Consider the following 288,358-nt stretch of genomic DNA (forward strand, 5'->3'; position numbering starts at 1 on the left):
GTATGGAATGGGTGCTGATGATATACAGTAATTAATATTTGATTACGAGCTGATGTAAATTGCCAGAGGAACAAAACTCAATTTTATATGACAGTAGATATTCAACCGATAACTGAATCCGTGGAGATTTTTTACTAAAACGATGATGAAATGGTTGTCCGTGATATTTATTTATTTTTGATTTTAATAAATAAATTCTGAAGCTAATACTAAATATCGATAATATAAACACGACAGGCCTGAGAAGTTTGTGAATACGTGATATTTCTATAATGTTAACACGACAGGCCTGAGAAGTGTGTGAATACGTGATATTTCTATAATGTTAACATGACAGGCCTGAGAAGTTTGTGAATACGTGATATTTCTATAAAGTTAACACGACAGGCCTGAGACGTTTGTGAATACGTGATATTTCTATAATGTTACATGACAGGCCTGAGAAGTTTGTGAATACGTGATATTTCTATAATGTTAACACGACAGGCCCGAGAATTTTGTGAATACGTGATATTTCTAGAGGCACGACTCTAAGCCAGTAATATTACTTAATGGTCCATGTTTTTTTTTTTTTGCCATCTTCAGTTAATGCTCAATGATATATTCTAGGTGATAAATATGATTCAAAACTTTCGATGAGCGATATTAAATCTAGTCTCTAGCGATGCAACCACATTAACTATGACATTTCTCGTAAAAAAACTGTGAGTTTGTCACCTCTGACTTTTATTTGAATCAACATGATTTTGTTATGCAGAATAATCTTTGATTTTTTAGTTGATCATGATCGTCCAGTTTCTCCAATACATTATCCATTGCAGTTCTTCCATCTGAATATATGTACATTTTCATCTTTTGCTTTGAAATCTTGGATGTACAATTACAAGTTTCATGGTTTTTGCGATGTCATGACCGCGACATTTCCTCTGGGTGGTTTCGGAAAGTCCCTTTGTATAGGGAACGACTACTTGATCTGTCATCCTTTTCCTTGATGACCGTTCTCTAGTTCCCTCATTCACTTTCATTTTAAAAGTTGGTCACATTATCTGACTTAGCAGGGTGTCTACTAGCCCGAGTTTCCTCTAGCCCTGACACCATGTCTGGTGTAGCTGGTGTCAGGGTCAGAGGAAACTCAGGCCTAGGTGTCTAAGTCATCATATCACAGTGGGCGTGTTTATGTACTCATGATGTTTGTTCTGCGACATCTGAATCACTAACTATGTGTACATTTTTTCTATTAGTATCACTGTTTTAATATATCTAGTCAAATCCTTCTGGGATACTTTCTCGCAAATGTCATCAACATATTGTTTCCACAAGCTTGGCTTGTACTCAAAACACATTTATGGAGAGTGGATATAACTTCTCTCTCCAAATGTTCCATAAATAAAAAGTCAGTCACAAAAAGAGACCCTGTGCCGATCTTACATCCTGATTTACAAAATAGTTAGCGTTCTAACGCCAATTTATAAAACAGTTAAGATTGCTTTGTCAATGGACGTGTAGATAAAGAATTAACACCGAATCATGTGAAACGCATCAGAGGAGTAAACATGATTTCCGTCAGATCATTCAAGCTTCCGATTCCTCAACTTGAGGTTCTAACATGACTTCTAGAGACCCGATATTGTAATCAGTGACACATTAGGTACCCTCTTTCTGGATATTTGGAGAGCAGTGCATTTTCGGGGCGCTCTCTCATATGTCATTTAAGCATGCGACTAACGGTTTTTTCATTAATTCCTGGTTGGTAGTTTTCTTGGTTTCAAACACCAGTCACATGCTATTTCGTTACTGATATTCGTCAGTACGGCTCAATTTCTTACATGCCTATTCTATGACAATATCAACCACCGGACTTTTGTCTGGAACCATTGTAAAAGTCTAGTGTTATGTGTTACTTATTTCCCTCATGTGGATAGGTAATGTCCTCTAGCATACAATTCGCCTTTGTCATGTGATTATCCAGTACAATGCCACTGTGCGTCTTCTTTGATCATGGCCTTTGTCCTCAATCATTCTAATAACTAGACTGTAAGCCAATGGCTGTCTGATACCCTCTCTACCCAAACATTTGCGACTATGGCCACATATGACACATCTTGTTTTGGAAAACAGCATGTGTATTTGTAATCCCTCAAAACTCTTACTACAGGTAATAGTTTTCGGCTTAATCAAACAATATTTCTGTTTTGTCTTATCAGAAGCCTCCATTATTTTGCCATATTAACGGTTCTAAAACACCTGCTGTCTCGTGCATTAATATATTACACCACTTGAAGTTTAAACAAGGTCAGTTTCACAAAGTGGTTTGTACTATAAGGTGAGTTTCACTTTGCTAGTGATGTTATACATTGGTGACCTCTGACCTCTAAGATTGTCAAAAGCATGCATATGGCTTACATCAATGCCTACTCCATTTTCGGCCCCAGCGGCTGTCAAGCTATTGTATCATCCGACAACGTAAAACAAAAGGGAGGGAACTCTGATAGACTTAAATAACAATACTCCAATATACACCGTGTAGAAGGTTAACGGACTTGAAGGGCGCAGGACTTGCGTCCCCTTGCATTAGGGGGTGCGCCGACGCACTCAGAGGGAGCGCGAAGCGTGAATATTGCGAGAGATACGAGCATGAACTTCTTCTATCCGATCACAGAGAGAGATATTGATAGCTAATCTAATCTGATATATATACATGTATGTACATAGAATACCACAAGCCCTGTTTCACTTGGTGGCATAAAGGGCCATAAGATGCCAAGGAGGTATAAGTATGACAAGAGGCCCATGGGCCTTAACGGTCACCCAAGTTTTTTTTCAGCATATTTGGGCCCTGTGACCTTGAATGGAGGTCAAGGTCATCCATTTGAACAAACTTGGTAGCCCTTCATCCCAGCATGCTACAGACCTAATATTGGGTCTTTGGGCATTTTGGTTATCAAGAAGAAGTCGTTTAAAGATTTCAGCATATTTGACCCGTGACCTTGAATTGAGGTCAAGGTCATCCATTTGAACAAACTTGGTAGCCCTTCATCCTTGCATGCTACAGACTTAATATTGGGTCTCTGGGCATTTTTGTTATCAATAAGAAGTTGTTTAAAGATTTTAGCATATTTGACCCCTGTGACCTTGAATGAAGGTCAAGGTCATCCATTTAAACAAACTTGGTAGCTCTTGGTAGCCAGCATGCTACACACCCAATATCAGGTCTCTGAGCTTGTTGGTATTTGAGAAGAAGTTGAAAATGTAAATTGTTTACGACGCAAGACGGACGCTGGACAATGCACGATAGATGACGCCGGACAAAAGGTAAATTTTCGATAACATCTTCCCGTACACTGTTCAGGTATTATTAAACATTTTCTTCAGGTTAGTAAGTATGTATGTATTTGAAAAGAATTTTGTTTATCATAATCAGTATTGGATTTGATATGTTATGTATGTTTCAGTTTCATGGACCACAAAATCACCTTCATCAAATAAAGACCAGCAAAGCGTCTTACACTCAACCCATCGAGCTAAAGTGAAGTTTTGCTAAGCTGTGTAGTAGCCAGCTGTTGCTGCGGAGAAGCATTTGACACTTGTGACTACTTTTCTGCAACAACCATAGCTAGTCATGTAGTATACCATTGCGGTTAGTATTTACCAGAGTTACATGTACACATAATGCCAGTTATGAGAGTCTCTATTTACCAGAGTTACATGTACACATAATGCCAGTTATGAGAGTCTCTATTTACCAGAGTTACATGTACACATAATGCAAGTTATGAGAGTCTCTATTTACCAGAGTTACATGTACACATAATGCAAGTTATGAGAGTCTCTATTTACCAGAGTTACATGTACACATAATGCAAGTTATGAGAGTCTCTATTTACCAGAGTTACATGTACACATAATGCAAGTTATGAGAGTCTCTATTTACCAGAGTTACATGTACACATAATGCAAGTTATGAGAGTCTCTATTCACATACATACCAACCTAAGGAACATGTTTACTTTCCTGTACATTTAACACAAGAATCTTCATTGGAGCAGCAGTGACCATTAAAAACAGAAATCATATGTTTTAAAAATAGATTTTAATATTAGTTATCAGGTTAATAACTTAAAGAATCAAAATTATACCAGAGAAGTTTGGGTATTAGATAATGTAAGTACATGAAATGTGTTATTTAATGCAGCCAATCCTCAATCAAAATATTTAGGAAAAATAAATTGGATTTCAGAGAGAACACAGAATGACTTTTTCTTATTCTCTAATTTGAGTTTTTTTAAAAATAAAGTTGTGAAAAAATGGTAAAGTGTTCACAGTGACAAATTTGTAGTAATTATAAACAGGAAGATCCCCGACAATCATTATATGGCAATACATTTCAGTAAGAACTGTGATACCTCAAAAACAAAAATTCTCTGTGTACACTTACTAATAAGTACATATGATTTTTTTAAATTGTTTTACAATAATTCTTTATTTAGAACAAAACCTGTGTATGAGTATAAATAGATATGATTTTTGGTTGCTTAATTTAATTATCATAATTGTTTAAAAAGAGTTATTACAAAAAAATTATAAATCTTACAAAGTTATCAAAATAAACAGAAATAAAAATGTTCTCTAAAAATGGACTTTTTTAACAACCTTTCCAACTCTATGATCAAAACAGACATTACACTTCATACCAATGTAAATGTTTTCTAAACAAATGGTCTGTGGTTTCAACATTTCATCTAGATCAGTTTTGAATATATGGATATTGCATTGCTCAATTTGCTTGATAATATTAAATGTACACAGTGTAGATTTTTTTTTTAGATTAAAGTATGAGTTTGATTGTAGAGGAACATGACACTAAAAGATTAACACAGTTTTCTCCCATACCATTTCCACTACCGCTGTACTCAATTCTGTAATTTTCAGATATTGAAGGACTACCACCAGTTACAGTACTATAAATCATAAACCAGATGCCACTGTCACTAGCTAATTAAACATGTCATGACATGGTCATTTAACAAACTGCATGGATAATACAAGTATACTTTGAAGTTTTCCTGTACACTGTAATTTACTGTATGGGCAAGACAATTACTTATATCTCAAATAGTGAAAATGCCTTTTGCTGCCAGCTTGGGGAAACTGGCTATTATGTTTTCTTTAATATTAATATGTAAAAATAAAGCAATAATATTATAAATTGTCTCTTTGATTGAAGTGTAAAGGATTAGTACACAACAGTACCGACACAATGCCTCTCAATTGTCTATGCGAACAAACTAGGACACAACTGATGGTCACAAAACAGTTTACCAGGTACATATGTCTAATGCTATTGGGTTTTTATATATAAGTTATATATGTTATCATTAGGCGGTCTGCTGGCTATTTAGAATTATTTTAAAATCCTCAACTATCCTCCGGTGCCAGAAGCACACAGGAGATTACAGTTCTAGACTTACATTATGGGAATGTTTTGGGAGAAAAAATGCCCCACTAAACTATGATGTCCATCATTGTGTTGATGACCACAAGTCTTATAACTACAAATTAGGTAATGAAAATCAGTAAAAATGTTTTTCTTTTCAAGTTTTTGAATCGACAAACTCAAGATCATTAGAAGACATTACATTATAACAACCAGAGAAATTGAATCTATCACTTAATACTTAAGTACTACAATGTGCAGTTTAGAATATACTGATACAACAACAGCCTGATTATGACAGTAGTGATAGATGTAACTCGATTCCAGGGCCATCTCACTGATATTTTTCTATTGCTTCCTTGATTTTAGCTTCACTGGCTCCAACAACTTCACCAACCTGAAAAAGATAACCTGACTTTAAGGATGTGCAATATAAATGTAATACTGACTTAAAAGATAAACTGCAAATTGTGGATCTATAATGATTTTCTCCCTGTTTTAGACTGATGATTTAAGTTCTCAAATTTTTCATTTTTGAGAGCAACATGAGGCTCATGAGCCTTAGCAGTCATCTGAAAAACCATGTGCTATTGAAATATACATACTGATTAGCAAGTATACAGCTGGTACTGTTGGCCACAGTGGCCATCTTGGATTTGTGAACTATCAAAAAATAACAACCCTTGGTCAGGATCATATCAGGATCATTGTAATTAAGTTTGAGTTGAATCCCACTGGTGGAACATTAACTTGGGCAGAACTTTGAAATAGGTATTGTTCAGGAAAACCATGATTACCCAATCATGTTACTAAATGGCTGCCATGACTGCAAAGTCAAAGTTTTTATGTGGGCAAAATTTAGCACTTTCTTGGCTTCTCTTCCCTAATTACCACTGCCAATTTCAGCTCTATACCACCAGTGGAATTGGAGAAGTTTAAAATGATGTTTTTTTTTCAAGCAAGATGACAGCCATCTTGGATTTCAGATTGACTCAAAAAATAACAACCCTTGCGATGACGGTGGTAGATGGTATCAGTGTAGACTGTGATGACAGTGGTAGATGATATCAGTGTTGACTGTGATAAGTTGTGATGACAGTGGTAGATGGTATCAGTGTAGACTGTGATAAGTTGTGATGACGGTGGTAGATGGTATCAGTGTAGACTGTGATAAGTTGTGATGACGGTGGTAGATGATATCAGTGTAGACTGTGATAAGTTGTGATGACGGTGGTAGATGGTATCAGTGTAGACTGTGATAAGTTGTGATGACGGTGGTAGATGGTATCAGTGTAGACTGTGATAAGTTGTGATGACGGTGGTAGATGATATCAGTGTAGACTGTGAATAAGTTGTGATGACGGTGGTAGATGATATCAGTGTAGACTGTGATAAGTTGTGATGACGGTGGTAGATGGTATCAGTGTAGACTGTGATAAGTTGTGATGACGGTGGTAGATGATATCAGTGTGACTGTGATAAGTTGTGATGACGGTGGTAGATGATATCAGTGTAGACTGTGATAAGTTGTGATGACAGTGGTAGATGATATCAGTGTAGACTGTGATAAGTTGTAATGACGGTGGTAGATGATAACGGTGTAGACTGTGATAAGTTGTGATGACGGTGGTAGATGATATCAGTGTAGACTGTGATGACGGTGGTAGATGATATCAGTGTAGACTGTGATAAGTTGTGATGACAGTGGTAAATGGTATCAGTGTAGACTGTGATAAGTTGTGATGACGGTGGTAGATGATATCAGTGTAGACTGTGATAAGTTGTGATGACAGTGGTAAATGGTATCAGTGTAGACTGTAATAAGTTGTGATGACGGTGGTAGATGATATCAGTGTAGACTGTAATAAGTTGTGATGACGGTGGTAGATGATATCAGTGTAGACTGTGATAAGTTGTGATGACAGTGGTAGATGGTATCAGTGTAGACTGTGATTAGTTGTGATGACAGTGGTAGATGGTATCAGTGTAGACTGTGATAAGTTGTGATGACTGTGGTAGATGATATCAGTGTAGACTGTGATAAGTTGTGATGACGGTGGTAGATGGTATCAGTGTAGACTGTGATAAGTTGTGATGACAGTGGTAGATGGTATCAGTGTAGACTGTGATAAGTTGTGATGACGTGGTAGATGATATCAGTGTAGACTGTGATAAGTTGTGATGACAGTTGTAGATGGTATCAGTGTAGACTGTGATAAGTTGTGATGACAGTGGTAGATGGTATCAGTGTAGACTGTGATAAGTTGTGATGACGGTGGTAGATGATATCAGTGTAGACTGATAAGTTGTGACGACGGTGGTAGATGATATCAGTGTTGACTGTGATAAGTTGTTATGACGGTGGTAGATGGTATCAGTGTAGACTGTGATGACGGTGGTAGATGATATCAGTGTAGACTGTGATAAGTTGTGATGACATGGTAGATGATATCAGTGTAGACTGTGATAAGTTGTGATGACGTGGTAGATGGTATCAGTGTAGACTGTGATAAGTTGTGATGACGGTGGTAGATGATATCAGTGTAGACTGTGATAAGTTGTGATGACGTGGTAGATGATATCAGTGTAGACTGTGATAAGTTGTGATGACAGTGGTGGATGGTATCAGTGTAGACTGTGATAAGTTGTGATGACGGTGGTAGATGATATCAGTGTGACTGTGATGACAGTGGTGGATGGTATCAGTGTAGACTGTGATAAGTTGTGATGACAGTGGTAAATGATATCAGTGTAGACTTTGATAAGTTGTGATGACGGTGGTAGATGATATCAGTGTAGACTTTGATAAGTTGTGATGACGGTGGTAGATGATATCCGTGTAGACTGTGATAAGTTGTGATGACGGTGGCAGATATCAGTGTAGACTGTGATAAGTTGTGATAACGGTGGTAGATGGTATCAGTGTGACTGTGATGACAGTGGTAGATGGTATCAGTGTAGACTGTGATAAGTTGTAATGACGGTGGTAGATGATATTGTAGACTGTGACAAGTTGTGATGACGGTGGTAGATGATATCAGTGTAGACTGTGATAAGTTGTGATGACAGTGGTAGATGGTATCAGTGTAGACTGTGATAAATTGTGATGACGTGGTAGATGGTATCAGTGTAGACTGTAATGACGGTGGTAGATGATATCAGTATAGACTGTAATAAGTTGTGATGACGGTGGTAGATGATATCAGTGTAGACTGTAATAAGTTGTGATGACGGTGGTAGATGATATCAGTGTAGACTGTGATGACGGTGGTAGATGATATCAGTGTAGACTGTGATAAGTTGTGATGACTGTGGTAGATGGTATCAGTGTAGACTGTGATAAGTTGTGATGACAGTGGTGGATGATATCAGTGTAGACTGTGATAAGTTGTGATGACGGTGGTAGATGGTATCAGTGTAGACTGTGATAAGTTGTGATGACAGTGGTAGATGATATCAGTGTGACTGTGATGACAGTGGTAGATGGTATCAGTGTAGACTGTGATAAGTTGTGATGACGGTGGTAGATGATATCAGTGTAGACTGTGATAAGTTGTAATGACGGTGGTAGATGATATCAGTGTAGACTGTGATAAGTTGTGATGACAGTGGTAGATGGTATCAGTGTAGACTGTGATAAGTTGTGATGACGTGGTAGATGGTATCAGTGTAGACTGTGATAAGTTATGATGATGGTGGTAGATGATATCAGTGTAGACTGTGATAAGTTGTGATGACAGTGGTAGATGGTATCAGTGTAGACTGTGATAAGTTGTGATGACGGTGGTAGATGATAACAGTGTAGACTGTGATAAGTTGTAATGACGGTGGTAGATGATATCAGTGTAGACTGTGATAAGTTGTGATGACATGGTAGATGATATCAGTGTAGACTGTGATAAGTTGTGATGACGTGGTAGATGGTATCAGTGTAGACTGTGATAAGTTGTGATGACGGTGGTAGATGATATCAGTGTAGACTGTGATAAGTTGTGATGACGTGGTAGATGATATCAGTGTAGACTGTGATAAGTTGTGATGACAGTGGTGGATGGTATCAGTGTAGACTGTGATAAGTTGTGATGATGGTGGTAGATGATATCAGTGTGACTGTGATGACAGTGGTGGATGGTATCAGTGTAGACTGTGATAAGTTGTGATGACAGTGGTAAATGATATCAGTGTAGACTTTGATAAGTTGTGATGACGGTGGTAGATGATATCAGTGTAGACTTTGATAAGTTGTGATGACGGTGGTAGATGATATCCGTGTAGACTGTGATAAGTTGTGATGACGGTGGCAGATATCAGTGTAGACTGTGATAAGTTGTGATAACGGTGGTAGATGATATCCGTGTAGACCGTGAAAAGTTGTGATGACGGTGGTAGATGGTATCAGTGTAGACTGTGATAAGTTGTGATGACGTGGTAGATGGTATCAGTGTAGACTGTGATAAGTTGTGATGACGTGGTAGATGGTATCAGTGTAGACTGTGATAAGTTGTGATGACTGATGGTAGATGTATCAGTGTAGACTGTGATAAGTTGTGATGAGTGGTAGATGGTATCAGTGTAGACTGTGATAAGTTGTGATGACGGTGGTAGATGATATCAGTGTAGACTGTGATAAGGTTGTGATGACTGTGGTAGATGGTATCATGTTAGACTGTGATAAGTTGTGATGACGGTGGTAGATGATATCAGTGTAGACTGTGATAAGTTGTGATGACAGTGGTAGATGATATCAGTGTAGACTGTGATAAGTTGTGATGACGTGGTAGATGGTATCAGTGTAGACTGTGATAAGTTGTGATGACGGTGGTAGATGGTATCAGTGTAGACTGTGATAAGTTGTGATGACGGTGGTAGATGATATCAGTGTAGACTGTGATAAGTTGTAATGACGGTGGTAGATGATATCAGTGTAGACTGTGATAAGTTGTGATGACGGTGGTAGATGGTATCAGTGTAGACTGTGATAAGTTGTGATGACGGTGGTAGATGGTATCAGTGTAGACTGTGATAAGCTGTGATGATGGTGGTAGATGATATCAGTGAAGACTGATAAGTTGTGATGACAGTGGTAGATGATATCAGTGTAGACTGTGATAAGTTGTGATGACGTTGATAGATGATATCAGTGTAGACTGTGATAAGTTGTGATGACGTGGTAGATGGTATCAGTGTAGACTGATAAGTTGTGATGACGGTGGCAGGTGATATCAGTGTAGACTGTGATAAGTTGTGATGATGATGGTAGATGGTATCAGTGTAGACTGTGATAAGTTGTGATGACGATGGTAGATGATATCAGTGTAGACTGTGATAAGTTGTGATGACGATGGTAGATGGTATCAGTGTAGACTGTGATAAGTTGTGATGACGGTGGTAGATGGTATCAGTGTAGACTGTGATAAGTTGTGATGACGGTGGTAGATGATATCAGTGTAGACTGTGATAAGTTGTGATGACAGTGGTAGATGGTATCAATGTAGACTGTGATAAGTTGTGATGACGTGGTAGATGATATCAGTGTGACTGTGATAAGTTGTGATGACGTGGTAGATGGTATCAGTGTAGACTGTGATAAGTTGTGATGACAGTGGTAAATGATATCACTGTAGACTGTGATAAGTTGTGATGACAGTGGTAAATGATATCACTGTAGACTGTGATAATTGTGATGACGTGGTAGATGATATCAGTGTGACTGTGATGACAGTGGTAGATGGTATCAGTGTAGACTGTGATAAGTTGTAATGACGGTGGTAGATGATATCAGTGTAGACTGTGATAAGTTGTGATGACGGTGGTAGATGATATCAGTGTAGACTTTGATAAGTTGTGATGACAGTGGTAGATGGTATCAGTGTAGACTGTGATAAGTTGTGATGACGTTGATAGATGATATCAGTGTAGACTGTGATAAGTTGTGATGACGTGGTAGATGGTATCAGTGTAGACTGATAAGTTGTGATGACGGTGGCAGGTGATATCAGTGTAGACTGTGATAAGTTGTGATGACATGGTAGATGGTATCAGTGTAGACTGTGATGACGGTGGTAGATGGTATCAGTGTAGACTGTGATAAGTTGTGATGACAGTGGTAGATGATATCAGTGTAGACTGTGATAAGTTATGATGATGGTGGTAGATGATATCAGTGTAGACTGTGATAAGTTGTGATGACATGGTAGATGGTATCAGTGTAGACTGTGATAAGTTGTGATGACGGTGGTAGATGGTATCAGTGTAGACTGTGATAAGTTGTGATGACGGTGGTAGATGGAATCAGTGTAGACTGTGATAAGTTGTGATGACGGTGGCAGGTGATATCAGTGTAGACTGTGATAAGTTGTGATGACTGTGGTAGATGGTATCAGTGTAGACTGTGATAAGTTGTGATGACGGTGGTAGATGGTATCAGTGTAGACTGTGATAAGTTGTGATGACGGTGGCAGGTGATATCAGTGTAGACTGTGATAAGTTGTGATGACGTGGTAGATGGTATCAGTGTAGACTGTGATGACAGTGGTAGATGGTATCAGTGTAGACTGTGATAAGTTGTGATGACGTGGTAGATGGTATCATTGTAGACTGCTAAGTTGTGATGACGGTGGTAGATGGTATCAGTGTAGACTGTGATAAGTTGTGATGACAGTGGTAGATGGTATCAGTGTAGACTGTGATAAGTTGTGATGACAGTGGTAGATGGTATCAGTGTAGACTGTGATAAGTTGTGATGACGGTGGTAGATGATATCAGTGTAGACTGTAATAAGTTGTGATGACGTGGTAGATGGTATCAGTGTAGACTGTGATAAGTTGTGATGACGTGGTAGATGGTATCAGTGTAGACTGTGATAAGTTGTGATGACGGTGGTAGATGGTATCATTGTAGACTGTGATAAGTTGTGATGACGGTGGTAGATGGTATCATTGTAGACTGTGATGACGGTGGTAGATGATATCAGTGTAGACTGTGATAAGTTGTGATGACAGTGGTAGATGGTATCAGTGAAGACTGTGATAAGTTGTGATGACGTGGTAGATGGTATCAGTGTAGACTGTGATAAGTTGTGATGACGGTGGTAGATGATATCAGTGTAGACTGTGATAAGTTGTGATGACGGTGGTAGATGATATCAGTGTAGACTGATAAGTTGTGATGACGGTGGTAGATGGTATCAGTGTAGACTGTGATAAGTTGTGATGACGATGGTAGATGATATCAGTGTAGACTGTGATAAGTTGTGATGACGGTGGTAGATGATATCAGTGTAGACTGATAAGTTGTGATGACGGTGGTAGATGGTATCAGTGTAGACTGTGATAAGTTGTGATGACGGTGGTAGATGGTATATCAGTGTAGACTGTGATAAGTTGTGATGACGATGGTAGATGATATCAGTGTAGACTGTGATAAGTTGTGATGACAGTGGTAGATGGTATCAGTGTAGACTGTGATAAGTTGTGATGACTGTGGTAGATGGTATCAGTGTAGACTGTGATAAGTTGTGATGACGATGGTAGATGATATCAGTGTAGACTGTGATAAGTTGTGATGACAGTGGTAGATGGTATCAGTGTAGACTGTGATAAGTTGTGATGACTGTGGTAGATGGTATCAGTGTAGACTGTGATAAGTTGTGATGACGGTGGTAGATGGTATCAGTGTAGACTGTGATAAGTTGTGATGACGGTGGTAGATGGTATCATTGTAGACTGTGATGACGGTGGTAGATGATATCAGTGTAGACTGTGATAAGTTGTGATGACAGTGGTAAATGGTATCAGTGTAGACTGTGATAAGTTGTGATGATGATGGTAGATGGTATCAGTGTAGACTGTGATAAGTTGTGATGACGGTGGTAGATGATATCAGTGTAGACTGTGATGACGGTGGTAGATGGTATTAGTGTAGACTGTGATAAGTTGTGATGACGATGGTAGATGATATCAGTGTAGACTGTGATAAGTTGTGATGACGGTGGTAGATGATATCAGTGTAGACTGTGATAAGTTGTGATGACGGTGGTAGATGATATCAGTGTAGACTGTGATAAGTTGTGATGACAGTGGTAGATGATATCAGTGTAGACTGTGATAAGTTGTGATGACAGTGGTAGATGGTATCAGTATAGACTGTAATAAGTTGTGATGACGATGGTAGATGATATCAGTGTAGACTGTGATAAGTTGTGATGACGGTGGTAGATGATATCAGTGTAGACTGTGATAAGTTGTAATGACGGTGGTAGATGATAACGGTGTAGACTGTGATAAGTTGTGATGACGGTGGTAGATGATATCAGTGTAGACTGTGATGACGGTGGTAGATGATATCAGTGTAGACTGTGATAAGTTGTGATGACGGTGGTAGATGGTATCAGTGTAGACTGATAAGTTGTGATGACGGTGGTAGATGATATCAGTGTAGACTGTGATAAGTTGTGATGACGGTGGTAGATGATATCAGTGTAGACTGTGATAAGTTGTGATGACGGTGGTAGATGATATCAGTGTAGACTGTGATAAGTTGTGATGACGTGGTAGATGGTATCAGTGTAGACTGTGATAAGTTGTGATGACGGTGGTAGATGATATCAGTGTAGACTGTGATAAGTTGTGATGACGTGGTAGATGATATCAGTGTAGACTGTGATAAGTTGTGATGACAGTGGTGGATGGTATCAGTGTAGACTGTGATAAGTTGTGATGACGGTGGTAGATGATATCAGTGTGACTGTGATGACAGTGGTAGATGGTATCAGTGTAGACTGTGATAAGTTGTGATGACGGTGGTAGATGGTATCAGTGTAGACTGTGATAAGTTGTGATGACGGTGGTAGATGATATCAGTGTAGACTGTGATAAGTTGTGATGACGGTGGTAGATGGTATCAGTGTAGACTGTGATAAGTTGTGATGACGGTGGTAGATGGTATCAGTGTGACTGTGATGACAGTGGTAGATGGTATCAGTGTAGACTGTGATAAGTTGTGATGACGGTGGTAGATGGTATCAGTGTAGACTGTGATAAGTTGTGATGACGGTGGTAGATGGTATCAGTGTAGACTGTGATAAGTTGTGATGACGGTGGTAGATGGTATCAGTGTGACTGTGATGACAGTGGTAGATGGTATCAGTGTAGACTGTGATAAGTTGTGATGACGGTGGTAGATGGTATCAGTGTAGACTGTGATAAGTTGTGATGACAGTGGTAGATGATATCAGTGTGACTGTGATGACAGTGGTAGATGGTATCAGTGTAGACTGTGATAAGTTGTGATGACGGTGGTAGATGGTATCAGTGTAGACTGTGATAAGTTGTGATGACGGTGGTAGATGATATCAGTGTAGACTGTGATGACGGTGGTAGATGATATCAGTGTAGACTGTGATAAGTTGTGATGACGTGGTAGATGATATCAGTGTAGACTGTGATAAGTTGTGATGACAGTGGTGGATGGTATCAGTGTAGACTGTGATAAGTTGTGATGACGGTGGTAGATGATATCAGTGTGACTGTGATGACAGTGGTGGATGATATCAGTGTAGACTGTGATAAGTTGTGATGACGTGGTAGATGATATCAGTGTAGACTGTGATAAGTTGTGATGACGGTGGTAGATGATATCCGTGTAGACTGTGATAAGTTGTGATGACGGTGGCAGATATCAGTGTAGACTGTGATAAGTTGTAATGACGGTGGTAGATGATATTGTAGACTGTGATAAGTTGTGATGACGGTGGTATATGATATCAGTGTAGACTGTGATGACAGTGGTAGATGGTATCAGTGTAGACTGTGATGACAGTGGTAGATGGTATCAGTGTAGACTTTGATGAGTTGTGATGATGATGGTAGATGGTATCAGTGTAGACTGTAATAAGTTGTGATGACGGTGGTAGATGGTATCAGTGTAGACTGTGATGACGGTGGTAGATGGTATCAGTGTAGACTGTGATAAGTTGTGATGACAGTGGTAGATGGTATCAGTGTAGACTGTGATAAGTTGTGATGACGGTGGTAGATGATATCAGTGTAGACTGTGATAAGTTATGATGACGGTGGTAGATGATATCAGTGTAGACTGTGATAAGTTGTGATGACGGTGGTAGATGATATCAGTGTAGACTGTGATAAGTTGTGATGACAGTGGTAGATGATATCAGTGTAGACTGTAATAAGTTGTGATGACGGTGGTAGATGGTATCAGTGTAGAATGTGATAAGTTGTGATGACTGTGTTAGATGATATCAGTGTAGACTGCGATAAGTTGTGATGACGGCGGTAGATTATATCAGTGTAGACTGTGATAAGTTGTGATGACTGTGGTAGATGATATCAGTGTAGACTGTGATAAGTTGTGCGGACAGTGGTAGATGGTATCATTGTAGACTGTGATAAGTTCTGATGACAGTGGTAGATGGTATCAGTGTAGACTGTGATAAGTTGTGATGACTGTGGTAGATGGTATCAGTGTAGACTGTGATAAGTTGTGATGACGGTGGTAGATGGTATCAGTGTAGACTGTGATAAGTTGTGATGACGGTGGTAGATGGTATCATTGTAGACTGTGATGACGGTGGTAGATGATATCAGTGTAGACTGTGATAAGTTGTGATGACAGTGGTAAATGGTATCAGTGTAGACTGTGATAAGTTGTGATGATGATGGTTGATGGTATCAGTGTAGACTGTGATAAGTTGTGATGACGGTGGTAGATGATATCAGTGTAGACTGTGATGACGGTGGTAGATGGTATTAGTGTAGACTGTGATAAGTTGTGATGACGATGGTAGATGATATCAGTGTAGACTGTGATAAGTTGTGATGACGGTGGTAGATGATATCAGTGTAGACTGTGATAAGTTGTGATGACGGTGGTAGATGATATCAGTGTAGACTGTGATAAGTTGTGATGACAGTGGTAGATGATATCAGTGTAGACTGTGATAAGTTGTGATGACAGTGGTAGATGGTATCAGTATAGACTGTAATAAGTTGTGATGACGATGGTAGATGATATCAGTGTAGACTGTGATAAGTTGTGATGACGGTGGTAGATGATATCAGTGTAGACTGTGATAAGTTGTAATGACGGTGGTAGATGATAACGGTGTAGACTGTGATAAGTTGTGATGACGGTGGTAGATGATATCAGTGTAGACTGTGATGACGGTGGTAGATGATATCAGTGTAGACTGTGATAAGTTGTGATGACGGTGGTAGATGGTATCAGTGTAGACTGATAAGTTGTGATGACGGTGGTAGATGATATCAGTGTAGACTGTGATAAGTTGTGATGACGGTGGTAGATGATATCAGTGTAGACTGTGATAAGTTGTGATGACGGTGGTAGATGATATCAGTGTAGACTGTGATAAGTTGTGATGACGTGGTAGATGGTATCAGTGTAGACTGTGATAAGTTGTGATGACGGTGGTAGATGATATCAGTGTAGACTGTGATAAGTTGTGATGACGTGGTAGATGATATCAGTGTAGACTGTGATAAGTTGTGATGACAGTGGTGGATGGTATCAGTGTAGACTGTGATAAGTTGTGATGACGGTGGTAGATGATATCAGTGTGACTGTGATGACAGTGGTAGATGGTATCAGTGTAGACTGTGATAAGTTGTGATGACGGTGGTAGATGGTATCAGTGTAGACTGTGATAAGTTGTGATGACGGTGGTAGATGATATCAGTGTAGACTGTGATAAGTTGTGATGACGGTGGTAGATGGTATCAGTGTAGACTGTGATAAGTTGTGATGACGGTGGTAGATGGTATCAGTGTGACTGTGATGACAGTGGTAGATGGTATCAGTGTAGACTGTGATAAGTTGTGATGACGGTGGTAGATGGTATCAGTGTAGACTGTGATAAGTTGTGATGACGGTGGTAGATGGTATCAGTGTAGACTGTGATAAGTTGTGATGACGGTGGTAGATGGTATCAGTGTGACTGTGATGACAGTGGTAGATGGTATCAGTGTAGACTGTGATAAGTTGTGATGACGGTGGTAGATGGTATCAGTGTAGACTGTGATAAGTTGTGATGACAGTGGTAGATGATATCAGTGTGACTGTGATGACAGTGGTAGATGGTATCAGTGTAGACTGTGATAAGTTGTGATGACGGTGGTAGATGGTATCAGTGTAGACTGTGATAAGTTGTGATGACGGTGGTAGATGATATCAGTGTAGACTGTGATAAGTTGTGATGACGGTGGTAGATGGTATCAGTGTAGACTGTGATAAGTTGTGATGACGGTGGTAGATGATATCAGTGTAGACTGTGATGAGTTGTGATGACGGTGGTAGATGATATCAGTGTAGACTGTGATAAGTTGTGATGACGTGGTAGATGGTATCAGTGTAGACTGTGATAAGTTGTGATGACGGTGGTAGATGATATCAGTGTAGACTGTGATAAGTTGTGATGACGGTGGTAGATGATATCCGTGTAGACTGTGATAAGTTGTGATGACGGTGGCAGATATCAGTGTAGACTGTGATAAGTTGTGATAACGGTGGTAGATGATATCCGTGTAGACCGTGAAAAGTTGTGATGACGGTGGTAGATGGTATCAGTGTAGACTGTGATAAGTTGTAATGACGGTGGTAGATGATATTGTAGACTGTGATAAGTTGTGATGACGGTGGTATATGATATCAGTGTAGACTGTGATGACAGTGGTAGATGGTATCAGTGTAGACTGTGATGACAGTGGTAGATGGTATCAGTGTAGACTTTGATGAGTTGTGATGATGATGGTAGATGGTATCAGTGTAGACTGTAATAAGTTGTGATGACGGTGGTAGATGGTATCAGTGTAGACTGTGATGACGGTGGTAGATGGTATCAGTGTAGACTGTGATAAGTTGTGATGACAGTGGTAGATGGTATCAGTGTAGACTGTGATAAGTTGTGATGACGGTGGTAGATGATATCAGTGTAGACTGTGATAAGTTATGATGACGGTGGTAGATGATATCAGTGTAGACTGTGATAAGTTGTGATGACGGTGGTAGATGATATCAGTGTAGACTGTGATAAGTTGTGATGACAGTGGTAGATGATATCAGTGTAGACTGTGATAAGTTGTGATGACGGTGGTAGATGATATCAGTGTAGACTGTGATAAGTTGTGATGACAGTGGTAGATGATATCAGTGTAGACTGTGATAAGTTGTGATGACAGTGGTAGATGATATCAGTGTAGACTGTGATAAGTTGTGATGACAGTGGTAGATGATATCAGTGTAGACTGTGATAAGTTGTGATGACAGTGGTAGATGGTATCAGTGTAGACTGTGATAAGTTGTGATGATGATGGTAGATGATATCAGTGTAGACTGTGATAAGTTGTGATGACGGTGGTAGATGGTATCAGTGTAGACTGTGATAAGTTGTGATGACATGGTAGATGGTATCAGTGTAGACTGATAAGTTGTGATGACGGTGGTAGATGGTATCAGTGTAGACTGTGATAAGTTGTGATGACGGTGGTAGATGGTATCAGTGTAGACTGTGATAAGTTGTGATGACGGTGGTAGATGGTATCAGTGTAGACTGTGATAAGTTGTGATGACAGTGGTAGATGGTATCAGTGTAGACTGTGATAAGTTGTGATGACAGTGGTAGATGGTATCAGTGTAGACTTTGATGAGTTGTGATGACGGTGGTAGATGGTATCAGTGTAGACTGTGATAAGTTGTAATGACGGTGGTAGATGATAACGGTGTAGACTGTGATAAGTTGTGATGACGGTGGTAGATGGTATCAATGTAGACTGTGATAAGTTGTGATGATGGTGGTAGATGGTATCAGTGTAGACTTTGATGAGTTGTGATGACGGTGGTAGATGGTATCTGTGTAGACTGTGATGACAGTGGTAGATGATATCAGTGTAGACTGTGATAAGTTGTGATGACGGTGGTAGATGGTATCAGTGTAGACTGATAAGTTGTGATGATGGTGGTAGATGGTATCAGTGTAGACTGTGATAAGTTGTGATGACAGTGGTAGATGATATCAGTGTAGACTGTGATAAGTTGTGATGACGGTGGTAGATGGTATCAGTGTAGACTGTGATAAGTTGTGATGACAGTGGTAGATGATATCAGTGTAGACTGTGATAAGTTGTGATGACGGTGGTAGATGGTATCAGTGTAGACTGTGATAAGTTGTGATGACGGTGGTAGATGGTATCAGTGTAGACTTTGATGAGTTGTGATGACAGTGGTAGATGATATCAGTGTAGACTGTGATAAGTTGTGATGACAGTGGTAGATGATATCAGTGTAGACTGATAATTTGTGATGACAGTGGTAGATGATATCAGTGTAGACTGTGATAAGTTGTGATGACGGTGGTAGATGATATCAGTGTAGACTGATAAGTTGTGATGACAGTGGTAGATGATATCAGTGTAGACTGTGATAAGATATGATGACAGTGGTAGATGGTATCAGTGTAGACTGTGATAAGTTGTGATGATGGTGATAGATGGTATCAGTGTAGACTGTGATGACGGTGGTAGATGATATCAGTGTAGACTGTGATAAGTTGTGATGACGGTGGTAGATGGTATCAGTGTAGACTGATAAGTTGTGATGACAGTGGTAGATGATATCAGTGTAGACTGTGATAAGATATGATGACAGTGGTAGATGGTATCAGTGTAGACAGTGATAAGTTGTGATGACAGTGGTAGATGGTATCAATGTAGACTGTGATAAGTTGTGATGACAATGGTAGATGGTATCAGTGTAGACTTTGATGAGTTGTGATGACAGTGGTAGATGGTATCAGTGTAGACTGTGATAAGTTGTGATGACGGTGGTAGATGGTATCAGTGTAGACTGTGATAAGTTGTGATGACGGTGGTAGATGGTATCAGTGTAGACTGTGATAAGTTGTGATGACGGTGGTAGATGATATCAGTGTAGACTGTGATAAGTTGTGATGACGGTGGTAGATGATATCAGTGTAGACTGTGATAAGTTGTGATGACAGTGGTAGATGGTATCAGTGTAGACTGTGATAAGTTGTGATGACGATGGTAGATGGTATCAGTGTAGACTGATAAGTTGTGATGACAGTGGTAGATGATATCAATGTAGACTGTGATAAGTTGTGATGACGGTGGTAGATGATATCAGTGTAGACTGTGATAAGTTGTGATGACTGTGGTAGATGGTATCAGTGTAGACTGTGATAAGTTGTGATGACGGTGGTAGATGATATCAGTGTAGACTGCGATAAGTTGTGATGACGGTGTTAGATGATATCAGTGTAGACTGTGATAAGTTGTGATGACAGTGGTAGATGGTATCAGTGTAGACTGTGATAAGTTGTGATGACGATGGTAGATGGTATCAGTGTAGACTGATAAGTTGTGATGACAGTGGTAGATGATATCAGTGTAGACTGTGATGACGGTGGTAGATGATATCAGTGTAGACTGTGATAAGTTGTGATGACGGTGGTAGATGGTATCAGTGTAGACTGTGATAAGTTGTGATGACGGTGGTAGATGGTATCAGTGTAGACAGTGATAAGTTGTGATGACAGTGGTAGATGGTATCAGTGTAGACTGTGATAAGTTGTGATGACGATGGTAGATGGTATCAGTGTAGACTGTGATAAGTTGTGATGACGGTGGTAGATGGTATCAGTGTAGACAGTGATAAGTTGTGATGACAGTGGTAGATGGTATCAGTGTAGACTGTGATAAGTTGTGATGACGGTGGTAGATGGTATCAGTGTAGACTGTGATAAGTTGTGATGACGGTGGTTGATGATATCAGTGTAGACTGATAATTTGTGATGACAGTGGTAGATGGTATCAGTGTAGACTGTGATAAGTTGTGATGACAGTGGTAGATGATATCAGTGTAGACTGTGATAAGTTGTGATGACAATGGTAGATGGTATCAGTGTAGACTTTGATGAGTTGTGATGACAGTGGTAGATGGTATCAGTGTAGACTGTGATGACGGTGGTAGATGGTATCAGTGTAGACTGTGATAAGTTGTGATGACGGTGGTAGATGATATCAGTGTAGACTGTGATGACGGTGGTAGATGGTATCAGTGTAGACTGTGATAAGTTGTGATGACGGTGGTAGATGATATCAGTGTAGACTGTGATGACGGTGGTAGATGGTATCAGTGTAGACTGTGATAAGTTGTGATGACGGTGGTAGATGATATCAGTGTAGACTGTGATAAGTTGTGATGACGGTGGTAGATGATATCAGTGTAGACTGTGATAAGTTGTGATGACGGTGGTAGATGGTATCAGTGTAGACTGATAAGTTGTGATGACGGTGGTAGATGGTATCAGTGTAGACTGTGATGACGGTGGTAGATGGTATCAGTGTAGACTGTGATGACGGTGGTAGATGGTATCAGTGTAGACTGTGATAAGTTGTGATGACGGTGGTAGATGATATCAGTGTAGACTGTGATGACGGTGGTAGATGGTATCAGTGTAGACTGTGATAAGTTGTGATGACGGTGGTAGATGGTATCAGTGTAGACTGTGATAAGTTGTGATGACGGTGGTAGATGATATCAGTGTAGACTGTGATAAGTTGTGATGACGGTGGTAGATGGTATCAGTGTAGACTGTGATAAGTTGTGATGACGGTGGTAGATGATATCAGTGTAGACTGTGATGACGGTGGTAGATGGTATCAGTGAAGACTGTGATAAGTTGTGATGACTGTGGTAGATGATATCAGTGTAGACTGTGATAAGTTGTGATGACTGTGGTAGATGGTATCAGTGTAGACTGTAATAAGTGGTGATGACGGTGGTAGATGATATCAGTGTAGACTGTGATAAGTTGTGATGACTGTGGTAGATGGTATCAGTGTAGACTGTGATAAGTTGTGATGACGGTGGTAGATGATATCAGTGTAGACTGTGATAAGTTGTGATGACTGTGGTAGATGGTATCAGTGTAGACTGTGATAAGTTGTGATGATGGTGGTAGATGATATCAGTGTAGACTGATAAGTTGTGATGACGGTGGTAGATGGTATCAGTGTAGACTGTGATAAGTTGTGATGACGGTGGTAGATGGTATATCAGTGTAGACTGTGATAAGTTGTGATGACGATGGTAGATGATATCAGTGTAGACTGTGATAAGTTGTGATGACAGTGGTAGATGATATCAGTGTAGACTGTGATAAGTTGTGATGACGGTGGTAGATGGTATCAGTGTAGACTGATAAGTTGTGATGACGGTGGTAGATGGTATCAGTGTAGACTGTGATAAGTTGTGATGACGGTGGTAGATGGTATATCAGTGTAGACTGTGATAAGTTGTGATGACGATGGTAGATGATATCAGTGTAGACTGATAAGTTGTGATGACGGTGGTAGATGGTATCAGTGTAGACTGTGATAAGTTGTGATGACGGTGGTAGATGGTATATCAGTGTAGACTGTGATAAGTTGTGATGACGATGGTAGATGGTATCAGTGTAGACTGTTATAAGTTGTGATGACGGTGGTAGATGGTATATCAGTGTGGACTGTGATAATTTGTGATGAGGGTGGTAGATGGTATCAGTGTAGACTGTGATAAGTTGTGATGACGGTGGTAGATGGTATCAGTGAAGACTGTGATAAGTTGTGATGACGGTGGTAGATGGTATCAGTGAAGACTGTGATAAGTTGTGATGACTGTGGTAGATGGTATCAGTGTAGACTGTGATAAGTTGTGATGACGGTGGTAGATGGTATATCAGTGTAGACTGTGATAAGTTGTGATGACGATGGTAGATGATATCAGTGTAGACTGTGATAAGTTGTGATGACAGTGGTAGATGGTATCAGTGTAGACTGTGATAAGTTGTGATGACGGTGGTAGATGATATCAGTGTAGACTGTGATAAGTTGTGATGACAGTGGTAGATGATATCAGTGTAGACTGTAATAAGTTGTGATGACGGTGGTAGATGGTATCAGTGTAGAATGTGATAAGTTGTGATGACTGTGGTAGATGATATCACTGTAGACTGTGATAAGTTGTGATGACGGTGGTAGATGATATCAGTGTAGACTGTGATAAGTTGTGATGACGGTGGTAGATGATATCAGTGTAGACTGATAAGTTGTGATGACGGTGGTAGATGATATCAGTGTAGACTGTGATAAGTTGTAATGACGGTGGTAGATGGTATCAGTGTAGACTGTGATAAGTTGTGATGACTGTGGTAGATGATATCAGTGTAGACTGTGATGACAGTGGTAGATGATATCAGTGTAGACTGTGATAAGTTGTGATGACAGTGGTAGATGGTATCGGTGTAGACTGTGATAAGTTGTGATGACGATGGTAGATGGTATCAGTGTAGACTGTGATAAGTTGTGATGACAGTGGTAGATGATATCAGTGTAGACTGTGATAAGTTGTTATGACTGTGGTAGATGGTATCAGTGTAGACTGTGATAAGTTGTGATGACAGTGGTAGATGATATCAGTGTAGACTGTGATAAGTTGTGATGACTGTGGTAGATGATATCAGTGTAGACTGTGATAAGTTGTGATGACGGTGGTAGATGATATCAGTGTAGACTGTGATAAGTTGTGATGACGGTGGTAGATGATATCAGTGTAGACTGTGATAAGTTGTGATGACAGTGGTAGATGGTATCAGTGTAGACTGTGATAAGTTGTGATGACGGTGGTTGATGGTATCAGTGTAGACAGTGATAAGTTGTGATGACAGTGGTAAATGGTATCAGTGTAGACTGTGATAAGTTGTGATGATGATGGTAGATGGTATCAGTGTAGACTGTGATAAGTTGTGATGATGATGGTAGATGGTATCAGTGTAGACAGTGATAAGTTGTGATGACTGGTAAATGGTATCAGTGTAGACTGTGATAAGTTGTGATGATGATGGTAGATGGTATCAGTGTAGACAGTGATAAGTTGTGATGACAGTGGTAGATGATATCAGTGTAGACTGTGATAAGTTGTGATGACGGTGGTAGATGGTATCAGTGTAGACTGTGAAGACGGTGGTAGATGATATCAGTGTAGACTGTGATAAGTTGTGATGACAGTGGTAGATGATATCAGTGTAGTGTAAATAGAGTACTTTTTGTGTTGAAAACCTTCCGCTAAATCATGTCACTTCAACATTGTGCTAATTTATTTAATTCAGATACCTATGCGCTAAAATTTGAACACAACAAAATAAGTGTTTTTTTCTATGTGCAGTAATTCATCTGTATGATACAAACCTCTCCTCCATTTTTGAAAAATTTGAATGTTGGCATGGCACTAATTCCTTTTTCTGCAGCAACGTCCTGAAAAATATACATAGAAAAAAATGAAATAAAAAAATATTGAGATTTATTATTATTTATTATTATTGAACAAGAGGCCCATGGGCCATAGGTCACCGGATTTTTGAAATATTTCAGTAAAATTGATTGACACTTTTTGGCCTGTCAACCCATCAGTCTCAGGGATCAGTTTTCACAGGGCCAACATATGCATACCATTAAGCAGTCATGCCATGCTGACAATGTTAACAAATTCAGAATGAATTACAAAACAAAGAAAACAAATTATAGTAAAAAATGTGATTTCCCTATAACTATAGCAAAGTTTATCCCCTTCCATGGGGTAAATGGGAGACCCCAGGGCTAGGAAATTCACAATTATGGTAAAGCACCTTAAGACCCTTCCATCTGTGAAGAGTATTTAATTCTACCTTATTTGGGTTGTTAGAAGAACATTTTTAAAATTTCAGTTAATTTCACCTTTTTTCAGCCCCTTGGGGCCAGTCAGGGCCAACATGTACATACCTTCAAATGTCATCCCATGCTGATAATGTTAACCAAGTTAGAATGAATTCCAATAAAATTCAACAAATAATTGTCAAAAATGTGATTTCCCTATATAAACTATAGTAAAGTTTACCCCCTCCCCAGGGGCAAATGTGAGACCCTAGGATTATGAAATTCAAAAATTTTGGTAAAGCTTCTTAAGACCCTTTCATGTATGAAAAGTGTTTGATTCCAACTTATCTGAGAGTAGAGAAGAAGATTTTTGAAGTTTTAGTCAATTTTACCCTTTTTGGCCCCGCCCCTCAGGCCCCTGGGCGATGGGGACCATACAATTCACAAGTTTAATTGACATGTAGCCATAGAAGCTCCCTGCCAAATTTCATTGAATTCGGCTCAGTGGTTTTGGAGGAGAAGTTGAAAATGTAAATTGTTTACGGACGGACGATGCACGACGACCGACAAAAGGCGATTAGAATAGGTCACTTGAGACTTTGTGTCAGGTGACCTAAAAATATCAACATTCTGTCTGTCTAAATTGAGGTAAAAAATGATACATGTACAAGATTTGATTGCTTTTTTTAAAAATAACAGTGGATCTTAAATGTGATGCTATAAATTAAATTTGTGGTATGTATAATGTAGGGTGGCAAACTCTTATGTCTCTGGAGGAAGTTTCATACAAAGACCCTTCTCATGCCTTGCAAGACAAAATTGCTAATTATTCAACAGGAGACCCATGGGGCCTGCATCACTCAGCTGAATACTTCAGTGACTAATGGAAAACACTCTTAAAAATATTTCCAATTTTGGGATCCACCTCTCACTACCATATAAGACAGTAAAAACTTCACAAGGGTTTTTTTAAGCTGTTCCTCAATTATTCTTTTTATAATGTTATTTGAGTAAATTCTTTAAAAAGTTCAGTTCATGACAAATAATTATAACACTTCCTCAAAGGATGCTATATATGGTCAAAATTGTATATATTCGGCACTTAATGACAAGTTAAAATTTAAAGGAATTGCCTCTTTTTCCCCTATTGGGCCATGTACTTTAAAAGAAAAAAGAGACCCATTACTGTCACTTGAATTAGTAATACTTCAGCCATTTTTACCCTTTTTGGTCCTACCAATCAGCCTGGCTTAGGGTCAGTGCTGCTATCCTGTGGTGATAATTTTAACCTAGTTAGATTGATTCCAATATCAAATAAACAAATGAAGATGCCCAAGGGTCACCTGAATTTTGACATATTTGGCAGATTTGATTCCTGTGAACTTGAATTTGAGGTTTAATGTGTTCACCCAAGCATACTACAGGCCATATACATGTATCTGGTTTCTAAGTGTGTTGGTCCTCCAGAATATATTTCAAAGATTAACTCTTTACGTACTCATTCAAATTTTGACCCCTGTGACCTTGAATGAAGGGCAACTTCATTCATTTGAACAAACTTTGTAGCCCTTCACCCCAGCATGCTACAGGCCCAATATCAAATCTCTGGGCCTCTTGGTTAATGAGAAGAAGTTGTTTAAAGATTTTAGTGCAGACCCTTAAGACCATGAATTGGCACATTATCATTAAGTTTAATTCTTACATCAATCAATCCGTGAAGTCTGTCAATGTCATGTTTCTTGATAAACCACATCACCACTCCCTGTATATAAGATTCCCATGAATTACTCCCCAAATTTATTTTGGTTCCTATGTTTTTGAATTGTACTCAATTTACTACTTTTTTTTTTCTCTTCGTGTAATACCTGATTAGAGATCCAATAACTTCCGTTAGAAAAACTTGTCTCAGAAATTTTACTTGTTTCTGATAAATTGGCCTACCTTATCAGTTCCAGGGACTTGCACGTTCAAGTTATACACCTAGTGCAAGCATTTCCCTATCGACTGATTTAAAACAAGCAACCTCTTTATTGCTATCAGAATCTCTTTTGCGAGAACAAGGTAACGTTAGGTTTCACCTCATAATCACTCCAACAAACTCAACCAGCATGGTCATTTTGGGGTGACTATTTTGATTGCAACTTTTTTAACCTAAGAAATAATGTAGACTGCATAAATATTAAAGCTGTCATTGATATGAGTTGAGTTTGGCGTATCGATATATATATTGAGACGAGAATGTCCAATAAAGTTTATCATTCAACAACAAGAGTTCCCAGAGGGATCTTGGCGCCCACCATTGAATGATCTTCATAGGTTTCATGTCAGATTGATCTTTTCTCTACTTTTCTCTTCCTCTAAGTCTTACTTATCTGTGTAAATTCAGAAACAGCCCTCTAGTACTTTTCAAACAAGGGGAACCTAAATATAAAATTTAAGATTTAGCGATAATGGCTGTCTGTCTGCCATGTTGTTTTCGGATTGGTCCCAAAATGCAATACCAGGGACCAAGGGGAACCTACATATGAAATTTTAGAAAGTTCCCTTCAGTACCTTCTGTAAAATAGCGATAACAAACTTCAATTGGCAAAATACAAGTCGGCCAGGTTGTTTTCTGACTGGTCTCAAAATCCAATATGCATAACTAAGCACAGAGGGCAACCTACAAATGAAATTTCATAAAGATCCTTTCAACAATTTCTGATAAATAGCGATAACAAACTTCAATTGTCAACATCCAAGATGGCTGCCTGTCGGCCATATTGTTTTCTGATTGGTCTCAAAATGCAATATACATAACTAGGCACAGAGGGGAACCTACATATGAAATTTGAGAAGGAATCCCTTCATTACTTTCTGAGAAATAGCGATAACAAACTTCAATTGTCCAAATCCAAGATGGCTGCCTGTCGGCCATGTTGTTTTTCGATTGGTCTCAAAATGTTATATGCATAACAAGGCAACGAGGGGAACCTACATATTAAATTTGAAAAAGATCACTTCAATAATTTCTGATAAATAGCGATAACAAACTTTAATTGTCAAAATCCAAGATGGCTGCCTGTCGTCCATGTTGTTTTCCAACTAGTCTCAAAATGCAGTATGAATCAGTAGGCACCAAGGGGAACCTTCATATGAAATTTGAGAAAGATCCCTTCAGTTCTCTCTGAGAAATAGCGATAACAAACTTCAATTGTCAAATTCCAATATGGCTTCCTGTCATTCATGTTGTTTTCCAACTGGTCCAAAAATGCAATATGCACAACTAGTGACCAAGGGAAACCTACATATGAAATTTGAGAAAGATCCCTTATGTACTTTCTGAGAAATAGTGATAACAAGAATTATTAACGGAATGACGGACCACGGACCACAGACGAAGAGCGATTCGAATCGCCCAGCATCTGATGATGGTGGGCTCTAAAGTCTTACGAAAGGTGCAAGGCGCATGATGGTCAACGGATGAAATACGATCCTTACCTCTTGGGTCAGATGACCTAACAAGAGGCCCAGGGGCCTTAACGGTCATCTGACTCTAAATTAAAACCCTTATATTATTGTAGTATGCATTCTCTGTAGCAAGTATATAGTGGCACTGTTGGCTATGGTGGCCATCTTGGAATTCTGACCGACCCAATAAATAACAACACTTGGTCTGGACCATCTAAGGATAATTTCTGGTAAGTTAGAGCTGAATCCCACCGGTGGAATTTGAGAAGAAGTTTGAAATAGGTGTTGTTCAGGAAAACCATGATTGCGCAATCATGTTACAAAATGGCCGCCATTGCTGCCATGTCAAAGTTTTTACGAGACCGAAAAAATAACAACACTTTGTTGGCCCTCCTTCCTTAACATCCTCACCAATTTCCAGCTCAATGGCACCAGTGGAACTGGAGAAGAAGTTTAAAATGTGTTTTTCAAGATGGCTACCATGGCGGCCATCTTGGATTTCAGACCAATCTAAAAAATAACAACACTTGGTCGGGATCATCTCAGGAACATTTCAGGTAAGTTTCAGCCCAACAGCACTGGTGTAACTTGAGAAGAAGTTTAAAATGTGTTTTTCAATGTGGCTGCCATGGCGGCCATCTTGGATTTCAGACCAATCTAAAAAATAACAACACTTGGTCGGGATCATCTCAGGAACATTTCAGGTAAGTTTCAGCCCAACAGCACTGGTGGAACTTGAGAAGAAGTTTAAAATGTGTTTTTCAAGATGGCGGCCTCAGCGGCCATCTTGGATTACGGACCGACCGGAAAAATAACTACACTTGGTCGAGATCATATCAGGATCATTTCAGGCAAGTTTCAGCTCAATAGCACTGGTGGAACTTGAGAAGAAGTTTAAAACGTGTTTTTCAAGATGGCGGCCATCTTGGATTTCAGACCTATCTAAAAAATAACTACACTTGGTCGGGATCATATCAGGATCATTTCAGGCAAGTTTCAGCTCAATAGCACTGGTGGAACTTGAGAAGAAGTTTAAGATGTGTTTTTCAAGATGGCGGCTTAGCGGCCATCTTGGATTTCGGACCGACCCGAAAAATAACAACACTTGGTCGGGATCATATCAGGATCATTTCAGGCAAGTTTCAGCTCAATAGCACTGGTGGAACTTGAGAAGAAGTTTAAAATGCGTTTTTCAAGATGTCGGCTATGGTGGCCATCTTGGATTTTGGACCGACCCGAAAAATAACAACACTTGGTCGGGATCATATCACGATCATTTCAGGCAAGTTTCAGCTCAATAGCACTGGTGAAACTTGAGAAGAAGTTTTAAATGTGTTTTTCAAGATGGCGGCTATGGCGGCCATCTTGGATTTCGGACCGACCCGAAAAATAACAACACTTGGTCAGGATCATTTCAGGATCATTTCTGGCAAGTTTCAGCCCAACAGCACTGGTGGAACTTGAGAAGAAGTTTAAAATGTGTTTTCAAAATGGCGGCTTTGGCGGCCATCTTGGATTTCGGACCAACCCGAAAAATAACAACACTTGGTCAGGACCATCTCAGGATCATTTCTGGCAAGTTTCATCTTAATCCCACTGGTGGAACTTGAGAAGAAGATTGAAATGTGAAAAGTTTACGGACGGCGGACGGCGCACGACGCACGGCGCACGGCGGACGACGACGGACGAAGCATGATGGCTATAGGTCATCCTGACCCTTCGGGTCAGATGACCTAAAAATATAATTGCCTTCTCCCAATTAAAGTAACCTGATTTGGGGTTAAGGAGGAGGAGTACCTAAAAACCCCAATAACAAGCATGTTTAGCGGTTACACAGAAGACAGAGGTCAAAATTAACTCTTTTTTTTTTCAATGGCAATATTCTTCATAGCATGTGCCTATAATTTCCACTTGCAAAATTAAATTTTTAACTAGCAAACTTGATATAGCAGTGTTTTCATTAATTTTAATGCAAAGTAAAGTAGATAAAAATACAGGAATCACACCACTAATCAGAAACATTTAATTCGTCATAAAATCATATTTTCTAATGTTGGTATCTATTTCCACTCAAATTTTCACTATTTATGCTTGTGTATCACACCTGTGAGCAGAGTGTCAGGGAAAATATATCAGAAAAAAATTGAGAGTAGACAAAATTTTTACTAGCATTTCCTGCAATTTAACAGTTAATTTTGAACCCTGGAAGATGTCAATTTACTACACGTTACATATCAAAAGAATGACAGTAACTTTCTGATTTTGGTGTTGATGATAATATGTAACATATTCTGGAGGTTCAATGGATATATTATACAATCATGACTGCCATACCTCAGCTTATGACAGTTCCATAACAAACATTTTTATGGAATACAAAATTGTTAGGTTTCTTCATTTTCGAGTTCAATTTTTACCCACTCGCAACAAGTTGCTTCAAAAGTTAAACTCTCCCACTGTTTACTTATGCCTTTCAACACATAAAACCAAAACTTCAACGTCCAAAATGTTTGAAAACAAGTTTTCCCCAAATATTCCGGTACCAGTAAATAATACTTCACTATTATCAGAATCCTAGCACACTTAAAAGGAGTTCACTGGTTACATTTTCTTGCACAAAATTCTTTGAGACTTTTTCACTGGTTAAGGATGGGGCCAATTTGTCTCATTTTGGCAAGACAATGGTTGAATGGGAAAGGAATTTTACAGGTTAACTGCAAATTTTGGGAATTTTGCTTAAATATGAATTAATTTTTTATTAGGAATATATTATACAAGGCCCATTATATTATCCAACCATAAATGACCCAAGAAAAAGCCCTGTTAAACTCTCCTCTCTTCAAGATTCATACTTTATCAATGTACCTACCTCTGCCTCATCCACGTCAACCTTCAGGAATACAACATTTGTAAACTCTTTAGAAAATTCCTGAAAAAAAAAGAGTAATACCTTATTATGATATGGTATAATAGAAGATCCACAGTGTTGATAATCACAGTTTAATAATCTCAAATGGTAAGAAATGTAAGTATGTGTCGCCCATCTTGCTATGTCAATATTTCATAAGCATTTTATAAGGTATTAACATTGGTTTAAATGTAATTCTAACAAGGGGCCCGTGGGCCTTAACCGTCACCTGAGTTTTGATATATTTTAGCATATTTGACCCCTCTGACCTTGAATAAAGGTTAAGGTCATTCATTTGAACAATCTTTACTTACCCACGAATGCTACAAACCCGATATCAGGTTTCTGGGCCTCTTTGTTATAAAGAATTCATTTAAAGATTTTAGCATATTTGATCCCTGTGACATTGAATAAATGTCAATGTCAATCATTTAACAATCTTTATAGCCATTTACCTCAGAAGAATGCTACGAAAGCAATATCAGGTCTCTGGGTCTCTTGGTTAGCAAGAAGAAGTCATAGAAATATTTTAGCATATTTGACTCACATGACCCTGAATAAAGATCAAGGTCATCCATTTAAACAAACTTGGTAGCCCTTCATCCCAGCATGCTGCAGACCAAATATTGGGTCTCTGGGTTTTTTTGGTCATCAAGAAGAAGTTTTAATAAAGATTTTAGCATATTTGATCCCTGTGACCTTGAATGAAGGTCAAGGTCATCTATTTAAAAACTAGGAAGCCAGCTTGCTACAGACCCAATATTAGGTCTCTGGGCCTGCTGGTAATTAAGAAGTTGAAAATTTCATCAAATCCATTCAGGTTTTCAGGACTAGTAGTATAGTAGGGATTTAAATGTCTTACCTCTATTTCCCCTCTCCCAGATCACTGTGCTATATAACTCTCTATAACTTTCACAGTAACTACTAACTGACTGTACTGAATAAAATTGAGGAAATATGCATGATTGACCATGTACACTTTTTGAGTGACTTGTGTATTCATTGTTTGAGATAAATATATATAACCAATAACTTTCACAAGGGTCATGACTAGGACTACCTTTGTGACATGTTCAATTATTAACACTGGTTTCATATCACCTGTACAGGTGAGAAACAGGTAAACACTAATTAGATTTTGAAATAAACATCTATTATTTTTTACAGAACAGTTATGAATATTTGTTACATTCTATTGATTATATTGATGTATTTTGTGTGAGTTGTGACTAGGTGTGTCAAGGAATTGGTAATAATTACAGGAGGCCCAGAGGGCCTGTATCGCTCACCTGGTTTTCATTATATATGAAACAAGAATGATGCTTAAGTATATTTGTCACTGATATTGCTATGTCAATATATCATAGGCATTTTATATGGGTACATGAGGTTTTTATGCCAAAAAATGCATTAATCCATGAAATGAAATTGACATTTAAACCAATTGACCCGTTTTGACTTCGTCCTCTGCCCCACCGGAGTTTCGGAGAAAAAGTAATTTATATCATTTCTGCCAAAATGACCCTTTTTGGCCCCGCCTCTTACATTCCCGGGTGTCAGCCCTGTCATTTGTACAATTTGAATCCCTGCCTAAGGGGGGTTCTACCAGGCAAATATAAGCGATATCCATTGCTTAGTTTCAGTGAAGAAGTTGTTTATATCCATTGCTTAGTTTCAGTGAAGAAGTTGTTTATATCAACTTAGCCAAATTGACCCCCTTTTGACCCCGCCCCTCAGTCTACTTTATAGTCCACCAATGTGTGACATCACATAAGGAAACAGCTGTCAACACACAATGGCTCTTCACAGTCTGGGCACCAATATACCTTGTCTCAGTTCTTGGAAACTTTCCTGCATCCTCCTCCTTTCGATACTGTTTTCCTGTGTTCACATTACATAAGAACTTTTCCTGGTAGGATTCCTTATTTACCTGGAATCTTTTCAGGAAAATATTTATCTGACAGTCTAGCTAAGTTTTCTCTAAGTTCACTGGGGGTGACCTCTCATGGGTTTTCTGATGTGTGTAGCTGCTGACAAGCTTGTGCCCCAGTTCAGCTTTTGAATTGTTTTCAATGTAGAATAAAGGCACCTAATCTTTCACCTATTTCCATGTTACATTAAATTGGCTATTATGAAAACCTGTCTAGTATAAACAAAATTTGCTGTCCCAATAGTCATTTTTCAACCAATCCTACCCGAATATTATGCAAGACTGGCTGTTTGGTACTGGTTGGTCAAGCATGAATGGGTATGTCAGAATGCAGAGTTACTTGACCGTGAAACTACTGTAATATGTGTTCACAAGTGAGAATTTATTTTGTGAGTGAATGTCATAACAATAACATAAACTAGTCTTTGTCATTTGTTTGTTAACTATGGGTTAGAATATTGGACAGTAAATTCACGCAATAGAAGCGAAACTTTCTCCTATTTGTTGATATATTGTCCGGCCCATCCAGGTCTCAATGAATCGAAACCTTATGAAACATGTGTTTTTCTGCCCAATACCACTTCTTAATTACAGTCGATGGATCAGGGTGTTATTAACATTGTAAAGATAATATAGTAGAAGAAAAAATCCATTGTTTGAAGAACTCCACAGATTTCTGTATGAACATGAGAGTAGTGATTGACTGGGTTCATAAAGCATGGCACAATGCGACCTCGTCAGCTATTGATCGATGTTTTACGAAGGTGGGGTTTGTTGACAGTTGTACTCGTGTCGAGATAGAATCAGACTGTCCCGATGATCATGTACTGTTAGTGGAATAATTATTAGATTCGCTTGTTAGAGTTCATGGACAGCAAAAAACAGTCACTAATAAGCAATTTCTTAAGTGGCCGTACAAAATTTGGGCTGTCTATGCCTAATGTAAATAGCCTTGACAAAATACATATGTGATGATGTACAAGAATAAAATGAAATTCACTTCTTAATGTATTCAATATCATTTATTATATTGTTTATTGTATTGTAAATTATTGCATGTAAATGAATGCATTTGTATAATAAAATGTGTTATTCTAAACTTGTAGTAATTGTTACAAACAAGGGGAGTAACTCTGTAAGCCAGAAAAGATTAAACCCGGTTATTGTTGACAAATTCTCAGTGACCCAAGGATTTCATTATATCTGGGTTCGACTGTACTTGTTTCCTGTGGCACAGTTCCAATTCGCTTTCCGCATGATAAGGTCTATTGGGCCCCGCCTCTGTGACCCAAAGGGAGCCACGCCCTGCATTTATACAACATGAGATATCCCTTTGTCCAACTATGCTCCAGACCAAATTTCATCAAAATCCATTCAGGCATTTAGGACTAATAGGGATTTAAAAGATTTACCTCCCTCCGTTTATACAGAGTTAGATCTCCTTTGCCCAGTTGTGCTCTAGACCAAATTTCATCAAAATTCATTAAGGCATTTAGGACAAGTGGGTATTTAAAGGATTTATCTGTGTTTCCCCCTATTGGCTAGCCCTACTGGCCCCAATGGAGCCACACCCTCCATTTATACAGAGTTGGATTTGCTTTTCCCAACAATGCTTCAGACCAAATTTCATCAAATTCATTCAGGCATTCAGTACTAGTAGTGATTTAAAGAAAAGTTGACAGAAGGACAACGACGGATGCCGCGCCATCTCACCAGCCTTTCTGGCCAGGTGAGCTAAAAATCTCAGAAACTCATTTTCTTAATTATATAAGGGACTTGCTTCAGGTGAAACACCAGCTGATTTATTTGTGCAAGCCCAAATTCTGTCACTGAGATCAGATATTATATACCGTATATCGTTTTTTTTTTAAGAGTGTCTAATTTTCGCGACCAGACTCGGTCGCAAATCATGATATCGCTAAAATTGATCACATTTTACAGTTAGAGTTAGCTCCCTTGTAGGGGTGTTGTCATGAACCGATCACCTGTTTACACATGCCGTATACAGGTGTGCTTAATTGGCAGTGACTCGACTGAACTGTTTTATTCAATAAAAATGTACTCACATTTGACCATATGTTTTGTCCTTTGTATAGATCTATTTGAAATCATAACGAGTCGCATTGCCAAGTGAAACATGGCCAAGCTACGATTTGTAACCGTTACACGGAAGGACAAAGAAAATCCGGTCAGGGACAGACCTGAGTTTGCTGAAGCAAACAAACGTGTAGATAAATTATTATTACTGTACTTCTTTGTTTTTGTTGGTTATGAAACATATGTACGCTAAAATTTGAATTACACGTTGTGAAAACGCTAAAAATTAAACATGTCATTTTGTATAGAAAACGCGAAATTTGGCATACGCTAAAAAAAAACGATATACAGTATCATGCCCTCTAAAACTATTGCATGGTAATTGCAGTATTTATGGATGCCTTTGGAGACACTTCTGAAAGGACTTACCTCAATTCTAGGTGAAATCGCCTTGCATGGTCCACACCATGTGGCAAAGAAGTCTACAACTACTAGCTTGCCTTCGCTACCGTTGATTGCTGCATCAAATTCTTGCTATAGAAAAGAAGAGGAAACTGTTATGAACAATATTAAAAGTGACGAGGCCCTGTATCACTCATCTGTTCTGTGGAAACTGAAACCTGTCAAGTATATCATTACCCTGAAATTTTGATATTCAGGAACAAAACATTGCATTTGTTGCAAGATGTGCTGAAGTAGGGGTGACATGTCTTATTCCAGACCCACACAGAACTATACGGACCCTTCCCCTTACAAGACTATTCCTAAGGATAGACTGCAAGATATTTGCTTGTTTGGTTGTTATGTATATGGTGTTACTGGTCTGTGAGATATCTTATAGTATTATGGTCTAAGGGGAAATAACTCCATTCCGGATATTGTTGTTTATTTCTAATTTTGTTTTATTAGTTTGTACTTGATTCCGGATATGTTGGTCCGAGATATGTTTTATAATTAGTTGAATAAAATGGCGACAATGTATCAAGACGCTCGTCATTGTTATTAAAATATATATTCCTCTCACAGCCTGTCAGCAACGACATATTACATGGTTCAATTTTTCATGAAAAACCAGGATCATTTTAAGGCAGAATCTTTGTTCGAATAACGCAGGAGATTCTTCAAAAGATGCCTTGAGCTAAGGGTTAAGTAGATCTGTAACAGGCAGCTTGACTTTGATCCCAGAGGGCCTGCATTGCTAACCTAAATATTTCAGTAAATATGGCAAAATACTCTAATTTAAGTTAAACCAGGTATTTCAAATATTTTCCTAATTTTGAACTGCCTCTCCAAACAATGGTTCAAACTTCAGGTGGACCAAATCCTGTCATTCTTGAAAAAGAACAAGAGGCCCATGGGACCTGTATCGCTCACCTGGTTGGATTTGACCAAATGTCAAAATAATGCTCATGTTCAATTTGTTAATACATATATATATACTCTCTAAGGGACTGAAAGACCCTACGGATTATTTCTACGACATGATTGTGTTTTAAGTCCTGTAGGGTGGGAAAAGACCCTTGGGCCTATTTTCACATCAGAATTGTGTTTATCCCTTAACGTCCAGCAATGCTATACATGGTTATGGGATGGAGGGTCACAGTAACCATTTATGCAAAATCTGTTCCCTTTTCCCAAAGGATGTTTCCGACTAAATTGGGTTCAAGTCCATTCATAACTTTATGACAAGTAGCGATTTAAAGGAATTGTGAGGTTCTCATTTTCATTTATTTGGATTTTTCTTTGTTTCCTATTTTTAAGGTGAGTAACAAGTAAGAGGTTGTTAATTGTAGATGATCAGTTTTGTGGTAATATGGACGTGGCCCCTACTTGGCCTTGGCAACTGTGAAGATCAGAGATAATGTTTTAAGTAGTAAATGATAGAGTTAACACCAGTGGAGGTTGTTTAGGCTCCTGGTGTAATTATTAGGTCCTAAGTATGTTAGATGTACCTTGGTGGTCATTCTCAGAGGTCGGTGTGTATACTGTATATGTTTTCAGAGGCAGGGTTAGGTCCTTATGGGTGGTTTATAAATAGCTATAGGCATGTGGTCAGTCTCGAGGACTGGTATATGCATAGCCGCCTGATCAGTGTGGTCAGTTTGGGGGACTGGTTTATAAATAGGTATGTGGTCGGTGGGTGGACTGCATTAAAATAGATTCCCAGGCTGTGGTATAAATAAGTACATGTATGTGGTCATTGGATGGGCTGCCTTAAAATAGATTCTCGGGCTGTGGTATAGTCGGTTCCTAGAGGTTGTATAAATAGAACTTGACCATGATGTCATTCTTTTATTAGACTGTGTTGCTGGTTAAGTTTAGCATATAGTGTAGGTAGTTGGGTTTATTAAGTGATGTCACTGGTCAAGAATAGTTCGCTGGCCATATATGATTGGGCTGTCACGGGTACAAATTTTTTGCCCCGGGTACTCGGTCTTTACAACCCAACCCGTACCCGGTTACCCGTTGGCTGTAGACTTGTAAGTTGTAGCCCTGTACGGACATTTAGAATAGAACAGGAGAGGCCTTCGATATTATGAACATGGATTTGTTTGTGTTAAATGAATACCATGTTGTTTGGTTGACATACGTGCAGTTTGTTTTGCGCATGACCGGAAACACAGCTCTACCATAATAACTCAGGTAAAGAAGCGAGCAGTTCTATACTATCGTTATCGTCCATTGCTTGTGCGAGTCTTGTGTATGGTTATTACAGTAAATGTTTAGTTGGTGTCAAGTTGAGGTTTCTCTAATGTGTGTGTGTTTTGCCTTACTACATTGTGGAGTTCCGAGTGTTACCAGAAAAATCTGTGTCGAGGCAGCACATTTCGCGGCCATGAGAAAGTGTCAACAGACGATGCAACAATGTGACTGTTCATACAGGAGACATGTTTACAGAGCACTAAAAACAATGTTTAATTATTTATATGTGATGACTCAAGTGTGTTCAAGCTATACGGTGTTCTTTGAAATATATGTGTATTTTGGTGAACTATAGTAGTTGGTACTATGTTAGTACAAAGTCACACAATTTCAAACCCGGGTCGGGATCAAAACCGACCAGTGACCGGTCACCCGGGTACTCGTTACAGCCCTAAATTATATAAAGGCCTGTTCACTTAGAGTAGGGGCTTGTTGAGATTGAGTTGTTAGAAGAGTTTTCAGAGTGAGTCTTTGGAATACAGAGTTAGTTTTAGAGAGTTTTCAGGGTTAGTGTTTGGAGTTGGTCTTATTAACACAGAGACTTTGGATTTTATGGACTTAGTTTAGATAGAGAGTATGGAAATGTGTAGAGTAGTTTAGTTTATGGTTTTGAGTTGTAGTTTAGTTAAATATAATAAGCAACTGTAAGAAACTTGTATTGTGCAGTTATTTTCTTCAAGTTGGTTACTTCTAAAAAGAATTGGAGTGGATTCTATTGGATACTGCTAGAGTTGAACTGACTCTAGTCATTTCTTATTTACTTTGTGAATTATTTGTGAATTTAGATGTTCTACTTCTGGAGTAAACGTATCTTGATTGGCAAGTACTTTGAATGAAAGTCATATCGTAATAAAACTGAAGGAATTTTATATACCTGTGTATGTTTTTAATTTCATCGATAAATGTAATGATGTGGTGTCAGAAGAAATAAAGAGTTAGCAGAAACCTAACAGAATTACCTCTATTTCCTCTATTGAGCCCCATCCCTCTAGATCTGGCCCCTTGGGGGTTCAAAGTCATCATTAATGCAAAATCTGTTCCCCTTCCTCAAAGGATGTTTCTGACCACATTGGGTTCAAATCCATTCATAACTTTATGACAAGTATCGATTTACAGGAATTACCTCTATTGCCCCTATTTTGCTCCTCCCCTTTAGCCCCTTAGGGGTCAAAGTCATCATTAATGCAAAATCTATTCCCCTTCCCCCAAGGATGTTTTTGACCAAATTAGGTTTAAATCCATTCATAAGTTTATGACTAGTAGCGATTTAAACGAATTACCTCTATTTCCCCAATGAGCCCCACCCTCTGGCCCCTTGGGGGTCAGAGTCACCATTTATGCCAAATCTGTTCCCCTTTACCCAAGGAATAACCTCTACTGTATAGCAGGAAATTTTATCAGGCTTTAATTTGGTGATTCGGCAGGTTCGTATACACTGGTGACCCCAAAACATTGAATTTCCTCGCACCAGTTTGAATTTTTCAATGAAAATGAACGTTTTAGATGTCGGGTAGTTTTTCAGTGTAATTTTCACAAAAATTAATTATAATGCAGTATTTGTCATACTTATATTAATTGATATACATGTATTGTGGGTAGTTGTTCACCAATTATTCATATGTACCCTAACCTATCTGCATTTTGGCTGACAATCGCCGGGCAACAACCAACGCTACGCAGGACTCATTACTCTCTGCCACATCAAATCCGAGGTAAACTGCGCACCCTGATCCGTCAAGACTTCCTGGGGTACGCGACAACACAAGGATGGGTTAAGGATAGTCAGTGGGCACCCAACCTGAGTGTGTTGTTGAAAGGAAGAGCCCTTGATGTTTTTTCGAGACTTCCTGTTGAGCAGAGTTTGAACTATGAGGTGCTGAAATGTGCTCTACTGAAGAGATTCGAGATGACAGAGCAAGGTTTCCGGAAGCGGTTCATAGATGGTAGACCGGAAAAAGGTGAGACCTTCAGCCAGTTTGCTGTTAGACTAGACAGTTATTTTCAAAGATGGTTGGAGATGGCAGGCATAGAGAAAAGTTTCGAAGGACTGAAGGATTTGATGGTTCGAGACCAATTTCTTCGTGCCTGTGGAACAGATCTTACGTTGTTCCTTAAGGAGAGAATTCCTAAGTCCATTGGAGAGATGTCCAAACTTGCTGACCAGTATGCTGAGGCACGAGGTGATGCATCCAGCTTAGCTAGGCCGAAGTATGGAGGGCATAAGTCAACTTCCAGCAACACGAATCAGCAGGGACAGTCTGGCAAGATTACTGATACGGGACCTAAAGACAAACCGAACACTGGTTCTGTGAAGCATTGTTACATTTGTCAGAAAACAGACCATCTTTCATTCAATTGTCCACAAAAGGTTAGTAAGAAGAAGAATGGAGCTAATTATGTTGCTTCTAAGGACAAGAAGAAAGACGGAAAGTCAGGTGTTACGCAAGTAAAGAGTGTAACGAAGAGGACTGACGAGGATGCACATGTAACTGCGTCTTGCAACGAAACGACGGAAATGCCGGTCGTACAGGGATTTGTTGGGAACCATCCTGCGTCAGTTTTACGGGACTCTGGTTGTGAGCGATGTATTGTCCGGACATGTCTTGTAAGAGATGAGGATCGCACTAGTGAAACAGAGACGTGTGTCTTAGCCAACGGACAAAAGGTTGATGTTCCTGTTGCTTACCCAGTGGTGGATACTCCTTACTTTAAAGGTAAAGTTCGGGCGTGGTGTATGGATACCCCGGTATATGACTTGATACTTGGTAATATCAAGGGAGCCAGGAAGCCATATGATCCAGATAAGGATTGGAAGCGAGATGAGGGGTTGGACGCACATGCAGTACAGACAAGAGCACAGAAGCGTAAAGAAGATAAGCCGTATCGTTCGATCAAAGTGCCAAGTGTAAAAGACCTAGGGTCACCGTTGGATATCAAAACTACTCAAGGGGAAGATGATAGTCTGAAGTCCGTTTGGGAAATGGCGAAGAATGGAACTATGAAGGACCGTTCCGATGGTGGCCAATCTCGGTTTTATGTATCCAGGGGACTTTTGTTCAGAGAGTTCAAGAGCCCTATTTCTGCAAATGGACACTTATTTAAACAGCTTGTGGTTCCTACGGTGTACAGACCAACAGTTCTGCAGTTAGCTCACGAATCCATGATGGCAGGTCACATGGGAGCGAAGAGGACACTGGAGAGAATAACCACAGAATTTTTCTGGCCAGGAATAACTTCTGATGTGACAAGATACTGTCGGTCTTGTGACGTCTGTCAGCGGACGTACCCTAAAGGAAAGGTTGGTAAGGTACCAATTGGATCGATGCAGTTGATCGACATTCCTTTTCATCGGGTGGCCATTGATATTGTGGGACCATTGGATCCAGTAACAGAGAGAGGCAATCGGTATACACTTACCATTGTTGACTATGCGACAAGATACCCCGAAGCAGTGCCATTGAAGGGAATAGAAGCTGAACGGGTTGCTGAGGCTTTAGTTGATGTCTATAGTCGAGTTGGCATACCCCAGGAAGTCATGACGGATTTGATGCGAGAGGTAAGTCGGTTGCTGTCTATTCGTCAGTTAACTACGACACCGTATCATCCGATGTGTAACGGCCTCGTTGAACGATTCAACGGTACCCTGAAGCAGATGTTGCGAAGGATGTGTTCTGAAAGACCTCGAGATTGGGATAAATATATCAACGCCTTGTTGTTTGCCTATAGAGAAGTTACACAGGAAAGTCTTGGTTTCTCGCCATTTGAGTTGCTCTATGGACGCAAGGTAAGGGGACCAATGATGATTCTTAGGGAACTGTGGACCAAGGATATTCAGGACCCTGATATCAAGACCACTTATCAATATGTGATTGATCTGAAGGAGCGATTGGAAGAGACTTGCAAGATGGCTCGGCAGAATCTGAAATCAGCGAGGGCTCGACAATCGATCTACTACAACAAGAAGGCGAAAGACAGGAAGATGAATCCTGGGCAGAAAGTATCATACTTGCCAACTTTCCCGATTTAGTCGGGAATTTCCCGATTCCAGACTCCCTGCCCCGTCTCCCGATCGTATAGATAAAACATAGTGTATTCTCCCGATTTTGGAGAATATGTCTTGATAACCCCGTATGGAGCCCCTATTCTACTTGTTAGATTCACTTAGGCCTATGACAGGTAACGCTTGCTGGCTGGTGGAAGACATATGTGTGGGGCATTGGTCAGTTAACTGACTTGCTCACAGACCGTAACAAAACTCTGACACTTCACTGACTGCAAGGGTGACAATACCCCGATAAATAAACAATTAATTAAAACCAATTAAGCTGAGGACGCGTGGTGATGGTTTTGTAGCAGGTCAATCATGGTTGATTAAACGCTTGTAAATGGCTTCTTATAATGCCTTTGATGTCAAGCGCATAAACGACCTCTACTTGACAGTTTATCTCGGACAGAAAAAGTGAAAACAACACTGGCAATGTTACCAACGGAGTATCAAATTTGACAGATTACTTATTGAAATGTTAACTACATTTAGTATTAGTATTGCTTCCTACGAAAAGGAACAAGTTATTAATGCAGTGGAAAGGACCATATATGATAGAGGAGAGAAAGGGGTCCATGGACTACAAGGTCAAAGTCGATGGCAAGTCAAAGACATACCATGCCAACCTGCTACGACTCTAGGTGGACAGGGAGACGGGCTGTGTAGTCAAGGATGTGCCAGGTGTTCTATCTGTAATTTCTGCCATGGCTATTGAGGAAGGAGACCGTAATGGTGGAGCGTTTACAGAAGATGAGATTGTTACGTCACCTGAGCCGACAAGAACTGAGACGTCTGAGGATGTTCTGATATCAGAGTTGCTTAGTAAGAAGCGGAGTAAGGATGTTCAGAATTTGTTGGATGAGTTTGAGGATGTTCTCACGGATGTTCCAGGGAAAACTAACCTAGGACAACATGACATCGTAACATTGACAGAGGAGCCATTCAGAGCTAAGAGCCATAACATACCCTACAATATGAAGAAGACGATACAAGATGAAGTCAAGAAAATGTTAAAGATGGGCGTGATAACACCATCCGAGTCCCCGTATTCTGCTCCAGTGGTGATCGTCAAGAAAAAAGATGGCAGTAATCGATTTTGCATCGACTACCGACAGCTAAATAGAGTCACCATTTTTGATGCGGAGCCTATGCCGTCTTGAGAGCGCTATTCCAGAGGCTTCGAGGAGCGAGACTTACAGCCAGACCTACCAAATGTGCTATTGGCTATGGAAGTCTGGAGTGGCTTGGTCATATAGTCGGAGATCAATGTCTTGCGCCAAATCCAGAAAAGATAAAAGCTATCCTTGAAGTGCTGACACCAGAGACAAAGAAGCAAGTTAGATCATTCATGGGAATGGCAGGCTTCTACAGGAAGTTCATACCAGACTTTGCTTCGATATCAGTTCCGTTAACTGATTTGACTAGAAAGGGACAGCCACATCGAGTTCAATGGAAGGAGGCACAAGAGAGAGCATTCATTACTTTGAAGAAGATGCTATCATCCAGTCCGATACTCAAACTGCCTGATATTGAAAAGGAGTTTGTGCTACAGACCGATGCGTCAGACTACGGGCTTGGTGCCGTTCTTTTGCAAGAGGATGAAGGAACCTTATTTCCTGTTGCCTATGCCAGTCGAAAGCTTAAAGGCGGTGAAACATCCTGTGCTGTGGTAGAGAAGGAATGTTTGGCGGTGATATGGGGAATCTTGAAGTTCCAGAAATATCTTTATGGGCGACAATTCACTCTCGAGACTGATCACCAGCCGTTGCTATATCTCAACAAGATGAAAGGGACCAATGCAAGACTCATGCGATGGGCTTTGCAGATACAGCCGTACCGTTTCACAATTCGAGCAATCAGAGGCAAAGACAATGTCAGTGCAGATTGCCTCAGCAGGCTGTAGGATGGAGGAATTCAGGAGTTTTGTCTACTTTCCAGGATATATAGTTTTAGGAGTAAATGTCTTATGTGTGATGTGAAAATGAAATATGTTACCTATTTCATTTTTCTAAATGGGGGCGTGTGTCACATGTCGACATTTTAGGCATTATTCATGGTAAGTATTAGTGATTGACTCGTGGAACAGGTAAGTATATTTAAATTTCGCGGGCAAGGCAAAGCCCTTGGGGGTCAGAATCATCATTTGTTTCTGACAAAATTTGGTTAAAATTCACTTAGTATTTTATGACTAGTAGTGATTTAAAGCAAATGTTGACGGACAGACGGTGGACTCCACGCCATGGCATAAGCTCACTGGATTTCACTTATCTTCGGCGGCCAAGGGCCATTTTGAACACCCCTAGAGCTTGTGGTGACTTTCCAATGTCGCATCAACTAAAGTGTATATGAGTTATCTCCCCCATACACAAACCAGGAAGCAAGCAAAAAAAAGTTTGGAATACTGACTACTGAGCGATAAAACAGGTCATTGTGTACGATTTAAGCTGTTCTTCTATAATTTATTTAAATTCAACAAATGTCCTGTCTTCAAACATATAAAAGCGTGAATCATATCTCTATAATCACAAACAAATACTTTGCAGAAGGAGCGGAAGGAGATAAGATTGTCTAGTGTATTGTGAGCATTTTTTGGGAAAATTTTTTCCATCCCCATCCTGAACTCATCAGGATTTATCATTGAAACAAGCGAAATTTTTATTCCCCTGAGAGTTCCAAATGAAGTTGTTTTAGCGAAATTTGGCGATGACCACTTTAGGTTGCTATTTCACAGTACCTTATTTTCAATTTTCACAGAAATCAAACAATATCTAAATTTCAACCAATCTGAAGCCACCATGTTGTTACTATGAAAGCCAAACCCATACAGTTGAATTTGCAGTCCCCTAATATACCTATATAGAAATTTTCATCAAAATTGGGACAATATTCAAATTTCATCCAATCAGAAGCCTCGGTTTGGTTACTATGTCAACGAAACCCATCAGTTGAATTTGCAGTCCAATAATACCCCTATAAATCAACTTTCGTTGATATTGAATATTATGTAACAGAAGCCAGTAAATGGCAGCCATTTTCTTAAAAGGTGAAATTAAGGTTGAACATACCAAATTTCATTAAAATTGTTCAATATTTAATTTTCGAACAATCAAGAGGTCAGGAAATGGCAGGCCATTTTGGTTGGGTTTTTTTCTCAAAAGATAAACATTGCCATGGTTTTTGCACTGCCATACTACAGGTAGCAGACAACAGAAAGACTGCCTGGCCATGAATGATTTTTTTTTTGTCAAGCAAATAACTCCTCTATTATATGCATAAAAAATGAAAAATTAAGTGTACACTATATTTGGGATATTTAGATAATTCAGTATGAAGCATATACAGGCTTCTTATTTATTAAAAATTAAATTAATAAATTGGTTCTGGATTTTAAATTTCCGGATTTTCTGACAGTGTGTTTACACCGGAAATATAGTTTTGACTACAGTGAAAAATGGTGCATGATAGTGAAGGTAAGACTGTGAGAAAACTTAATGTACAACATATGTCAAACCAAGATTAATTCGTCCTTTGAGACAGAGAAATTTATAATTTCAGTGTGTGTCATTTTGGGTCAAATGTCATGATATTTTGCAATTTTTGTTTAAGGTTTTTTGAAGTCGTACCATGGTATTCACAGGTAAGAAAAAAAATCAGTTTATTTATCCTTGAGAGCTGTATTAAAATTGCCAATGTTGTACAGATTACAAATACAAATGTACTGTATATATACTTTATTATAGGAAATATTTAAGAAATAATTAACGATGATTCGTGTATTATTGCAGGATATACAACGAGGACGAGGATATTTTGCAATTAAATTAATAACGAAGGCCGCAGGCCTGAGTTATTAATTAAAATTGCAAAATATCCGAGGCCGAGTTGTATATCCTGCAACAATACACAAGTCAAAGTTGATTATTAGTCCCCTGCCATTTGAAAAACGGGGGGACTTTAGGTTTACCCTCCGTCCGTCTGTCTGTCCGTCCGTCTGTCTGTCCGTCCGTCTGTCTGTCTGTCACGCAATAGTTGTCCGGACAACTCCTCCTAAAGTACTACTCCGATTTTAATGAAACTTGGTATACATGATCAGTATAACATGTAGTTGTGCATCTCACTTTTTTTTTTTCCAAAAACCAATTTTCAAAATGGCTGCCGACTTCTCATTGGTTGAGACTTGTCCGGACAACTCCTCCTAAAGTACTACTCCGATTTTAATGAAACATGGTATACATGATCAGTATAACATGTTGTTGTGCATCCTATATTTTTTTTCTTTAAAAATTCATTTTTCAAAATGGCTGCCGGCTTTTCATTGGTTGAGGCTTGTCCGGACAACTCCTCCTAAAGTACTACTCCGATTTTAATGAAACTTGGTATACATGATCAGTATAACATGATGTATGCATGCCACATTTTGTTTTTCGAAAAACCAATTTTCAAAATGGCCGCCGACTTTTCATTGGTTGAGGCTTGTCCGGACAACTTCTCCTAAAGTACTACTCCGATTTTAATGAAACTTGGTATACATGATCAGTATAACATTTAGTTGTGCATGCCACATTTTGTTTTTCGAAAAACCAATTTTCAAAATGGCCGCCGACTTTTCATTGGTTGAGACTTGTCCGGACAACTCCTCCTCAAGTACTACTCCGATTTTAACGAAACTTGGTATACATGATCAGTATAACATGTAGTTGTGCATCCCACATTTTTTTTTTTAATTTAATTTTCCAAAATGGCTGCCGGCTTCTCATTGGTTGAGGCTTGTCCGGACAACTTCTCCTAAAGTACTACTCCGATTTTCATGAAACTTGGTATACATGATCAGTATAACATGTAGTTGTGCATCCCACATTTTTTTTTCCCGCAAAACCAATTTTCAAAATGGCAGCCAACTTCTCATTGGTTGAGACTTGTCCGGACAACTCCTCCTAAAGTACTACTCCGATTTTAACGAAACTTGGTATACATGATCAGTATCACATGTAGTTTGCATCCCAATTTTTCTTTTCGAAATAAAACATTTTTCAAAATGGCCGCCGGCTTCTCATTGGTTGAGGCGTGTCCGGACAATCCTAAAGTACTACTCTGATTTTAACGAAACTTGGTATACGTGATCAGTATAACACGTAGTTTAAAAAATGGGAAATAAATAGTTGCACTCCTGGATAAGGCAGGGGACTTTGTATTGCTGCTGCAATACTATCCATCCTTGTTTCTATTCTACCATGTACTGTTTAGTTCTGAGATCGACTTCTTTCTAATAGAAAAACAGCAAAGAAACCCCGAGAAAACCTTGTGATTTATTTCTTGAGTATTACATTATTTGTTGATGAAATATACATGCAATACAGTACTACAATCAAGAGCATCTTTCATATGGCATTGATTTTGAAAATAAAAAAAAGGGATAAAAAAAAAGAAAAAAAAGTGGGCCTCCGTAGGATTCGAACTCGCGTCGTGATAAAAATTAATGAAAGACTAACCCATTAGCCCACTAGGCTATGGTGACCTTAAATAAAACGGGTGAATATTAGATATATAAAATTGTTACAGCCGTGACTCCCGACCGTGTATTATTGGCACGAGCTTGTATTATTGGAAAATAATACATGGTTTTAAACCAATCAAAACTGGCGTTGCATAGCAAACATGGTAGAATTAGGGTTAACTGGCAATGTTACATATCTTAAACATGTGCCTTATTTTTCAGAATTGGGCATTTTTTCTGTACACTGCTACCTTCACCTAAACGCTTAATTTCATCGAAATCGGATAACATAAAAATTTCGACAAATCAGAAATCATCTCTATATGGTGGCCATTTTATTTTTAATTTCAACTTCGCTTATACAACATTAAAGTTCATTTCATAACCATCCTTCCCACAAAGTTTTATTGAAATCCATTGAATTTTATTCTAATAAATGCCCCGGGGTGTGCAATTTTTCATTGTGGGAGCGTTTAATAGAAGGCATATTTTACGTACTCATTCAAATTTCGCTGTCGCTACCGTTAGTAAATGTTGGGTAGTCCTTGTGTATTGGAGCATATGGCTATCACATCAGATGTCGATAAAACAATCGTTTACTGTTGTGTGATGCTGCTAAAAAAACATAATCTCTGTGTCAATTCCTTCATATGACTGTGCTGAACCAGCGAGTAATATCAAGTCTTTCATGATGTTTACAGACGATTTGAGTCGTCACAAAGGGTGGAAGGTATATTTACTGTGATGAGTGTATTAATCATCATGAAGGCTACAGGAGCATTTTGTTGTGACGTGTGACAGTCATCGTGAGAATGGAAAGAATTAACTATTTAATGTGCTAAACTCTGGATACATATGGATGGGTATTATCACTGAAACATGGATAGGGGTGTTTATTAGGGAGGGAGTGTTTATTATAATAAATACAGTAGTTAAAGAGATAAATTTTTAGACAGCCATCTTGGCTGACCAATCCGAAAAATTATAAAGAGGTAAGGATTATTGCCAGCAGGTTCTGAAATCCTCTCAGTAGTTAAGGAGTAGCCGGTAGATTGTTGTGTCTACACACAGGTACCGGACTCGTTTTATAAAATAATAACATAAGAGTACACATAAATGAGAATGTACTCTTATAGGCCTATGTTATCATCTAATAAAACGAGTCTGGTACCTGTGGTCTACAGACCGACGGACGGATAACCAAGTTCAAGCTCATTTATTACTTTGAGTCTTACGACTCATCACCTGAACCAAGAGTACATGTATGTAGGGGCCTACCCTCCAACTTTGTTGCGGCGGAGAGGGGGGGGGGGGGGGGGGGGGGGGGGGTTATAACATGCCTTTGCTCGGCCTATATTATTCGAGTATCCAAGTCCGTCATTTCAGTAGCCAAGCCTGTTTACATTTCTTACTAATTATATCATATAAGACTACAACTGCTGTGGTTTTCGGTTCCTTTTGTATGAAAACCGAAAATTACGATCAAATAGCCAGGACCTGTACCAGGAACTAGATGTAGGAAACATTATTAACACGCTAGAAATGTGATTCGTTGTAGGCCTATTACACGGAAATAATCTGATCAATATGTTTCTTCGTGTTGTTTACATATGCTGTAATTTACCTTATTTGCTACTTTTGTGACTCCCATGTTTCTTCTTATCCTAGATATAAGTCTTCCTCGTACCTCGTGTAACCTGTCTTGTGACCCCAGCCTAAAGATAGTTGTCAAGAGCACGCGCTGTAAACTGTACTGTACATAGATCTATCTAGGAGTTAGAGAAATATATACAGTACATTGTATGTAAAGATATAGAAATACGTAAAGTTAGAGAAATATATACATGTATAGAAATACGTAAAGATAGAGAAATATATACATGTACGTACGTGTATAGAAATACGTGAATATAGAGAAAATATAGATTTAGATATAGAAATATAAAGAAACAAGAAATATCTTTAAAAAAAGATAAATGGCATAGTTTTAATGCTGGTGGTTATAATGTAAAACTACTGGTGAAATAAATTCACGAACTACGATGCAATTAATAAATGCGCAGTTTCAGCACGGATAACAAAATTATATCAGTTTGAATCATTTTGGTGATAATAAGACTGCAAATGTGTCATTTGAATAGATGCATCCACTTATTCAGCTTGCATTCAATTTAAAAGGGACATCACGGTAAAAACGTTGCAATTTTGTTCCTTTCCAGTTATGTTTCTGTGCTGTTCCAATGTTCAAAGTCAATCCCTATGTCCAGCTTGACCACTCGATTCAGTTAAGAATCCCCCTCTAAATTTAGCGTGGAAATTATTTTTAGATCATTACGTGACTGTTTTGAAATCGTGGCAACAAAAAACACACGATAGCTTACAAGGCGATATCTATATTCCATCTGGGTTAGTTGGATAACGATATTATACCAGAGACTATAAGACTCTTTCATATGTGTATATGTAGGATAGGGATATTCCACCCGAGGGGTCACAAAATGTGGTGAAACCCGAGGCTTGCCGAGGGTTTTACCACATTTTGTGATCCCAAGGGTGGAATATCACTATCCTAAATACACACATAATGAAAGAGTCTTTTTCTCTCATATCATTACCGAATTTCTGGCGAAAGTGTCCCTCAGCCATCCATTTTCTTCAATTTTTGAATTTCTTTATTTGATGTTTTTACTAAAAATACTTGTGATATTCTGAAAGATCATACCTTATTTTGGCAAGCTATGATTGCACACAAATTTCATTCATTTTGTGGTTAAGTGATGAACGAATGAACAATTCGCCGATAAAAATTACCGTAACTTGACCGACTTTTACGTGGCCGTGATCGAATTGTCAACATCCGAGAAAAAGAAGTTCTATCAACAATACTGAAAGCCAACGCTGAAATGAGTTTTCCAACTTTACATATAATTTGATTTGCACCTCGACATATTTTATCATTTCACAGAATACACTGTACTTTTAAATGCCAAGTCAATTTTTTTTTATAAAATACTACGTCACTGCATGACGTCACGACTGTCATTGGAATTCCATTCATAGTTCAAGGATATTGAGAGTGATGTTGATCTCGATCGCCATGACGCGGCGATGTTTTGTGGCTGGTAATTTTAAATTCACTGTGATTTTGGCAACTTCGTGTGTGAACCAGCGAACAATGACTCTATACGAGTATTCGATCTTTTCTGTGACATAGGATTATATGTGTTTAACCGGTTGTCTTGATGAAATGACGAAGGTAGGTCCGTCGATAACGATGATCATATTGAAAGGCTATGATGTCAGTTAGTTTTCATGGTTACTCTACACAAATATAGACTCTGAGTTACAATTAAAATAAATATTTTATATGAACATCGAGGGGTGTCATTTTTACCGAATGTTCGTTCATTTAAGAGCCAAATTCCCAACTTCCAAATACACAGGTTACTGAGTAGGCCTAGGCTAGCAGTTACTGACAGTACAGAAGAGTAAACAAATTCCAGGCTCCCTGCAGACGCAAACGGAACCATTTCATAGGTTGTGATGTTTGACATTTTCTTTTTTATATATTTTTTTATGTATGGCTTTTATTTTACTTCCTGTCATTGCCAGGTGAGTGTGTGTGTTTACATTTTTTTAATGACAAATGACAAATCTGTCGGGTAGGCCAGTCTGTTACTGTACTGTACTGCAGTAACTGTTACAACAGGCCTGTAGGCCTAGTCTACAGTAACGGAGTTATATGTTCGCTCAGATGAAATGTCTAATCGTTTAACCGTGTAGCCCTATTGGTTTACTGCTGATATGATATATATTTATCTAAGAATGTATGTATTTTTATAGTTAAGTCCAACGTTTCAAAACCGACACCGACGATAAGGACTGTCGGGTGTAAACACAAGCAGACGACGTTGTGAGAGTTGTCCCTCTTGAACGGAGATTACTCCGCGCGCGTGAAATGCTATGTAAGATAGATTTAGCTATCTAACATGGGCAAACTCTATCCAACATGGCGAGATATGAGAGAAATATATATATATATGTCTCTGATTATACACAGTGGTTTAAATATTACGGCACACATATTTATGTGTAAATAAGTGTAAACACTGTTCATATAGTATAGTGACAGTAGCGATGTACTGGTACAGACTATAAATGTTACAGAGTTTGTGGAACTACTACCGAGTTTGTGTTAATATTACTGAGTTTGTGTGAAAATTACCGAGTTTATCATGACCTACTATCAGTCCGTATTACTGTTGTTTTCATGTTTGAACTGTTACAATCTATTGTACTGCTTCCCAAGTTTAATTCTAGGATTGTGTTTGACCCATTTTCCTATTATTCTCTTCATTGCGGAAGCTGTTATCGTTTTCAACCCCAGTCGATTCACATTGGAAGCCATTTTTGTTTCCATGTGTTTTAGTTTGTTGTGCGCATGCGTTTATCGTATATGTCACAAAATTTGCATATTCAGAGTGATAACCTTTTAATAATTGATAATTGATGTTTTTATGTACATACATCATCAAATTCGAATGGTCATTGTTCAGAAGGTTATTTTTTTTAAAGATATACCCAATAATATGACAAAAAATACAAAATAAATATTGGTTTACCGTGAGGTCCCTTTAACTTTGTTTCGTTTTTAACTGTATATCTGCATTTTGCATTGACCGCTACATTGACCAATCACATACTTCATCTTGACCAGAACGCCACCTGTCGCGTCATATCCGGGGCCAAAAGAAAATTAGACGGCTATGCCGAACAAGAATTTAGCTGTTTTTGTGTTGATCATTTAACGTTATCACGTCTACAGTAAATAAATTGTCCATTAAGTACCGAAACGTCCTATACCGAAGCCCCGAAAAATCTCGCGTATGTCGAAACGACTGCGAGACTTTTCGGGACTTCTCGATATTGTTAGTCCTTATGAGGTACCGTCAGGCGCGTAGGGTCCGTGTCCAAGACAAACAGACGGTACCTCATAAGGACTAACAATATCGAGAAGTCCCGAAAAGTCTCGCAGTCGTTTCGACATACGCGAGATTTTTCGGGACTTCTCGATATTGTTAGTCCTTATGAGGTACCGTCAGGCGCGTAGGGTCCGTGTCCAAGACAAACAACAAGAAATGACGTGCGGGGCAGTCTTTGTACAAGAGTGATAAACTTGCGGAAAATGGTGAGGATATCAGACGTCTACTTAGGGATCACAGGCGCTTGCATAGAAAATGTTATATACTTAACAGATTACACATACCACTGTCATATAAAAAAAAATGAAAGTCATATTTTCTATGCAAGCGCCTGTGTTAGGGATAGGTATTGGGTCGTTTCACTCTAAATCCCGCTCGCCCTATGTTGTATCGCCCCAGAAGACATGGGTGTCAGACGTTAAGCCCCAAAACTATTACCCCCCCAAATTCATCCATATCGCCCTGCCTTGACTAGGCCTAACATCTTTTCTTTTGAGACCCGGATAATAGAAATATGATTTGTCTACCGACATATGAATCTATATGATTTGTACTACCGACATAATGAATCTCTTTACTTTTTTAAGATGACTTCTTTCATTGCAATACACGTTTACAGCGGAATAAACATCTACCAATATTTGTTAACCGTGCCACACTTTCCTCTGGCCCCGACACCATGTCTACACCAGACATTGTCTCAGGGTGCCAGAGGAAACTCGGGCTTAACATTGCAATGTATACAGTTCACTAATAAAATAAGGCACCAATCTAGTATTTACCTACTCATTCAGTGCAATGAAAAATGTATTGCAGCGATTTACTCACAAAATAAAGCTTGTGAGTAAATAGCAAACACGAAACATAGTATATAAGACTTAAAAATCACCAACCACGTAAATCAGTAGAGCATGTATCAATACTTATAAAATCAGAAATAAAGATGTAATTACTAATTAGATAATTCTTCAGTTATGCGAGCAACGTTGTTGTGGCCCATTATTTTAGTTTTTCATTGAAGTATTGAACTGCTTTCATTTGGAAGTTATGGGCTAGTTCGCTTCATGTTGAATTTGCCTTTGTCCAGTTGGCATCCATCAGCCCAGAACTTCCAAATGAAAGCAGTTCAATGCTTATATTTACATTTGACAACGAATTTGAAAGACTATATCCAGGAATTTTACTCTGATAATGAATGAACAAATTATTGTCGTCAAAGACGGAGCAGCCTTTTCAACAGCCATCTTTCGTTATCGCCGACGTGACAATTATGACGTCACTATAATACTGACGTCATAATAAAGATTTGGAAGTTACTTCCAAGTGAGCTTGGTAAAGTTACATGTATATAGTGGGACTGCAGTGTAATTAAATATAAATGACAGAGATGCCATATCAAGACAGTTTAATGCTTATATTTACGTTTGATGAATTGTTTTTATTTAAAAAATATGTTGGTTTCGACTTATAATTTAAATTTCCCGCCTTATCGTCAATCGCGAAATCACCGTTTCAAAACTGGAACAGCCTTTCTTCTCACGTGCAGATTGCCACACAAAATAGTGCATACAAAAACGACAAAATTATGATATTGGTTTTCAAAATGTTTTATTTATTATCATATTTTCTTTATTTGATGTGTTTTTGTCGATATTATACCATTTAGTTTAGTTGTTTCAAATTTCTTGTGTTTGGTCACTCAGGAGTTCAGAGTTCGATTCACATTGGCCGCCATCTTTGTTTACATTGTACATGTATTCTTACGCACTGGAATCATGGCATGCTTTGGGTGTCAGTTATACTCTCATAGACAACACTTTGTTTTGGTTAGTTTATTTAGTGGCATTGCCAAGCAAATTTAAATATATCTAAATATACAAAGATGACCATTTGTTATAAAATAAACAATTATAAGGACGTCACTTTTTGACATTATCACAAAACCTTTAAGGCGTAGTACCAATCACCACAGAACACGCATCTTTTGAGTTCAGTGTGCGTTTTGTTGTCGGTTAATGGTGGTTGTTATAAACAAAATATACTTGGGAAGAGCTAATTACTGAATGTGTCTTCGGTGAAGTTACGGTGTCTATTGTTTCAATGTACATGTGCTGACAACCAAGTGCACAAAATTGCAAGCAAAATTAAATCCAAGAGTGATGTTTCTACACCATCAAGTTATTCAAAACAATCTGATAGGTTAATAAAGTCAATTAATAAGTTTGGTCGATGTCGAATTTAAATGTTTTAAATTGGGTTCCATGTACATGTACTTTAATATTCGATCAATACGATGTAGGATTTACCGATTGTGAGTTCTGTGCAAATGTGATAAGAGCACAGTAAGAGGAATGTTTTCGAAACAAATAGTTAAAAACAGGAGGTGGAGCTATTTCCAGAAATCTGCATATTTTACTTCAAATTCTACGGTTGAATATTTTTCTTAAAGACGGGCTACTTGCTATGATCAGAGTTCTCCATAGTCTCTAATAGGATCGATTTTGAAGATTGAAATGCCTCCCTATTTGCCATAATTGTTTTATATAATTCACAGTCACCATTTGCATTTCAAGGTCAAAAGAAAATCGATGTTTATACTTTCAGAGAGACAAATCTGGCCGAACAAACGGTCGTACTACCTGCTATAGACTCCTGTGACCATAACGACATGGTTATTTTGCGCAATATGTCTGATCCACATGAGGTTCCTTTGTCCTCATGAAACTCTAAACATGTTTTTTTTTTCAGAAATTCCGATAGATAAATGTCAAAATCATAACCTATGAATAGCCACGATACATAATACATTTATTAGCAATTATTCAAGCAACTTCCGTTTAATTGCAACAGAATAGTGATTTTATTCTGGTAAAGTGACTGCTTGTGTTATTTATTCCATTTGAATAGGGGAAATGGGGCGATATGGCAACTTTTAGGGCGAATCAGTTTTGGGGCGATATGGCAACTTCTGGGGCGTAATGGTTGCAAATTTGGGGGCGCAATGGTAACAGATTTGTGGCGAAATGAAAAAAGAAATGGGACGTAATAGCTTTGGGGTTGAACGTCTGTAATTCGATTCTAGTACCACAAACGTAGGATTAATCAGTTGAAGAAACAGACAGATTTCTAAAAGACAGTACGAACAAAAACACTGTCTATAAACAGGAAGCTAGCTGAAAATCGTCCGTGACTAGGGAGCTAGTGGTTGGAGGAAACTGAGCTCTGAGATCCAGCCGAAGTCATCACCCAGCTTTACCTTTGTAAGGTCTGGGGCAGGAGCGAAAGCGACGGGGGAGTAGGTGGGATACTTGCAACAGCGGGAGACTGGGGAATGAAGGTAGATGTCGTCAAGAGGACGAGTTTTCCAGTAGATTACAGTAGGTCTCATCGCCGCTCCACCCAGACATCTTGTTGTGGTCCAATAGCTCCAAGCAGATAGTGATGCTTGACTTAACAGTGCCATGGTAAGATGGGATGGAGGTGGCCAATGAAAGGAAGCAACACAAGTACCAGCAGCTAGTAGAGGAGTGTCAACAACACGGATGGAGGACATGGTGTCTGCCTATAGAGGGATTAAGGGGATTTCCCGGTCAATCAGAATAGAGAGCCTTACGACTATTAGGGGCCATAGGAGCGGATCGAAGGAACCTGATACAAGCGGCAAGTAGGCAGACAGAGGTTGCTTCCAGCTGGATATGGAGGAACAGGGACGATAGATGGGGTGGTCACCAGACACAGTGCTAGCCACAAGATGACGAGAGACAGGTAGGCATCACTGACCGAGGTGATGCAGCAGGTGACAAGATGCTGTGGAAACAGCAAGGGCAACACGCCACAGTACCAGCAAGCGGTAGCGAGAGCCGACCGGTCCCTGGTTGGGCCTGATCAAGCCAGCCGGCGCACCTCTGGAGGACGTCGTGGAAAGCACCGAAACGTCTGAGGAAGGAGGATCCATCTGATGATGGAGCATTGTATTCAAGGTATCACCTGGACAATATTTACTCAGAGGATTTTTTTATAGCCTTAAAAAAATGCCTATGCCAAACCCCAACCCAACCCAACCCCCCGCTTATCGCAAAAAATCTTATCCCGAAATATTAAAATTAGCTATAATCATTTCATTTTCCGAAATTTTGGCCCCCAGAACCCTGGCCAAAAAAAAAAAAAATCGGCTCGCGCCTATGGCGCTCGCATAAAGACCCCCCCCCCCCCTCTTTTCAAATTCCTGGATCCGCGCCTGTACCTGATTAGCTGCGATAACGTAGCTCTGGACGACGGACGGACAATTTCTGACAGATGGTCGTCGTCAGAGCAGTGTAGGCAGGGTATGAATATTCGTTCTAGTACCTGATATACAAGGCTCTGATTTACTCAATCAGCCTGAAGTCTCATACACCAATCCAGAGACGTGATATATACGTCTCTGACCTATCTAATAATTCAAAGTAAATTAAAATGATTTGGAGCTGTCAATCGTAAAACCATGCGTCTTGGTGCCAGACTCTGACATTTCGTCTCAGAACTGCAAATATGAATAGAGGTACCTCCCTTCGGAACTTTCTCAATTCACATTCACAGCTTTATTATGTTGTTATTCTAAATCTAGAGAAATGTGTAATAAAACTACTTTACTTTCATATAAATGATATATTGTTTTAAATTTATGTAAAATCGCATCAACCGACATGATAGATGTAAGTCACCCTAAAAGGGGTCGGGCTAGCTGCGATAACGTAGCTATGGACGACGGACGGACAATTTCTGACAGATGGTCGTTGTCAAAGCTACGATTCCCTCCCATTGCTCGTAATGTAGCAAAAAAGTGAACCTCGAAAATGCTCAAATAGCGGATATCGTTTAACTTTGGAGTAATAGTTGGTATAATTAAACATTTTTACGCACAACCTTCAAAAGAAATTAAATTTCTGTAATACCCACAACTAGAGGTAGGCCTATGGGTACTGAAGTATGGCTTCCGTGTTTTTTCAATCATCACAAACACCTGCACATCTATAGACATGATTTGTAGCTTCTATACAATGTGAAAACAAACGCGGCAAGGAATTTATACAGAACATACACGTTAAACCAACAACTTTAGTTTTATTGTTTGCAGCGAGCAATTTTACAAACAAACAAGACGTGTCTATTGTTTTTACGCATTTTATTTTTTAAACACACCCACACACACACAAAATCAATTACTTGTCGAAATAAATACATTCTGTTTGTACGAACATTGGTATTGTCAACGAAATATTTGATGTTTACCTTTGTACATCGGCATAATTACCGAAAGTACCGAGATCAGATTGACATATTGAACGGAAACTGGTGAAAAAACAACACCGAAAAGTGCCGAAGTGACTAACAATAAGTGTCGAATTGACCAGAGCCGAAAGTGCCGAATCGACCAAGTGCCGAAATGACCTGACTCCATCGGTATCGTACATATAAAGGCCTAAGAAGTATTGGTAGATGTCGTAGTATACAAGACCTAGCTACAATTTTGTTTATAAATTTAAAACTGTCGTTTTTAATCATAGACGATCAATGCAGGGAATGAAATGTATATTTGTAGTCTATTTAGAGACGTCTCTGGGTCTATTTGAACACAGATCCATCCTTCAAAAAAAAAAAAAAAAAAACCGAGAAAATCTAAAGTCACTGATCGTGGTTACATCGCTGAACTATCGAGAAATAAGCAAGTGCTTGATCTGAAGGTAACGACAAAGTTTCAGTGTTATACATTGCAGCCCGTGATGATATTGGCGAATTTTATTTTCTATCAGATTAATCACTGTAAAAATAAAACCTTTTATAGACCTGATTTCTTCAAAGATTTCATTTTAGGCAAATTTGAAATAGCTCATATGTAGGCCTAAAATTTGGCCTTGAGAGAGATTGTGATGTTTCGAATGTCACGTGACTTTCTGTTTTACCACCACGTGATATTCATCCGGTTGGCAGCCAAAATTTACAAGAGGCAGGACGCGTCTGAACTTCGACACGTGCGCTTAAAATCTACGTTTAGTAAGTTAACGACAATCTGATTGTGATAGTTTTAAAATGTTCATTGATAGCTCCTATCAGTGAACGTATGTCACAGTTTGGGATGTCTTATGTAACAGTGCCGCTTTGTTCACGTGTTTGGTACTGTCAACAGCGATGTTACAGTCCAGTTGTAGAAGCCTGCAGTGTGTTACAATGGTATTTGTTTCTTCTGTAGGATTGTTCTAGACATATTTGAGCCAATGAACGATTCGCCCCTTTTATCATGATTCGCACAAATCCAGCCGGGTACCACTATTATTATCGGTTAAAGGGAAATTCCCGCTAGTTTGGGTTAGTAACGATATTATATAAGTTGATCGATCTACTCTCTACTCTTACATACTCTCTCCTTTACTCCCTCCCTCACAAAGTTTTTGCCCCAAGACAGCCAGAACTCATGATCTATATAGCTCCAATGACGCCTCTCAATCTCCTATTATAAATTTCACTTTGAGTGCATGGTCAATATGGTACCAAAACTGTAATAGGAAGGAGTAATAAAGAGTACGAAAAGATACCTTCCCCGTACAGGCGCTCAAACTAGCAACCTCTTGCTGACAATGCAAACAGGGTAACCATGTCAGTCTGTGTGTAGACACATTTTGTCTGGACAACTCCATAACCGATGGGCCGATTCCAATGACACTTCACACAAATATATAGAGAGGACCATGTAGATGTGCATAGAGCAAGGGTACGTAATTTCGCACAGTACGTAATTTTTTTTTGCGTTTTTCCTCCAAGTGGTCGAGGACTGTGTTTTTTTGTTTATATGTTGACTAATGCCAACCTTTAGTGGAACATTTGCCGTTTTAAGTACATCTTTTTCAGATTAAGTTCGTTTTGAAAGCAAATTTTAACTGATAGGACTGTCGGCCGATAAAATGGATACCGGATGATTAAATATTTTAATTTAAAATAATCCCAGTTGTTTATTGGCATGTGAATTTGCAAATATTTAAGGAAAATATCATTTGATCAGATTATAAACAAAGCTTATTACAAATCCACCAAGTATAACTAACAACAGCGCTGACCTGCAGACACCCCGTCATTTTCACCGCCTTGTTTACATTACTCTGTAGGGAGCGGTCGTTATTTAAAGCAAAAATGACGGTAAATTGACACTTTCCAATTTTACATTATTTTGTTGTTAAAGGTTTCTTTTAATCATGGCATTGGACTTTATCTTAGTTTAGGATGTTGTTTGTCTATACAAAATGGCTGAACACTAAATTTACCAACAAAATTAAAGAAGTTGGATGGGTGTGCGAAATTACGTACCCGATTGTCTTCAAACCCAGCAATAAACACAAGTTAACAACAGCTCCCTTGCGCAGTGATACGTGTGCGCATATCAGGTTGCACACTTGTATGTTACGAAGCATTTGTACATCTAACAATGTGAGGTATTCTTTCTTGATTTGAAATTGATATGACGGAAATATATTTAAAAACATGACGAAAGTGTGCGAAATTACGTACCCCCACTCTACCCATGCTTAAATTCCAAAATTTTGGTTGCCATGGTTACTGGTCACTATGCATAGGTTTTTCTTGTCAGGACAACTAAAGTAATTCTTGTGAACCGATTTTCACAAAACATCACAGGAATGTTAGGGAACATGTGCAGAACACTTCACGGGAATGTTAGGGAACATGTGCAGATGTGCATGCAGCTAAATTCCAAATTTTTGTTGCCATGGTAATTGTCAATATAAACAGGTTTTTATTGTTCAGACAACTCTTCCAAAACCTGTGGACCATTGTTCAAGCTAGCTGTCCATTGACTCATGTGGATTGGGGGGTATTCTAGTCAGCTATCCTGGCGACAGTTCTAGGTTATGATAAAATTAGTTAGAAATCCCAGACATATATAGTCTTATCTGATAAAATGAGCCAGAAATACTTAAGGCCTAAATAATATCCTTCTGATCTATCAGAGCTATACTTTCCTTTATTTCAATCGGAGAGTTCTGGAGAAGTGGAACAGGAATAGATCTGTTTATCTGGTTGGCAACTGACCCTTGGAAATAAAGTCCAGACAGTCGCTTTGTAAACTTTTTAAATATTTGACTTATAGCAACACCTCTTTTGGTCATTATAACCAGCATTTGTTTGAACATGCAGTTCCAATTTGAGATTGTTCTACAGAAAGAAGAATGTTTTCACACCTAGATTTTACAAAAACTTGCCCGAAATGTGTACCGGTGTGCATGTCTGTGTGGTGACATGGAGCAGGGGTTGACACTAACAGTAGCCCGGCAGCCCTGGGCTGCCTGGAATCTGGTTGGGCTACCAGAATATCCAGACCAGCAGCCCTGTGGGCTGCCAACATTTTCAGCCAAATGTATAATGTCCAGCTAAAGTTTTCTTTATTTACTTCAATAATTTATTATCAAAACTTTTTTGTATAAAACCTGTTGGGTGTAATATCTAATATCTTTTATGCTTAGAATGAACTAGACAGCAGGAAACTGCATCTAAAATTCATTTTTTCCCTCAGAGTTAGGCTTAGGGGCTGTAGGGACCTGCCCCAAAATCGCCCAGGAAGGGCTTCACAATTGGCAGCGTGGGCTGCCTCATTTCAAAACCTGGCAGCCCTGCGGTCTGTCATGGCGATTAAGTTCGTGTCAACCCCTGTGGAGGGATACGGTAGATAAAGGTCTTTTCTTAAGGATATCATATTTTGTTGTGCATGATTTTATATAAAGCTTCGAGTTGCATGTCTTTCGATGACATCGAGGGATAAGGTAATACTAAATGAAGGTCTTTTCTTATGGATATCATATTTTGTTGTGTATAATTTTATATAAAGCTTCGATTCACATGTACATGTCTTTCCTCCTGTTCTCAACTAATAAGCACCAGTTCAGATGCTGGATCTTAATGTCACCAACACTGGAGGTATTTCTGAAATTATTGGTAACAAATCTGGCTGCTTGATGTTGCACCATTCCTGTCCTGTGTATCTTGCATGTGCATACCAGCTTGCGTCTGCTCTTTTGCCAATGTTGAACTTGTTTCCATGTTTTGTGTAGGAAAGCAGTGTAGGTTGGCTCTGCTAGTCTGCTGGTGGTAGTATTAACATGGTATTCTAAGACACAATGTTCTGTGTTTGATACATATATAAATAGTATATTAGGATGCAAGTGAAATATGGGGCATCATAAAGCACCAGACATAGAAAAAGTACATACCAGGTACTATCTTTTGTAAGAAATTACTTGGAGTTAATAAATCTACATGTAATGATTTTCTGTATTTGGAGTTGGGCAGATTCCCTTTAAATACCTTACCAGGAAACTAAAAACTGTTAAACAGTACTATTAAAAATTGAGCGAGAGACTAGAACACAATAATTGTAAGTTATTTGCCTCCAATTTGTAGGTGATTTTCTACTTTGAACTACAATATATAGTGAATTGAATGCTCGCTTAAAGTCATAGATTGTTTGTCATGCCAACCATCCTGACCATTTTCATTGTTAAACTGGGCCTATTGGCCAGCAGTCAGACTGCTTGCTTTGTTAAAGGTACATCTACTCAGTGGTAATTTAACAGTATCCACAACACCATACCTACCTTTAAAGTCATCAATGAAATGCCCCGTTTCCTCCATTTTGTCTATCATTAATCTGACATCCTTCACTAGTATGGTCAGGATCCTACATTGGTTGCTGAACAGCATACTGAGGTAATAATGTTGTCTCTGCCTTTTCAAGACTGTAAGCCTCTAATTTCTTGGTCAGTTATTGATTAAGATTTAGAATCCTCCTTGGTTATCATTAATTGGCTTTTCATGGATATGTTTAATCAGAAATGTAAACACATGATACCTTTTAAAATTATTGATGTCATAGATAAAAACCAGTGAACAGCGTTGATCCCACTTCTCTGTGTGTTTGTACAGAGGAACAACCTGAGTCATTAACAGCTTCTCTACAGTATCCAATAGTGTTAATTGATGTAAACTTTTATAGTTCATTAGCTAAAAGCTCCCCAGCACATCCTTATGTATGATATTGATTTATTGGCTTGATTTTGTCTTTGAAAAATATTACTTGGTTTCCATGGTTACTTTTTCTGTTGTTATTGATTCCAAGCACCTGTAAGCACCTATACTGGAGACTAATGAGGAGTCATGACGTCGACTATATCAATGAGACTGATTTACTGCTGGTGTGGTTCACATTGACTGGTTATATCATCGGTTAATATGGGATGTACAGAGCGTACCTAGAAAGCTTACGATTACAGATAGTGTGGGATAGTTCTGAGCAGGATAACATTATTAGGGCACCTGATCAGATTGAGGAAAAACACAACTACTCTTTTTCCAATTGTGAGACATTTAAAAGTCCTTTTGAAACGAGCATCATGAATGGTCATAAGGTTAAGTATTTGTAAATTGCAATTTCATATGTACATGAACTTTGAATATTTTCTGTTCATAGAATGATTATTTCTTGTGTAAATAAGAAATTAGCTGAGAATTGGAACATAGTGTTAGTTCTATTTACAGTATATAATTAGGTACATATCAAATTTGAGAATCATCTAAAACATTGTGCTGACATTTGTAGTTTTATTTTCGTTTATAGAAACCAGCAATAATGGCAGAATTAAGACTACAGAAGCCTGCTCCAGAGTTCAGAGGGACGGCCGTGGTTCATGGAGAAATAAAGGATATATCACTTGCAGATTACAGGGGAAATATGTTGTGTTTTTCTTTTATCCAATGGATTTGTAAGTTAAAGTTTCTTAATATATTTTTTAGTGGAATGAAATATTTTCATACTCCCAACAAATTTGATGGGAATATATAGTGTGGTGTCATCCAATATATGATCTATATAATCATGTCATAAAATTGGTTAAATGAGATGAAGATTAACTCCTGATTACTTGAATTCCACAAACTGTTAGAAAATTGATTTGTAGTGAAAGGTGTTCAAAGGTAAATAACACTGTATTCAATATCCTTGTTTGTTTGGAGCATTTTACAGTTACATTGCCTTCTCACTGCTGTGTTATACAAAATCTTGAGGATAACTATGTACCTATTATAGCCATTATGGTATCGGAGAATGTTCAGAAATTTAGAAATATACTTGACATTTACAAGCATATGTACATACGCTTAACCACAAATTACTGTCTACATTCCAAGAACTCCTAATGAGTTCTGACCATCTATCAGGAGTGTACTCTCTGTGGCACGATTTCCAGCCATATAAGGCTTAGATTTGTATTATGAAGAATTGAAGATATAATTTACTCAATACCCTATCTCTAGTTAATCAAATATATGGATATAAAACATTTGGAATTCATGAAGGTTTTGTGAGTCCGACCTTCAGATGTGCTGACTGCTATATAAAAATAGCACAAATCACACAAAATGTCATCTTCAATGTTAATTTGTACATGTACCGGTATACATTTTGCACATTGGCATCTTTAAATAAAATGTTTTAATTATAAGACATGACTGAGAAAGGCTTTTTAATTCATTACTGCATCATTTAAAAATTAGTTTTGAAAAAAAACAACTTGAAATTTGGTGTGAGTTGAAAATATATAACAGATTGTATATGTTACAGATCTCTTAAATGTTTTAAAATTGATATATATGTGAATTTAATTACCTGTAGAGTAAAATTGTCAGTTTTCTCTACCTCTTTTTTACAAGGCTATATATTTTGAAATGTTATTTAATGTGGCATTGAAATAAAATCTCTTTTATTTTCAGCACATTTGTGTGTCCGACAGAGATTATAGCATTCAGTGACCGAGTAGAAGAATTCCGAGCCATTGATTGTGAAGTTATAGCATGTTCTTGTGACAGCCAGTTCTCCCATTTAGCATGGCAAGTATTTCACACCTGCAAGCAGTGGAACTTTGTAGGCATTTGATCCCATAGTTCTAAGGAAATTATCAATACATGTCATGTTTTAAAACATCTCCTAGTTCCGAGAAACTTATCAATATTCATCTGCTTTAAAACATCCCCATGTTCTAAGAAGTTTATCAATATTAATCTTGTTTTAAAACATCCCCATGTTCTAAGAAATGGAACTTGATCAATATTAATCATGATTAAAAACATCCCCCAGGCCAGTTATAAGAAACTGAGCTGCCAACCAACGAAATCATATTAAAAATTTCAACAGAAATAAAGGTTATTTGTATGTCAATTGTTTCATTGAAATCTTTGTACACTGTATCATGACTGGCTATACTCCTTATGGTATTAATTGATGTGTTAAGCAGTACTCTCCCTAAAAAACTATTTCCAGTCTGTCAAAATGACCTCTTCAATACAAAGCTTGCTGGTCCTGACCAACAGTTGGTTCAAAGGACCGCCTCAGCACAAATGTTGCTGGTCCTGATAAGAATTTGGTCCAAAGGACCTCAGTACAAAGGTTGCTGGTCCTGACCAAGAGTTGGTCCAAAGGACCTCAGTACAAATGTTTCTGGTCCTGACCAGAAGTTGGTCAAAATGACTGGCTCAATCGTGACATGAAAGTTGATGAACTGCTCAAAATTTCCTTTCGTTGAAGAATAAAGCCATGCCCAACTGTAAAATGTCTAAATATTTTACAACACTATTGAATGTATAGCTGGGCAAAGGACTAGCTTTATGGGAAAACTTGTCAAACTTCTTGAAAAGTTGCTGGTCACAGGCTGATGAACAGGCATTATTTTGCGAATGCTGGTGTTCAGTAGATCATCTTGTACTTTTGACATGATGGTCTGTCAGTTATTTTCACTTGCTTGAACCAAATTTATAGGCCCATGATTGGTTGAATATTTTCTGGGTTTATTATCCTGTCAAGAGTTGTTGTAATTGTAGGCAGGATTAGTCTGGTAGTAGCTTGTGGCTACCTCACTGCAAAACATACAAAAAGCCTATCCAAAGCTATAGAGATGTTTTTTTTCTCATGATGTGGTGAGCTAAGGTCACAATAACAAAAACCTAGGATGGTCTGTGATCTCTGTTTTCCGACTCGGGCCATTAGCCCCTTCAACAAAGAAAACTTTGAAGGATTTGAAAGAATTTTTTTTTATTAAAAAACATGATTAAGTCACCATATTTAAGTTAACACTAAGTGTCAACCTTTGGTATGAAATCCAAGATTAATGACATAGCTTGTTATAGGCAAATTATGCAATCAGTATGTACATGTTTGTTGTAGTTTCATAGAATATATTTTCAGAAATGAAAGTTTTATACTATAATCTATCAAGACTTTTATACTTTCTCAGGATTAACACACCACGGAAGCAGGGTGGACTTGGAAACATGAAGATCCCGCTTTTAGCTGATAAAACATTAGAAATCTCTAGGGCTTATGGAGCACTGAAGGAAGATGAGGGAATTTCATTCAGGTGAGATAAAGAATTCCTATCCAAATATGCTATAAGTTTAGCGGTAACAACTGTAATTTGCCTCCATTTGTTTCATTTGCTAATAAACTTGATTGAAGAAAATGTTTATTAATGTGTATTTTTTTGTTTTTGTTTTTGCATCAACTGATCATGACAGCAAAGGTATTAAAGATAAATTGAACACTTGACAAAGAAAAGGACAATCATAGGAGAAGTCTTTGAAACTGACATGATTATCTCTAGAACTTTTACTTCCTTTGTATCTGTTATTAGAGGATTTTATTCTATACTGAAAAACAAAACTCTTGAGAGTGTACATTACGTTGATTTGTCTTGTTACCCACAGAGCCTTGTTCATTATTGACGGTAAAGGAAACCTTCGTCAGATCACCATGAATGACTTACCAGTTGGACGTTCAGTCGATGAAACTCTCCGACTTGTACAGGCTTTCAAATTCACGGATGAACACGGAGAAGGTAATGATATGATTTATACGGTCCATTGATAACAGATGAGGCCGTCTGCTGATATTGTTTTAGATATATTTACCTGGCTGATTCATATTTCTGCAGATGAGTTTAAAGTTTAGATCATTGATGTTCAACCAAGTTTTGCTATTTTCCTGAATGGTCTGAAGGGTTATTCCAGTAAAAGAATATTTTATATCCAATGGTAGGACTCTGTAAATAAAGATATTCTATGCATCATGGGTGATGGAGAAAATGCCGCTTCTGTTTAGATTAAATCTCTTCGATGTGTGGTGCCTGATCACAAACCTGGAGTCCTCCAGGAGTAGTCCTAAATTACTTTCAGGGCTTTTTCTGAGGGCTTTTTGGGACTATTAATGGGCCTCATTCCCAATTGAAATTATTTTTTACTCAAGCGAAATTCCCAAAATTTGCAGTATACTCCTGGAATAGTCCTAAATTACTTTTGCTTTGTCTATTGTAAGTTGTCTAATTGTTTTGTTATGCAACATAAATATGTTTCTGCAATGGCTTTTTTTTCACAAGTAGTTTTGCTTTTTTTCTTCAAAAATTCAAATTTCTGAGGTTTTGTTGTTAAATGTATTGAGACTGATTGGTGTCATTTATAGTAATACTGAATATATGTTACTTTGATTTCATAAAAAGATTCTTTTCAAGGAAATTATTTCATATTTGGTGAACAGGCTTTGGTTTATATCACACACAGTGTTTGATTTGAGCGTGACATTTTGGTGAACTTGTCAACTTCATCATTCCGATGGAGTAGTCATCAAAACATCGATGAAGAAGACAGAGTAGTGACTGAAACATCGATGAAGATGACAGAACAGTCACTGAAACATCAAGGAAGGTGACAGTTAACACTGAAATATTGATGGAGCTGTAGGAGTATTCACTGAAACATTGATGAAGGTGACGGAGTAGTCACTGAAACATCAATGGAGATGGTGGAGTAGTCACTGAAACATCAATGGAGATGGTGGAGTAGTCACTGAAACATCAATGGAGATGGCGGAGTAGTCACTGAAACATCGATGGTGATGATGGAGTAGTCACTGAAACATGACGAAGACGACAGAGTAGTCACTGAATTTTCTGAAACATCAATGGTGATGACGGAGTAGTCATTGAAACATCAATGGAGATGGTGGAGTAGTCGCTGGAACATCAATGGAGATGGCGGAGTAGTCGCTGAAACATCAATGGTGATGGCGGAGTAGTCGCTGAAATATCAATGGAGATGGCGGAGTAGTCGCTGAAACATCAATGGAGATGGCGGAGTAGTCACTGAAACATCAATGTAGATGGTGGAGTAGTCACTGAAACATCAATGGAGATGGCGGAGTAGTCACTGAAACATCAATGGAGATGGCGGAGTAGTCACTGAAACATCAATGTAGATGGTGGAGTAGTCACTGAAACATCAATGGAGATGGCGGAATAGTCACTGGAACATCAATGGAGATGGCGGAGTAGTCACTGGAACATCAATGGTGATGGCGGAGTAGTCACTGAAACATCAATGGAGATGGTGGAGTAGTCACTGAAACATCAATGGTGATGGCGGAGTAGTTACTGAAACATCAATGGTGATGGTGGAGTAGTCATTGAAACATTGATGAAGGTGACAGAATAGTCACTGAATCATCAAACTCAATTTACACACTGGTTTGTGATATTTACCAAAGTCTTTTCACTTTTATACAAACCAACTTGAAGAACATGTTTCATGATTTCAGATTTGGATTGACTTATTTTAAAAAGATAGATGAATTATGAAAAAAATACTAGAAAACTAGAAAATTATGAAAAAAATACTAGAAAACTAGAAAAAAAAGGTTCGAATAACAGAGTTTTGTGTTTGTTTTTCACTGTAATATCAGTCTTTTTGTCGTTGGCAGTGTGTCCAGCTGGATGGAAGCCAGGGAAGGATACCATCAAACCGGACGTGAAAGGAAAGATGAGCTACTTTCAGAAGCAAAATTAACAATTGAAGCCATCTCCTAAAACTGTTAATGTTGTTGAACTATAATGGAAGTTTGGTGTCTGTATAACGTGATTTAGAACAAAAAGAACCCTGTACTGGTGTGGTATAGGGAGCAAATACTCCTCTGTGTACTTCAATAGACCAGGTACTCACACAGAGTACTCACTCAGAATCTGCCTCTTGTATTTGCATAATTGTCCAGAGACCTCAATAATTATGTGACCAATTAACATGTCTATTTAGTTCTTTATGATAGATGTTTGTTTTATACTTCGTTTATTGTGTTGTTTAGGGTACTCTTAAGTCATCAGCTTTTTATTTGTATTGAGATCTTACATCATTTTACAAGAGGTTGCATTATATATTTTTCTTGCTACCTAATGTCTCGATCAGTTCCGTGTTTGTGAATGGCGTTACAAACCTGCTTTTTGGTTGTGTACACCTGGTATGTTACATACCTGTACAATTCTATTTGTTATCACTACATTGTATATTGATGTACAAGGTTGAATCTCATAATCCATCAGCATCGTCAAGAACAACTACAAATATAAATATATGTGAGTATTTGTCAACACAAGTTTTTTCACGATCACTAAATATTTGAATAATAACCACATGATTTGTGTGATATTATCACATGAACGTTTCAGCAATAAAAAGACAATTTTGATAATATTTGATTGAAATAAAGGTTATAGACTTTTTACACCAGGTAATATTAAAGCATCATCAAGATATAGAAACAGAGACTGGAGTAAGAGAACTATTTGACTAGCAGCAATAACACATCGACTTATGTAATTATGATTTGCCATTACTGTACTTCCGAATTTTGTGTTGCATTGTAAAAACTATTGTTTGGATCATTAAAGTTTAGAAAATTTCTGTATGCTTCACAGATCTTTTTGATCATTAGTATTAAGTGTCTTCAAATGCTTTTATTGTTTAGCGTGAATTGTTACAAGGAATAAATAAAGCACATAAGCAATAACATATTGTGTTTATTTTGTTTTAGTCATTTGTGGGTTCCATATCAATTCCCCTGATATGCCTTTAGTGAGAATATAACAATGCATTAATTTATAACAACATTCATACAGAATTGTAACTTTTGCCACCATCATCAGATGTTGGGCTGTTCGAATTGCCCTTTTGTTTCTATTTCCCGTATTTCCATTTGGTTTGCAGTCCGTCCATCAATCTTCCTGTTGTCCAAACGGATACAATCCTTATTAAATGCTATTTTTCAGAAAGTACTTTGTTAGACTGATCAAAAGACAAAATTATCGACAGGTAGCCATTTTGAAATTTGACAGTTGAAGTTTTACCACTATTTTTAAAGAATAAGTACTCTGAATCATTCTTGAATTTCAATGTAGGTTCTCTATGGTCTCCATTTGTGATTGTAAATTTTGAAACGATCAAAAAATGAAATGGACAACTGGAATAAATGTGGAGGAAAGAAGAAAAGAGATTGAGATTACAAATAATCTACAGTATAAAAAAAACAAACTTTCAATGGTGGATACTAAGATCCTTCTTGGATAACATTTTCATTTCTTTCAGAAACAAGCAGTGAGACAAAACTTTAACACTTAAAAAAAAACAAGGCAATACTGATATATAAAAACTTTTTCGAGAGAAAAAAAAAGAACACTTATATGGAGGGGGCACAGCTTGCAAAAGTACAAGGATAATATGACCAGGTGTTCTGGAAGGATTAGCACCTTTTGCTTCATTGATGATACTCACAATGTTAGTCTAGGTCTATAATCCTTTTAATCTCAAATTGAGAAATAACATGGCATATCAATGAGTATTGAAAACATCTATTATAGTATAGCACAAGGAAATCATCTGTTGCTGACCATAGAACTTCCCCATGGTTTTCATCAATCTGCATCTCTCCAAACCATTGGTTTTGTCTGTCGGCAATTGATGCATACATTAATATAAACAATACTAACTGCCATTTATGGGTATGACTAGTTGGATTGGATGCCAAGTGTAGAATAATACAAGATCGCTAGAAACTACAACTGGAATGAGACTGACCAAACTCATGATGGACAGTCCAACCAATTGCACAACCTCGCTACTGACTGTTGGCCTAATATACACTTGTATGAAAATGGATAGTATTTTTAAAAATAGAAATGTGCCTTGAAGCAAATCGAAGGCCATTATTGAGTCGGGCTTATCTGGATTTTGACATGTTTTTAAAATAAATTAATATTTATGCATGATGATTCACAGCTGACATTAACCTTGAAGGTGGTTTGATGTTGACTTAAATTATAGTGGATCAAAAGGAAATGGGATTCTTAGATGTATAAATCTATTTAGTGCATTTCTCCAGTAAAATATGAGAAATGTATCAAACTAATAAAACATACATTTTGACTGATGCAATGAGCAGTGAAAATGTAAGTTTTTGCGTTTTTTTGTTTTTGACCAATCCGAATGAACCTTAATTTTGTATTCACTTCATTGAAACTTTGCTGTATTTCTGAAATATTCGGCTAGTTTATGACAAAACACTCTCTTGACATTAGTGTTTCATGCAGATTCTCCGATAAAAGCAGACCAAGCTGAATTGGGTTGATCAGTCCTTTCAAAATGACATCGTCAAATTGACATCTTTTTAATTTTGTCTTTAGCATAAAAATGCAATTAAAAGAAAATCGAATGGCTCCCTTTGAATAAAACGTAATATATTTCGTTCGTATGACACAAATGTTTCACTCCTGTTTCGCACTCATGGAAATCTCAATATTCTGTTATACTCATGAAATAGTTATGTTACATTATATTCAACGGAAACCATTCAATATCCTCTATATCACTGATTGCACCACATTGCAAAGAAATATAATTTGACTGAGATAATTTGTGGTTGAGCTAGCCTAGAGGGGATCGATTAGTAAATAGCAGATCAAATTAAGATTTCAATGTATACAGGTATGCAAGGTATAATACAGAATTATTAAGTCTTGCATAAAAATGTGTACATATATATACATGCATTATTTCACCTGTCTGTAATATGGATTTTAACAAAATTATTATTCAGCATGAAGACAAGCTTTACCAAAAGGCTATTTTTTTTTAATGTTTTTATCCTAAAATAGCATTCATGTTCATTCTAACTGTAAACAAAATACATATACACTTCAGTTGTGCAGAATATCAATTAATATTTACAATACAATCCTGTTACAGTGGCCTTGTGATATAAAAATAACAATGTACACTAACAAATTTGACTCCCTATTTACGTCTTCGTTAAATAATTAAAAAAAATAATGCAAAGCGCCGAATGATTTATTTATTTTTTTAATAAAATCGCAATGAAACCAGAACAAATTATTGGGTAACTTTTCTCGCCATTCACACAATTGGCGGTGAAACCAGAGAGGTATGTATATATTGTTGGCTTTCCTACTTCAACAGAAGATCCTAGTTCCATATTGCTGAGTTTAATCACATAACACATTTGATAGTAGTAGAGCAAGGTGCTTAACGAGGTTCTTAGATCGTAAACGACACTACTATTATACCTCAACCAGAACATAATATCGGGGGGGAACTTTTTCACCGTTCACAGAAAATGGGTCAGGCTCGTGTACGAGGCCACGAAATGTTTACAGTGAGATGTGAAATATAGGTAGGTAGGACGAGTTATATATCTACCACATATTTTGCATAAAAGCATTATTATTCATATCATAGAACATTTTTACATACAGTAGATCTACTCCAACAATGTAACGGTTGACATAATAAATAATTAATCCGAGACGTTTAGCTCTATTTACAGACTGTAGGCTACAGTGTAGCAATGTTGGCATCTGATCTGTACATATACGTAGCTATACAAGCCTATATTATTATTATCGTTAGGCCTACTCATATGAAAAGTCATTATGTGTTGCTCTATCGTGGCCTTTTGCAAACTAAGCCAAAGAAGCATGCTCCCTCAGCTGAGTGATCTCGCACGTAGAATCCAAAAGTTACGTTATGGATTATCAGTTGTCAACGGAATACAAAAGTTACATTATTGATTAGTTGTCTGTGGAATCAAAATATTACATAATGTATTAGTTGTCTGTGGAATCGAAAGGTGACATAATGGATCAGTTGTCTATGGAATCGAAAGGTTACATTATGGATCAGTTGTCTGTGAAATCGAAAGGTTACCTTATGGATCAGTTGTCTGTGGAATCGAAAGGTTACATTACGGATCAGTTGTCAGTGGAATTGAAAGGTTACATTATGGATTAGTTGTCTGTGGAATCAAAAGGTTACATTATGGATCAGTTGTCTGTGGAATCAAAATAGTACATAATGTATTGTTTCTGTGGAATCGAAAGGTGACATAATGGATCAGTTGTCTATGGAATCGAAAGGTTACATTATGATCAGTGTCTGTGAAATCGAAGGTTACCTTATGGATCAGTTGTCTGTGGAATCGAAAGGTTACATTACGGATCAGTTGTCAGTGGAATTGAAAGGTTACATTATGAATTAGTTGTCTGTGGAATCGAAAGGTTACATTATGAATCAGTTGTCTGTGGAATCGAAAGGTGACATTATGAATTAGTTGTCTGTGGAATCCAAAGGTGACATTATGGATTAGTTGTCTGTGGAATCCAAAGGTGACATTATGGATCAGTTGTCTGTGGAATCGAAAGGTTACATTATGGATCAGTTGTCTGTGGAATCGAAAGGTTACATTATGGATCAGTTGTCTGTGGAATCCAAAGGTGAACATTATGGATTAGTTGTCTGTGGAATCCAAAGGTGACATTATGGATTAGTTGTCTGTGGAATCCTAAAGGTTACATTATGGATCAGTTGTCTGTGGAATCGAAAGGATACATTATGGATCAGTTGTCTGTGGAATAGAAAGGTTACATTATGGATTAGTTGTCTGTGGAATCCAAAGGTTACATTACGGATCAGTTGTCAGTGGAATCAAAAGGATACATTATGGATTAGTTGTCTGTGGAATAGAAAGGTTACATTATGGATCAGTTGTCAACAGAATCCACAGGTTAATTACATTATGGATTAGTTAACATTGTCTATGGAATACAAAAGTTACATTGTGGATTAGTTGTCAACGGAATCCAAAGGTTACATTATGGATTAGTTGTCTGTGGAATCCAAAGGTTACATTATGGATTAATTGTCTGCAGAAGTCATATTATGATGATCAATACCTGAATGCAACTCCTGGTTTTTTGAGGATGAGTGATCTCTTTGGGGTTTGGAGACAGTATTCAGCATAGCTACACTGATCTGCTCATGAAATAGAACAGGGACATAATTTGTTACAATTTTGTCAACCATCACTTGATAATTAACACCCTTCTCTGGGTGTTGTAATTATAAATTAACATAGTGATTTAGTTATTTAGTTTTGAACTTATATGGTCCCTGTAATGATTATTATGTACATACATTTTTAACTGTAAATCCTCACAATCAGTTATGTGTACTTGATAGTTAATATTTGCACAGGATCCTGTTGACATACATTGTAGGAAGGTCAGACGGGAAGGGGAAATAACATTAAGTATTTGTCTTGATTTCAGTGTATGAATTTAAATAAAATACATCTCTGACACAAGATAAAAATGTACATAATTTTGATTTGTAAATACATCTATACATTATCATCATTAACAAGTTAAGCATTTATTGCAGGTGTTTGATTGGGAAATTTGGTTGCAAATACATGTACTCCATACAGTGTTAAGTGATTATGGAACTTGGCCTAGCATTTGATGATGAAGATTTAGAGAACTCCAATAAATCAAAGACATACCAACCAGTTTCCTACAATGCTAAATATTGTCCACCCAAGGTGAGATAAGATATGTTGATATTACAATGTTATTACAATGTTGGTATATGGCTATAGCTATGTAACAATAAAAATACTTTCTCCTTATATGACAGATGTATTTTGTGCCAGGCTCCTACCAGATTGTGTATATGAATTGTTTTGTCCAAGAAATTATCTTTCTAGTTTACTCTTTTTTTTCTTCTGTACATTGTTTTCTTTTGTTGGTGTCAACAACACCATATAACCCAGGCTGTTGTTGTCACCTTGACTCCTATACTTGATATGATCCTATCTCTGTTGGTGTCTCCTTAACAACCATCCTCATATGAGCCTCTGGTGTCTCCTTAACAACCATCCTCATGTGACCCTTACTGATGGTGTCTCCTTAACAACCATCCTCATGTGACCCTTACTGATGGTGTTTCCTTAACACCTATCCCCATATGACCTCTGGTGTCTCCTTAACACCCATCCTCATATGATCTTTGGTATCTCCTTAACACCCATCATCATATGACCGTGACTGTTGGTGTCTCCAGGACACCCATGCTCATATGACCTAAGTTGTTGGGTGTCTCATGGATTCTCATCCTCATTTGACCCTGACTGTTGTCTCCTTGACACCTATCCTCATATGACCCAGGTTGTTGGTGTCTCCTCGACACCCATCCTCATATGACCATGGCTGTTCGTGTTTTTGTTAACACACCCATCCTCATATGACCTTGGCTGTTTGTGTTTTTGTTAACACACCCATCCTCATATGACCTAAGTTGTTGGGTGTCTCCTTAACACCCATCCTCATATGACCTTGGCTGTTTGTGTTTCATTAACACCCATCCTCATATGACCTTGGCTGTTTGTGTCTCATATACACCCATCCTCATATGACCTTGGCTGTTTGTGTTTTTGTTAACACACCCATCCTCATATGACCTTGGCTGTTTGTGTTTTTGTTAACACACCCATCCTCATATGACCTTGGCTGTTTGTGTTTTTGTTAACACACCCATCCTCATATGACCTTGGCTGTTTGTGTTTTTGTTAACACACCCATCCTCATATGACCTTGGCTGTTTGTGTTTTTGTTAACACACCCATCCTCATATGACCTTGGCTGTTTGTGTTTTTGTTAACACACCCATCCTCATATGACCTTGGCTGTTTGTGTCTCATATACACCCATCCTCATATGACCTTGGCTGTTTGTGTTTTTGTTAACACACCCATCCACAAATGTCCCTGGCTGGTTGTCTCCTTAACACCCATCCTCATATGACCTTGGCTGTTTGTGTCTCTTTAACACCCATCCTCATATGACCTTGGCTGTTTGTGTCTCTTTAACACCCATCATCATATGACCTTGGCTGTTTGTGTTTTTGTTAACACACCCATCCTCATATGACCTAAGTTGTTAGGTGTCTCTTTAACACCCATCCTTATATGACCATGGCTGTTTGTATTTTTGTTAACACACCCATCCTCATATGACCATGGCTGTTTGTGTCTCTTTAACACCCATCCTCATATGACCTTGGCTGTTTGTGTCTCTTTAACACCCATCCTCATATGACCTTGGCTGTTTGTGTCTCATTAACACGGTAACACCCATCCTCATATGACCATGGCTGTTTGTGTCTCTTTAACACCCATCCTCATATGACCTTGCTTTGGCTGTTTGTGTCTCTTTAACACCCATCCTCATATGACCTTGGCTGTTTGTGTCTCTTTAACACCCATCCTCATATGACCATGGCTGTTTGTGTGTCATTAACACCCATCCTCATATGACCTTGGCTGTTTGTGTCTCTTTAACACCCATCCTCATATGACCTTGGCTGTTTGTGTCTCTTTAACACCCATCCTCATATGACCATGGCTGTTTGTGTGTCATTAACACCCATCCTCATATGACCTTGGCTGTTTGTGTCTCTTTAACACCCATCCTCATATGACCATGGCTGTTTGTGTGTCATTAACACCCATCCTCATATGACCATGGCTGTTGCCAGCATGTTAATACAAGTAATTTTTGAGACTCGTTTATGTGAGACTGACTTGTGTTTTACACAGTCAATATATCTTAGTATAGGGACTCATCAAAAGTTTGAAAATAAGGTCATGATGTTTGGACTCGCATGGAAATAAAACTGTAATAAAGCTGTATCTTCTGTTTCAATATTAATTATAGATTAACAGGTAGGTTACTCTCTACTTTCAGTGGTTTGATGATGCAGATACCAGTGACAAAGACACTGCTGCTCAGATTTTCAAATACAGGGGCGATCACTCATACGTGAAAAAAGAATATGCTATAGCAATTGAACAATATGAGGAATCTCTTGGTAAGTACAATGTATTATTAGATTAAGATTAACTGTGTATTTAATGGTGTTGCAGAAATTGATGTGGCTTTTGTACAGAATGTTTTTGTGCGATGTTATCATGTACAAGATTGTCTGTACCAAATAAATATTGTTTCTGTTGAGAGTAGCAAATCCAATATCCCTGATGCTATTATGTCTTACTTTTTATCAAAATAAAGAAAGAATGGGTTAAATTACATTCCCATTCCATAATTAATTTTCACAAATAACTAAGATGAATTAAGATGAAGCATTATGGTTATGAAAGGACATGCATTCAGAGTATTCCCTGTCTGTATCCCTCTGTAAACTTTAGTGAACTTATTTTTGCTAAATAAGCAAGAGAAATATGCGTGGATGAAGGGCTACAAAATGAGTTTAAATGAAAAAACTTAGAAAACTCTTATATTTGAAGGAAGAGATCATCAACTTAACATCTACTTAAATAATCTACATTTGTAGATGAACTTTCAAGTTGCCTAGTATCATGTGAATGATACAGACCCAGAGGGCCTCTTGTACATCCTTACTATCACAAGTATATTAGGTCATATGTAAACTGATTAAAGTACCATCTTGTTCTGCACTCACATTTTTACTGTCTGAATGTAGGTCACTGTGACATTTTCCACTAAGCTAACAGGTAGATTTAGACACTGACAGCTCTGTCACAGGTAGATTGACAGTTATAACAGGTAGATTTAGACACTGACAGTTTACAAGACTCTGTCACAGGTAGACTGACAGTTATAACAGGTAGATTTAGACGCTGACAGCTCTGTCACAGGTAGACTGACAGTTATAACAGGTAGATTTAGACACTGACAGTTGACGAGACTCTATCAGGGGTAGACTGACAGCTAACAGGTAGATTTAGACACTGACAGTTGACGAGACTCTATCAGGGGTAGACTGACAGCTAACAGGTAGATTTAGACACTGACAGTTGACGAGACTCCATCAGGGGTAGACTGACAGCTAACAGGTAGATTTAGACACTGACAGTTGACGAGACTCTATCAGGGGTAGACTGACAGCTAATAGGTAGATTTAGACACTGACAGTTGACGAGACTCTATCAGGGGTAGACTGACAGCTAACAGGTAGATTTAGATACTGACAGTTTACAAGACTCTGTCACAGGTAGACTGACAGCTAACAGGTAGATTTAGACACTGACAGTTGACGAGACTCTATCAGGGGTAGACTGACAGCTAACAGGTAGATTTAGATACTGACAGTTGATGAGACTCTATCAGGGGTAGACTGACTGCTAACAGGTAGATTTAGACACTGACAGCTCTGTCACAGGTAGACTGACAGCTAACAGGTAGATTTAGACACTGACAGTTGACGAGACTCTATCAGGGGTAGACTGACAGCTAATAGGTAGATTTAGACACTGACAGTTGACGAGACTCTATCAGGGGTAGACTGACTGCTAATAGGTAGATTTAGACACTGACAGTTGACGAGACTCTATCAGGGGTAGACTGACAGCTAACAGGTAGATTTAGATACTGACAGTTGATGAGACTTTATCAGGGGTAGACTGACAGCTAACAGGTAGATTTAGACACTGACAGTTGACAAGACTCTATCAGGGGTAGACTGACAGCTAACAGGTAGATTTAGACACCGACAGTTGACAAGACTCTATCAGGGGTAGACTGACAGCTAACAGGTAGATTTAGACACTGACAGTTGACAAGACTCTATCAGGGGTAGACTGACAGCTAACAGGTAGATTTAGACACTGACAGTTGACGAGACTCTGTCACAGGTAGACTGACTGCTAATAGGTAGATTTAGACACTGACAGTTGACGAGACTCTGTCACAGGTAGACTGACTGCTAACAGGTAGATTTAGACCCTGACAGTTGACGAGACTCTATCAGGGGTAGACTGACAGCTTACAGGTAGATTTAGACACTGACAGTTGACGAGACTCTATCAGGGGTAGACTGACTGCTAACAGGTAGATTTAGATACTGACTCTGTCACAGATAGACTACCATCTAGCAGTTAGATGTAGACACTGTCACTTGATGAGTTTCTGTTACAGGTAAACTACCTGCAAACAACAAGGGTATGAAGAGAGAGGTGATGGAGTGTCAGACCAGGAGTTATGTGGCCCTGCAACAGTATAACAAGGCCCTGGAACTGGCTTACCAACTTGTGAGTATAAGGCACAGCCCAACAATAGCTGATGTACTGATATCTTCTGGCCAAAAATCCATAACAGAAAACTTATGTTCAATATAAATAAAGGCATATGAAAACATATTTCTCGTTAAACAATCTTACACATACCCGTTACCAGCACTTGACTCTCGGTTGGGAATGCATGTCCTCTAGCACTCTTGTTTGACCCTGTCCCTGTATTTACCTAACTAGCATATCATCTAGGCCTACTTTGAGTATCTACTATAGTGACTATATTCTAACTATTGTAGGAGTGAACCCACTTTGGTTACATGTAATGTGCATGTGTAGAGAAACAAGAAGTTACAATGTGCATATCTAGTCGACTTTGCTCAACCGCATAGTTTGACTATACTTTGTTTGATCAAGCGTCACCATTTGGAATCACAGCAGTGATTGGTTGTTGTTTATACACAGATGTAATCACATTAGATGGAATAGCCTAACTATAATAAATAGTTGACGCTCGAGGTAGGCCTTAGTTGTGAGTTAGTGAAACAGGCATTGCAACTAGCAGCATTAGATTGTTACTAGTGCTTGGAATCGGTCCATTTTATAAGATTGGTTAATGAACCTTCTCAATCGACTGATCATCATTATACAATGTTGTTTGGAAATGAAGACAGACTTATAATAACAGAACTATTTACCAGAATCTATGCCATTTGTAAGGTACTAGTATAACTAGAGTATCAAAAATACCTGCCTATAGCCATGACGTAAACATGACTTTAATAACATAAAGAATTGTGTATGATCCCAGAACACTCAAGGTTAAATTTTTTGCCCTTGGACACAAACGCAACAGCATCAACAACAAAGCACAGCTAGTAATCTCGGCTTCATGTAAAACACAATCTGACCCAAGTACGGATTGAACCTCAGATCTCAGATCTTCACCTGAGATAGCCTCGTCTGATGTCCTACATACCGAGTACTGGTAATCACAGTCCGCTTGATTACCACAGTAACAAGTCTACTGCCAGATAATATTTACATTTTCACTTCGCTTCGCCTCAATGAACATAGTAAACTCAGATCACTTCATTTCCCGTTGAAGATTTTGGGTCGCGTGCTTCTGTTCTGAGAGACGAATCACTTTCTTGCCGGCGTGTGAATACATTCACTGAGTTTACAATGGCGATCGAGTTCTGTACCGCCTCAGACTTGAATGCACTTTCATGTTGTGAATTGTGTAACATTGTTATAAACGTATATGAACACAAGTGGAATAGCCGCTTTATGTGCTAATAAAAATGCCAGTATAATGCAGACAATTTAGAAAACAGGATCTGACAGAACACTGACACTCTCGATAGCACCGAGCTCATGACCTACGTAGCGCAGTAGGTCTAACGTTAGCTGTATCTCGAATGCCATGCTTAATACCATTTCAGTGGTCACAGAAAATAAACCTAAATTTAAACACTATTTAACAACACAAAACAGACTGGTAGCAGAAGTATGCTATATCGAGAACAGGGACACATTATTGTCGTAATTTGACTCAATCTAAACATATGGAGGACACAAGTTTCCGGCCGTCGAATACCGCCAATTTTCAAATCAATGTTTCTTTACTTACTATTATAATTTACATCCCAAAATGCCAATGCGACAATGAAATCCAATATTTCAACACCAACACCATGTACATCACCAGCTAACCTGCGACTAAAATCCACATTGTTACACTTTTTCTCGAGCTCTGAATATCCCGGCTAGACTGCATCACATCATTTTTTTAACCGAGTCCCTGTGTCTCGAGTGACCAAATCACACACATACTATACTGTCAACACTGCACTTGAAATTCGTATCTATATGGGTATTACTAAGTTTGTATTATACAATATCATAAATATTTGTTATAAATGAATATTTTACCTTGAAAATATCGTATCTATGTGTATCAACATCGTAATAATCAAAACGTGTATGGTACTATATTTTGTGTTGCCTTGGCGACAAGAATAGTTGACTGTCTGCTGTTCCACTACTGTGCACACATGTACGATAAGTATAACAATGTTACAAAGTGACGCACTTACGTCACACTGTTGCGACCGAATTTTGCAATCTGGTGGCGAAGTTTTAAATTTGGTTAACGTAAATATAAGGATTGATTGTCAATTTTGTTGCTTGCATGGACTGATGAAGGGAAGTGAACCTCGTGCAAATGGTACATGAACTGCTTCGCAGTTCACTTCATTTGCACGAGGTTCACTTCCCTTCATCAGTCCATGCAAGCAACAAAATTGACAATCAATCCTTAATTGAATACCGTACTAACTGGTCATGTATTCAGTATATGGCAAGTATCAACTATTATTATTATACAGTATAACTAACATACCATCTCATAGGTATAATGACATGTACCACCCTTTGGATACTATACCTACAACTAACATACCATCTCACAGGTGTAATGACATGGACCGACTATTGGATACTATACCTACAACTATCATACCATCTCACAGGTGTAATGACATGGACCGACTATTGGATACTATACCTACAACTATCATACCATCTCACAGGTGTAATGACATGGACCGACTATTGGATACTATACCTACATCTAACATACCATCTCACAGGTGTAATGACATGGACCGACTATTGGATACTATACCTATAACTAACATACCATATCACAGGTGTAATGACATGTATCGACTATTGGATACTATACCTATAACTAACATACCATCTCACAGGTGTAATGACATGTACCGACTATTGACTTCTAGAGTTCAGAATTAACAAAGAATTGTCTCAAATTCTTCATGTGAAATTTGTTTATTTTAGGGAATTGCTTCATATAAAACTGGTTTATTTAGAGAGAACTTCAACTAGCAGACTAGATAGTGCTCTTATTCATTGTACCCTGTATATTTGTATTCAGTTTTCGATCAATAGAAAATAAGAATGTGTAGAAGCTAGGTTTCTAAAAACAATGTTTTTGTTATCCATGTGTGGCGGGACTGGACTGGGTCGATCATCGGTGACCAGGTAGCTCAATTGGTAGAGCATCCGGCTAGTGTTCGGAGGTCCCCGGTTCGAACCCCGGTCTGGCCGCTACATTTTCTCCTCTCCTGTTACACATGCATCTATTGAAAATGTATTCAAGAGGGGAACTACAGATTGATTATTATAACATTAATACATAAAAACTGATTATAACCAATAAACACATAAAAACTGATTATAACCAATAAACAGATGGTATGTTCTTGATTCTGAACATTTTATTTATTTATTTAACTGCCACATGGGAAGATTAATTCACTCAACAATAGTCATGTATCCTGTATCATGTGTACAACATTTTACCTTGTTTTATTCCCAGAAAGACAATGCTTCCAGTCCTGACCAGCATTTCCAGTCATTGTTCCTTCTGGCATATGTACAAGAGGCTTCCCAGGACTGGACAGGTACATTGTGATTGGAACTTATGTCCAGTGTTTGGTTGATTTTCAAAACAATTCATTGGCTTCGAAACATTTTGTTTAGTTTTTGTTGACAATACATTTCATTCATATGTATACCTGACCTGTCAGTCCTTCCTATTTTGGAAAGAAACTTCTTTAGTTTTAGCCCTCCATTGTTAGATGGTAGATTGTTGAATTTACCCTCGACTGATCTGTTGTCTGTGATCCTTCTGTCATCTGTCTGTAAACAGTCTTTGTTACTGCTACTTCTAAGAAAGTATTTTATAGGTCATTTGCAAATTTCATTTGTTGCTAGTTGTACATATTGAATTCTTAGGCTGATCAAAAAACAAATGGCCATCTTGGATTTTGACGGTTGAAGTTTGTTATCACTTACATGTATTCTTCAAAAACACTGGAATAATATTTCTTTAACTTCACGTGTAGGTTCCTCTTGGTCCCTAGTTGTACCCATTTGATCTTGAGTTGCTTTGATAACAAAATGGGTGACAGACAGAGATCTTTGGCATTGACAGTTTGTTATCACTCTTCTTGTTCACAGGAAATTCTTCTTTCACTCTTCTAAGATTTCATTTGTAGGTTCTCTTTGTTATAAGATAATTGATAGGAAAAGGAGAAAGATCAGTGTTACATATAGCAAATAAAGAAGTTTACTTTGTCAAAGGATGCTTATACTTGTACTTATATGACCTGGGATGATAATTCCATTTTAAGTAAGACTCAATGTTAAATTTCAGATTTTGAAGAATCTGTCAAACAGCTGCTATGTTGTCACCCTCACAGTGGCAATCTATGGAGAAGGTTGGCCCAGTGCTACTGGTGTAGGTACAGGCAGTACAACCAGGGTTCACCAGAGTACTGTAGACTGCTCACCTGTCTGATACGGTCAAGGTGAGCAATATACGGAAATGTAGACTTCTCACCTGTCTGATACAGTGGGGTGAGCAATATACGGAAATGTAGACTTCTTACCTGTCTGATACGGTCAAGGTGAGCAATATATGGAAATGTAGACTTCTCACCTGTCTGATACGGTGGGGTGAGCAATATACGGAAATGTAGACTTCTCACCTGTCTGATACGGTGGGGTGAGCAATATACGGAAATGTAGACTTCTCACCTGTCTGATACAGTGAGCAATAAACAGTATTGGTCAGAATGGGAGATTTAGGGTGATCATTAGGACTAGATATGATTCTATATTTTCTCAAATCTGTTTTGGTTCCCATTTCAAGTCTCTAAAGAGTTCCTATTATGCCCTACCATGAAAGTGTAGATAACAATTTTGGTTGACTTTTTTGGTGACAGTTGATATTACCAATGTCTTTGTTATCCAGATTGTTGTACTCCAGCGTACGCAGGTCTGTAGGAATGTTTGTGGCTGAGAGACATGAAGAGTATCACAAACAGGCAAGTACATTGTATGATACCGTAAATCACTAACAGATTTTGCGAATGATTTATTTCGCAAACTTAGGTACCTCTTCAGACATATTCGTGGATAGCCATGGACTCTGCAAGACTCATATAGCTCAGATAGCTTGGCCACCATCCAAAAGTGTTACATATATTTTCGTACAAATACCCTCTGTAATCTCGAAGGAGTTAATTTTGCATGCGACTCTCGTCACAAGTTAACGCATAAATAAATCCCAGACAAAATGTAAGTGATTTACAGTAACTAATGTTGTGTACTATCAGATGATAGATATAGGTAATTTTATTAACAGAGAACTTTAAGCGCACCATTATCAGATGGTGGCTGTTATAACTGTCCTAATTGCCCTTTGCCCATGGTCCCTCCCTCTGTCAGTTGGTCCTTCTTCGATCTTTTTTCTTGAGAAGTACAGAAAGGATATTTTCCAAATTTCATTTGTTGGTCCCTGATTGCGCATTAACAATATTTTAGACTGATTTGAAAAACAAACTGGTTGACTGACAACCATCTTAGATTTTCAAAGTTATATTGTTATCACTGTCTCAGAAATTACTCCATGGATTTTCTCTTGGTCCCTGGTTGTGTATATTCAGTTTTAAGACATATTTTGTGACATACATGTAATATATAAGGGTTCTGACCATACTTCTCTTAATGAAGTCGAACATTAACTGTGGACATATAATTACATGGAGAGCATCAAACTTTGATCTGCTAATTATGAAGTATGAGCTTTTTTGAAGGATATATACATGTATGGTAAATCTATTATTCCTAAATTTTCATATTATTGACACACATTGTTAATTTATTATCTTTTATTTCAGATAGAACACCAGATCTTGGAACTGAATGTCAGTGATGAGCTTCTACAAAAGGCCAAGAAGGTACATAAAACAGGGTTACAGACTGGATTTAGACAATCAGGACTTGTTTTAACACTATCTACTATTAAAAGGATTATATTTTCGATGGTTCAATGGTTTTACCAAAAGTTGAACGCCAAAGTGACAGATAATTGTATCAAAATGCGCTATATGCATGCAAAACAAGAAGAATGGCTTTATTATAAAATGGCTGACTAGGAAAAATAATTTCATGTGCAATGTTCCTTGGACTTTGACTCAATGAATATATAAACCAAATTATTTGCTATTAGAAAGTGTATGAAAGATTCAGACATATCCATGGCCAGAAAGCAATGTGCTATAGGCACTTTTTAATTCCAATCCAAGGTTACACTCAAAATTGATAGTCAAATCAACATTATAAACACTTCTGAAAGTATTTTTTGAAAACTTACTGTTGCACAAATTATATATTTTTTTCTGTTGCACAAGGCTGATGAAAACTTGACAGAAAAACAAATAGTAATTTAAAAAACTTGACAGAAAAACAAATAGTAATTTAAAGTTATAACTGAGAAACTGAAGAAGAAATGTGAATTGATGAAAAGAGATTAATAAGGAGTGGAATGGTTAAAACATCACCTGCAGTATTAGAGTGCTATTGGATGGAAAATGCATTTTGACACCTGACTTTACACCATTCACTATCATCAAGGCTCATTTTTAAAAGGCTGCAATCACAGTTTTCCATGTGTTAAGATAAACATTTTTGCAAACTGGTGAACTCATCCCATTGTCGTTTTTGTAGTTCCTGAGCCATGATATGTCCAAAGTGGAACAAGCAGAAGGAGGAGATAACTCTGTACAGGTCAGTAATTCACGACTTTTTCAACTCACCTTCATCTTAATGATGGTCAATACTCGACAGGTATCCCTCTTTACATTACAAGTAGGATTCTTTGTCATAATTAGTTGTGCATGTTTGATAGATCCTTCTAAACACTCCATTCAAGCAAATAATCTTTACCACTAAAGTAATATATTGATGTAGGCCCTATTGTAGCAACTTCTTTGTTTTCAGATGTATATATACATTGACACAGTTGAAAGAATATGCTATAGATATATCTACTACAGCAGGTGATACAGATCCATTGGACCTCTTGCTTCATGATTAAAGCTGATAAAAAAGGCATGATGATTTAATCATATTCCTGTAATAAAGCTACACTTTTTAGCCCACCATCATCAGATGGTGGGCTATTCAAATCGCCCTGCGTCCGTGGTCCGTCGTCCGTCCGTCCCTCCGTCCGTCCGTCCGTCCCTCCGTCCGTCCCTCCGTCCGTAAACAATTCTTGTTATCGCTAATCCTCAGAGAGTACTGAAGGGATCTTTCCCAAATTTCATATGTGGGTTCCCCTTGGTGCCTAGTTATGCATATTGCATTTTGAGACCAATCGGAAAACAACATGGCCGACAGGCAGCCATCTTGGATTTTGACAATTGAAGTTTGTTATCGCTATTTCTGAGAAAGTACTGAAGGGATCTTTCTCAAATTTCATATGTAGGCTTCCCTTGGTGCCTAGTTATGCATATTGCATTTTGAGACCAATCGGAAAACAACATGGCCGACAGGCAGCCATCTTGGATTTTGATAATTGAAGTTTGTTATCGCTATTTCTGAGAAAGTACTGAAGGGATCTTTCTCAAATTTCATATGTAGGCTTCCCTTGGTGCCTAGTTATGCATATTGCATCTTGAGACCAATCGTAAAACAACATGGCCGACAGGCAGCCATCTTGGATTTTGATAATTGAAGTTTGTTATCGCTATTTCTGAGAAAGTACTGAAGGGATCTTTCTCAAATTTCATATGTATGTTCCCCTTGGTGCATAGTTATGCATATTGCATTTTGAGACCAATCGGAAAACAACATGGCCGACAGGCAGCCATCTTGGATTTTGACAATTGAAGTTTGTTATCGCTATTTCTGAGAAAGTACTGAAGGGATCTTTCTCAAATTTCATATGTAGATTCCCCTTGGTGCCTAGTTATGCATATTGCATTTTGAGACCAATCGGAAAACAACATGGCCGACAGGCAGCCATCTTGGATTTTGACAATTGAAGTTTGTTATCGCTATTTCTGAGAAAGTACTGAAGGGATCTTTCTCAAATTTCATATGTAGATTCCCCTTGGTGCCTAGTTATGCATATTGCATTTTGAGACCAATCGGAAAACAACATGGCCGACAGGCAGCCATCTTGGATTTTGACAATTGAAGTTTGTTATCGCTATTTCTCAGAAACTTATGAAGGGATCTTTCTGAAATTTCATATAAAGGTTCCTCTTGGTGCCTTGTTATGCATATTGCGTTTTGAGACCAATTGGAAAACAACATGGCCGACAGGCAGCCATCTTGGATTTTGACAATTGAAGTTTGTTATCGCTATTTCTCAGATACTTATGAAGGGATCTTTCTGAAATTTCATATGTAGGTTTCCCTCTGTGCCTAGTTATGCATATTGCATTTTGAGACTAATCTGAAAACAATATGGCCGACAGGCAGCCATCTTGGATTTTGACAATTGAAGTTTGTTATCGCTATTTCTCGGAAAGTACTGAAGGGATCTTTCTGAAATTTCATATGTAGGTTCCCCTCTGTGCCTAGTTATGCATATTGCATTTTGAGACTATTCGGAAAACAACATGGCCGACAGGCAGTCATCTTGGATTTTGACAATTGAAGTTTGTTATCGCTATTTCTCAGAAAGTACTGAAGGGATCTTTCTCAAATTTCATATGTAGGTTTCCCTCAGTGCGTAGTTATGCATATTGCATTTTGAGACCAATCGAAAAACAACATGGCCGACAGGCAGCCATCTTGGATTTTGACAATTGAAGATTGTTATCGCTATTGTACAGAAGGTACTGAAGGGATCTTTCTCAAATTTCATATGTAGGTTCCCCTTGGTCCCTGGTATTGCATTTTGGGACCAATCGGAAAACAACATGGCCGACAGACAGCCATTATCGCTAAATCTTAAATTTTATATATAGGTTCCCCTTGTTTGAAAAGTACTAGATCTAGAGGGCTGTTTCTGAATTTACACAGATTAGTAAGACTTAGAAGAAGGGAAAAGTAGAGAAAAGATCAATCTGACATAGAACCTATAAAGATCATTCAATGGTGGGCGCCAAGATCCCTCTGGGATCTCTTGTTATATTCAACTAATTTCAGGTATTGTTTTAAGTATAAAATAGTGGTTTACAAAAAAAAATTGTTTTATTTAACAGAAACAAATGGACGTTAAAGATTTTGACAAGCGTTGGTTTTCCTGGGCTGATGATGTTTTGCCAACTTGAGGATAAAGGTTTGTTGGATATTGTACCTACTTAAAATGTGACAGTAAGAACAACTGAAGAAACCGGATGTCTGGATGTTTTAATACACAACCACAAACACTAGTTATACAACACAAAATACTTTTGACAAGAATATTGCACTTTGGGAAAGTTCAGCACATGGTCCACATCATGGAATGGTTTTAAAACATAATCATTGAAGAAAATCACAGTCATACTTGATAATTTACCTACTATGTCCATTGGCTTATTCAGGGAATAGACTCTAAAATTCACTATAATGTCATTATTCAGTCTTTACGATTGACCTAGAATGTTCCAATTCTGTAAAAAATCAAAACCCTGTAATAAAAAGAATAATTTACGCCATTTTAAGACAAGCCACAGGGAAGCCATCTCCCTTGTACCGACTAACCAGATCGAGTAACGCTTGTTTCTTGTGAAGGGCACGAGATGATTCTAGTTCATAGAGGGTACAAAGGTTGAACAGAATGCCCTCATGGAGGTTCCTTATAGGGTCCTCGTGTACCAAAACCTCGAGTGTTTTCAGGGCATCACGTAGCTTTCCTAGGTACAGCGAACACACCGCCATGTTATTGACAGCCTGCAAGTGAATGATTTATGAGGATGTACAGAAGGAAATTTTGAAATTTGCTTAATGATGTAAAAATAGAAAATCAAAATATCACTGCAAAAGGCATGAATACTGGGATATTAAAACATAGTAGACTGAACTTAGAAACATTTCAATCCTATTCGAAGGGCAAGTCCCCAAGGGTTAAATTGTAAGAAAGATTTTGAATGGAATTTCAAGCAATGGAATAAAATTTTATAGAAAATCAAAAAATTTAATAATTTCTACTTTTAAGCATAAATCATAAGATATATATGTCACTGATAAGAAATTTGACAGGAATCAGTATTGGATTACAAATACAAATTTTCTGTAGCCAAAATCAGTACTATTCTTCAGTACCATGTATTGTTCATTTCTAGTTTCATTTTTAATGTGAATGATACTATTTAAGGCACTATCAACTGTAAGGTGTATTATGCTTCAATCATGACTGCTAATTACCTTTGGTACACTTTCTAAATACTATTGCTACTGCAAATAATGTGGTTGTAGAAGTTTAATTATACACTAAAAATTTAGTATGCCAAAATTGGTACATTTTAATATACATTGTACGATGCATACAGAAATTCATTTCTGCTCCCTGCGTTCAGTAACAATTTTTTTTTTTTACAGATAGGCACACATCCCAGCAGTGATCGACACTCTAGGCCAGGAGCTGTTTGTAGATGGACTACTCATTTAGCTTGCATCTCAATATTCCAACATCAACTACAGTTCTACCTGGACAAATTTAATCAGGACCTCTTGCAGAATCCTGTGACTCATGAAGAGTTTCACACATCCAATACAGTCAGAACCAGTTTATAAGTGACAGAATTTTATATTGTGACAATGTTCTGACAGAAACGAGAAGAATGTGTCAGTGAAGTGGAGAAAATGAAGAACAGTGTGACAGAAATAACCATAAAGTACCTTCCAATATAGAAATGATGGTTATGGAAGTAGGCAATGACATACAACACAGAAGAAACTTACAGAGGCATTCGTTGGGTCGTGTTCTACAGCTGTTTTAAAATTTTGATAGGCTTCAGAGAAGCTGTTTGTACACATGGACTCCAGTCCCCTAAAACATGAACATGTTTGTTACATATAAACAATAATTTGTTGAATAAATCAAACAATACTTTATACATACTTATTAAGATTTATTTATTTATAATATATTGGTTATGTAATTATTCTGAAATATACTGGTTAAGACAGCTGATTTCTATCATGATGTTAAGATTTATTAGGTTAATAGGTTATATGTATACTATGATATTAAGCTTATGATGATGACTTGGTGAAAACACTATTTCTATTACTTTTAATCATCATAAACAAGTAATATTTAATGAGTGAAGGTTATAAAGCCGAGTGGTTTACACTTCAGCCTGTCATTCAATTTGCCAGATTCAATCATGAGTTGTTATAAGACTAGCGATTTTTCACACGGAAACTTGTACTACAGATATTAAATACATAAGCTGATCATGATATCTATATACCAAGAAGTGATATTAATGTAAAGATTGAGATCTATCACAAATGTGTTGGTGGATTCCATACTTGTTAAGGTAGGTTCTGCATGTCTGTTTCTTGTCAGTTATGTCTGTCAACACTTCTGCTTGTTTGAAACAGTCTGTTGCCTTGGAAACATTCCCCATCTGCAAAACAGGATGCCAAAATTATATGTACATCAAATGCATATTTTTTTTCCATTAAAACATTATTCTTTTTGTCAGATAATATAAGTCTCTTTCTGTTTTGTACTGTCTAGGATGTAGAATATCAAATCGTCTACAAATCAAATAGATACAAACTCTTCATTCCTTAAGTATGCTAAAACAGGAAAAGATTGGACAACTACTAAATAACCATGTACCCTAATACCACTAAGGCGTCACATTCACTGGTAAATGTGCCCTCAGTCAATCACAACAATATACCCTGACACCACTAAGGAGTCACATCCAAGGGTAAATGTGTCCTCAGTCACAACAATATACCCTGACACCACTTAGGTGTCACATCCAAGGGTAAATGTGTCCACGGTCACAACAATATACCCTGACACCACTAAGGAGTCACATCTAAGGGTAAACATGTCCTCAGTCACAACAATATACCCTGACACCACTAAGGAGTCACATCCAAGGGTAAACATGTCCTCAGTCACAACAATATACCCTGACACCACTAAGGTGTCACATCCAAGGGTAAATGTGTCCTCAGTCAATCACAACAATATACCCTGACACCACTAAGGAGTCACATCCAAGGGTAAATGTGTCCTCAGTCACAACAATATACCCCGACACCACTAAGGTGTCACATCCAAGGGTAAATGTGTCCTCAGTCAATCACAACAATATACCCTGACACCACTAAGGAGTCACATCCAAGGGTAAACATGTCCTCAGTCACAACAATATACCCTGACACCACTAAGGAGTTGTCACATCCAAGGGTAAATGTGTCCTCAGTCAATCACAACAATATACCCTGACACCACTAAGGAGTTGTCACATCCAAGGGTAAATGTGTCCTCAGTCAATCACAACAATATACCCTGACACCACTAAGGAGTCACATCCAAGGGTAATGTGTCCTCAGTCAATCACAACAATATACCCTGACACCACTAAGGAGTTGTCACATCCAAGGGTAAATGTGTCCTCAGTCACAACAATATACTCTGACACCACTAAGGAGTCACATCCAAGGGTAAATGTGTCCTCAGTCACAACAATATACCCTGACACCACTAAGGAGTCACATCCAAGGGTAAATGTGTCCTCAGTCACAACAATATACCCTGACACCACTAAGGTGTCACATCCAAGGGTAAATGTGTCCTCAGTCAATCACAACAATATACCCTGACACCACTAAGGAGTCACATTCAAGGGTAAATGTGTCCTCGGTCACAACAATATACCCTGACACCACTAAGGAGTCACATCCAAGGGTAAATGTGTCCTCAGTCACAACAATATACCCTGACACCACTAAGGAGTCACATCCAAGGGTAAATGTGTCCTCAGTCAATCACAACAATATACCCTGACACCACTAAGGAGTCACATCCAAGGGTAAATGTGTCCTCAATCACAACAATATACCCTGACACCACTAAGGAGTCACATCCAAGGGTAAATGTGTCCTCAGTCAATCACAACAATATACCCTGACACCACTAAGGAGTCACATCCAAGGGTAAACATGTCCTCAATCACAACAATATACCCTGACACCACTAAGGCGTCACATCCAAGGGTAAATGTATCCTCAGTCAATCACAACAATATACCCTGACACCACTAAGGAGTCACATCCAAGGGTAAATGTGTCCTCGGTCACAACAATATACCCTGACACCACTAAGGTGTCACATTCAAGGGTAAATGTGTCCTCAGTCAATCACAACAATATACCCTGACACCACTAAGGAGTCACATCCAAGGGTAAATGTGTCCTCAGTCAATCACAACAATATACCCTGACACCACTAAGGCGTCACATCCAAGGGTAAATGTGTCCTCAGTCACAACAATATACCCTGACACCACTAAGGAGTCACATCCAAGGGTAAATGTGTCCTCAGTCACAACAATATACCCTGACACCACTAAGGAGTCACATCCAAGGGTAAATGTGTCCTCAGTCACAACAATATACCCTGACACCACTAAGGAGTCACATCCAAGGGTAAATGTGTCCTCAGTCAGTCACAACAATATACCCTGACACCACTAAGGAGTCACATCCAAGGGTAAATGTGTCCTCAGTCAATCACAACAATATACCCCGACACCACTAAGGAGTCACATCCAAGGGTAAATGTGTCCTCAGTCACAACAATATACCCCGACACCACTAAGGAGTCACATCCAAGGGTAAATGTGTCCTCAGTCAATCACAACAATATACCCCGACACCACTAAGGAGTCACATCCAAGGGTAAATGTGTCCTCAGTCACAACAATATACCCTGACACCACTAAGGAGTCACATCCAAGGGTAAATGTGTCCTCGGTCACAACAATATACCCTGACACCACTAAGGAGTCACATCCAAGGGTAAATGTGTCCTCAGTCACAACAATATACCCTGACACCACTAAGGAGTCACATCCAAGGGTAAACATGTCCTCAGTCACAACAATATACCCTGACACCACTAAGGAGTCACATCCAAGGGTAAATGTGCCCTCAGTCACAACAATATACCCTGACACCACTAAGGCGTCACATCCAAGGGTAAATGTGTCCTCAGTCAATCACAACAATATACCCTGACACCACTAAGGAGTCACATCCAAGGGTAAATGTGTCCTCGGTCACAACAATATACCCTGACACCACTAAGGAGTCACATCCAAGGGTAAATGTATCCTCAGTCACAACAATATACCCTGACACCACTAAGGAGTCACATCCAAGGGTAAATGTATCCTCAGTCACAACAATATACCCCGACACCACTAAGGTGTCACATCCAAGGGTAAATGTGTCCTCGGTCACAACAATATACCCTGACACCACTAAGGTGTCACATCCAAGGGTAAACATGTCCTCAGTCACAACAATATACCCTGACACCACTAAGGTGTCGCATCCAAGGGTAAATGTGTCGTCAGTCAATCACAACAATATACCCTGACACCACTAAGGAGTTGTCACATTCAAGGGTAAATGTGTCCTCAATCACAACAATATACCCTGACACCACTAAGGAGTCACATCCAAGAGTAAATGTGTCCTCAGTCACAACAATATACCCTGACACCACTAAGGAGTCACATCCAAGGGTAAATGTGTCCACGGTCACAACAATATACCCTGACACCACTAAGGTGTCACATCCAAGGATAAGTGGTAATATCTATAGGAATTCCTTTAAATACAGATTTTCCTTAATTTGAATTACAAAGAATGTTTGTCTTAAAGTTTGATAATGAGAACAAATTGTGTGAATTGTTACCTGGAGATATATCAATCCCAGACCACTCAACAGAGACGGCTTTGATTGAGGGTCCTTTACCAGTAGGGCTTCGTAGACTGTCATGGACGCCTCATAATCCTGAAAACATATTCATACATGCTAAGCTCTCATAGATAGGTTCATAAATACTATTATATAACTCTCATAGATAGGTTCATAAATACTATTATATAACTCTCATAGATAGGTTCATACATACTATTACCGTATATGACCTAATAAGGGCGCATGGCACAGGTAATTGACAGTGCGGGCGCCCTTATTCGGGCAGGCACTCTTATTAGGTCATATACGGTATATAACTCTCATAGATAGGTTCATTATTACTATTATATAACTTTGTGGAGATGATTTTAATTTAACTGTGGTACAGAGCATTCCTTCTGACAAAAAGAAAGTCGCAATGCCTGGTCGGGTTATGTATACATGTGAATTTGACAGAAAGGGATAGTTTCTTACTTTAGTGATCTGTCTTTCTCTAGGTAGTGAAAAGACATATTTATCTCCTCCCTTTCAAACATGAAAATGTACCTTTGAAGTGAGGAACATTTGGATAAATACATAACAGCAAGAACGATAAACAACAGATTGAGATGAGCACAGATCTTGTATAAGTGTATGATCCAGTATTATAGATACCTTTATAGCCAAAAATGTGTTTCCAATGATGAATAAGACTTTCTTCTCACGTGAACACCATAATTCTCTGGAGGCTTAAAGAAGAAGAAAAATTGCAATTCTTAAAATATTAAGAACCCAATCCTTAAATCACAAAGTAACAAATTGAAATCCTTAAATTACAAAGTAACAAATTGAAATCCTTAAATTACAAAGGAACAAATTGTAATCCTTAAATTACAAAGTAACAAATTGTAATCCTTAAATTACAAAGTAACAAATTGTAATCCTTAAATTACAAAGAAACAAATTGTAATCCTTAAATTACAAAGAAACAAATTAAAATCCTTAAATTACAAAGGAACAAATTGTAATCCTTAAATTACAAAGAAACAAATTGTAATCCTTAAATTACAAAGAAACAAATTGTAATCCTTAAATTACAAAGAAACAAATTAAAATCCTTAAATTACAAAGTAACAAATTGTAATCCTTAAATTATTAAGAACCCAATTTTAATCCTTAAATTACAAGTAACAAATTAAAATCCTTAAATTACAAAGGAACAAATTAAAATCCTTAAATTACAAAGAAACAAATTGTAATCCTTAAATTATTAAGAACGCAATTTTAATCCTTAAATTACAAGTAACAAATTAAAATCCTTTAATTACAAAGGAACAAATTAAAATCCTTAAATTACAAAGCAACAAATTGTAATCCTTAAAAAGAAACAACTTGGTAAATTATAAAGAATTGCCAACAAATTTTTCAAATGAAAATGTGTTTTACATATTCAATCAAAATAGAGTTCATAGGTCAATTTTAGAGATTGCTTGACTGACTTTTTATTATGTAGGTAAGACATCATTTTGAATAGCTTCAATACGGAACAAAGGACACCCATTATACAACATACTGCTGCTATTAAAACAGCTACCTTTTCTACTTTCTTCTTTGATTTCTACTGCACTGCCATCTTCACTTAAACCTTCATCCAGATTCTTGATGATCTGCAGACACAACAAACAACAGTACTGTTACAGTAGCATTCTTATAATTAAAATTTACCGTTATACACTCAGCGCGCCAACATAAAGACTCGAAGCTCAGGACAATGAAATGGTATGGTAAATACATTGTATCATGGACATATGAACATGTGATGGCTAATTGCAGTTAATCTGGAAAAAACTAAATACACTTTATACACTATACCAGTAGTATGTTTAAATAAAACAACTTTCCTAACCAACCTTTTGTGTGACTGCTAGTATGTAGTGGAGTCGATCTAATGCTTCTTGTGATCGTCCTAGGTAGTGAGGAAGTTCTGCATGTAATAACCGCATTCCAAAAGATACAATGGAACCTACAATATTTCAAAACATAGCTAATAGTTAAATAAACCCATCTCATTTTCATCTATTTTGGTGAATGTTTTTGTAGATATTTCCCTTTTTATTCATGATCAATAAATAATCATTAATCATTGCATGTTTGAGAAAATGTGATGACCGATCGGGACTTTTAAAGTGATATCCAGCACTATATTCAATTATATTCCAAGTTTGATTATGAAGCACTTGACCAACCTTGCAGAAAAAATGAAAATGTTACAGTAGAAGTGAGACATTTGTTTAAACAACAATAGCTGTGAGGACGGAAACTAACCTTTGCGTCCTGGGTGAATCAGTGGATAGTACTCGTAGTAGAGGTCTGGTGTGTCAAGGTTCTGGAAACCCTGCAGTTCCGACTCAACAATGTTGTATAGCTTCAATTTCATTAGCAGTGAAAGGCGACAAAACCACAGCTGTTGGAATAATAATGTACAGTAACTGTAGTAAGGTTAATGTTCAGCATCCGTGAGGTGAATACACAGGTAAATGTACAAAGGTAAGATAACACACAGGTAAATGTACAAAGGTAAGATAAACACACAGGTAAATGTACAAAGGTAAGGTAATACACAGGTAAATGTACAAAGGTAAGAAAACCCACAGGTAAATGTACAAAGGTAAGGTAAATTCACATGTAAATATACAAAGGTAAGGTAACACACAGGTAAATGTACAAAGGTAAGATAACACAGGTAAATGTACAAAGGTAAGGTAACATACAAGTAAATGTACAAAAGTAAGATAATAAACGGGTAAATATACAACGGTAAGATAACACACAGGAAAATGTACAATGGTAAACTAAATGTCAAGCTTTTAGGCCAAGTTAATCAGATAAAGAATTTAGATTAGGAGCTCTTCTCAGTGAAGTTGGTATCATACCAGATCATGAATTAATGAAAATAAAATACCAGGCAGTCAATAACAGCTTTTATCTATGTGATATAACCTTCACAATGCTGTGAAATTAATACATGTTCTTCATTTGTGTTTTTAAAAAATCATCAATATTATTAATACCAGGAAGGTATCATACATATTTCTTTTGAAATATTCAGAGATGCAAACAAACATGTTCTTCAATTTATTATAGGCAAGCATAAATGTGAATGCTGTAATGATTTTATTTTTCAACATAATTTAAAAAATAATCTCTTTAAATGTAACATGCTTATATTTTTCTAACAAAACCCAATCCATTTGGTCAATCAGAAATGTAGTACAAATATTACATTCAGATATAAGGCATTGTTTTAGAAATGTCTGTTCTACAACTCTGTTGAAATACCTGTAGTGTATGAGATGTGTGTTGGGTAGGTGTAGTTGTCTCCCCTTGACTGTCTGATCCTTGGCCGGCAGCTGTTAGAAGTCTCCCTGTCAGTTCCACTGCTGACCTGTAACAGCCTCCTTCCTGTATTAAAAACACTATCATTAGCATATACATTATCAAAAATTTAGAATTCTCATTAATTTCTGCATTACAGCTTAATGAAGAACAAGAAAATTATGTGCACGTCATTTCTCATCATTTATCTGTTGAAGACATACTGTAAATGTGGTTATTTTCGCGGGGATATATTTTTCAATTTTGATATGTAAACTTAATGTTTGGGGGTAATTTTCGTGATTGATCCACCTTTGTTTGTAGTTCGTAATTAGGCAAACTGATATCAAAATAATATGCTTGGGAAAATGTTCGGGAAAATGTTTGTGATCAATAAGGACTCCGCGTAATCAGTGTAAATTTCCCCCTCATGTAAATTTCTACGTTTACTCTATACTTGATAGTCAAGTGTTGAATCTTTAAAAGCCAGCCTATCTTTAAGACGACAAAATAGGTGATTAATCAATACCAAGAGCATTTCAAGACAGTATGACATAATATTACACTGATCCTGCAATAATCCCCGGTCAACACATGATCTCTAACATGTACTAAGTAGGGAGTGGGCTTATTACAAGATAATGCAGAAACATGAATTAGCATTTGTATTTAACTACAAAATGTATGGGAGAGCTTGTAACAGATGACTGATACAATACAAGGTTCAGATGACAACATTAAGTACCAGGAGTTATATTTAAGACGACATGAAAATGTACCAAGAGTTTTTTGAGGCCATCCACATCTTGGGTGACACTGTCGACTGTCAGTATTTGTCTCTTAATAGCCTCCTGTTCTCCCATGTAGCGATGCACCAGATCTCGTACAGGGTCACCCTATAAAACACAGGTTTATGACATATTACATATATTCTGTACATGATTAATCAGTAGTTTAAATCTTTATTAAAAAAAATCAATTTCAAAACAGGTTATAATAACTTTGTTAACTATTGAATCGTTCTTGTTAGCCTGAATTGTAGTGTGTGGGGATCTTATTGTAGGATGAAACCTGGAGAAAGTCATGTGGTCTGATCAGTTGTCACATTCATTTCCACATGCAACATCAAGCCCTAGTAAAACGTGCCCCCAAACCATCCTAGTTTGATTTTATAAGAGATATTGATTATTTCTAATAACAAGTGCTTTGTTCTGTACAACAGGTGCTTTGTTCTGTACAACAGGTGCTTTGTTCTGTACAACAGGTGCTTTGTTCTGTACAACAGGTACTTTGTTCTGTACAACAGGTGCTTGGTTCTGTACAACAGGTGCTTGGTTCTGTACAACAGGTGCTTGGTTCTGTTTAACATGTGCTTTATTCTGTTTAACAGGTGCTTAGTTCTGTATTACAGGTGCTTGGTTCTGTATTAGCTATATAGGTGCTTGGTTCTGTTTAACAGATGCTTTATTCTGTTTAACAGGTGCTTGGTTCTGTATTACAGGTGCTTGGTTCTGTATTAGCTATATAGGTGCTTGGTTCTGTATAACAGGTGCTTGGTTCTGTATTACAGGTGCTTGGTTCTGTATTACAGGTGCTTAGTTCTGTATTACAGGTGCTTAGTTCTGTATTACAGGTGCTTGGTTCTGTACAACAGGTGCTTGGTTCTGTATTACAGGTGCTTGGTTCTGTACCTATCAACTACAACTTGTTCCATTGGGGTTATTATTACCTGTGATTCGTTCACTACAATACTTGGAGTGCTGATTTGATCCTCTGTTGGTACAAAGCTCCCTGGTGATGTTGTTACAGTCACAAGTATATGTCGAGTTGCATCTGATGGTAGCCAAGCATCATGTTGTCTGTCTGCATCACTCATGTGAAGACTGGCTGAGAATGGGTCTGCAGCATTGCCATCGCCGAGTGTCTGAAAGGCTGATGCCAAACCTCCAGAATTCGGTGGTGAATTAGCCGTTACTTCACCTTTTGGTACAATATACAATATACTTTATTATAAATCTTTTTTTTGTTGTTATTTAACAAGATGATAACATTAGTTCAGTGCAGATATTTATTAACAAGATGATAACAATCTGGTTAAAATCATATCTTGATCTGTGCACATGTTTCATAAACTACGCTAAGTCATTGTTTATGGAATGGGAGTCAAGTGTAGATCAGAATGATTTTACTCAGATTGATGGTGATGATGGATCATTTCATTGATATCTAAATTCTTCAGGTCCAAATCAAAATATTATCTGTTTGCACTTTCTGAATTTTCCAGGGTAGGATTGGAGTGTACGAACAGAAACTTAAGTCATACCTGTTGCAACCTATCAGTTTTTTCATGTGCATGAAATGAATCTGAATGGCTTAATATAAAAGATTTCTACTGATAACATGTACAATAATTGCTGCTGTAGTATTTCATAAATCTAACAATATGTGTTTTTTGAATTTTCTAATTCATAAATGAATCAATTCAATTGGAGTAACATGCAAGCTACATATCAAATACAGTGAATAAAGAATTCTGATGATCTAATTCATATTCAAAAGCATATGTACATGTCTTTAGCTCCTGACAAGTAAGTGTATGTGGTATAACAACACAAAATCTATGAATAAAATTTCAAAATGCTATCAACTTAGTATCAAGGCAGTGGATCATTTACTACTGACCAACAAACTATTACCGGTATATGTGAAACCGATATAACAATTTTTTATTGCAACAGGTAAACTTATTTTGTTCAGAAAGTTCAGATATTGTTGAATTCTACAGTGTCTTACTTGGTTTGTCATCTAGCTGAACCTCCAGATGACTGTCAATGGGTGGTTCAGGAATTGACTGATGTCCTGGAGTGGGAAAGGCAGACAACTGCATGGGTGGTAATGGCGTTCCCTGAAAAGGTTGATGGGCAGGTGACAGGCCTAGGTCTGGGTACTTGTTGGATAGCTGGCGATCATAGCTAACTGGTCCACTGTCAGGAACAGTATCTATGGGGATGGTATCTGTGATGTGAAGTTGTGACATACGATCAGACATCAGTTTATTTGATGGCGACATACTTAGGCCACTCAGAATGTCCTGGTCACCATCACCGGTTCCCTCTGCTGTGAAGGATTCAAAATCCTCTTTGTCATCGATTACCTGTAGTGAGGCTTCCATAATGTTAGTTCCCATATCTTCTGGGACAACCTGAAAATCTACACTTTCCGGCTCCTCATGTGAGAGTCGGCTTTCCACAGGATCTGGTCGAGAATTGGAAGATTCGGATACATCTGCCACAGGCGATGCTGCACTTTGTGAAGTTTCTTCATTACCAAGGTCATCCATATCACCAAAAACATCATCAGGAGAAACAGATTTAGATTTGTCTTCCTGAGGAGCGTTGTTGATGTTATCAAAGAAACTCTGTCCAAATGGATCACTTTCAACAACTTGTGATGTCTCTGTTTTAAAATAGCTGCTGATATGAAGAGGACTTTTGCTAGATTTTTCATCCTCAGTATTTTTGTTGCTATTTTCTCGAATTTCATCTACAGTTTTAGAAATGTACATGGATGGAGAAGTGCCTAATAAAGAAGAATCTGCTCCATTTTGTGCCAAATCTGTATCAGATTGGTTAAACTCAACCTGCAAGGGTATATTTGGGTCTTTGTCAGCATCATTTTTGTCTGTCTCTGTATGACTGTCATCTAGAATGTCCTCTTCGGCTGGAGACGTTTCCAGGATTACAGAGTCTAGTGTATCTGTGGTGGCTGAATGTCGGAGCATTGGTTCCGATGGAAATGCAAGTACCTGGGAGGATGGTTCGGCAAAACTTTCATCTTCCAGCAGATCACCAACTCCAGAATTATCATCTGACATCATTTTGATAGTCTCTGAAAATTTTTAAATTTTTGAGCATTAAAGACAATCAAACCTGACAATATGAGTATGTACATGGCATGTTTATGTAAATATATATATGTATATATATACTTATAGTGAGGTAACTCATCTTTATATTCATGCACCATGAAATTGGTTAGGTGACCTGGGCTATGCTTCAAGTTTTAGGACAGTCCCAACTTTTCAGTGGTGTGAAGATATAGAGATTACCAGGTATTTACATTTTTATTAGTTTTGTGATGGTTTATAGATAAAAGATGAAAATAAAGGAATTATGAAACATGGTCTTCGTGTTGGTAAGTATGAATGTGATAAAATTGGGACTTAAGCCTGTTTTGTGACTACACTATGTCACCTTATTCAGACAAATGACCAGTGCAGTGCATATTATATACATTGAGGTGCTGACAGGTGTTTTTGTCTACACTAAAATCTTATATACACTGGTAGTGTACAAATCAATATTCAGTTACTCCACAGAAAAGTTGATTCGGCTACACATTGTTTATAACCTGATCATAAATGTGCAAGTCTGTGGGACCCCTCATCCTGGTTTCGAACCGGTTCTTGGCAGCATGTTGAGATGTCTTCCTTCACTTGAACAAAACTTTGTGCTTTGCTTGTGTTTCATCGGGGGGGGGGGGGGGGGGGGGTAAGTATGTGCCTTGATACTCTAGGTCTACTGTAGATGCAGTAAGCCTGCATGATAGGCATTAGGAATGTATATGCAGATATCTTACATATAGTAACATGGGAATACACTCAACACCTCTAGTAAACTGTAGAGGCCCGCGCACTGTAGATCTATACAGTATCGGTAGCAGTTCGGGATCCGCTAAAACTGACCACAATACCAGGTGCATAGGCCTAGGCCAATATGACATTTATAATGCATGACCTGAATTGGATAATTATGTAAACGCCACATATAATGTACAGTATATGAGTCTCTACAACTGTATCATCACTTCTTGATTATCTACTTTTCATACAGCGAAGTAAAAAAAATTCGTGTACATGCATTTTAAGTGTTATTTTGACAAACTTACAAGGCGATGAGTATTCGTGCAAGGTTCAACGACTACTTTACGATGGTTTATGTCGCAAAATAAAAAAAAAAACTATTTATGAAAGATTTTGCCCAGTTTCTTCCAAAACGAGCTGGAAACATACCAATCCAAGAGTATTTAATAGCAAACACGAAAAATGATTTTATTGAGAGTCAAAATCGTTTATTTACTCGCGTTTGTTTACGACTATCAGCTTCTGTCACAAAGTTTCAAAATGGACGACGAAGCACCAGTCATTTATGGACTCGAGTTTCAGGTTACGTTTACATGCATATTGTCGCACATATTTCATATCACAATGCTTAAAAGGGTGTGCAACTTTACTGAAGAGCTGATCTGGTGTAGACTAGTATTTATTTTGAGCCTTCACTGTTTACATTACACTATATACATAGACCAATATCTAGCCTAGTCACTTCTCATCTGTGAAAGTTCCGAGTTCGGACATGTACAACCACGATCAGTCGTATTCGATTTTGAAACTTTGCATATCTCTGATACTGTCGATATGTTGACTAGTGTTTTACAGTAGTTTTCTTAGTTGTACAACAAAATGTTAATTGCCGTAATTAATATGTGATAGGTCCTGTTAGTTTCTACATGTATTGTATGTTTATAATTATAGCTCATATAGTTATATGTTTACACTGTATGCTTACATGCTTTGTGTATATATATGACTGCATGTACGCCTATGTTGGTAATGTCAATAAAAAGAATTGAATTGAATATACGTTGAAAAAAAGATTGCATGCATTATGCAGTTTAGGGGCAAATACTAACGCCACCAGCATTAGAATGTCAATTTTAATATTTCATCTTGGAAAATTAATACACGACAAATTGGGATTTTAGATGTTTGTTTTTGACATTCAGCTGCTACATCCTGTATTAATTATGTTTTAGTCTTTTTACATTACATTTCTACACTTTATAAATTTACATAGACCTACAAAAACATGTACCACATTAATGTACATCTGTAAAGTTTTTACTGTAGGCTACATGTATCCCCAATTTATAACTATTCTATTCATGCACTGGTCTGAATGCAATAGCTTCATGTTTAAAAGCTTAGAGAAATTCTCATCAGCCTAGGGGTTAGGGTGGAAAGTCTGACAGGGTCCATGGACCCTATTTGTGTAATAGGAAGAATAATAAAAATAGCCTTCCCGCTCTGGTGCTTGAACTCAAGGAAAACATCCTACCACTAGGCTAAAGGGAAATTCCCACTAGTTTGGGTTAGTGAGATGATCTTATACTCTCAACTTTTACACTTCCCCCCACTTCACAAAGTCTTTGCCCCTAAAAGACAACCACAAATAGCATGTTCTAAGCTATTTCAAAATATTTTATTGTCAACACAACAAGTATAATAACAAGGTATTTTTACATAGAATATCATCAAGATTAATATTAAGTGTTGGCAAAAGGGATTGGACAACAGGCTCGATGTTCTTAAGCTCCAAGGAAGCCTCAGTCTCCTATAACTTCTACTTGGAGTGGTCAACAGCACCAATATACCTTATGTTCTCTACTTTTGCACATAAAATCTTCTGATCATTTGTCTATATTTAAAATATTTGAAAATCTTACATAGATTCAACAGAGAACAAACAGTTAGTAACCAGATAATTTTTTATTATAAAGCAGTGGTATAAATGGCCCATAGTACAGTTGACCATATATATTGCTATATCGTGTACATGTCAAAAATATCTCTTTGTATAACCTCTTACATTGTTTTGATATGATGACCCTAGATATTTATCAATTTCAGAAGTCTGATTATGAATTTTAAAAGTAAAAATATGTCAATTTGACATGTCAAGAATACTGAGTCTATGTAACTACATAATCGTAAAGATCACTGGTGCCTTTTAAATTGAAAGTAAAAATATTGGCTAATATACATGAATGCATGCACATGTACCAGGGTACCCCCTCATGTATATTTTTAAAGAAAATGATAATCTAATAAAATCTAATTACCATCTTCGTAGATCAGGAGATCTAAATACACTTATTTTTATTTCGGTGAACTTTTTATTTTCTGTTGACTTGTGCTTCCAAACCCAAAGTACCTGCTTGATACATCTTTACAGGTCTCACTGTCTGAAGATCATAGTTGAAGATCCTTATTTCTGTAGATTAGTACATATGTAAATAGACAAGTGCTAAATTCTAAGCATATTATATTACTATATAATATCTCAGTATAAAAAACTTATAAACCTTTAACACTGATGAGGGGGAGCTAAGTGCATAATATGCTACCTTGTAATAAGTAAGTTTAATTTGTTTTCATATCTTTCCAGGCCAGAGCATTGTCTGCCCAAACAGCAGAGACGGATAAGATACGCTTTCTAGTGGGCACACAGTCACTTAGGGCAGAAAACCAAGTGAGCACTTTATTTATACTAAGTTATAGTATGATCTTGTTGGTGTGTAGTTGTATACAGACCTAGAACTTCTGGAAAGCATTTTATATACCGGCAATATATTATGATTAATGAAGTTAGTGAGTTTAATACATATTTGAGTTGGGAAGCAGAAATTCAGATTTTCAAAATGTTTATAAACTAAATATATGTATGTCATGTAATTTGTATAAATTTACAGGTGTACATGTAGAAATAAGGAATAGTGTCAGCTGGCCCAAAGGCCCTTCATTAGACTTAGTTGTCACCGACTTGCAGGTATTCCTACTCCTGCTTATATATAGTATAAATTATACATGACATTTTTAGTTGTAATTTTAAGGTGGTTTTAATCGCAGTTGAATTTCAAGCTTTCCTGTTGACAATGGAATCAAAGTGCACTGTCCATATTGATATACTAAGGATGTCTTCAGAATGGTCTTTTGGATTGGGAGTGGGGCAGAAGCCTTTGGCATAAGTTGAAAATTCAAAATACTTACCAGAATTGTCTACATGAAATATTTTGTTATTGTGTTGTAGATCCACCACATAGACTTTGATGATGAAAACAACATCATAAACAAGATTGTATACATACATCGGGAGGGAGAGATCTGGGACATCAGTTCCTCAACCCTGGACAATAATCTCCTCGCAACCTGTTATAACAAAAGTAATTCTTCTGCTCTGTTTAATGTAGTTATCATATGCCTTGATCGTATTATGGTACATATATAGGTATTGTGATTCTGAATTTATTTGTATATTTTTATGAGTGAAATGTCAGAAATCTTATATCATCAGAGGTGATATACACATGTATTTGTATTGTCAAAATGTTGGTGTTGAAATCTGTGGATGTTCCTGTTCAAATGCTAATGAAGTAAAGATAATATTCTATTATTCCTGGACATGGGGATACAGATATTCTAACATAATTGTGAAACAGAGATCTTGATTAACCTATCAGTCATTATAAAGTTTTTATAAATTTTCACAATTGGTAAAGTATGGACAGGGGTTATTGTCTGTGAATGTTACTTGATAAGTTAAAACATCAAACATATACCTGATATGGATATAAACAATTAAATGGATATACACTGTACATGTACATGTTTTGAGAGTGATATTTAGTTTTGGATTTTTTTACTTGTCAGATTTTGAAAAAAAGTGTGTACTATACGCACTTATTTACGGTAAATTCAATGACAAAATAATATATACATGTATGTTATAAAATATTACTTAAAGGGACATCGCGGTAAACCAATTTTTATTTTGTATTTTTTCATATTATTGGGTATATCTTTAAAAAAAATATCCTTATGAACAATAACCATTCGAATTTGATGATATATGTATATAAAAAACATCAATTATTAATTATAAAAAGGTTATCACAATTCGTTGATCAATAGTCCGAATATGCAAATTTTGTGACATATACGATAACACGCATGCGCACAACACACTAAAACACCTGAAAACAAAAATGGCTTCCAATGTGAATCGACTGCGGTTGAAAACGATAACAGCTTCCGCAATGAAGAGAATAATTGGAAAATGGGTCAAACACAATCCTAGAATTAAACTGGGGAAGCAGTACAATACAGTTCAAACATGAAAACAGCAGTAATACGGACGTTGCTCGTATTCTGCTTGATTGCTGGATAGTAGGTCATGACAATCTCGGTAATATTTACACAAACTCTGTAATATTTATACAGTCTGTACCAGTACATCGCTACTGTCACTATACTATATGTATGGTGTTTACACTTATTTACACATAAATATATGTGCCGGAATATATACAGAACGTGTTATTTAACATTTAAACCACTGTATAATATCGTTGTCCAACTAATCCAATTCGCCTTGTAAACTAACGTGTGTTTGTGTTGCCTCGATTTCAAAACAGTTACGTGATGATTTAAAAATAATTTCCGCGCTAAATTTAGAGGGAGATTCCCAACTAAATCAAGTGGTCAAGCTGGACATGAGGATCGACTGTCAACATTGGGACAGCACAGAAACATAACTGGAAAGGAACAAAACACGTACATTCATTGAAAATTACAACATTTTTACCGTGATGTCCCTTTAAAGATATGATGTATTTTTAACATTAACAATTAGAACATGGATATGACGGTCCTTGGTATATGTAAAGCTTGAGTGTTTCTGTGTTACCATTGCTGAACTTACTTTTACAGCATTGTGATGGAAAGACAGATACAAAATTTTGCTTTCAAATAATTTAATTCTTTGTGTTAAGCTTTTATCATTATTATATATTTAGAGACTATGCAAAAGGAAAAATTGAAAGATAGTTTATTAGCTTACTGTTTGATATGTTTATTAAAATGTCATACTTTTGCAAATATCCATTTTAATGGTTCTGTGCTGGCTCTGTCTGACAGTGAAACTCTGTTAAGACATTATAGTTACTGATGTACATCCTCTTGGTTATCATTGTCAAGAAAAGGTTAATTAAAAGTTATTACAGATTACACAAATCACAATTTACCATTTTTTATGTGGAATTTCTTTCTTCTTTACTCAAAAGCATCAGAATCCAAAACAGAGATGCGAGGGGCTGTATGGAAACTTCCAGCAGACTACGACAGCTGTCAGTTGGAGGACCAGTCTTCCCATCAGTCTTTGCAGCTAGTGTGTCACCTTGACAACACAGACTATGGGGACATGAAAAGGTGACAATAATATTTCGGGTCTGTAAGAATTCTTTCTTTTGATCTGTTGATTTCTTGGTGAGTATCTCAATCTCATCATCAGTACCCTGGAGTTCTCTTCTCAGTATTCATATAATGTCTGCACACAAGTGCTAGGTTATGACATCCATTTGATAGGCTCTAGACTAGTTAGCATTTGCTAACATGAAAACCTCGCTAATCTGATACCTGTCCTTTAAATACTTCAGAAATCATACACCAAACAGAAATGGTGAATTTTACCTTTATGTTACCATGAATTCCTTTTTGTACTCCTGAGTATTATTGTATGGCGTCAGACAACTTTTGTCTGAGATCTCCTACAACTCTCTTTAAAATTTGCATATAATCTTGTGTATATAATTATGTAGTTATGTTTCCGTTAACAGAATTTTGATGCTACTACTTTTGCAAAATTATTGCCCCTTTGTTTGTTCCAGTATTTGATTTTTTTGTTCAAAGATCTCCTTCTTTACTCAAAAGGCTCTAGGCTAGTAAGCACTTGCATTTTCAACTGATTTCTTTGAAACTTTGTAGGCTTTATAATCATACACATACAGTTGTGTTTCCCTGAATGGCATTATGATTCAACTATTTTAATCCCCACTGTGAAATGCATTTTTTTGGGAGAGGTAAATTGAATAGGGCTCTGTTCATTCATGCATCCTTCTAGACTTCTGTTTCTGAAGTATAACTCCAAAACAGATAACTTAACGAAACTTAGTACATGTACATGTAACATGAATGCTCTATTGGTTAAATAAATAGTATTTTTTGGTACGGAGTGGTTTGTATTTTTCATAATTTTCCTGTAACCACGGAAACAATTTGTTTAAAACCTTAATTATGCCCCTAAACTACTCAGAATGTGATGTAAATTTTATTTCAATGTAAGATAGTAAATTTGTATATAACATTTTGCATTTGATGGGCATATGTTGTTCTGTACATGGTACTCTTGTTGTTTTGTTACTGTCTTGAATTAATAAATCTGATATGGCGCATGCATTTCCTAGAGTTTAGGAAAGTTGAACACTTGAATCTGAGAGCTGCATTTATTGTCTAGGAAACAAAATCAAACTAAACATGTATATTAAGTTTCACCACTTTCAGTAATAATGAATAGCCCTACATTCAATTTGATTTTCATGTGAGTACATTGTGCATGTCTTTTTGTTAAAATTTTGTTTGCTAATTGTTGAGTAATTCACATGGAGATTATTTTTTTGCCAACTATCTAAATTATATTGGAATGACATCCTTTCAGTTGTTAATTCCATTATTACTACATGTAATAACAATTAACATGTACATGTACATGTCCTGGTTTCATCAACGGTCCTTAAAGGGACTGAATAGTTAGATTTTTGTTAAATAACATATGAAAATAGGTCCTACGATCAAGTTTAGATAGAAATTATAAAATCAACTTTGTTGTGTAACAAATGAAAAAAAAAAGAAAAATATAATGAAAATGAGTATCTACATCAATATGTTTGTGTTTTATGGCTTTAGTCACCATGATGTAGGCATTAACATATTACTATTTTCACTTTATTTTGTTTCTCATAAATGGCGGATGTAACATTCAACTATATCACCAATAATCATGATTTAACATTTTCATATTTACACTAAGTATGCTTTTAACCAATCTTTTATTTTCACCATGATATCACCATTTGGTTTTACACATCAGAAGATTGAAATGATCACATTGAAAAATGTTGATATTTTCCAGTGTCCTTTGGCATCCGACTGGTGATAGCAGTAATCTGATTGGTTTGTCAGACAACCATATTCTCCTCTGGGATCTTGACAGCTCTTCAAATACTGCAAAGGTTTGTTTAAAGGACTAAAAATGTTGCAGTTTTGGAATTTTGAAAGGCAGCTGTATCAAATATGCCTGTCTGATTTTCCAATGTCCTTTATGATTTAAAGATAACACTTTGTATAGTTTAATCATGGGAGAGGTATTTACCCGTTTTTTCATACCAAATGAAAACTTCAATAGTCTGATGGAATTCCTTGATAATACTGATATTATGAAAGCTTTCTAATTTGACTCATGAGTATTCTGATACCGAGTTATACCTAACATATTTCTTAGGTAAACTACAAAATAAAACAATGAGTTTTGACACCCTGTGAAATCTTACCAATTTGTTGGATTAATATCAGATTATCAGGGTTTCATTGACTCTAATTTCTTGGCATCATAAATAATATTCAACAAAATTGATAGCTGCTACCCTTACATGTTATGCTTAATCAACATAGATCTATTCAGCTTAAGCAGTTAAGAGACATGTATTATTGATATACATGCTCTGCTACCCATTTTAGCTGACTGCCTCTGCCGAATTAGAGAGTAAGGGTCAGCCCAAGATGACCTGTGGCCGGTGGAATCCGCATCACAATAGTCAGCAGGTGGCCACTGCCAATGACACCGCTATACGGGGATGGGACATCCGTTCCATGCAGTGAGTTGTGCACCTTGACACTTTTTTTTTATTAATATATGGATAGTCTGTTTCATATATATTACAACCATTTTGTTTTCAAACTTTATGGAAAAATCATGAAAATTTAACAATCCAGAATTAGACTTTACACCATACATAAGGTAAAGTTTAAATACTTTTTTTGCAATCAATCATACATATTCATATTTATTATTATACTTTGAAATTAAAAACTGATATATATATAAGCGACAAAGTATTGGTTTAACTCTAGTTTATTTTACGATTCAGACAGGTATATGTGATTGAGAATGCCCATGGTCAGCTGGTCAGGGATGTGGACTTCAATCCAAATAAACAGTATTACCTAGCCAGTTGTGGAGATGACTGTAAGGTGAAGTTTTGGGACACCAGGAATCCTACAGAGCCACTTAAAGTTTTATCAGAACATTCACACTGGTTAGTATACATTTACCTCATTCCCATGGATTTATTAAGATATCTGTTAATTAAACAAGAATGAGGTTGATAAGAAAACCAGGTATGAACTACCAAAGAGTTGATTGAATTAAAGCAGCACCATAAAATAAGACACATTTTGTTTTGCACCCATTAAGCTCAGAATCTCTGTATATCTTGAGTCCTTCCATCAGAAATGTGTTTTACTGGAATAGCCTGGAACTGAAATCCTGTTTATTAGTTTCATGTTTGAAAAGTGTGGCACAGGATAAACAAGAAACTGAAATGTGACTTCTGTACTATCAGCAGAATACTTGTTTGTAAATATAGATACCTGTAAATGTCACTGCTAATTCCCATGACTTGTTTCCTGTGAAGTTAAATTTCAAAATATGATGGTGATACATCAACTCTCTTACCTAACCTCTTCTTTGTGTATCAGTATGATTGTAATTAAGTATTTCGTTTTCCTACTATTGTCACTGGCGCTTACAAATAAAACTTCAATCAGGCCGACTAAGATCACATCTTACTCCAACAATGTTAGAGGTTTAACTTTATCCAGACTGACTAATAAAGTTGATTACATCACATATGACTCGAACAATGTTAGAAGTTTATGTAGAAGATACTTTTGAAAGCGAGAAATAAATTGATCAATCAGTGGTAAGCATTGTTGCCACTATGTTACTCTAACAGTGTAGTATGTACACTGTGATGTAAAAGTTTGTAAGTTTGCCTATTTATAATATGTCATACATTTTTGACAGATCTAAATAAGTTAATACTAATTATTTTTTAAGATAAAATTTGCTGAGAACATGATTTATAACTCATTTGATTTAGGGTATGGGCAGTGAGGTACAACCACTTCCACGATCAGCTGGTCCTGTCATCCAGCAGCGACAGTCGTGTCATCCTCAACAATATTGTATCATTGTCATCTGAACCATTTGGACACCTTGTGGAGAATGATGATGATAGTGATGAGGATCAACAGATTGAGAATCGGTGAGATCTTTATATCCCGTACAACATGGTGTAAACTGATATAAGGCTATCCAACTGTTCATTTGTCTGTATACTCTGTTTTTTCCTGATTAAACCCTTCTGTGTTAGATATATCCTCCCTTACTTCTTTTTCATGAGAGTTCCCCACCTGCATTTAACAATATGTATTATCAGTGGAAATTTGAAGTTGAATAACCAAGGGATTACATACTAAAGTTTTGTTACAGAACATAGAGTACTAGGTCAATCAGCAATAACCAAAATAACTCCATGTTTGGCAACTGTATCTGTTAATTCCAACTCTTTAAATATGAATGTTGTAGTTCTACTGAAGTGCCAAAGGATGGAGTAATAGCCACTTATGAGGAACACGAGGACAGTGTGTATGCTACTGACTGGTCATCTGCGGACCCGTGGGTCTTTGCCTCCCTTAGTTATGACGGACGTCTAGTCATCAACAGAGTACCAAGAGCAGAGAAATACAAGATTTTATTATGATTTTGATTATTATGTTAAATGGAAACCAAGGACAGACCACTGTGCTGGCAGTATTCCTGTTTTCTCTATATAAATTCTGTAAAGTGACATCAAGAGGGATGATTCATATTTGTTTGCTATGATTGTAAAATCTTGTGTAAAAGATAACATATTTGTGTCTATGTAATGGTTGAAAGGTATATTTAAGAAGTCTTCTTTATATTCTGTTTTTTTTTCATCCATTTACTTGTTCAATAATTTCCACTAAAGCTACTAGTCACATAGGCATTTGTAGATCAAAATCATCTTTTTTCTGGTTAGATGTCCGAGATTGATGCTGTACTAATAGACTATGATATTTTTTAGGACTGTAATTAGATTAAGTCCCATACCAACCCTTGCTAGAGTGCTGACAAGGAATTTCTGAAAATAGTAACTATGACCTTTAATTTGACCTAACAACCCTGAAATTGGCACCTGTATGAGATATTATGGTCCATTGTAATTGTGTAGAATTTCATCACAATCCTTCAAGTAATGAAGCCACTAGAGTACTGACACATTTTGGCCACACATACAATTACAAAAATTCCTTGTTTGCTTCAGTTCAGAAAAAAAAGCCAAATCATTTTTTTCTATATGCACATCAAATTTGATGCGAGTATTATGGTATGGTGTTGTCCTTCTGTGCAGCATTAACTTTTGTCTGTTCGGAGATCTCCTACTACATTTTTCGATAATTTTCTTTGAAACTACTTAGCAGGCTTTATAACCAAGATATCAAGTTGTGTTTACCTGGAGGCATATTTATTTGATAATTTCTGCGAAAGTAATTGCTGTTCGTTTATTAAGATATTTCTTTTTAATTTCTGTCCACAGATCACAAACTACATTTTTCAACCAATTTCTTGGATACTTGGCAGGCTTGATAATTATATGAAACTATCTTGTGATTAAACGTTGATTTTGTTGTGAAAGGTGAAGGGTATAGCATGCCACTTAACCAATCATTAAGTGATACAAATCTTACTGCAATGCAAAATAGTATAGAAAACTATATGGCATTTGACAGGCCTATAATGTTCCGCCCTTTGGTACTCTTGTTCCTACAATAATCCCACACTCTGAGTAGAGTGTTGGTCACTGGGATAGGATAAATACAAAAATTACGTTACAAATTCTAGGGATAATATTCCTGTAATCGCTCTAGTAATAACATAAACCTCAACAGCATCTTTGCTCTACAGATTCATTTCATTCAGATGGTCATGGAAACTGCATCCATTATTCACAACCATTATCTCTTGTATTTTACTTATCAAAGACTTAATGTGAAAAATGAGGCAACTCACTATAATTAGAAGCTTCAAAGTCCTCACTCCATTCTGACTGGTTATTTTGGATCTGATTGTCATGAAACTTCAAACGTATGTAAATATGTTTTTGAATTACTTCCTCATGTGAGGGGATTGCATTGCCTGCGAGTCTGGTTTTACTACGATCAATCAGTGTATTTGAAGGTTTGTGTATGGGTGATAAAGTTCATTATGTTCATGTAGGTCAATATGGTTAAAGAGACTTACCCGCAGAGGGACCGGTAAACGGCACATCTCCGATCACTAAATAAACTTCAGTACACGTTTCTATGTGACAAAATTAGAGGCATTCCGACTTTATTTCTTGAAAACAATTACAGAATATGTATTTAAAAGACGTTTTAAAACTCAACCTGAGAGGGAAATGTATGGAATATAACGGCAAATCTTCTTTGTAAATCGCCGCTGCCTTTGAAGTTATCACTGTGCGGCACTGTGCACGTGCTTGTTTCTTTGATGTGTCAATCAAATTAGACTCCACTTTATAGCGGGGACTTATTGCGGGTTGCGATTAAATAAATAATATTTAAAAAATGAGGTTTTAATATCACTTTTCAGCGTTTTATAAGGAAAACAAAATGAAAAACTCAACAATTCCAACAATCTGTCATGTGTAAAAAATCTTTTTCTATTAGCCAATTTTTCTGATCTCTCTGCGGGCAAGCCTCTTTAACTAATAAGTTCATTATGTTCATGTAAGACCAGTTTTTGAAGGTGCTGTGACCTGACTACAATGAATTCTTACTGGTGGGTCCTGATAGCATTGTTACAAGATGTAACAACATTTTGGTGTTCGAATTCATTGTTTGTCAGATATTCGAATAATTATGTTGATTTGCATTAATGAATTTGACCAATGAAAACACAAGATCCATATTTGAGGTATGTAAATGTATAAAACCAGTGCTGATATGAATGTGTGTGATATGATAAGTGCTTATGTAATAGTGCATTATGTATTAATAATATTTTACAGTGTAATCAAAATTCCAGTATCATTTCAGAAACTGTAATAGTAAGAAAAGTATGTATATGTACAGTAATTACATCAGTGCTTCTATGTTCAGTTTCCTGGTCTTCTGGATTTTGAGAATTGTTTTCCAATGTTTTGGGTAAAACATTGTGTATGTTATATTTTGATTGGTTTTAGGAGAAGTTATGTTTCTGTTTTGAATGTATATGAAAAATGGACTGGATATTTGTTATAAATGAAGTATTTATGTAATGCTTGTTATGTACAGATGTTTCCTGTAAAGGGACCAAGTGCAATAAAAACAATTAACATTGTCAGATGTCAGTGTCATCCTTCACAGACAGCATGCTGTGTGTTAAATGACTATTAATGTTTCCATCCAAGGTCTAAATTAGACTGTCGTAAATTAAGCTACATTGATACGGACAAATGGACAGACAATATAGATGTTACAACCTCAAAGTCAATATTTCAATATCCAAATGATTAACCCTCTTTTCTTATACTATAATGAAATTCTGTAACAAAGCTAGCACTCACTTGTACATTTCCAAGGAGTAGCTATTTTGAGACAGAGAGGTCGGGTCAGCCATTCAAATCCATAAATCATGTACATGTCTGTCCTTATACCCTGGTATACTTTTATATCCAAGTAAATAAAGTGACATCCTTGTTATATTCAGTTTTGCTCTCCACATCCTTGGGAAATGTTACGACAAAATCAAAGGCACATGACTATTTGATTGGTGTAATAAAAAAGGAAATTGACCAATCGCTAACTAATAGATTTCCTCAAACATCGCAGCAGAATGACAACCAAACCAGTCAATATAATAGTATGGCAACCTCCAGATTTGTTTAATGCATATCAAAAGGATCAAACTAGTTTTTTTTAAAACTACAATATGGCCATAACTGACCTTGGTTTTTGCCAGGACATATTCCAGGGGTGCAAGAGGGCAAACATGAACATAGCCCTTGGTGTATCAAGGATGGGAAAGTATAGACATGTTACTCAGGTGTCAGGGTTAATAATTTTCTCATTGGATTCTTTATCAATATACACATCTTTTTTGTCAAATAGATTTTCCTAGTCGGGTTCTGTCGTATTTTGACACAATTTGGCCATTATTAATTAAAGAGAATCAACTGTTGAGTGCTTCTTAAGATAATTTCCCATTTCTTAGATTTATACCATGATGAATTAATTTGCCAAAACAATTTTTAAATTGTGTTCAATGGGAATGACACCAACTGTAATATGGAGAAAAAAAGGTGACACAGAACCATGAACATTGAAAATATATATAACATACAAATATTAATGAAGTCATGAAAAATTCCTGAAGAGAAAATATTAATATGAAATCAAAACAATTCAATATTGAATATGTTGGTTTGTAAGAACATTGAAAAATTCTATTTTGGCAATTACTTACAGATCAGTGACTCTTTCAAATGTGTATGTATAAGTATAACTTGTAGCTAAAAAAAGAAAAGCTCTGCTAAACTATATGTAGTCTTCCATAAAAAAGGTATCTTTAAAATATATTGTTGGTATTATGGGTCAATTCGTATATTGACAAAATATATAGAGGAAGTGATTTGGTTTGGTTGTGTATACAGAAATAGGAGAGTTTTAATCAGATTGGAAAAAAAATAAAAATTATTTACAAACTTAACAGAACTCATGACCCTTACTTCTGCAACTAACAAAAATGTGTATCTGTCAATTACAATTATAAACGGTAAAAAAATTACAATTAAATGTTGCAAAATAAAGGCAAAGATACATTGTTGTTGCCAATATAACGTATTGAAAAAGGCAGTACCCGTAACGCTGAATCTAAGACCATTTAATGAGTTCAAGACAGTCAGATAAGTTAATATGATATATTGAACTATTGTGTATGATAATACACCATATAGTGTTTAATATCGAGTCCGTTTACTGAATTAATTATCATTCCCGCCACCCATTCAAACTTCCAGCCATTGAACTTACATTCCTAAGCATGCGCACAAAGTTTTCACAGAAGTATTGTGGGATATGTAAGTTTCGCATGCACACCAGAGCAAACCATTCAAAGAGTATTTTTCGCAAATATATTTTAGCTCTGTCTGTTACTTTTAATGGTTCCAAATGCCTAAAAGGAAACAAGGTAAGTCACATATATTGTTAGATTAACTGCATCGTTACTGTATCGTGATCAAGGCGGAAATATGCAAATCTCAAACTCTTGCTATAGCCCTGTGTATTGGGAGAACAACAATGTAATACTTTAGTATATGTTTACATTTAGTGTTGTTACTCTGTGTAACAATGTATGCATGATATACTTTAGTATTGATACAGTTAAGTTGAAACGGGCACCTGTTACATATATGTAAACAATGTATAATTGCCGACCTCGTGTTGTGTGACGCGCATATATTCCCGCCATTAAAGTTACGCTTATGTTGTGTATTTCGGAATATACAAGACTTCATCACATGTTGACTCAACATGAAAGCTCACTTTATCCATAAATCTCTCTAAGCAATTAAAAGCATGCTTCGCGTTGTGTCATAATGTTTGTTTATGTTTCGTCATTTCGTTTTGGTTTGTGTTTACTATTGGCGAGCGTGAAAGCGTCACCAGTTTTGACGGATTTAGTCGACGCTCTTCAGAAGTTCAATACATATAATTTATTGGAAAGCATCTAAAAAGTTAGAGATTTTCTTAATGTTTTATGTTAGATATATTTCTTTCAACGTTTGCATACTAACATGTTTTTGTAGATTATTTAGTTGATTTTTTTGTAAGAAAATTAGCACCCCTCCCCTTCATCCATGCCCACCGGTGTTGCATGCAAGACTGTAGAACGAATATTCATACCCTGCCTACACTGCTCTCCGGCAGGGTATGAAGTCCCTCCCATTGCCGATAGTGTAGCAAGCCCCGATGTGATTCACATCGGGCAGTATAAGCGGTGGTAAAAAATTCTCGGATAAATAAACACATGTAAATTGATGATTCTGGTATCTATTATTAATATTCAAGCCACAAACCTGCACATTACGTCAATTGTTTGACAATAAATAGTAAAATCCAAAACGAGCAAGACACACGGAGATATCAGTTCAAACATACCGCCATCTTTGATACAAATGTAAAGGTCAATTTCCTTATAAGGAAATCAAAATAAATTGATGCTAATGAGGTTTCCCGCGAGATTTCAACAGAAAAACAGATTCAGAGTAATATATCTCAGTAAGGAAGGTCAATTCATTCTGAAATTATTTAATTACGCAAAGTAAGATTCGCTTTCTTCACAAGAGTTACAAAACAGAGGTTAAAATATCTCTGATAATGTATTTATTTATCGTAGTAGCTTCATCCAAATATGGTCACGGGTTCCATATTTGGGTCAGCATCCTCGCGAGAGTTCTTCGAGAAGTAACATGGCGGATCACGGAGACAACTCCAAGCAGTATGATATCAGAATATGCGAAATAAAGATTTCCAGATTAGACGGTAGGCTAATACATTGCAAAATTGTGTTAGAAATGTTTAATTATACCAACTATTACTCCAAAGTTAAACGATATCCGCTATTTGTAGCATTTTCGAGGTTCACTGTTTTGCTACATTACGAGCAATGGGAGGGAATCGTAGCTCTGACGACGACCATCTGTCAGAAATTGTCCGTCCGTCGTCCAGAGCTACGTTATCGCAGCTAGCAAGACTGTGACATGTATACAAGCTAAGGATCTGATAATAAAGTGATTAAGTGACATTTCATTACAGTGTTATCATGCATGGTGTTCTTATAAATCTTTTTTCGTATATGCTGTGACAAACATAGCATGTACCCACGATACATTAAAATCATCATTTACCTATGATATGTTTCCTTGATTAGAAATGATTGGAAAGACGGATGGGCCCATAGAAGTGATCACGCCCAAACCAGTCGATAAGAAATTAACCCAAGCATTATCAAAGGTATGTAATGTCTTTGCATTAGTATTAGTGCTAATACTTCAGCAACATATTAATGTCATTACATTCTTTCCTACAGATATAAGAGTTTATTTCCTTAATGGAAAAAGAAATGAATCTCTTTCCTTTAGGTAGAAAATTTTATTCCCTTACCAGACAGACAGACAGACAGATTCTTTATTTCCTCAATTTTGAGATTACATGTCTTTTATCAGTGAACTAATTAACATGAATAAAGTAAAGAAAACGTGATATATACATGTTACATTGCTACATTATAAGCGTTGCAGATTATTTACATAATTCAGTGTCACTGGTATCTCAAACACAGAAATTTATGCCTCAAGAAAAGTGCTAACTTCAAATAGCATCTGTTCTACGCAGTGCGCAACTCCAGTGATGCAGTTCTCCCACTCACTATCGTCTATATCCATCACCATTCTACTTCCTAACAGAAACAAGTACTGCTCATCTTCTTCCAGAGAATCAAATTTAACGTAATCACTAACTTTCAGTGTGTTAACAACATGCTCCAATAGCACATCTCTACTTACCGGAAAAAGAAATGAATGACTAATGTCAGGTTAGGAACTCCCTCAAAATTTATGAATGAGTGTGCTGGCTGAGTGGCCGATACAAAACCTAAATGTTTTCATTACATAAGATTGATAAATAACCTCTTTCAGTTATAATTATAAAACACTTCTGTTTGCATAATTTTTGGTTTTTGATGAATTTCTTGTTTTTTTAGACCTCCTGAAAAACATGGATTTCAGAAGCTTGAAAATAAGAAAAAAATCATCAAAAACCAAATCCCACATGAGATTTAATCTATTATACACATGAGTTTTGAAATATAAGGCGTTGTTTCAAGCTTTGCTTGATTTCATGACAGAAGTTTTGTTGTTTTTCATAAAAAAGCTCTTTATAAAAATAATCAGAGTGAACAATCCCAAACTGTTGGAAGTTTAAAATTTACCTAAATCTCAACTCGAGACTCTCAATACCACCACTGTGGGATTTAATTTGGTGCCAATGTCAAAGACCATTAAGAGATATTCCTGCCAAGTACCCTGATACAAAAAATCTTTGAGTATCGTGTCACATGTATTTGCAAGTCATAATTTTTTTTAAATGAACTGTATCGGGCAGGGGTCGACATTAAGGCTTGTCCGCTTGTCCGGTACCAAGTGAAAGTATCAAAGCACTTGTCCGATGAACATTCACAAGACTTCACCTTAACGTATATATTTGATAAAAAAGAAACGAAAACATAGATAGTGAACATTGGAAGTGACTTGTTCATAACGAAAGTAGTTTAATTCGGAACACTATGCAGATGATAACTGAACTTCCCATGTTTTTCAAAAATATTCAATCAGCCCCATTGGTGTCTTTGAATTGAAAAAGTGTACAAGGAAATTGCAAGTTAATTTGAAGGACTAAAGTGGCAACAGATGCTGATACTATCAGGCTCGCTATTTATTGCAAGATTTAGCAAATATAGTATTTCAGATATTTAATATGCATTTTTGCATTTCTACAATGATGTTCATGTTTTAGTCAGTTTATTTCTATTCTTATAAGACTAGTTTAGTTTCTGTAAATCAAAAATAGGCAGTCAGTAGCATTTTTTTTCTTCATTATGTAACTTGGACAAAACACTAATAAATATCAGTAATATAGTTGTCATTGCAATGTTATCGTTTTACTGCATGACATGCAGACATTGAAAAACATCATTAAACTTAATTGAAAATTTTCAAGTGGGACAAGTGATAATTCCATTCGGACAAGTGAATATAAATGTTACTTGTCCAAAGGGACAAGTGCAGAAAAAAGTTAATGGGGTGTCAAGTGGCAGCGGGGTCATTTATGTCTTACAGATATTTTCTGGTTTTTTACTGAAAACTTAACAAGTATTTTTGATCCATGAGAATATAATTAATAAGTAGAATGTCTGTATCATTTTCTCGAATTCACTATCTACATACACGTTAATTATTTTTTGTACGAGCATGCACATGTATTCAGGTGTGTGTGACATGTTGACAGTATTCTTCTGTATTCTGTCCATATGAACCGATAATCTTGATTTCATTGAAAAATTCATTGTTATCATTATTAGGGTATAACATGTAAAATGTTTATATTCATTTATTCCTATGTCACACCATGTTATCTGATATGTATACTGTAGACAACAAATGGATTCTTGTCATTTATGTCATTGCACATCTCAGTACATATAAACAGTTAAGCGAGCCACTGGATAAGTCAAATATTTTACCTGGTCTCGTTAATGTCGACTAATGTCTTACTGTCAGAAACATTGAACAACTCCTCAGTTTAATATATTTCCTGTTTCTTTACTGAAGGAACTATGTTTCCTCCCCGTCCATCCATCTTTCTGTCCACTCAGTTTTCCGCACTTTTCCTAGCCATGTTCAAGGTAGTATGAGTAGATACAGATCAAGTTCGAGTTTTTGGGTCAAGGTCACTTGCTATTTTTAGCAGAAGCTGATAGGGGACATGTTTTGCTTTAGCAATACCCAGCATGCTTGTTATTTTTTCTTTCTTGAAAATTGTTATTTAATTTGTACTCCAAATGACGATGTGCTATATGAATTATATGATATAATCAATGATACGTTTCGGTTGTAACAAGGTGAATAAGATGATGATGCCAATCATTGTGATCATGGTGACAGTATCAAAGGTAGCTGTTACAAGGAGAATTAATTAGTGATATTAGAGAAAAAATATTATTCCCCAATATACTACAGATGATTAAAGTCATTTAAAACCTGGCTTGATTCCTAAAATATGCAACTCAGGTTTCAGGTTTATTAATCATATAAGGTAATATAAGGCCACTGTAATTTCATATACTTGGAAATTATTGACAAAATTAGTCAATGTTTAATTTGATAAATCTATTCACAATGCTGAAAGATTGGTCGCAACTTTTGTGAAGTAGATATGATATAGTTTATGAATTGGAATATTTTATGGAAATACCTTTAATTAATTCAATTTGCCTGCATGATTTAAACTTAATGTGTTCATGTGGTGGAAATCAAACTTGAAGAGATACATTATGGCAGTGCAAGTATTATAACATTGTGGTGATATATGAGGTCGAACATGACAAGTTTTATTACAGAATGTCAATAAACAGGATTGGCTGTAACAATGCCTTTATTAGTCTCCACCAGGGGGTTGTGTCATTTCGTCCTTCCATCCATCCTTACATCCATCCATCCCTTAGCACTAAATCTTGTCCTGGCTCTATCTCCAACACTACTTTTCACTGGAACGTCATACCTGGGTCTTGACTTCACCTAGGTGAGACAGTGTGTTGGTCAGTATGACCTATATTTTGACTTTTGAACTACGTAAAAAATGTTGTCCAGACTCTATCCCCTATATATTTGTCACTTTAACTTCATATATACTTCCTAGTGTTAGGGCTTGGGTGAAGGGCTTGGGTGAGGTGATGTGTCATGTACCAAAGTAAGTCATATCAAAGAAAATCTTTATTTTAGGCCTGATCCCCTGTATTTGTTGTCGCTGGAACTTCTTACTTTTGGTGTGGGTTAACTATCAAACTCATCAGCTGATCGGCTGTAATAGCTGGGTCAATTAATACCTGTTAAATAAATAAATGAATTGCATTGAACTTCTAACATAAATTACTAAAATTATTTACGTTAATTAATCCATTCACATTTATACCATCAAATGTAATAATTAAATTATTGAATATGGTGGTCTGTAAAATTTAAGGAGGCAGTGTTAAGAACTAGTTCCTGCATGAATGTATTATCTGTACATTCTTGCCATTTAATTTCATACTCAGGAGGGGACTATAACTTACTGAATTGTCAAGTTACAGGCCTAGTCTACAGTGGTTATACAAGTGAAGAGCCAGACCCAATATGCTACAATGATAAGTGCCATGTTAAAAAATACATGCACTATGTATTTATTACTTATTATTCTTACTATAAATAAATATAAAAAAATACTATAAAAGAACTAGTATGGATCATTTAGGATGATAATTAGTGTTCAATGTCCTATTGGATATCTTATAACCAATTAATGTACCCATCACTTACCAAGTTATATAACACTGTATGTGTCCGTGTGTGCATGCATCTGTGCAAGATATATCATGAACCAGTGGACAAGATTAGTTCATATTCATATCATAGTATCAAACCTCAAGTTCTGAACCTGATTAGATTTGTTAGTGATTATTGGTCAAGGTTAAAGGTTAAAGGTTGTGTCTGACCACTAGATTTGTTAGTGATTATTGGTCAAGGTTAAAGGTTAAAGGTTGTGTCTGACCACTTTTGAAATAAAAAAAGTTTGTGGATAAGATATCTTGTGAACCCCTGGCCCAGGACAGGTTGCACCATAACATCACATTGTCAAATTTTACACCTGTTTTGATTTTGGTCATCAGTCTAAGTTTGAATCCAAAGTTGCATTTCATCACTTTTAGAATTCTGTGATTTTCATCAGGGTTGAAGGTCACTTTTGAAATAAAAGATGCCTAATGAATACCTGGACAGATATATTTTATTGATTAATGAAGAGAGATTTATTTTATTGATTGGGGAGGGGGTAGTGAGTAAGGTAACTAGCCCCTTATATACAGGACTATATGGTTTGAAGTTGAGGTTATTTTCTGCCTGTGAGTAGTGTGATCTCCAAACAGCCGCCTTGGATGTTGCTGGTAAGTTCTTAACTTTCCAGCTCTTGGCTTCTCTGAGAGGCCTTATATTGACATTTTCATCCACATAATGTATGCAGAGACTTGTACAAAAAAATCAATACATGTCGTATTTCATCCAGTAAATGGAAGTGTTACAGAAGTGGCTGTTATAGGGTTCTTCCACCAATTAATGATGCAAGACACAGGTCCCTCTCTACTGTCTTCAAGGTCATCTAAGTCAACTGCAGGCTCTAGTGATCATTTATACCAGACAACACTTGCTCAATTTCAAACTTATTTCGGTATGCATGGTTAACATGTTTAACTGTAGAAGTCAAATTTATGTTGGTGTCAGAAGCTATTTTCAGAGCTGGAAACAAAAAAATGTTTTGTTATGACCATTGTTGAGTATTTTGCAAAGGACATATTGATATGATTGATAGATGAAACTAAAGGGATACAGCTGCAGTTTCCTTTTAGGACTCCTCAGAGATGTCAAAGGTCAATAAGTCTTTAGTGGAATTTAGGAAAATCAAACTGGGCCAAAAGCAAATGTAATACATTAAAATATGCACAGTATCCCCATAGTTTAATCTGGTTAACTTAGAATATTTGATAATTTTAAAAGAAAGAACAAGTGTCTATTTTGAAAAGTAGCAGGGCTATATTGTTATTGTTAGAATTATTGTTCCGCTACCAGTGAATAGGTTTTCTCTCCGTCATGTAACACCAAAATTTGTCTGCTTCATTAGCGGCTTCATTCCTTGAGCGATTTTGATCAAACTTCACACAATTAAAAAGGACCATGAATATCTAAATTCTTTGACAGGTTTGATTTTCAGGTTTTTAGGTTAAGTTCACTGTTACTATTTGTAGCATGGGCCAATAGGGGACATATATTGCTTTTGCAATACCCAGTGTACTTGTTTAGACCTATCGACCTGAATTATAAATATTGCACTTAAAATACATTGTAATGCTCTTTCTGATTTACCAGTATTAGAAATGGTAATGGACCTAGTTTAACACTTGAATTATTACATATTTACGGATTCTGAAATCTAAGATGGCAATCAGTTAAGGGGTTATGTATACTTAAGATAGAAAAGGAGCTTGGATAATTGATAAGTGGCACTTATTTCTAACTTGTCCTTTATTTCACATTAGTACATTTGATAGATTCTGAAGACTCGAAGTGGTGCCTATTTTAGTGGCCATGGCACCTTAAATTCACCACTGGCAACCAGTTATTGACCTATGAGGCACCTGCATTGACACTAAAAAGATTGCGTAAAATTGCAATTTGGTTAATCTTTCAAAGGTTGCAGTCAATGAAACAACGTTGGTCACCATCAAAAAGTTACAGAGAGATGTTACTGATCTAAAGAATTGAAAGTTTTTTTTGGGTTTTTTTTTTTTTTTTTTCAAATTTAGACAACTGGGCCAGGCAGCTAACTTTTCCAATTGGTGCCTAGATTTTATGACTTGGTAGACAAACTGGCCACCTGGTTATAATATTAATTTTGAGCCCAGATTTTCATTCTTTTGTATCCAGTCCCTTAATATAATAATAGCACAGTGGGTTTAACACCAGGAACCATGTCATCCATGTTTGTTTGGGCAGAAGTGATGCTTTTTGCCCCTCAGCCAAATGGCTGATGGCATATTTCCGTCACTCTGGTGTCTGTCAGGCCATAATTCTTTGTGCTAAAGAAATGGTCTGTTGTAGGTTTCTATATTCTGATTTGAAATAGTTGTTCTGTCTGTTGAAAGATGGTTGATCATATAGCTTTTTCCTAAAATATTTGGAGTTGTGTCAAATGCTTAATATTATATACCAGTTTTCACATCTCCTGGAGATGGCTAATATATATACAGTGGAACTTCGTTAACTCGAAGTCGACGGGACCACGAAAAAACTTCGAGTTATCCGAGTGTTCGAATTAAGCGAGTTATCGTTATTGGTGAAAAGTTTGGTCAATATTTGTCAACATTATATAATCATTATAACTTCGCTCTGTCGCTCATCAGTTTAGTGTGAAGACTGGTCAATACATGTAAATATATATGTAAAGTTTCGTTATGTCACTTGTAATTTGGTGTAGTTTTGCTGATATACAGTCACGATAAAGTTTCTTTCACTTAGTCACTTCAATAACGATCTGATGTGCAAGTCATGTTTGCAAAAGGTAAACGATAAAACGGAATTCGACAAAATAACAAGTTATTAATGTCAAAACAAATAACCGTTTAAGTTTAACACAGATTGCATACAAAACGTAACAGAACCATTACTTTTTATTGGACAAATATAAAATACTGTTTGATCGGCCTACTTACTTTTTATTGATAACCACGCCATTTCCATGTGTATTAGCACCGGAAGTTGGGCTGCGCATGTGCGTATAAAATGTTACTGTAACTGAGTTGGCGTTTTATCCGATTTAAAAGACAGCACTGACCGTTACAGTTGTACTCTGAACACCTCGGCAGTAATTACGCTATTGTTTCAGTAGTTTAAGGATTTAATAGGCGCCGGTGACTGTGCCATTTCTACACCTGTAAAAGCATCAGCCTGGTAGATCTACCGGTGTGTCAGAGATTAGTTCCGCTTGAGCGAACGGGTAGATGAGTTGTTGACTATCGTGTGTACTGATATCGGCGACCGCCTTGGGAAATTACCTGATGTAAGTAAAGCAGTACTTTTTATCACCAAGACTTGTTGTTATAAGATTCAACCGACAATTTCTTTTATGAATTTATGAAACCAGTGCCGATATGTTCAGTATTACAAACGGAATTTAGCTCTTAAAAAATTTCGGCGTTTGCCACCGATCAACGAAAATTATACTTCGAGTTATTCGAAACATTTCAAGTAGGATTTTTATTGTTGGGACCAAATTTTTACTTCGTATTATCCGAGTTTTTCGAGTTATCCGAATTCGAATTTTCCGAGTTTTTTTTACTAAGATAAAGAGAGAATTCGGCCGGGACCGTCGAGGTACTTCAAGTTAAGCGGGGTATTCGAGTTATCCGAGTTCGAGTTAACGAAGTTCCACTGTATGTTCCTTGTGAGGAATTTAATCCTTCAATTGTTAAAACTACATGTTATTGAAGGTGTTCATTTATTTGACTGATAGGATTAAAAAAAAAAATATGAATAATAATAATGTTTTATCAATATACCAATAGCATATCTTTGGTCTAAATTTTGGGTCCAAATTTCTTGATATATAGGAAAATTTGGAGTATGGTTATGTCTGAAATTGGTAGTAAAACTCGACCTCTCCTAATAGTGCCATCAACTGTCAGTATTTGATGTTTTCCTATTGACATAATGATTTGGAAGAACTTCATAAGAAACCTAAATCTGGAATCGTGAACTTGTTTAAAAGCACAGATTTCATGCTTAAGCATGCATTGGAAAGGTTTCATGAAAATAGGCCCTGGGGACTTAATATTCTGCTTCTGCTCTTATTCAGATTTAATGATGGAGTTAATGAAGTTGTTTCTTAGACCTGAATTGACCTCTGTATCTCTGCTGATATTTTAGTGTTTTTGTGGTGATGAGCTGGTTAAAACCACGACTATACACTGTATCGAATTAATGCTGACCAGCTCTAACAACCTGCTAACATATACAGGTACCGGCTTAATTTACCTGCACTGTCCTTTATATTATTGTGATAATCGTCAGCTGCGATCGTCAAGTTACTATGGCAACACTATTTTGACATGAAGGCAGTGTTGACTGTAGTGTGGATGCTCGGGTATTGATCCGTGCTGTATCTGTCATCGTTGCTCTGAGTCTGGCACTAGGATCTCTGCTTTACACTGATGGAATTCCAACTTAAAACTTGGACATGTTAGGCCTGGCCTGGTGTGAATAAAAGATCACAGCAGTATACTCTGCTTGAACAGGAATTAACACAAATCTTTATCAGGAACATCTTTCTTCAATTTTGTAAATATCTTTGAGTTTTCTTTGATAAACAAAAATCATGACATCTGTTTTCATGGATTTGAGAACAAAATTCACTTGAGGGGCTAATAAAATTTAAAAGTTCTTTGTTGTAATATTTAACAATGAAATAGAGACCAATTTATGCAATTCATTTCATATCTTATCTTGTAACTCACAATACATTAGTTTGTGTGGCATGATAGCTAAGTAGATTCCACATTAGAATATCTTGACAGAAAAGAAGTTGATGTACACAATGTCACCAGCATGCATAAAGTGTACGTGTGATGTGACAGGCTCGTGAAAATGAGTTGTGCATGACATGAGTGAGTTAAATCTAGATAAAAAGGAATATGTATAAGGTCACAACAAAACCCATTAAGTGAGTCGTGCATCGCTTGAGAGAGTGAGTTAGGTATAAACATCTGCATAAAAAGGATTCTGTAGGGTCACAAAACCCCAAGTATACATAGACCTGTACATTAATTAGTTGGTACAAAAGTGTGTCCTGCTTCAATCTTACATCCATTTTGGCTCTGAAACCCAGTCTGTCTTTATTCCATGATTTAACTTTCACAAAATGTCAATCAGGGAGATTGTGTGTGTGTTTCAAAAGCCGTTGTATAGACCTTCAGTGGCTTATAACTGGCCAACTCATACCTAAAAACAACTGTTGGGCTAATTGAATTTTTAAAATTGTGACTAATAATTTGTCTAAATTGGGTCCAACATCGGGAGTCTTTCTCCTATATAGGAAAGGTTGACAAGTGTATGACATCTGATCATTAATTAATGCTACTTAGAGAACCCAATACAGTTAAACTTAAATTACAAAATACTGACAATTAGAATCTTAACTCCTGTTCATGTAATACTGAAATTATAAAACCTGCATAATTTGTTTATTGATTTCGTGTTACATGTCAAAAGTTTGTTTCATATATGGAGTTAATGAACGTTTTTAATTAAGTCAGTCTAGCATAACACTTGAGTTATTATAACCATGTTGGTGAATAGAAATTAAAGTGTGTGGAATTTAAACAAGTTCAGAACTATTGATTTTTGTACCTGTATTTGATGTGCAGTTATTCCCGCCATCACTGTTGCACGGGAACTGTTATGGATGAAGTACTAAAGTCTAACAACTTTACTAATTACTAAACTCGTGTGCTAATAGTTTGCTTTGTCATACTTCACTGCACCTCGGAGAAAAACACATCTGCACGACAACGGAGGATCTCCCTGTATGTAATCTCCTCCCAGATCAATACTTGATAACTGTTAAAAAGTGCCCTCCATTTTGTTACCAGGCTGATGAACATGTAATAACACTAATAGGAATGGTCCGATCAGGACCGTGGCATAGTTGTATGTACCACTACTGGTCATTGTGTAGTTTTCAGATAATCAAACAGACAATGAATTTGCCCTTGGGTATAGGGAATCAGTTGTCTGTTTAAAGAAGTATAAGAATGTGTGCTAGTTGTTGTATGTGGTACAGCTGTCTGGAGGCCTGTCTGTGTGTGTTTTTGGGGTGGAACATGGTCAGGGGTACAAAACAGATCACTGTTTGTCAACTACAAAAAAAGTGACACATGACTTGGTGCAACTCCTTAGGGTGTTATTGTCCAACATCTGTTCAAGGTATTCAATAATTCAAGTAGTTGATAATAGAGATTCATTACCATTCATAGCTAAAAACTCTGGTAGCCAATCACAGCGCTCGACTCATAGGACAAAGGCCTGTGTGTCGGTGTTCTGAGAGAGGCAGCCACAGCAGCTCTCGGGGAGCTGGGTAAACAGCATACACAAAGCAGGAATAGTGCTTCAATAGGCTTAATGTTAATGAAGGTAGCCTCACTCGCCATACTCGTAGGCCATCACAAACTAACCTGCTACTTTGTTCCTGCATATTAATTGTGAAAACCTACCTGTTAAAAGTGGGATTATTCAGGTAAGGTCATTTTTAGATAGATGTTGCTCATGTTTGTGCCACTTTTGAGGAATTTTGAAGGATCTTTAATAGGATTGTGTTGTGTTTTGACAGTTCAGTAAAGTCGTCCAAGTCTCCGACATTTCTACAGAGTTGTGCATGGAAGTGATTAATTATTAATGAGCCTGAAAGTGTTGGTGGTTGTTTGTAGAACTTTTGTCACACCTTTGAAATGGTCATCAACACACTTGGTCACTGTGCTATAGGTAGGTAAGGTGACCAGGTGTTTAGTACACAACATGTGACCATTTTGGAATTAGTGTATGTAGTCGGTGAGCTCTCCAACTTAGTCCTGGAAACTTATGTTAATGACATGAGTCAAGTTCTGCCAGTTTGATCCAATATGGCTGATGCCTGAGAAACTTGTTGATGTGATGTACAACAATAGTTTGGTTGTGCTTGAAAATGTAGATTTTTAACCTTTTTCTATGTCTGTAGGATTATAGTGGACAAATGTATGGAGATATTTATTGATTTTTGACAGAATCAAACTCGGAAAACGGATCAGAAACAAATCACTAACATCACCAGAACGGTAAACATATTGAGAAAAACAGGATCAGTTCCAGCAGCAGGTAAGTGACTTACTTTAAATTTTGTTTAACTGAGACAAAAGAAATCGGTTAATTTTCAGCAATATCACTTTCAGTGAATATGCTGTTTTATTTATGTAAACTATTAGGTTCGGCTAGCAGGTAAAGTGGAGAACTGAAATTTCTTTGTGAAGTTATATTATTGATTTTCTTGTAACTTTGTTCAGGGAGATGTGCTATTCCACCACAGATTAAATTGTGTGCAGTATTGGATTTCAGATTTAATTAGTTTTTAAAATAGGATTGAATTTAATACAGAACATTTTCAAGGATCAAGTTTGAAGTTACATAGACCACATCTGCCAAGTTTTAAGAACTTTGCTTAATTTTTATCAAGGATATGGAGGAAATGTGTAAAAAAAAAAATATATATATTTCTCTCGTATTATGAAATACTAAATTCGACAATTTTGTTTGAAGATTTTTTTCTTCATGATATTGTTTTAAGTTAGCAAATGTATATAATCAGTTGAAATTTCTTGAAATAAAACAATATAACTTTTTTTAAAGTATCATTTAAGTCTGACTTCAGTTTCAAATATATTTAATTCATTGTTATATTTAGCATAATATTACAACATTATTCTACTTAAAATGCTGAACAGCTGATACTTTCCGTACTTATATATGTACATATTTATGGACCTTTTTATGTAGAATATCACAATTTACACTATAGAGAAATGTTCCTTTGTGACTTACTACATGTATTGATTTTCCATCCCCAGTTGTGGGGATACCTGCAGAGCATTACCTGTACAAGTGTGTCACACACCTAGGTGTACTAGAGAGTGGTCTCAGTGTAACTGTTAGGGCAGATGTTAGGCAGGTAAAGGGAGTTGATAAAGCAGGTGTTAACGGCACGTGAATGGCTCGCTTTAGACAGACCTAGAGTAAACAGACAATTGTCTGGTCGTGTGCCGGCTGCCTCCCGTGGCAAACTATACACAGAAAATTAAACTTACACATAGCTACACAAAAGATTCTCCAAAGTTATGGCAGAATGACTCTGAAAAGTTTCAGAATCATTAAATAGTGATAATGTTGAACTTTATGAAGAAGACAAAGGGGACCAGTTTAGTTGGTGTAGTAGTACTATTTTTAGACTTTCCTGGTGGTAAAAGTGTCTTTTAAAGGGAAGGAGTGAAATTAACAATATCACTTAGAAATTGGCTCTGTTTATTGGGACACTGAGTGAGCACTTTTGATATACACTAATTTACCAAAAAATAAATAGATAAATAAATTTAAAAACACCTGGTAGAAAAATGGTACTGGGTATGGTTAGTATCATTTTCTTTTATAAAATGCCTTAATATACTATAAAGAGCAACTTTAATCAGTTTTGATTAAGAGTTTTTGTAAGAACTCTCTTACAAAAAATCTTTTTTTTTCTGAGAGCTTTACATGCATGTATTAGCCAGTCACATGACAGTAACAATAGCATCATTCACTATACCTTCAGATATATATTTACCATAAGTTCAATAATTTATTGAAAAGTACTGTAGTAAATAACATTAAGATTTTAACTAGAACAGTAAATAAATGGATAATTTTGTCCATATATACTTTTTTTTTAATTCAATTAATATCATTAAGAATCATTCAAATAATTTTGAAAAAGAATATCAAATGAATGTTGGAGAAAGAAAGTAATTTGAAATTATAAAAATGAAATTTGGAAAAATTAATATATAATTCAGAATTGAACAAATGATAATTTTGAAGAAGAACTTGAATAATGATTGATTGGCAGCTATAATCCCCGACAGTAGTTGTCATCATCAGTGTATGATTACCTGGATGTGGAACAGTCGCACCAAGAGATGATGGCAGAGTCATTGATCTGTCAGTCTCTAATACCCTATTATATTGATCTGGAGGAAAAAACAATCTCTTGTTACTGGGCAGATAATAAGACGTTTCAATTGTCATTTGACGTTCTCCATCATCCTTGTATCTATATTTTCCCAATATCCTCACTCAATAATAAAAAAAACTTGGAACCAACTAGGAACCCTATACCCTATCTAAAAGTGTGTCTGTCATCATTGGTTGTCTGTCTGTTATCACTATCTGTCATCATCAGTTGCCCATATTTAGTTTGTCATCATTATATTAGTTAATCATCTTTTATCTGCCATTGTTGTCCATATTTTTTTGTCACTGTTTGCCTGTCATCATCAGTTGCCTGTTTGACTGTCATCACAAGTTGTCTGTTTGCCTGTCATCAGTTGTCTGTTTGCCTGTCATCACCAGTTGTCTGTTTGCCTGTCATCATCAGTTGTCTGTTAACCTGTCATCATCAATTGTCTGTTTGCCTGTCATCATCAGTTGTCTGTTTGCCTGTAATCATCAGTTGTCTGTTTGTATGTCATTATCAGTTGTCTGTTTGTATGTCATTATCAGTTGTCTGTTTGCTATGTCATCATTAGTTGTCTGTGTGCCTGTCATCATCAATCTCTGAAAGTAAGCAATGGATATCATTCACATTTGTATGGAAGCATGTTGATGAGGTGGGGATTCCAAATTGTACAAATTTTGGGGTTGACCTCAAGGGGGGGGGGGGGGGGGGGCCAATTTGGCTAAATTTATATGAACAACTTCTTCTCTGAAACAGCTCATATTTGACTGGTAGAATCCTTTTGAGTAGGGATTCAAAATTTTAGGAAGGAAGCAACTGACCCCACAGGGGGCAGAGGGCGGGGCCAAAGGGGTCAATTGATTTAAGCAATGGATATCACTCACATTTGTGTGGTAGCATCCCTATGGGTTTGCTCCAAAAGTCAATTTCATTTCATGGATTAATGCATTTTTTGGCATAAAAACCTCATGTACCCGTATAAAATATCTATGATATATTGACATAGCAATACCAGTGACAAATATACTTAAGCATCATTCTTGTTTCATATCTCATGAAAACCAGATGAGCGATACAGGCCCTCTGGGCCTCTTGTCATTGTTTGTCATCATCAGTTGCCCTTATTTGGTCTGTCATCATTAGTTATTTGCTCACCTTGGTCCGAAGGACTTAGGTGAGCTTATGCCATACCCCGTCATCCAGCGGTAAGTCAGTCAACAATTGACTTCTTCTTCGTAACTGCTGATCAGAATGTAACAAAATTTGACTGGTAGCATCATTATAGGATGCGGATTAAAAATGTACAAATGGTGGGGTTGACCCCCCTGGAGGCTGAGGGGCGGGGCCAAAAAGGGTCAAGCTTAATTGATCTTGTGATATAAATGACTTCTTCTCTGGAACTAAGGAATGGATATCACTCATATTTGTCTGGTAGCATCATTATGGGATAGGAATTCAAAATTGTACAAATGATGGGGCTGACCCCCTGGGGGCCTGAGTGATGGGGCCAAAAGGGGTCAGTTTGGCTTAACTGATATAAACGACTTCTTCTCTAGAACTAAGCAATGTATATCACTCATATTTGTCTGGTAGCATCATTATGGGATAGGGATTCAAAATTGTACAAATGATGGGGCTCATCCACCGGGGGCCTGAGGGGCGGGGCAGACCCAAAAGGGGTCAATATGGCTAGACAATTGTTTGTCTGGAAGGAAGCGATGGATATCAATCAAGGGGATGAGGATTAAAAAAATCTGTAAATGGTCCAGGTGACCCCAAGGGAGCTTATGGGTGGGTGTTAAAGGAGTCAATTTGGCTAAAGATATATATATGACTTCTCTGAAACTAAGTTATGTATATCGTACATATTTGATTGGTAGCATCCTTATGAGAAAGGGATTCAAAATTGTATCTGTCATCATTAGTTGTCCATCTTTTATCTGTCATCATTAGTTGTCCATTTTTTACCTGTCATCATTAGTTGTCCATCTTTTATCTGTCATCATTAGTTGTCCATCTTTTATCTGTCATCATTAGTTGTCCATCTTTTATCTGTCATCATTAGTTGTCCATCTTTTATCTGTCATCATTAGTTGTCCATCTTTTACCTGTCATCATTAGTTGTCCATCTTTTACCTGTCATCATTAGTTGTCCATCTTTTACCTGTCATCATTAGTTGTCCATCTTTTATCTGTCATCATTAGCTGTCCATCTTTTAATCTTTTACCTGTCATCATTAGTTGTCCATCTTTTATCTGTCATCATTAGCTGTCCATCTTTTACCTGTTATCATTAGTTGTCCATCTTTTACCTGTCATCATAAGTTGTCCATCTTTTACCTGTCATCATTAGTTGTCCATCTTTTATCTGTCATCATTAATTGTCCACCTTTTATCTGTCATCATTGGATATCCATCTTTTGTCAGTCATCATTCTTTGACTGTCTTTTGTTTGTCATTTTCAGTTGTCATCTTTTACCATGCAGTCATCATTAGTTGTCTGTCTTTTGTCATCATTAGTTATCCTTCTTTGTCTGTCACCATCGGTTGTCCACCTTTGCAATTGTCTGTCATCATCATTGTCTGTCTTTTGTCTGCTGTTTTTTTTGTCTTTCATATTAGAAATCATCATCAAATGGAGATTTGGGATTGTTTAAATTGCCCTTCCTTAGTCACTGCTACTCGTAGAAGAGCATGACTTCCTCAGTGTTAAACCTCCTGTTTCAATATATTGTATTTTTGTACTACAGCTGATCACATTAACTGATATCAGAGACTAAATTTGCTAACACCTGCCACGTTTCCTGTCTGTGCACTCAATCGGTCATTCAGAGCAAGAGGTCAAAATCTTTAAAACTAATGTATGATGGGAAATCACAATCCTAGCAGAATATTTTAAAAGGTTATGAACCTGTAATGTTTCATATCGATATTTTTGTTCAGCAAAGATATTTTTGCCCTGTAGCAGTTACACAAGTAAAGCTTTGAACTAAATAACAAGAAGAATATTGATTTTTTCACAACTATGAAAAACCCACAGAATCAGATATGTTGGCCTAGCCATTACTGTTGTATTTGGGCACATAAAAAAGATGAGAAAATCAAATCCTGAAATAGAAATTTTCATAGGTTACACAGGGTTTAAATTACCACAATCACATGGTACAGTTTTGATTATCATCTTGCAGAAACTGTTTGGTATACGAGAGGTGAAAGTCACAGTCACAAGCTGTCGTGAATGTGATAGTCACAGTCACAAACTGTTAGGAATGTGATAGTCACAGTCACAAACTGTTGGGAATGTGATAGTCACAGTCACAAACTGTTGGTTATATGGTGGTCCAAGTCACAAACCGTTGGCAATGTGAAAGTCAGTCACAAGCTGTTGGGAATGTGATAGTCACAGTCACAAACTGTTAGGAATGTGATAGTCACAGTCACAAACTGTTGGGAATGTGATAGTCACAGTCACAAACTGTTGGTTATATGGTGGTCTAAGTCACAAACCGTTGGCAATGTGAAAGTCAGTCACAAGCTGTTGGGAATGTGATAGTCACAGTCACAAACTGTTGGAGATGTGATAGTCACAGTCACAAACTGTTGGTTATATGGTGGTCCAAGTCACAAACTGTTGGCAATGTGATAATCAGTCACAAGCTGTTGGGAATGTGATAGTCAGTCACAAGCTGTTGGAAATGTGATAGTCAGTCACAAGCTGTTGGAAATGTGATAATCAGTCACAAGCTGTTGGAAATGTGATAATCAGTCACAAACTGTCGGAGATGTGATAGTCACAGTCACAAGCTGTTTGTTATATGGTGGTCCAAGTCACAAACCGTTGGGAATGTGAAAGTCGGTCACAAGCTGTTGGGAATGTGATAGTCACAGTCACAAGCTGTTGGGGATGTGATAGTCAGTCACAAGCTGTTGGAAATGTGATAGTCAGTCACAAACTGTCGTGAATGTGATAGTCACAGTCACAAACTGTCGTGAATGTGATGGTCAGTCACAAGCTGTTGGGGATGTGATAGTCAGTCACAAGCTGTTGGAAATGTGATAGTCAGTCACAAACTGTCGTGAATGTGATAGTCACAGTCACAAGCTGTTGGGAATGTGATAGTCAGTCACAAACTGTCGTGGATGTGATGGTCACAGTCATAAAGCTGTCGTGAATGTGATAATCACAGTCACAAGCTGTTGGGGATGTGATAGTCACAGTCACAAACTGTCGTGAATGTGATGGTCAGTCACAAGCTGTTGGCGATGTGATAGTCACAGTCACAAACTGTCGTGAATGTGATGGTCAGTCACAAGCTGTTGGGGATGTGATAGTCACAGTCACAAACTGTTGGTTATATGGTGGTCGTCCAAGTCACAAGCTGTTGGGAATGTGATAGTCACAGTCACAAACTGTCGTGAATGTGATGGTCAGTCACAAGCTGTTGGCGATGTGATGGTCACAGTCACAAACTGTCGTGAATGTGATGGTCAGTCACAAGCTGTTGGGGATGTGATAGTCACAGTCACAAACTGTCGTGAATATGATGGTCAGTCACAAGCTGTTGGGGATGTGATAGGTCACAGTCACAAACTGTCGTGATATGTGATCGGTCCAAGTCACAAAGCTGTTGGCGATGTGATAGTCACAGTCACAAACTGTCGTGAATATGATGGTCAGTCACAAGCTGTTGGCAATGTGATGGTCACAGTCATAAACTGTCGTGAATGTGATGGTCAGTCACAAGCTGTTGGCGATGTGAAAGTCACAGTCACAAACTGTTGGGAATGTGATTTCGATAGTCACAACTGTTGGTTATATGGTGGTCCAAGTCACAAGCTGTTGGGGATGTGATAGTCACAGTCACAAACTGTTGGTTATATGGTGGTCCAAGTCACAAACTGTTGGGATGTGATAGTCACAGTCACAAACTGTCGTGAATGTGATGGTCAGTCACAAGCTGTTGGCGATGTGAAAGTCACAGTCACAAACTGTTGGGAATGTGATTTTGATAGTCACAGTTATAAGCTTTTAGGAATGTGATACTCACAGTCACAAATTCTTGGTATTGTGATTGGTAGTCACTTACATGTAGATGTTCTAGTTTTACATATGCATGTTAACTTTCTTTTTTTCTTTCTTTTTCAATAAAAAAACCCCAAGTGTATATTTCCCTTATAAAGAAAAAAACAAGTGTCTTTATGCTTTCCCCTGAAAGAAGCAGGCAGCAATTTTAAATTTCAAAATGGAATCATTGTCCTTAATTTAGCAGGAAGGAATTCAAACCTTGGTGTGTGCATTTATTTAAGATCTAGATAACTAAAATACATTAACAGTTTTAGGTCACATCTTATGAGTCTTGGGGATCAATCCTATTTTAAAAGAATCCTTTACAATTCAACTCAGTATTATAAAAACTTTGGATTCCAATCTGGTCCTTGTTCGTTTTTGTAGAAATTTCATTATTATTGTAATTCTGTCAGTACCAGGGCTTACATATATAATCATGTAGATTTATGCGTAATGAGAATGAAGGATACAAACTATACACAGCTTTTGTTGCCTTATACTGTTCTCAAGTGTTTTGAGAGCCAAATTGTAACATATCTGTATTTTGATTTCAGATGCAGAAAATACATGTGATTTGACGGAGGTTAGTGTTTTACATTTAATCAATAACAAAGGATATTTGAGAGGACATGCTCATATATCAACAATCATTGTTATTTTTGTATTCACTAACAGAAGTATCCGGGACAACTGGTCCAAGGGCCAGTGGTTTTGGTCTGCAGCCAACAATGTCTTAGCTAGATGAATCTGTTTTCAAACCAATATGTAAAACTGCCATAAAATGTATACATATATATGATCATTTTGGAGCCATTATTAAATTTGCAGAAGACACCTGTTCAAAGTTACTTACTTAAAGGACCAGCATTTTTATCCTGTTTTACTTGTGCCATGCAATTTAACTGTTTGTGACATACAGTGTAGAAGCTGTCAATGGTGTTGCATCTTAGTAATTTAAAATAAAAACAACTTTTCATTATTTTATATGAAAAATTATATTTTTCGAAAATACATCAATCAAAACATGCAACATCATTTGGGCTGTAAATTAATGTAATTAAATTGGCAAGCTGGCAGTGACTAATATTTTACATTATAATTTTGGTTTAATATCGTTGAATACTGATGTGATGGGAGTCTTAAATATATATATATATTTTTCAGAACAACACTGATGAAACAGATGGAGAAATGAAGGATAAAGAAGGTGATTATAACATAGAGAGAAGCATTCAGCATTTATCAGTAAAACATAAACAAGGATATCCATGTTTCTACCTCAATAGGTGGAGGTTATTTCAACTCCTAACACATCAAATTATCATTACAACTGTTGAATAACAAACAGTTTATTCCACACATCAAATAAACTCTTAATGCGTTTTGATTGGTGGACATGATGACCTTTTGACTGGGACTATTCTTTTTTTTAATCGTGTGGTACAATGGGTTTTGATTGGGTAACACTTAAAGGCTAAGCCACTTCACAGGAATTTTGTGATTCATAATTAATAATTAATTTTTATGCCCTGCCATGAAAAATGGGCATATAGGTTTTTACCCATGGCCGTCCTGTCCCGCTGCAATTTAACTAGCTAATCTTGGGAACTGCTGATGTGATCCTCACCAAACTTTGTTTTGGGGTGTCAAGTGGCAGCAGGGGCATTTACGTCTTACAGACATTTTCTAGCTCTATTGATTTCTATAAATATAGTTGCATTACCTGAAGTCGATGTGCAATGCACTACTGGAATAGTTTCTTATTTGACAATAACATTTAAACCATTAAGGATATTCTAATGAAAGTTGCTGTATTCTTTTATCGCCCGACTGAGGAAGTGCTATGCAACCTTGACTTGACCTAAAACAATTGGCATTGCTGCTTGCTCATGTATTAAATAATTTGACCTGTCATTCCCCAGACTAATAGTAAAATGTCTTTGTTGTAGATGCAGTAATAACAAGTTTATCTACTGCTTGTCCCTTCCCTGGTTGTAAGGGATTGGGTCATTCAACTGGAAAATATTCTCGCCATAGAAGGTAAGGTACCAGAGCCTATAAATGGAAATGTTGACGTTTCTTAAAATTCATAGCTACGGTTGTTTAGGAAAATATTGGTTAGAGTAGAAGAGTTTTACAAAATCTTCATGCAGAAGTTTGATCTATTTATCACCTGTAACAATACATTGTGGTGGTAAGGGGACTTGTAACTAGACATTGTGGTATGTGGTAGAAAGGGCTTGTAACGATACAATGTGGTAGAAAGGGCTTGTAATATACATTGTGGTATGTGGTAGAAAGGGCTTGTAATATACATTGTGGTATATGGCAAAAAGGGCTTGTAACTAAACATTGTGGTATGTGGCAGAAAGGGCTTGTAACTATACATTGTGGTAAGCGGCAGAAAGGGCTTGTAACTATACATTTTGGTATGTGGTAGAAAGGGCTTGTAACGATACAATGTGGTCTGTGGTAGAAGGGCTTGTAATATACATTGTGGTATATGGCAAAAAGGGCTTGTAACTAAACATTGTGGTATGTGGCAGAAAGGGCTTGTAACTATACATTGTGGTATGTGGCAAAAAGGGCTTGTAACTATACATTGTGGTATGTGGCAGAAAGGGCTTGTAACTGTACATTGTGGTATGTAGTAGAAAGGGCTTGTAACTATACATTGTGGTATGTGGTGGAAGGGGCTTTGTAACTATACAATGTGGTATGTGGTAGAAAGGGCTTGTAACTATACAATGTGGTATGTGGTAGAAAGGGCTTGTAACTTTACAATGTGGTATGTGGTAGAAAGGGCTTGTAACTATACATTGTGATATGTTGTGGAAGGGGGCTTGTAACTATACAATGTGGTATGTGGCCCAAAGGGCTTGTAACTATACAATGTGGTGTGTGGTAGCGAGGCTTTGTAACTATACATTGTGGTATGTGGTGGAAAGGGTTCAATTTCATCACTAACCATCATTGAATTTATTTGAATTAAGGATACTTTTTCTCTTCAGTGTAACTACCTGTCCAATGGCAGCTAAAAAGAGGAAACAAGAGGAATCAGGAGAAAATGCAGATGTTCCTGCTGCTAAATGTATCAAAGTGGAAAAAGTTGACACTGCTGGTGAAGTGGTGGAGCTGATAAAGGTGAAAGTTGAGGATGAGGAGGACAGTGGAGTAGAATGTCTGGTTATGAAGACATCTGAGAATGCTTTGAAGTCTAATATGATGAGAAAGCCAGCAGTGGAATTGATAGATGTAGAACAGCAGTGTTTTAAGGAGGCAGAAAAGGCTCTACGGAGTCTTTCTGGTGAGATGGACAGCGATGTGGTGATTGAACACACAAGTAATAACAGTGAGGTTAAAGAAGAACATGGTAGTGATGGGGAGGTTGAGAAGAATGTTACTAGGGGAACAAACTCGGAAGACACGTGTGTGATCACAAAGGTGATAACAGCTCCTAAACCTGATATTGTGGAGATTAAAGTGGAGAAACCAGACAAACCGACAATTTTGTCACAACCTTCAGGCAAGCAGGATGGCTTGCCTAGTGTTACAGTGTTATCTCAAGGAAAGTCAGCAAGTCAGGAGGAAATTCTTATTAAAATTGAAGAACAGTGTGCTACAATTCAGTCAGGACAGGCCCCCACTACACAAACAAATGTGACAGACACTAAAGTAGAGGCTGGGTCTACTGTACAAACTGTATCCACCTCTAAAGCTACCGGTATTCCTCTACCAATGTCTCTGATCAGTAACCTCAGTCAGATCCAAGCTGCTGCTGCAGCTCTCATCCCCAAAGAGGAAGACGATGATGATGAGGAAGATGGACAGTTCCAAGTTGTGGCTGAGTGGAGTGCATCTGCTGAAACAGCCACCAACTCTGTGACTGGTACAAAATCCGAGGCACTCGATATCAAGCCAATGTTGGCACCAGATGAAATCAAAGATAAAGGTTTGTACGTCTATTTGTTTATAGAAACATAATGGCTTGAATTCTGTATCAATAGGCTTCATTGGTTTAAATACTTTATCAGTAAGCCTCATTAGCTTGAATAATTTACTTGAATATATATACCTGTGTGAGTTCATTTTGTAAATCTGAAACTGATCTAATCCATTCCATGAGTATTGTGTAAAATGCTGTTTAAATCAACAGAATGCAATTTGTTCCCATTTTGAAGGAACTGCCAAATAAGACATCTATGTTCTGACATCCTGACTTGATCTGGCCTAACTTGTGTCCCACATAATGTCAGTTAAAAAGGTTTGTCTTACCAATATTTCGTGACCCAAAGGGTGTATGATCAGTCAGGCGTATTTGAGCAACATGTGTCGCACTGGGTGACGGATTAGAAAGTTAAACTTTAGCAGTATGGGGCACATAGGATAACAGATTGGACAGGTTGTTCCGATCAACCTGCGTCTGACAGTCAGATTACACAGTTTTATTTTAGCAGCATTTATATGTTTCACAGGACATTATATTAGACATAACTATATATTATTGGACAGAGGATTGTCCTGTTTTTCCATTAGACTCACCAATTGATATATAAGGATAATCTAAATGCTGTTTTGTTAAATATGTCTTATTGAATATATATATATATATATATTAGTGTTGTAACGATTCACCGATGCACCGATATATTGGATCGCAAAGTGGAGCATCGATGCATCGTCTATGTTTGATTTGTATCGCGATACCTGTTGGAGTTCTTTTAATTCCAGTTTATCTAAATTCAAGAACACTTTGTGGGAAATGGACAAAATGTATATTTTTTTAAACAAATGCATATACTGTTCTTGTTCAACTGTTTTCAGTAAACTCAATATATTTTAACTTTGATATGTTACAACCCAAAAATAAAACAAAAAACTGGTGTATGCAAAATTTTTTTTGCAGTGTAAATGTTTGTGATGTGTTAATTGTTCTTGCATCCAAAAAATATCTATACATTAGCTATATACTAAAAATGTATGTTGGCTATAATGATTGTTTTTAAAAGAAGAGAAAATGTTATTCTTTTCTGTCAGATGTGAAGTGTCCTACTCCAGGATGTGATGGTACAGGTCATGTGACTGGTCTCTATTCTCATCACAGAAGGTAACAAATTACTGCTCATGTCATAGTTGGTGATTCTTGTTCATTGTACATAAGTGGTATCAGAAAAAAGACCTCCTGCTTTACGTCATTGAAAGGGAAACTACTGTGATTTATGGTGCTTCTGAAATGTTTTATTTCTTAGTTTACTATTGATGTGGTGTCTGTGATTTTCATTAATGTAATTTGTTCGTTTGTTAGATTTACATTTTGTGTAGTTCAGAAGTACGACAGGTTTCACATTACATCACCAATATATCATTATATTTGTAAGACATTTTACCTGATCTTTTAACTAAACATAGGGTAAGGTATAGTACACCTGGAAAACAAACAAAGCAAACATATTTTTATATCTCTGATTCCTGTACCCAGGTACTTGTTATTACTTCCAAAATTTGTGAAGTATTTTACAGTACTTTCCTTATATATAACATTTAAACTAATGTGGAACCTTATATATAACATTAAAACTAATGTGGAACCTTATATATAACATCAAAACTAATGTGGAACCTTATATATAACATTAAAACTAATTTGGAACCTTATTTAGAACATCAAAACTACTGTGGAACCTTATATATAACATTAAAACTAATGTGGAACCTTATATATAACATCAAAACTAATGTGGAACCTTATTTAGAACATCAAAACTAATGTGGAACCTTATTTAGAACATCAAAACTAATGTGGAACCTTATATATAACATTAAAACTAATGTGGAACCTTATTTAGAACATCAAAACTAATGTGGAACCTTATTTAGAACATCAAAACTAATGTGGAACCTTATATATAACATTAAAACTAATGTAGAACCTTATTTAGAACATTAAAACTAATGTGGAACCTTATTTAGAACATCAAAACTAATGTGGAACCTTATTTAGAACATCAAAACTAATGTGGAACCTTATATATAACATCAAAACTAATGTGGAACCTTATATATAACATCAAAACTAATGTGGAACCTTATATATAACATTAAAACTAATGTGGAACCTTATTTAGAACATCAAAACTAATGTGGAACCTTATTTAGAACATCAAAACTAATGTGGAACTTTATATATAACATCAAAACTAATGTGGAACCTTATATATAACATTAAAACTAATGTGGAACCTTATTTAGAACATCAAAACTAATGTGGAACCTTATTTAGAACATCAAAACTAATGTGGAACCTTATTTAGAACATCAAAACTAATGTGGAACCTTATTTAGAACATCAAAACTAATGTGGAACCTTATTTAGAACATCAAAACTAATATGGAACTTTATATATAACATCAAAACTGATGTGGAACCTTATTTAGAACATCAAAACTAATGTGGAACTTTATATATAACATCAAAACTAATGTGGAACTTTATATATAACATCAAAACTAATGTGGAACCTTATATATAACATCAAAACTAATGTGGAACCTTATATATAACATCAAAACTAATGTGGAACCTTATTTAGAACATCAAAACTAATGTGGAACCTTATATATAACATCAAAACTAATGTGGAACCTTATTTAGAACATCAAAACTAATGTGGAACCTTATTTAGAACATCAAAACTAATGTGGAACCTTATTTAGAACATCAAAACTAATGTGGAACTTTATATATAACATCAAAACTAATGTGGAACCTTATATATAACATCAAAACTAATGTGGAACCTTATATATAACATCAAAACTAATGTGGAACCTTATTTAGAACATCAAAACTAATGTGGAACCTTATTTAAAAAATGAAAGGAAAACTGAGAAACACATGTTTCCTTTATTTTTACAGCTTATCGGGTTGCCCCAGGAAGAGTATGGCTCCTCCAGAAGGTAATTATAGCTTTCTCTATCTTAGACATATACAAACATTGCATTTTGACACATATTGTTTTGAATAAAAAGGAAAATTTTACAAAATGAAGAAAACCATGTCTTAAATAAAGTGCCATATCATGCAATTTCAAAATGGAAAAAAGTTGTTTTGAAAAATCTAATCTTATGGTGCCAAAAAATTGTAAATTACATTATTTTCTTTCAAATCTTGTGAGCTTACCCATTGAAAATTGTTTCATTAAAAATTGTTTATTTCATTCAGATTTGAATAAAAAGAAAAATTTGTGTACTGAATGATTGTCTTTGTGTTTCAGTTGTTGCCTTGCATGAAAGCCTTGCCAGGTAAGTATTTAATGTACATTAAGAGAGTTGTAGCAGATATACATTCAATACCAGGTATTCTGTGTGATGAAAAACCTTTGTATATCACAAACAAATCATGTAATTAGCTCCTTAGATGTATTAAATGTCCTTGTTTAATCATATCATTTATCAGTTTGTTTCATTTTAATTGTACTTTCACAGAACTTTTTACATTCCGTTTCATTCCAGCCTTTGTTTTATCCCTTCACATAACTTTTTACATTCTGTTTTGTGCCAGCCATTGTTTTTTTCCCTTCTCGTATCTTACACGTTCTGTTTTGTTTTTACATTCTTTTTCATTCCGTTTATAGTGTTTGATTGATTTATTCACGTAACTTAAATAAAGTTTAACATCACTAATACAATGTACATTGTACATGTAGTTCATACCTGTTCACATTTCAGATATCTGTGTTTAGTTGTTTTATGACTTGATTTAACTGTTTTCCACAAAGTAGTTTTTAGTTTTCCCATTGGTGTGGTGACCATCTATATTTACATAAGCTCTGCTACTTTTCGTGTTAAGTAGGTGCCCCACACCTGGATGTACAGGGAAAGGTCACATCAATAGTACCAGGAGCACACACAGAAGGTAAGTTGGTGTATAAGTGGATTATTTGAAGAAGTTATAACCTTCCAGAATATTAAGTGATCTACCAGATTGAATTAATGCTTTACCTGATTGTCTATATTAATTGACTTATCAAATTTTGTATATTAAATGACATACCAGAATTTTTATATCAAATGACATACCTAATTTTGTATAAATCATTTACCAGCTGGTTGTGTATGTTAAGTTTAAACTTGCAAAATTTTGTATAAGTGACCTACCACATTGTGTAGATTAATAAGTGCGTTAATCAAATTTTGTAGACTTTCAAATCATTAAATGTTCCATTTCTGTCCTATTGCAGTCTCTCAGGCTGTCCAATTGCTGCCATGGGCAAACTAGTCAGTTCCACTCAGGCAAATGCCAGAAAATCGGGTGAGTACCTCTTCTGTATCCAATGTAACCTATCTGATCATAGTTTAGAATTCCTTGTAAATATAGTCAGGGTTCATAGTCAAATGGGATGTAGGAGAGCATTGGTAATTTTTACACAGAAACTCCAATCTTTTTTGTATTTGGCATATGTCCTGTACGAGTATTAACTTGTTTGTTGAAATGTATACAAGATATAGAAGCTTATAGTAAAAAATTCAGACCAAGCAATATTTTTCTGAACATGTAAATTTAAAACTTTGAATCCTTGTCTTCTGTTTGTATTAAGAAGAAAAACATACTTAATTTTTTATAAAAAAATATGTTAGGGTTAAATGATTTTTAAAACAACATGTTAAACATTTGGAAAGAGAGAGGGAGAAAAAAAATGTTGTTTTGGATTTGTAGATGTATTAAAACAGCCAAATTTGGGTTTGTATAGGTGGATGTATTGTGTGGTTCTATCATGATATTCATGTAGAAATTGAAACATTGTCAAAAACTTACAGCCACTGTTGGTGAACCATACAGTACATCACATTAAAAGTGATTTTGTGTTGACAGTTTTGTTATAGATAAATTGTTTACTGGGTCTATGCAGAATGCTGTTATATTTGACAGCTTTATTATTAGTTAGTAATTCAATATTCTTTTAACTGTGTAGTGATGTAGATACTGAAAAAAACCTTGTGGCTTGCATATTGTTTTTGATAGTAATTAGTAGACAGGCATAAAATATACAGATAGGCATATAACCAAGACATGGGCTTGTTATCCATAGATAAATATGGTATGTAATGTGTACCACATAATCTGCATAGACTCAGATTATCTTTATTTAAAATTTTGATTTTTACTTGATATTTCACCAACACAGAGCATGGCCGCCTTTGGTTTGTTTCCCCATGGCTGTTGTTGAATGGTTCTCTATTATTTCTAGCGGGTCCCTTTGTAGTTTGATGGTCCGTCATTGTGATCGTTTTAGCTTGACGTAAGTTTTTTTGTTTTTTTGTTTTTTATCGGTGTCAGGGCTCCATCTTGTTCTGCTCCCCAAAGAAGACGACCCATCCAAGGCGGTACTTGCCACATGCAATGAAAAAGAGCTCATCCGATTGGCTGCTCAGAAGTGCAAATTGTCTGACAAATCAATGAGTAGCTTGGCCGGACTATCTGCCTCGGGTCGGTACCTGTACACTAACTTCGCTGTGCACCTGATGTTTTGTCTCATCTCATCCTCATTCAGAAAATATTGGAGTTGTTCTAAATTCTTTGACTTTACAAAAAAATGGATAATGTTCAGATTTATTTGAAAATGGACAGAAATAAATATCAAGAATATCTGATTGGTGGAAACCTTCCAATTAGGTAAAAAAAACTTTCATATCAAATTCAAGTTTTTCTGATAGTTTTGTGAAGTTCCTCACATTTGAGTTCAAACTTTACAGGTGGTATCCGAGGTAACACACAGCCTTAAAATCATGTAACTGAACGACCAATATGTTGTGCCTGAATTCAGGATGAGGTGACCTTGTACAATGTTTCTGGCTATGCGGTTCAGGCTATCATTGCCCAAACATGCTATACTGTATACACTTTTTCCCTAGCATTCTGTAGCAAACTGTTTCTGTACTTGTGGTACATCACTTGTCATTTCCATTGTGATTACTTGCACACTATCAAGTTTTAGCACACCTAGTAGCTCAAGAAGGCATCTATTACTTTTTACTCTCTTACACAGCTTTTCAAGCTTTGATATTCCTCTGGAATATTTAACAATTTTAGCATACACTCTTCAAATCTAGGAAAAAAGATCCATATTTGATTTAATCTTGGCTGTAAACTCCCGAAAGGTAATTTATAAATTTTCAGTAGTCATCTGTCAGTTGGGATCATTCTGTGATAATTTTTAGTTTCTTCATCATGAATTTTAAATTGAGATCAATACAGGTAGTTATGAGTACTGTATATATCTTTATACAAGTTTTAAATAGGGTAGATATCAGAGACTTTCAGATGGAATTATTAGGTCTAGCATGTGTGAATAAGGTTGATATGGGAGACTTTCAGATGGAATTATTAGGTCTAGCATGTGTGAATAAGGTTGATATCGGCGATATTCAGATGGAATTAGTAGGGTCACTTTGAGTGAATTAGATTAATATTGGAGATTTGTCAGATGGAATTATCAGGGCCAGTTTGTGTGATTGAAGTGCTTTTATGTTTCTGAAAATTCTTGTTTATTCTTTCATTAGTAATTATGTATATATTGTTGGCTTTCTTACTTCAACAGAAGATCCTAGTTCCATATTGCTGAGTTTAATCACATAACACATTTGATAGTAGGACTCTCTTAATGACTTATAATTGCACTCATTTCTAGCAACCATAATTCATCAATTCATCAACTCTATTTCTAAATTTTAGCATGAGAAATTCATCTGGGTTATACCGACAGAATTCTAAGATGTATGTACACCTGTTCAAAGTTTGATTTTCGGATTTTTCAGTCTTGTTTTGTTCATCATAGTGTATCGTTTTCAGTTGCAATCTGATAATCAATTTGCCATGCCTCGTCTCGGGATAGAGGCCCTTTATTAGTGTTGTGCTAATATTTGCATGCTCTTTCATCAAACTTTCACTTGTTATGTTTCTTGTTCTATTTGCATGAGTAAAACTCCTTACAAATTTGCACTTCTTTTATTTGAATAGATAAATAATATAAATGCAAAGTTCACTGAAACCTGTGCTCAAAATATTTATCAAAAGCTTTCTTTGAATATGTTCTTCAATAAATTTATCGAGCACATTTGTTGATAAGTTTTGATTATTCTCATACATGTTTGTTTTAAAATAAAGTAATCTTTTAATTAGATTTTGATAATAATGGTAAAAGCACATAATAGTTATATATAAAAACCCATTTAAGCATGGTGTAATTGTAAATCCTGTTTTCATCAGATAGATTGGAAGTCTATCCCAGTAAACAAATTTTCTACGTTAATAACTTCCTCAAGAGTTGGTTTGTTTTAAATGCGTTTTACTATTTGTTTCCATGGTTATATGAATTGTTCTGTTGTGTTTGTTGACCATTTTATTAGTGTTATTTGATGTTCTGTTTATACCAGAGACAGACAGGGTGTTGCGGCCAATGATACTTACAAAACAGCTGGAGCTTCAGAGCATTGACTCTGTTGTGTCAACATCCACGCCAAGGGGCAATCTGGCCAAGGAATTGGAGAAGTATAACCGTCCAGAACTACAGGGGGCACCAGCATCCTCTGTCGCCACACCCATTTCAGCACAGACACTGGTCACTACCCCTGTGGAACAGTCCAGTCCTCCAGAACGCTCCACTACACCCCCACTTCCACCTGCCAAACCCAAGGTCATGAAACGTGACTCTGACCGTCCTAATATCCTCCGACGACCAAGTTTAAAGCCTCAGAATAGATCATCCTCATCAAGCAGTAGTGTGTCATCTCAGTCATCAGCAAACAGCCTCTCCAGGAGTTCATCCAGCACCTCACTTGAAGGAAGTGACTTCATGAACAGTGTTAGTGATCTTCTTGGCAGGAAAAAGGTGCCCCCTGGTGGGGCATCGTCGTCTGTGGCGTTTACCAGGTCTGTTACGACGTTGACTATTCCTAACCCTTTGATGGCGAAGTCTAAAACGCCCACCCCCGGATCTATACTCTCTGCATCCAACACAACCAAAATCTCAACTAAACCCACAATCAGCTCTATATACGTCAGCCCCTCAGGACAAACTATCAACGTGCCCTCGGGGTACGTCTTACTCCCGCAATACAAGAAAAAGTAGCTTCCCCAACTACACATAGTGGGACGCATATATTCAACTGCCCTAGGGGTGAAAGTTCAATAATGCCTTTTGCCATGAACTATCCAGAGAGACTACATATAAATTCAGGCCAAAGGGAATTATCTATTTGTAGTTTCCATAAAACAGTCAGTTTGAATTTGTATCTATTTCTAGTAATATGATGATATTCTGTATTGTAAAAAGATATTACAACTTCTTTTGATTGATAGTATTACTGTCTTGTTTTCAGTTCTAATTCTTCATAGCGAGGAATACTGTTAACTTCTAAGAAAAGGCTCCTGTAGGTAGTTCCCTATAGCTATAAAGGTATTCTCATCCCTATAACCCCAGTGGTAGATCTGTCCTGCTTCAGTCATGGGTCTTACTATTGGTGTATGTAGGGTTGAAAAGGTTTGCTCCCTGGATCACTATTACATAGATGTCCATGATGGACTGTTGGAGATTTTAAATGTTTCATAAGGAGAACAGTGGGTGCCATGTGTAGGCACAGATATGTGTAGGCTGGCAGAGAGACAGTATCAGTATTAAGTTTCTGTTTAGTAAATATACTTGTTATACAAACACTGCTTTGATCCAAACATCATCTACAATGTACCGGTAAGTTAGGCAGGTAGCTCTTCTGCAGGATGTAACCTAGTTTATGAGATAGCTTGGGCATATGTCAGTTGGACATGTCTTCAATAGTGATGCTTCAATTTGTGATTTTGAAATTGGAATCTTGAAAAGAAATACTTCGAGAGGAAAGGGTTGGGTTTTAGTTATTCATTAGCTTTTGGGAAGTTAATCAGGCTATAAATATTTTACTGTTCTTTGCTTTGCAGCATTGTAAGTTTAGATGTTATGTTGACTCAGAAGAGCTATCCCAACTGACCAGGACTGGTCATACATAGTGGGTAGAACTATTTTCGGATGGTTGGAAGAATGTTTTTTTAATTTCATGACAAATACTTGTTTTAGGTAATATAGTGATTTTGTTATTGTTACAATTGTTTACAGAAGTACTACACTTCTATACCCTGTTAATATAATACCAGAGCGAGTCCTCTGAATTTACTCAAAATTTACAATTGTTTTTTTTTTTTATTACCAGTAAATTAAGATCAACTCCTGGTGCATCTGGAAAGAAAATGTGTCCAATGTAGTCCAGTGTTATTATAATTATACAATTTATACTTTTAAAATACTTTTTTCAGACATGATAACTTGCGAGTTCAAGATCATGTTTTGAATATGTTCGTTTTGTTGAGAATAAATACCATTGTCATCTATTGAAGTTTTGAATGAAAAAAAAATCATTGTTCTCGGCAATGAGAAAAACCTAATTAAACATTTTGTATGTGATTATCTTAGATTTCAGGCATTTAAGTCCCTGCAAGCCCTGCAATCGTTTTGGGTTTGTTTGAAAACAATGCTAATACATCTCTGCAATTTCACAAAAAATGCAATGTTCATCCTCCAAAAACAAAATTTAATTTTATATATCCTTGATAGTGATTATGGAATTCTAGTACTATGTATATACTTATGGAATTGTAAATTTCAAAGATATTAAAACTCCAATTTCTACTTCCAGGTGTGGGGACTTAAATGCTGACAGGTAATTAATGTTAAATTTATCTACTTGATTACCGCAACCACGGCCATACCTGGTATTATCTCTCCTGGCCATTGTATGTCAATATCACCGAGGTATCATGTTGGGAAGATTTATACAAATTATAATAAACTGATAAATTTTAACTTTTTTTTTTTTAATTCCAATTATCAATTTGAGTTTTATTTGTGTATGTTTTGTATTTTAATACGGCAAAAGTGGAGATAGTGGGTGTTGGTCGTGGTAGCATTTCAGTACGGTGGGATGTCCCATACAATCGTTGTTGTCACACCCTTGGTAGTAGTTTTCATGCACAACATACAAAAAGATCAGTGGTTGGCCACTTAATGTTGTAGTACATGTTGTAAATATTGTGAGAAAATAAAACAATGTTATCGCTCAACTGTCTTTTAGTTTGCTTTTTCAAGTTTTTATTTTGTTTTTATATAATTTTCCTTTTTTTGAGTTTTTCTTTCTTCTATGCGTGCCTTCTTCCTTTCCTTTGTCATCCATTTCAGTTTTGTATACTTTGTTATATATTTTTGTTGTTTTTCCAGCCTCTATTTTGTTGTCGTGTTTAATGTATTAACCTGCAGTGGGCAGATCCAGAGAACTTGAGACCAGCCTGTTAATGGTGGTCAAGGCTCTTTGAGTGTTAAAGAGGAGGGTATTTAAAAATGGGAAAAATTGAGGAAATCCATAGATTTAGAGAAAATCTAGCCAGGCTGTAAGGTTTTCAGAAGCACAGGAAACACCTCTGGATCTGCCACTGCTTTGTAAATTTGAGAACATTTATAGAAACTAAAGTACTAAAACCAATCATTACAATATTGCTGATATTATTTCATCATCTCCATGCTCGTTATTGCATGATACATCGCTGATATCAAGTCGCCTTTCTTGCATGGCCATCTTAGATTATCAGGGGAGGCCGCTTGTAGTCCAGTAGACCATGACAACGAACCTCGTTCTGAAAGTCCAGACTTGTTCAAGATCAAGATGGAAAATAAAGAAAGCCTTCAATGTCCCACTGTTGGATGTGATGGATCGGGACACATAACGGGGAATTACTCCTCCCACAGAAGCCTATCGGGGTGTCCATTAGCTGATAGAGCCACGGTACAAGCCAATCAGATTGAATTAAAGTAAGTTTTGACCGATAGCTATGATAGGTCTCCATAATGACGGGTAATTCTGTCAGTGTTCTCGTTGATTTCCTTGTCAGCTTTTGATTGGTCGACAGCACTAGTGACTTTACCCTGTTATCCTGCATGAAATGCAAGAATGCTGGCTGCATCATTCTCATTTCATTTTATCATTCAATCCATCTATTCATCATCATCTTCATCATGTCTTGTCTTGTACATGTTTTAAAAGTTTATCATATCAGTATAACATTTTTAACCTATTCCTTGTAGGTTCATATGAACCGTAATGTATATAATAATGATATTTTGTGTTGAAAAAAAATGTGTATGTTTTCTGCCTTTGTGTAGTAACAATTCATCATGGCATAATTCAAAGAAAGAAAAAGAAAAAAAGAAATTGAAAAAAATGTGCTTTAGAGTTTTCCCTGTGATTTTCATCTAAAAACACTCAGTTTGATTAAAATCATATCTTGAATCTCTGCTTCCCATTCGGCAAACTACACTGCTGCATGGCGTAGTGGAGCACAGATCAAGATATGATTTTAATAAAATTAAGAAACACTATACATATTCTTTAAGTTCAATTTGATTAAAGTTGAATTCTGCTCTCTGTACCTCTATGATACAATATGTATGTAGGTAATACAGCAGAGGTCATATTCTGTGACCTTTGTGCCAATTCTTTGCTGTGTCACACTAATGATTGGCTAGAATTTAGGGCCAACGGGACATAGCAGTGTGTTAAATCCTTGACTGTATCATATAAGTACAGGACTAGGAATTTGATTCTCATCAAATTGATAGAAGTGTAGATAACAAGATGCAAGTGAGAAAACTACTACAAAACCCTCAACAATAGCTTGAGGAAGTCGAGTATCTGCTATTTAATTATAGATCAGTCTTTTATGTAACTCTGAGAAGACCTGTCCTGAGAATGTATTGAGATGATGTAACAAATGATACTTGATTATGTCTGTAAGTCTTAACAAAAAATTCAAAATAAAAAAAAAGTGAAAACATTTCTGTATGTTATCAATTCCTTTGGTTTATATCAAGTGTTGAGATGAAGAATGTGTCCACAATGTATAAAAAAGATCTGGATAAAATACAGGTAACATTATCCTTACCACTATATAAAATTAGAGGAAGCATGTTTACTCAATGGTGTCATGTGATTTAATCAACAATCTTATAATACTAAATAATACTCAGGATGTTGACATTAAAATTGTATGCCTGTAAACAAATATCAACCTAACAGATGTCCCACGCCGGGCTGTGACGGGTCTGGTCATGTGACCGGCAACTACGCTTCCCACCGCAGTCTGTCCGGCTGTCCGCGGGCAGCCAAGCTGAAAAAGATCCTGGGTAAGGAAGGTGACAGGAAGGAGGATGAGCCACTCAGGTAAGATTCTAAGTTTCCGCAATGGTGGGGAATGAAATTGGAGCTTTGGTGATGACTTTTACTGGTGATCTTAACTAATACATGTATAATGTACAATTGGTGTTGGTCTGGGCTCTGGTTATATACGTTAACAATATTGACAGTACAATTTTTCATTCAAATATGTAGATGTAGAACAGATTTTTGCGATTGTTCCATTGAAAGTGAAGTGTAAAAAAAAAAAAAAATATATATTTAGGCCAACTGCTCAACATAGAGTATTCCTAATCATCATGGCAACTGTTTAGCATATAATTTCTGAAGTCACCATTGAAATGATCAGATGTCATTGAAGGTATAGTAAGAACACATTTTATACCCATTGCAAAGATTTATTGTTCTGTAAGACTTGAGGCAAAGTCCTGTTTTCATTGAGCAATCGCACAGGATCAAGTCTGAAAGAATGATGAAATAGAAAGTAAAAGCTGGTGGTGGTCTGGCTGAACTGTAGGTGATGGGTGGTAGTTGTAACATTGATGTATGTGAACTTCACACAGGTCTCCATACATGTAGCTATATATGTTGATAATGCTTGAAAAGCAAGCTTCAGACTTGTTGCCCTCATATTTGTTAACTTAAATAAAACATGATGAATTCTGCTGCAACTTGGTAACATTAGTATAGTAATGGTGTTCTAATTTGACACCCAGGGCTTCATTTGATGTGGGTTTCATAAGCAGTTCTGCACATAGGAATACTGTTGTTTTCCTTATTGTTTTCATGGGCTGTCTTACATTACTTTCAACTTTCAAAAAAATTATCACATTTTGGACATTTCCAAGATGCACAAAAATGCTTCATAGTGTATGAAAGTTGTACAGGTATTAAGAAGGGAAAATTTATTTGATAACACCGTAATTACATATATGTTTCAGCATAAAATAGTAAATAAGTCGGGCACACTTTGAAAACATTTCCTACAAAGATGCAACACCACTCATAATGTATATGCGCTGCCTGTCATAAAAATGCATAAAGTGGCACTTCTTAGGGGTGCAATTAATTAAAACTTTGGAGGATGGTAAAATGGAAATGTATGTAATAACTGTTGGTATTGTGTAATAATATACAAAAGAATTATAACTCTCTTTTGAAGATGGAACACCTTTAAGACAAAACACACAATTAACAATATCATCAAATCGGAACAGTGTTTATCTTCTTGCAGATTTAAAATGCTTCATATACAGGAGGTCATCTTAACTGTATGGGTCCTAAATAACTCAAACATGATACAATACTGTCAGCTAACCCTGGGGTCGGGGTGTGTTCATACCCCAGGAGTGGAGTGTGGTTGTACCATGTGAGTGGGGTGTAGCTGTACCCTGGGGTTGGGGTGTGGTTGTACCCTGGTAGTGGGGTGTGGTTGTACCCTGGGAGTGGGGTGTGGTCGTACCCTGGTAGTGGGGTGTGGTCGTACCCTGGTAGTGGGGTGTGGTCGTACCCTGGTAGGGGTGTGGTCGTACCCTGGTAGTGGGGTGTGGTCGTACCCTGGGAGTGGGGTGTTGTTGTACCCTGGGAGTGGGATGAGTTCGTACCCTGGTAGTGGGGTGTGGTCGTACCCTGGTAGTGGGGTGTGGTCGTACCCTGGTAGTGGGGTGTGGTCGTACCCTGGGGTTGGGGTGTGGTCGTACCCTGGTAGTGGGGTGTGGTCGTACCCTGGTAGTGGGGTGTGGTCGTACCCTGGGGTTGGGGTGTGGTCGTACCCTGGTAGTGGGGTGTGGTCGTACCCTGGGAGTGGGGTGTGGTTGTACCCTGGGAGTGGGGTGTGGTCGTACCCTGGTAGTGGGGTGTGGTCGTACCCTGGTAGTGGGGTGTGGTCGTACCCTGGTAGTGGGGTGTGGTTGTACCCTGGTAGTGGGGTGTGGTCATACCCTGGTAGTGGGGTGTGGTCGTACCCTGGTAGTGGGGTGTGGTTGTACCCTGGTAGTGGGGTGTGGTTGTACCCTGGATTGGGGTGTGATTGTACCCTGGGGTTGGGGTGTGGTTGTTCCCTGGTAGTGGGGTGCGGTTGTACCCTGGGAGTGGGGTGTGGTTGTACCCTGGTAGTGGGGTGTAGCTGTACCCTGGGGTTGGGGTGTGATTGTACCCTTGGAGTGGGGTGTTATTGTTCCCTGGTAGTGGGGTGTGATTGTACCCTGGGATTGGGGTGTGGTTGTACCCTGGTAGTGGGATGTGATTTTACCCTGGGAACTGGGGTGTTATTGTTCCCTGGTAGTGGGGTGTGGTCGTACCCTGGTAGTGGGGTGTGGTCGTACCCTGGTAGGGGTGTGGTCGTACCCTGGTAGTGGGGTGTGGTCGTACCCTGGGAGTGGGGTGTGGTTGTACCCTGGGAGTGGGGTGTGGTTGTACCCTGGGAGTGGGGTGTGGTCGTACCCTGGTAGTGGGGTGTGGTCGTACCCTGGTAGTGGGGTGTGGTCGTACCCTGGTAGGGGTGTGGTCGTACCCTGGTAGTGGGGTGTGGTCGTACCCTGGGAGTGGGGTGTTGTTGTACCCTGGGAGTGGGATGAGTTCGTACCCTGGTAGTGGGGTGTGGTCGTACCCTGGTAGTGGGGTGTGGTCGTACCCTGGTAGTGGGGTGTGGTCGTACCCTGGTAGTGGGGTGTGGTCGTACCCTGGGGTTGGGGTGTGGTCGTACCCTGGTAGTGGGGTGTGGTCGTACCCTGGTAGTGGGGTGTGGTCGTACCCTGGGGTTGGGGTGTGGTCGTACCCTGGGGTTGGGGTGTGGTCGTACCCTGGTAGTGGGGTGTGGTCGTACCCTGGGAGTGGGGTGTGGTTGTACCCTGGGAGTGGGGTGTGGTCGTACCCTGGTAGTGGGGTGTGGTCGTACTCTGGTAGTGGGGTGTGGTCGTACCCTGGTAGTGGGGTGTGGTTGTACCCTGGTAGTGGGGTGTGGTCATACCCTGGTAGTGGGGTGTGGTCGTACCCTGGTAGTGGGGTGTGGTTGTACCCTGGTAGTGGGGTGTGGTTGTACCCTGGATTGGGGTGTGATTGTACCCTGGGGTTGGGGTGTGGTTGTTCCCTGGTAGTGGGGTGCGGTTGTACCCTGGGAGTGGGGTGTGGTTGTACCCTGGTAGTGGGGTGTAGCTGTACCCTGGGGTTGGGGTGTTATTGTACCCTTGGAGTGGGGTGTTATTGTTCCCTGGTAGTGGGGTGTGATTGTACCCTGGGATTGGGGTGTGGTTGTACCCTGGTAGTGGGATGTGATTTTACCCTGGGAACTGGGGTGTTATTGTTCCCTGGTAGTGGGGTGTGGTTGTACCCTGGTAGTGGGGTGTGATTTTACCCTGGGAACTGGGGTGTTATTGTTCTCTGGTAGTGGGGTGTGATTGTACCCTGGTAGAGGGGTGTGGTTGTACCCTGGTGGTTGGGTGTGAAAGTACCCTGGGAGTGGGGTGTCGTTGTACTCTGAGAGTGGAGTGTGGTTGTACCTGGGAACTGGGGTGTTATTGTTCCCTGGGAGTGGGATGTGGTTGTACCCTGGAGTAGGCTGTAGTTGGGCATCAGAGAACAGGAAGTGTTTCGGTTTCATACCAAGTTCACATACTTCAGTTGATATGTTATAATTTCAAGTGAATTCCTTTAAGCAAGTGTGAAAGAATGGGATTAGAATTTGGTTTAGTTAACTATTAACAAGGGTTTAATACTAAATTTTCACGACTTATCAGTTTGTGAAATCATTGAGGAAATAAATATTAGAGGCACTTTCTTGTTCCATATTGTTTCTCAACACAGAATAATGAATATTTTGAAGAAAAAATCAAATTATCAAAATTGTCATAAATTTTGCATGAACTTGAAGCTCATTTTTGTTTTCAATAGACTTGCATTGAGATTGACTGAAACTTTTATATCATGCAAATATGACTTATTCTAAGTTTTTAAGTATAAATGTTTTGAATTGAGATAACTCACAAGTTATGGATATAATTAGCAGATTCATATCCATGAATTATTTTGTAGGAAAGGTGCCTCTGTAGAATTTCCACAATTTCATTGTTCCATTTAAAACTTTCATGCTTGGTTGCATGACTTGAATTTCCAGCTACTCACACTTAAGCCAGTAGGCATGTAGACTTATTAACAAAATTTGCTTGTAGATGTCCGATCCCAGGGTGTGATGGGACGGGTCATGTGACCGGAAAATATTTGTCTCATCGCAGGTACTTGAGTGTCAAATCCTTCCGTGGTCTTGTGAATGTTTAGTTGTTATGTGAGATGTCATTGATTCCTGTAGCATTGTTCTGAGATCAAGTCGCATGAACTTTATATCCATTTCTATGATATGTGTATGTTCATGTATTTTGTTTGTTTATGAGCTGCCAAACTTTCTGGAAATTTATTCATTGATGTTGTCAATATTGCACTTATTTTTTTAAGTTCAGAAATTTGCACATTTTGTGCTATTACAGGATACAAAATAAAAAAAACATTTCTACTTTTATTTTTGTAATCCATATGTACCCCTGCTACCTGAAGTTTTCTCATCTGCCTGTCTGTCACACTCATTGTCAAGGTATTCTTCCAGTGCTCTTGCTTGACAATTTATAGGTATACAGTTGCAATTGACATACCTTCAACAAGCTTAACATTGAAGTTGTTGTTTATAGTTGTAGTCTTTGCTAAAATTTCACTCTGACAATCCTTGTTATCACTTAGGAAACACATGCAAGACATGCCTCAACATACTTGGATGTTGAAATATAGACTTAATCAAGGTCAAGGTCACCATCATTGAAAATATAATTTCAATGTCACACTCCTAATAATTAATCTACATTTCATGAAACTTGACAGTTATCATGCAAGTTCAAGTATGAGATGGGATTGGTCAGCTGGCTTCCATGGTCATTAAATAGAGTTTGATTTCCAGTCCTGACAGGTTTTTATGAACCCAATTTGTATAATTGTTCAAAATAAGTATTTTACTGTTCCCGCTCTTCTTACTAAGAGGCTGCAATGGCCCACATAGGGCAGTTGCCTGGTACTGACCATAGGCCAGTGGTTTTTCTGGAGGTACTCTGGCTTCCCTCCACCTCCAAAACCTGACACATCCTTAAATGACCTTCGCTGTTAATAGGATGTTAAACAAAATTAACCAAACCAATCTTCTTCTTAATTCCAAGCCTTATTATGGATATTGATATGGTTCTTTTTTAAGAACCTTGATGTGGCGCAGCGGTATATGTTGTGGGTATTCCTGGCTAAGCGATTGGGTGCCGTAGACCACGAGTTCGAGGCCTGGTCAGGGCACGTGTTATAAAAATTGTCTTCCTTCGTCATTTGTGTTAGCATTTTTTATAGAAAGCAGTTTATTTGTACATACAATTGTTGTAAGTTTGGTTTTGAGATCTGTGTCCAGTTTATATAGTATAATCTATATATATTGATGTTGTACCTCTTTGTCCACAAACCTGAAAAGTCTCAGAAGTCCACATCGATGTAACTTGAAATACAATATGGTAAACATATATAAGACCCTGTATGATCATACTTCAACTTGAGATCTTACCTATATGTTTTATTAAATAAAAAGAATTATTATTATGCTGTATGATTGTACATGAATTATTACCATAATTTATACAATTGTTTAAAATAAACATTTAAAGAGTTACTGATCATACAGTGTCTGATTAGCCTTATCGACTAAGCTCAGTAAAAGATAGCTTAGGATGCAGTATGCTTTTCCTCAAAGTTTCTTGATAATTAATCCTGCAAAATAGCATATTTATACAAAGGGTCTACTAAATATAAAATAATGTAACCAACCAATGGTATCTCTTTGTCCTGTGATAAGCCACCCATATCTAATAAGATAACCAACCAATGGTATCTCTTTGTCCTGTGATAACCTACCCATATCTAATAAGATAACCAACCAATGGTGTCTCTTTGTCCTGTGATAACCTACCCATATCAAATAAGATAACCAACCAATGGTATCTCTTTGTCCTGTGATAACCTACCCATATCTAATAAGATAACCAACCAATGGTATCTCTTTGTCCTGTGATAACCTACCCATATCTAATAAGATAACCAACCAATGGTGTCTCTTTGTCCTGTGATAACCTACCCATATCTAATAAGATAACCAACCAATGGTGTCTCTTTGTCCTGTGATAACCCACCCATATCTAATAAGATAACCAACCAATGGTATCTCTTTGTCCTGTGATAACCTACCCATATCAAATAAGATAACCAACCAATGGTGTCTCTTTGTCCTGTGATAAGCCCAGCCTCTACAAGAGTCAAGATTTGTGTTGGACACCTGGGGTGATTAAGTCATGTTAAACATATGATTTGATCAAGGGTTGATATTCTCAGTACAAATGTACTACAAAGTGTTTGTGTTTTACTCCTTGAGCACTCTTGCCTGTTGTTATTTATTAGTTTCCTATCAATATATTATGTTGACATGAATGACTTACCGTCCGTTACTGAAGCTTGTCATGTTTTCCACACTATATGTATATCCTAATGAAAATAATTTTGCAGTCATCTGGTTTAATGTCTAGTTTGCATTTTGCATGTGTAACTGTTTATGAATATATATTTACATGCCATGGCACATCTTTCTTTCTTTTTTTGAACACTATTTAAGTCATTTGAATAAATACTCTTTGAGTTTGAAGCAGTTACCACAGCAACAATTACTTAACTGTTATTTCATTTAGTATTATGTGTTATCATTATGTTTTTAGAATTTCGATATGAAGGAAAGAAATATCAACCAAAAATGTATGGATATATTTATTGCATTTTTGCCAGTGAAACAAAGAAATTTATCAACTAATAAACTTATATTTTTCATGCAGCGACAAGCAGTGAAAATATAAGATTTTGCAGTGAAAATATAAATTTTAAGTTTTGACCAATCAGACCGTTGCATTCACCTTATTGAAACTTGCCGATTTTTCCAATTGATGTGAATATTTCTGAAATAGACTAGTTTTTGACAAAATACTCGCTTGACGCTAGCTATTCATGCACAGATTCTCAGATAACAGCAGAACACGCTTAAATTGCGTTGATCAGTCCTTTCAAAATGACACCGTAAAGTTGATGTGGAGGAACGTCATAATGAGATGACGTCATTACTGATTCCCGCACTTTTTGACATTTAAAATTTTTTGATGTTTTTAATTTTGTTTTTAAGTATGAAAAATGCAATAAAAAGAAAATAGAATGGTTTCCCGCTTGATGTAACATAATTATATATTACTCGTATGACAGAATATTTATATATTTTTCACTCCTGCTTCGCACTCGTGAAAATATTGATATTCTGTCATACTCGTGAAATATATGTTATATTAGACAGGAAAACATTCAATATGCTCTATGTATTTCATTCAAGCAGAACTGCAAGACACAGTAATATTGAATAAACAGCATAAATAATTGCAACAAAATAATGATTTAAATTGATATGTAAACTGTGTGGTTCCTTATAGACAGGAATAGATATGTAAATTGGGTGGTGGTTCCTTATAGAGAGGAGCAGATATTTAAATTGTGTGTGATCCCCTATAGATAGGAATAGATATGTAAATTGGGTGATGGTTCCCTACAAACAACAATTAATATGTAAATTTGTGTAGTCCCCTGTAGACAGAAAATTGATATGTAAATTGTGAGATTCCCTGTAGACAGGAATAGATTTGTGAGTTGAGAGATTCCCTATTGACAGGAATTGATTTGTGAATATAGAGATTCCCTTTAGAAAGGATTTGATTTGTGAGTTGAGAGATTCCCTATAGAAAGGATTTGATTTGTGAGTTGAGAGATTCCCTATTGACAGAATTTGATTTGTGAGTTGAGAGATTTCCTATTGACAGGATTTGATTTGTGAGTATAGAGATTTCCTATTGACAGGATTTGATTTGTGAGTTGAGAGATTCCCTATTGACAGGATTTGATTTGTGAGTTGAGAGATTCCCTATAGACACGATTTGATTTGTGAGTATAGAGATTCCCTATTGACAGGATTTGATTTGTGAGTTGAGAGATTTCCTATTGACAGGATTTGATTTGTGAGTTGGGAGATTCCCTATTGACAGGAATTGATTTGTGAGTTGAGAGATTTCCTATTGACAGGATTTGATTTGTGAGTTGAGAGATTCCCTATTGACAGGAATTGATTTGTGAGTATAGAGATTCCCTATAGAAAGGATTTGATTTGTGAGTATAGAGATTCCCTATAGACAGGATTTGATTTGTGAATTGAGAGATTCCCTATTGACAGAAATTGATTGGTGAATTGTGTGTTGTTCCCTTTAAAGAGGAGATGAAATTAAAGTGCATTTTGTTCCACAGTGCCTCTGGGTGCCCCCTTGCCAACAAACACAAACTACAGAGACAGCTGTTGGCCAGCTTGGATGGCCAAGATCCCGAGTTAGCCAAGTCACTCAAAATGGATGGTGTTGTGTAAGATATATTATTTGATACGGATTGCTAACTGCTCAGTGACATTTCATACCAAAAACAATTTTATTTAAATTAAATGGTTTGATTAAATGTTCAGATGAATGTTACACAAAAAATTATGAAACTTTGAAAGCTTATGATGGCACATTTCAAAAGTTCACGAAAATCGATGTCGGACAGAAAACAAAATTATAAAAATGGTACACAAGAATGGATATCACATTTCGATACATTTTGAAAGTACACATCAAGAATTAATGATATATTATATTTTTTAAAAGAAAGTAGCTTGATGAGTGTAAAGTGTAAAATAATACCTACCACAGTAACAGCCTCCAAATGTGATGTGAGGGATATTTTCAGACATTATCTATAAAGTTGTACCATGATCTGAGGTGACATTTACATGTGATTTTAGGTGCCCCACCCCTGGATGTGATGGATCTGGACATGCTAACGGTAGCTTCCTGTCCCATCGCAGTCTTTCTGGCTGTCCCAGAGCCACCCAAGCAATGAAAAAAGCCAAACTTAGTCCAGCAGAGCTAACCACCCTCCATATGAAACTCCAGAATGGGGAAGGTATACATATTGTAGTAAAAATGAGTTACGGTGTTGTGAGTTAGACGATTGCTATACACAGATGAAGCAGTACAGTCAAATATTACACCTGTTTTGATATCTTTTCCAAGCCACAACTAGAAAGGTTAAATGATTTGTAGACAGTTAATATGAATCACATACAGGTAATATGAGCTCTAGATATGTGTTTCAAGTCCCAAACAGATAGTGTAAATTCACAGCACCTGTATAAAAAAGGCATCACCTGTGATCCTGTCAAATGTTAATAAAGTAAAATCTAAAGCACAAAATTGTTAAGTGATGATGTGTTTGGTAAACATCCAAGTGGTGTGAATGCTGTGTTGTTTCCAGAATCAAAAGTTGAAGATATGAAAGGTACAAAAATGTAAAAATCACATTACCTGGTATATAGATGCCTACCAATAAGTAAACTAAACAATGATGTAGATCCTTTCATCTCATAGATTAATATTTGTAAGTGAAACGTCACTTCAATGGTTCTCTACATATGCCTGTAGTCACCGACTCTTAAATAGATCTCCAGTTACTTTGCATCACTGAAGGCTCTTAATATTATGTTCTGTACTTCCTCTACAGATTTAGAGGATGATGAAGAATTTCAGCAGATGGACGAGGAAATATCAGAACTGCGGACCTCTAATATGGCTATTGAGTCAACAGTGATCAAATTGAGATCAGAGGTGTCGAGTCTTGAGAACCAGGTTCATCAGGAGGAGAAAGAAAATTCAGCCATTGCTCAGCAGAATGAAAATCTACAAACCTACCTCAACACACTGAAGAAAGAAATTCTAGGGGTGCTAGCTAGTCGGAATATACCGCATCTCAACCCAAGCTTAGTTAATGAGGACAATCTAGAGGCGTGCATCAGTCAGCTACAGAGCATATATGCCAGCCGCTCAGGGGATAGCAGTGTATTTTATAACACTGTTAACATTGCTGTCTCAGAAATACAGGTGGCTTAGTCTATAACAATGTCAACATTGATGTCTCAGAAACAGGTTACACAGTCTATAACACTGTCAACATTGATGTCTCAGAAACACAGGTTACACAGTCTATAACAATGTCAACATTGATGTCTCAGAAACACAGGTTACACAGTCTATAACAATGTCAACATTGATGTCTCAGAAACACAGGTTACACAGTCTATAACACTGTCAACATTGATGTCTCAGAAACAGGTTACACAGTCTATAACACTGTCAACATTGATGTCTCAGAAACAGGTTACACAGTCTATAACAATGTCAACATTGATGTCTGAGAAACACAGGTTACACAGTCTATAACACTGTCAACATTGATGTCTCAGAAACAGGTTACACAGTCTATAACACTGTCAACATTGATGTCTCAGAAACACAGGTTACACAGTCTATAACACTGTCAACATTGATGTCTCAGAAACACAGGTTACACCGTCTATAACACTGTCAACATTGATGTCTGAGAAACAGGTTACACAGTATATAACACTGTCAACATTGACGTCTCAGAAACAGGTTACACAGTCTATAACAATGTCAACATTGATGTCTCAGAAACACAGGTTACACAGTCAATAACACTGTCAACATTGATGTCTCATAAACAGGTTACACAGTCAATAACACTGTCAACATTGATGTCTCAGAAGTACAGAGGTTACACGGTCTATAACACTGTCAACATTGATGTCTCAGAAACAGGTTACACAGTCTATAACACTGTCAACATTGATGTCTCAGAAACAGGTTACACAGTCTATAACACTGTCAACATTGATGTCTCAGAAATACAGGTTACACGGTCTATAACACTGTCAACATTGATGTCTCAGAAACACAGGTTACACAGTCTATAACACTGTCAACATGGATGTCTCAGAAACAGGTTACACCGTCTATAACAATGTCAACATTGCTGTCTCAGAAACAGGTTACACAGTCTATAACACTGTCAACATTGATGTCTCAGAAACAGGTTACACCGTCTATAACAATGTCAACATTGATGTCTCTGAAACAGGTTACACCGTCTATAACAATGTCAACATTGATGTCTCAGAAACACAGGTTACACAGTCTATAACACTGTCAACATTGATGTCTCAGAAACACAGATTACACAGTCTATAACACTGTCAACATTGATGTCTCAGAAACACCGGTTACACCGTCTATAACAATGTCAACATTGATGTCCCAGAAACAGCGGTTACACTGTCTATAACACTGTCAACATTGATGTCTCATGAAAAGGTTACACAGTCTATAACACTGTTAACATTGATGTCTCAGAAACACAGGTTACACTGTCTATAACAATGTCAACATTGATGTTGTCTCAGAAACACAGGTTACACAGTCTATAACACTGTCAACATTGATGTCTCAGAAACACAGGTTACACAGTCTATAACACTGTCAACATTGATGTCTCAGAAACACAGGTTACACGGTCTATAACACTGTCAACATTGATGTCTCAGAAACACAGGTTACACAGTCTATAACACTGTCAACATTGATGTCTCAGAAACACAGGTTACACAGTCTATAACAATGTCAACATTGATGTCTCAGAAACACAGGTTACACAGTCTATAACACTGTCAACATTGATGTTTAAAAAATACAAATGGCTTCCTCCTCTCATATTTTCAACACACTGTCAACATTGCTTCACAGTGACTTTGATTTGTGACTTGTACAAGTAAATTCTTGGTTATCTAGCCATACCAGAAATACTGCTCTGAGCTTGAGTACCCTATCTTTAAGTTAGGATTCAGTAGTATTCTAGAAAATATAGTCTTTAAGGCAAGATCACCTATAGCTCTGAGAAATATAGCCTGTAATGTAAGATCATGTATTTTCTCAGAAATAAAGTCTTCAAAGTTGTCACAGGAACAATATAGCTAAGCCTGTTTCACCACATGGTTTTAGAATAGGTCACAAATAGATGGCAGTGTTTGATGACAAAGTGAGAAAGTAGCATAAGGAGTATGAAGTAAGATAAAACACTGACAATATATTCAAGATTCTTTCAGTACCTCATCAGTAAGTGCTGACATTCCACCATTCACCCATGTCCACTTAAATTATTATCAATTTATAAATGGCAGATGAAAAGAGTACAGTCAGATATGTAAGAGGTTTGTTGATTTATAACTACATTGTTAACTTGATTGTACAGAATACATTGATAGTGGTGCTTCATCATAATGATGATTTTGTGATACCTTTCTCGCCATTCAGGCCAACTGTAGTAAAGGGACATAACTCAAGTACATTTGTCGTTGTGATCAAGGGAGATAACCCATAATTCTGGTCATGCTACATGTATATGACAGCTTCATTCATATTGTTAATCTTTTCATTTGATCCATACATCTGCACATTCACCTCAAAACTTAGATAACATCTCGAGAACCTATGTCATAACTCTTACCAGGTAACAAATGGTCACAAGTCCACAATAATCCTCTCTTTTTCACATTTATCATCCTCAAAAGCAAATATTCTGACTATCTCACACACTGTCTTAAGAAATATCTCAACCATCATTCATATAAATCTGAAGGTGCAATTTATGATTTTTTTTTGTTATTTACTTATTTATTTACTTTGATGGACGTCAAAAGAAGGCACATCCTGATCATGTTTTTTCTCTCTTTTTGAAGTTGGTGACTGTTCTATTTTAGGTCTATTTATTATTGTATTGTCTTATTTATTAGGTGTTGTGTTCTTGTTGTTGTTATTTATATTCCACACATATCAATGATAGTAAAAATAGATACTTTTATTTAGTCAATTTTATGATAAACATATGTGCTTTCAACTGGTTTCCTTGTAGTATTGTTAGATAGTGAATATGATTTACTGCTTGCTATAATTTTACCGGACATGTCAATTTTTCAAAATCAAGGGAGGCAGATTGTTCAACATTTGAAAGGGGTCAATCAAATAATAATTTTTACGTTGTGCATAAATTCTCAGATCAACCTCTTAACAAATAACAGCGTCAAAGTTGTATAATCTTAGTTGACCTAAGGTTAGCCTTTGAATGATCTTGAGATAAGCCTTGATATTGATATTGACCTTGAGCTTAATATTGACCTTGACAATGTCTACCATTATTGATTTTGTTTGATTTAGCTTGTTAATGTTTTAGTTGTATGGGATAATTTATTCGGTTACTGATGTAGCCTGTCAGCCCTTTTGCTGTGTATTTTCGCCTTAGTTTGGTGTTTTACATTTTCATATCATTTGTATTATTGTATGTGTGTACTTGCCACCTGTTACCTTATCAATGTAAGACTGGTGGAATTGTTTAAAAGTTTGTGGTGAAATGAGAAGTATCTTTCCAACCAAATTGATGTTTCTTTTACAGAATATTCCTCTTGAGGTTAAAAAACATTAATTTAAGTTTTAAAACTCCCACTTCATTACAGATGTTACCTCAATGAATCCAAATAATTCCTTATTTGTTAGGGCAGGGTTAGCCCAAATCATTCCTTTGTTATAGCAGGGTTAGCCCAAATTATTCCTTTGTTATAGCAGGGTTAGCTCAAATCATTCCTTTGTTATAGCAGGGTTAGCCCAAATCATTCCTTTGTTATAGCAGGGTTAGTCCAAATCATTCCTTTGTTATAGCAGGGTTAGCCCAAATCATTCCTTCTTTGTTATAGCAGGGTTAGCCCAAATCATTCCTTTGTTATAGCAGGGTTAGCCCAAATCATTCCTTTGTTAGAACAGGGTTAGCCCAAATTATTCCTTTGTTAGAACAGGGTTAGCCCAAATTATTCCTTTGTTATAGCAGGGTTAGCCCAAATCATTCCTTTGTTAGAACAGGGTTAGCCCAAATCATTCCTTTGTTATAGCAGGGTTACCCCAAATCATTTCTTCTTTGTTATAGCAGGGATAGTCCATTTTTGTTATAGCAGAGTTTATCACATGGGCAAACCAAAGTGAGCTTTATGTGGTGGCCTGTTTCAGGTCCATCATTCAATTTTCTTTTAAAACAGGCTTCTAATCCAGAAGATAAGATGACTCCACGTTGTATGAAATAATAAGTTTTGGGGAAGCGGCTGATAATGAGCTTTGCATAAACAAATGGTACAAATATGCATATAAATGAAGTTTCATCATCAATAGTCTTGGTGGTATAAGCTATATCCAATGTTATAAAACGGTAAACCTCCGATTAATTCGAACACGCGGATAGTTCAAACACACATTTTTTTCTAGAAAAACAATAATTTTTTAGCTATAGTAATAGTTTGAACTCTGGCTGTTTATAACTGACACCATTTCGGATAGTCAAATGAAGAACGTAAAGTAAGATTTTTTCCCGGCAAACTCCATTGAAAGCTCGCGACGCGAACTAACCGGAGGTTTACTGTAAGATTATTTTGATAAATTTCTCCATGAAGATCTTGCACTAAATCTTTATTGTGTGAGCTACACATTCTGTGTATTGATTTCTGCCGTATTTATTATGGAATTGCATATTCATCCATGTGCTAAATCTCTTAAAATGTGACAATGCACTTTGAGTGTGCCAAAATGAGTATACATATGTCTAAAAGTTACACAGAAGGCCTACATTTTCATGTTCTTATTCTCCTATTCTAACCAAAGTGTTTCATGACCTTGACAAGAATATATTTTCAAACTAAATAAATATCTATAATGTCCACCCTGGAATCCTGATAAGTGAAACTTTTCACAGGTAATTATTATGGAGTCAATTCTGGTAAAAATTTAATAGGGCAAGTGATACTTGCATTGTGGGACTCTTGTTAAACGGGCTGAGTTGCAAACATTCCACTTTATTAACAGTATTCTGCAATGTTTTATAATGTTTCTGTATTTAAGTTTTTACCCCAAGAAAAAATTTGTTCACTGTTACTTTGGAATCATCTTTGAAAACTTTTCCATAACATTATACACGTTTCTTAATGCATGGAACTAACATGTGAAGGACAATTGTACATACAGTATTCATATGATATAAAGATTCCCGCCATGTTTTTCAAATTGAAAATTTTACATACCTCAGAATTGAAAGACTTATTTTTGGTATGTAAGAAAAATGTATGATTAATCTTTTCATAAATATCAAAAAATCATTTACATTATCCTATTCAATCATAAAAATCGAAATTGTTTAATTTTTTCATCAAATAATTCTGAGACTTGTATGATAGTTTTGTATTAGTGTAAATTGCCACTAAAACTGCTGTTCCAAGTGAACTACATTATGTCTGGTATAGTAGGTCAGTTGTGTGGTGCAAACTGAGCTGGTCCCTTTCTAGAAGCCTTACAAACTTGCCTTAAATTTTGATACTGACCTTGTAGATATTGATCACTGAAGGCCAAAGCAATTTTCCAGATTTCCCTTATTGTCATTTCCTTTTTAAAATGATCACAGCAAATCTACTGAGCAAAAACATAGCGTGTTGTTAAAACTTGAGCCAGAATAAACAATAAGTGTTACCAGTAGTTCCATCCAGTCCATGTTTTATTCATTGTCATTTCATCTCCCAAGTATAGTGTGTACAGTTCCCTTTAAATTATAAGTCAAACATGTGGGTATTCAAACATGAATACATATGTATATACACACACCATTTTGAAATGTGTAAAATACATATATGGTCATCACATCAAGATGGCTGGATAATTTATGTTATTTATTTATAAATCCACATGTTTTAGATGAAGATTAAATGTGTAAATGAGTGAAAGTTGCTTCATATATATTTATTGTAAATAGTATTTGCTCCCAGCGACGACTGTTACGAGATATAAGTTATAGGAGAGTGATCAATGTGTGCTGCAGTTGTCTCCCCTTGCTAAGGCTTTGTAACTTAGCATGCCTCAGATATGTTCTTGTAAACCAGGTAAACAGTGTTGTGTCAGAAATGTGCAATATTTTATATAATTGTAATAAATGCTTTACATTTTCAAAGGTGTTGTTTTTCGCTGATTGACTGGGATTGTGATTGTATGAACGGGAACCAACATAACTTCAACCTTTGTATACTTGGTACTGAATGGAAAGTCAAACTGAAATTTGTATCCAAAGAATGGGAATAACGTTACTTTATAATGGCTCTGTCTTCCAATTTCTTGCATCACAAACATTTGAACCATTTTCCCCTTTATGGTGACCTGGATATCATTATGTGTACAGCCTAGTACACACAACTTATTCTCTTAGTGACCTTGACCTTTGTTTCATTGTCATCCAAGTTGGATTTCTTGTTCTGTCCTGCTGTATGGTGCTGTCTCATAATGAAGATGTAGAGTAGTAATGTCTCATATATTCGTTAAAACCATACACTTCATTGCAAACTTATCTATACATTATGTAATTGCAGAGAAGACAAGTATAATTTCAGATTTTCAGAGGATTGATAATTGTGAAATTTCATAAATAAGTTCCCCCTAGTCCCTAGTTGTACGTGCTTAATTTTGGGACTGATCATAGCTCAAGATGGCCGACAGGCAGCCATTTTGATTTTAACAGTTGAAGTTTTTTATTGCAATTTCTCGGGGAGATTTCTTCATTTAAATTCCTTTCATTAGTTGAAGTTTGATAACCCTATTTCAAAGAGTTCTTGAAGGATCTTTTTCGTGTGTAATATGAGTTCCTCTTGTTTTCAAATGAGTTCTTGGAAGAAAAGAATAGCAGTCTTGCAGATATCCAATAAAGGTCATTCAGTGGTGGGTGCCAAGATCCCTCAGTGATCTCTTGTTAGCTGTTCTATTGACAGGTTTTAATCACAAAATGTAACCATTTCAAAAAGTGAACATGAACACCTAAAGCAAAGAAGAACCAGCTACAAATACACTAGAAATTGTGACGAGGAGTTAAGAGATGAATGGAAAGACTAGGAATTAAGAGATGGACAGGGTGACAACAAGGACTTAAGGGATATGGACCGAGTGACAACAGGGACGTAAGGGATATGGACCGAGTGACAACAGGGACGTAAGGGATATGGACAGAGTGACAACAAGGACGTAAGGGATATGGACAGAGTGACAACAAGGACGTAAGGGATATGGACCGAGTGACAACAGGGAGTTAAAGGATATGGACCGAGTGACAACAGGGAGTTAAAGGATATGGACCGAGTGACAACAGGGAGTTAAGGGATATGGACAGAGTGACAACAGGGAGTTGAGGGATATGGACCGAGTGACAACAGGGAGTTAAGGGATGGACCGAGTGACAACACGGACGTAAGGGATGGACAGGGTGACAACAGGGAGTTAAGGGATATGGACCGAGTGACAACAGGGAGTTAAGGGATATGGACAGAGTGACAACAGGGAGTTGAGGGATATGGACAGAGTGACAACAGGGAGTTAAGGGATATGGACAGGGTGACAACAGGGAGTTGAGGGATATGGACAGAGTGACAACAGGGAGTTAAGGGATATGTACCGAGTGACAACAGGGAGTTAAGGGATGGACCGAGTGACAACAGGGAGTTAAGGGATGGACCGAGTGACAACAGGGAGTTAAGGGATATGGACAGGGTGACAACAGGGAGTTGAGGGATATGGACAGAGTGACAACAGGGAGTTAAGGGATATGTACCGAGTGACAACAGGGAGTTAAGGGATGGACAGGGTGACAACAGGGACGTAAGGGATATGGACCGAGTGACAACAAGGACGTAAGGGATATGGACCGAGTGACAACAGGGACGTAAGGGATATGGACAGTGACAACAAGGACGTAAGGGATATGGACAGAGTGACAACAAGGACGTAAGGGATATGGACCGAGTGACAACAGGGAGTTAAGGGATATGGACCGAGTGACAACAGGGAGTTAAGGGATATGGACAGAGTGACAACAAGGACGTAAAGGATATGGACCGAGTGACAACAAGGACGTAAGGGATATGGACCGAGTGACAACAGGGAGTTAAGGGATATGGACCGAGTGACAACAGGGAGTTAAGGGATATGGACAAAGTGACAACAAGGACGAATGGGATATGGACAAAGTGACAACAAGGACGTAAGGGATATGGACCGAGTGACAACAAGGACGTAAGGGATATGGACAGGGTGACAACAAGGAGTTAAGGGATGGACCGAGTGACAACAGGGAGTTAAGGGATGGACCGAGTGACAACAGGGAGTTAAGGGATATGGACAGAGTGACAACAGGGAGTTAAGGGATATGTACCGAGTGACAACAGGGAGTTGAGGGATATGGACCGAGTGACAACAGGGAGTTAAGGGATATGGACAGAGTGACAACAGGGACGTAAGGGATATGGACCGAGTGACAACAGGGACGTAAGGGATATGGACAGAGTGACAACAAGGACGTAAGGGATATGGACAGAGTGACAACAAGGACGTAAGGGATATGGACCGAGTGACAACAGGGAGTTAAAGGATATGGACCGAGTGACAACAGGGAGTTAAGGGATATGGACAGAGTGACAACAGGGAGTTGAGGGATATGGACCGAGTGACAACAGGGAGTTAAGGGATGGACCGAGTGACAACACGGACGTAAGGGATGGACAGGGTGACAACAGGGAGTTAAGGGATATGAACAGAGTGACAACAGGGAGTTGAGGGATATGGACCGAGTGACAACAGGGAGTTAAGGGATATGGACAGAGTGACAACAGGGAGTTGAGGGATATGGACAGAGTGACAACAGGGAGTTAAGGGATATGGACAGGGTGACAACAGGGAGTTGAGGGATATGGACAGAGTGACAACAGGGAGTTAAGGGATATGTACCGAGTGACAACAGGGAGTTAAGGGATGGACCGAGTGACAACAGGGAGTTAAGGGATGGACCGAGTGACAACAGGGAGTTAAGGGATATGGACAGGGTGACAACAGGGAGTTGAGGGATGTGGACAGAGTGACAACAGGGAGTTAAGGGATATGTACCGAGTGACAACAGGGAGTTAAGGGATATGGACAGGGTGACAACAGGGAGTTGAGGGATATGGACAGAGTGACAACAGGGAGTTAAGGGATATGTACCGAGTGACAACAGGGAGTTAAGGGATGGACAGGGTGACAACAGGGACGTAAGGGATATGGACCGAGTGACAACAAGGACGTAAGGGATATGGACCGAGTGACAACAGGGACGTAAGGGATATGGACAGAGTGACAACAAGGACGTAAGGGATATGGACAGAGTGACAACAAGGACGTAAGGGATATGGACCGAGTGACAACAGGGAGTTAAGGGATATGGACAGAGTGACAACAAGGACGTAAAGGATATGGACCGAGTGACAACAAGGACGTAAGGGATATGGACCGAGTGACAACAGGGAGTTAAGGGATATGGACAAAGTGACAACAAGGACGTAAGGGATATGGACAAAGTGACAACAAGGACGTAAGGGATATGGACCGAGTGACAACAAGGACGTAAGGGATATGGACAGGGTGACAACAAGGAGTTAAGGGATGGACCGAGTGACAACAGGGAGTTAAGGGATATGGACAGAGTGACAACAGGGAATTAAGGGATATGTACCGAGTGACAACAGGGAGTTGAGGGATATGGACCGAGTGACAACAGGGAGTTAAGGGATATGGACAGAGTGACAACAGGGAGTTGAGGGATATGGACAGAGTGACAACAGGGAGTTAAGGGATATGGACAGGGTGACAACAGGGAGTTGAGGGATATGGACAGAGTGACAACAGGGAGTTAAGGGATATGTACCGAGTGACAACAGGGAGATAAGGGATGGACCGAGTGACAACAGGGAGTTAAGGGATGGACCGAGTGACAACAGGGAGTTAAGGGATATGGACAGGGTGACAACAGGGAGTTGAGGGATATGGACAGAGTGACAACAGGGAGTTAAGGGATATGTACCGAGTGACAACAGGGAGTTAAGGGATGGACAGGGTGACAATAGGGAGTTAAGGGATATGTACCGAGTGACAACAGGGAGTTAAGGGATGGACCGAGTGACAACAGGGAGTTAAGGGATGGACCGAGTGACAACAGGGAGTTAAGGGATATGGACCGAGTGACAACAGGGAGTTGAGGGATATGGACAGAGTGACAACAGGGAGTTGAGGGATATGGACAGGGTGACAACAGGGAGTTAAGGGATATGGACAGTGACAACAGGGAGTTGAGGGATATGGACAGAGTGACCACAGAGGAAGGGTGATTAGACCTGAGAGTGACAAAAACCCGAAAAAGTTGGCTGCAAAAAGTTTAATGTTCACACTGTACAACATATTTATTAACAATCACCAAACCGTTGTAACAATTACTTTAGCCACAGTAATCTCACTGTAGACCTTGTGTAAAAGTTCCAATGTAACAATCTGTTCCTTTCGGAAGCACTGTCCAAATATTAACGAAAAGGAAGTAGAATACACCAAAATGAAATGTTTTCAATTCCTCTGCTTGTTCATATGTCTTAGCACAAATGAAACTACATGTATATTTTATAACATATAAGTAAAACATGAGATATATATCTACAACAACTGGGCCCAGTTTTGCAACTATGTTCCTCGACTTGGAATTTAGATTTTCTTTTCCTGACAGGAAAAGTAGACACTAAAAATGTCATTCGTCTTTATTACATTTTTTCGGATGTAAATCATACATTCATTTATGAATATTTGCAAAACTGGGGCCCCAACATTTTCAAAAGTATAAATACATGTGACATTTCAAAAGTATACAAAGCACTGTAAGGCAAACTACTGATCGCAGTGCAAGGATGGCACCTGATGATAACCCAGTGAAACAAATTGATAAATCTGACATTTAGACATGCAATGTTGTTTATCACCTCTTGCCATCCTCAGACAGACTTGATTAACACATGTAACAAACTATACACAGCAAATAATGAACACAACTTAACATTAGGAAATTCTGAATATGTACCTGGTACATGTATGCGGTGAAACTTTGTAAACTTTGGTGGTAATCTACATGTTTAAGCTGTTTTTGTGCTGAATTCATTATGTTCGTGCTAATTACTCTTTCTTCCAAGTATTTTGGTGGCACTTATTTGTTTTGAGTACACTTGATTAAGAACATTTATATTATTTAATTACAGAGAAAAGACGAGTGGTAAAAACTGGTATTGGGCATACTCTTCAATATTCACAATTTGCAAAAGGCTTAAATATTATGAAGACATGTGAATTGTGAATCAATTAAGCCTGGCCCAAAGCATCATGAATATTTCTCAACTTTGGAAACTCTCAAGAGGTTTTCCACAAGAAGTAAATAGTTAAAGAAAAATCATGCATCACAGAAATTTTCAATAATAACTACATTTGTATATGAAAAGAAGCAATACACACTGAGAGTGAAATGAAACTGAAACAGCATAAAAGTTTAAACATGTAATTTTAATGAACCAAACAGGTTAGATGGATAGATACGATCTATATTTAACATTTTGAAAACCAACTCATTCTTAATATTTGCATAGGCATGAAATTTCCCTTCATTGAAAAATGATTTTGAAGTACATTGTATATATATACACAAAATTGCAATATATAAAGAAATGCAAAAATGGAATTTGGTACAGGTAATCATTATTAATCTAATTATTAATTTACTTCAAATGCTTTTACCACACCAACAGACGCATGCACACAAATTTTACACACAAACTTCTGAAATCTTTGCTTCAAATGCTGACAAAAAAACTCATCACCTGGCAGTAAATTATATGTCTATGGGGATAGTCTAATTAAGGTTGTCTTGTAATCCTCTCAAAATACCACAGTAATCTGCAACTATCCCAGGGACTCGCACATACAATTTGGGAAAAAGAAGGTTGGTGGGTTGTTTTTTTGAATATATGAATTGGCTTATTAGCAGATAATTACAGTAAGTTCTGGTATGGGATTATGAGCCATTCCATAACAGATCTTGGAAAAACAAATACAAAGAAAATACATATTTGAAAAAAGGTCATTAAGTTACATAAAAAATATCAAAACATCTGAAACCTAATTGACAGTAATTGTGGTATATATATTTCATTACTGAATGATAAATATAATTACATTGTATACATTAAATGCATTTTTCAATAAATCTAATGGGGAAAATATCACAGTTAAAAAAATCCTGTCAATTGTATATTCAACGGTTATACAACTTTATGAACAGGCTATACATTTTAAATATTTGAATATTTTGCATATTATAGCACTAGTCTTTGATCATCAACAATCTAAATTATGAATCCTTAATTATTGTGTTTAGTTATTTCTCCGTCATTGGAAAAACATTAAATACAAAAAGATTTCTTGCATCTCATTTTTTAAAACTCTCTGAATGACAAGGCCATATTAGAGCATTAAATCTCATTGAATATCTACAGTAAAAGTTTGGGCTATTCCTGTAAAATATCTACCAAGCAGGAGGACTCTAGGTTTGTCAAACTGGATCAACCACAAAAAGACATGGTTTTATTCAAACAGTAACATAAATTAAGACAAACTATATTTATATTGACTGCAGTCTTCCCGCAGGATATTTTACTAGAGTAGACTTTGCTGAAACAAAGCAACGGGAGATAATTCAAACCAATCAATGATCTACAAAGAGGATGATTTGTCATAATGGTCTCTGATTAAATTATCACACAGACAGACACTTAAAATGATGATCACTATTAATTCTACATGATATCACATTGTTTAAAAAAAAGCATGAGATGCACATTTTTTTCAAGTATCATCTAGCCTGATTGAATAATGAAGGATATAAGTTAGAGCTTATGGGCTTAAATTTTCAAACTTTCCAAAAACAATTTGCTCATTTCACTCTGTTCTCTTATTTTTCTTATAAAATAATCGAAAACTAGATAGTGTGCAAATGCCTCTTCAGTTTTTTGTAACACTGGCCAAGGTCAACAAGATGGATGATTTCAGCTGATACAGCTATAAACAAATTGTTATGATTTTCATTGGACAGTTATATTCTTATTGTAGCTAGGATGTCATGTAGTATTTATGATGAACCAATACAGGAGGAACACAAAGACAAACAATATAGCACTATAGAGACCCAATAGACCTTAAAGCTGTTAACAAAACATTGCTAATTAAAATGCTCAAAAGTAACAACAGCATATGACATATAGAGGTTATTACACAACGAAAGCTATGTTTTTTGTAACTTTTGAAAAATAACTCTAGTGAAAGAAATCTCATACCAATACATCAACCAAAAGTTTATGCGACCTGTTTCTACCACAATAAAAAATGCTATTTTGAGGATGAACTGACCTGCTTTGTGTCAATTTATGTATTTTCACAATATCCCAGTTGACCCAGTTAAATCCTCCTGTGTCAGCCAATCAAAACATGTTTACTCTACGTGTAGTATAAACTTTGTATTTTTATACAACAATTTTAATGGTTAATTGATGCCTTGGGACTATCACCCATTTATTGTGGTAGAAACCTGTATAATTAAGTACAGAAAACCCTGTCTTACCCCACATACTGTGGCATACAGATCAAAGAAAGACAGGAAACAGGTGTTTGTATAGGTTATCAAAGGATTTCAGTAGTACAGGTATATTGTATTTCCGGTGTCATTAGACCTGGTTTCAGAATACTCAGGGGTAATGTTAAAAAGGATGTCAGAATACTCAGGGGGTCATACCTGAAATGATATCAATACTCAAAGGTCTGTTAAGACAGGATGTCAGAATAGACAGGGTCTAATTATACAGGATGGTAGAATTAACACTTGGTGGTAAGATTAGACAGGATTTCAGTATACTCAGTGGTCAGATTAAACAGGATGTCAGCATATTCTGGGGTCAGGTAAGAGAAGATATTGAAATATAAGGATATAAACGGGCAGATTTTACATTTACCAGTGAGACAGGTTTCTGGGATATGATTGACCAAAGTGATAATTTGCACCAGACACTGTAAAATGGAGACTACTGTACCCCTTTGGGTTGGGTCAAAGGTTAAACTTGTTAGCAATAAATTTACAGTTAAGGTTAAGTTTATATGATATCACAAAATCATGACTTAATACAAATTCTGGTTTTATAGTCACAACAAGGCAGTAAAGTAGTATAACCTGCACTATTCATTTTCCTATGCTGGCTTGGCTGCTTTAAGTATTTACAGTGTATATTAGCAACTAACCCAGAGGGAAATAAATTGTGACAAGTACCTGTGACTGAAACTACAGGTAATACTTGCAGATCTCTGTACATATAAATGCTTCCTAACTATATAACACTGTTAGAATTCCTTTATTTCTTAAGAGATTTGAACTGTGTGAGCAATTCAAAATGTCTCTTATTATTGTGTTGGTTTGATTTCTTCTATAAATAAGTTTGAATATTTGCATTTTTAGTACAACAACAATCTGATTAAAACCAGATCTGTGATTTCACTATGATATTCTATCTTCCTGTCAAGAATATGACTGGAAAATAGAGTATCAGAGTGAAATTGAAGATTGTGTTTTAATCAAATAAGGTATAACAATGTCCGTGACAAACTTGACGTATTATCAGACATACTTATTAGCGTGACTTGGACTAGGAGCAAGGGAGCGCACTCTTGCCAAACTTCAGTCTCTGTAATACATGAGGAAGGCCTTCAGGGCCTCAGGAAGAGGCAGTAAGTCTATCTTCTCCTTCATGTAAGTTTTAATACACTCCTTAGGAGTTGTGTCTATACACTCTGTGGGTTCTGTAATACTGTCCATGAAAGACTCCATTGGGCTTCCATCGGCCCTGCTGCCCTGGGAGGAGGATGAACTCATGGCATGCATCAGAACAGTATCCTCTCCCAGAGAGCCAATAGCTGATGCTTCGGAAAGAGAGCCAATGCCAGAAGTCTCGGAGGTGTCAACACTTGTACTAGAGCTGTATCGTTGCTTGTGTGGAGGACTACCACTAAAACAAGGAAGAGGAGGAGGGAACATTTCTGTAAAATCTAGTTCCATATCTTCTTTGTCCAAGTCCTCTAGGGAACTTTGCACATCACTTTTATTTTGCACTGCTTCTTCTCCTTTTTCCTCACTTTCATCTTCCACATGTCCTTCATCATCATCATTGCTATTTGCACATTCCTCCTCTTTCTCATCTTTTCCTTCACTTTTTGTATCTGGATTTTCCTCTTCCTCCTCCTCCTCCTCCTCCTCCTCCTCTGCTTCCTCATTGGGTTGTAGCCTTGCTATTTGGTCCAGCTGTCTTTGTACATTTAACCGCGTCCTGACTTCATTGAGTCTTGTTGCCAGTTCGTGTAAGGTTTGTCTGGCAGTAGCTCTTCTTCCAACAGTGGTTTCATATTCCTCATCTTCTTCCTCCTCATCTTCCTCTATATCTTCCTCCATTCCTTGTCGAACTGACCTTCTGTGTCCATTCCTCCCCCGATGTCTTCCATCCTCATCTGACCCCTCCTGCTCTTTGTCTGACCCTGAATCTGAGATATCCTCCTCGACCCGGCACGGTCGACCCTGGTGGTCAATGATGCTGTCCTCGTCACTCTCATCACTCCCATCAAATTGGCCCAGAATCATCATTCCCATGCTCATTGGAACCATGTTGATGCGTTTTCGTCTTTGACGTCTGACCTTCTGTTTTTTGGCAGGCCTCTTACGGACTGTATTCAAAGATGGATGTTCCTTATATATATTGTTACGAATTATTCTCCTGATGCCATCCCGACAAATACCCTGGAGGATTGGAATGCTGGCCTCAGCTGAAATGAACATTAAAATCTTCAGTGGACAAAACCTTACAACAAATCTATCTTAATCATCATTCTTGATTTTTTATTTCAAGACATTCTTAATCAAATACACATTACTTAAAACTTGAACCCAGTTAACTTATTTATTCAAAAATTCAAAATCACTTCTGTAAATATTGCAGATCTCTTGGTTTTAGCAATAATAAATTGGTTCTTATAAAAACAGAAAATTTATTTACTTGTAAGTTGAAAAAATGTTATTCTAAGGCTCCTAATCCATACAGCAGTGATGAGTCTACTACTGGGGTATCTCCTTGTGCCAATTAACCAACACTAACTTATATAAAATGCAGGTATAACTCTGCAAGTTAACCAGCGGGTGCTTCAATTAACTTGAAAACATTATGAAGGCCTGTGTGTATACAGTAGGAAAGCAGTGTGACACTAGATCTGAACAGGAAAATTACTGAGAAAGGCCTATATGTAGGAGCAAAGTGGTGCAACACTCTGCTTTAACAGGAAAATAACTTCTAGGTAGAAAAATAGCATGGTACTATAATACTCAACACATTTGAGTCGGGCTACATGTACTTACGTAGTTCCACAGAATCATTCAAGTCTTCCTTCGAAGGACTGATCAGGGTCGCAAAGGATACAGACATAACTCCCTTTGACTCCCAACTTGTCTCCCCGGTACGACGAATCTGCAAAAGCTACAATCCAATCTTTTTGTCAATGCCTTCGCTATTATAAACCTGATTGGTTACATATAGTTAAAAATATCACATTTTAAATCTAAACTTTACCAGTAGAACTTACACATTTTCTGATTCAGTAGTTCAACCATACAACTAATCTTAATTAAATTCTCTTTATTATGATATAACAATTCTACTTGTCTGGCAAAATAACATGATACTAGCTACTATTGGGAACATGAAAATCCTGTTGATTCTCTTATTTGCCAAACCTTGGCATTTAATCATACTAAATACATTTTAACAAGAGGCCCATGGGCCTTATCAATCACCTGAGTTTTGAAATATTTCAGTGAGTTTGACCTTTTTTGGTTCCGCCCATCAGCCCCTGGGGTCAGTCAGGGCCAACATGTGCATACCATTAAACTGTCATCCCATGCTGATAATGTTAACCAAGTTAGAATGAATTCTAATATAAATCAAACAAATGATAGTCAAAAATGTGTTAACCCTATATAAACTATAGCAAAATTTACCCCCTCTCCAGGGGCGATCGTGAAACCCAGGGTCATAAAATTCACAATTTTGGTAGAGCACCTTAAGACCCTTCCATCTATGAAGAGTATTTGCTTCTAACTTATTTGGTTCTTGAGAAATTTCAGTAAATTTGACTTCTTTTGACCCGCCCAATACTCCCCTGGGGGCAGGGGACCATATAATTCACAATTCTGGTTGACCTTTGGCAATGGAAGGTTTCTGCAAAATTTCATTAAAATTGGTTTGGGGGTTTCTGAGAAGAAGTCGAAAATGTAAACTGTTTACGGACGTACTACCCATGATGATAGACAAAAGGCAATTAGAATAGGCAACTTGAGACTTTGTCTCAGTTGACCTCAAAACAGTTTCAATACATATTATCAAAATTCTTTATCATAAGATTAGTTTTGAATTTTGTCAACAACACATTTTTGCAAAAGTGCATTTGATTTTAATAGAAATGAGATTTCGTATTATAAGTCATATATATAAAAGGTATAATTTACAAAGATCATTTTTGTGAGTGGTCCAAAATTATCATTTTTTTAAAAGGAAACATCTGATATTACCCATATAGCTTACATAGACTAGTACTATATATAATTCATTGTCATGTATATGATATACTAGTTGGTGAGATTATCTAGCAATATAATTTACAGTCTAGGGGGAAGTAACTCCATTCCAGATGTATTGTGTTTTGGTTCTATACTAAAAAAAAAAATTAGTTTATTTAAAAAAAAAAGAGAGAGTTTTCAGTAAAACAAAGAGATGGAAGGCCAAGTTTTGATGAAATGTTTTACTGTATCCGAGTACAATATATCAAAGAAATTTTAAAAGGTGTTTTAGAAATGTGATATATATAGGACTGTGATATCAATAGAAGTGATATTAAATGAAATTCACCATATCAATATTCTATTCTCATATGATATTGACTGATATTGCATCATGCTTCCAATTTCAGATATTGATAAACAGATATAAAGGCTCTGCTGATGTAATTATCTCATTTAACTTGCATAGATATTAATTATAAGCTATATAGCTGGCCGACATCGTTAAAACATGTACATACATTAACAACATTTTTTCATTCCCCCTTTTTTTAAATTTCAAATCTCATTTAAATTTCAATGATGTTGATGTACCTGGTCATTGAGTGGCATCACCAGTATCCCTCCGACAGCCAATAGGTTCTTCATGTAATTCTCATGTTCTGGTGGACATGAGGCACCGCAATATACACGGTCATACAGGCGACAACTAGAGGGAATCTGGAGGCAGTTACCCAGTACAAACCATGGCTCACAGAACTCAAAATCGTCAAATGTCTTGCATTTCTGTTTGAACTCCTCCAGTCTTTTCTGGGCATACTCGACCACATCCGAATGGTACTCCACACCATGGTTTATTCCATAGGGACCTCCAAACAGGCAAAGTAGATTGAATAATTCTATGCTAAACTAAACAGCTCTAAAATGTATTATACAAATTTCTTTTATCACATAGCTGGCCTGTTCTTATCATGTAATACAACCATGTCATAAATATAATTAAAGACACATCTATAATAACTTATTTACTATTGTGACATCATAAATATGTCTCATGATTGTCTCTGAAGAGAAAAAACATTTCTGTCTGTCTAAGAAAGTCATTTAAGAGTGTTTCCTGTCTAAGAAATTTGTTTTGAGTTTTTCCTGGTGCTATGACAGCTTGTACATGATATACATATCACAGTACCAGAACTGATACCAAGTACAACTTGGTCAAAGCGACATATATACATGTAACAGGACTTATACCACGTACAACATGGCCATAGCAACATAAACGTCACATACAACATGGCCATAGCGCCATAAACGTCACGTACAACATGGCCATAGCGCCATAAACGTCACGTACACCATGGCCATAGCGCCATATACATGTAACATGACTTATACCACGTACAACATGGCCATAGCGCCATAAACGTCATGTACAACATGGCCATAGCGCCATAAACGTCATGTACACCATGGCCATAGCGCCATAAACGTCACATACAACATGGTCATAGCGCCATAAACGTCATGTACACCATGGCCATAGCGCCATATACATGTAACAGGACTTATACCACGTACACCATGGCCATAGCGCCATAAACGTCACGTACAACATGGCCATAGCGCCATAAACGTCACATACAACATGGCCATAGCACCATATACATGTAACAAGACTTATACTACATACAACATGGCCATAGCGCAATAAACGTCATGTACACCGTGGCCATAGCGCCATATACATATAACAGGACTTATACCACATACAACATGGCCATAGCGTCATATACATCATGTACACCATGCATGGCCATAGCACCATATACATGTAACAGGACTTATACCACATACAACATGGCCATATCGCCATAAACGTCACATACAACATGGCCATAGCGCTATATATATATATATATGTAACAGGACTTATACCACGTACAAGTGGTCATAGCTATATAAATGAAACAAGATTTATACCATGTAATAGAACTTTAAAATTGCCAAGTGATCATAGGACCATAATATAACAGAATTTATACCAAGTAATTGGATCATAGCACCATGATTTAACAGGACTTGTACAAAGTATAGGTGGATCATAGCACCATGATTTAACAGGACTTGTACAAAGTATAGGCGGATCATAGCACCATGATTTAACAGGACTTGTACAAAGTATAGGCGGATCATAGCACCATGATTTAACAGGACTTGTACAAAGTATAGGTGGATCATAGCACCATGATTTAACAGGACTTGTACAAAGTATAGGCGGATCATAGCACCATGATTTTACAGGACTTGTACAAAGTATAGGTGGATCATAGCACCATGATTTAACAGGACTTGTACAAAGTATAGGTGGATCATAGCGCTGTAATTATATGTAACAGGAATCTAAGGGTTCCTTCCTTTACACATAAAATTTGTCATGACAAGATTGAAGGCTCTGTACAGTAGCACCACCTTGACACAAGTTAGCAAACATTGAAACAGTTAAGGAAGCACTATTTCTAGATCTGTTCTGATGAACATGAAAGTCTCAAGGTCCTTTACTATACACAGTGTATAAATACTATATGATCCAAGAACAACAAGATACCTACCGAGTATTAGTCCCACCATGGTATTAAGATAGCCTGTACCGCTGCCCAGATTGAGGAAGGATTTGCCAGGTTCCAAGAGTAGAGATTCCATTACCTCAGAGTAGATACAGGGAGCAGACAGATGGAGGTGTCCATGTTTCCATGCCAGATCCTTGTAGGCATTGCCTCTCTGGTCTGGCAGGTAGTAGTTTGCTCGGTCCACTGCCCGGAATACCTTCTCCACCATGGTAGTTTTTATGTATTCCGCACTCACCAAGTTATCCACTAACTCATCATTGTCTTCCCCGGTGCTCACTGCCCCGCCCATTACTGCCGTGGAATGTAGATTTCACAACACTACAGTTCTGCAATATATCCAACTTAAAGGTATTAGGACAAAAGATCCAATATCTGCAACAGTGCATGGTCAGAATGTTATAGATTACAAGAGGACAAGGTCAAGGTTTTATAGTAGATCTGTGTATTGCAAGGTGGGTAGCGATACAATTCGTATCGCGATACAGGGGTCACGATACAAAACGTATCATGATATATGAGAAGCTGATGACCTATCAGATAACTGGTACACCATCATACAGAAGTCATGTTTTGTTTGTGGTATTTCCGGAATATTGGAGTTTGTCTACATTTGTTACAAAAAACATATGTTTTATCCGTTTCCCAAAACGTGTTTGTTTAGATAATTTGGGTTTGAAAGAACTCCAAAAGGAAGCTTTATAAGCCACTGTAACAGCCTTGTCAGTCGTCTTGTTTACTACAAAACGTTAGCTAACGTTGGTCAAGGGAGATAACTACACATTTTCAAGTGTCGCAATACAAATCAAGGATAGACGAAGCATCGATGCACCACTCTATGATTCAATACATTGATGCATCTGTGAATCGTTACACCACTAGTTTATAGACAACAGGAGGTTGAGGTTTTACAACTACACAATGTCAAAAACTAATAGATTATAACAGCATGAGGTCAAAGATTCCTAGAACAACATCAGGTCAAGGATTCTTAAAAACAACATGAAGTGGAGAATTCATTGAACATTACGATGTTAAAGATTCAAAGAATAGCATCATGAGGATAAAATTGTTCATAATATTGCAATAATTGTGTGAGGTCAAGTTCTCAAGTGTTCATAGATAATTACAAGAGTATGAGGTCAAAGCTATATATCTGTTTAATTGATCAAAGGCATGAGGTCTGGTATATAGAATAGCTTAAATTAAGGTCAAGGGTTCATTGTCACTGATTACAAAATCAAACAAGAGTACAGTGGAGTGTTACAATATCACCAAATAAATGACATTTAGTGTTATATGCTTTATATATCATTACAATAAGAGTTGTATCACCTTAAGAATGGTTAGGTGGTATGCTATAACCTGACCTTTCACTATATGCACAAAATCAATGTTTTATTTCTTAGTTTAATTTGAGGAATACATTTAATCAGAAATCTTCAACTCATCAAACACAACCATAACTTTGTATCACAATTATTAAGCTTACCAAGTTTTTTAAAAAATCTGTCAATAAATGTTTTACTTTGAGATTTCCCAAAAAGATTCAAGTACAAGAAATAAACAAAAGGGAATAATTCTTGCAAAAATGATCAAATCAAAATGCTTCTAAGGAGCAGAACATCATGATAATAAGGCCGACCCAGGTTCAATAATTGGTTGAAAAATGTAGCAGGAGATCTTAAGCCGAAAAATCAAATAAAGAAAAATGCAAAAATAGCTGAATCAAAATGTCACTCAGGGACACAGAACCATAGATCATGATTATTATGCATGCGGCATACCAAATTTCAAACAAGTAAGTTGAAAAATGTAGATCTCTGGACAAAAACGCCTGAACTGACAGACACCAAGCGATGCCAAACCATAATTAATACATAATACAGAGGAGCCCAGTTCATTCATTATAAAAAAATATGCTTCCCCTGCAATTTGTCTTCTAACTCGCAGGAACAAATTCATTCAGTGTTATTTTTTACTGTTAATCCTAGAACAGCATGAGGTCAACACTCAACAGTTCATAGAACGACATGAGGTCAACACCCAACAGTTCATAGAACAGCATGAGGTCAACACGCAACAGTTCATAGAACAGCATGAGGTCAACACTCAACAGTTCATAGAACGACATGAGGTCAACACTCAACAGTTCATAGAACAACATGAGGTCAACACTTAACAGTTCATAGAACAGCCTGAGGTCAACACTCAACAGTTCATAGAACGACATGAGGTCAACACTTAAAAGTTCATAGAACAGCCTGAGGTCAACACTCAACAGTTCATAGAACAGCATGAGGTCAACACTCAACAGTTCATAGAACAGCATGAGGTCAACACCTGACAGTTCATAGAACAGCCTGAGGTCAACACTCAACAGTTCATAGACCAGCCTGAGGTCAACACTCAACAGTTCATAGAATGACATGAGGTCAACACTCAACAGTTCATAGAATGACATGAGGTCATTACTTAACAGTTCATAGACCAGCATGAGGTCAACACTTAACAGTTCATAGAACAGCATGAGGTCAACACGCAACAGTTCACAGAACAGCATGAGGTCAACAAGCAACAGTTCACAGAACAGCATGAGGTCAACACTCAACAGTTCATAGAACGACATGAGGTCAACACCCAACAGTTCATAGAACAGCATGAGGTCAACACGCAACAGTTCATAGAACAGCATGAGGTCAACACTCAACAGTTCATAGAACGACATGAGGTCAACACTCAACAGTTCATAGAACAACATGAGGTCAACACTTAACAGTTCATAGAACAGCCTGAGGTCAACACTCAACAGTTCATAGAACGACATGAGGTCAACACTTAAAAGTTCATAGAACAGCCTGAGGTCAACACTCAACAGTTCATAGAACAGCATGAGGTCAACACCTAACAGTTCATAGAACAGCCTGAGGTCAACACTCAACAGTTCATAGACCAGCCTGAGGTCAACACTCAACAGTTCATAGAATGACATGAGGTCAACACTCAACAGTTCATAGAATGACATGAGGTCATTACTTAACAGTTCATAGACCAGCATGAGGTCAACACTTAACAGTTCATAGAACAGCATGAGGTCAACACGCCATAGAATGACATGAGGTCATTACTTAACAGTTCATAGACCAGCATGAGGTCAACACTTAACAGTTCATAGAACAGCATGAGGTCAACACGCAACAGTTCACAGAACAGCATGAGGTCAACACGCAACAGTTCACAGAACAGCATGAGGTCAACACATAACAGTTCATAAAACAACATGAGGTCAACACGCAACAGTTAATAGAACAGCATGAAGTCAACACTGAACAGTTCATAGAACAGTCTGAGGTCAACACTCAACAGTTCTAGAACAGCTTGAGGTCAACAGTTCTTTGACACCGCTGTGATTACACCGCACCAAAATGAGGATTCCCAAAACAGCACGAGGTTGAGTGTTCAATTTAACAGTTTGAGGTCTCTAAGGTCTGCAAAGGTCATGTCAAAAAGGGTTCATTGACAATTTTAAAAATAAAAGCAGAAAATTGAGGCTCCCTGAATCAACATAATGTCAAGGCAAGGGTTCATCGATTACAATATTGTGAGATAAATGGAAGATATGCTTTATATGGGATATAAGAATTAAGTTATGGCAATACCAGTATATACAACAGATCTAGATCCATCGGCATTATACTATCCATAAAGATCTTGTTATTAATTACAGATTTGAATACTCAATTGAGTTCAATTTAGTATCACAATTAATGGTATGCTTGTGCAGGGTTAATTTTTATCCTGCAACTGGCGCCGCTTAGTGGGATACACCTGCCATATAAATTTTGCTGTATTCAGTATAAGTGACGAAAAACAGCTGTATTTTTAGATATTAGCATGTGCGTCAATTCAACTGACCTACTTATAAGTGAAACAACTTTCAAAAGGCGTACAGATTTGGAACATTGTTGATACCGTTTAAGTGGTGACTGTTTCAGGATAAATAGAATACATGGTTGTTGTCTCGCCAATTTTGTCTTTCTTCATTGACAAACATTACTCAAACTTAAACTGTCAGTAATGAAAATTATCCAATTTTTTTAGAAGATATCATGATCACTGTTCTGTTGAATTGCAAACAATATATAGGCACAGGTCCTAGCCTCGTCTGTCAATGCATCCAATATATAATCGATTATCGATCAGGATATATTGCATGTATTGGCAGACGAGGCTAGGACCTGTGATATCATATAGGCCTATCCCATAATTAACCCGAGTATAATTTTGATCGAAGCATGCATGCATGAATGGATGGCTATTCAACATCTACTATTTATGTGTTTAAACTTGGGTTTTCGATTACCCTAAATAGTCACTTGTGCATAAACGAAAACACAAATGATATACAGCCCATGTCCTTCACAAAACAGAGTGAAAAATATAAACAAATTGTCACGTGATCAATGTGTTGCCATTTTCTAGTTCTTAGTTTGGAAGTTATAAAAAGATGGAAGCATAATCTATAGCATTAATCCATATGTACTCGTTAAATAATGATAGCATGAAATATTTAAGCGAGATATGTTGGATTAAAGACATGAACAAAAAGGAGGCCATATCAGCTGTTTCTGACATTTTGTGCATGCATCGGATCTCCACCTGCACACTCCAATTTACATCAGCCTGTGTATGACACAGTCAGTTTTTCCGAGCTTTTACCAGTTTGTAATCAAATAGGCATATTTTGAAGTACTACAGTTTAGAATCTTACCGATGTATCCTAAAGCAAGGAATCCTAGAACGACTCCAGAAGATTTTCCCCACTGAAAAACCAAAACAACAACAGAGTATGACGTCAGTCTTCACGCACACGCATTATAAACGTGATAAAAAACATAAAGCAAGAAAACTTGCATATTGTCATAAGATTCATTCGATTTTTTAAACATGGTATTGGCGACTGACATGAACTTAATTCAGTTTATTTTGGGAGAAAATCAAATTAAAACGACACTCAAAAAGCTGAGCGATAAATTTAGTATTGTGAACAAGATAAATCGAAAGTACTTCCGAACGGTGACGGAACAGCCGACAATTTGGAAAGCTGTGCCATTACCCTCCCACCACAAAATATGTGTAATGGCGATGAGCTCTTGAAAAGATAGGTAAGTTGAACATTTTTTGAGGTTTTCAATATTACTGTGGCATATTCTGACGGAATATAAATAGCAACCGCACGAAATCAAATTGTTTTCCACTTCTTTACCATCAATAATTATGTGTCTGTTTGATTTTAATGTGTTTTTCTATGTCAAATATGTATATTGACCAAGTTTTCGTTTTTGCTTGCGTTTCCTTCGGCGAAAATAGTAACATTGTGTTGCTCAAAACGCAGTTTATTACTTAACCATACAAGAAACAAATTATCTGCCTATTGGTGTATGGAAACTGAGTAAATTTGCGTATTTGGGTGTACGCGATAATTTTATTTTGCATTTTAAAATCAACTTTTTAAGTACTTTTTGGTTTATTTCTATTTCTTGAACCTTCATAATTTACTCTCCAAAACGAGGCCGCACTCACGCGTTGTCGTTTTCGGGAAATAAAAACCTAAATGATCAGGAAAAATACGTGCAATTAAAAGAATGATTTGACGGATGCCAGACACATTATTTAAGTTTTAAATGTATGCAACAGTTGGGTTTATTAAGTCGTGGTGGTGTTTGAAATAGGTTTGTTGGCAGTCTTTCTCTTTTCGGGCCGCCATTTCTAATGCAAAAGGTCACTGGTTTTTTTTCGGGTTCCTTGTCCACTGTTTACATGCGGATTACAAATATATTTGCGGATGTCATTATGAGAAACATCAGCAGTCAATATGAAAAACATATAATTCAACGTGTTAACCAGTTATTCTATTTTTAATCACTTTCTTTAATTAGTTTTCTGTTTATTTCAATAGATGTTTTGAGCTTATCGTGTCTCCAAACAGGATACGCATCATGTGACTTGCCGTAAAAAAAATCGCTCATGATCAGGTCACGGTATTTGCATGAACGTGTTATGGGCTTACACGGTAATAATAACTCCAATATTGCTATGGAAATATTGATTGATATTGATTTTCCCAAAAATGATAATGAATTAATAATTCATAGTCTGAATTTTTTTATTTCTGCTTGGCTAAATGAATATTCATTTTTTAATATCTTTATTTTTAGATTTTACTTAAAGTAAAGCTACCGAAGAAATATTCAAAATTCTTTGATTGCTGTGCTTGACAGTGTTGATTTGATTATTTGAATTGAAACTTTTTTTTTATTACATTTTTGAACTCAACCGAATATTGTAATGAAATCTTTGGATCTCTAAAATTTGTATTATTTCATTTGTTATGGCAAGAATTTTACTTAAATGATAAAAAAAAAAAAAAAAAAGGTTATAAAAGGGTTTGTTAAAATTTCCCTTAATATTTCTACCCACTTAATCTCAGATATATACTTCAGCCATTTTTCTGAAAAAAATAAATGAAGTTAAAATTGTAACCCTTAATCATTAACTTTACATTGGGAATTTTAAAGAATAATTGAAAAACAAAGTCATGCAATTCTTTTAAAAGGTGGGATTTAATTTAATCATATTTTATGACATTTATAAAGACAAAGAGATTATTAGCCAGTTTTAATGAATGATTGATTATAGTAAATTGACATTTTTTTCAATTTAAATTTGTTTGAATCAAATAACTGTAAAAGTGGAGAGTATTCATAGCTTTTTGCAAGTGATCGAACATTTTCATTACTCCTCCACATGCTTTAAGTAAAAAATAGGTTGTTCATAATAAACCATTAAAGATGAAAAAAAGCAGCTGGGACCAGTGTAGTGATAAATCCTTGAGAAAAAAAAATCCCTTTAGAGATCTATGCAAACTTGATAATTCTCTTGAAATAATATCTAGTTCAGGGCTTTCCACCACTGGTTTGGGGTTGGGCCTTTTTGTATCATTCTAGGAAGAGAATTGTTGAAATGGGAAAGTTTTTTTCAGGAGAAAACTGTGAATCTTGGGAATTTGGCTTAAACATTAGATACTTTCAATAGGGGAAATTAATGGGATGGCCCCCAAAAGCCCTCAGAAAAAGCCCAGTAGCTACGTTTTAAATATTAGATATTGCTTTAATGAATTTTGATGAAAATACATAAGTAATTATATTTTCAATTAATAACTTTTCAAGTCTGTTGTAAAACTTATAAATATATGATTAAAAATAAAATTGTTTTAATCAAAACAACATTAGTTATTTAGAGCTGGGAAGATTTGATGTGTTTGTTATCTTTTGAATAACTTAAAACTTACAATACAATTGATGTGGAAATCATCACGTAAAATGGGCTTGAGCTCTGTCCTGGCGATTACTTGAAATATAATTAACTCAGTCCTGGCAATATTGTGACTGGGTCAGGTGTCTTTAGTAGTATGTTTCAGTGAGGTAGCACTATAATGTCAGCATCAGTCTCACACTATAACAAGGACAGGTGACAAACATGAACATATATACCACAGTCCAAAGAACACAAAGACATACATACTATTTTATTTTTGCACGGTCCTGTTACTCAAATATCTAAAAAAAAAATATATATATATATTGTAATGCAACGCAATGTTGACAGTGACAAGAATGAATTGTCAGCATGACATTGTATTGTTGCTTGTCATTTTGTTGTTGATAGCACAAGCTATATATATCTACGGTAAACCTCCGATTAATTCGAACACACGGATAGTTCGAACACACATTTTTTTCTAGAAAAACAATATTTTTTTAGCTAGTAATAGTTCGAACTCTGGCTGTTTATAACTGACACCATTTCGGATAGTTCGAACTTGTCAAATGAAGAACGTCAAGTAAGATTTTTTTTCGGCAAACTCCATTGAAAGCTCGCGACGACTCTGCCCCGGTGACCGGCCCAGAAAAAATGCCAAGATTTAAATTTGATCATCAAGCACGTTTAGGTTATTAGATTGTATGGATGATCATTAGAATGCGTCTGTGATTAATATATGCCACTATTTATTAAAAAAAAGGGTTTTTTTTTAAAAGGGGGTTTTTTGTTTAAAAAATTTTTTCCCTTAATTTTTCTCCCATTTAAATCTCAATAAACTTCAGCCATTTTTCTAAAAAAAAATAAAAAAGTTAAAATTGTAACCCTTAATCATTAACTTTACATTGGGAATTTTAAAGAATAATTGAAAAACAAAGTCATGCAATTCTTTTAAAAGGTGGGATTTAATTTAATCATATTTTATGACATTTATAAAGACAAAGAGATTATTAGTAGTGATGGGACATCGGTTGAAAATCTGTTTCGATTATCAGATCGCATCAGATAGGACAACCGATGTAGTCAACCGATTAATAATCGGTTAAATCACAAGTGTTTTGTTTCAGTTATTAATCATCATTTTGTTATGTAATGTGTATCAATAATTATCTTTTGTAAGTGTAATTATTCCTATTTCTTAGTTGATGGTGCACATGAATGTATGATTGAATGATTAAGAAAGTTACAACTGTACTTTTGGTCAACAGCTATGACTTAAAAAATAGATATTAATGATCCAAGAAGAATGAAGTCCAGTAAAAGTATCTGGATTTCACAGATTTGTTTATAAAACATGAAATTGTCCATGATTATATACTTTTGTTAATAAAGTGACATTTTCATTTTCTACATGGTCTTTGTAACTTTTGTTCGTTGAATTCTAGATGCAAAAGTAGTAGAATACAATATGAGCAGGTACACATATAAAATCAAGAATTACAAAAGAGCAATGATGCGATGCCATAGAGCTTATATCCCATTGAATATTCATTGATGGATATTGCCATTATTTGCATTGGATATTTACATTGTAAATGTACCAGACTACCAGTGTTTTTTTTTTTTTTTTTTTTTTTATTAATCATGCATGAAAATGCAATTATTAGCGCTTTTAATTTGTCTACCAATGGCCAAATAGTTGGGACTTCCAAAACTGACGAAGAAAGTTTCAGAAACCTATTTATGAGAAAAAATATTATAACTAGCAAAGTTTTATTCAACAGATTAAGTAACAACTAATTAACAAATCCACTTTCTTTGATTTAACAAAAATATAAATTGGAAACATAACTTAACAGTTCAGTGAATAAATGTTAATTTCAAATATTGTGGTAAACCATAAATTTATCTATTAATATTACAGTATGCAATTACAAAATATAAATAAAAATGTGCTTCTTTGTAGAATGAAGATTGTGTATTGCCTATTGCGAGATTATATAAGTATGCAGGGATTGAGCAATGTGGCTGGACTGTTTCCCTTATACCTAGCAGAAACATACCTCATTACTCAGCTAATATATATAAAATATGCTAAAACTTATCTTTAAGAAACCAAATGATTCCTCCAGGGCTACTTATTATCGAAAATAATAAACAGATGGAGTCATTTTATAAGTCTTTCACTATCTAATACTATCAAATACCGAAATGTAGCAACTTGTATTTTTGTAACATTTCTTACAAAGGCGGCAAACAGCGACCGTTATGTCAAGGTTTTTTCTAGAAGGACCCCATTCTTTTTTTTATTTTGCGGAATGCATATATATTCCATACTTTTGACTTTGCCTTTCCAACCCCGGGTGGTCGAAATATAAGCTCTGTATCAGTATCCGTTGTAGTGGCAATTGCAACGGAGTCGTCGACGACGAGGCAGCCGTCCGCCATCTTTATTCTAAGGTTATAACATTAGAGTGACTTCCCTTGATTCGGGCGCATTCGATGATCGATTCTTGAAAAACGGAAATCGATGGTCGAAATCGAAGGTGCATTCGATTCGTCAACCGATTATAATCGATGATCGGCGCACCACTAATTATTAGCCAGTTTTAATGAATGATTGATTATAGTAAATTGACATTTTTTTCAATTTAAATTTGTTTGAATCAAATAACTGTAAAAGTGGAGAGTATTCATAGCTTTTTGCAAGTGATCGAACATTTTCATTACTCCTCCACATGCTTTAAGTAAAAAATAGGTTGTTCATAATAAACCATTAAAGATGAAAAAAAAGCAGCTGGGACCAGTGTAGTGATAAATCCTTGAGAAAAAAAAATCCCTTTAGAGATCTATGCAAACTTGATAATTCTCTTGAAATAATATCTAGTTCAGGGCTTTCCCCCACTGGTTTGGGGTTGGTCCTTTTGTATCATTCTAGGAAGAGAATTGTTGAAATGGGAAAGTTTTTTTCAGGAGAAAACTGTAAATCTTGGGAATTTGGCTTAAACATTAGATACTTTCAATAGGGGAAATTAATGGGATGGCCCCCAAAAGCCCTCAGAAAAAGCCCAGTAGCTACGTTTTAAATATTAGATATTGCTTTATGAATTTTGATGTAAATACATAAGTAATTATATTTTCAATTAATAACTTTTCAAGTCTGTTGTAAAACTTATAAATATATGATTAAAAATAAAATTGTTTTATTCAAAACAACATTAGTTATTTAGAGCTGGGAAGATTTGATGTGTTTGTTATCTTTTGAATAACTTAAAACTTACAATACAATTGATGTGGAAATCATCACGTAAAATGGGCTTGAGCTCTGTCCTGGCGATTACTTGAAATATAATTAACTCAGTCCTGGCAATATTGTGACTGGGTCAGGTGTCTTTAGTAGTATGTTTCAGTGAGGTAGCACTATAATGTCAGCATCAGTCTCACACTATAACAAGGACAGGTGACAAACATGAACATATATACCACAGTCCAAAGAACACAAAGACATACATACTATTTTATTTTTGCACGGTCCTGTTACTCAAATATCTAAAAAAAAAAAAATATATATATTGTAATGCAATGCAATGTTGACAGTGACAAGAATGAATTGTCAGCATGACATTGTATTGTTGCTTGTCATTTTGTTGTTGATAGCACAAGCTATATATCTACGGTAAACCTCCGATTAATTCGAACACACGGATAGTTCGAACACACATTTTTTTCTAGAAAAACAATATTTTTTTAGCTAGTAATAGTTCGAACTCTGGCTGTTTATAACTGACACCATTTCGGATAGTTCGAACTTGTCAAATGAAGAACGTCAAGTAAGATTTTTTTTCGGCAAACTCCATTGAAAGCTCGCGACGACTCTGCCCCGATGACCGGCCCAGAAAAAATGCCAAGATTTAAATTTGATCATCAAGCACGTTTAGGTTATTAGATTGTATGGATGATCATTAGAATGCGTCTGTGATTAATATATGCCACATATTTTAGCGTTACTTCAGGTTTTTTTTACATTGCAAAATACACCACGTACGAGACACCTGATTGCAAATTTAGGCCCCGACAATGTATAAATAACATGCGATATTTGTATTCGCGCTGTATGGCAAACTAAGAAATCGTCCGTGTATTTTCACATATAACTAGTGTTAACTTAGCATTATGATTATTTAATTGTGACTGGACATCTCTTACGTATTGTCAATCAAGGTATTACCTGAAAACCTGCGACCTCACGCTAGGTAAGCAGGCCATGCGAGGTGTCGCTTGCGGTAAAGTTGAAAGGATCGGCTGCCCGATCGTGCTGAGTGACGTGAAAAGCATTCATATCCAGTCAAAACAATCCACAGGTGTCCCAATTAGTGATGGATAATTTTGCAGGTATCAACTATGTTTGGTAGATAATACGACTGGGCATATTTAAAAGCAGACATGTTCAAGGAAGTTCTGACCTAATTTTACCAACATATATCACCTATCACCTATTTTTACAGTAGTGCTTTCGTAAACGCAACAGGTTATGTAGATTGCTTTTGATATATAAAAGAGACCATTTATTTCCATAATATAGCGATAGTTTCCGATTCAGATAAAAAATATAACCATGCAAAGGTTATACTGTACAAATGTTTAACTTTTGTGTCACAATTGAAACGTCTACTGTACTGTTTTGGGTCCTACTGTAGCTACGCATTAACCGAGCGGCTTCGCGCAATAACCATCATAATTACCGCGAAATGAAGAACGTTTAACGATCAATTAACATTGAATTAAATAAAATACTATCATTTTACTTACTTATAATTGTGCTATTGTTCAGGCTGCCGTTGTTACGTATCAGATTTACGATGAATGTGTTTGGGTCTAATGATTTTACTCTGCCTAGATTTTTGCCGATATTGACTCGAATAGTTCGAACTCACGCTTATTTTCTGAAGCATAATTTCGAATAATTCGAACAGGTTCATCAATATTTATTTTATTTTGTTCGAACTAACCGGAGAGAAATCTTGAAACAAGAGATATATTCCAGGATTTTAGGAAAATCGTTTTTGCGGTCTACAATGGATAAGTGATGTGTATTGGATGTGTAGCTAGGATGTGCCATGCATTATTTTTTAATTAGTTTTATAATTAATTGTATTTAAAGAAATATGTATCCTAATATAATGTAGTAGCATTCATCTTACTCTTAGATCTCTAGATCTGTCTTTCTTCCTGTCATTCTTCTTAGCTTTTCTTTCTTTATAATCATTATAAGTATACTGTGTCGCTATCGCCATCTTTGTAATACATATTTGTGGAGAGGGCTTTAATAAGTTGTTAAATACTTGTGCCCAGTCCAATTGTGTTTAAACAATAAAAAAATCAAGAGACAATTCATTTAAATATGTATGTGAATGATGGGAGAAAACACAATCAACTGTTTGAAAAAAATATTGATAAAAGATAGAAAAAAAATTATATGATTGTATAGTTTAATTTCAATTTGAACTTCTTGGACTTTTTCACTACTTTTGAAATGGGGCCAATGGCATTCCAAAAAAAAGTGCTACAAAAAAAAATTCCAAAAGAGTTTAATTTAATCATGATTGATAGGTACATTTTCTCAGTGTTGCTCATATATAGTCATATATTTTGAAGCTAAATAAAGAACTATCTTGATCTGAACCCAATGCTGATTTTCAACAAGTTACAGTCAAACTTGTAATAGCGAACACCCTTATATAGCGGACACCTGTCCATAACGGACACTTCCAGGAATCCCCAATGAAAATCACTATATAAATATCATGTATATAGCGGACACCTTCCTAATGCGGACAGCGGACACTTATTTTTGTCCGTAAAGTTGTTAAAAATTCCGTATAACGGACACGTGAAATCATAGCCGTGTTGATATTTGTGTGTAAAACGTTTCTAAATAACAAGCAAAGCCTTAATTACTCAACTCCCCTGGCAGCAATGCTAACTTAGGAAGCCACTTCATCAGTCACTAATTGTCCTGTTACCTGTAAGTTGCTGTAACAATGGGCAGTAATTACAAGAGAGTGACCGATCGCCATCGGCAGAGGTGTTTGTTTACTCAACCGGTGACAGCTAAGCTTAGCCATTCAACCATAGCCTAGACAACGAGAATGGTCAGGGGGTAATTAAATCATTATCAAGACCAACAAAAGAGGGACAAAGCAATAGTTATGTCTGTCATAATTGTTTTACTTACAAAATACACCGTATGCAAATCTGACAGGGCAGGCACATGGTTGTCAGCCGCCATTTTCTCACACTCGGAACTCCTCGGAATATGACTACGTAACCTATTAAGAACAGCCGAAGAGTTCCGAGTGTCTTTGTATACACTATACTAATTTCCTGAACCAGAAAACGGTATTTATTAAATTAAATCCCTACATGGATTTCAGAAAATATGTCTCAAAATAAATGCTTAGGGATTATAATTATCAGAGGAAAATGCACTTTCATTTATAAAGAGTTAATGTTGTAATAGAAAAGATATTTCAAACATATTTATTTCCCAAAATATTGAGGATTAATGAAAATTGTTTTACTATGATAAGAATTACCTTTACATTTTTGACTATGTTGAGTATTTGTCTGAATAGATATTCAGTATAATATGATATTGTGAAGATTGGTTTAAAAACTATAGGCTTAATATAAATTATTAAGAATATCAACTTCAATTTTTGTGTCAGATGAATGATTGAAAATTAATTAAGCATTTATCTTTAATCATTTGTCTTTTATTCATTTGTTTAAGTGTTTAAATATAATAAATCAGGAGACATATAGTGTACTATAAACAGACTTTGGTTTGTTTCTTCATTTATAAGGGACATAACTCGTTGAACCTCTATATAAAGGACACCTCTCTATAAAGGACACTTTTGTCTTGTCCCTTAGGTGTCCTTTATAGACAGGTTCGACTGTATACATGTATGGGATAGGCATGTGTTTTAACATAACAATTCAAAATTCTAAAAGGTTATGGAGTTTTGAACAAAAACTGAAAATATCATTTTTCAAAAACTGTTTTCGTCGTCTGTCATCCATCTGTTGGTAAACAATATTTGTTATCACTATATATTTCATAAACAGTACTGGAGGGATATTCCTCAAGCTTCATGTGTAGGTTCCCTTTGGTCCAGAAAAACAAAATGGCAGACACTTGGACTCAAAAATAGCTTACCCAATGGTTTCAATTTGTCTTTATTTATGTTGCTGTCCGTCTGCTTCAATTAAACACTACATTGTAATATACCTTATATGGCGACAAGCGAAAAAATGGCGAGTAGTCCCGATTACTATGAAGTGCCTATATATATATATATATATATATATATATACCGTATTTGACCTAATAAGGGCGCAGGGCGCGGGTAATTGACAGTGGGGGCGCCCTTATTAAGATTAGTTATTCTGAAGTTTTATGAAACAGACTATACCTTATAGCAGAATACCCAAGGTTGTGGAAACGGTAAAATATTCAGTCATAAAAATATTCCAGATGAAGATATCTATTCATTATCATATATTAAGCTTAAACATCACTTGAATACTCCTGTAAACTTGTAAACCATGCCAGCTGATCTTTAGACCAGAGAACGTGTGGTCCACCATTGATGTTCAAATGGAACTCTTTTGTGTTCTATTTATAGTAACAGGTGATTTCCCAGATCATATCAGACATCGTTTTCTTTGACCTAATAATTGATTTACAATGTCTTTTACTAGCTTTCTGTTCTGAACAAAAGTTATTTATCAACAAGAATGAAGTCTTTTACTTTATCTTCAAATAAAGATGGTAAGTTATTATTTGTATGTGTGTTAGTTTTGGGTGCTCTTTGCACTGACATGTCATCTGTAGCCTGTAGGAATACACAAAATGTGGCGAAAACATGTGTTCCAGTTCCTTAATTTGCTGAAGAAAACTGAACACATAAGTAGCAAAACATTTCACATGAATTATTACTTTTGAACACCATTTTGACACTCAGTCAAAGATTTATTTCCTTGAAAAAAGGTAGGGGCGCCCTTATTAAGGCGGGCGCCCTTATTAGGTCAAATACGGTATATTGAATGCTTTAATCTGACTCATTTGGTATAAAATTTCAAAGCATCAGAATGACACAGATGTGATCATGATCTCTCTGAATTCCGAACAGTCAACAAAACTGACGATGACAATCTTGATCGTTCGCCTTGTAGTACACCTCCTAAAAAGGTCTCGCAAATTCAGGAATATACACGTAAAGGTAAATTGAAAGAAGAGCTGCCTTTCCTTGAGCAATCTCAAAGAGGAGTAATTAAAACTATGAAATTAAAACAAGATATTTGAATTGAATTCAATGTTTTGTTATTTTCATATACACTGACTGTAGAGTGGCATATCCATTTGATAATAATGAAATTCTATAACGACACATTACACTATAATTATCATTACCAATTATATATATATATATATATAATTACTTTACTATTGCTGCTAATAGTAAATCGGTCGATATGTGAAATACACATTTGCTGTTCAAAATACCCATTGAGACCGTGGTAAATACACACTTACTTCAGAATGTATGGTAGATCTGTGGCCATCTTGCATTTTGATAATTTAAGTTTGTTATCTATTTCTTGAAAAGTGCTGGAGACATATTCCTCACGTCATGTGGTTCACCTTGGTCCAAAGTTATGCCATTTGAAGTCAGATTTTTGATCAGAAAAATAAAATGGCCTAGACAGCCATCTTGAATTTTGAGAACATTGAAAGTTTGTTATTGCTATTTCTCGAAAAGTACAGAGGGATATTCAAACTTCATGAGTAAGTTCCCTGTGTTCATATTATCAGATTAGTTAGAGGAAATAAAGAAAGAAGAGAAAAGTAGGGAGGAAATCAGTTTGACATAGAAGCCGACGAAGATCATTCAATGTTCGGTGGGCACCAAGATCCCTCTTGGATCTCTTTTTAATAATTAAGTTTGACTGATCATGATTATTTATGTCAGGAAATTAAGATTGACAGGTAAGTTTCTACCTGTCAAAACATCAGTTGTTTTCCCTTTATTTATATTTTATATGTTGACAAAAGGTTTTGACAAGTGCGCAGCAGCTCTTACAAAATTTAGTAATAGAACTAACAATTGTGCTGGTACGTAGATATATAGGAAGAACTCTTTTCAATCCGACATACATATAATAAGATGTTTCAGGATATGCATACATATAGGTATTGTACATGTATATTTTGTTCTTTTTGTTTTTATAAATTCTGCTGCTGCTGCTAGCACTGTTCTTTACTTGTAATTAACAGTATATATAAAAATTTACATTTTTTAAACAATTTATACGTACATTGACATTAAAATTTGCGTATTTCAATTGTTTGTGTGTGGTGGGGGTTTAGGTTCCAAGACAGTTATATGTTTAAAGAAATAACAAATCACCTGTACTAGGCCTAATATATTTAAATAAAAAAACTGTACTTCAGACATTGTAATTTTGAACATGTTTGATACTGGATCATGACATGTTTAAAAGTGGCAAAAAATCACCTGGGCATCAAAAATATATTATAGCAAAAGCTGATCATGTTGATGTTATTTGATACATAATTTTATTGCAGTGACAAATGTTTGAAGATAATTTGAAAATATCCATTTAATAATAATCAAACAGATTGTGTCTGCAACCATTTGAATTTTTTTCTTTGTCCATTAGGTGAAAAAAATGTCTACGCCCCAACCTCCAAATGAGCCAACAAGTCCACCACCAGCGAAAAAGGCAAAGACAGAGGGCACAGAAATGAGTAAGCCGCTTGCTCAGCTTCCTGTGGTTACTATGACAACCCCTTCCATTCCATTAATGACGGCCACTCCTGTGACCGTAATCCCGTCATCGTCAGCTAATTTTCCCAGTGCAATAAGTCTCACTATATCAAATGGTAGGTTTGTTTTCATACTTGATATTCTGAATCAATACTTTTATTGTAACATATGCAATATACATTTGCGAACTTTTAGTATGATGCAGTCTCATAATCATGTACTTGGATATCTAGATGTACACAGAATGCAGAAACTAGAAACATGTTACTTCTGAAATGAAGACTGGAAACCTGTATTGATTTATTCTCATGGTGATTACAATGGCGGCCGAACAATTCATGTGCTCTAACGCTACATTTACATGAAGATGACTTGTGCTGTAGTGAGTAGACTGATCCTTATTTTTGTCAAAATCTACTCCTAGAATTTAGATAGCCTATACAGTGGCACTGCATAACTGTAATATTAGACAGATGGTTTCTTCACCTGTTCTGATTGGAAGCATATTATATCTGGATGTAGCTATACAAAAAACACACTGGTACATTTCACATAAATTAATGTTTCTGTACTAATCCATGCATATTTATTGTTTATAGATAAAATTATAATTTATGACAGTGATTGAAGTATTACCTACTGTGTTATTTCCTATAAAGACAATACAATGTATGTACACAGCACATGTACAGCAGTGCGCGAGTCTTGTACTAATTTCCTGTTAACAAGGAGTCTCTCTTCACATCAGCCACAAAGTGTTTCTTACAAACTATAGCTATATATAGGCTGCCAAGAGTTTGCTTAAAATCATACTAAATAAATTTTGAATAGTATCATTGCAAACAATTATTTTGCAATCAGAACCTTAGGCTACATTATGGTGTCAATATTATTATTATACATATATACAAGTGAGATGTAAAACCATATTAATTGTATCAACAATTTGTGAGACACAGTTTCTAAGTAATCACATTATATGTGATATATTAGATATAAGAGAATGAATAGATACTTAAAAAAAACACCTGTTAAGTTTTAAATATTTATTCATTGATAAATTGATAAAAAAAAAACGTGTTGATATATACTAGGCTTAGAACAAAGATTTTTCTCATATATATGAATATATATGATATATTCTAATTCTGTTTTTGTATTTGTATATGAACACATGTACAGTAAACAACAGCCAAGTCAATGATTAATTTGCTGTACTTGTACACGTGTCTTTAATGAAAATTGGGAAGATATTCTTCCCTTTCTTCATTATAGAAAAATAAAAGTACTTTTGCTTGAGGGAACAACCTGTTTTTGGCTAAAGATAGCAAAAAAATATCACTGATAGAGTATGAAATCCAAGATAGAAAATGGCTGACCCTGGATATAAGATAACGATCTCAGCTGGTTAAACACATGTGCACATTTGTACATTTACATTACCGGTAATTTAATTTATAGCCATTTCATGGTAATTTTTAACTTAAATGAAATTGTGTAACAGCTGCAGTCACTTACTAAATGTCACACTGAACACAGCAAATTCAAATCTGGCCAGACGGGTATATACTATAAGATAGAATAAAATACGTGGTATGTGTAGTGTACATATAAGTAAAACATATTTATAGATCTAGAGGACTGGTGTTACTATAAATATCTAATTGTATTTGTGTTGGGAATACGTGTTAGACTTGCAGCAGTAGACTGTTTAATAATTTAGATGAAGCATTATCCATTAAATGTGTAGCAAGACTGAAATTAAAATATTGATTTATTTGTAAAAGAGCGTTGATTATCAATGCATATATGTCATGGTCTGAACCCCAGAATGTGTCAACTGAAATTCTATGTTTCTTTAATTTTCAGTAGAATAAAGGTTGTGTTACATCCATCTGTACATTATTTTTCATGGTTTTTCCAAAAGTTTGAGAACAAAAAAGATAAAGTCTTCACAGGAATTATGAAATTAATTATAAGATTCTTAATCCTCTATCTGTTTTTTTTTTTTTTTTTTTTTAAATTGTCTCCTTTTGTACACGAAAAATAAAACCATTTGAAAATAACCTTTTCATTTCAATTTTTTCAAATTGCCTCTTTTTGTACACGGAAAATAAAACCATTTGAAATGACCTTTCCATTTGAGCAGTTTATCATGTATAAAATTAATTAAAACAGCAAAAACAACCCCACAATTATACAGTACCACTGCAGGCTAACAAAACAAGAGCTTTATATTGGATACATAACAGCTATTTCTTCTGTCCTATATCTGTGTACATTGCAGTGTATAACATGCATAGAATCATCTGATCAATAATGACAAGCATCACTTTTACTGCAGAAAATCTAGATGTTATGTATATAATGTACTGTGCCATATAAAAATTGATTGTCCTCAGCATATAGGACTTGCACAGTAAAGAATAATCTATATTTGGTTTTAGTTGAGAGAAGGTTTCCCTATTTCATGGTTTAAACAGTTGAATACTCTAGAGTCCTGTTATGTGTTCAGTTCCCTTTCCAAGTCATTTGTCGAGTGTAAACTTAGGGTATTGCCATTTACTTAATACATAAATCTCTGGATCATACTATACACAGGTCATTGTTTTCAAACCCGAACCATTCCCGACACCTATTCACACCCACACAAATTTGTAAGAGGGATGTAATGGTATGATGCATGTCCATGCATTCATTCATAGTAAAAAGCTTATGTCTAATGAATCTCTTAATAGGTTTTGTTATTTCCTACCAAATATTGTTGACAGAGAATATGAATGGCTTGATGTTGCATCAATTTGTCTCGCGATCTATTTGATACAAATTCAAGAAGCTGAAGAACATCTAAAAATGTTTGAAGACAATTTCATCGAACTCCATAAGTGTATTAAATGCATCATATTTGAAGTTTAGTGCTTGGTGGCCTGAGTGGTTAAGATGTCCTGACACTTTATCACTAGCCCTCCACCTCTGGGTTGCAAATTTGAATCCAACCTGGGTCAGTTGCCTGGTATACCGTACTGACCATAGGCCAGTTGTTTTACTCTGGGTACCCTGGCTTTCCTCCACCTCCAAAACCTGGCACGTCCTTAAATAACCCTAGCTGGTTATAGGACATTAAACAAAACAACCAAAACCAAAAGAAAACCCATGGCAGGGCATTTTGTTCAACTATTTTGCAAAAGTGATTCTCTTTATTTATTTATAGTACTTGAAAATTGTCTGGATATCTCTTCTTTTTGGTAGGCTTTATAATCATGATATCATGATCAAGTTTTGTTGTTGGGGGGGGCTTATGTCTTATGTTTCCCCCTTCTTGGGAGGAGATGAAATTTAGTACTACAGTACTAGTTGATAAGGGGAAATCACATTTTTGTGGATTTTTTTTTTTAATTTGTCATTCAAAGTAATATAAACTTTGTTAGAATTATTAGTATGGGATCTTATCTTGATGTACATGTATGTACATATAGGCCCTGACTGACCCTTTAGGGACTGATGGGCAGGGCCAAAAAGTGTCAAATTGACTGAAATATTTCCAAACTCGGAATGTTAAGGCCTGTATACCTCTTGTTTTAGGCAATCAACAATTGTGAACATTAAGGCCCATGGGCCTCTTGTTTTAAGGTGATCAATCATCTTTGCATGAGAAAAGTTCTCTGATGGTTAACGTTGCTGTCATGTGTTCAGCAGGTAAACAAGCCCAACTGAAGATACCAAATCCTACCTCACTACCACAGATGAGGACTCAGACCCCAGCAACCTTCATCGCACAGAACCAGGTGCAGCAGTCTGGTGGTACCATCACCATGAAACCACGTATGACCATAATGCGCCCAGCAATGCAGCCACAGCACATACAACTTCAGCCTCAACCTCAGGGAGGCAAACTGGTGAGTCGGAAATTCTATTGTAGGGCAGGGCAATACTGTTTTGGGGAGGATGATACTTTCACTGGGTAGGGAAGTATATTTATTCTTTAATTAGCACACCAAACAACACAATGATGTGAATGTCATGTCAGCCTTTCTCCCCAGATGAAATAGGGGGTTTCTCTTGCCAGAAAAATCTGGATCCACTCTGTGAAGTATGTAAGAAAGGAGGATCTCGGTGGTAGGGGCTAGTTTCATTTAACCTGAGGTTGGCAACTACAGAATCTTTCCTTGGAGTAAAAGTCCAACATAACCAAACTTGGTATATAGTCAGTTAGATGACATAATAGACACCTCAGACTCAACACAGTCTTCATTCACAGAATATCATCCAGAATTTATGGTATAGTGACTCGGAAAATTAGGGTTGCTGCGGGAATCTGGACTTAAAAGTTTTGTATTAGCTCAGTTTCTCCAAAGTATCAATGTTATTTTAACCAAACCTGGAATCTAGTTGCATTGATATAAAATCTTCATTGCTTAATTCTCAATGGTTCACAAATTAGTTTATAGCCAAATTTGAATGAATTCTATCATGTCAGATGTACAGTATTTTACTCTCACTTTTTAGAAAGAGTGATTTTTGGGATAAAATGACATATTAAGGTGAATTTGAAAAAATAATTATTTTTTGCATTTTTTTTATTGTTATGAAACGCATCAATATTTGCACATGTCTATAATGTATACAGGATGCTTCCATACTATTATGTCAAGGGAGTTTGGTTGTTTTGGGGGGGGAAATTAATTAAATTTAAAAAAATATATATTGACAAAGAGGGACACGTAAGACATAAAATTACATGTAATTCTTATAATTTTGTTAATTCTTGATAATTATATATCTTCTTAGGTGCCAGGACAGGTAGCTATGACCCAAGTGACTTTGTCTCAGTTCCCACCAGGAATCATGGCTCAAGCCCTGCCCCCTGGCGCCATCACAGTACAGCAGAAATTTGCCCCACAGATGGTAACAAAGATCAATCCACAGAATTTGCAAGTTCGGCCTGGTAAAGGAGCCCCAGTCCAGCAGCTGTTGCAGAACAACAAAGGTCAGATATTTGTGAATCAGATCCAGCCAGGAGCAAAAGGAGGTGGCGTTCCTTTACAGCAGGCCTGGACTGTAAAACCTCTCATTGGAGCTAAAGGCCAGGAGCTCAAAGTTGGATCACCAAATGTTTTTGCCATTCACAACCCCACACAACAAGGAAAGATGATTCCAGGAAGTAAACCTATAGCTCTAGTGCCCCAGGCACCTCCCAGACTTCCTACTTACAGTCAAGCGATACAGATGACCGCCAACAGTCAGGCCATCCAGATGCCTTCAAGTGGTCAGCCTGTACAAATGACCCCCACCTTACAGTTCACTTCTGCTTCTAACAAAGTTCCAGTCACATCACTGACCAAACCACAGACAAGTGCTGTCGTAATGGTCACTGCGCCATCTCCAATGAGGACGGCTGCACTGGTGACCGCGCCAACAACTATTCCCTTAGTTACCGCAGCATCTCAAATGAGGACTGCTGCACTGGTAACTGCTCCAACAACTCTTCCCATAGCAACATCATCACCACCTTTGGTTACCATCCCTGTAGGGACATCAGCATCCATTCCTATGGTAACCACTATAAATGTAGTTCCCACCACAAAGTCTACACCTGTTACAAGTGTTCCGTTGGAACTGACCACTACAACAGCTGTTAAACAGATACCAGTGACAACTGTAGCACAGGCAAATAACGACCAACCATCGAATAATGAACCTCTGGCTAGCAATAGCAAAGAAGAAAACATTCAGGATAAAAAAAATGAGGATGAAGATTCAGAGTGTAGTTCTAGTGTTAAACATTCCAATTCTAGTTTAGATACAGTAGTTAATCCAGATGAAACTGTGTCAATCCAGCCTTCTGTAACTAGTACCAGCACAGACTTGGGAAATGTAGATAAACCGGCCACCCCCACTGACAATACCCAGGTTAGTACTGCTCAAAAAGCTGTGACTGAGGACAGTGCCATTAAGTCTGAACCAGAACAAGAGGAAGAGAAATCCATCATCCCTAGTGAAGAGTCTAAATCTGTGATAAATACTTATGATGAAAATAGTGCTAGTTCAAATGAAGCAACATCCGAGAAATCGTCCCTAGAGAACAATTTAAAATCGAGTGAAAGAGTGATTTCTGAGGTTGACTCAAATGATGCAACTTCTGATTCAGCCTCAAAACAGTCTGATGAGGTTCCTCAGACCAAAGTGAAAGTTGAAGTGGAGGAGGCAGACTCTTCAGAAATCAAGCAATCACCAATGGAGGTTGACCAAGCTCATGATTCTAAAGGTGACAATATGGAAAGTGTCACTCCTAAGATTGAGGTAACTAGCCTGTGTGATACACTCAAGTCTGAGGAGCCAGTTGCAACCTCCACAGAAACTACACCAGCTACAGGTTCAGATTTTGATGTAATGGATTCAATGCAGTGGGAAAATGGTGTGGCATCTCTCGAAGGCAGCAATCTTAAGGTATGCTAATTATACATTACAATTTATACAGATGAAATTTGAAAGAAAGAAAAACTGTTTCTTTGCCAGTTTTAAAGAAGAAAGATATGCTTTGTTTTATGTTTCTTAGTAAATTCTTTATCATAATTATTCCTTCAAAAATAGTACATGAACGTATAATAGTAAATTGGAATCTTTAAACACAATAAAATGTACATGGCTAATTCCTTTGACCCAGAAAACTGATGCAAGATAAAAGGAGATCACACCAAGAAAAACCAATACAATAATGGAATATTAAATTCTTTCTAATGTTTATTATCCTTTCTTCATTCAATGCATGAATTACTCTGTTGTACAGTTTAAGATGAACGAGTTTGGAGTGCTGGAAGTGGTGACAGAGGATCTTGAATGTCCAGAGACCCTCAACACCAGTAGCGAGTCAGAAAACACCAACGACCAATCAGGCGACAAGAAATTATTCAATTCATTTGAAATTAAAACAGAAGGTAACTAGTTGGATACAGTGGATACAGTAGTTGACCTAGCTACTGATGTGTACAATAAATGTCGGAAAATATCACATAATTGATGTCACAATTGAACTAAACTCATAATTGAACACTGAATACAATTTTATCTTTTTACAGACAAATCTGCCAATGATGGAGACAAAGATGATGTGTGTTGTTGCACTAATTGTGGGGAGTATGGATTCCGAAGTGAATTTCTGGGAAACTCTGGTGATATTTGCTCCGAGGCCTGTATGGAGGCATATGAATCCAAGTATGATAGTGTTGGGAATCACTATAAATTTCTTGATCGATCATCACCATTTATTGAATGATCAATGAGTGATAATTGATTCATCCTGAACAGAAAGACAAATATCTGCAAAAACATTAACTAAAATAGTGGAAAATGTTGTGGATATGTTTTACGGCATCTAGCTATGTTTTAAAATGTTGTTTTTATGCATTTTTATTTCAATCTACCAGTGATATTGTTCATGTATTAATTGGTGAAGTCAGCTGTAAATTTTGAAAATTTCCCTGTTATAGTCTAACCATGATTGATCATAAAAAATTGTGATCGATTAGTCATAATCAGAGTTAAAACGTCTAATCATCGATTAAATTGATTAATCGGAAGTATGACCATTTCTTATAAATTCTAAAAATGAAATTCTTTGAACAATGAATAATAACTGATTGTATTTTGCTTGCAATGAATGTAAAGTTACATGACTTATTATGCTTGTGCCATAAATACTTCATTCCTCTTTAGTTTAAAAAGGTGATGAGATGCACATTTGCAGATTTCACTTTCAATAATGCTTTTCTTAAATGTTATAAAACTTTCAGAAAAAATGGCAAGGGTGTGAAAAAGAATGTTATGTCCAAAATGGTGCTTGGTATGAAGAAAAAGAAACGGAAGCTGCTGTTGATGAAGGGAGGACAAGGGGAAGAGGAAGTCTATCCAAAGGGTTTAGCTACAGGTTAGTTAACACATTTATCTGGCAATAAGCCCATGCCTGGTAATAAGGCCCCCCATGTCTGTTGCAGAACTTTCTGTAAAATACAATAGAAATCTAAAATGCAGAATATCAACATTTGTAAAGAAGTATGTACATTTCAAGGTTCTGATTTGTGTTGGTGTCACGCTTACTGATATATTTTCAATATAAAAGTTTTGTGAAATTATTTCATATTACATTATGAAAATGACACATTGTGTTAAAACAATAATTAAAGTGAATCATATTTGACATAAATGAAACAGTATTCCTTAGCTAGTCTTTTGTATGCTTTCCTAGGTAGAAAATCTAAAGCATTTGTTTGGTTGAATTACTTGGAGCAAGAAGGTGGAGAGGCAGCTCCAGACAAGCTCTTTAAAGAGGTAATTACATGAATAAGCAACCACTGTCTCAGAAAAAGGTAATTTATAGTGAAAATTGGGAGTAGTTATCTCCCTTTATTGGAATTTGCAGCATGATAATGACACTTTGGTATGTTTACATGTTTCAGATACTTTAATGTCATCCCAAAGGACAATATCTAGTGCCAAATATAGCCTAATAACACCTTGTTTAGTCATGTATATCTAAAAGAAAAAAACTGTCCACCTGTCAAAAGTGAAGATATTGAGGTTACGTAGCTCAGCAAGGAAAAAAAACCTAGAAGTATTCAAAAATAAAATGTGAAGGACTGCATAAAAATGCATACTTTACTGGTTCAAAACAATGTTGCCATTAATTTCAATCCAGTGTCACTGTGGGACTGTACTGTTCCTGTATTTCATTTCACCCTAATAATGTTTAAATACACCAGATTTAATGACATTATAAGGTAACACTCCCACTTTAACACTTTCAAATTAAAATTGCTTTAATGTGTATAATATTTCTTGTGTACCCCTTGACAGTCTTCAAACAATAACATCACACTGTCAACGTGGTCATTGGTCAAGGTTAAATGTCAAATGTTGCACTTGATCACATTTGACATAAAAAGCTTGTTTACAAAATATCTCATGAAACCCTGGACATATTTAATTGATGAGGGTGGTGAGAGGGGTGTTATATCTATGTGCAACCCCGCTTTCTTTACTTTATTTACTATTTCTAAACCCTTTGTTTGGGATATTAAGAGGCTGAGAGAGGGTTGGATCAAATCTTAAAACAATGTAGCTGCATTGTTGCCAAAGTGTTATGGCTAACACCTTTTTTTTCAGCCATTCCCACAGTCCCGTATAGGTTTTAAGGTTGGTATGAAGCTGGAAGGAATTGACCCTAAACACCAGTCCCTGTTCTGTGTCTTGAGTGTGGCTGAAATCCGTGGCTACAGACTGCGACTTCATTTTGATGGCTTCTCCGAGTGCTACGACTTCTGGGCCAATGCTGATTCTGCCTGGATTTTCCCTGTTGGATTTTGTGATAAACATGAGAGAATCTTGCAACCTCCAAAAGGTGAAAGAAAGCATCTGTTATCTATATATCAGAATATATTCCGATTTCTGGAATAAATGCAGGTACCTTCAGGGGTAAAAATTTCACTAATTTGTGAAGAATAACAATTTTGGAAAGGAATTAATATAAGCTGTTAGCTTATTTTTCCATCCCATATTAGCATAGTTAACAGTGCAATATGGCTGAAAACTGAATAAAATATTATTTAAACTAAAAATACATCAAGTTTTTGACGTGTTAATGGTCCCTGAAAAGCGTTTTTTTGGAATTATTTCATATTAGTATAAAGGGAAACTCTCTTACTTTGCTGATGATTTTCCCATACCATATCAATATTAAGGAGTAACTCTCTCAGTATTAACTTTCTTGAAAACGTTATCTTCCATTTTTACTTTGCTGATGATTTTCCCAGTTAAGACTTTGGAGACCAGTAGTGGTGTAACTTGACCACCTGAAATCCATTAGGGTTTATCTTCGTTAGCTCTGAACTTGTCCAAAAACCAGGTATCGTGTTGATCCCTTGCCCTCTATGTCCAAATTTGAATGCAATTCAGATTGTCCATTTTTTCAGGTAAAAAGTTTTGTTTGAAACAAATCTACTTTAAGTTTGAAAAGGAAGCAAGAAATTTTAAAATATTTCAATTGTATTTCCACATATTGTTATTATATTAAGCAATTTTTTTTGGTTTCTTTACAGGTTTTACAGCAGAAAACTTCAGTTGGCCAGGGTACTTGAAGATGGCTAAAGCTGTACCTGCTCCGAAGCATCTATTTCAAAACCAACCGACTCAAGTAAGCAGGATAGAGTTTATAATTATGCACCTGATTACTGAGGAATATTCCTTTGATTCCCTAAAATGTTATTTTGAAGCAAGATTATTAGTTATGAATTTATTATTTTGAAATTTCTTAATTGTAGTGTTACTAGATAATGAATTAGTCATACATGTTTTAGACTTGTAAAATCTTAGTTAGGGTGATAGAATGTGTAGTAAATGGCTTTTCAGTGAAGTATCATATCATACGGCTGGCAGTTTGATAATTGTCCTTAATCTCTAAGCTTTTATGATGTACTTGAATCAATATATATTGAGGGTACCTGTTTAGGAGTCTTTGGATGAAATGGATGATACTGTTACAGAATGTGACCCCTAATGCATTTCGAGTGGGCTGTAAACTTGAGGCTGTGGACAAGAAGAATAACAACCTAATCTGTGTATCCACTGTGGCAGACACACTTGGTGATAAAATACTTGTACACTTTGATGGATGGGAAGATACTTACGACTACTGGTGTGATGTCGCCTCCCCAGACATACACCCGGTCGGCTGGTGTCATGAAAACAACACACAACTCTCACTTCCTTGTGGTCAGTACCACTTTAACACACGTCTCTTGGCATCATCCTTATTGTAGTCTGTAAACATAAATTGGTATAGTTGAAAACAAAAACAGTACAAAAACTTGTTGATCTAGTCTGATTTTGCTTATCACAGTCGAAATGCTTTGAGTGATAGGACCAGATTTGTTCATTATGAAAAAGGATAGACGTAACTTTCTTATTTTGCCTTCTGCATGTCTTGATTGAAACTTTCAAGGCTTATATAGCAACTGCAGGTTCTTCAAGATTTATGTTTGAAATGTTACATTATACTGGTTTGTCTATATTTACTCTGTAGTATTAATACTGTAAGATTTGTCTCCCCTTGTAGTACTGATTGACTTGCCCTGAAAGTATCCCACTAAGTATAATGTTTGTTTTATTCAGATTGGAAGGAGGTAGACTTCACTTGGGAGAGCTACCTAGCTAAAACTAAATCAGTTGCTGTTCCTGCTAGAGCATTTAAACCTGTAAGTTCACAAATTGTTTCTTTATGCACAATGAAAGCTGCTGTTGCAATTTACTTTAAAGCTTTCAAGGTAATAAGTCATGATATGTGTAATTGTGTATTGATATGAAAGTAATCATAGATCAAAATTGAGATTAATTTTGGAAGCCATCCTGATGGTTTAAATCTTTATCAGATTAATATATGACTTCTTCAGAGGGCAGCCTTAGGTTTTAAGGTTGGCATGAAGTTGGAAGTGGTAGATAAACGGAACTCGCTCCTCATCCGTGTAGCAACTGTGAGTGAGGTTGATGGCCATCTAATCAAGATCCACTTTGATGGATGGGCAGATACCTTCGACTATTGGGTTGACGACGACTGTTCAGATATTCATCCTCCAGGCTGGTGCAGCAAGACAAACCACCCTCTTACCCCTCCAATAAGTAAGTATTACCCCTCCAATAAGTAAGTATTTGACTAATTCATTAAATGATTGTCCCTTCTAACCTCTGTAACATATTATTCAACCCATCTTTCCCCTCCATTATGTATTTGGTCAGTCCTCTCCGAGTAAATTTACCCCTTTAATAAGTATTTAGTCAGTCATCCCTGAGTTAATTTACCCCCTCTTGCCCCTTTAATAAGTATTTAGTAAGTCATCCCTGAGTTAATTTACCCCCTCTTGCCCCTTTAATAAGTATTTAGTCAGTCATCCCTGAGTTAATTTACCCCCTCTTACCCCTTCAATAGATATTTGACCTAATATTGATAATACTAATAATTATTTAGCACCTCTCCCCTCCTTTTTAACCTTGATATATTTGGACCAGTTCTCTAAATAAAGTATTGATTGTTTAACTATTAGTATATTAGTAATTTACCCCTAAAAACCTAAACAAGAAGAAATAATATGGTTAGTGCACATAATAATTAACCATTCTAATGTCAGTAAATTTACTCCGAGTACCCCTTCAATAACTTGTGTACAATCAGCTCACTAAATAATATCATCCTTCCAAACCTCTTGAACCCCTCAAATAGTTATTAGTTATTGTATTAAGAAAGTACCACTGTAATACTCAGTATTAGATAATTGAACCCTCTTTTCATCCTGATCAGTAAATGGGGCATCCCCAACCCCTGATCTACCCATTCTTTCAATATTTGACTTCTAAATTTAACAACAACAGAACAGTACTTCGTAACTAATAAATATGTTGTATATGTTACAGGTCCAGCAGATCTGGTTGATACAGCTGAGAAAGGGGGATGTCCAACTCCAGGCTGCAAAGGGATTGGCCACATCAAAGGAGCCAAGTACACTGGGCACCACAGGTGGGTTTCTAAAGATGCCACACATACTCACAGTGTACACATTACTTGTCTCAGAAATACATGAAATGGCACCAAGAGTTTATATTAGATATTTACAGCAAGCTAAAAAGTTTTAACTTAAAGACCAAAAGTTACATACCAAATATGTATGTAGAGACTGCTGTACAATAGAATATCTTCGGGATGCAGTTACTGTTTTTTAGCTCACCTGGACCGAAGGTCCGGTGAGCTTATGCCATGGCGCGGCGTCCGTCGTCCGTCCGTCGTCCGTCGTCCGTCGTCCGTCCGTCCGTCCGTCAACATTTGCTTCAAATCGCTACTAGTCATAAAGTTCTTATTGGATTTTGACCAAATTTGGCCAGAAACATCCTTGGCAGAATGGGAACAGATTTTGCATAAATGGTGATTCTGACCCCCGAGGGGCCAAAGGGGCGGGGCCAAATATGGGAAATAGAGGTAATTCCTCTAAATCTCTACTAGTCATAAAGTTATGAATGGATTTAAACCCAATTTGGTCAGAAACATCCTTGGGGGAAGGGGAAGAGATTTTGCATAAATGGTGGCTCTGACCCCCGAGGGGCCAAAGGGGCGGGGCCAAATATGGGAAATAGAGGTAATTCCTCTAAATCTCTACTAGTCATAAAGTTATGAATGGATTTGAACCCAATTTGGTCAGAAACATCCTTGGGGGAAGGGGAAGAGATTTTGCATAAATGGTGGCTCTGACCCCCGAGGGGCCAAAGGGGCGGGCCCCAATAGGGGAAATAGAGGTAATTCGTTTAAATCACTACTAGTCATAAAGTTATGAATGGATTTGAACCCAATTTGGTCAGAAACATCCTTGGGGGGAGGGGAACAGATTTTGCATCAATGGTGATTCTGACCCCCGAGGGGCCAAAGGGGCGGGGCCAAATATGGGAAATAGAGGTAATTCCTCTAAATCTCTACTTGTCATAAAGTTATGAATGGATTTGAACCCAATTTGGTCAGAAACATCCTTGGGGGAAGGGGAAAAGATTTTGCATAAATGGTGGCTCTGACCCCAAAGGGACCAAAGGGGCAGGGCCCAATAGGGGAAATAAAAGTAATTCCTTTAAATCGCTACTTGTCATAAAGTTATGAATGGATTTGAACCCAATTTGGTCAGAGATATCTCTGGGTGAGTGGGGGTGGCTCTGACCCCCGAGGGGCCAAAGGGGCGGGGCCCAATAAGGGTAATAGAGGTAATTCCTTTAAATCACTACTAGTCATAAAGTTATGAATGGATTTGAACCAAATTTGGTCAGAAACATCCTTGGGGGAAGGGGAAGAGATTTTGCATAAATGGTGGCTCTGACCCCCGAGGGGCCAAAGGGGCAGGCCCCAATAGGGGAAATAGAGGTAATTCGTTTAAATCACTACTAGTCATAAAGTTATGAATGGATTTGAACCCAATTTGGTCAGAAACATCATTGGGGGAAGGGGAACAGATTTTGCATCAATGGTGATTCTGACCCCCGAGGGGCCAAAGGGGCAGGGCCAAATATGGAAAATAGAGGTAATTCCTCTAAATCGCTACTAGTCATAAAGTTATGAATGGATTTAAACCCAATTTGGTCAGAAACATCCTTGGGGGAAGGGGAAAATGCATAAATGGTGGCTCTGACCCCCGAGGGGCCAAAGGAGCGGGGCCCAATAGGGGTAATAGAGGTAATTCCTTTAAATCGCTACTAGTCATAAAGTGATGAATGCATGTTCTATAAACAATTCTTGAGGTCTTTAAGACCTTAGAGAGTCTGGACTTCATTAATCTTTAAAGCAGTTCTGATTCCCACACTATAACCATATATAGCATTGTTAGAGTTTTACAAATAAAACAAATTGAATATGAACATTATTTCGACATTTCATCTAATCCAACCAGGTGAGCGATACAGGCCCCATGGGCCTCTTGTTTTATCTTTATTATCCCACCATCATCAGGTGCTGGTCTGTTCAAATTGCTTTTCGTCTGTGATCCGTCCGTAAACAATCTTGTTATTTCTTGAAAAGTATTAGAAGAATCTTTCTCTTTCATTTATAGATTCCTCTTGATCCCTAGTTGTGCTCATAAAATTTTATTTTGGCAATTAAAGATTTTTTCACTTTTTCTCAGAAAGTTCTGCATGGATCTTTTTAACCATTTATAGGTTCCCCTAGATCCATATTTATGCATGTTTAATATGGAGACTGATCGGAAAACAACATGACTTCGCTACAGGTGGCCATTTTGACAGTTGGAAGTTCATTATTGCTATTTCTCCTACATGGATCTTTCTTAGATTTCATATGTATATTCCTCTTGGTCCAAAGTTGTACATGACCAGTTTTGACATTCTAACATAGATTCAATAAAGAACATTCAATGGTTGGTGCGAAGATCCATCTAGGATTTCATGTTAAATAATTAAAATGAGCTCACATTTTGGTTGGTGGTAAAAGCATAGAGTATAAATATTTTGTATTTTGTGAAATACTAAAGAATGACCTATTCTTGTTTTCAGTTGGTCTTATTATTCTTTATCAGAGATGTTGTTATAAAATTCCTTTTTAAGAACACTTGGTAATATTTTTCAATCATGTACTTCAGAAATTTATTTTACACTAAGCTACCAGCGCTCTTTTGAGAACATTTTGTGGGAAAGGTTCTGATTTTCTTTTTCAGTGCTTTTGGCTGTCCATATTCTAGCTCCAACATTAACAAGGAGACAGCTCTTCAAGACAGATTGGGGTCAACTCGAGCAGAGGAGGTGAATCAAACACCTGCTCCTTCACCTCCTGGAACGCCCACCTTCAAACCTCAGAGAAGCATGGAATACCCTTCCTCACCAGAATTGAAGTAATATTGCTATCACTATATATTATATTTACTGGCTGGTCAAGAAAAACTAAAATAAAAAGTTTGTTTATATACAAGTGAATAAAGTCCAAGTCCAGATATTTCAAATCTAGACTGAATTTCTTTTTGTTCTGATATTAATGAATTAAAAATAAGGAGCTGATTATATCTACCAATTAGCAATGTCAGCATTAGGATAGATAATTGTTGCAGCTATAATTTTACCATATCCAGCTGAAATAACTGGCTGATTGGTTGCTAACATAATATTGTAACCCCTAGGAAATGTCCAACGCCTGGCTGTGATGGACAAGGGCATATCACTGGAAAGTTCACCATGCACCATAAAGTCTCTGGCTGTCCTCTTTCTGAGAAAAACATTATGATGATGCAGATGCAGAATAAACCTCAGCATATGACAAATGGTGATACTGGCAAGGTCAAGGTCAAATCTGGGAGAGGCCGAAAACCAAGGTTAGATCTTACTCTAGTGCTGGGAAATACAAAAATGTAGTTATCTGTAATTCAGATTATTATGGAGGAACTTCCATTAAACATTTAATTGGATTGTTAACCGATTAATTATGTTCAAATGGTGTTAAGAGGGATGTTATGAACACAGTGAGTATTTCTCTGTATAGGAGATACAATTTAAAAAAATGACCTATTTTTAGCCCACCATCATCAGATGGTGGGCTGTTCAAATCGCCCTGCGTCCGTGGTCCGTCGTCCGTCCGTCCCTCCGTCCGTCCGTCCCTCCGTCCGTCCGTCCCTCTGTCCGTAAACAATTCTTGTTATCGCTATTTCTCAGAAAGTACTGAAGGGATCTTTCTCAAATTTCATATGTAGGTTCCCCTTGGTGCCTAGTTATGCATATTGCGTTTTGAGACCAATCTGAAAACAACATGGCCGACAGGCAGCCATCTTGGATTTTGACAATTGAAGTTTGTTATCGCTATTTCTAAGAAAGTACTGAAGGGATCTTTCTCAAATTTCATATGCAGGTTCCCCTTGGTGCCTAGTTATGCATATTGCGATTTAAGACCAATTGGAAAACAACATGGCCGACAGGCAGCCATCTTGGATTTTGACAATTGAAGTTTGTTATCGCTATTTCTGAGAAAGTACTGAATGGATCTTTCTTAAATTTCATATGTAGGTTTCCCTTGGTGCCTAGTTATGCATATTGCGTTTTGAGACCAATCTGAAAACAACATGGCCGACAGGCAGCCATCTTGGATTTTGACAATTGAAGTTTGTTATCGCTATTTCTGAGAAAGTACTGAAGGGATCTTTCTCAAATTTCATATGCAGGTTCCCCTTGGTGCCTAGTTATGCATATTGCGTTTTGAGACCAATCTGAAAACAACATGGCCGACAGGCAGCCATCTTGGATTTTGACAATTGAAGTTTGTTATCGCTATTTCTAAGAAAGTACTGAAGGGATCTTTCTCAAATTTCATATGTAGGTTCCCCTTGGTGCCTAGTTATGCATATTGCGATTTAAGACCAATTGGAAAACAACATGGCCGACAGGCAGCCATCTTGGATTTTGACAATTGAAGTTTGTCATCGCTATTTCTGAGAAAGTACTGAATGGATCTTTCTTAAATTTCATATGTAGGTTTCCCTTGGTGCCTAGTTATGCATATTGCGTTTTGAGACCAATCTGAAAACAACATGGCCGACAGGCAGCCATCTTGGATTTTGACAATTGAAGTTTGTTATCGCTATTTCTAAGAAAGTACTGAATGGATCTTTCTGAAATTTCATATGTAGGTTTCCCTTGGTGCCTTGTTATGCATATTGCGTTTTGAGACCAAACTGAAAAAAACATGGCGGACAGGCAGCCATCTTGGATTTTGACAATTGAAGTTTGTTATCACTATTTCTGAGAAAGTACTTAATGGATCTTTCTGAAACTTCATATGTAAGTTTCCCTTGGTGCCTAGTTATGCATATTGCATTTTGAGACCAATCTGAAAACAACATGGCCGACAGGCAGCCATCTTGGATTTTGACAATTGAAGTTTGTTATCACTATTTCTGAGAAAGTACTTAATGGATCTTTCTGAAACTTCATATGTAAGTTTCCCTTGGTGCCTAGTTATGCATATTGCATTTTGAGACCAATCTGAAAATAACATGACCGACAGGCAGCCATCTTGGATTTTGACAATTGAAGTTTGTTATCGCTATTTCTGAGAAAATACTGAAGGGATCTTTCTCAAATTTCATTTTGAGGTTCCCCTTGGTGCCTCATTATGCTTATTGTATTTTGAGATCAATTGGAAAACAATATGGCCGACAGACCGCCATCTTGAATTTTGACAATTGAAGTTTGTTATCTCTATTTCTCAAAGTACTGAATGGATCTTTCTCAAATTTCATAAGTAGGTTCCCCTTGGTCCCTTGTATTGCATTTTTGGACCAGTCTGTCCTGAAAACAACCTGGCAAACAAACAGCCATTATCATTTAATCTCAGATTTCTTATATAGCTAGGATTCCCTTGTTTGAAAAGTACTGGATGGATGTCTCAATTTGCACAGATTAGTAAAATGAAGGGAAAAGTAGAGAAAAGATCAATCTGACATGGAACCTATGAAGATCATTCAATGGTGGGCGCCAAGATCCCTCTGGGATCTCTTGTAATTTACTCTAGTCCGTCATCGTACATTGTCCATCTGTAAACAATTTACATTTTTGGCTTCTTCTCAGAAACCCCTGAACCAGTTTCAATGAAATTTTGGCAAAATGTCCACTGAAATTGTGAATTATATGGTCCTCAACCCCCAGGAGCGTAATGAACTGGGCAAAAACAATCTTCTTCTCAAGACCCAAATAAGGTAGAATCAAATACTCTTCATAGATTGAAGGGCCCTAAGTTGCTTTACCAAATTGTGAATTTCATGACCCATGAATGTCATGTTACCCACATGGGAGGGGGTAAACTTTCCCATAGTTTATGTAGGGGAAATCACATTTTTGAGCATCATTTGTTGAGTTGCCATTGGAAATGATAAAAATTAGAATTATAAGTATGGGATTGCAGTTGGATGGTATGCACATATTTGCCCTGACTGATCCCCATCAGCAGCTGATGGACAGGGTCAAAATGGGTCTAATTGACTGAAATTTATTTTATAATTCTGGTGACCGTTATGGCCAATGGGTTTCGATTACTTTAAATTTACCTACACAGGAGCTATTACCTGAACATGGGTGACCGAGGACCACACAAAGTGTCACGAGAGAGAGAAAAGGAGAGTAAAGGTATGTATTATGATCATCTTCTACAAATTTATATTGATATCAAAGATCATAGATCACTTATATTGGTGAGATTAATACTGTGGACCAGAAGGTAAACAGAATGTCTCGGTATGCAGTTAAGCACAATTTAACTCTCAATAGGTCGTACATTTTTGAAGATATATTTATATCATTTGTCATTTCCTAGTGTTGAAATGATCTTCTGAACATATGAATTATATATTTATACAGCGACTTCGGAATCCAAGAACACAAATAACCTACACAATGGGATCCACCAGTCAGTATTCATGTCATCCATGGTGCCAAATCCCAACAAGGACTTACCCCTGTGTTGGGAGCAACATTCAAAGCTTCTGCCCGGAGTTGACAAGATGAAGGGCTCAGAGGTGTCTAACTGGAACGTGGACCAGGTTTCACAGTTTGTCCGTTCACTTCCGGGCTGTGAGGAGCATGCCAAGGCTTTTAAGGATGAGGTAGGCGCAAACTTATGAAAATAACATGCATTTCTCCTTTTTAGCCCACCATCATCAGATGGTGGGCTATTCAAATCGCCCTGCGTCCGTGGTCCGTGGTCCGTCCGTAAACAATTCTTGTTATCGCTATTTCTCAGAAAGTACTGAAGGGATCTTTCTCAAATTTCATTTTTAGGTTCCCCTTGGTGCCTAGTTATGCATATTGCATTTTGAGACCAATCTGAAAACAACATGGCCCACAGGCAGCCATCTTGGATTTTGACAATTGAAGTTTGTTATCGCTATTTCTCAGAAACTGTTGAGGGGATCTTTCTGAAATTTCATATGTAGGTTCCCCTTGGTGCCTAGTTATGCATATTGCATTTTGAGACCAATCTGAAAACAACATGGCCGACAGGCAGCCATCTTGGATTTTGTCAATTGAAGTTTGTTATCGCTATTTCTCAGAAACTATTGAGGGGATCTTTCTGAAATTTCATATGTAGGTTCCCCTTGGTGCCTAGTTATGCATATTGCATTTTGAGACCAATCTGAAAACAACATGGCCGACAGGCAGCCATCTTGGATTTTGACAATTGAAGTTTGTTATCGCTATTTCTCAGAAACTAATAAGGGGATCTTTCTGAAATTTTATATGTAGGTCCCCCTCAGTGCCTAGTTATGCATATTGAATTTTGAGACTAATCGGAAAACAACATGGCCGACAGGCAGCCATCTTGGATTTTGACAATTGAAGTTTGTTATCGCTATTTCTCAGAAAGTACTGAAGGGATCTTTCTGAAATTTCATATGTAGGTTCCCCTTGGTGCCTAGTTATGCATATTGCATTTTGAGACCAATTGGAAAACAACATGGCCGACAGGCAGCCATCTTGGATTTTGACAATTGAAGTTTGTTATCGCTATTTCTCAGAAACTAATGAAGGGATCTTTCTGAAATTTCATATGTAGGTTCCCCTCAGTGCCTAGTTATGCATATTGCATTTTGAGACCAATCGGAAAACAACATGGCCGACAGGCAGCCATCTTGGATTTTGACAATTGAAGTTTGTTATCGCTATTTCTCAGAAAGTACTGAAGGGATCTTTCTGAAATTTCATATGTAGGTTCCCCTTGGTGCTTAGTTATGCATATTGCATTTTGAGACCAATTGGGAAACAACATGGCCGACAGGCAGCCATCTTGGATTTTGACAATTGAAGTTTGTTATCGCTATTTCTCAGAAACTAATGAAGGGATCTTTCTGAAATTTCATATGTAGGTTCCCTCAGTGCTTAGTTATGCATATTGCATTTTGAGACCAATCGGAAAACAACATGGCCGACAGGCAGCCATCTTGGATTTTGACAATTGAAGTTTGTTATCGCTATTTCTCAGAAACTTATGAAGGGATCTTTCTGAAATTTCATATGTAGGTTCCCCTTGGTGCATAGTTATGCATATTGCATTTTGAGACCAATCTGAAAACAACATGGCCGACAGGCAGCCATCTTGGATTTTGACAATTGAAGTTTGTTATCGCTATTTCTCAGAAACTATTGAGGGGTTCTTCTGAAATTTCATATGTAAGTTCCCTTGGTGCCTAGTTATGCATATTGCATTTTGAGACCAATCTGAAAACAACATGGCCGACAGGCAGCCATCTTGGATTTTGACAATTGAAGTTTGTTAGCGCTATTTCTCAGAAAACTTATTGAAGGGATCTTTCTGAAATTTCATATGTAGGTTTCCCTCAGTGCCTAGTTATGCATATTGCATTTTGAGACTAATCTGAAAACAACATGGCCGACAGGCAGCCATCTTGGATTTTGACAATTGAAGTTTGTTATCGCTATTTCTCAGAAACTATTGAGGGGATCTTTCTGAAATTTCATATGTAGGTTCCCCTTGGTGCCTAGTTATGCATATTGCATTTTGAGACCAATCTGAAAACAACATGGCCGACAGGCAGCCATCTTGGATTTTGACAATTGAAGTTTGTTATCGCTATTTCTCAGAAACTATTGAGGGGATCTTTCTGAAATTTCATATGTAGGTTCCCCTTGGTGCTTAGTTATGCATATTGCATTTTGAGACCAATCTGAAAACAACATGGCCGACAGGCAGCCATCTTGGATTTTGACAATTGAAGTTTGTTATCGCTATTTCTCAGAAACTTATGAAGGGATCTTTCTGAAATTTCATATGTAGGTTTCCCTCGGTGCCTTGTTATGCATATTGCATTTTGAGACCAATCTGAAAACAACATGGCCCACAGGCAGCCATCTTGGATTTTGACAATTGAAGTTTGTTATCGCTATTTCTCAGAAACTATTGAGGGGATCTTTCTCAAATTTCATATGTAGGTTCCCCTTGGTGCCTAGTTATGCATATTGCATTTTGAGACCAATTTGAAAACAACATGGCCGACAGGCAGCCATCTTGGATTTTGACAATTGAAGTTTGTTATCGCTATTTCTGAGAAAGCACTGAAGGGATCTTTCTCAAATTTCATATAAAAGTTCCTCTTGGTGCCTAGTTAGGCATATTGCATTTTGAGACCAATTGGAAAACAACATGGCCGACAGGCAGCCATCTTGGATTTTGACAATTGAAGTTTGTTATCGCTATTTCTCAGAAACTTATGAAGGGATCTTTCTGAAATTTCATATGTAGGTTTCCCTCAGTGCGTAGTTATGCATATTGCATTTTGAGACTAATCTGAAAACAACATGGCCGACAGGCAGCCATCTTGGATTTTGACAATTGAAGTTTGTTATCGCTATTTCTCAGAAAGTACTGAAGGGATCTTTCTCAAATTTCATATGTAGGTTTCCCTCAGTGCGTAGTTATGCATATTGCATTTTGAGACCAATCGAAAAACAACATGGCCGACAGGCAGCCATCTTGGATTTTGACAATTGAAGATTGTTATCGCTATTTATCAGAAATTGCTGAAAGGATCTTTCTGAATTTCATTTGTAGGTTGCCCTCTGTGCCTAGTTATGCATATTGGATTTTGAGACCAGTCAGAAAACAACCTGGCTGACAGGCAGCCATCTTGTATTTTGAAAATTGAAGTTTGTTATCGCTATTGTACAGAAGGTACTGAAGGGATTTTTCTCAAATTTCATATGTAGGTTCCCCTTGGTCCCTGGTATTGCATTTTGGGACCAATCGGAAAACAACATGGCCGACAGACAGCCATTATCGCTAAATCTTAAATTTTATATATAGGTTCCCCTTGTTTGAAAAGTACTAGAGGGCTGTTTCTGAATTTACACAGATTAGTAATATAAGACTTAGAGGACGGGAAAAGTAGAGAAAAGATCAATCTGACATGGAACCTATAAAGATCATTCAATGGTGGGCGCCAAGATCCCTCTGGGATCTCTTGTTATATTTAATAGCTTGATATTATCAATTCAGTTGAAAGTTTTTCTTTAATTACATAATTTCGCTCATCTGAAACCTTTTAAAAATATAATATTATCAAGAGATTATTTTAAATCATTTGCAAATCTTACTGATGTTAAAGGTACTCATCTCCCACATGCCTTCAGAAGTCCAATCCTACTTTCACTTACTTTATTAGACATTCTGATGTTCAGCTTGATAGGAAAATACTAAAAATAGCCTGGTCTAGGTAAAGCAAGTTGGTCTATAACATCAGTTTGGGTCAATATGTGTACATAGCACATAGCACCTGGTTCCTGGCCGACTGAAGTAAATGAACTTATGAATTTTATATCTCAACAACGGTTTTATAAAAGATCAAATGTTTTATTTAGATTGAAATAAAATTTAATGATCTTTCATTTAGTTATTACTTAGCATTGAGATGAAAAAGTTGATAGTCCAGGTTCAAGGAAACTGGCCAACATCAATCAAGGCATACCAAATATAACAGTTCATCTAAATCTGTACCAAGAATTGTATAAAGTAGGAGGAAGTCCTCTCTTTTTCATCTTTGATGACATTCCAGTGATTGAACTTTCATCTCAATGACATCTTTGGTTCCTGTCTGTGTCAGTATTCACTTTTTTTTTTTTGCAGACTCTTGCTGTTGTCTTTCAAACATATTTTTGTCCAACTATATATGTTTACATTACGATCAGACTGTCAGTTTATGCATTGCATTATGGGATACAGGAGCCTTATACGGGAGCCTCATTTGCATGTTATCTTGATAACTACTAATTTAGATCGGACAGGGATCTATTTTATGTAATGGCAAATTTTTTGTGACCCAGCATTAAGTAAGATTTAATTAGGTATATTAAATAATTCTAACTTAATTTGTTCATTTACATTAGGAAATTATCTTTTCTTTAGTGGGTATCACTTTTAAACCAAAGACTAACTTTTACTGCTTTATCTTACAGCAAATTGATGGAGAAGCATTCATGTTGATAACACAGACAGACATTGTTAAGATCATGAATGTGAAATTGGGTCCAGCTCTAAAAATCTTTAACAGCATTCTCATGTTCAAGAACTCGCTGGATGTCTAGTAATTAATGACAGACTCTAGGAAGTGTGGAACAATGTACATAGTACAAATTCTACTGGCTGGAGGAGGTCACAGGAAATACTCTCCATTGGAACAAAGAGCTAGTTCTGGAAACTGTTAGCATCACAATTCAGGACGGAGCAAGAATATATACTTACAGGAGATATTGGTGGAACATGGAGCAGGCATGTTCACTCCAAAGATAGAAGCTTCTTGTTGAGTATAGTAAATTGTATTACAACATTGAGCAAGCATTGTCTGACAGAATAGAATGATCTGATAAATCTGTCGTAGAGAAGACATGTTCAGACAAAATATTAAGTTATGTTATAACATAGAGCAAGCTTGTTTGGACAGAATAGAAAATCTTGTTCATTGTCAATGGACTCTAAATACATCTTATATGATTATATAAGACATCCGCAAATTTTATTTGAACTGAACTTTTACAACTTGTTTGTGCCATAGTGTTTTACTATCATTGTAATATTACCATGTAATATATAGTTAAGTTTGCTCAAAGTTGAAATCCTTGTATGTTTGGAAAGAAAAACTTATATGAACGGGACTATTTTATGTTTTAATTGTAGTTTCTGTAGTAATTAACTAAAATTTTAATCATGTGAGCAAGAAGTCCATTGGCCATTGCAAAAATAAGGAGACAAATATAAAACTGAATTGGTCTGTTAAGCCAATGAATTTTTTAAAAGCATTAACGAGACCTTGAATTTGTTTTAGAAATTGTTAGGTTAAGACTGTATACATGTTGTGAATTAAGATTTCCATTTAAGCCATATCATTAGTACCTGATTTTGCAATCTTGCAAAATAACAAAATTTTAGTTTTGTACTTTTCAAATTATGTCTGTAATTCACTCATCTGGCACTAATTGCAGGTGAGCTTCTAGTTCTGTAGTAAGTACCTTATTTCATAACCTGATCTGCATCATTTAAATTTATCAAAAAAAAAAGATCCTTACAAAGGAGTAGAGACTTAATACAGAGAGTATACACTGTATGACTGGATTCATGAAATTTAATCAAATCCAGACATAATTGATTGAAATTGTTGAAATCAAATTGTTTAGCTTATATGTGATTGTATAGGCAAAATCCTCTGTTGTTCTGATTATGGTCACATATGCAAAAAGTTTTGTTAATATTATTGTGCGTAAATTGTCTATTATATGCCTATCACTAGTTACCTGACATGGGAATCTTAAGCTTGTTATTGTGTTAATCAGAAGTATATGTCATTTACTTACACAAAGTTTACAGTAAGATTAAGGTGACAGAAAGATTATGAAGCAAAAACATAATTCCTGTGGACTGTACATATGTATATAACTTGGGCGTTATTATTCCCATAGTGCTTTCATCAAATTAAGAGACTTTGTATTCCAGGCGACCAGTTTCAGGAAGGAGCAGTGCACTTTCAGATTTTTTTAAGCATTGCTTAATATATTTATACATGTATATACTTTGCATGATATTCAAATTACATTTAACTCATCACTAATCTAGATTTCACATTATATATGTAATAATGTTGGTTTCTGAAATTGATTTAATCCTTTCTGTAATTTACTTTTTGGAGTCTATATACATATATAAACATGATGAAATGGATTGGCAGTTTCATTAAAAAGGATCTTTATATGCATTAAATGTCTGATATATATATCCTACCTTTTGTAATCCAAATATATACAGTCGAGACTCAAAATGAATGGATGGTATAATGTTACTAGACATCCCTTGGTCCAAGCTTCTAATTACATATAGCTAGATGTCAAAGAATCTTGGAGTCTATATGAGCTGTTTTGTATTGTCCATGTTTGTTATGTTGTGCTTCTCCTATGTAACAGGATTTGTACCTGTCCATGTATTTTCACATTGTTATAACAGAAGCTACGTTTTTGGCACAATGTCATCAGGTATTGTGCTATTCAAATCACATACCCGTATTTCGGTGGTTCCATTTGATCTCATATTTAGCATGTTAGATTTTGAAACTAATAAAAAAAAAATGACAATTGAAGTTTGTTACCCCTTATTTGTAGAAAGTACTTTAGTATATTTCCTTAATTTAATTTTCAATGTTTCATTTGGTCTCCAGCTGTACATTTTAAATCTTTTTTATTAATTAGAAGAATAAAAAATGATAGTGATATTTTGTCAATACAACATATCAAATCAACTGGTAAGAGGAAAGATGACAAGTAATAAAACTTGAAGATCACACTTGTATATTAGAATCAGTAAATCAGTAAATACATTGATGCCGTCTTGGATTATCTCCCTTATGAGACTGCATCAGAGTCAGTTAATTTGTTCACATTCTTACTAATACACAAACAATTTACATCGTGATAAATTAATATGGTATATGTACAGTAGTTCAGATCAAAGTGACCATAGTTATCAACTGCCAGTTAAATCCAGACCAAACAAACATCCAGTTGCTATGAAAAAATGGAAGCTATTCTGTTTAGTGTTGAAATGTTTTTAGAGACTGAATATCATAGTCTAAATTCTGAAAGATTAAGGGTTATCAGCTGTATATCACATCACAAGTATATGAAAAATTAATGTAAATGTTTTAAGTGTCTGAAATGATGGTTCATTAATCTGTTTGTTAATTCTTGTACAAAAATTGTTAATTTTCAATAAAGACATGTTAACATTAAATTTATCATCTGCATAAGAGGCAATCGATCATGAGTAACATGTTTTTTTATATTTGTTTACAAGTTCAAGTATTCACTTAAAGAACAGACATTTATTTCAGATGTGGGATATCGGTGGTTCTAATTACTAGTAAACAGTACTGATACTGTATAAGCTGATGAATAGCCAATTGAACTTGTCTCATTCACAATGTTTTGGCGTATTAAGTCACTATCAGTATACTATATGTAACAATGCATTTTTATAATTATTGTGATATTGTACTTGGGATATATACGTGATGTAATTTCATGTAGTAAAAATGAAGAATTTTGTTTCGGTAATCTATTAAAGTATGAATTGAATTTGAAGACTTGTATAATAAAGATGCTGAGCCATACACATATATAACGTGAGCAATGGTTCCAGGATAAAATCTCGGATACAAGCTAGCTGTGCCTTTGTAGTGTGTATTAGGGCATCATTGTAGGCGGACTGGTTACTGGTACAGTGATACTGGTCTATACACAATAAAACATACTAAATCAATTTTTGATGTTCACTTATCTTTATGTCGATTTTCATTGTATTGGTTACTTTAATACACCTACAGCAGATGATTGTTAAGTTAAGAATATTCAGTCATAATCCTTGAGGTTTAAAACTATTTTAAGCTCATCGACCGAAAGGGATATGCAAGATTCTGCCATGGTGCAGTGTCTTGTGCTTATATATCTGTTGTCCACATTTCCTTTTAAACAACTTCTCAATAACCAAACAGGCCACTGAAGGGTCATAATATTGGGCTAGTACCATGCTGGCATTAAAAATCATGACTTCTTTCAAGGTTTGGTTTTGATTTGTTTAATATCCTATTTACAGAAGGGGATTTAAAGGCGACAACCTTTGCATGCGAGATGCATGTGCCTGTTAAGTGGGTTTTAGGTGGTTATGTTCGATTTTGTCTTGGGAGTGGCAGAACTGTCAGTGGTCCATTGTCCCTCTATAAACAATCCTTTTGCTATTTGTGGAGAAGTAACAGAATTATTAGTTTCAGTTGTGCTCATTCAATTCGAGACTGATCAGGAAAACATGGCCGAGAGTCAGACACCTTGGAATTTTAGCCTACCATCATCAGATCTAGATGGTGGGCTATTCAAATCGCCTTGTATCCGTCTGGCCTTCCTTCTGTCCGTCCGTCCGTCCGTAAACAATTCTTGTTATCGCTATTTCTGAGAAAGACCTGAAGGGATCTTTCTCAAATTTCATATGCTGGTTCCCCTTGGTCTGTAGTTATGCATATCGCATTTTGGGACCGATCACAAAAAACAAAGCATGGCCGACAGGCAGCCATCTTTGATTTTGACAATTGAAGTTTGTTATCGCTATTTCTCCGAAAGTACTAAGGGGATTTTTCTCAAATTTCATATGTAGGTTCCCCTTGGTCCGTAGTTATGCATATTGCATTTTGGGACCAATCTGAAGACAACATTGCCGACAGGCAGCCATTTTGGGACTAATCTGAAAACAACAGCCATCTTGGATTTTGACAATTGAAGTTTGTTATCACTATTTCTCACAAAGACCTGAAGGGATCTTTCTGAAATATCATATATGAGTTGCCCTATGTCCTTAGTTATGCATATTGTATCTTGGGACAGATCGGATAACAACATTGCCGACAGACAGCCATCTTGGATTTTGACAATTGAAGTTTGTTATATCTATTTCTCAGAAAGTACTGAAGGTATTTTCTCAAATTTCATATGTAGGTTCACCTTAGTCTATAGTTATGCATATCGCATTTTGGGACCAATCTGAAAACAACATGGCCGACAGGCAGCCATCTTGGATTTTGACAATTGAAGTTTGTTAATCGCTATTTCTAAGAAAGTACTGAAGGGAGCTTGCTCAAATTGCATATGTAGGTTCCCCTTGGTGCCTAGTTATGCATATTTCATTTTGGGACCAATCTGAATACAACATGGCCGACAGGCAGCCATCTTTGATTTTGACAATTGAAGTTTGTTATCGCTATTTCTCACAAAGACCTGAAGGGATCTTTCTGAAATATCATATATAGGTTGCCCTAAGTCCCTAGTTATGCATATTGTATCTTGGGACAGATCAGATAACAACATTGCCAACAGACAGCCATCTTGGATTTTGACAATTGAAGTTTGTTATATCTATTTCTCAGAAAGTACTAAAGGTATCTTTCTCAAATTTCATATGTAGGTTCTCCTTTGTCTATAGTTATGCATATCGCATTTTGGGACCGATCGGAAAACAACATGGCCGACAGGCAGCCATCTTGGATTTTGACAATTGAAGTTTGTTATCGCTATTCCTCAGAAAGTGCAGAAGGAATCTTTCTCAAATTCCATATGCAGGTTCTCCTCAGTGCCTAGTTATGCATATTGCATTTTGAGACCAATCGCAAAACAACATGGCTGACAGGCAGCCATCTTGGATTTTACCAATTGAAGTTTGTTATCGCTATTTCTCACAAAGACCTGAAGGGATCTTTCTGAAAAATCATATATGAGTTGCCCTATGTCCTTAGTTATGCATATTGCATCTTGGGACAGATCGGATAACAACATTGCCGAAAGACAGCCATCTTGGATTTTGACAATTGAAGTTTGCTATCGCTATTTCTCAGAAACTACCGAAGGGAACTTTCTCAAATTCCATATGCAGGTTCTCCTCAGTGCCTAGTTATGCATATTGCATTTTGAGACCAATCGCAAAACAATATGGCTGACAGGCAGCCATCTTGGATTTTGACAATTGAAGTTTGTTATCGCTATTTCTCAGAAAGTACTGAAGGGATCTTTCTAAAATTTCATATGTAGGTTCCCCTTGGTGCCTAGTTATGCATATTGCATTTTGACACCAATAGGACAACAACATGGCCGACAGGCAGCCATCTTTGATTTTGACAATTGAAGTTTGTTATCGCTACTTCTCAGAAAGTACTAAAGTGATCTTTCTGGAATTTCATATGTAGGTTGCCCTTGGTCCTTAGGTATGCATAATCCATTTGGGGACCAATCTGAAAACAACATGGCCGAAAGGCAGCCATCTTGGATTTTGACAATTGAAGTTTGTTATCGCTATTTCTCACAAAGACCTGAAGGGATCTTTCTGAAATATCATATATGAGTTGCCCTATGTCCTTAGTTATGCATGTTGCATCTTGGGACAGATCGGATAACAACATTGCCGACAGACAGCCATCTTGGATTTTGACAATTGAAGTTTGCTATCGCTATTTCTCAGAAAGTACTGAAGGGATCTTTCTCAAATTTCATATGTAGGTTCCCCTTGGTGCCTCGTTATGCATATTGCATTTTGGGACCAATCTGAAAACAACATGGCCGACAGGCAGCCATCTTGGATTTTGACAATTGAAGTTTGTTATCGCTATTTCTCACAAATACCTGAAGGGATCTTTCTGAAATATCATATATAGGTTGCCCGAAGTCCCTAGTTATGCATATTGCATTTTGGGACCAATCGGAAAACATCATGGCCGACAGGCAGCCATCTTGGATTTTGACAATTGAAGTTTGTTATCGCTATTTCTCACAAAGAACTGAAGGGATCTTTCTGAAATATCATATATGAGTTGCCCTATGTCCTTAGTTATGCATATTGCATCTTGGGACAGATCGGATAACAACATTGCCGACAGACAGCCATCTTGGATTTTGACAATTGAAGTTTGCTATCGCTATTTCTCAAAAAGTACTGAAGGGATCTTTCTCAAATTTCATATGTAGGTTCCCCTTGGTGCCTTGTTATGCATATCGCATTTTGGGACCAATCTGAAAACAACATGGCCGACAGGCAGCCATCTTGGATTTTGACAATTGAAGTTTGTTATCGCTATTTCTCACAAATACCTGAAGGGATCTTTCTGAAATATCATATATAGGTTGCCCGAAGTCCCTAGTTATGCATATTGCATTTTGGGACCAATCGGAAAACATCATGGCCGACAGGCAGCCATCTTGGATTTTGACAATTGAAGTTTGTTATCGCTATTTCTCATAAAGTGCAGAAGGAATCTTTCTCAAATTTCATATGCAGGTTCTCCTCAGTGCCTTGTTATGCATATTGCATTTTGAGACCAATCGCAAAACAACATGGCTGACAGGCAGCCATCTTGGATTTTGACAATTGAAGTTTGTTATCGCTATTTCTCAGAAAGTACTGAAGGTGTCTTTCTCAAATTTCATTTGTAGGTTCTCCTTGGACCCTTGTTATGCATATTTCATTTTGGGACCAGTCGGAAAACAACATGGCAGAAAGGCAGCCATCTTGGATTTTGACAATTGAAGTTTGTTGTCGCTATTTCTCAGAAAGCATTGAAGGGATCTTTCTCCAATTTCATATGTAAGTTGCACTGCGTCTCTTGTTATGCATATTTCATTTGAGGGCCAATAGGAAAACAACATGGCCGACAGGCAGCCATCTTGGATTTTACAATTGAAGTTTGTTATCGTTATTTCTCAGAAAGTACTGAAGGGATCTTTCTCAAATTACATTTGTAGGTTATCCTTGGACCCTAGTTATGCATATTTCATTTTGGGACCAGTCGGGAAAACAACAAAGCCGACAGGCAGCAAACTTGGATTTTGACAATTGAAGTTTGTTATCGCTATTTTACAGAAGGTACTGAAGGGATCTTTCTCAAATTTCATATGTAGGTTCCCCTTGGTCCAGTGGTATTGCATTTTGAGACCAATCTGAAAACAACATGGTCGACAGACAGCCATTATCACTGAATCTCAAATTTCATATATAAGTTCCCCTTGTTTGAAAAGTGCGGGAGGGATGTTTCTCAATTTACAGAGTTTAGTAAGAGGAAGGGAAATAAAGAGAGAAGATCAATCTGACATGGAACCTATAAAGATCATCCAATGGTGGTATTTAAGTTGAGGTGTGTATCTTTATTTCCTGAAAATTTCCCCGTTTTCTTTTTTGTCCAATTATGAAACAAAATGACTGACCTGCAGTCATCTTGGATTTCGACAGTTGAAGTTTATTTTCACGATTTATTGAGAAGTGATGGAAAGATTTTCTCAAGCTTCATTTGTAAGTTTACCTTGGTCCCCATGTTGTATCGATTCAAGTTTGAGACTGATCTGAAAAGCAAAATGGCGGACTACCGTCTTGTATTTTGATAGTCAATGTTTGATATTTTTGGAGAAGTACTTTAAGTACTTTGAGGATACTTCTGAAACTTCATATATAGGTTCCCTTTGGTCTGTAGTTGTGCTCATTCAATTTGAGGCTGATCGGGAAAACAACATGGCCGATAGGCAGCCACCAGTTCAGTTCAGTTTTCTGATTCCTCCGATAAGACCTTAAGGTGAATTGGTTGGATTGGCGGTGTCCCTTGGAATAACTTGAAATACACTGCTGAACACGTAATTCACACTAGAGATATGTACATCCGGACATATTTACGTGGCCGTCCTAATTCGCAGTCCAATCATGAGTAGCTGAGATGATTCATACAATCACTTGGAGAAAAGGGGGATTAACATAATCACTTTTGAGTGATTAAGTGATGACAAATATCTACATCTCTTGAATGTATTAATAAGGAATTCTCTGGAGCAATGTTCAAGTTTTTGTACCCGGTCATCTCTGTCTTTAACCAGGGATCTGGCTTAAACAGTCGAGGATTAGTTGGGCTAAGCTCTCTGGATCTTCCAGTAGATGTTCTTTTTTGTCCAATGCATTTGCTGAGTTTTATTTGCATTGCTGGCTGATGCCCTCCAGTCTACTGCATTCAGAAATGAAGTGGGACCTTGTTTAACTCGAGAGTCACATGATTTCCAGCTAGGATCAGCTTCAAATTGAATATATCTAGCTCTGTAGGTTGTAAATTCCAGTAAGGATTCTTGCTTAAACTTCTGCTCTCTGTGTTGGGTTTGTCATTGAGTACATGTGATGCGACCTTCCAACCTTCAAAGATTTTTCGATTTAAATATTTCGGTGAGTCTTTCCGCTGGACCGCTTCCGTCCAATCAGTTTCTACTAATGCATTGATAGCCTCATTAAGAAAGCGTTTTCTTTTGTTTCTCTGGTGTGTGGCTTAACACATAATAGCTGTTGGGATATTGTATATACCAGAATCTTCATATTGATATCAATAGATTTAACTGCAAGCTGTCGTGTAGCAATCTTGAACTCAATTGAAGCAGGATACAGTCGAATGGGGTTTAATAGGTTTTTGTGTATTACAACAGTGAAGGGGAGAGCCCCAACTAAGCCAAGAACTGCCATTGGTGGGGTTTTGTCAGGATGGTGCTGCATTTGAAGCACACATTATCGCTTAAATTTCGCTAGATTTTTCACATTTGTCTTATTTAGTAGCTGTGTCTCCGGGTCGTAGATGCTTCTAGGGATGATTTTGCTTGGCCAAGTCTAGTCTTGCCGTATAGGTCTGCTCCATTGAGAGAGTAAACAGTTTTACTTTTTTCGATCTGTAGATTGAATTTTCTTTTTGTATATCGTGTTATACCCAGGTGTTATGTTGAGTGTTATTCCCTTTCCTTCGAGGATTGGAAGACGAATGTTTTTACGACAGTGATAATGGGGAACAGAAATTTTCATAGGGTTTATTCGATATTGATTTCTACTGTTGACCTTATGCACTATCGAAAAAAAACAGTTGATGTAGGAGGATATCAGGTTTACTTCATCGAACGCCTTCTGTATATCTAAGGTCGTGAGCAGTAATTTATCTTTTTGGAGTTGACATTCCGTGAGAATTAGTTCTGATTTTGATGAGGAATTTCCTTTTGTGAATCCTGAGTTTGGACAGAGTTGTAGGAAGGATCTTATTATGCCTGCTATTTTTTCGATATTTCCTGGATATGTTATGCATTTCTTATGAGATTATCTGGTACCTACTTGATCTGTTACGGAGGTTGTCGACGATATTGGGAATATGCAGTGGCGGCGGTGGAAAATATATAACGGGTGATCTTGGGAGGTATTGAGGAACAAAAGGGAGAACAAATCCAGGATGTTTGGTAGGACTGAGTTTACCCCATTGCATTTGTCAGCTGTATGTGTTAGTTTCTTTGCATATTATTTTCTAATTGTAAGAATCTTCATATTTATCTCGATGTCATAGAGCTTGAAGGAAGTGGTATTTATTTCGTGTTGCGGGCCATATTTGAGGGATGGTGCGTACACAGGGCGATCTGTTGTAGTTTCTGACACCATTCCTTTTTGTCGTAGAAGATCGTTAGTCTGTCTAAATTTACTGATTTTCTTTTCGAGAGATGTGATGACACTTGCCGTGTGTTCTACCTGTTCCTGTAGATATTTTCTGTTGTTATATATCCTGTAGATATTTTGTGTTATATCCATTTTCCAGGTGTTTTCTTCTTTTCGATATGTTTGGCCGCCGGTCTATTGTTTATGGGATGATCTTTTGATTCATATCCAGCATTTGGCAATGTACTTGAAATGTTCAATTAATCAGAATTTGCGTTTTCATTTCCCTGTCTAATAGTTACCGGGTACAGACGTCTTCTCTCTGCAGTCTTGTGTGTTTAACGGGACTTCGTCACATCGAAGGTCGTGGTATTCGTGTGTGAATGTCAATAAGCTGTCCTATGGCTACCGGGGTAAATAAAGTGGAGTATTCGGGGAAGAGAAATACATATGTATGCATGAGAGGCTTTTTAAGAAATCACGTGTATAAGCTATATTTCCAATTAATCCTATACCCTTTCAACTTTGAAATCGTGTCCCGCGGGGAAAGTCTCCCGCCTCCAGTAGAGGCAGCCATGTTTGAAATCTCGTTTTCTACACGACGAGGTCTGAATGATTTCTATCTCGTCGAAACGAATAACTGAAAGTCAGTCAAAATTACTTAAGTTTTGAAATATCCACAAAACCGATATCATAGGCCTTATTCATTTAAAAGTCACCAATTCTATTTTTCTGTTGTTTTTTGTTGTTGTTTTTTTTTTAACGAAAATCATCATTCTAAACATAAATAGGGTATCGTCAACACTTTGTAGTGCATGGTTTTATAATCACAGAATGTTCGATGAAGGTTATACGTCAGCATCATATCTATGCCTATAGGATATTGCCCAACTTCAACAAAGTAACGATAACTAGCAAAGGGGAGAGATAAAAAATACTAGTTTAAAATCAATGAAGTAATTTTGGTTTACGGATATGCTTGAAGAATAGCCGATTTGAACGAATCTAGAGAATCAAAGGAAGTAATTTGTGTTGATAAAGTATTCCTGCAGGTGATTTTTCTGGGAAAGAATAGGAATTTATGAATTAGAGTGGGAACTTTGCGAGAAAAGGTTCGGTGGAATGTACATTTTTCTTTACAGTCAATAGATCATGCTTGGTTTTGAAAAATGATACAAGCCTTGCGCCTTTTCTTCTATTTGCTAAAGAGCGCCACTCTATGATGTTTAACATAACTCCAACAGTAGCGCGTATTTTTTTCATTTTTTTTTTCATTATTTTTTATTTAAACATAATGGGCAGCTCTGCGTTTTCAAGTGTGAATCCCTGGCAGAACAAGCATACTCTTAGGTTGGTCTTACTAAGGAGAAGTATGCTTGCGTTTTGACTTTTTTGAAACCAATTTTGATACTTCTTAAAAAGTCGAGGGTTGAGTTTAACTTTGCACAGATATTACTAATATGAGCTTCCTATTTGAGATTTGATTGTATTTCGCTTCTGTTACATGTTGAGTTCCTTTTCATGTTGTGTGTAAGAGAGATGGGTTTTCATGGTTGGAGATGGATAGGATTGAACTTTTATCAGGATGTATTACATATCCCAACGACTGTCTTAGAGTTCCAACATGTCTAGGTCTTTCTGTAGGCTATCTGGATCTGACTTGGAACTTACTGCCAGATGTATGATGGCATCGTCAACAAAAAGCCTAACAGTAGATATAGAATTAGTGTTATTGGGGATGTCATTTATATACAGAAGGAAAATACAACATTCGTGTATTCATTTAAATATAATTATGGTTGTGTTTATACATTTAGATTTATCGGAGGACAGAATAGTTTCAATATATAGTGCGATCAAGCCATTTAAAGCCAAATTTCATGAAAAATTGTCGAGTGTTTTCCTATGATTTCAAATTTGTTTTTCGGTTTTTGGCCAAATAAAGGAATTACGTTCGCTATTTGTTGAAATCGACCAACCCTTTTTGGTGTAGATATTCAATAGGGTACATGTCGATATAAAAATTGAACGGAAAACAACAGTAATATGCAAAAACTGACTCCAAAACGGGCCGTAGAGACCTCAGCGCCTGCCATGGAGTACATTTGTACCCTACAACTCGTCCATAAACATAAGAAACCGAAAGCTCCACTCAAAACATAACTGGATACATTCAGAAAGAAACATTAGACGGTGACGACAATTTTAAGGAGAATGATAGGAGGAAGTGCGCTGTCTCACTCCTTGAATTTTAAAGGTCATAATTTTAACATTTCATCTGAAAAACAACCCAAGGTTGGTCAATTCAATTTGGTCCGTTGTGATATGTCTTATACATTGTGTATATATATATAAAAAAAAAACATAAATGAAAATGATTTGCCTCATCATTAGCTCACAAGAGCCGTAGCGCGACGTAGGCCTTTCGTCCGGTGTCCATTTTTTGGTTTAAACATTTTCTTCTCATATTAGGCCAGTAGTATGCTGGTATGAAGGACTACGAATGTAGCTCAGATGAATGAACTTAACCAACATTCCAGGTCACGGGGGCAAATATAAGCGTGTATCACAATCTCTAAACGCTTGTTCCTGGGGCAAATACTTATTTAATTTTCTCACAATTTCTAAACGCTTGTTCACGTGGGCAAAAATGTACGTTTCTCACAATCTTTAAACGCTTGTTCATGAGGGCAAAAGTGTATGTTTTTCACAATTTCTAAACGCTTGTTCACGGGGGCAATAATGTACGCTAAACACAATCTCTAAACGCTTGTTCATGGTGGCAAAAATGTACGTTTCTCACAATTTTTAAACGCTTGTTCACGGGGGCAAATATGTACGCGTATTACAATCTTTAAACGCTTGTTCATGAGGGCAAAAATGTATGTTTCTCACAATTTCTAAACACTTGTTCACAGGGGCAATAATGTACGTTAATAGTTACAGGGCTGCCCATATTCACAAAAAAAGATTTCTTATATCAAGAAACCGGCTGGTTACCCCTTGCGAAGAGAAGGGATGCTCGGAAACTGTCTTTATTCTATTCTATAGTTAATAATTTGTCACCTACTTTTCTCGTCGACTTATTGCCAATGTATATTGGAAATATAATTCCATACAATTTGCGAAATGCACATCTTTTGAGAGAACAACACTTTCGTTTACAACTTTCAAACAATTCTTTCTTTCCCTCTACGTCAAAACTCTGGAACGACTTGAATATCACTATTAGAAACTCGTCTTCTCTAAGTTCTTTTAAGTCAAATGTAAAGAAATCTATGACAGCAAACAATATATTATATAGTAAGCATTTTATAAACTATGGACCTAGGAATTTAAATATTATCCACAGTCGACTGAGAAATCGAGCTAGCACACTAAACTATGATCTTTTTAGAGCTAATCTCGTAGATTCACCCGAGTGTCAATGTGGGCATCCCTGTGAAGATTGCTATCATTTTTTCCTTATCTGTCCTTTGTATGCCAATTTAAGAAGAACACTTATTACTGAAATATCATGGTACGGTCCTGCCAACATCGATGTTCTTTGTAAAGGTGATCCTAATATTTCACCAAATGACAATGTAAAAATCGCCAAAGCTGTGCAAAACTTCCTGAGAAGGTCGGGTAGATTCGACTAGCTGCCGTTTCTTACTCCCCCTCCCTTTTTCCTCTCCTTTTCTTAATCTTATTAGTTCATATACTTGCTTCAAAAGTGTCCTATCTATCCGTACTTTATATATAGTGTAAGGACAACAATGGATCAATTGAATCCATCTAAAAATGTAGGTTGTATTTCTGGTCCTTCCGGATCCAAACGGCACTTGAGAAACGTAGTTAACTGGAAGAGCGGACGGAACCAGGAGAAAGCCACTTACGCACGGGATGTGATGAACATTTGAACCAGCTGAAAGATTGGAAAGTGAATAGTGTAACAAGTGTCGTCTGTGTCGGGAAGGATCGGAAACACAATCTCAGTTCATTAATTTTACTTGTTGCAAGCTATACAAAACTATTGTCACCCCCCCTCTCTCTCTCCTCCTGCCTGTCTCTCATTCTCTCTCTCTTTTTCCATCCCTAATAAAATATAACCTTTTTTTTATTTTTTAAGAAAGACAATTCATAAATCATCTTTTGTTTATCATATTGTTGAATATTTGTACATATCATCATGTGACCACTGTATATTATCATATGTCATTTATGCGGGAAAGGTCATCAATAAGTTGGCAAAACTTACCGACCAATCCCTTTGTCATTTTATGTCAATAAAATATGTTTAAACTTTAAACTTACGCTAAACACAATCTTTAAACGCTTATTCACGGGGGCAAAAATGTACGTTTCTCACAATTTTCAAACGCTTGTTCATGGGGACAATATACAGTCCAACCCGGTTATGACGAATTTCTGGGGACCCCTCAAATGTTTTCGTACTATACGGGTTTCGTAATATGTGGGGTCGTATTTCCAATGTGCAACATGTTTGCGCACACAGCACATGTACACTTAAATTCGTCCATGTTTGTATACACACGTTTCATGTTACACTTTTCTCACTAAAAATAAACAAAACCGCATATTAATTATTTAATATAAAAAAATAAAACGTTTAAAACATTGTACATTGCAAGTATGTGGGTTCAGTCTTTGGTTATTTACGGTTGGCGTACCAATACACAATAGGCCTACAATGGCAACATACATATAGTCATATCACGATCGCGCTTATCACGTTTTGCAGCTGCGAAAAAAAAATACTGACCAGTGTTTGTTTGACTCTTTCCGAGCTGAACTTACTTACAATTAAAAACAATCTTGAACGTCATTTTGATTTTGAACGAATGATTTCAACTTTTCATGGCATTCGCGGGCCTCGCGATCTGTAACGCATGTAAACTTCCGGGTCAGTTCCATCATCATCGTCATCATCGTTCTGGTTGAGCTCTGTTCCTTTCACAGAATTGATAATGTAAACGCAGTGTTTGGTTAACTTTTTTTTTTAATATAACACTAGTCATTTACGTGTATACCTGCCTGCAGCTGTATACACTTTCTATAGAGCGCGTGGGTCGGTACGAGACGAAGGTCATGAAAACTTATACCTGTGTCGCACTTGGCTGACTCTGACTTTGACACTTCGTATTATGGGGGTTTAAAACAACACAAATAGTGGGCAAGGGACTCTGACCTGTCTCTGTATTACCCGGGTTTTCGTCCTAACCGATTCGTATTAAGTGGGTAAACAATATAAGCATATTGCACACGGTTTGCAGGGGATTTGATTTTCATTCGTATAAAGCGAGTTTTTGTATTATCAGAGTTCGTATTAAGTGGGTTGGACTGTATACGTTTCTCACAATCTCTCAACGCTTGTTCACGGGGGCAAAATGTATGTTTCTCACAATCTCTCAACGCTTGTTCACGGGGGAAAAACTGTACGTTTCTCACATTTTTTAAAAGCTTGATCACGGGGGCAAATATGTACGGTTATTACAATCTTTAAACGCTTGTTCATGGTGGGGAAACTGTACGTTTCTCACAATTTTTAAACGCTTGTTCATGGGGGCAATAATGTACGTGTTCACAATATCTCAACGCTTGTTCACGTGGGTAAAAAATGTACGTTTATCGCAATCTCTAAACGCTTGTTCACGGGTGGCAAAAATATCCGTTTCTCACAATTTCTAAACCTTCCTTCACGGAGGCAAATATGTACGTTATCACAACTATAAACGCTGTTCACGGGGGCAAAATGTACGTTTATTACAATCCTTAAACGCTTGTTCACGGGGGCAAACATGTACGTTTTTTACAATCTTTACACGCTTGTTCACGGGGGCAAATATGTACGTTATCACAACTGTAAACGCTGTTCACGGGGGCAAAATGTACGTTTATTATAATCCTTAAACGCTTGTTCACGGGGCAAATATGTACGTTTTTTTACAATCTTTAAACGCTTGTTCACGGGGGCAAAAATGTACGTTTTTTACAATCTTTACACGCTTGTTCACGGGGGCAAATATGTACGTTATCACAACTGTACACACTGTTCACGGGGGCAAAATGTACGTTTATTACAATCCTTAAACGCTTGTTCACGGGGGCAAAAATGTACGTTTTTTACAATCTTCACACGCTTTTTCACGGAGGCAAAAATGTAAGTTTTTTTTACAATCTTTAAACGCTTGTTCACGGGGGCAAAAATGTACGTTTATCACAATCTTTATACGCTTGATTCTTTTGGATGCTGTCGAGATTGTTGATATAACTGACCTTATTTGCAGTCGAGGTCACACACAAGGAAATGTTTCATCTTCATGTATTCTATAACCAGGAGGTCCAAGGTATAAACAGGACTACATAGACCCAATGGACACCATGTTTACTTTTATCTGTTGTTGTAGAGCAAATATTGATCATTGTAAAACACCTAAAACACTATCTCTGTCGATGAAAACAACTTTGAAATATTTCGAAAATGTATTCGATGTTCAAATCTGGTTTGTTTGATTATACGCTTAATAGATGCTCAAGACGTCGATTAATTTTTCATTTTGATAATTTTTTTTATTCTAATAGATTTATGTTCATGCTAGATTGTCGATTTCGTGTAAATAGCCACAAACATTAATGAAAGTAGAAGCCATAAATAAGATGCTAAATCCGAGATCAACCGCATATATGTGTAAATAATACTACACGATACCAGAAAACAGAAGACTTTGTTGTGGATTTTATAACCCTACCCTACCTTTTGAACAGGTATCGGATCGTATCATTTAACAATCGCCCCCTCACACCCACTACCTACGCACAGAGTAACACTATAGCAGAATCGTGTTTTGCCTCCCTGTAAAAACTACGGAACCACGGAAGTTATTTTTAATTTCTTCCTCACAATCACATTTACCGACGACAAAGATTTCAAACGATAATGTCGTGCTTTGGCCAATGTAAATTTAATTTGTAGTACTTCGGGAAGACTCCCGCCTAAAATTCTGGGGAGATATCACCCGGGGAAATTCATAACAAAAAGATCTTACTATATATGGCTTATTTTTCGTTTCTTACAGCATAATATTACAACTTAAGTCCAAAATTGCTAATGCTTTTGTGACTCTAATGAATTAAAATATATATAAAAAAAACACCATATTTCCAGTTCATTTTACTTTGCTTTGTTTGTTGTGTTCTTATTACAATGGCTTCGGAGCTGGATTTATATTGGTTCCACGCCAGTCCTTGGTAAGAACACCGGTCTGAGTATGCAATCTTATGTCACGGACCAGCCCTCAATACGTGTACGTGTTGTACAATGTCACGGATCAGATGTAAGTGGTGAACAATATCACGGACAGCCCCCCACCCCACCCCACCCCTACCAATAGATGTACACGGACCAGCTCCCACCCCCACCCCCGATCCCTATAGCTGTACGTGTTGTACAATGTCACGGATCAGATGTAAGTGGTGAACAATATCACGGACAGCCCCCACCCCACCCCACCCCACCCCTACCAATAGATGTACACGGACCAGCTCCCACCCCCACCCCCGATCCCTATAGCTGTACGTGTTGTACAATGTCACGGACCAGCCCTCAATACGTGTACGTGTTGTACAATGTCACGGACCAGCCTTTAACAGATGTATGTGCTATACATGTACAATACAATATCACGGTCCAGCCACCAACATTGAATCTTTGGAAACGGCTTTTGAATACACAATCTGTGATCCGCCTCACAATGCTTGTGTTGTCTTATGTTATGGTATTTAATCTGTTCCTGCTGTAGAGTTTTGATCCCGATAGCGAGTCCTATTTCTATCTTGAGTATGGACCCGTTATCAATTGAATATAAAAAATTGATATGTGCCTTCTATATCGCCAGTGACGTACGAATAGGTTCATCCACAAAGACAATAATTATGGCACTTTCCTGGCAAACCCTTCCTAGATGTTTCCATTAGTAAACTTTAAGATCGGAAGATAATTTTCTATCGCATTTTTCCAGCATGTTTGGAATTATCTAAGACACCACGTATTTTACTGAAGGTTCAGTACCCTGTACTTGGAGTAGTCTGGTTTGGAATTTCTCTCTGAAAATTATTTTCTTTTAAATGGTTAAATCTTAAGCATACTTGTGAAGCTTGAAGTGGAAAGGCCGTACACAGGTATGTTTTTGGGCCCTCTGGTGTGCCGTACATTTAGTAGTTCGCGACACAAGGTATGTCGTGACTTCACAGAACTTCACGGAGCAATTTCATGCTTGAAAAATTTCGAATATAGATGTTCAACATCAGCACGAGCAGTCATCAGTTGAGCTGGATTTAGGACAGAAGCAACATGGCCAAGTGGATGTGGTCTGTTGGTGTGATGGTGGTCATTGGTATGGTAGTGAGTGTCTCCGGACATGGAGACGTGAAGGATCCACCCAGTAGAGGGCTTGTCGCTGGCTATCACACTCCATGGGGAGTCAACTGCGGAGGGCGAACGGTAAATACTTGTCCTTTAATGACTGGATGACGTAAATGATATTTCTGATGTTCACAGCAGTATAATTGGGGATTTTAGGTAAATTCTGAAAAAAGTCAAAACGAGGATAAAAACCGAGTCGCTACATATTTACACCTGAAAGAATTGAAGAAACAGTCTAGCTCCTTGAAACAACACTTTGGTATGGGTTGGCAGAGTAATTTTTAACATATTTCAACCTAAACACGAAAGAGAATAAGGCCGATTTTCAAATCTTCGATAATATATATATGCATATGTACAAAGCATTAAGATCCCATAGTTGATTCATAACCGAATGGAAACTATAAAATAAATTTGAAATGTTCGAAAACAGTTGACATAATTATTACACAGTTTTGTTCAGTTTAAATCAGTTTTTATCATTGATTATCAATGGAAAAAACAGTCGATAAATCCTTCCTTCTGCTGCACCGACTATTTCTTTTAAAGATGGCGCTTGGCACTATTGCTTGATTTTGATTTAAACATATTTTTATTGATAAATATAACAACAGGAATAGGACACACGTTATCGCAACTTAAAGACGCCTTTTTCCAATAATCATTATGTACATAATATGAATTTACAACATAATTCAGTATATGAAATGTGTATATGATATAAGAAAGGAGACTATTGCTATACATGTATATAACCTTGTTCCATTTTTATCCATTTGTTTGCCTAACAAATATACATATGTATGTACAATGAATACTGTTTATTATAATAGAGTTGACTTTACCCAGTGAATTTGAAGTTTAACATAACTTGGCTGATAATCAGTGTCTTTTCTTGACAATTTCCTTAACAGACACAAATAGCAAACGGTGGAAAGTGTGGACCCTGTGGTGACGACATTACTCAATCACAACCCCGACCGTTCGAAGAGGGGGGAACATATTACAATGGCGCGGCTGCAAGGAAGCAGTACGACTCTGGGGATACCATTCCTGTTGTAGTGAGGATCACGGCAAACCATCTGGGCTTCTTCGACTTCAAACTCTGCCCGAGTGCCAATAAAACAAGGCGGACAACGGAACTGGAACAATGCCTAGACCAGTACCCCCTCGATATCATTGATGACGTGGCGGGGACACGGGGCAAGAAGTGGCCATTGGCTGGTAACGTAATGGGCGACATAAATCTCAAGATTGTGTTGCCGACTGGAGTCACGTGCGATCATTGCATTCTTCGGTGGGATTGGATAGGAGGTAATATAAAATTGTTAAATCGGCTTTATTTTAAGGAATTATGAAACGATATTGGATAATCTTAATAGTTTTGTAGAAGACTGCAGTCTTCAAGCATATCGCTGTGTTCGTTCACGTTTTAATTGATAAAATATTATTCAGTAGAGACTTCAATATGTCACATTTAGGTAAACTTTTATACTTATACAATATGTCTTAATATTTTGGTATACCAATATCTTTATACAACATGTCTTAATATTTAGGTAGACTTATATAGCTTGACATTTTGGTATACTTTTATATTCAGAGGTAATTGAAAATTTCGTCGAAATGTTTCCTCGTCTGTAAACATTGTCGTGGTTTATCGTGGAGTATTGTGTAACTATGTACCAGTCTAAAGGAAATTTGATGAAGGAATTGCGTGTTAACGTTCTAATTTGATCCACGACCTATGTGAAAGCGGAGATTGAAAGTGCGTGCTCGATCGTGATTAACGGCTGACAAGACAGATCAAGTTCCTCCCATCGTACATATTACGTACTTGGTCGGTAATTGACTTTTTTATTTATACGTGGAATGACTAGGTATTTTTTCCGACAAAGCCTTTCACTTCTTGACAGATCATTACATATTGTGTAACTATAACGCATACTTTAAAACGTTCCTATCTGTTTTATATTACCAATCACTTTATATATATGTCGACAAAATCACGTTAAATAGTGTAGCTTAACATACTCAGAAATAGCCATGGTAGTTACAAGTTAACCGTCGTAAAAGTCAGCTAGAAAAGATTAAACTAGGGCCATTACAAAATAAAGTATTATACATTGTAGATATTGTTTAATTCTGTTGGGGTAATTAAGAACGTTAAATTAAATTTCTTTACGACCAATTGAGAGGTTCATTGTGAAGTTGAGCTGCGTTAAACTACGTTCAAGTATATCAAATTGAGGAACTTCAACTGGCAAGTTCATTGTTAAGTTCAGCTGTGTATGTAAAACTAAATTGAGGGGTTCATTGTAAAGTTCGGCCGTGTTAAACTAAATTGAAGGGTTCATTGTAAAGTTCGGCCGTGTTAAACTAAATTGAGGGGTTCATTGTAAAGTTCGGCCGTGTTAAACTAAATTGAGGGGTTCATTGTAAAGTTCAGCTGTGTATGTAAAACTAAATTGAGGGGTTCATTGTAAAGTTCGGCCATGTTAAACTAAATTGAAGGGTTCATTGTAAAGTTCGGCCGTGTTAAACTAAATTGAGGGGTTCATTGTAAAGTTCAGCTGTGTATGTAAAACTAAATTGAGGGGTTCATTGTAAAGTTCGGCCATGTTAAACTAAATTGAAGGGTTCATTGTAAAGTTCGGCCGTGTTAAACTAAATTGAGGGGTTCATTGTAAAGTTCGGCCATGTTAAACTAAATTGAGGGGTTCATTGTAAAGTTCGGCCATGTTAAACTAAATTGAGGGGTTCATTGTAAAGTTCGGCCATGTTAAACTAAATTGAGGGGTTCATTGTAAAGTTCGGCCATGTTAAACTAAATTGAGGGGTTCATTGTAAAGTTCGGCCATGTTAAACTAAATTGAGGGGTTCATTGTAAAGTTCGGCCATGTTAAACTAAATTGAAGGGTTCATTGTAAAGTTCGGCCATGTTAAACTAAATTGAGGGGTTCATTGTAAAGTTCGGCCATGTTAAACTAAATTGAGGGGTTCATTGTAAAGTTCGGCCATGTTAAACTAAATTGAGGAATTCATTGTAAAGTTCGGCCATGTTAAACTAAATTGAGGGGTTCATTGTAAAGTTCGGCCATGTTAAACTAAATTGAGGGGTTCATTGTAAAGTTCGGCCGTGTTAAACTAAATTGAGGGGTTCATTGTAAAGTTGAGCTGTGTTAAACTACGTTCAAGTACATCAAATCGAGGAATTCATTGTAAAGTTCGGCCGTGTTAAATACTAAATTGAGGGGTTCATTGTAAAGTTCAGCTGTGTATGTTAAACTAAATTGAGGGGTTCATTGTAAAGTTCAGCTGTGTATGTAAAACTAAATTGAGGGGTTCATTGTAAAGTTCAGCTGTGTATGTAAAACTAAATTGAGGGGTTCATTGTAAAGTTTAGCCGTGTGTTATACTTATTGTCAATGTACGGCACATTGAGGGTTATTGTTAAGTTATGGAAAAATAAGAACATGACATCACCATTGAAATAAAACACTTTAGTGTTCAGCTACTGTAAAATGAATATAATCTTTCACCCCTTTTGGGGTGAGATAGGGGGATCTCAACCCGAGGGGGGAGATTGTTGAATTCCCAAACACGGTAAACTGCGGATATCCCTGTCCAGTGTAAGAGAAAAAGTTATCTCCCTTTTATATTTCATCACGTTACTCTGTCTCTTTTCTTGTCCCACAACTCAACTTGCTTCCTGGCTACATCTGAGGCGTGTTCTGGATGGCGCGCGCTCGCTCGCTCGTGGAAAGCGTTTGCATGACAATACGAGCGTTCGCACATGCATTCAAAATGGCGGCCTTCATTGTAAGTAAATATTGTAAAGTACATGGTAAGGTGTTTGTGTTATTTTTTCGGTGAAAAAATCATCGTGCCTGATTTTCGTTATTTTCATCAGCAAATCCTTCTTTCCGGAATGACAGCGGCCACTGATTTCGTCGGTCACAAAAAAAACACGTATGATAAGCTCCCGTCATCGCTTTTTAAAGTTTATTCCCCACTGTAATTTAAAACTGTTTTAATTCTTTTAATTGACAGGAAACAATTGCTGTGGCGCGCCCCAAGAAGAATTTCGAAACTGCATGGACATTGAAATAATAGGAGACTCTAATTTGACTCCTGCGCCCACTCCAGCACATACCCAGGCGCCAACGCCAGCCCCCACACTGGCCCCTATTTTGACGTCCTGTCCATCACAAACTGTACTAGGGTGTACACCTGTGCCACCTTTGCCAAGTATAGACTGCCTGAAAGACTGGTGTACTAACAGGCTGCAGTGATAAATCCTCCGAATGCACGAGCGACAGATGCAGGTGCGCGTGTGTCAAGCTAGAGCGACAGTGTACCTTTGTCAACACCAAGTATTCCGGAGTAGTACCCAACGAAGATGATTGGTGTAAAAAGATGTGTGACGGAGGTGCGTGCAGCAAGGCCCACTGTGCCTGTAACTACGACTGATGTTTGACAAATGCTTATCCCTTACTCACAACTAACACCCAATTTCTTCAAACTGTTGACAGATAATCTCTAACATCAGAGTGTATTCTTTGAACATGATCTGTTTGTTTATGCTAATAAAGATATATGGCTGCATTCATCTTTTAAAATTCATTTTCAAAAAATAAGCTAGGATTAAAAAAATAAGATTAACTGATGTTCTTCTGGAAATCGCACCCCAAACTTACCATACCAACAAACATAGGTGAAGTTCTTGATAGATTCTTTCTTCAAACAACGTCTCAAGCACAACACTAGCCCGTGTGACCATAGCAGTCGACGTATGGTTTCCATGTAATATAGATAGAAAAAATGCGTCGACCATATCGCTCTGCAGTCTAGTAATTTACAGAAGATGAGTACAGAACAGTGAATATCGTTAGTTTGTTCAAATTGCCCACTTCAATTCATTTTATTTTTTTCACCATACGAAAATTAACCATAATCGCATAAATGAGTATTCGTTATATCAAGATAGACAGTTGTAGTGGACCTCCTTGCATAACACCAAGTTGACAAAAAGGGGTACCCTAGCAGAATGGTTAATACTTTTCACAGGCTAATGTAAATTTAAAAATGATCTATACGATTTTACAGTGTATTAATTTACTGTTATTTTGATACCAAATTTGTCATATTGACATACATGAGGTAAGCATAGTGATACATTTAATTAGAAAAACATGCAATATTTTTCAAAAAATTTAAAATGTATCCAACATCGTCATCTTGAATTAGTATAGTTGTAACTAGTCTATATGTTATACTTGTTTAAAAACTTTCCATGTATACACTTTCTGTGCCAAGTCTATATATTTTACAGCCTTTGTCTGCTATTGTTTACTTCATAAGCGAAGTGTTGAACTCGGCATCGGGGCGTCATTAGTTCTCGCTTTATTGAAATATTAGGAAACCTTAATTTGACTCCTGCCACCACTCCAGACCCTACTCAGGCGAAGTGTTGAATACGGCGTCGAGGCGTCATTGGCCGTGAGTTTTTACTCGTATTGAAGATCAGAGAGGCTCTCCAATGACTGGACCACCCCAATATGATGTTCATGCTCGTATCCATATAATCTTTACAAAGTACGAAGGAAAAGAATTCAAAAATCCAAACAGGTCTTCAAACATTTGTAGCAAACCCCACGCAGTTTCGGATTGGTCCCATCATACCACGCACACAGAAATCTGGATTCCATTTCATGGAATGATGTATTCATTATTGTAAATCTAAAATGTTTAAATGACAACATACAGATATATGTAACGAGATCTTGTCTGACAATAGAGATTAGTTTATCTATCCTTTTATAAAGATACATCATTACAAAAGAAAAAATTGAAGCCGAAATAAGTGTATTTCTTATTCGTCTTCGTCTTGGACAAAATCTTTCCCTGAAAATTGTGCATCTCTTCTACGTCAGCGTCTACCACCGCAACTCTCTTCGCTTGACACTGTCTATTTCATTGTAATCTGTTGTGAGATCATCCGAATCTTCTTGCAGCTTCCGCTTCGTCATCTTCAGCAAGAGACTCGATAACTAATAGAGTAAATTCCAATAGGGCTCTGTGTTTTTGCATACAAAATGAATGCATTGAACATAATTAAGTTGAATATGCACAGAATGATATCCTTTATACTTTTAAAGATTTATGTTGTTGATTTAGCATAAGACATATCTATTATCAACTCCAACATCAAACGATTATACGATATCACGAAGTTTACATTGGAAAGAGACGGGTAACCATGCGCTTTACAATCGACCGAGTGTGTTTTACCCCTGTAAAAACACAGCATGTGACCCGATCTCGTAAAACTACCTCTTCCCGGATGTAAATGCGCATGGCATTGGTCTGTGTACCAGTTAAAAGTGAGTTGTTAATCAGCAATGATCTGACAAGGTTGGTGTAACTGAAACATGAAACTGTCGTGAAATATACCATCTCAATATGATTCGGCGAAAATGTGATTTTGACATGTGTGCTTGAAAATGATATGACATAAAAAACGTATCAGTTTCACAAATAACAAAGAAAGTTTTTACAAAAGCTGAACGATTTGATAGCACTACAAAACTAGTGAGAATTGACGAGTAAAGGAAACCATAAATCCAACACAAAATGATGCAATGAGGTCAGATATTCCACGCAGACAATTAGGAAAATGAACAGTGATTAACAGCAAGTGTTTGAAAACTCCATTCTCGCTTCAATTCCATCGATCTTGACAGAACAGAAATAAATAAATAAATAAATAAATAAAAGAGGATAAGCGTGAGTTCCTGAAACAGTCCACTGACGACTCCAGTTGGTCTTACAGTCAAGGAGTCTTCGAGCAAGTCTTAGAATTTGCTGAAATGTGTAGCTCATAAGTTGTCTTGTATTCCATAGACAATGATGTTATACCTGTACAATAAGTACGCTTGCTGTGCTGGTTCTTAATGCTCATGGATACATGTGTGTAGATTGTTAACACAGAGGTATTGTTTTCTTTTTTTCTTTCTTTCTTTTTTGTGTGTTTCTGATACGGAGATAGTTAGGCACTGGTTACCTGGAATTTATCGAAGGGAAAACAAAATATTTTCGGACGTCAAAACATCCATTGTTATGGTGGCATGGATCTGCCATCACATAACGAGATAATTTTGTCAACATAGCGAGATAAATATACCATATAGCGAGATAATAAAATGACAGCGAGATAAAAACAACCGACTTAGCGAGACAATTTTATGCGTTTATGAAGTCGCTATCTCGACATTTCGCCGCATTAGATGCTACTACTGACTTGAATTTATTTCTTGTCAACGTCATGTGACCTCCATTCGGAAGTTCAGCGCGCTAGTGCACACGAGGCTTGGACAGGGAAGCTGAACGGCCCAACACCTAGGCCTACAATGGTCTTCTAATGTTCCCCAAGACCGGGAACAGAGAGACACCTCAAGGCATTTGGTTGGCCTTGGTATGGATACCCCGATAGCCCGGGCAATACTCAGGATTGTTCCTCAGTACCGACGATTTGTAAGGCAGTTTTAACCACAGCTAAATTACTAACTGGATCTAGATTTATTCAGATTTGAGTTCATGACATTCATTATTTCAGATTAGCAACGTTACATACAAAAACAATGTAATAGAAAATAATAGAAAATGTAAATATCCTTATAACAATTCAGAAAGGAGAACCTTAGTCAATTGATAAAAACAACCACAAAGCACTTAAGTTTCATTATTACAATACTAAGTATGTTTATGTTACTATGGCAGACTCGTTTTATCCTTAACGATTCGTATTCTCCTTATGTAGGAACCAATAATATAAATGCTTTGTGGAACAATATACGTACATATACAGAATGTAACAAAGATCGCTATCTCAACACATAGCTCTAAAATAACAACTACATTTCCATTGCAAACCAATATAATTACAGAAGAAAGCATTGGTCTAAACTTAATTCACAATATTAATTCAAATAGAATAAAATGCATCGATGAGCTGTGGAAGAAAATGTTGTCTCATGTACACCATATTGCTGGGCTAAATGAACCCATTCAAAAGAAATGTGTAACTGATCTGTATTGTATCGGCACATATGGTGTAGGAGTACCTCGGATGCACGCTTTCTTGAAAAATCTGCTGAAAGCATGCAGCGTCGAGCGGAAAAACGGTCGACTGAATTTTAACCGAAGAACATTTTCACAATACACGGAGCTAGTATAAGTTTTGCTTTACTTATTACATTATAAGAATGAACTCAAAACATTGATTGAAATTTGACTTACAAATTAAAATACTTTAAAATGTAGAATTATTGATGAATTGCCATGCATTTCTGTCAGGTACACAGCGACTGTATGACCTGTTTCTCCAAAACGTTCAGGCGTTGCATCTCACCAATAAATCTATATCTATTATATAAGATCATTCATATAACGAAATTCTTTTACAGGCTTAAATGAATTGGAATTGTCTCCCTTTACTTGTAAAATATATATATTTTTTATAATTCGGAATGGACTGACATAGGCTTATCCTGATATCCAATCCATTTGACATATTGAACGTCAATACAATTATGTTGAGTTGAAATTGAAATAGCGCCGTGAACATTTATCTATCTTTGTGAAAAATAAAAAAAAATAAAAGAATACATTTGCTTATTTATAGATAGTACATTTAGAATAGCATGCATTGATTGCCTCATAATTAAGAGTAAGGATAAATTTGCTGAAAAGCATTAGTGAGGGATCTAGGAAATAACTATTCAATGATTAAGCAGCTTGGCAAGGTATACTCGGTAGCGAGGGAGCTAGAAAGCCAGAACATTTTAGAATTAAACCAAGGCCATTGGTAACACGAAAACAGCGATCATGTGGTATCGAGAACACAGCTTTATCGTTTATTCAGAAAATACTATGCCGATGCTGCTAGTAATCTGTCAGTAAGAGATTTTTATACACATTTCAAAAATATTTTTGATGGCGAGAATAATGATAATGCTTTCATTAACGATGAATGTAATCCAAGTGAGTGTGTATTCAATGAATTAGATTGAAATCACTGAGGATGAAATTTTAAATGTCTTAAAAAATTAAAATTGAATAAGTCTTCAGGCATTGACAACCTGTTGAATGAATACTTTGTGAATTTTAAGAATATTTTTGTGCCATTGTTAAAGGGATTATTCCATCGATATTCACTGGAGGTGTATTTCCAGAATGTTGGTCACGTGGTGTTATTATCCCTATACATAAAAAAGGTAATACTGATGATACAAATAACTACAGAGGTATGACCTTATTAAGCTATCTGTCCAAGTGGTTTACCTGTACTCTAAATAACAGACCAATAGAATGGTCAGAAAAGTAGGATATTATTTCAGATGGTCAATTTGGTTTTCGTCCTTGTTTTGGGACCACTGATGCAATGTTTACACTCCACGGAGTAATTAACAAGTACTTATTACAGAAGAAAAAAACTGTATTGTTGTTTTGTAGACTATGAAAAGGTTTTCGACAGTATTAATCGCAAGAAAAAATTGTTCTTCAAATTAGCCAGAAATATGGTCACTGGCAAAATGTCTACTGCTATTAAATCAATTTATGAAAATGTAAAGTCATGTGTAAACTACAAGTCAGAGTTGTCTACCTTTTTCAACGTTAGTTTAGTTTAAATCAATTTTATTGCAGATGAAAGCAAATGGATTGGACAAAAGTTGTACAACTTACTTACGTCCTTTCCGTAAAAAGGGAATATATTCACAATTCGTCGCGCAACAGATTATTTTAACTTATATTGTATTTTAACGAAGACGGGAATAAAGATAGAAAGGGGCAGAATAGACATATGAGAGAAGACTGACTTAACCTATCTGGGAGAAGGGGCTGTAACACTGTATCTCCAATATCTAGGAAAAGCATGAACTGAAATATATATAGACAGCTTTATTATCTGAGGAATATTTTTTTTTTTTTTTTTTTTATTGTTTACTGGTGTGTAAACTTCATTTTTTAAACAGATATTTTAAATGACGTAAGTGCGTCATGTTGAAATATCTGTACAAAAATGCTGTTTACAAACAATAAAAATCAAGAATAATTCCTTATATTTACATTGCAACCTGTGTTTTTATTTAGTCTTTTTTAGGCGTTATACGAATAAACGTATTAGCCGTCAATTGATGGAATCGCTAAACAGCTGATTCCTGTTTTGCGGGTGAAGGTTGTCAACTTCAGGAATAAACACAATATAGTTCAACTGTAACATCGTTTTTTTTTTTACTAGAGTCCTGTAAGATATTTCAAATGTTTTATTTTTTCATCGTTATATTTTAGCTAGTCCTACAATATTCCATTCATATCTTATTTTTCATACTAATTGCGCATGTGTGCACCGGTCCGGCTTGTATTCCTACGCGTCCAATTTGACGTTTACACACTTATATTTACATTCTGTGTAGCATTTGCCTATATGTCATTAGTAAACCAAATTGTATTCATGAGACTACTGTACTACAGTTGACAGTAATTCGGTCAGTGTAGGAATACAGCTTCAAAGGTGTTGTAGGTTAAAACAATGGTCGCCAGGTACTTTCGGCTTAGAAACCTTTTGAATGCTAGCATCTATTTACATAAGCCACCACAAAAAAATATGGCAACTTCACAAGTCTTGAGAGTAATATTTTGAAATGAAAGAAATGTAGTCAGCACAAAATTATTATAAGCGCCATTCTTGATCTATACGAAATTATCAAATATTGTCAATGTCGTCACACTCATAGGGGTTCGTTTCCGAATTTTCACAAATACAAGAAACAACAGTATTAAGAGTTCAGTACATATGAAAAACAATCTTGTGAAAAATCGGGAGTTTCTATACAGTTTCCGGTTGTGTGTATACTGGATTTTAGTTTTGTGGATATTCACTGATGTCAAATGCCTTCCTTGCAAAATCGAGCCCCTGTGAAGTTGACCATCGAAATATATCCTTGGAATCGCTTTCACCTACTATCAAGACGACTTTCAATTAGAATTGAAGAGCTGATATTCTTCTGAAAATAACGTAAATCCAGTCGATAGAATTATAAGTGTTTCCGAGGAATCGAGTCTATCCTGTGCAATACCGTTCAACGCCTCATCACTTCTAAATGTTAACCGTATATCGATACGCAGAAAAACGAATTGAATTTAAAAAATCTGAAATTATGCAAGTGTGTACAATTTGGCGATATTTAGATATATGTCACCCAAATTGTATTCATATCGACTGTATACTACCATTTGGTAACAGTTCAATGCTTAAGTAAACGAGGTTTTCGTTAGTATGGATATATAACGAACAGACACCGGAAATGTAAATATTCAAACAATTTTAATTTTAATGATTGTATAAGGGTGTTCTGTACTTTTAGCAGAAGGGATCTGAATTACTAATACATTCGCGCGTAAACTACAACAGAGGTCGATCTTTGAGTCCTCGTTCATGTAGGCCAAATCAAGTAATTCAGCCAATGACGTCAATGGGCGAGTTATAATCCGACTAATGATTAATACCACGTGTGTTACGTACGACATTACAACGGATAAGCCGTACTCAAAGCTGTCCTTACATGACCGTATTTAGTCAATAGGACATACAAAATACTCAGCCAAAAAAAACAGCTTTAAAATCGACCTCCGACCACAATTAACCAATTTTCAGATTACCTGTTAGACTTATTTCTCACAATACACGAGTTAGCTATCTCCATGCAAAATTATAAAACAGCGTTTGATTTCTCAATTATAAAATATCATACAAGTATGTACTTCTTATACGAACATGTTGGTATCTTAAAATAAAAATTACCCGGGCAAGCGTTCTGTTTAAATACCAAGGATACAAAATGTATATACTCTGGGATAAGGCAGAGCAGACCTGGTTACATAAACTGCTCTATGAACGCTGTTTGAACATCTTTTTTTTCTTGTCACGTAAAATATATTTACTGTATGTTGTGAATGGTTCTATTAAGAAGTCTCGACCTAATTAACCATCAGAATTCCTACATTCTGAATAAATAGCGTGGAGTTTATTCTATGAAAATTTAAGTGTTCTCTTAGATCAGATAATTCCTTAAAAAATCAATGGCCAGTAATCACTTTTAAATTCAAAAATGTTTACTCTTCAATATCGGTATTTCGTTACTAAAATATCAAAACATTTCTGAATTAGTTGGAAATATACAGAATGATGAATCTATTTTGAGATAAATTTCAAAATTCTAATTTCAAATAAATATTTGATATCTAAATACTTTTAACCAGTGTATTATATAACCGGATATCACTTGTTAATAAGACAAGAACGTTTTAGGTAACTGTTTGTCAGCCTATCTACTCACTATACCACATACCGTCGCTTTCTATCCGCATTTATTTTAGAACAACGCTTTTATGTTTAATGTTCAATTTGTTGAAATAGATAAATTATTATGATAAAATAATTCTAAAGAAAAAATATCCGATGGATTGAGCATTTTTTTCTTTCTTTGATTGTCCACATTATGATATACACAGGCGTTTATCTTTTCTTATTCTCCCTAAATTAGATACAGTTATAAACCTAGAGTTACTTCTCCGAGGAATTGAACATCTGTCCTTAGACACAAGCATAATTATATTCAGAAATGTATAACATTATTTTTTTCTGCACTTCCTTTGCTTTTGAATCTTTGGAAAACAATGTTCAGAAATATTCAATTTATGACTTTCACTTTTTTGACAAATGTTGAACTTTTGTAATTATTTGGGAAAGGGCTTTGATAATGTTGTTATAAACTGTACCCAATCCTGTTAATTTTTATTATGGCAATAAAGATATGGTTAAAAAAATGTACTGCAGACCACATTGGAGATTTTATCAAAGTACCAGTGATTCTCTGTTATTAACACTTGTGCAAACAAAACTACTAATATAAGTCGTACATAGAGTGATGCGGTGTTTTAGAATGTAAATAATAAAGAAACACATGTTTTTAATACTATTGTTTATTTTTAAACAGATGAATAATAACAACATAATTATATATAACTGTATTGGCAATTCAACAGATTATACTTGCATGCATTTAAATAATATCATTGACAAGGACAGTAAATTGATATTTTACAGCTTCAATGTGACAATACAGTACGAAACAAATGAAAACTAAAATTAAAAACTGAAATAATCTAGGGAACATAAGTATCACACCCATTACCACCGATGGATCCTCTGGGCATGCGCAGATAACGACATGCGATAATGTCCTGATGCAGAGGTGCTTGATCCTGATTGGTATTGTCATTGTCATTGTGTTTCATTTCTTTGAGTCCTACATTGACCATTTTGGCAAGATATTTGAATTTATTAATCCCTTTGCTGTTTTCAATCATAATTTGAAGCGCGGCTTTTTCCATTGATGTAGTTTCTTTGATAGCTGATGAGAGTTCCTTTCTGATTTTGTCAATTTCTCCACTGCTATTACTGCGCACCTTCTTTATTATTTCTGTTTCATCTTGTTCTTCGATGGACGAAGTTATGAAAGACTTCGATTTTTGAAAGTTTTCAAGCATGTTTGGAGCCAGACTGTTGCTACGTCCCCGCCGTACCCTCGGCTTCATCCCAGACCAGGTAGCAGGGGTACTCGGTGGAACAGTGCTAGACTCACAGTCACCATCATTGTCACTACGATTCTGTTTCATTGTCCGTGCTGGTTCTATATTTGGTAACTTGGTCACTTTCGTCGATTCCAATGTTACATTTCGATCTTTGCTGTCAGCTTCGACGATTGATGTCACGTGTCTGTGAAGTTTTCGTGGAGTTTCTGGGCTTGTGTTTAAGTTGGATTTTGGAATATCAGTTTTTTCTCGTTTCATGAGGATCCTATTATCTGACATGTCTAACGAAGATCGACGACTTGATTGCTTTCTGATAAACTGATTCAACGAACCATCAAGAGACGTGAATTCTCTACTTAGCCGTCGTTTGACTCTAACAGATGCTTCCTTAGAAACGGACGGCGAACCAGGAATTGCTTCTTCATCTAATCTAAAAACCTCCGGAAGTGGCTCTCGGACAAGCTGTTCCCGTAACCGTTCTAGTGGATCTTGTTCTGCAGAATCCCGACAGCCATTGTTGACAAGAGTATGCCAGGAGTCTAACGAGTACGGCGAATCTACAGGCATTGTGGCTGCCAAATTCTTTGTTACGGAAATATCACCGACACTTTTTCGTCTCCCGGCCGGTGATGGGATACCAGGCAGGGGCGCCGGTGTATGGAGACCAGTGGTCTTCCTCTTACTTGGGTGTAAGGATCCGTCCACATACTTGTTATATTTCCGCAGAAAACAGTTCTGAGAATGAGACATTTCTTGGAGCTTTTTCATTTTCTCGGCCTGAAGGCTATTCACATGTTTTTTAAGGTCAACGTGCTCCTGCACGTGCTCGCGGTACATCTTTTTAAAGTCCGTCTCGCCTTCCAACATTTTGAAGATGCGGATGAATAAAATAATAATGTTACAAAAAACCACAGCGTGTCATCAAAGTAGGACAGCAATATTGTCCACACAAACTCATTAGTGAGAAAAACTTATAAGGACTGCTGGCGTATACCAATATTAGTATATTTGAGCTAGGAATCTGCTATGTGCCGTTTCCTTTTCAGATGTGCTCTTTTCCTCGCCTTGTTCCACCAATGGACAAGTTTTCGTTGATAGGGCTCTATGTATAGCATTAAGTGACCTAACCTTTCAACTCTGACCTCACCTCGCAAACAGCTCTTTCTTACACTGTAATAAACAAGTTTACGATCATCAAGTTGGTGACATTGGATTAAGATTAACCATAAAGTGATTTGACCTCTGCAGGTAACATTCGGACTATTCACAAACAGTATGGTATTAAAGGCAATCTAGCTAATATCCTGTTGAAATGTCTATGGTACTTGAATGAAGTAAAAATAGAGATTAAAAACAGCTGTTTATTTTATATTATATGTTTATTCTTTTATGGCAGGATAAAGTGTTGACTTACTCGTAACACCACGTTGTGAGGGAGGCATTCAATGTAAACATTAATCGAAGTAAAATCAGCGCATTTAAATAAATAATGATGTCTGCATTGTCCTTAAACAGTATACTAGGTATTAGGGAACTCTTAGTTATACAATGTACTAGGTATTGGGGAACTCTTAGTTATACTAGGTATTGGGGAACTCTTTGTTATACTAGGTATTGGGGAACTCTTAGTTATACTAGGTATTGGGGAACTCTTAGTTATACTAGGTATTGGGGAACTCTTAGTTATACTAGGTATTGGGGAACTCTTAGTTATACTAGGTATTGGGGAACTCTTAGTTCCCATGTCATGTGAGATTATGAAATTAGCTCCAGGAATTTAGTCGTGTTTCCTAAATCTCGTAAAAACTCAGTTTGGTTTAATATTGCTTTCTTTATGTGAAAATACTTACAAATATCGAGAAAAACAACATTATTCAATCTTTGCATCAATCATTGAGATTATTTTTTTTCTGGTTTAAACAATAAATTGTTGGTGAAACAGCGATACATACAAAGTAACTGTTTACATATAAGATAAAAAAAACAACGACAAGTATATGGTAGAAATCTTTAAAGTAGTACTACTGATAAAGTCCAAAGTGTCTGTTATATTTTATAATTAGCTTATTAATTCGCCCTTATTGTTAATAAATGGCGTTAGGATGGCATTGACTTATGCTGAATATATAACAATGAAAGGAAACCGGGCTGTGGATGGATGATATATTGAGAGGGGGTGGGTTGTGTAGAGGAATAAGATATGGAGGGGCGTAGAGGGAGGGATGGGATGTGGAGGGGAGTAGAGCGTAAAGGGATGATATATGGAGATTCGTAGAGGGATAAGATATGGAGCGGTGTAGAGGGATAAGATATGGAGCGGCGTAGAGGGATAAGATATGGAGGGGCGTAGAGGGATGGGATATGGAGGAGCGTAGAGGGATGAGACATGGAGGGGCGTAAAGGGATGAGACATGGAGGGGTGTAGAGGGATGGGATATGGAGGGGTGTAGAGTGATAAGATATGGAGGGGCGTAGAGGGATAAGATATGGAGGGGCGTAGAGGGATGGGACATGGAGGAGCGTAGAGGGATGAGATATGGAGATGCGTAGAGGGATAAGATATGGAGCGGCGTAGAGGGATAAGATATGGAGCGGCGTAGAGGGATAAGATATGGAGGGGCGTAGAGGGATGGGATATGGAGGAGCGTAGAGGGATGGGATATGGAGGAGCGTAGAGGGATGGGATATGGAGGAGCGTAGAGGGATGGGATATGGAGGAGCGTAGAGGGATGAAACATGGAGGGGCGTAAAGGGATGAGACATGGAGGGGCGTAGAGGGATGGGATATGGAGGGGTGTAGAGGGATAAGATATGGAGGGGCGTAGAGGGATAAGATATGGAGGGGCGTAGAGGGATGGGATATTGAGGAGCGTAGAGGGATGGGATATGGAGCGGCGTAGAGGGATGGGATATGGAGGAGCGTAGAGGGATGGGATATGGAGGAGCGTAGAGGGATGATACATGGAGGGGAGTAAAGGGATGAGACATGGAGGGGCGTAGAGGGATGGGATATGGAGGGGTGTAGAGTGATAAGATATGGAGGGGCGTAGAGGGATAAGATATGGAGGGGCGTAGAGGGATGGGATATGGAGGAGCGTAGAGGGATGAGATATGGAGATGCGTAGAGGGATAAGATATGGAGCGGCGTAGAGGGATAAGATATGGAGGAGCGTAGAGGGATGGGATATGGAGGAGCGTAGATGGATGGGATATGGAGGAGCGTATAGGGATGAAACTGGAGGGGCGTAAAGGGATGAGACATGGAGGGGCGTAGAGGGATGGGATATGGAGGGGTGTAGAGTGATGGGATATGGAGATGCGTAGAGGGATAAGATATTGAGGGACGTAGAGGGATAAGATATGGAGGGGCGTAGAGGGATGGGATATGGAGGAGCGTAGAGGGATGGGATATGGAGGAGCGTAGAGGACTGGGATATGGAGGAGCGTAGAGGGATGGGATATGGAGGAGCGTAGAGGGATGATACATGGAGGGCGTAAAGGGATGAGACATGGAGGGGCGTAGAGGGATGGGATATGGAGGGGCGTAGAGGGATGGGATATGGAGGGGCGTAGAGGGATGGGATATGCAGGGGCGTAGAGAGATGAGGTATGCAGAACTCATTTTTGGGCAACATAAATGGAAAATGATTAAACGATCTCGCAGTTGTTTAAAATAAATAAAAAAACATAAGAATGCAGCGCATTCTTGACAGATGGTTATCTAAAATAATACTCCGACGGAGTTACTCATACATTTTCTAATTAAAAAAGATGTGAAAATGTCAGAAAGAAAGGATTTGTAAATAGTAGCTTGTGTATGTATCTATTGCCATTGTATAATAATTACATTTTATTTACAAAAAAACTATAAGGAATATATAACGAAAATGATGGTGAATTAAAATACCTCTGTATGTGTTTTTCGGTTTAAGAATATAGTCCGGTATTTACATGTACCTCAAGAAATAAATCTGTACACAGTTCTGTAAATCTCTTAAGGCCTTTTAGTAGATTGATATCAGTTAATTAGTTGTAGGCACATACTTACTATGAAAGGACATGTGTACCGACCAGGACACTGCCCATCTAACAAATAGAACAAATGTGTTCAGAAAAGTCACAAGGACCTTTTTGTATAAGGGCAGTATGGTATCAACATTCTAAATTCACCATTTTTATATTAAAAAGGCAACGTTAATCAGGCAGTATTGAAACAACGTTAATCAGGCAGTAATTAGACAACGTTAATCAGGCAGTATTGAGACAACGTTAATCAGACAGTATTGAGACAATGTTAATCAGGCAGTAATTAGACAATGTTAATCAGGCAGTATTGAGACAACGTTAATCAGGCAATAATTAGACAACGTTAATCAGGCAGTATTGAGACAACGTAAATCAGGCAGTAATGAGACAATGTTAATCAGGCAGTAATTAGACAATGTTAATCAGACAGTATTGAGACAATGTTAATCAGGCAGTATTGAGGCAATGTTAATCAGGCGGTATTGAGACAATGTTAATCAGGCAGTAATTAGACAACGTTAATCAGACAGTATTGAGACAACGTTAATCAGGCAGTATTGAGACAACGTTAATCAGGCAGTAATTAAACAACGTTAATCAGACAGTATTGAGACAACGTTAATCAGGCAGTATTGAGACAATGTTAATCAGACAGTATTGAGACAATGTTAATCAGACAGTATTGAGACAATGTTAATCAGGCAGTATTGAGACAATGTTAATCAGGCAGTAATTAGACAACGTTAATCAGACAGTATTGAGACAACGTTAATCAGGCAGTATTGAGACAACGTTAATCAGGCAGTAATTAAACAACGTTAATCAGACAGTATTGAGACAACGTTAATCAGGCAGTATTGAGACAATGTTAATCAGACAGTATTGAGACAATGTTAATCAGGCAGTAATTAGACAACGTTAATCAGACAGTATTGAGACAATGTTAATCAGACAGTATTGAGACAATGTTAATCAGGCAGTATTGAGACAATGTTAATCAGGCAGTATTGAGACAATGTTAATCAGACAGTATTGAGACAATGTTAATCAGGCAGTAATTAGACAACGTTAATTAGGCAGTATTGAGACAACGTAAATCAGGCAGTAATTAGACAACGTAAATCAGGCAGTATTGAGACAACGTAAATCAGGCAGTAATTAAACAACGTAAATCAGGCAGTATTGAGACAACGTCGATCAGGCGATATTAATGAGACAAACGTCGATCTGATTATATATTAATAAGAAAACGTTGATAAGTCAATATTGATAAGTTAATAATTTTCAGTAAATAGAGATACTAGAAATGAACTGGTATATACATGTATATAACTTAAATGATACGGTAATATGTACATGTATATATATCACACTATGCGTCTTTTGTGTCCAAACAATAAGATATTGTTTTTTAACCCAATGCATTAAAAATATGATAATAAAATCATTACAAGAACAGTATCACGAATAGTTTGAGGTTGATGACTACATTGAAAATCCCCCATAACTCTGATTGTCTCAGTGTAATTATAAAGAATAGAGATTAAACAAATTATATAAAAAAAATAAAATTATCAGCCTGCATACCAGGGCAGTTTCTTGATTGTTATTGCTGATGTATTTGAAATGTTTTCAACCACATTCAATACTATACAGTTAAATGAGGTCATTGAAAACTAGTGTTGTCGCCATAGAGGACAAATCAAATGGGTATATATTTCCCGAAACATTAGAAAAAAGAAAGAATATCATTGTTGTTGTGGTGCTAAGTCTAACAAAAGTCGGGAAAAAAAAACAAAATTAATATTCTCATTGCCAGCAGTTGTTGGGAAAATTTATCAACACAAATACTATAATCTTTAGCCTTTTCACTGAAAAACAACTTTATATCTCGGTTTCTATATATAGGGCCAATGTTTTATGTTAATCCACAAACGCCTATACTTAAATTATTACCAGCCAGAAATAAGTGGCGCCGTGCAATAATCGGTTTGTTTAAAGCTATAAATACATACGTAATTAATAAAATGTGAGGACAAATAGTCGTAAGTCGCCTACGAGGTTAAGGTCATTCGAAATCACGTTGTTTAACTGAAGATTCCTGCAAGTAAGCTTAAAATAGTTCAGAATAGCCAGTTTCTTTTCTGATACCGTAACGGTTGTATAAACATAACTATATATATTGTGGAAACGCATAAAGTTATATTTTTATACAGGAAACTAAGATATCATTTTTCCGGAAATAGAGTATGTTATTTCAACAAGCAGCTCCTAAGTTTTTCTCGTGAAATATCCAAATAAAACATTTGAATGTAAGCTTAGAAGATGTGTTTTTATTTCTTTTCGCAGATCTTTAGAAACGGATTAAGTTGGCAGAAATTATATTGATGTTCTTCAATTAGAGTAGAAATAAAATGTTGTTCGATTGACACATAAAAAGGAAACTGTTCCCAGTAAAAGTTGAAGTCAAAAATATTGCCAGCGGCCACATATCATTAAACGTTCCTCCACTGTTAGAGCAAATGAGTCGTGGTTGTCATGGAGTCAACACGTCATACCGAAGGCGACTTGAAAGTACTGGTCACGTTGTGGTTTTGCTAACTTCACCTCTGTATATCCAAACGCCTGGTACCTGTCACCTCTGATGATTCCGGGAGGTTTGGGGTGGCTATGTGATGCCATTTGTTTTATTACTGCTGAGCATTAACTCTCTGTTTGTGAATTTGTAAATAAAGGTGCTGTGCTTTTAATGTGTCTTATGTGTGAATCATTTTAAGGCATATCTAACTTTTGTTATATTTAGTCATACTGGAAGTCCATAGCCCAACACAGCTACATTTAGTCATACTGGAAGTCCATAGCCAAACACAGCTACAATAAGTCATACTGGAAGTCCATAGCCCAACACAGCTACATTTAGTCATACTGGAAGTCCATAGCCCAACACAGCTACATTTAGTCATACTTGAAGTCCATAGCCCATCACAGCTACATTTAGTCATACTTGAAGTCCATAGCCCATCACAGCTACAATTAGTCATACTGGAAGTCCATAGCCCATCACAGCTACGTTTAGTCATACTGGAAGTCCATAGCCAAACACAGCTACATTTAGTCATACTGGTAGTCCATAGCCCATCACAGCTACATTTAGTCATACTGGAAGTCCATAGCCCAACACAGCTACATTTAGTCATACTGGAAGTCCATAGCCCAACACAGCTACATTTAGTCATACTGGAAGTCCATAGCCCAACACAGCTACGTTTAGTCATACTGGAAGTCCATAGCCAAACACAGCTACATTTAGTCATACTGGTAGTCCATAGCCCATCACAGCTACATTTAGTCATACTGGAAGTCCATAGCCCAACACAGCTACATTTAGTCATACTGGAAGTCCATAGCCCAACACAGCTACATTTAGTCATACTGGAAGTCCATAGCCCAACACAGCTGCATTAAATCATACTGGAAGTCCATAGCACAACACAGCTGCATTAAATCATACTGGAAGTCCATAGCACAACACAGCTACATTTAGTCATACTGGAAGTCCATAGCACAACACAGCTACATTTAGTCATACTCGAAGTCCATAGCACAACACAGCTGCATTAAATCATACTGGAAGTCCATAGCCCAACACAGCTACATTTAGTCATACTGGAAGTCCATAGCCCATCACAGCTACATTAAATCATACTGGAAGTCCATAGCCCAACACAGCTACATTAAATCATACTGTAAGTCCATAGCACATCACAGCTACATTAAATCATACTGGAAGTCCATAGCCCAACACAGCTACATTAAATCATACTGGAAGTCCATAGCCCAACACAGCTACATTAAATCATACTGGAAGTCCATAGCCCAACACAGCTACATTAAATTATACTTGAAGTCCATAGCCTAACACAGCTACAATTAGTCATACTGGAAGTCCATAGCACAACACAGCTACATTAAATCATACTAGAAGTCCATAGCCCTACACGGCTACATTAAATCATACTGGAAGTCCATAGCCCAGCACAGCTACATTTAGTCATACTGGAAGTCCATAGCCCAACACAGCTACATATAGTCATACTGGAAGTCCATAGCCCAACACAGCTACATTAAATCATACTGGAAGTCCATAGCCCAACACAGCTACATTTAGTCATACTGGAAGTCCATAGCCCATCACAGCTACATTAAATCATACTTGAAGTTTATAGCCCAACACAGCTACATTAAATCATACTGGAAGTCCATAGCCCAACACAGCTACATTAAATTATACTTGAAGTCCATAGCCCAACACAGCTACAATTAGTCATACTGGAAGTCCATAGCACAACACAGCTACATTAAATCATACTAGAAGTCCATAGCCCATCACAGCTACATTTAGTTATACTGGAAGTCCATAGCCCATCACAGCTACATTAAATGATACTGGAAGTCCATAGCACAACACAGCTACAATTAGTCATACTGAAGTCCATAGCACAACACAGCTACATTTAGTCATACTTGAAGTCCATAGCCCATCACAGCTACATTAAATCATACTGGAAGTCCATAGCCCAACACAGCTACATTAAATCATACTGGAAGTCCATAGCCCAACACAGCTACATTAAATCATAATGGAAGTCCATAGCCCAACACAGCTACATTAAATCATACTGGAAGTCCATAGCCCAACACAGCTACATTTAGTCATACTGGAAGTCCATTGCCCATCACAGCTACGTTTAGTCATACTTGAAGTCCATAGCCCAACACAGCTACATTTAGTCATACTTGAAGTCCATAGCCCAACACAGCTACATTAAATCATACTGGAAGTCCATAGCACAACACAGCTACATTAAATCATACTGGAAGTCCATAGCCCATCACAGCTACATTTAGTCATACTGGAAGTCCATAGCCCATCACAGCTACATTTAGTCATACTGGAAGTCCATAGCCCATCACAGCTACATTTAGTCATACTGGAAGTCCATAGCCCATCACAGCTACATTAAATCATACTGGAAGTCCATAGCACAACACAGCTACATTTAGTCATACTGAAGTCCATAGCCCATCACAGCTACATTTAGTCATACTGGAAGTCCATAGCACAACACAGCTACATTAAATCATACTGGAAGTCCATTGCCCAACACAGTTACAATTAGTCATACTGGAAGTCCATAGCCCAACACAGCTACAATTAGTCATACTGGAAGTCCATAGCCCAACACAGCTACAATTAGTCATACTGGAAGTCCATAGCCCAACACAGCTACAATTAGTCATACTGGAAGTCCATAGCCCAACACAGCTACATTTAGTCATACTGGAAGTCCATAGCCCATCACAGCTACATATAGTCATACTGGAAGTCCATAGCCCATCACAGCTACATATAGTCATACTGGAAGTCCATAGCCCATCACAGCTACATATAGTCATACTGGAAGTCCATAGCCCAGCACAGCTACATTTAGTTATACTGGAAGTCCATAGCCCATCACAGCTACATTAAATCATACTGGAAGTCCATAGCCCAACACAGCTACATTTAGTCATACTGGAAGTCCATAGCCCAACACAGCTACATTTAGTCATACTGGAAGTCCATAGCCCAACACAGCTACATTTAGTCATACTGGAAGTCCATAGCCAAACACAGCTACAATAAGTCATACTGGAAGTCCATAGCACAACACAGCTACATTTAGTCATACTGGAAGTCCATAGCCCAACACAGATACATTTAGTCATACTGAAGTCCATAGCTCATCACAGCTACATTTAGTCATACTGGAAGACCATAGCCCAACACAGCTACGTTTAGTCATACTGGAAGTCCATAGTCCATCACAGCTACGTTTAGTCATACTGGAAGTCCATAGCCCATCACAGCTACATATAGTCATACTGGAAGTCCATAGCCCATTACAGCTACAATTAGTCATACTGGAAGTCCATAGCCCAACACAGCTACATTTAGTCATACTGGAAGTCTATTGCCCATCACAGCTACATTAAATCATACTTGAAGTCCATAGCCCAACACAGCTACATTTAGTCATACTGGAAGTCCATAGCACAACACAGCTGCATTAAATCATACTGGAAGTCCATAGCACAACACAGCTACAATTAGTCATACTGGAAGTCCATAGCCCAACACAGCTACATTTAGTCATACTGGAAGTACATAGCCCAACACAGCTACATTAAATCATACTTGAAGTCCATAGCCCATCACAGCTACATTTAGTCATACTGGAAGTCCATAGCCCAACACAGGTACAATTAGTCATACTGGAAGTCCATAGCCCATTACAGCTACATTTAGTCATACTGGAAGTCCATTGCCCATCACAGCTACATTAAATCATACTGGAAGTCCATAGCCCAACACAGCTACATTAAATCATACTGGAAGTCCATAGCACAACACAGCTACATTAAATCATAATGGAAGTCCATAGCCCATCACAGCTACATTAAATCATACTGGAAGTCCATAGCCCAACACAGCTACATTTAGTCATACTGGAAGTCCATAGCCCAACACAGCTACATTTAGTCATACTGGAAGTCCATTGCCCAACACAGTTACAATTAGTCATACTGGAAGTCCATAGCCCAACACAGCTACAATTAGTCATACTGGAAGTCCATAGCCCAACACAGCTACATTAAATCATACTGGAAGTCCATAGCCCATCACAGCTACATTTAGTCATACTGAAGTCCATAGCCCATCACAGCTACATTTAGTCATACTGGAAGTCCATAGCACAACACAGCTACATTAAATCATACTGGAAGTCCATTGCCCAACACAGTTACAATTAGTCATACTGGAAGTCCATAGCCCAACACAGCTACAATTAGTCATACTGGAAGTCCATAGCCCAACACAGCTACAATTAGTCATACTGGAAGTCCATAGCCCAACACAGCTACAATTAGTCATACTGGAAGTCCATAGCCCAACACAGCTACATTTAGTCATACTGGAAGTCCATAGCCCAACACAGCTACATTTAGTCATACTGGAAGTCCATAGCCCATCACAGCTACATATAGTCATACTGGAAGTCCATAGCCCATCACAGCTACATATAGTCATACTGGAAGTCCATAGCCCATCACAGTTACATATAGTCATACTGGAAGTCCATAGCCCAGCACAGCTACATTTAGTTATACTGGAAGTCCATAGCCCATCACAGCTACATTTAGTCATACTGGAAGTCCATAGCCCAACACAGCTACATTTAGTTATACTGGAAGTCCATTGTCCAACACAGCTACATATAGTTATGTCCAAACAATAAGATATTGTTTTTTTAACCCAATGCATTGAAACGATGACAATAAAATCATTACAAGAACAGTATCATGGATAGTTTGAGGTTGATGACTACATTGAAAATCCCCAGAACTCTGGTTGTCTTTGTGTGTAATTATGAAGAATATAGATTAAACAAATTATATAAAACAAAATAAAATGATCAGTCTGCATACCAGGACAAATGCATATTGTAAGCCCGGGGTACATTGGGAAAACCCAAAAAACTCGCTTTGATTCAAATAGTAAATACTTTTCAGTTCATACGTGTATAGAAACATTTGTAAACACATATATGATATCAATGCTTGAATACCGAAGTGAGTGTTTCATAATTAAAATAATAATTTTACAAGTGTTTTTCTTTGATATGTAATATAAACACAAGGTCAATGTCAGATGTAGAGTTACATACGTTTGTACTTTTAATCTGAAGTGGGGTTTAAATCAAATCCAAACGATTACAGTATGACGGGATACTTGTAACGAGTCTTAAGGTCTAAATCCATATGAATCACAGTCATAAAAACATGTACATAATTCCTCAACGAACAAACTTACAAACAGTTAGATAGAGTTAGATTCTGACCTCTGTTTGTTATTTTATTCAATAATTATTTCATTGTTTTTATCCATAACAAACACAGGCATCTTTGCTTGAGATTATGTGAATTGATTTGGACCGAAAATTTGACTAACCATGTATATTTTAACTACTGCATGGAAAAGGGCTTTGAGACGGTGATGTAAGTTAAGTATTTGAACATTTAGCTGATACAAAATTGATATAATGAAATCATTGGGATAATACAAAGGGAGAGAACACTACGCTTACAGACAATATTTATGAGACGATAAATGACATGATGATGGTTTGTGATGACGAGGATGAGAATAAAGGTTTGAGTGAGAATACCACCAGATTGGTATAACAAAAAGATCATAATAGCGAGGCCGTCCTTGAATGACCATAGCTGTTGATAGGACGTTAAACAATAAAAGCCAAACACCGGGGATGTCTTTCTTACATTACCATAGCTGTTGATAGGATGTTCAACATTACAAATTAAACCGTATCTATAAATAAATATATGCTCGAAGGTGACATCAGATATGTTTATATTGTTTTGTTCTTTGAGAATGCTAGGTAAGATTTTACTTTAAGTCTCTAACGTTTGCCATTGTACCGTATGCTATGACTGATTTTTTTCCAGAAAAAATCCACCGGTGCAGAATATACACACGTATACGTACACGATATCTATAGATTTAGTATTTTTCGTGATAACCGTTTCAGGCCATAAATAGGACCATAGTGAATACATACGTGATCTTTATATCACTATGATTAAAGGCGATATTTAATAATGAAAATCTACATAAGTGTTTTTCTTTGATATTATCCGGGAGATCACGTAAACAAGGCAGTTAGACTGTAGATTTATAATACATACGTACTTTTATATCAAGTGGGTCTTTAAGATTAAATCCTTACGCATACTAGCCATTTTAATATAGGATATCCATAATCTAGTTAAGAAATAAACTATAATTAGCGCGCTTATATCTTTGCGTCAATACCGAGGAGGATTTCTAATGTAATGTAAATCATAAGTAGTCTACATTATTTGCTTAAAAAAAAATACTAGTACAATAATGCATATATATAAATATATTTATATGTTGTTAAGTCGATTTTTTTGCCTTCTAGTTTCTGATCGCACATTGTGACTGTTGAAAAAAAAGTATAGTTTTTCCCTTGGAAATGAACGAGAGGTACTCTATAGTATTCGACCTTGACCTGTCCGCATGGACATCTTAGACAAAACAGAAGCCTAGCGTTTCCTGCAACACATGTGCCATCGGCAAAATAAAAGATGGAAAGTTTACATACAGACAGGAACATCTATGTAGAGTGTATCCACTTTAGGTAAGTATAAGGCAGATTTTCATAGTGCCTGCATACATTGTTTGCTTGTTCTGGTCGTTACATTTAAAGCATTTTCAATCCCTTGCTAAGTTGATTCGTAATTAATTATGACATGATCAACAATAATGCTGGAGTGAGGGAAAAAATCAGAAAGCTTGCCTGATACAATTGGTAGATAGAAAAAATAATAAAAAATGTTGCGTAAAAGGGGAAGTAAGTAATATTATAGAAAATATAAGACTTATGTTATAAAGTGAAAAGATTACCACTACAAACATGATAACAAGATCAATTGTTTTGATGTGTCCGTTTTAGTAATGTGAACGACTACAAACCAAACTATTGTTTATTAGTTATACAAATGTAATGTCATTATAGAAAGACATCACGTGTTGACACGTTACATTATAGAAAGACACCACGTGTTGACACGTTACATTATAGAAAGACACCACGTGTTGACACGTTACAATATAGAAAGACACCACGTGTTGACACGTTACATTATAGAAAGACACCACGTGTTGACATGTTACATTATAGAAAGACACCACGTGTTGGCATGTTACATTATAGAAAGACACCACGTGTTGACATGTTACATTATAGAAAGACACCACGTGTTGACATGTTACATTATAGAAAGACACCACGTGTTGACATGTTACATTATAGAAAGACACCACGTGTTGACACGTTACATTATAGAAAGACACCACGTGTTGACGTTACATTATAGAAAGACGCCACGTGTTGACATGTTACATTATAGAAAGACACCACGTGTTGACGTTGCATTATAGAAAGACACCACGTGTTAACACGTTACATTATAGAAAGACACCACGTGTTGACACGTTACATTATAGAAAGACACCACGTGTTGACATGTTACATTATAGAAAGACAACACGTGTTGACACGTTACATTATAGAAAGACACCACGTGTTGACGTTGCATTATAGAAAGACACCACGTGTTGACATGTTACATTATAGAAAGACACCACGTGTTGACGTTGCATTATAGAAAGACACCACGTGTTAACACGTTACATTGTAGAAAGACACCACGTGTTGACACGTTACATTATAGAAAGACACCACGTGTTGACACGTTACATTATAGAAAGACACCACGTGTTGACACGTTACATTATAGAAAGACACCACGTGTTGACGTTACATTATAGAAAGACACCACGTGTTGACACGTTACATTATAGAAAGACACCACGTGTTGACACGTTACATTATAGAAAGACGGCACGTGTTAACACGTTACATTATAGAAAGACACCACGTGTTGACATGTTACATTATAGAAAGACACCACGTGTTGACACGTTAGATTTTTATGGTCGACATGGTTTTCTCGTTTGGAAACATTCTATTTCCTTAGATTTGCCTTCTTTCTCATTTTGAGCTAGATCTGTATAGCGGGTGCTGTCGACGAAGCAGAAAACACTTGCTCTTTCCGAGCGCCTGGTCTTATTCTCCCTGTATGATTATAAAGGTCTTCGTTCAAAGTGCTATGTTTTGTTCACAGAAGTAGTAGTGACATTTCGCCTAATTTTATAAAGAGTGATGCCACAGTAAATGAAATTGCATTTTGATATTATGATATTTTATCAAGTTTCAAGCATGCGCTACAGAATCTAGGTGATGCGATGTTTTGTTTCCAGACTACATAGTATTATTAAACGAATCAGATAAACTAACAAATAGGAGTCAGAGTACCTAAGAGTCGTATCGTCTCAGATAAATATGACATGCATTAAAAAAAGGAAAGGAGGACATAAAATAGAATCAAAACAATAATGAATTAATTCGGACCTAATTGCCGAGCAAGAGGTCAGCTAGTTTCCGACTGTATCAGTTCTGCAGGGTCCTTGTAGCGGCTTCCTTTGATATCGGTACATGTAAAAATTACAGGAAAAATAACCACTAAATATGTTCAGAAAGTTAGAATTTTAAGGTAAATGATCTTTAATCAATTTCATTATTCATAATACAAAGGTATGGAATATAGTTATAGTCGCTTTGAAAAAGTTGACCTTAAAGGAAATCCAACGTATATTTCATGTATGTCATACATAATGATCAATATAACAAATTCTGTTTGTGTTGTCATTACAAATTCCCTCACAGTATAATTAAGAGATCAACTGTAACATTGGATATAGGCTTTGTATCACAGGAGTTAGATATACAGAGAAGTGTGTATACACGAACGAATGTTCAACGGTAGAAATGTGTACAGCCAGGTATAGTTTTGAGTACAGGTGTCCTTGCAGCAGCCGGTGACGACCTCACAGAACATCATACCCGAGGCTTGTCACAGAACAACTACGGTATAGTATTTTATCGAATGAGAAAATCAAGACAACAAGAATGCCCCTGCACCAAGCTTCCCGAGAAACGCAAATCGCCCAGGTACTTCTGATTTTCTTCTGGTCTTACATTAACCCCGATGCTCTGCAGAGTTAGTTAAATCATTACACATCGAATATAATATATACATTGGTATATACAAATGTATATATCTGTATATAAAAGATGTTCTTAGAAGCTAGTTTATATATATATATGTTTTATATTCGAAATACATATACAAAGAATGTATACATACTAATGTGATAAGATTATGATAATTTTGTTTTATGTAATGTTTCGTTGATAAAGTATGTACGATGTAATAATTAGGTAGATGTATAATGTAATGTATGCATGTATTATATCTACCAATGATGTATCAATTTGATATCATTACTAAGTTGACACGTCAGAAAGGTTTGTGTATTCACTGAGGTTTTGGTATAGAAACAAGTCCTAACAAAAACGATAAAATTTGGCTCTTCTTCTGGTGCTTTTATTTACCTTTATCCTTTATTTTTGTCATTAAACTGAAATGATTAAAAGTTGAAAAATTATATAATATTCAATGGAAAACCATTTAAATCTTCTTTGTAAGGCTGTACTCCTGACACAAGATTTCCCTACAAATTATTTGTGTAAGTTGAATACATTGACGAGATGTCATATATCGGAAATATATATTACTGAAAAGCAAACGACCTAACTATGTCAAATTATACCGGAACTAAAGTTAAAAAAGTGCAGGTTAATATAAAATAATTTACATATTTATCTAAAGCAATTTCTTTAAACACATAGAATAAAAAGAATATTGTTTTTTTTTCGTTTGTTGTTCTTATTGTTCAATAAAAATGAACACGGAAAACATTTCTTCTGCTCATTATTAAAAAAAAGAAAGAAAAGAAAAAAAAAACATAACCAAAAAACAAAAAAACCCCGAAAAATAACAAATGCTGATTCCATATAAAATAAGAGATAACATTTTTATGTAGTTACATCAATAACACTTTTGTATAAAATTAATACAATAAGGCACCACAATGTACAAACCGCACTTTGTCGACACTGAACAGCACTATATCACCAAGACCTCACGAAACAAAGCGTTTATCATGTAGACCTGTAGGGGGACATAACATGGAAGAGACACGCTTGTTCTGTAATATTCACTTGCAAATCACAATGATATATATTGCATCACACCTTCTCCGGAGGAAACAGACCCACTCGACGACAAAATTGCATTCGATTCAACATTTATGTATTTTGTCACTTTGAAGTTATGAATAAATTCACTGAGAAAAATGCGGTCAATATCTGCATCGGTTCTGTTGATGTTTTGCACGAAATAAACGTTATAGAATTGATTTCTGTTTACAGCTGTTCCGGATAAATTAATAAACTGTTTGGGTGTGATATAATTCACACTGTAATGAGGAAAGGATCGATCCATTTTATAAATGATAATATAGTTTATAGAATGTATTTTTTCTATTGTCCATAAAACAGAAAATATTTAAAGATTTTTTATGGATGTATGACCTTACATCCTTTCTACTGACCTAATTCATTGTTTTCATCAGATTCTTCGTTATTTCCTTCATCGCAGTCGTCCTCGTCATCAGCATCGTATACATATGTCGGCGTAATCTTGTGTAAAATTGGCATGCGGAGGTAGCGACATGCTTTGAGCTGGTCGTACACGTCAGCCAAGGGTTTGCCTTGTTCACCAGGTATAGGATCGCTGTGACCGTTGGTGAGTCTCTCAAACACATTCCTCAGTAGATAGGTCCATGTCGAACTAGTATTTACTCGGTGACTTAGCTGACGGAACAGTTCCAGTTTAGAACCAGGTATGATACTCATAATGCTAATTTCACTCTTTGTCCTCAGAAGTTTTTCTGCATGTGATGTTTTCTCCTGTACTTCATCGGTCACATCTTCGTCTCTCTCGTCAGTGGTCTCGGTCTCGTGACTACTGCTGACACCCGGAACATGATGTTTGGTAAGCAGGGAAGGGTCCGTCTTCCCTGCTCGAGGACATGCTTGAAGGTGTTTTATGGAGGGTAGTTTGATGCAATCTTCAGTTAAATGTTTGACAAGTCGGGGAGGATAATTCCGTGTTGAAGAAACTTGTATCGACGAAAATGTAGTTGTTCTCTCTCGTCTGCACAGCAACTTCTGCTCTTTATGGGCTGTACTTTTGATTTTTTCAGCAGACTGAATACCAGTTATTTCACGATGTCTACTTCCAACTGAGATGTTGGATTTCACAGCCCATTTCCCATTACGGGTACCGTTCGTATGCAGCATGAACATACGTCTACTATTCCTCTCAACAAAGTTATCTTTTTTCCTTCGCAGTTTACTCAGACTTTCATATTTTGCTTCATCAATTCTTGCCAGCGTAAGTCGCAGCTCTTTTTCCTCAAGCGAATTTCGATGAAGATAATATCTAAAATGTTCGTTTGCCGACCCCTTCATTTTCAATGTAAATAAAGTAAGCTTTCTATTATATGTTTATGTCGATTTCGACTAACTTTTCAAATATTTTTTTTCCAAACAAAAATTGTTACTCACATCCATTACACCAAGAAAGAGCTACATCCAGTATTTGGGGTTGAGGAATTTCACAAAAATGCTTTTCCCATGCTGAAATTCCTTTCTCTTTCACTGCAGTTGAATGTGAATAATTAATTATATTGCGTATGAATCTTCTGTTCCTTGTTTAGATGAACTCTCTCCGCGTGTGTTACACTATCTGTTAGCATTGTTTACTAAGCCAACCTTTTATATACCGCTCCTGACTCACGCAAGGCAAAACTATTGATTTCTCGTAAGTGAAACTTTTTGTATAGAGCTGAGAGTAATTTACCACCTTGTCTCTAATTACATGAATGAACACTTCTCGCATTTAAAGAGGAGACCCTTGTTCCTGACCATAATAATTGTTGCGTGACGCTCTTAATGTGAAATACTTTACATGTGTGAGTGACTTCAGACACCGCTTCCGGTGTATACTTCCGGTTCACAGAACGACAGAGCAGTGTACGGGACAATCGCTTGTTAACACAATTACTGCACAAATGGACGACTTTTCTGAACAGACATTAACCGATTTCTCCTTTGAAGAGAAAGGATGTAAAGTGGTGATTAGGTGGCAAGGAAATTTATTGATAATAAGAGCACTCCGGAAGCGTGGAATTTCCCTGAAGGCGACGGGGCATTATAACACCATCAAACAATAGATCACTGGGCTAAATATCCTCGTCATATACTGACTAATGGGTAACAACAAAGACTGCCGCATGTTTTAGATGTATGTCTAAACAAACTGCAAGGTAAAAAGTTTAAGGAACGTCATATCTTAACCGCCTAAAAAACTTGTTTTAATGATAAGACGGTATAACAACAAATGATTGCCATTTAAACTAAACAATTCCCCACTCACTCCTTGAATGGTTGAGTGACCTTACCTGTACGGATATCTACCTATTACATACTATACCTTTAACTCAATGCCTTCAACACAACCCTGAATGAGGACATGCCACGGATAACCCATTCATTAACCTGTTACACACTATAATGATTTTATAATTAGATACAGAATTGTTCAAACATGTTCAATAATTTGAAATGTCACGAGCATTTAACCATACGGCATTCAAATTATTAAACGAGCTTGATAAATCAACACAACCTAGCCCCGAGTACAGGATTCTTATTTAACGCATTTATGAGAATTTAGGAAAGATTTATTCGTATATAAAACTGGCGAATTTCGACGGTACGTTTTTCGTGCGATGTCACAGATTCATTTTGTATTAGCGTCGTCATAATAATTGTATTGTTATTTGTGACATGACCGTATGACATGGCAGACAAGACCGATAGAATATAAGAAACATTATTTAATGTTAGTTCAATATTTATTAGAAACATTTAAGAAATAAAGACCTGTAAATGCCTTCCATAGTATGCCTGTTATGACATCATTATTGTATTCATGATCATGTTGACAGCTAACCGTCAAACCGTCCATTTTATGGATCACGTTGTCATAATTTGCTACTTTAGTTTACATGGAATTAGAATGTACATAAGACAGCAGAATATGTAGGGAATGTGAATATAAGCATTGAACTGACTATGGTACGCAATATATAAAAAAGTAATATGGTTGGTTGACAAGCTTTGTCATTTATAACGACTGTAAGTACCATAGAAAAAACCCCAGATTATTTGCTTAAATATCCCAACTATGGTCTCACAAAACAAGAAAACGACCACTCTTTTGGTTATTGTACTCGCTTGATCTTACTTCAACAATATATAACCTATTTCAGCTAAATATTCATGTCCTGTTGGTAAGCTACCATAGCACGCAAGAACACCTTTTATGTCTACGAACATCTAACGCCCTTTAATAAGACACCACGTTGCATTACTAATACCATTATTTATTTATTAACCACAAATTTGTTAACACGACAACCTCTTTTAGATAAGCAGATCGCCAGGACAAAAATAATCAGTTATAGTACCATTTCCAGTATCACGAACCCAGCAGGTGTTAAGGAAGGCACACATTCGATGTGGATATTTTCTTATATCTAATATTAGTAGAAACAGTAAAGATATTTCGAGACATTTCAATGTGGATTTTTCGGGTATTTTAACTATTCAATGATAATCTTAACGGCTGTTTTTCTTCAATATCATCTATCAAGTCTGTTGAAGGATTCCTAATAGCCTTTGTATATCGCATTGTTTGAAATATGTTAATAGTGTAGACAGGGATGACGGGTTATGACTTTCTAAAAAAAAAAAAAAAAAAAGAAAGATAAAAAAATGAAATTGAAATAACTAAGTGACCGCTGCGTGAAAGGTGCCCCTGTCAGTCATATTACCTGTTATATGTAAGAAATCGATGTATCAAACAATAAACATAAATATTGGCCTTTATTTCAAGTTCAGGAGTCATCTACTTCTAACATGGTCAATAGAATACACTCCGTATCCCATAGAAACCGCGTTATCCTTTCATGGTATGCTTAGATCGCTGTAGGGGATCCCGGCATTATCTCGTGTTATGGAGCTGAACTAATATTTATTGTAACATTTTCTGTTTGGAACTGAATTATACAGTAAAATAAGGCGAAACATGCATGTAATAAATTAATGATATTTTCCCATATGGTTCAATTTGATTTTAAATCCACATTAAATGTGCCTTTTTCAATAACACCGTTTAAAGAATTTACGTCAACAACTGCTGTTTTGTGCAGTGCATAGAAACCTAGTGTATTATTTATTTTCTCTCAATCGCCACGCTCAATATCTGGAAATAATGTCAACAGTATTTTCACTAAATCACCAAATCAAAAATAAAATATAATCTAACCTAAACTTATTCCCATTACACTTTGTTTACATTTGCTAAGGTGTTTAAGTAAAAATAACATTCTTTTGTGAACTTGATGTGATTTTGTTCTACATGCCTAATTGAATAATGAAAGCCTTGTTAATTCTATGAGATATTTACACAACAACACAGAAAACAGCTGTTGATTCATATCATTTATAATATCGATGCATATTTGTGTCGTAAAAATGAGAGAACTGGTAGTCTATAGTATTTCTCCGTGTTTACATGGGATATGTATTATCTCTTTTATTTGTATTTTGCGGTTTTGCCCCAACATTTCGATAATTTCCATTGTCTCACTATCGTTATATTTCTGTCAGGTACTGAATTTAAAGGACAAAGTATCACAAACTAGTTTCTATTATTTCTTGTGAATTGCTAATGATATAATTATAATCAAAATTCCAGATTTCAGAAATTTCGTACATAAATAATCACGATACAAATGCTACAATGATACAAAGTTCAACTATTTGCGTTACTAAAACAAAATATTTGGCAACGTATCGGTTTGGAAAATAGGTATATGACCACAGGAATGTTACTAATACCTTTCAATGAATTGTGCCAATTTGAAGGTTTATACCGTTAAAAGCTATTAAAAACATAAATAGGTATAAGTGAATATCACATGAACAAAATGTAACGTGACATATCATATAAGTTCTTATAATTCTATTTCTCATGGGGGCTGTCCATCTTCAACAAAATGGGTGAGAAGAAATGAAACAGAAAAAAAAAGTTTTGTGAAAATGATATTGGTAAACCTGTAGTGACATCACATTATTTATAATCTACAGTTTTCATTGTCCATTCTATTGTTTTTGAAACTGATAATACATTAAATGACATAAAATTGTGATATCACATGATATTCATGCGACTAGGCAAACTCATAAGAGGCGACCGAATTGTAGACAAACCAAAAATCAACGAATCTCGTGCAACACACCTGTCTGAAAAATATTGATAACCTAAAAATAGTAAGAGAGCTAGATACAGCCATGTATCGGTAAGATGAGCACGCCGGTGGTAACATTCAATTCGGTATCTTATCGATCATTGAACATTTATCGTATCTAAAATGTTTCGGCTATTTGTAGATAACCAAAGTGATACTATTATCAAGGACACAATATTGTTTTCATTCATCAAGGTTTCAAGGGATGGTGGTGGTGGGTTATAATGTCCAGATACTGTAAAAGTTAAAGTCTAGGCTCTAGTGAGCTGAATTTCAACTAAATTAACACAACAGCATGTCAAGATAAACAACGCATGCATAGCTTGATAAGTACAAAACACGGATGATTAGTATAATGCATACATTATAGATATGAATAATTTATTATCTAATTCGTCATTACACATTATCGTATCAGATTAAAACAAATGAATATAAATTTCCTTTTTAAAAACATTTAAAATTTATTCATTTAAAAAAACCCATTTAGCTACGGACATTTAAATGTAATAGTCTTTTTTTGATTACTTATTTTCGGTGCATATATAACATGGAATCAAAGCATACAAAAGTACAGATTTTATGTTGTATTTTTAAATCAACAGTACTTTTAGCAGCCTTACTTAAAGTACTTTGAATTAAAAACTTACTTGACCTTTACTATATCTATTGTATACATGATTAAAAACATGTTTCCGTGATCGTCATCAATAATTCTTGTACCATAAAATTCCTATATATATACGCATTGATTTAATCGTAATGCCAAATACAGGTACATCTGATAACGCATTTACGTCGGATTAAATCGCATGACGTGTGCATTGGAATTAGGGTATCATTTTGTTTTTAAACTTGACGATCACTAGCCTACAAAACCACGACGACAAAGTTGTTTATTGTAATAATCCGTTATGGATTTTCCGTGCTTTTAACAAAAACGAAAGTCAATGAGCATCAATAAACCTGTTATTTAGTTGGAGACATTTTGATATAATTTTGGAAAACAATAACAAATTTTGATGGTATCATTATCAAAAGACTGTACAAAAGATACACAAAGGTAATGCAAGATGGTGACTACCTCTCTGAACAACATACGCGAGGTCCATCGCATGCCTTCAAGGGCAATTCGGGTAAAGTTAGGGTAAAGTGTCTTGCCGAAGGACATAACCACGACTGAAGCGACGCTCAGCTTCACGAGAAACACAAACAAACACGGGTAGGGAGCTTCAAACCACGCACTTCGGATCTTTACCTGAGGTTAGGTGACTGGCGCTCTAACCGACTGAGCTATCGCAACCTCTTCCAAACAGAAGTAGTACCATGAATAACGTTGATATGATAAGAGATGGCATAGTCTGTGGTTAATTGTATTGTTATTGTACCACTGTAAAACATCACAGACAGACAATTAATCTATGTAAGTTATTCTTAATGGATGATTGGATGGGTGGACTGAGGTTAATGACGACGACGACGACGACGACGACGACGATTCATCCGAGTAATTGCCGTGAAAAAATCCTTCGATCAGGATGGCAAGTTGGTCGAAGTGAACTCTCAATGTCAGTATAACGTGGTACAGAATTACGTGACACTCCCAACAACAATTCTTCGTTTGTGTTTCCTCGACCTGCATGCTTGCTCTGGTGACCGACTTTATGGAGAGAGGTGATCATCCCGTCATAGGCAGACCTTGGATGACCGGATGGGCGATGGCCCTTGTAATCACCAGAGGACCAAAATAGAACATGCCGGTCATCATAAGGGCGACCTTGCGTGTGAAGTAGATGGGTTAATAGCGATTTTATGGCAGGACTTGAACACGAGTCCATTATTAAGTGGCTCATTTTCATGTCGCCATAATGACGTTATAGTTTTAATGTCGTTAATGATTTGTCGTGCCTTCAATGAAAGTCACATTCCTATGATTTGACAATATTGAACACCGTTCAATAAGTCGATCATTTTGTTTTAAGCGAATTTACACGTGTAACCACACAAATTATATTTAGGAAAACCTTTAATCTTCTATAGTTATAAAGGTATTGTGTTGAGAAAGAAATTGATACGAAAACGATAGTATCTGAAATAGGCTGTTTAAATTATATCATTTTGTGCATAGGTATCATCTATTGATACCATTATGTTCTTCATTGAAGGTGTTGGCTTTTAAAGTAAAGTTTGATGTACCTTACCTGGATATTAGATCGATTAAATTATTCGGTCCATTATGTTGCTCAGGCTAAGGTTTTGAAAGATACTGCTAAGGAGTTCGGAAATGGTGTAATTGGATTGACAGGTTAGTTATATCTTCAATGTCTTATTACAAATGTTCAACATTAGAAACTGAAATTTGCTTGTTTCCTTTAGTTACTGCTCCTGCATTTTGATAATCTGGGCTCGATTTATTCATCAATTTATAATTGTTATTAGGAAATAATTATTGGATTGCAGGAAATCTTAATTTATGAATTTTCCTTAAATTGTAAGGAACATTTTATCTTCAGGAATCTCCTTGGTCACAGTTGTCTGCATCTAGTAAGTATCTATAGAAAAAAATGCCCTTACTCCTAATATACCAACAAGGTGTTTACACTTTAAAAGTCGGAAGTGGGCGATGTGCTTCGATTCACTTTTAATATAATTTCAATCCGACTAAAATAGCAAATGCACACAAACTAAAAGAATCGTACCTTGCTTAAGAATCCCCAAATATCAACGCATGCAATTCTTTTGTCATGTGACAATTCTTTAAAGATGAGATTTCAAGATGAGCAAATGGACCAAAAATGGTCGTGATAGCCACGATACATCGACTTTGGAACAGAGTTGGTTATATATTTCAGAGTGGTTTTGCAACGGGCAATCTGAATGGTCGATAGCTCTGTTAACAATACTAACTATAATTGTAGATCAATCAGACTGTCCATTTTAAAACAGCTATGGATAGCCTACTTCTTGCCACAGTCGATGCATCGCCTGATCTTCAGGGGTTGCACCTTGTCTTGTTGATATAGTCAGAATAAGGGCATGTGTGTATTTTCTACAAATACTAACCAGATGCAAATTCTGTGCTTAATCATGAATGTTGATGAAACTGGAGCCAGGATTTCCCGTCCTTGTATATGTAGTCTGTTGGTATAGGATACTTTAAATAATGTTTAAAAAAAAACAAACAAATGGATATATTTAAAATATAGCACGCATTAGTGTATTGCAGACGATAAGCATCCCTCATATCAGGAAGTTTTTACAAAACGAAAACGAAAATATTGTTTTTAGTAAACTGGACCTCATTAGTTTGACTGAAGGCGGTTAATTAGTAAATTCGGCTAAATTCTGCAGGTGGTTACCGTGCTCAATCACAGGCAAGCAAGGAATCACAGGCCTGTCATGTAGCTTACCTTTTGTAATTACCACTAAGTGCCATTGCATTTGCAGGTTTAACATACAGCATATATGAACACAACTCAGTATGGAGAACATGTTTGAGATATATTTTGAAATTAATATACCTTTCTACCTTTCTGATATGGTAATCTACTGACCTTACTCTCCCTATCATAATATTCAACATAATCTGCACTCTTCATATGTATGTTAAAGTTGATCTAAGCATTGTTTCGTTTGAAGGCCGAATAGAGTACATATTGTTTGTTCTGATAGATCCAGTTTAATTGATAACAGCTTGTGTAACAACATTTAACATGATGCACGTTTGTGCATTATGCAATCAGTGATCAATCTACAGTTTATTTTGGCAGGTGTCGAAGTATGATCTTAGTATTGACGACGGCATGATATTTATAGAATTTGTGGAAATAGATAAACAGGTCTGCAGCAAGCAATGTTGGTCTTATTCGTGATATACTTTTCTCTTTGTTCGTCCCGATTTCAGCCAACTGACGAAAGGTAATCATATAAATAAGCATTTTATTTTACCTTTCTGACAAAACTATGCTAATCCATCTCTCCTACTTTTTTTTCTCCTTTTTTTTCTTTTTAAGTATGAAATGTCTAGGCTTACACATGATATTGCAGAGTGGGTATTCTTGACTTCGTTTGCTATTCCTGTGTTCTGTCATATTCGGTGCACGGTACTCCCTTGCTTAATATAAAATATGATTTATGATTATTTAGCATCGTTCATTCGATGAACTCTTCAAATAATCGTAAATTAGACAAACCTCTTCAAATAGCCTAAGCGTTTTCCGGACAATATGCGGGTTGTAAAAATGCAAGCGGAGAGGGCCAAAAAAAAGTGCACCCGGCGAGAGCCGATAATTTAAGCGCATGATCTTTCAACCCTGTATATAAATGAGGAATCATGACTGGCTGAAGGAGCAGTTTGTAAAATGGTGTCCGGAAGGAGGAATTCGGCGGTGTTTTCACGGATTATTGTGTTTTAGATGTAACGATTCGCATTCAGTGACAAGGTAGGTTAAAAATGAATGTTTCTTGATGACGGCCGTATATAGTATGCGGTGGGGTGTCATTTCGCTCGTGTCGGAGTTGCCAACCTTAGAATTTCCACAGTACACATACCAATGCCATATAAAAAAAAAATTAAATTTGTTATGCAAGCGCCTGTGCCATATACATTTGGTGACAATATATTATGATAGAGTTTTCCATAACATCTTAGAATTATGGTACCTCATTATAGTCAGGGTCTCAAAAATTAATTCGGTATTCAGCAATTGCAAGATGGCCTTCGAGATCGTTTCGACTAAAGGGCAGCAAAAACCCTTAGTCACTTTTTGAATATAAGAAAACATTTAATTGTGGTAACGAAATCGTATTTGTTCCAAAACAATGGATTCCAACATGAACAATGGTTTAATACCTTTTACTGCAGAAGTTAAGTAGATAATCGTTATAAATCCTTTGTAATGTAAGACAATATTATTTAAAACAGAATATACTCAGAAGTAATTATCGGATCTTAACCTTTGCAAGAGCCTTTGTATATAATCATTTCAGTTTCTTATCAGATTGATTTTGTGAACCAATATGAGGTCATACTCATTAAAAGTGAATTAAAATGCTTTTTATTAACATGATTTGTCGCTAGGCAAATATTTACATATCATTTGATAAAGATAAAAATAGCACCATTTAACTCGGCTCATTGGCTTAATGCCTTAACGAGCAAAAGGTTTTGCAGACACTCGAAGTTATTTACCAATCACTATTTTTACATAAACATATAATATTACCACCAAATTTCTTACAAGGCCTGACCTTTGACTTTTAATAGAAATATTCTTAATAAAAATCGAATATGAAGAATTATACATTTTACCCATTTACCACGTTATCGTTATAACTGACAACTTTTTTGCTATTTTGAAACGAAATAATTAAGTTTGTCAGATATTTAGCATCTTGACGTGAAAATTCGTATCTTATTCTTAAAGGGGCATTACTTCGTTCGGACATCAGAAACATGCACAATTTCTATTGATAAAATCTATGTCCGAACGATGATTATATGAGTGTTTGTGCCTACAATTAATGAAATTAACGCCGAAATGTACAGGGAAAAGACGTTTTGTAGACAAATACGGTATGTCTTTGCTGTAGTTAGTGATACTTCGGGTTGAATTAATACTCGAAGAACTTTGATTTATCTTGAGATTAAAACTGCTGTATCAATGTAAAGATTATAATTTTTACTACTTGGAAAAAATACATATGTTCCAATAAGTTTATTTTTGACGAACTTACATAAGTATCTTTATTCAAACGAAGGTATGTCCCTTTAAACAATCAATCACAACAGGAATAATGGTCGATTTGTATTGTAAAGTGATAATTTATTGGGAGTCTTTTGTACAATTAATTACAGGAATTAAATCGTTGAAAATTTGAGAATATTAATCTATGCATGATATACTGAGTACAAAATTTTACCAGGTCATGGCATTTTCATATGTATCTATTCTTGGATGAATTTTAATTTCATATCAAATTGATATCCTGCATGATAAGGGGCTCACAATCCTTAATAGTGTACTACAAATTATAATTCCTGGGACCACACGTGCGTATCGCTTTCCAAACATTCACTGTCCATTGATACATATAAAGGTAATACCATTATATCAGGTATAGCTCAGAACAATACCGTAATACTTTAACGAGCAAAAAGGTTAAGTAGATAATCGTTCAAAAGTTCAATGGGAACAAAACTGTTTATTAATCAATTTTTTGCTTGAGCAATTTTCAATAGAAGCGGATAGTTTTTTTTGAAACTAAATTTAGGTAAAGAAAAAAGGCAGATATATGAGCATTATCCTGATTGCTGCTCTATTTACATGTATGCATTGATCAAACACTAATTAAACTGATCTTGAGGTTATTTAGCCATGAAAGTGTACTCTAAATCAAATGCAAAAAATAATTCGTAAATGTTAATGCAATCTGCCTTGCAAATAAGAAAACTTTTTTTCCACTGTTTCCGTTTCTTCTGTTGAATATTTCGTTCTATATATTAAATAACAATTTACGTCTAGTATTTGATTAAATAGCTTGAATATATATTTTCCTCATATGTTGGTTCATGTTTGTCTATTAGGAATGAAGGTTCAGTTTTGAAACTTATGATTTTACGATCTTACTTGGTTACACAGTGTAGCTATGTAAGGTTTGGTCAGGTTTGAAATGGATAACCCATTCATCTTCATGAACAGGCGGGGCTCTACACTTTGACTTGGTTAGAAACAGAAGTTAGTCACTTAACCGAACATGATATTATTAATAGGATGTTCGAGAAATTCTCTCTGTCATGGTTATTTCCCTTTTCGTAAACACATTTCATGCAATGTAAGCCTTATAAGTAAGGAGTTTTCAATTAATCTTTTTTATTCTGTTACAAAATTTTTGGTGTTTTTTATTTACGGCTTGTATTACCCCTGTCAATCAAATTCTGCTGTATCTCACCGCTAATCTTCTTAACAATGACCATGAACTATTGGCAGAGGAGTGTAGCAAAGAACGCTGAGAGAATAGAGGGGATAGGCAGGCAGCGTAGTTGACCTGTTAATCGCAGATTGTTTTGTGCATGAATTCTTAAATATGAAGAATGATCTATTTTATCCCTCGATTTCCATTTAAGGTGAAAATGTATTGCATGTCTGTTGTACAATCCTTGATACCTAGGAACAGGAATTAAATCGAAAATCTATGACATGATACTCACAAGTATGACATAGTATCTGGTCATGGTATTTTCATATGTATCTCCTCCTGGATGAATTTTAATTTCGTATCAGATTGATTTTCTGCACACTAACAATACTAAAAAAGTACTGAAAATGATATTACATTTCTGTGACCACACGTGCGTATCGCTATTAAAACATTAACTGTCAATTGATAAATAGAAAAGGTAATGCCATTATACCGGGTACAGCTCAGAACAATACCTTAATACCTTAACGAGCCAAAGGTTAAGTAGATAATCGATCATAAGTGCATTGGGAACAAACTGTTTATTAATCTTTTTTTTTTTGCTTGAGCAATTTTCAAAAGGAGCGGATATTTATACAGGTCCCTGTTTTTTTTGTTTTTTGTTTCTTTACTTTAAACGAAATTGAGGTAAAGAAAAAACAGACAGATATTTGAACATTGTCCCGATTGCTGCCCTTTTTATCTATATTTTCTAAATATATCAATACATGTATGCATTAATCAAACATTAATTAAACTGACTTTGACGTTATCTAGACATGAAAGTGAACTGTAAATGAAATGCGAAAAATAATTCATAAATGATAATGCAATATGTCTTACAAATAAGACAACTTGGTTTTTTCTCCTGTTTCCGTTTCTTCTGTTGAATATCTCGTTCTAGATATTAAATAACAAGTCTACGTCTAGTATTTGATTACATAGCTTGAAAATATATATTCCTCATATATTGGTTCATGTTTGTCTATTAGGAATGAAGGTTAAGTGCTTTTATCCCGTTTTGACGAACAGAAGCTTTGAAACAGATCTTACTTGGTTACACAGTGTAGCTTTGTAAGGATATGTCAGGTTTGAAATGGATAACCGATTCACATTTCACGACTAGGTTGGGCTCTCTACACTTAGACTGGGTTAGAAGCAGAAGTTAGTCACTTGCCCGAACACACTATCCTTAAAAGGATGGTCGAGAACTTCTCTCAATATGGTTAATTCACTTTTCGCTAACATATTTCATGCAATGTAAGCCTTATAAGTGAGGAGTTTTTAATGAATCTTTTTTGTTCTGTTACACAATATTGGTGTTTTGTTTACGGCTTTTATTACCCCTGCCAATCAAATTCTGTTGTATCTTACCGCTAATCTTAACAATGACCATGAACGTATTGGCAGAGTACTGTAGCAAAGAACACCGAGAGGTTGTTCTTTTTTTCTGCTGAAACTTTCGATTTAGATATTAAAGAAAAACCTATGTCTTGACTATGATTGCATACTTTGGAAATATATTTTCCTCATATGTTGGTTCATGTCTGTCTATTACGAATGAAAGTTTATATTATTTTTCGTTTTGACGACCAGAAGTTTTGATAAGATAATAGGATATGTATATTTACAATATGTGTTTAAAAATTGAAGCAATCTTTATCTTGAAATATGGATATGACTTTTAAAACTTTACGTACATGCATGACTTAAATATGTCATTAAAATAACACCCCATGTTTTAATCTATAACAAGAAAATCGTAGCATAAAATTCATGTTTTTATTTACAAAATGTGTTTAAAAAATGAAAACAAAATAGTCCTTATCATCAAAGTTTATGATTACGGATATGTATATGCATGTTAATAGACACCTTATACAGGTTCCAAATTCAGCTAGGTTCCATTTAAATCCACATATAACAAAAGGTTGATTACGACTTTGAATTATCTCATTGAGAAGCATCATATTTCCTAGGTATGAAGTAGGATTTGTCCAATAATTGCTATCTCTATTGATTCCTAAGTCACAAAAAAAAAAAAAAAAAAAAAAAAAAAAATGAAAATCAGGCTACAAAGATGGGAATAATAAAAATAGGCCTTAAATGTACTTTTACAGGTAAAGAGGATTTGAAAAGATAGCTTGGATAGATTGGAAAGAACTGTCACATTTCTGACCATATGTGTTCACATTGAGACCATACCAGGTAAGATCCGAGTATGTTGTTCGACATTATGATTCAAAGTACAGTAGATGTTTGAACCGAACAAGAGAAAATGATTGGAAATAATTACCCGCTAAACAATTTTAATTTATGCAAAAGAGAATTAATTCATAAAGCATCATGAAGGATTAACAAACAACATGACAGTGAATACTGACCCCTAATGACACTTTTTCAAAAAAAAAAAAAAAAAAAACAACAACAAAAATACAACAAGAACAACAACAAACAAAACAAGTTTATTCCTCAGAAAAACTGTGCACTCTTTGAGTTGCGTCACTTGTTATATGAAAGGTTAATACGTCATTAAGCTACCATAAGTCCGCATTTGTATATGACTGCTACAAGCGTTCGGGTGAACATCATCAATAACAATAAAATGCAATCCCATTTATTCTTTTGTGCTAATGAATAGTGATATTAGTGGTCACCCTCTACATCCATCTGAAACTCTGAAACCAATCAGATCAGGTTGGTGTTATCTCCTGTACTTAGGTACGTAATGGAACATTTGATACCGTATACGTCATCCCGGAATAGTGGTCACGTTTACATAATTCTCACAGACTCCTACTTCATAATATATCAATAAGAATATATGTTATTCATGCAAAGGCGCAGTATTCATCAAAATATCCGCCATCTTGACGTTTTGATCACAACGACTTATTCATAAGGTAGGTTATGACATATCCGTCATATTAGTTCCTTACTGCCGCGTCTCCTTGCGAGAGCAGTCAAGTCTCGCGTTGTTTTCATTGAACAAGTTCGAGGCGGAACTCCTCTATTTCATCTTCGTCTTCTGATTCCTCTTCATTTAACAAAGTAACGCTGTTTGCACTTCTGACGCCGTAGTTTTCCAGATCCAGCGTAATGTCAATACTCGTGTTGGATTGAAAACTTGTGTTAGATTGGAGACTCGTATTGGAGCTAGTTAGTGTTTGTTTCTCCCGGAAGCCAGCCCTTCGTTTGGCTTTGTTCAATGACACAATGGTGTCGTGAATGTCACAGAACTGACGTTTTAGGAGAATGTCATGCTGACGAAGTAAAATCTGCAAATAGCGTAAAACATAAATATGCAAAGATCAACAAATAAAACACCAATAAATAAGATTATACACACTTGTTGCCGAATAGGTTTCCTCGCCAATGTCTTATTTTTCAATCACGAAGACAAATATACAGTTGAAAATTTTAGAAAGGAAAATTGTTTCAAGATGCATCATTTGATACATACGACAGTATTGTAGTTGCAGCATCGATGACAGACGTTTAGTATAAGTATTCCTTAACATATGTAAACTCTTAGCAGCAATACTATATTGTTTAAGGAGAATTATCTTCACAAGGGAAGCAACTCCATGCCAATAATCTTCATTTTAGTTTATATTTCGTTTAGAAACTACAATGAAGCGTATCCTTAGTGAAATAATTGGTTTTCTTAATAATTAGAAAAGGGAGTCTGTCAGGGACAGTCGAAAAAAAAGCTTACCAATTCTTGTTTAATCCACAGT

The 288,358-nt window shown here is 36.7% G+C and overlaps 11 protein-coding genes across 23 annotated transcripts in view; 6 read left to right on the forward strand and 5 right to left on the reverse strand.

Annotated features, from left to right (window-relative positions):
* Positions 1-4,075: 4,075 nt before the first annotated feature.
* Positions 4,076-49,471, reverse strand: LOC117325534 (thioredoxin-1-like). Its single transcript, XM_033881825.1, has 5 exons — positions 49,353-49,471; positions 35,916-36,020; positions 31,481-31,540; positions 24,718-24,783; positions 4,076-5,831 (listed from the first exon to the last, which is right to left on the reverse strand). Exons 1-5 carry the CDS (start codon positions 49,377-49,379, stop codon positions 5,769-5,771), a joined length of 321 nt encoding a protein of 106 aa, XP_033737716.1. The 5' UTR covers positions 49,380-49,471; the 3' UTR covers positions 4,076-5,768.
* A 13,501-nt stretch (positions 49,472-62,972) lies between these two features.
* LOC117325535 (peroxiredoxin-like) lies at positions 62,973-69,630 on the forward strand. The gene is given in 7 exon segments (XM_033881826.1): positions 62,973-63,158; positions 63,368-63,476; positions 63,479-63,512; positions 64,519-64,635; positions 66,036-66,158; positions 66,505-66,635; positions 68,549-69,630. Coding segments are annotated over 7 exon segments (771 nt in total). The 5' UTR covers positions 62,973-62,987; the 3' UTR covers positions 68,635-69,630.
* A 2,590-nt stretch (positions 69,631-72,220) lies between these two features.
* On the forward strand, positions 72,221-89,946 carry LOC117325537 (uncharacterized protein C8orf76-like). Of its 5 annotated transcripts, none has more exons than XM_033881829.1 (11): positions 72,221-72,286; positions 74,350-74,509; positions 76,713-76,836; positions 78,924-79,036; positions 82,422-82,506; positions 83,262-83,415; positions 83,862-83,934; positions 84,790-84,849; positions 85,619-85,678; positions 88,108-88,184; positions 89,429-89,946. In XM_033881829.1, the coding sequence occupies exons 2-10, from the start codon at positions 74,408-74,410 to the stop codon at positions 88,174-88,176; spliced, it is 840 nt and encodes a 279-aa protein (XP_033737720.1). In that variant the 5' UTR covers positions 72,221-72,286; positions 74,350-74,407; the 3' UTR covers positions 88,177-88,184; positions 89,429-89,946. The 5 variants fall into 5 exon arrangements, with proteins under 5 accessions (XP_033737720.1, XP_033737722.1, XP_033737719.1 ...); XM_033881831.1 differs by having other exon boundaries at positions 72,228-72,286; positions 74,396-74,509; XM_033881828.1 differs by having other exon boundaries at positions 72,241-72,304.
* LOC117325536 (trafficking protein particle complex subunit 12-like) lies at positions 88,241-102,144 on the reverse strand. The gene is made up of 13 exons (XM_033881827.1): positions 102,093-102,144; positions 99,939-101,033; positions 98,875-99,125; positions 97,925-98,041; positions 97,110-97,232; positions 96,096-96,234; positions 95,681-95,793; positions 95,365-95,437; positions 94,446-94,519; positions 93,786-93,884; positions 90,368-90,465; positions 89,792-89,879; positions 88,241-88,780 (listed from the first exon to the last, which is right to left on the reverse strand). Exons 2-13 carry the CDS (start codon positions 101,020-101,022, stop codon positions 88,538-88,540), a joined length of 2,502 nt encoding a protein of 833 aa, XP_033737718.1. The 5' UTR covers positions 101,023-101,033; positions 102,093-102,144; the 3' UTR covers positions 88,241-88,537.
* Positions 102,145-102,315: 171 nt separating this feature from the next.
* On the forward strand, positions 102,316-112,397 carry LOC117325538 (EARP and GARP complex-interacting protein 1-like). The gene is made up of 9 exons (XM_033881833.1): positions 102,316-102,369; positions 104,432-104,515; positions 105,074-105,206; positions 107,106-107,250; positions 109,010-109,109; positions 109,615-109,751; positions 110,025-110,192; positions 111,039-111,203; positions 111,527-112,397. The coding sequence occupies exons 1-9, from the start codon at positions 102,328-102,330 to the stop codon at positions 111,699-111,701; spliced, it is 1,149 nt and encodes a 382-aa protein (XP_033737724.1). The 5' UTR covers positions 102,316-102,327; the 3' UTR covers positions 111,702-112,397.
* Positions 112,398-116,068: 3,671 nt separating this feature from the next.
* LOC117325539 (myelin transcription factor 1-like) lies at positions 116,069-168,553 on the forward strand. Of its 7 annotated transcripts, XR_004532281.1 has the most exons (22): positions 116,069-116,191; positions 117,935-118,017; positions 129,182-129,272; positions 136,780-136,808; positions 137,390-137,432; positions 138,175-138,265; positions 139,237-140,177; positions 141,263-141,332; positions 143,142-143,182; positions 143,500-143,527; positions 144,075-144,140; positions 144,466-144,536; positions 145,563-145,712; positions 147,659-148,154; positions 149,948-149,971; positions 150,886-151,113; positions 152,378-152,521; positions 156,661-156,723; positions 160,886-160,996; positions 161,415-161,575; positions 162,173-162,917; positions 163,243-168,553. XR_004532281.1 is itself a non-coding variant. In XM_033881834.1 (21 exons), exons 1-21 carry the CDS (start codon positions 116,173-116,175, stop codon positions 162,556-162,558), a joined length of 3,336 nt encoding a protein of 1,111 aa, XP_033737725.1. In that variant the 5' UTR covers positions 116,069-116,172; the 3' UTR covers positions 162,559-163,047. The 7 variants fall into 7 exon arrangements, 6 of the variants coding, with proteins under 6 accessions (XP_033737725.1, XP_033737727.1, XP_033737728.1 ...); XM_033881834.1 differs by lacking the exon at positions 163,243-168,553 and having other exon boundaries at positions 162,173-163,047; XM_033881836.1 differs by lacking the exon at positions 163,243-168,553 and having other exon boundaries at positions 144,078-144,140; positions 162,173-163,047.
* A 4,257-nt stretch (positions 168,554-172,810) lies between these two features.
* On the reverse strand, positions 172,811-187,623 carry LOC117325542 (protein-L-isoaspartate O-methyltransferase domain-containing protein 1-like). Its single transcript, XM_033881843.1, has 5 exons — positions 187,514-187,623; positions 182,728-183,071; positions 180,713-180,987; positions 178,922-179,039; positions 172,811-178,335 (listed from the first exon to the last, which is right to left on the reverse strand). Exons 2-5 carry the CDS (start codon positions 183,032-183,034, stop codon positions 177,200-177,202), a joined length of 1,836 nt encoding a protein of 611 aa, XP_033737734.1. The 5' UTR covers positions 183,035-183,071; positions 187,514-187,623; the 3' UTR covers positions 172,811-177,199.
* Positions 187,624-187,781: 158 nt separating this feature from the next.
* On the forward strand, positions 187,782-226,794 carry LOC117325540 (lethal(3)malignant brain tumor-like protein 3). Of its 3 annotated transcripts, none has more exons than XM_033881840.1 (19): positions 187,782-187,907; positions 199,813-200,035; positions 203,613-203,815; positions 204,708-206,366; positions 206,707-206,854; positions 206,996-207,131; positions 207,710-207,843; positions 208,162-208,244; positions 209,079-209,313; positions 210,011-210,105; positions 210,455-210,683; positions 211,083-211,165; positions 211,361-211,586; positions 212,376-212,478; positions 215,162-215,335; positions 215,618-215,809; positions 218,539-218,609; positions 218,841-219,085; positions 223,449-226,794. In XM_033881840.1, exons 2-19 carry the CDS (start codon positions 199,822-199,824, stop codon positions 223,575-223,577), a joined length of 4,359 nt encoding a protein of 1,452 aa, XP_033737731.1. In that variant the 5' UTR covers positions 187,782-187,907; positions 199,813-199,821; the 3' UTR covers positions 223,578-226,794. The 3 variants fall into 3 exon arrangements, with proteins under 3 accessions (XP_033737731.1, XP_033737732.1, XP_033737733.1); XM_033881841.1 differs by having other exon boundaries at positions 203,616-203,815; XM_033881842.1 differs by having other exon boundaries at positions 199,813-199,900.
* A 14,930-nt stretch (positions 226,795-241,724) lies between these two features.
* Positions 241,725-246,526, forward strand: LOC117325543. Its single transcript, XM_033881844.1, has 3 exons — positions 241,725-241,996; positions 242,833-243,232; positions 245,972-246,526. Exons 1-3 carry the CDS (start codon positions 241,847-241,849, stop codon positions 246,211-246,213), a joined length of 792 nt encoding a protein of 263 aa, XP_033737735.1. The 5' UTR covers positions 241,725-241,846; the 3' UTR covers positions 246,214-246,526.
* An 11,164-nt stretch (positions 246,527-257,690) lies between these two features.
* LOC117326438 (proline-rich extensin-like protein EPR1) lies at positions 257,691-259,199 on the reverse strand. The gene has a single exon (XM_033883187.1). The coding sequence runs from the start codon at positions 259,197-259,199 to the stop codon at positions 257,691-257,693; it is 1,509 nt and encodes a 502-aa protein (XP_033739078.1).
* A 27,866-nt stretch (positions 259,200-287,065) lies between these two features.
* The window catches only part of LOC117325544, a 1,537-nt gene continuing 244 nt past the window's right edge, over positions 287,066-288,358 (reverse strand). Inside the window, 3 exon segments of the mRNA XM_033881846.1 lie at positions 287,066-287,620; positions 287,623-287,896; positions 288,337-288,358. The exon segment at positions 288,337-288,358 is cut by the window's right edge and continues 244 nt beyond it. Of these exon segments, the coding sequence (XP_033737737.1) occupies positions 287,541-287,620; positions 287,623-287,896; positions 288,337-288,358 (376 nt within the window). The 3' untranslated portion in view covers positions 287,066-287,540.

Source organism: Pecten maximus, chromosome 4 (genome assembly GCF_902652985.1).
Source record: "Pecten maximus chromosome 4, xPecMax1.1, whole genome shotgun sequence".
In the NCBI taxonomy this organism is placed as follows: Eukaryota; Metazoa; Mollusca; class Bivalvia; order Pectinida; family Pectinidae; genus Pecten; species Pecten maximus.

Coding starts and splice junctions, on each gene's coding strand:
- LOC117325534 (XM_033881825.1), bottom strand. CDS start 49,379: ATGGGAGTCACAAAAGTAGCAAATAAG. Junction 36,021..49,352: donor TCACAAAAGTAGCAAATAAG/GTAAATTACAGC, acceptor TCTTTTCTATAG/CAAGAATTTGATGCAGCAAT. Junction 24,784..31,480: donor TTGACGTGGATGAGGCAGAG/GTAGGTACATTG, acceptor TATATTTTTCAG/GACGTTGCTGCAGAAAAAGG.
- LOC117325537 (XM_033881829.1), top strand. CDS start 74,408: ATGGAACTTGGCCTAGCATTTGATGATGAAGATTTAGAGAACTCCAAT. Junction 83,935..84,789: donor ATGAAGAGTATCACAAACAG/GCAAGTACATTG, acceptor CTTTTATTTCAG/ATAGAACACCAGATCTTGGA. Junction 84,850..85,618: donor TTCTACAAAAGGCCAAGAAG/GTACATAAAACA, acceptor TCGTTTTTGTAG/TTCCTGAGCCATGATATGTC.
- LOC117325536 (XM_033881827.1), bottom strand. CDS start 101,022: ATGATGTCAGATGATAATTCTGGAGTTGGTGATCTGCTGGAAGATGAA. Junction 96,235..97,109: donor ACACATCTCATACACTACAG/GTATTTCAACAG, acceptor TTATTCCAACAG/CTGTGGTTTTGTCGCCTTTC. Junction 95,794..96,095: donor GATTCACCCAGGACGCAAAG/GTTAGTTTCCGT, acceptor GAAATATTGTAG/GTTCCATTGTATCTTTTGGA.
- LOC117325538 (XM_033881833.1), top strand. CDS start 102,328: ATGGACGACGAAGCACCAGTCATTTATGGACTCGAGTTTCAG. Junction 107,251..109,009: donor GACTATGGGGACATGAAAAG/GTGACAATAATA, acceptor GATATTTTCCAG/TGTCCTTTGGCATCCGACTG. Junction 109,752..110,024: donor TGGGACATCCGTTCCATGCA/GTGAGTTGTGCA, acceptor TTTACGATTCAG/ACAGGTATATGTGATTGAGA.
- LOC117325539 (XM_033881834.1), top strand. Junction 138,266..139,236: donor AAATATTCTCGCCATAGAAG/GTAAGGTACCAG, acceptor TTTTCTCTTCAG/TGTAACTACCTGTCCAATGG. Junction 141,333..143,141: donor CTCTATTCTCATCACAGAAG/GTAACAAATTAC, acceptor TTATTTTTACAG/CTTATCGGGTTGCCCCAGGA.
- LOC117325542 (XM_033881843.1), bottom strand. CDS start 183,034: ATGGGCGGGGCAGTGAGCACCGGGGAAGACAATGATGAGTTAGTGGAT. Junction 180,988..182,727: donor CATGGTGGGACTAATACTCG/GTAGGTATCTTG, acceptor GCCTGTTTGGAG/GTCCCTATGGAATAAACCAT. Junction 178,336..178,921: donor GAATGATTCTGTGGAACTAC/GTAAGTACATGT, acceptor TGTTCATTTCAG/CTGAGGCCAGCATTCCAATC.
- LOC117325540 (XM_033881840.1), top strand. CDS start 199,822: ATGTCTACGCCCCAACCTCCAAATGAGCCAACAAGTCCACCACCAGCG. Junction 212,479..215,161: donor AAGTACACTGGGCACCACAG/GTGGGTTTCTAA, acceptor TTTCTTTTTCAG/TGCTTTTGGCTGTCCATATT. Junction 218,610..218,840: donor GAGAGAAAAGGAGAGTAAAG/GTATGTATTATG, acceptor ATATTTATACAG/CGACTTCGGAATCCAAGAAC.
- LOC117325543 (XM_033881844.1), top strand. CDS start 241,847: ATGGCCAAGTGGATGTGGTCTGTTGGTGTGATGGTGGTCATTGGTATG. Junction 241,997..242,832: donor TCAACTGCGGAGGGCGAACG/GTAAATACTTGT, acceptor TTTCCTTAACAG/ACACAAATAGCAAACGGTGG. Junction 243,233..245,971: donor TCGGTGGGATTGGATAGGAG/GTAATATAAAAT, acceptor TTTAATTGACAG/GAAACAATTGCTGTGGCGCG.
- LOC117326438 (XM_033883187.1), bottom strand. CDS start 259,199: ATGAGTTCTGCATACCTCATCTCTCTACGCCCCTGCATATCCCATCCC.